The 288358-nt window shown below is 39.2% G+C and overlaps 1 protein-coding gene across 1 annotated transcript; it reads right to left on the bottom strand.

Annotated features, from left to right (window-relative positions):
- Positions 1–111837: 111837 nt before the first annotated feature.
- Positions 111838–287119, bottom strand: fat4 (FAT atypical cadherin 4). Its single transcript, XM_055224611.1, has 17 exons — positions 281704–287119; positions 193399–193530; positions 182111–182372; positions 180041–180391; positions 175411–176327; positions 172650–172824; positions 147364–147544; positions 142838–143088; positions 137683–142032; positions 136176–136280; positions 134780–135087; positions 127057–127142; positions 123993–124172; positions 122579–122703; positions 119404–119621; positions 115527–115788; positions 111838–114124 (listed from the first exon to the last, which is right to left on the bottom strand). Exons 1-17 carry the CDS (start codon positions 286804–286806, stop codon positions 112224–112226), a joined length of 14907 nt encoding a protein of 4968 aa, XP_055080586.1. The 5' UTR covers positions 286807–287119; the 3' UTR covers positions 111838–112223.
- Between the last annotated feature and the right edge of the window lie 1239 nt (positions 287120–288358).

The following is a 288358-nucleotide window of genomic DNA, read 5'->3' as shown; positions in this document are numbered from 1 at the left end:
TTTCTAAATGAGGTAAATAGTCCTACTTCAAGGGAGGTGTTCCGGGCATGTTCCGGCAGGAGGATGCACCGGAAAAGACTCAGGGAACGCTAGAGGGATAATGTCTCTTGGCCGGCCTGGGAATCCCTTGGGGTACCAACAGAGGAGCTGGAGGAAGTGTCTAGGGTGAGTGAAGTGTAGAAGTCCCTGCTTAGACTACTGCCCCCGTGACCTGGCCCCAGATTAGCCAAACAAAATGGAATAGAAATGGAAGGATGGTGCTACTTCAAATATCTTTTTCTGAGATTCAAATATGTGAATCTCAGAAAAAAAAAAAAAAAAAAAAGTTGATTTGTATAAACCTAAGCTTGTCTTGTTTTGCAATCAGCTGCCATCTTTCATAACAGAAAGAAACAGCATGTTATAAGTTGTTTGGAAATTAATTTAACAAGGAACTCAAATTACCAAATGTCTCAAGTGTAATCGAAAAAAAAAAAAAAAATACCAGGATGAGAAACGTCTTTCCTAATCCTCGCATTCATTCACAATGGATCACCGATTTCAACTGGCTAACCACATAGAAACATGTAGGGAAATGAAATACAGCAATCAAAATCCTGCTTTATCCCCCTGCACCTCTAACTCTTCTTGTAGTGTAGTTTTATGTCCTGTGTATATATCAAAACGCAGCACACACCCTATTCATGACTACTGAGCCAAAACTATATCCAATTTGAAACCAATATGTTCTGGATATCTGCACTGCCTCATATGCATCACATCAAACTGGAGTAAAGTACCGAATGAATGACGACAACCTGTTTACGGCCGTAGACACATGTTCCGCTTGTTGTTGACGCTGAATGAAATGTAGCGGCCTCCTGGTAATAAGGCAGTATTAATGGCTCAAACTTTACGATGAATGGAAACAACCGGGGGAACAGTGACATAGTGTGGCTTATATTGTGTCCAGGTGCGGCAGTAAAAATCGCAAAAGTACATAAGTCACGATGTAGAAAAAATTAAATAAATACATATGTTGGTTGGCGGTTGGAGTTTCGATTCGATTGAAAGTACAGATATATCGTCTAAGCATCGGCTCTTGAGGTCAAAATATGTCGCGCTTTGTACTGCGTTGAATTATAACGCGTTTAATCAGGAGGTGCGCGTTTGCATGCTAGTTGTTGTTAGCTTTACAGTGACACGAAAACTCTGATGATCTCTGAAAGGTATGAAAATGTGTCGAATTGCAAACGGTTTAAAATGAATTAGTTCTGTTTTTCAAGTTTTTAAGACAGACAGGAAAAATCAGGTACAGCGCCTTAAGTTTTTTATTTATTTTATGTTTTTTTTTCTGTGACTTCTTCAGTAGAATCTCTTGCAAGTGATAAGTAAATCACACCTGAAGATGACAGACCTGGCGAGAGATTAGTTTTCTCAAAAGAAAACCATTGCGCTCATACAATGACTCATGAAATACTTTGATTCGTTCCATTAGTGACCTCTTGTCGCTTTTTTCTTCCATTTTTATCACTCAACTCATCTGAAACATCTTCTGCTGGTAAAAACACTCCCAAAAGTTACAAGATGTTGTGCAAATTGCTCAGTTGGGACTCTACATTCCAATCCTCCAAATAACCTTGCTATCTTCCAAATCTACTTGGTACCGGGGTGGCCAGTGGCGAGGAGGGACAATGCGTTCTTGTCAGCTACCGTCCCTCCTGTCAAAATGAATTAGCGCTTTTCGAATGCAATCGTAACATTTTTCAGATGTTCTTGCGTGGGGGTTTACCGTGGCCTCTTCTTCTACCTGTGTGGCATGGAGGCCTTGTCATGGGATTGGATCTGCTGCCGTTACTGCTACTGCTCTGCATGGGTGAAGAAGAAGTCCTCTCATCCCCATCTGGGACCTTGGAGTTTCTGGGTCAAACCAAGGCTGCTCTGTTTTCAAAAGACCATCTTGGATTCCGAACACAAACACGCAAAGTTCTATCCAGGCCAAGGGATGTCAAAGGCAGCTTGACGTTTTAATAAAAGCTATAAATCCAAGCAGTAAGACGGAGCACAAATTCCATTATTTGTATGTCCATATGACTGTGTGGTACCAAAGTATAAGTGATTTGTTGTAATGGAATAAACATGAGTGAGTGATATAGCATAAAGGCTGATTAGAAGACAAGCTGTTGCTGTGAACCTTGGCGGAGGTTAGCCTGTCTGGTCCACGGCCTTGGATGAAGCACCTGTAGCTTTATGACCAGCAGACAGGCGGAGGTTTAAAATGTGGATATGTGTGCGGGTCCACGGAGAGCACGGATGTTAAAATGCAACATCCAAGACTGTAGAATCCACGCAGTGTTAGGACAATAATTACTTAACTACACAAGAGGATGTTCAAATGAAAGTAGGTCTCCATAAAATGTTTTAGTATTAGAAAGATGAAAGTAAAACGCAAGTGGTTAGGCTGTGTGCGGTAAGGTGTCATCCCAGTAAGCCGTGTTAGCGTAGAGAAGGACAGTTTTAGAATAAGTGAACAAGAAATTATTTTTATTTTGTGATTTTTCATGTACTAAATTTCAAGGTTTGGCTGTGTAAAATTAACTGCCTGTTGTCTAATAAATGGGTTTGGCAAAAAGTTGATATACAGATACTAGAGATGAGACAAGATCTTGTACCACAAAATCTCGCAAGATAAAATTACCACAAGATTGCACACGTGGAAAATAATCACATGAGATTTTTGTTTTCCTTTCTTTTATTTTCTTTCTTCTTTTAGTTTGGATTGGACAAATTGCTGGCGACTTGTGAGAAGCAGTAGTTCCCGAAAAGCACTGCTACAATGACAACGAAAATATAAAATGAAATAAACCCAAAATTGTGAGTCCAAAACTGCGAACAGGATCGTACCGTTTATTTATTTATTGTGAATTTATTAAGAATGTCAAAATCTCATCTCTCGCATCCTCATTGACCCAGTCTTGCCCTACCAGATACTACTACTACTACTACTACTACTATGGACACGATACTCATTTAAACGTAGTATCAATAATGAAAAATAAATAAAAATCGAATAAATATGAATTGTAACTTTTCGTGAGAAGTCTTAGAATGGCTTTGAACTACAGTATATCACGTTTTCCATTTTTTTGTATCACTTCAACACTAGTAATACACAAAATATCGACCAAGTAAATAAGATGAAATCGTAAAAAAAAAAAAACTTTATCCACAGCATTCACAACCCAACCTAATCACGTCTAAAAAATAAGCCCTGATATCGACTTTTTGAATTACGTCCAGGACACATGTGGTAACTCTAACAGTCTCTTTTCCAGGATGAAGTGAGAATATAAAGTTTAAAGCGGGTGGACATCTGGTGTACCTCAGCAGTAGGCCTATATAGAACCAATTTACAGCCGGACTATTGTCAAATTTCATCAGCGCCAGTGTGAAAACAGCAGCAGCGGTCCTCTTCAGCCCTGCAGCTATAAAGTGTTTTGAAGTTGTTTAACACGACTGAGATGTTTCACTTTATTTTACCTCCTCTATCCCGTCTGTCTGGGTCGGCTTTGATGACTGCTTAAGTGCTATCCTACAGGTCAAGTTCCAGATGGTGAGGTGAGCAGTCTTATATTCTCTTACTGGAGTTGTATTATACCTGGCGGGTCAAACGGTCATGGGACATTCGTTTCATTTTGGGTACCTATGGGTTTGGGGATGGGTTAAACAAAATATGGGTGGGCAAAATATTATACGATAGATAAGATCGATTAAACGATTAAAAGGTTTGTACCTGATTTTTTGTTATCCAAGTCATTTCTCATTTACCTTTCGCATTCCGTGCATCCCGATTATTCACCGCAATGAGCTTCTAAGTGCAATTTTCAGAGGCTAGAGCGGAGTTTTGCTGTCACGGTAATGCTAACAACAACTCGTGTGCTAAACCATGCGCTTCCTGATTCTCGGACGACAAAAAAAAGCTTTATAATTCGTTGCAGACACTACACAGCGGGCTTATTTTGACCTCAAGGCCTGCAAACATAACACGATACAAATACATGGAAAGAAATCTGGTCCTGACCGCTCAAAAGTTAAAATGAAAACAAGCTTATTGTTGTAAACTTCTAAATTAGAGTACAAAGCGATATTTCTGTATTTTCCCTGACACTAAAACATTCAAGGACACATTTTAGCACATTTCAGTTGGTTTGGAATAAATACTGTCTAAATATTGTTATCGGGGTATTCCAAAAAGTAAAGATTTATGTCGGCCACCCCTAGTCAAGCACTACTCTAACCAGCTTTATAGACTTCCCTGTACCTAATGGATGGGAACTATTTCTCTTCTCCACAGGTTCTCAAACTTTGTACATTGTTCTCAGGAGAAGACCTTGTAAAACACTCGGGCCTCCCAGCATCCCTTTTGACAACAGCCCACTCTGCAAAGACCCGTGGTAACCCAATCGGCCGGAGAGGGGAAATATTTTCGCAGCCTCGCTATCACAGTTGACATTGGCGCAGATCAAAAACCAACTCCACCGTGTTACGAGGTTCAAGTTGTGGAGCTATGTCTCTATTGAAAGGTTGACGCGGAAAACAGGCGGGTTGGGCGACCGCAAGTGGGTGGCTGCTCGGTGTAAGGTGAGGTGTCGCTAGATTGGCTCAAAGCTCTCCCAATTCACCAGTATGGGCGGCGAGCTTGCGACGGATTGATTTAGCAGGTGCTGTGATTTCAAAGGTGATCTGGGAAACCTTCACGAAGATGAAAAGACTGTTGTTTTATGTAATAAGTAGCACTTTATTTGTAAGCAGTGGGAAAGTATCGATGACAGGTGCATGGGATTTTACCTACTGTGTTAAACTCTGAGAAAGATGGATAATTGGTATAGTTAGACTGGAAACATGGCCACTGCTGCATTGTAAAGAGTGAGACAAAAGCTGGTGGTCAGATATTGATGAGAACCATTTGGATACAACCCCATGAGACTGTTCCAGAAGGTTTTGTTTTTTTTGGTTTTTTTTGTTTCTATGACTCATAGTTTAATTTGACTTAGACTTTTAACTATGTTATAACTGCATATAATTGTTCCCTCATTAAAAACACCTGGAGTTGCATTTCACTTGTATTTCATGCTGGTTTCAGTAGACTTTAATCTCTGAGGAAGGGAAATTTTGTTTTTTGATTGCTCAGTTTACATTTTACCAGGATTGTGATGTCACAGGTAGAAACCCTGCACATTTTTTACATAAAATCACGTTCATTACTAGTGCATGCTTTCATGAGCATGTCAGTTATCAGCTAGTTTAATTGTTTTCTCAAGGTAATTCCCTCTGCTGCAAGTTTTTAGGCCATTAACAGTTAATACTGATAGGGGGCAGTTAAAACTCATTTTTTTGTGGTAAACTTTAAGATTTTTAATATAGGTAATATAGGGTTCTTTGGTCTAGTCACTAAAAGAAGTTATCAGGTTCAACATTTGTGAATGTACTTATTTGATATCAAAATGCAACGTCATCTTTAGGAAAATCTATCTTATACTGGTGCATGTTTATATGACACTTATCAGCTAGTTCAGTTGTTTTCTCAAGAAAATTCCCTCTGCTGCCAGTAGGTAGAGCCCTACCCCAGATTCCAGTATGGGGAGCGAACATACACAAGAACATGCTTAAAGGTCATCAACAATACAAATAATGCACAATACGTTTCCTTTAAAATCAGGTACAGGCCTTTAAAATGTAACCATCAAAACAAGAACAAAATTTAAACAACATTACAGCAAAATTGTAAAATGATTGCGTCTCAGACAGATGAATCAACTTTCGACACTGAAGAAATGAAACAGAGTTTGGCATCTGTTTTAAGCAGACACCACTTAAACAAGTCGAATTAAATGTAAAACTGCAACAAAGCAATCACTGTGTTTTGCGCTTTCGAAAACAGATTTTCCGTCTGCTCCTCTTCCTCTTGCTCTATTTAATTTCATTCTGTGGTGACGAAAACAAGACCCATGAGAGTAGAGTGAAATCGCCCACACCTTGCTCAAACTCAGACCTGTAGAGAACAACTTACAATCCCAGCAACCCAGAAAAAAAAAAAAAAAAAGTGCTGATCTATCCTCCATGTGCGCATCCAGGGGCTTTGCATAATACACTATTTGACAGCCGGATGTGATAGGGGAAAAAGGAAATAGGATAAAAAAAATCCATCCCAGCTTTGGACTCTGAACTTGGAAGAGCTAATTCTTCTATTTTCATCTTTAAATTGCCAGGTGAAAATCCACTCTGGCAGCAGGCCCTGACAGGATCCGGGTGCATGGGGAAAAGGTGGGTGGTAGGTGCTACACAGCTCAAAGTCAGCGCTATTGAGTGAAAGTCCTGAAGTGACTTTTGATGTGAAAAGTGTCGGTTCTATCTCGCGACTGCAGATGGATGCGCTCAGCTTGGACAGGAGGAGCCACACCGAGCACCTGGACAGATTTTCTCCAAAACCTCTGGAGAAATAAAGCTGCGCAGCTGAGAGCAAAGAGCCGCACGCACCTAAGTCCAAACTTTAACTTGTGGCTTAGGGTTTAAATGTCCAGCTAGATTTCATGCTAAAGGTAAAGGAAGTTTCTATGAGTAACTTTGGATAGTTTGAATGATAAATGAGATGAGTGTCCTCATTGACGCATACAAAATAAACCTTTTCAAGCCATGCAAAAAGTTTACTTTCTTTTAACTTCAGCAAAAGACGAAGTTTAAATCTGTCAACTGGACAAATCGTTGTAGGGGTGAAGATGTTTGAAATCACCCTATTCAACCTTTAACGACCCTGCTGGGGTGGGGTAGTTACAGCTCCAGTTTCAGCTAAAACCGGAGACGATGGCAGTTTACAGTTTCAGTGTAGTTAACCCCTCTCTTCAGATAAGGCAGTCTGCACCAACTATCTGACCAGAACTGAAGAAGCGGCTTGGATGAGCAGCAAAACGTCTTCACCCCTACAACGATTTGTCCAGTTAACAGATTTAAACTTCGTCTTTTGCAGTGGATCAGACCTGGACGACTAAGCGATTACACAGACTTTCTTTTGTTCATATAATACTTTGTTTCACATTGTGTCAAGGTCAAGGTAAAGAAAAAAAGATGCTCTTGCACCTTTCCTCTCTACGAATGTGGTGTGTGAGTGAGCGAGCGGCAGAGATCTGTAACCCTCACAAGTATAATAATCCCCACAAACGTGATAAGGTCGGAGCGGTCAATGATGCAGATTGGCAGGCTCACTTAAATCATTCTACACCAGGGCAGCTGTGGCTACACCTAGTTTACCATTTCCAGCAGAGAAGTGAATGTATTGCTCGGTTTCAGACGGCATCACAACATTTTATAGGCCAATAACAGATAATATTGATAGTAAAAATGCAGATTTTTGTGGTAACATGGAGAGTTCTTGGGGCTAGTCAGTAATAGACATTATCAGGTTCAACGATTGCGAATTTTCTTATTTGATATTAAAATACAATGTAATCAATAGGAAATCTGGCTTTTGGCCCTTGTGTGAGAGAATGACATCATATAATACAGAACAGGACAATACAATAAATACAATAGAATACAATGCATACAGTGCCACAGTAGACAATGTGTTGTGTATGTGTAAGAGAGTGTGTATGCAGTGTCAGCATTTCAGCGTCAGCAAATGCAGATCACGATTTTATGTATAATAATGCAAAGAAGCTACAAATTGTTACTATAGTACTATAAAAATAATGCATATTCCCATTAATGAGTTGTTCAAATTGGTGTTTAAGCCCTACCATTTACCTCATCTAAAATGGCAGTGTAATGTGTGTGTTTTTCTTTTTTTTTCCCCTTTGTTCTTTTTTTTCCATATGCAGCTGTGTACATATGCCTAACTTTGAGAGGTGCATTAAAATGGAAAGATCTGTGCACCTGAGAAGCGGAATAGGCCCTTGTTTTGCTACATTTGCGCAGATCATTTAAGGACATCCTTCATACACGACACTCACCTGGATGTCATACACCAACTGACAAAAACATCTGGAACAAAACGTAGGAAAAAACAAACACATTCATTTCAAACATGCAGTCTCCTAATGTGAGAATTCCAAGCTCCATCCATATTTGAATGGCAATAGTATATAAAAGGCTCAATCACAGATCCTCCAAGTCTCATGTCTCAAGTCTGCATGGAGAGTCTATGAAGGATCACCAAGCGCTTTCAGATGGCGGGCGTTCCAATCGCTTCCAAATGTGCCGGGGTTTCCGCTCTTTTGCCAGTCGCCGCACATTGCCTGATTTGAGTCTTTTCCTCGTCAACGCAGTCATGATGGTAAACCCAGCTGTGCGTATTCGATAACCTGCTAGCAGAGGTGCTTAGTACTCAGTTACATTTACTTGAGTAACTTTTTTAAAGAAATTGTACTTTTCTAGCAGTTAGTCGAGTCAAATTTTCATGGAAGTAACGGTATTCTTACTCAAGTTAAAGTTTTGGTTACTCTTCCCTCGATAAAAGCGCTTTATATTAATATGAAATGATTTGAACATTTGTGTTTTTCATATTGCTCCTTCAGATATTTTAGTTTTTCTCATTTTTGTGTCCATCCTTTGAAAATACCAGATTGTGCGCATTCTTTCATGTTTTGTCCTTCAAATTATATTGAATTCAAATTATAAATCAGATGTTATGTCTAGACAGTTATTATTTTCTTACTTGGGCAGAAGTTTTCCCAAAGACTTTTTTTGCTCTTACTGTAGTAATTTGCTGAACTTTGTACTTCTACTTGAGTAATGTTATGTTGAAGTAACATTACCCTTACTTGAGTACAGTTTTTGGCTACTCTACCGACCTCTGGTGCTCGATTTCGATCTTTTCCTCATCAACACAGACATGATGGCAAACCCAGCTGTGCGCATTCGATAACCTGCGAGCCTTTTATCATTCATTCTTCATCTACCTCTGAATGTGATGTCACAGAGTTCAAACAGGAACCTAAGATTGGGCCTGCAAGCGGAGTACAGGGGTCTGGTAACAATATCAAACAGGAGTGCTTTGTTCCAAGTTTGGGTGTGACCGTGCAGGCTGTCTACCAGAATGGAACCTTTTCATGGAGAGCCAGTTTTTTGTTTTTTTTGTGCGGGCATGCTGCGAATCTGGCTTGCAGGTGACGCCTTCAAAGATGTTCACAATTTTGTTCCTGTTCGAAAAAATAAACTTCTCAGTGTGAAGTTTTTATTTTCAGAGCACAACAGTGGAAATCCTGGTTGATACAAAAAGTGTTATCCCCCGTATCATAACAAAACTTAACGAAACTCTGGACTATTTTTAATGTTTTGTCTGTCTGTGTTGATGACATAAGCAAGTGAGGTTCTTTTCAATGCTGTACTGTAAGCAAATTCCATCAAATTGTTTGTGTGGTCATTAATATCGATTGACGAATATGGGTTTTTCATGGCCGATGCCTATACCTGTTGTTTAGAATTCAGAGCAACCAAAGGCGGATAAGCTCTGCCAATATTTTGTTTATATTCTCCAAATTATGTACATTAGGTTTACAGCAAACTCCCTTCAAACCCAGTTTAATCATAAACTTTTAGGAGAGCGTTATAGTCACATTTTATCTCCTTGCGTTAAAGTGTGTATTTTTAGGCAGCAGATTGAATAAAAACTAAATATCGGCCTATGCTGGAGATTTAAGGCCAATATCCGATAACCGCTGGTTTACAGCAGCTACTCAACATCTATTCATCTTATGGTGTGCAGCATGATATTAAGTATAATGCAACTAAGAGTATGATCATGATCTGTAGGACCAAAGAGGATAAACACATGAGATATTCTGATTTTTGCCTGTCTAATGTTGTGTTGAAGGTTACAGCTAAAATTAAATATCTTGGGCGTATCATCACTGCGGACATGGCAGAGGATGATGATATTTATAGACAATGCAGGATGTTGTATGCACAAGCTAATACTCTGTTGTTTAAGTTTGGGTCATGTTCTGATGATGTAAAGTTGATGTTGTTTAATACACTGCACAACTCTGGACTTATTACAAAAAAGCCAGTCTCTAAAGGCTGCAGGTGGCTTATAATGACGCTTTACGGGTGCTCTCGAGGAGGCCGTGATGGACTTGTGCGACCGAGATGTTTGTTACTGCATGGGTGAACACTTTGCAAGCTGTACTGAGAACTTTAATGTACAGTTTTATTTGCAGATTGCATAAGTCAGAAAATGAAATAATCTCACAAACATAGGGTTGTGTAATTCACTCAGTCCAAGATGTGGAGATATTGTTATGGCTGTCTTTTTTAAATGTAGATGTTTACTGTTTGTATTGCCACTGTCCCTGTCTGTTTTTGAAAATGTATCATAAGTCCAAAATAAAGATGAATTGAACTGAATTGAAAGTCCCTAAAAGACTCCAAATATTGCCCTACTATATCAGCCAATCAATATATCTAGTCATGAATAAAGTTTCTGATCTGGCATGAGTGGGTATGACTACACTAAAATAGATCAATACAATGAAGAAATAAAAAATCAATATAATCTGAACTTGAAAACTTCATGTCTGATCTTGAAAACATCGTTTCAGTCTAACACCAATCCTCCTGGTAAATAAGAGCCAAATGTACACAAAAATACTTCATGTCTCAGTGATCAATCGATGGTCCATTTGTCATACAGGGCACAGACTGGGAGCAGAATAAACTCAGATTTGCACTTTGCAGAACATCTGTGGAACATTGCATTTGTGACAACCATAACAGCCTTGTGTCGTGATGAATAATCCCCCAACAACTACTTCACGACTTTTCTCTCAGTTTTGGAATCATTTCTCAAGCTCAGCGGTAAACAGATTGACAGAACTTCAACATTTAAAACTTTTTATGACGGTAATGGATGATTCAGACGTTTGTTTAAAGCAACATTATATTATTTTTGCATGCACAGTACACATAACTTGGCAGCATCAACCAGAGTGATTACACAGGTGTATACAAAACTTTAAAGTAGTCTTTGAAGCTGCACTTTGCAAATTCGCGGCGTGTAAATCATCTATTGTCCTCGTGGAGATGTTTTTGCTTTGCCTAGAATGTTCCACAGTGCTGCATTAAACTTGTCTATGTTGCATTTACTCAATTATGTGTGTTTTACTGCTAATAAACATGCATTCTTACATGGAGCAGGGTCCCAACACCACAGATCTGACCTGTAATATGGTCTGGGGGTCACTAGTCTTGTTTCCAATACCATCTTCAAAGCGACAAGCAGAGAGAAAAGTTACACAGTTCAGCTTTAACTTTTTAATTTAGTCGTATATACAGTATAAAACTTTAAATGCCCTGTATAATTTTTTGCCCCTGCACAGATATATTGTAGCAGCTCTTGAGGTAGAAGTAAATCTGCTGTGTACTGTATGCATCCAATAAGAAAGTATTTTATCGTCCAATAATCTGGAAGTGCACGTTAGCCTACTTCTTGTTGTTAGCTTTACCGTCATGGCGAAACTCCACTCCGGTCTCTGAAAGTTGTGAAAAGCGCTCATAAACTCATTGCAGTGAATAATTAGGTTGCTGGGAATGCAAAAGGTAAGTGAGGAAAAACGTTGGACCACTGCAAACATTCAAGTGCCCAAGGACACAACAGGAATATTCACAGAGCTACCGCTAGTTTTCCAGATAAAAATACACACTGAAATATTTGGATGAAAAAGCTCATCCAAAACTACCACAAAACGTAATAATAGACTTTTCCCTATTCTAAATAAAATGGCCTTTCATTTTAGAAGAGCATGAGCAGAACCAGCTTTTGAGAGGAGAAACCCAGGGGAGATGTGGGTCAACGTGGCCCTCCCGAACGCACCAAAATCCATCCAAGAAACAAATCCAAAATTAACAAAGCTTTGCATGAAATGGAAATGGATATACACATAGCACTAAGAATATGCTTTATAAAAATTCTAAGGAAAACAATTTGGTGACCTCTGCTTTGAAACCATAGCCCAAAATGTTTAAACCTTTAGTAAAATATCTGGACCATTCATCAAATTTGAATCTGCAATAAGTGGCCAAGTATTTAAAAGTTCCCAGCAGCGTAATAATAAATGTAATATCTATATCAGGGGAATATATTGTGTCAGTATATGTCCTCAGTAGACATGGCCTCCAGCACACTTTCCACTCAGGTTTCAACCGCTGCAGTAAATATGTCTGGGGCCTTAAAGAACAGCGTTAAAAACAGTGAAGAACAGATGATTGGCAGGAATAGTCATAAACTTTTGGATTTTTTTGGAACGTGTAATATATAGATGGATAAACAGCCATTTAAAAGTGCTTTGTTATGTCATAGGGCCAGTTAGCTCCAGTCTTATCTTCTATAAACACACTTATCACCATTTAGGTTGCACACAGCCTATACATGGATATATCTAAGAACAAGTCTTGTAAGGTCAGTGATTTTAGCTGTGTCGTACCAGCTACTAAAGTACTCCTACATGGTTCTGTTTCCATTAGAATCTGGTATCGTACGGTTTGATACTGCCAACCAAAACCTACGATATTCATGATTACTCCACGGTAACCATAAGCCATGTTTCGTTTGGCGCGGTACGCTTGGGCCACCTTGGTGTGGGTCAGTTTGGTGGGGCCATCTCCAACTGAGCTGTGTCTGTGTGCTGCAGGCATAGCCACGAGTCCAGAGGCTGGGGTCTGCTACGAGATATGAACGTGATACAACTGCTGTCACCCAAACACAACAAATATTTTTATGTTTTTAAAGAAAAAGATTATAAAAATTTAAATTAAAATCATACCTGAGTTATACTGTTTAACCATAATCAGGTATTTGGCTAAAGTTAGTTGTGTTATGCACTGGAAATGTAATATTTTAGTTCTTGGAGAGAGTGCTGTGCATGGATGAACAGAAAAACAGCTGTTGCCAAAGTGCACTAGCGTTGTTTTGCAAAGCATTTCAACTCAAGATACAAATTACCATCTCTGGAAATCACAGGATCAAGTCGGCGTGAGAAATTATTATTTTTCTGCTTATATCTGCTTTTTGCCGTCTTGTTTTTTTCCCTGAGTCTGTGTTCTCTCTTCTTCAGTCATTTTACTCTGGAGTGCAGCCCTCCTTCGCTAAAGTGTACCGTGGGCTGAAGAGAGCCAGACCTCTCTGGGACGTACTACCCCCCAGGGTCCACTTTGGACCCCTCAAACAGGCCAGTGCGGGTTACAGTGGAAACACTTTTGGATCCCACCAAGCTGTTCCTAAGTGACCAACGGAAACAAGGCAACAGATACCACCAGCATTTCGAACAATCAAATACTTGTTGCTGTGCAAGCTTTCAAAATGTCCAAAGAGATGAATTAGCCAAAAACTTTAAACCGTAAACAAAAGTTAAGCTGTATTAAGTTGCTGGTGGACATATAATGCAACATCAATATTTATAAGGTTTTAGCTTTGTTATAATTGGTGCTTACTCAGCATTGTATTATGTTTGTCCTACATCTGGGGCTAGAGATATCAGGATATTTTAGTTTTCACCTCCCCCTGTATATGTATATTCTAAGTCATAAATAATCATATATTTTTCAGAAACATGAGAATCCACTGTTTGCTAGGTCAAAATTCAAATATGAAGAATTCAAATACGCTTATTAATTATGCTGTTTTATTTTTATTTTAAACAGGAAGTCAGCTTTTTGTAAGTTGTTTTAGACCAGTTATGCAATTCACCCAAAAAAAATAAATAATAATAATTCAAAATAATTATCTGCTTATATTGCAATTTATAGATTTAAGTATGATTTAAGAAAAAAAAACAAAAAAAAAAACAGTGTGATCACAATACCAATCTCTATATACTAACTTTATAATGTGAAATAGGTCTAAAATCACTCCTCCTCATTAGTTTGAACTGTCATCTCGTTCTGTTTGTCCTTACCGCTCTGCCCTAATCCCAGTTTAATGGAACGCTCTTTAGCCCTGTGCAGTCATCAGTGACAGGATTATCATTTAGAGGAACACATCTGTGGCCAATTCCAGCCCCTCGCCCTTATGAGAAGCGCCCCTCCAGATGATACAGCAGATAAACCCACTGCACTGAAGTCTCCCTTGCACATAATCCCCGCAAATCTCAGTTTGGAACCTCTAAGACGTATCGCATATCGGCTAACCATTTTCTAAACTGTTTATTGAAGGTATGCATCGTCTGTCAGATAGCGGGGCTGATGGGCGGGTGCTTTAAACATAAAACATTGAAAACACCCGTAGCATTGGGGTCATGTGCGGTTACTCCTGCAGCCAAGGTCTATGTAAGCTTCATACTTTTAAGGTTGGTTAGTAGACAAAGTTAATTACAAGTGGATGAGTCACTTTGGCAAACTGTCGGAAATTCTGTTATAAGTTAAAGCAGCAACAGCAGGAGAAGTAGAAAACACAATAAACGAACTAATGATTTCTGGTAAGCAAAGTCAAGATTGACCTCTTTGCAAGGTTAAAATTATTGTGCTGTTTGAATGCTAAGTTGCTAACTTCTGCTAACTGCTAACTTCTATTTGTGACAATCTTAAAGTGGAACTAAACATTTAATTAACTTTTTTTTTAATTACTAAACTGTGCATATAGTGTTTTAATGGTAATAATGTTTCTTCATAATTTTAGTGCTAGGTAAATTTGCAGCTTCCTGTGTGTTGTCCTTCGCTATATCATGGTTCACCTTTCGCGGTTTAGCTTTCGTGGATTTTTTTTGTGCAATTTGACATGCTTTTTACAGCGTATGAACGTGCATTGTGTTCTGCGATCTGATTGGCTAAGGGACCGTAGACCGTTGTCAATCCATCTCCTCCGTGCCGTGCCTTCTGTACAGTACAGAATGTGTTCAGCCAAATTTACATAAACATTCGATCGACACTACAGTGGAGCGGCGCCAGGACGAAGAGGCGCGGTCAGAGGAACTGCGAAAAACGCGTGAGTCACAATTTATTAATTAAACATGAGAGAAATGTGAGAAAATGCTAATATGTCTGAGAAAAGTGTATAAAGTGTGTGGTGAGGGGTTTTACAGCCTTAAAACGTCTATAATAATCGTAAAAAATAAAGCTGACTACTTCACAGATTTCACCTATTGCGAGTTATTTTTAGAACGTAACCCCCAAGAGAAACGCTGTACAGGGACGGCTGTACTATGTGACATCACACAAGACTGATCAAAGCCATTTTTTTTTTTTTTTTTTTTCTGATTACAAACACAAACAAGGCTGCAGTGGCGGAGTTTGAAATACGAATACCTGTTAGACCAATCACACTGTTCTTATACCCCCATATCCAACGCTCCTTTCCTCTCACCTTTCCCTCACTCTCTCCTTTCGTCCACCTGCCACTGCTCACAGTTAGATGCTCTGTTTGAAATGTGGTTGTGGGATGTGTCACTTTAAACTTGGGTCTGATACATCGCTAAAAATGTTTTGGGATGAGGGTAAGTTCGGTTGTGTGATTTATGTTCTCTACTCAGGTTGGCCATCTGAAAAAAAACACATACCTGGAGTTGTGTTTTGCTTCATTCACACATGTTTGAGTAATCTACAGTACAGTACATCTACAAAGCTCTAAATGCTCTGTCCCACCTTGTGACATCATGAAGCGGTAGTTTTCAGGTTTTTCAACACTGGAATTGCCAAACGATTCTAGTGAAGATGTATGAATTTTATAAACACAGTGGGGCACTTCCTGTATTACCACGTGACATCACAAGGTGGAACAGAGTGTTTTCTGCTTGAGAGAAGAACTCAGCCTAAATATGCAGTTTGTGTGTTAAATACGCGTGAATGAAACTAAACAAAACTCCATGTGTGTTTTGACGAGGAAACAACGTTATAACATAGATCACAAAACAGCGTAATATGTGCCCTTTAACTAGCAGATAAACACCACTTTTTTACATGAAACAAATACGGATGTGCAATTTCAACTTATCTTTCGAGTTTTTGTTTTTGGAATACTGATAACTTTCCGAACGTGCCAATAAAAGCAGCTGCACGCATGTATGTTAATAATCCATCATACGCTGGTGCGACGACTTGAGCAATCTCTCCGATACAGACATCTTGGACCAATCCATCTCGACATTACTGAAGTTGAGAAGCCATATTTCAAAGTACACAATCAAAAAAGCCAACGATGGAAGTCTGACAGTTATCTCTTCGTTTCGATTTCAGCCATCACGCCTTAAAACCATTAGCGCGAATCTTGCCAAAGCAGACACTGAACTCCCCGTCGCCATGTGCTCTGCTCCTCACCGTGCCCACATCACAGTATTTTAAATGAGCCACATCTCCCTCTCTCTGGCTTTCTCCCATTTCTTTGTAGAACATCTGGCTCGGTGGCACAGGACTTCTAACCCTTCCGCAGGCTTGTGAGAACATACGCTGCTTCAGATCGCGTACAAGACCCTCTACAAGTTGAAGATAGATTTTCTTTGTTGGCCAATGAGTACTTTCAACCACATGCAAAGTTCGCCATCTGTTGACAACGCTTTTTGGCATAATCTGGGAGTCTGGGGCGAGCAGAGAGAAGGCCAAAAATGTCCCTCGGTAGTTTTAGGAGAAACTTTTGATGACAAGGCGAATATAGTGACATGTCTTTATCAAGTAGTTTAAAATAATTGTTGGACATTATTAGAATATGATGGTCTTTTATGAAGTGGGGGAGTGTATTGATTTATTTATTTATTTAAAATGAAAACCTCAATCTTGTTTGACAAAATTTCCATAGTTAAAGGGCCCATATTACGTGACTGACTCTGACTGATCTATGTTATAATGTTGTTTCCTCATCAAAAACACACCTGGGGTTTTGTTTTGTTTCATTCCCACATGTTTAACACACTAACCCCGCATATTTAGACTGAGTTCTTCTCTCAAATGAAAAACATTCCGTTCCACCTTGTGATGTCATGTGGCAATACAGGAAGTGATCCGCTTTATTTTTAAACTCTATGCACATTCACTAGAATCGTGTGTATGATTTCAGCCCTGGAATTGCCAAATTCTACTTAACTAAAGCTAAAAAGGTAGCTCTTCACTTAAAAACCACCACTTCATGACATCACAAGGTGGAACAGAGCATTTTGAGCTTTGGAGATGTAGACAGACGAATAAACCAGGATTACTCAGGCATGTGTGAATGAAACAAAACACAACTCCAGGTATGTTTTTGGATGAGGAAACATTATAACACGGCTTTAATCTCACAAGAATCCATTTTGCGTAATATTGAACTTGATTTTGAATGGGAGTAGAGCTGTGCAATTTGGACAAAAATGTCTGGAGTAAGTGCACAGGGTTCACTTTGTTTTCTACGTGACCCTTAATGGCAATCATTTTATTCAGGAATGCCAAACTTCCAATTTATTTTGTAGTTTATAGTGCTATTACTGATTTTACTCATTGCTTTCACATGGAGATGGACATAAATTGATTGGCTGGTCTCTCAATGACCGTGGATACCAACAAGATCATAAACAACAAAGTTTATTATCTTCATCAACATATCTTTTTCCATTTGCATATTTCTCTACAAATTCCCATGACATGTGAGAGATTTTAGTGCTTTTTTTAGTCTTAGTTCTTCCAAGACCCTCCACGCGTTGAAGATAGATTACTCTGGTTGGCCTACGCGAGCTTGCAAGTGCCTGTACCGTTCGTCATGTGCTAACATCTGTCCACAACTCGGCAGGATGCTAAAGAAGTCCTTTTAGTTATGGGCCAAGATGAGGCTAGTTTTGCATTGCCGTGTATGGTGAGGAATGGGCGCACTGGAGCCTGAAGACGATGATACACGGATCATGGAAAGACTTTGGCTCTGTGGTCACATCTTGGTACGAGAACACTGGTGATTCATGCTTATTTTGCACATGTTTTGGCAGCACTACTGTACGACGGAATTTTCATATTGGTTTAATTTTATAGATGCGTTTCTCCATTAAGCAGTAGCCAGTGAAGAGAGATAAGAGACAAACTGTTTTTAAGCTTTTGCCAGGGAGTGTGCATGAATATTCACTCTTCTGGCTTAAAGAATGGGATGATGCACTATACAGATGAGTTTTTTTCAGTTGAATTTTGAAAATACTTGAAAATACATAATTTTGACAACTTCTAGATGCAACAATGCTCAAATACATACAGTAATATAGTGCTTCCTTGTTTATCGCGGGGTTATGTTCTAAAAATAACCTGCAATAGGCAAAAACCGCGAAGTATCAGCTTTATTTTTTACAATTATTATATACGTTTTAAAGCTGTAAAACCCCTCACCACACACTTTATACACTTTTCTCAGACAGGCATTAACATTTTCTCACATTTCTCTCTTGTTTAAACACTCTCAAAGTTCAAACCTTCGTATATTATATTCAGCTTCCTTGATCACTCCATGCAGAAAATCACTTAAGTCCAAAGCGTTTCTGAAACTTGTTTGAGCAAACATACAGCACTTCAGAGTCACACTGCAATCGAATATTTATATAAATTTGGCTGAGTGCATTATGTACTGTACAGGACACACGGCGCAGAGGAAACTGATTGACAATGGTCTACAGTCCCTTAGCCAATCAGGACACAGAACACAATCCACGTTCATACACAAAAAAAAAAAAAAAAAGAACAAAATTGTAAAAAAAAATCTGAAAAAGCGGCAGGTAAACGGCAATATAGCGAGGGACAACTGTACAGCATTTTTATGACTGAAGGAATTATACAATTTTAAACTTTTGAAACGTATGCATTTCCATTGTGTAATTTATTGAAATGTTATGTTTATGGATATTCATCATAAAAAGGATGTGTGATTTTATTTATGTATTTATTTTGAGGTTTAAAATGGTAGCTATACATTTCTAACCCATCAAGATACAAATAAAATAAAAATCTGTTGTTCCCATTTGTTCATTCCTAGTATGAAGAGCTATCCTTTTAAACAGCAGATTGAACTATTATCGTCTAAATTGGTTGTAATATACAGCAACATCCAGCCTGCCAAATCTACAAGGCAATTTCCAAAGATGGAGTAAAACAGACCAAAGAAGGGTATGCTGCCAACGCTAATTTACATGAGAAAATTGTTATATTTTATGAAACTGTTGACTCCTGGTAAAACAGATGTCCACCTGACCAAACTTACCATCGGCCAATCACAACTATTTACTGAACATGGCTTCTCATAATGGATGAACTCAAGGTATTTCTTTGAATGATGAAGACGCTGCTGCTGATGTGGAACTGGACTTGGTCTGTGTAATGGTCTGTCCGACTGACACGATGGGGTGAGTTTACTTGCTGTCAGTGAAGAATGAATCAGTTTGATGCTTTACAGTATGCATCAGTTGCCTTTTATAAATAGCTATAACAACATCTTTGGTCCATGTGTCGGCTGAATGGCTTTCATTGGCTGATGTTAGTATCGTTACATCTTCAAAACTTTTGATTGGTGACCTGAAGGTTGACATTTTTGATTAGTAATAGAACTTTAGTTTAAATTGCTCTAAATTATATAATAAATCCAGTGCGTTGGTGGCTAATATGGTAGGCCTGATTTACCATTTACAAAGCAGATGTTTGCGTTTTGTCATTTTTTTCTGATTTTGCTGATTTTTTTTTATCTCATAGTTTACTGTAGCAGATCAGCCACAGAGATTTAATTATTATGGGTCGCAAAGGTGTAAAGTGACACAGTGACTGCTCATGTCTCAAGCAACACTAGATTGTGACAGTTGAAAGGCAGTTGAAATATATTGACAGTGACTTTCCTAAAACACAGATCTGAAATAATACACCTTAAGCAGTGCACTTTTGTACTTTTTCTGCTTCGCTCCATGAAGTTGCTAAAGTGTTTTCTGAAATGTGCCATAACATGCCCTTAACATGACCTTTCTCCATTGAGCCAAGCAGTTTAAGCCACCAGCCCGCTCACCATAAGAATACACCTTTTAGAATGATTTTTGTAAGCGATCGAAACATCTGATATTCCAGGCAAAGCAATAACATGGATAAAATGTTCCGTGGCTAAAAGCAGGTGTCCGTCTTTCCCAATAAAATTATAATACATAAAGCACCTTGAATTAAGTAGACACAAATAATATTAAAAACGACTTTGAATCTGAACACAATTTGCATTCAGACAATGTAGTCCGATGTTTATGCAAGACCAAATCCTCACATTTTCCACTTGGCTATATTGTCCACAGGCAATGAAAAGAAATGTAGTTTAGCTTACCGCTTCAACTACATCAATTTGTCCTTCCAGTGAATTTGAATCATGGAACTTGGACATAAACATGTCGGCTAGCTGAAATGATCTGCAGGCTTTTGACTGAGAGGCCAGCGAGCTCCAAAGCCTGAATGTTAAGTGTCTCAGACGCGCTGAAAATATGGATTTCAAAGTATACTGCCATAACTAAAAGCGAGACATAACACTTCTAATATATTCAAACAAATCAACGTCTAGACACTACTGTTTGCATATTATGGGACATGAAAAGAAATGTGGAAACAGCCTTTAGCGATCCCCTGGTTGTGGTTACATTTAGTCAAATAATACTGCGAGGGAAAAGTAGTGAATTACAATTTCAGCTTCATATCAACACCTCTGATGAAGAATCTCAAGAATTTATTTTTTTCTGTTGAATTTTCCAGAACGCATACTTTGTACTTAGAAAGGTATTACCACATTATTACCACATTACCACATCAGGAGCAGAAAGTCAGTCTGAACGCAGCATATATGGCTAACAGATCGCTTTAAGCTAGGCCTCCACTGTTGATTTTTAGGGTGATACAAATTGAAGTTGTGCATCAGTGTTAAAATCTGGCATCTTCCCTACCTCTGTATCATAGAGTGTATAAAAACGTGGACTAAAGGAGTGTGGCATCACCCAAATGTAGTTGTTGAGGAATTCCGACTGCACGTATCATAGCAACCAGCCAGAGTGGATAAAGCCGGAAGCATGCCCATGATCACTTCCTATTTGGAGTGCGGTGGCCAGCAGGATAGCTACGTCCATTTACAGTATATATATTCAGGCTATGCTCCATATAGTGCTGTGTACGGGGGTCACAAGCCCACAACTGCTGATTGTACAGTCACAGGGATTTCAGAACCACATACTTTGACAAAACTTTACTAACACGAGTGAATCTGGAGGCGTATCCTGTCTCCCTGATTTCAGAGGGCGTGATTGACAAGCGGATTAACCAATCAGAGAGACGCATTGTCAAAAACAAACATGGCCGCTTACATGTAAAAAATAATAATAAAAAAAAGACACAAAGGACTGAGAAACACACTCTTTTTATTTAAGGTAAAATAAGTTACATATTGTTCTGAATCTCATGAGGATTTTTGAGTGGAGATGTCAAATTAGCATCTGTGCTTGCGCCGTTTCAAGTTAGGACGGAGGATTTTCACCCTCTATTGTCCGGTTCCAGACCCTTCTGGTTTCGATCAAAATGAAGAAGGGATTGGCTGGTTAGGCAAATATTTGTCATGACTCTTATGGACCTAGAGCAGGCATAAAAGACAGACATGCCCCTGATTTTAAACAAAACTGATTTTCATGCAACGGTAATATGTTTTCATGATATGTCCACAGCACTATAAACATGCGTGGCTAGCTTCACGTCGTTTGTAGAGTGTGAACAACAAGAATCAGTCCATTACTCAGTACAGTGTGCACACCTCCGTCATCATGTGCTCAGGTTCTCCTTGTATGAGATTCAGTTGCACAGTGAGAGTTTGGGAATCATGCGGAACATACAAAATCTTACAGAATCACAGTGTGTACATCCAGCCTTTGGCAACTGGAAACCACGATTTCAATCAATCAAACATGTCCAACTATTTCACTACATTATATATTGGCGGACTACTCCCATCTCCAAAAACAGATGTCCGAGGTTGAATTCCAATTTCTGTGTGGTGTTTGCATGATGTTCCAGTTTCTCCATCAGTATGTACAGCATGTTAATCCTCCTGCTAAATGCTCTCGACCCTGAACCTATAGCTCATACACAGGCAGCGTGGTCTGGTTGCCCACGATTCATGAGACGTGAAGACAAATGTGGAAACAGCCTTGAGGTATTCCCAGGCTGTGATTACGTCTTGTCAAATTATACCTTCTACATGTGAACGGAGGTGAATTACATTTTCTTTTCACTCTGACTCCTTCCGAATCAACACCTCCATCATATGTCCGCCTTTGCTGGTGAGGCGGGCCTGTGAAACGCATTGCGGTTTCCAACCTATAAGGCCTGTGCTATGTCAAAACCAGGTGGTACACGTCTCAATGCAACATGGATCATCGTAAGCATTCCACCGTAGCCCATCGCTCAAACTGACGTACGGCGAAGCTAATGAAAGCGAAAGCAATTATTTACGAGCGAGGGTAGGGGCATACGTTCTACCGGACACATCTTTATCTTCAATACCCCCGAATAGAACGCAGATACGGTCAGCTATCGGGAGTAGCGTCGAGATCCGATAGGGGCGAGCCTGATAGATGGTCTTTTAATGTGGTAAACGTCTCAAGAACAGTAAATCCATAAGAAAGAATTCTAGCTCACGCTGCGTTCGCTCTGATTCTGACAGCGGGAAGCGCCGGCCCACTCCAATATCACCATGTGGAAAGTTCACCTCATGCAAAGATAAGAAAACTGCATCAGGAGAAGGAGGGGGAAGGGAGCCTGCAGATGGAAGACATTACAAGTACCAGTCAGCCACGCTGGAAAAGGAATAGACTAGGAAGAGAAAGGAGAAATAGGAATACAACAGGCAACCTTCAGATATCCTCACATGTTATTTATTAAGACTGAGCAAGCCCACTACCCCCCAGTACTCATTATGGGATGTATGCAGCGCCTAGAGACCCAAGCCATGACGGTTTATGATGTGTTGTGAGTCAATAAAGATTTGACAAACGCTAACCTCCATTACCACTGTTTCATCGTGGTAATTATGTCATAGCTGAAGGTGGTTGCACTCCAAAGATTTGGACTACAAAGACTCCCCGTGTTTCCTCTGACACCGGAAAGGAACTGAAATGTTTGGAGTCTTAAGAAACGCAACCCAAACATAATCTGCATAAATTATGATTGTTTTAAAATGGGATTGTGTGACTGAAACAACTTCAAACACTCAGGTTTCTCGTGTCAGGTTAAACACAGGCTAAATTTGAAATGTAAAATAGTAATAGTAGAGCAAATTAAATTGTACTGGAACTAGATAAGAGTAAATTACTGTCTGGGGGGAAAAATGTGAATCTTTTTTGCATAACTATTTGCATACAACAGGTCAAAATACATCAGACAAATAATGAGATTCGTCTTCTTTTGTGGAGTTTAATAGCAGCTCAGATCCAAAAGTTGCACAGTGGTCCCTAATTATATTGCAGGTCACTTTACGTGGTCTTGCTGATTATTTGGTACAATTTTCCATGCTTTTTTTTTTACAGTGTATGAACCGCTGTACTACGTGACATCCAATATGACTGAGCAAAGCCAGTTTTTTTCTGATTACAAACACTTGGCTGCAGTGGCGGAGTTTGAAACGTTAATACCTGTTAGACCGATTACGCTGTCCTTATACCTCCAACCACCACCCCTCCTTTCCCCTCACCCTTCCCTCACTCTCTCCTTTTGTCCACCTGGCACTGCTCAAGTTAGACGTTCTATTTGAAAGGTGGTTGTGGGATGAAATGTGAGAAAATGTTAATTCCTGTCTGAGAAAAGTGTATAAAGTGTGTGGTGAGGGGTTTTACAGCCTTAAAACATATAATAATTGTAAAAAATAAAGCTGATTTCTCCTATTGCGGGTTATTTTTAGAACTGTTTAGTGCCAATAACAAAATTAAATCTATCTAGATCCTCACGACAATGTAAAAATGAAATGAAAGACTATGAGACAAACTTATAACAGACATCAGGATTGGCGGGAGGACGGAAAGGTAGGGTTTAATGATGAGATGCGAGATATGTGAAAGCAATGGTAGGCATGTATGAATGTTGTATAAATCTTAAAAATGGGGACAAGGTGACTTAAAAATTAAATTCTGTTGTTTTTTTTATGTTGGGGTGATTTGTTAGGAGTGTTAATTAGAAATAAGTTATGCAATTGTTTGGGTACACAAAAATTCTCACAAAAAATATATAAACAGGTATATACATATATTTTTATCTCACTGTAAAAGCAGTGACCAAAGTCACATCCCAGCAAACTTGCGACAACACAACATGTCGGTGAGTTTCCTTTCATGTTAAGGGCCCTTATTTCCTCACAATCTTACTACATACAGCTCTGTTTGTACAGGTTTTCCCTCGGCACTGCCCACTAGGCCCAGGGCACAGGGACAGGAAGGGGAACAGCCACACCATGATAAAGGTGTGTGTGGGAGTCCTCTGTGTGGCACACTGATGTTAGGCGTAATGGATCGGACAGACATTGTAAGCCTTTGATGTGCAGTAGCATAGGGTGGTGTTGTTGGACCATTACAGGGCACAGAACTGAGAACATTTAAAGCCTTTACATCTACAAAGCTACAGGTATGCTTTCAAAACGGTTCAATAAACCTGTGCACATTGTATTCTCATTTAGCACCACAACAAAATGAAACTGCAGTTTTAATCAACCAATATAAGTGTACATGTCGTAAAGAAAATAGACAAAAATTGAGGGATGGGCGAGATTGCCAAAGATAATTATCAATATATACAGCTGAAACCAGAAGATTACACAGATTATATTAAAAGATGCATACACTTTTTTTTTCCTCAATCTGACATGAAGTCACGCTAAACTTTCCCTGCTTTGGGTCATTTAGAATTACCAAAAATATTTCTATTTGCTAAATGCCAGAATAATGTAAAACAGATTTTTTATACAATTTTTCATGACTTTCTTCAAAGCTGGACATTTCCATTGTGTTCATACTTGCATATAATAGTTTGAACAGATGAACGTGGCACCAGGCAGCTGGACTTGCACCCAAGGATGAACTAGACTTGTGCAAATCCACAACTCTCTTCCTGATATCTTTGGAAAGTCAAAAGAAGTCAGCCATGATGTTACACAAAGAAGCAGTGTGTTTCAGATGTGCCTTCAAATACATCCACAGATGTGTCTCTAATTAACTGTCAATAAACCAATCAGAAGCTTCCAGAAACATGACGACATCATCATCTGGGTTTTCCCAAATTGTTTAAAGGCATAGTAATCTTACTGTATGTAACCGTTTCATTTTGGGGAGAAATGAAAAAACTTTCATTATTCTGGCATTTAGCAAATAGAAATTATTTTAGTAATCCTAACCGACCTAAAACAGGAAAAGTTTAGTCTGATTTCATGTCAGACAGTGAGGAAAAAATATTATCCCAATTGTTTCAGGAAGACAAAATGGCTCAATTTGGAAAAAGATTGTCTAGATAGATTTGAAACGTTTTCTACCATCATCCCGTTGACAATCTTCAGAGTGTCCAAAGTGGTTTTGGACAGCTATCTTTTACTCGTTGAGTAAGTCAGACATGGAATACAGTGCCTGCTCATACACGAGCTGTCAACGCTGGCCGCATTTTCTAAAGCTTGAAAACAATGGTTGTTGGATTGTCAAATATGTCACCATGTGTAACAAAATTATCACCATGTGTAACATAATTTTAACATTGAGAGGTTTTTGGTCTAACTTCAAATGAACTGTTTTTATGTTTGTGCATAATGAGTGTGCTGGGTTGTTACGTTTGCCTTTGTGTGTTTGTTGCTATGTTTTTCCTGTCTTGTAGATTGTTTGACTTCAACCTACTAAGGGAATGAAGATCTCAATACATATAATCTTAACATATTTACATATAAAACGTTCATTAATATGTGTTGATCCCTTTACAAATAAAATAAACTCATGTCAACTCAATAAAAATGTCTTAAAAGGTGCCTGTGGTTTACGTTTCACACAAAACATGAATGAACTAGCTTTCATTACATATTTCCTTCCTCTACATTGACCAATATTATACGTTTAGCTTAAAGTGTGCCAACAAATGGAAGTTACGACTCTTTATAATTCACTCTATATTTCAACGATCGTTAACTCTCAGTACAGTCCAATCTGTTGACTTTTACTATGCACAATGTCCACACCTCACTAAGCATTCAGCAGTGTCCGGACATCTCCATAACTTACTGAGTGACATTTGTGCATGTAATGAGATGCTTTCCTTCAATAATGACATGTTTTGTCATGATCCACTTTACCGAAGCAACCACTGTGGACACAGCATCATTAGGTCATCTTCTGGAGGGCGGCCATTTTGTGTGTGTGTGGTGTCATCAGAGTGGAGAGGATAGTGAGAATGATGGCTTGTGGTGTGAGGGCATTTCCACTCCTCAGGCTTTATGGAAGCAAACATTAGGACAAAATGTAGAAAGAGCCAACACTCTGAGAAGCTTATGAAAACCCCTTGAGGTCTGCGGCTTGCACTGTTCCAATTCTTCAACACAATTGACATTTTTTTATTGTCAAGTGGGGACGTTTGGGAGTCTGCTTTATGACTGTCATGTAAGGCTAGCATGAATCATCTTTTATTCTTTCTGACTTCACTTCCTTGCATTATTATGACTAAAAAAGCTTTTAGTGAATCTGTAGGCCACATGCACATTTTGAAATTGAAGGCTTATGTATTGAAAGAGTACATTCAAAAGTGCTGTTTTGCTATTTTTTTACAGTTTAAAAAAAACATGTTGCATCACATTAATGCCAAGAATTAGCATACAAACTAAATCTCCTGTTTACAAGAAAATGCTTTATAATTGGATGCAGACATATATACACAGCAGACTTATTTTGAACTCAAGAGCTGCTTATACAATACAACTGCACTAGGGCACGATCAATTCTGCTCAAATACCCAACAAGGCAAGCTCAATATCTGACAGGTGCCTGTGGCAACTGTTGCTATTTTGCCACAAATATCAGGCAGGTTCCACGTCAGGTGCCACAAATATCTGACTGGTGCAACGTGAAGGACCACAAATATCTGGCAGGTGCCATGTCAGGTGGACTTTGATAAAACTAGGTGTGGCATATAGTTTTAGCCGAACCATTTTCTTGTTTGTTGGACTCAGCAAACAACATTTGTTTAATTACTGACCCCTTGAGGCTGGAGTGAGTAAAGCCCGGGGTCTGCCTAAACAGTGAAATGTGAAATACTGAAACTGAATCAAATAATTCATTATCAGTCATTAGTCCCCATGTGGTTTATTCATTTTGTCATAGGATACTCTACCAAACTCGCTGCTCCCATTTACCCGTTTCTTTTCTTCCAATCCCGTTTCATTCAAATTGCATTTCCATCAATTAAGGCTGATGTAACCTCAATAGCTACAAAAACAGCAATAAATTCTATGTAGTAGCCTATTATTTCCAATTACATTCAGCGGTATAGTCACATATCCAAACGTGCACCTGCTCTGTTATGTAAGTGATTAATAGCCCAGTTGTGAGATTGGGCACCAAATTAACACAGAGCAAACTTTTCTGTTAGTAATTACTCCTCTTTGTAAAGGCGCACATCCAACCACGTGTTTGAAGTCTGATCTTTGAGTTCAAGTTTAAGAAGCACGACAGTTAGATCTGGATGTAATAGTGAATGTCGTGGGTGGGCTGGTGGCTTTTTGCAGACTTACATCCATTGTGCACAGCTGTCACTCACCCCAGACTTATAACACGGGTTTATAGGTCTATTCTGTTGCTGCATTTTGTTAAGTCTGTGTTAAATGTGGATCAGCCTACTTCCTGTTGCTCCCCTCGGGCGGAGCAGGCTTGGAGATGGAGATCTAGGATTATATGCTTCTCTGTGTGAGTATATTTGGTACTTAGGCTAACAAAATGAAGATAAAGCGATATGTCAAGTTTGGAACAGGCTGGGTACATAAAACAGGATATGTGTGGAATGACAATAAATATGGGCTATAATGGGCAAGACTTGAGGCTCAGTATGGAATATGCACATTTAAACAGGTATGGCAGCAGCTAACAATGATTTTAGTAGTCGGCTAGTCAAACGAATATTTGTATTGTACATTTAGACTTTACACCTCTTTATCTACAAAAAAAAAAGAAGGTATTTAGACAGGATAGGCTAAAAGCGGCTGGATTACAGTGAATTACACATGAAACTGATGCTAGAGGCTGGAATGGCGTGGTTCCCGTCTTGTTAAAATTTTCCAATTTCCAAAAAAATTGTAACAAAGTGATCCAGTGCAAACAAAAAGTGCATGTGCAAATTGAGTGCTAGAAAGATTTCGAGCTGGTCTTCTCCAGCAGCAGAACAATACAGTGATGGTACCTGGCGCCACTGGGTAAAACCGTTAAAACTCCAAGGAAAATCCTCCAATAAAAGTAACCATAACCAAATAAACCATTAAAAACCAAGTTACCAAAATAAATCCTAAAAACACCTAATAAAATATAACCTCAATAAACCCCATTAAAAACTAGCACTATTCCCGCTCGCTCCCCGATGTCCGACGTCTTGAGCAAGTCCGGAACTCATAAGCAGTGTCTGGTCCCCCGGGGGAAACTTTTGGCCAGACACTTGGACACAAGACAAGGGCAAGTAAAAGCCTTAAAATATTCTTCACATACACGCATCCCACTTTCACACTTTAAACACATGTACTCTACACACAAGAACGCATACAAGACACCACTAACTTAAAGTACGGCACATGTATTGCACATTTCCGCAATATTTGCATTTTTTTTGGATTGTTTGTCTCCACAGATCGGTGGCCACCATTACAGGAAGTGCCTATCCGACCGGATCTATGGGACGAATTTTAAAACTATACAAATGCATGCCATCTTTATTATGTGCAAATTAGCATATCTTATACGTGCCCTGTGCTAATAAAGTGAAATGTAAATGTTATAAAGGGCAAACTGAATGAAAGTGTATGTGTGAACTTATTTTTGGACGTAACAAACGGAGTGTATGAGAATAGAGGATAGTTACCTAGAAATAAACTCTATAAATGATGAAAATCCAAAATGATATTTACATTACAATTTGATTTACTAATACCACAGTCGTTTTGTGTGCGTTTTGGGGTTTGTATAGTCCAAATAACGATTATGGTCATCGAAATACGATCACAATATTTGCTTTTATCGTGGACTAGTCACGATGAATCAATCATTTCAGCCCTACAAACTTTGCGGTGGTTGGCATTCTCCCTTCACCGAACAAAAAACATTGTAAACATTTATTCAGCAACCAGAAGGATGGCAGTTCAAATGCAAGTAAAAGGCAAAAAAGAAGAAATAGCATAGTTTAAATTTGTGTGAAATAGAAGGAGTGTTGTTTGCCTTAAGACTGACTTAACAAAAATCGATTCTTAAGTTGTATACTTACATAAAAGTATACGTTAGATGGAATGATATGGCAATAACTTGGAAGCCTTACTGCTATAAACACACACTTATGATAATGCAACTATAGCTTCTTTGATTTCCTTTTCCTTTCCATACATTCACTACTTGTGCAGCTCTTGTGCGTGCAGGTAACAAGCTGTTATTTGTTGTCCTGGGATAGGCCAAGTAGATCTTCATTAAAAAAAAAAAAAAAAACTGATTACTGATCTCCTACAGATGTGCCCTCGCTGAAATGCATGACTCACTGCAATAGCATTATCTCGCATGGAACGGTATCAAAAATCAATCAGTGATCCATGCAGAACAGTCTCCTCCTCGGACGCATATGCAAGAGAAACCAAACAGCTTTCAGCACGGTTTAAGCCTGTAAACCAAACAAGGATCAGTGTCAAGGCCAACAAAGCACATCTGCCCTTTAGTTATGGACAAACTCTGCAAGTTTCACTCATCGTGGCCATAAACTATTGTGTTTTCCTTCGGCATACTGCTGGGAAACTCCACTTCCTGTTCCTTGAAACGGGATTGGCCAATAGGATCATTTCATCACCAATTTATTATCACCTAATCCGTACAGAGCTCTTGCTGGCGAACCGTTTCAGCCACACAAGCGCGGTAAAGACTCTCAATCATGTTTTCTCACGCTGAATCATCCTCCCATGTTGTTTTCTTAGTGGCATTCAGTTTCTTTGATTTGGGCAAAAGGAAATTGTCTAGTAACAAGTCTCTCATTAGGTTGTTGTCTTTGAGGTTTTGACGGGAATTTTGAGATGGTGTCACCAGAAACTCCAAAAGCTTTTCGCGTTGTGGGGGTTGTGCAAAGGCCACATATTGTACTCTTTATACTGTAACACTCTCAACCCTAAGAATGCATCTGCAGATGGAGTTAGGTTTGGATAAATCAACAAGCAACATCTGCATACAAGCTAACCAAGGTTGTCAGCACTTGCTTTTTAATTACACCTCGTCATTGAGCGTAAATGTTTACATGAATTGTTTCTTGGATAATCAGTTGACACCACTCATCGCTAGTTTTTGTAAATGAAATATCCAAAGGTCATAGGATCATCCAAATCTCATTGAATTGTAATAATCCATCTGATATGGCTTTATCAGATTTCTTCCAACATTACAGTTTACCTCATGCAAGTGAAGGAAGTGTCTGGTAAAGTTTAAAATGGTCCTGTCAGAAAATACTATCCACAATACTGGACATAAACATAATTGTTTGAGCGTTCAGATCCACTGACCGACAGGTTGGTGGTGCGATTCCAGCTCCCACAGATGGATGCTGTTGTTGTTGTGTCCTTGGGCAAGTCACCCCACCTCACCCCATGTGTGCATACGCTGGTGAGTGTGTGTGAATGGGTGGTTCCTTAATGTAAAGCACTTTGAGAGCCTTGAAGATGGAAACGATGTATTTAAATGAGACCATATTACAATTTTCTACATATTGTCATACCCCATTATTAATATGAAGGAGCAACAGCTCTACTCCAAGCTCCTCATGTTAAATCTTAAGCATGACATTACTCTGTATGAAGCTATTGGTCTCATAAGAATAATGACCTGTGTATAAGGCTCGGTATTACACTATTACCAATTAGAAAAATGATAGATTTTCATTATGTTTGAGATTATGAATTTGAGAATTTCCCATCATTCCACAGGTTTAGGCTGCCAGGGTATAGTAGGTATAACAGATTTTAAAATGCATTTATCCCATTCTGTGTGATTTGTTAATGGGACCTTGTGTCAAGTCAGAGGAGTGACATCGACTTTGTTCTTTTTGAATGTGATTTGAAGACAGAAATGCTCTAGTGTTTGTGGAATTAAAAATAGGAGACCTGCAGACTTTTACTTTTTGCATCACAAAACTTGATATTACAAAATCACATGGTTTTATGGGGCTTATATGGAGTGAACTTACTGAACAAGGATTCATCAAACAAATGGAACTACAGTATAGACAATTTGCATAATATGTGTTTTTAATGATACTTTGTCTTTTATGCGTGTTTTTAGTGAGTTTACAATGTGTGCCAAAGACAAATTTCCCTTATGTAGGACAGTCAGTATAATGTAAACCTTACATTTTAGTTGGATCCATGTCCAGAACAATTTTAACAGAACTGTGACGCTATAAGCAAAATATGCTCCATTTTAAAATAATAACAATGTACACACCATGCAAAAAAGTCTAAACCAAGCCCAATAGATCAAGTCAAAGTAGCATTAATATCACCTGCTGTGCCTAAAACCCTGGATACAGCAGGCCAAAGTGTAGAAAATAGATGGTTATATGCCGCTAATATAATGTCTCTTGCTGTGCCAGACCAACAGTAGCCTCGCCCAAACTAATAAGCACAGAGAGGTGATCCAAGGTGATGATGAGCCTGTTTAGAATAATAGTCTGAAGTTCACCTGTAGCACACTGGCTAACAACAGCACCTGACAGACTCCAGACTGAGAAAGAAAACTTGGAACCAATGGACTTCACAGGGAATGGCCAGGCAATAAAAACCAAGAGTGTGTGCATTGGCCAACGTGATCTAGGCTTATACCATTACATAGTGCTGCTTCCACTCAGAAAGAACTGGAGACAGTGTTTGGTTAGAAAATAGCAAAGGCATAAAAATCCACTGGAAGCTGTAATAATAATTGTGGTTAATTTGTGGGGAAAATCTCACTGTTATATTAACTGCTCAAATGCCACTCATGAAATAGAATTTTACCATTGATTTCCATAGCATTATATGTTAAAGTGTCTATGACAGGTTGGACCACTCATTTTACTAAAACAGAGTAAAGATCATTGGGCCTCATTCATGAAGCTATTCTTATGAACAATTTTGTACTTATTTTTGGCATTCACAAAATGTTTTCTTTGCTGAAAATGTTCTCTTGGAAGAATAAATCCCACGAACATTTAGGAACACTCGTAAGAACAAAAACTTTACTGTTTTAGAATATTATTACTCTACTAATGAAACACAAAATTACAATTCCTCCATGATTGTATGTTGTATATTTTCTTAAATTATTATAAAAATATTACTTTGTGATACAATAACATTTATGAGGAGTTTTATAGAGCATGTGGTCTAACTTAGTTAGTTTAACAGACTTTATAAAGGCTCCTGGTCAGCCTCAGCGACAGCCCCAGTGCTCTGCATATGCGCCACTGTTACAGCCCTGTGCCAGGTCACCGCGACAGACTTAACGTATCCTCACCGAGTATGTTTATGTGTATTTGGAAGCAGTAAAACATCGGTAGTTGTAGATATGCTCCACCTGACTTTGTTTACTGTCTCCCTCGTGTTTTCATACCATAATGCCAAACCCATATTGGCCCTATGTGGAAGTTTAGAGGGCCTGTCTTATTAAATACATGAAATGTTTTATGTAAATCAAATGTAAATGAGTGTTATGGTATTTGTATCTGGATGATGGTAAACTGGGCGTAATTGTCATTTAAGAAGTAATTTGGCTGCTTAAGAACACGCACAGAGCTCTCTCAGCATCTTCTTAAAGTGGAAGTTATATACTTGACTGAAAAAAATTCAGTTTTTAAAATTTTTTTTTAGGTTTACATTTTTACTTCCTGGTTGAAAATCATGACATCGCATTAGAGAATTTGATAGCTGAAACCTCACAACTACTATAATTTACACCTGTATTTTGTTGAGATAATTGTCAGGGTATCAGGAAAAAAAAAATAGGTTACTGTGTTTTGTGAATAACTTTGACAGAATTTTCCATGGTGTGATGCCAAGAATAACATCAGGTGTGATGCAAAGATTAACAATTTTTCACCTTTTTTGTTTTTTTTCCAAGTATCATCCCAGTAAAATAAATCAAAATTAGATTATCAATCATGTGCACTTTAACTTTGACAACCAACAATTGCAAAAGTGTTACCAAATACTATGCAAGTAAAAAGTCGTTTTTTCACTCAACTAAATTTCTGTATAAGGGAGATTAGCAAAAAACAAGGTAGCCAGTGACAACAAAATCTGAATAATTCTGTTTTTAAATATTTCCACATCACACAATTTCATCAAGAACTCAGATTTCCAATTTGTTCTTTTGCAATGAAGCATTTCAAAATGAGATGGTGCGGATATTAAATTACACTTTGAAATAATTTAACTCAACAACCAAACATGTCGTTATATATTTGTCAAAAACTGCTTTTAATTCCTGTAACCCATCCTGGTCTTTTAAATTCAAATGACAAAATAAAGTAAATGACCTAGATTTGTGAACACGCCGGAGCGCACAGGCATTGCTCTACATCCCCTTCAGCGCTGACAGTTTAACCGTTTTTCCACAACATCTCCCTCATCATTTAACAGGTTTTCCACCTTCATCTTTGGACGGATTGCTCTTATGAGACGCGCTATTCCCAGACAGTGGACGTGGCCCAAGAAACCGGAGACTTCGCTCTTCTCACATGCACATCCCCACATGACCTCCAGCTCCATACGGCAGCTTTCATATGGACCTGGCTTTTATACACTGCGCCTCCTGTTTGATGCTGAGGAGAGATCCGGCAAGCGCGCTGCTGATAAAGCTCGCGGCCAAGAGCGAGAGTTCAAGGCTGCCATCAGTGCGCTGCAACAGATTACTTATCACTGCTGCGGCGACGAGGTGCCTTTAATGTGGCCAGCTCTGCACAAAGCATTCGTTGAGGCCACAGCAAAGTGCGGTTGCTGAGGAATCCGTTACCCCTACCCTCTTTAAGCCTAGCCTCATTCCTGCCTGGATGCTGTGCTAGCCCTGTGCAGATGTGGAGTTAGGAGCTGGCACGTGTTACACTATACGACTTTGTGGGCTGTGAGAGTTCGCTATGGCAATGGCGGCACCAGAGTGGACTACAGACATTTAGAGCAGCACTGGCAGAGCTTTGAAGGGTGAAAATAAACAGTGAACAGGGCGATGGGGAGTTAGCCAGCCTTTGAGCCCGTGCTCATCTGTCTTGGTGCACACCAGTGGGAGTGTTTGCCTTGGACACCCGCCACCACATGTGGTAGCACTGGGATTCTTTCACCCGGGATCACATGCTGTAAGGGATCAATAATGGACTCATGAAGAGCAAGGCATGGATTTATACTTGTTTGAAGTTGCATTGTCTTCATCTGTTCTAGAGTATTGTAAATAAATAGGATATTACACAATAAAATGACACAATGAAGTTGAAGCATAAAGCTGCATTATTTACCGATGTGCTACATTTGGCTCTCAAACCATTATAATTATCAAGGCATTTACATGAATACAATGATCTACACATCTTTGTGTTGCAATACTCCTCCAGCCCATTTCTATTGATAAAACAGCACCATCTCCCAGATTCTAATCATCAAAATTCTTTTAAGTAGAACAGTGCAGTGTTTGACATGTTTTGGGGGCTCTCTGCTTCCCTCCTCAGAACACTCACCTGTTGTTGTAGCCAGTTCACACGAGTATTCTGTAGCTTGCTCTAGTATTATGAACGAGGAGGCAATTGAGTGTCCCAATCAGCCGCCAAAACGTGTCCCAATCAGCCGCCAAAACACGTCACAGTAATATCAGATAGCCCCTTCTGAGGAAGGACGCAGAAGGAATCTGAAAGAAGTATGAGAATACAATGCACCTCTTCTATACTTCACAAAGATGAGAGTCTCCACCTGTCAATCACACCCACTGACTGATGAGGACTAGCCAATTAGGGAAATGCATGGTCTATACATATGAAAATAAATGATTGTAAGGTAAAAAGGAAAACAATATCACAGAGGACTGAAAAATGCATATTCCTGTAGAATCAATGAGTGAGGAATTAAACTCTGTTAATCTGAGGCAACGGAAATGTAATTTTATTCAAAGTGATGTGCGACCAATGAACTCCTTCATTTCATTGAAAAAAATGCAAATCTGATTGCACCATCATGTTTGGTTTGTGCTCGGGATGCTACTGAGGGTCTTAGTGACTTCTTTCTGCATAAATACTGAGATATTCTAGATTCGCCAGGCAACTTTATTCCTGGGGTAAACTGACCAAGACCTGACTGCCACACCTTGCCACTAACAAAGACTATCACACTAAACTCTAGTCCCACATGAGAGTCCAGGCCAGGAGAGTATAAATCATACATTGGCAGGCTGCTTTAACTGGATAGTGTTTGGAACTGCCAACCTAATAGCTATCTGCACCTCCTGTGCTAATACCACTCCAAAAATCTATCCGAAAACTTCCAAAGAATAAAAACACGGAGGGTGATGTCACATATTCAATTGCACATACTCAAATTGCCTGCACATCTCCGGCTCTCTGGCCACAAAACATTAAGTGTCCGCAGCAGAACCAAAGTGTCCAACTGCGAGCTTTTGTGAGTGTTTAAGCATCTGCTCGGAGTGTTTTTGTTGAGGTTGAAAGAGAGATGGCCGGGCCGAGAGGATGTGGGCTGCTCAGAGGAAGCTAGCAAACACAGCACGTGGGACAACCTTTCAGGCCAGTGGAGGAGATACTGAAGGAGAACTTGTCCTCTGGCTGGTTTTGGATTTCTCGCACGCTCCAGGACAGTTGATAGCACTGTGAACTCTCTGCACAGTAGTCGTAACTAGAGAATCAATGTCGGGCTGAACCAAATGCGGGGGTGTTATAGAGGCTATTAACTTTTAGCTCCTCGGTTATTAAACGGTGATTTATTCAGAAATGAGGAAGTCCAATAAATATAACTCTTTGGCAGGATTGAGGTAGGATTAGAGGCTCTACTGATCACTCCATGGCTAAAACCGAGTCTATAGTTTTGCTTGGAGTGCTCTTAATGCAGTTGCTGGTTTGTTGAGTTTGGTGGGTCTCCATGTGCTATGTTCCCAGTCCTATGTTATACAGACCTTGTTTAGCATTTTGTTCATATTGATTTCATTGTAGCTTTAGATGGAAGTGTGTACTAGAAACTGGTTACTTTTACGTCAGAATAATCGAAATTAGACTGCGGTGTCCGGTCTGCATGAAATATTTTATCCTCAGAGAACAAGGAAGTGTGTTAGCATGCTAGTGACCGTGACTGACAAAACTGACGTCAGGCCTCAGAGACAGTACCGTGCAATCAGATATTATTTCAATGACACATGTGAAACGTCTCAAAACAAAATCACATTTCTCACACCTCAGATTAGAAGAAATTTGTGATTCACTCGCTGATGTTTTTGAGTCTCCTGTCATCTTTTTCTCCCTTTCTTTTTTCCTTGCAAACAGCCATATTTATATTATACAGACAGATGATGCAGGTCCCCATGTGTCAGTCACAATCATCTGACCTCAGTAGATTCACCAGTGACCAGACTCTCGTTTCTGTAAAGTTTTGGAGAAATTTGTTTTCTGAATCCCAGGAAAATATCTACGCAACTATTAAACCAAATCACTGACCTCCTTGACCCTTAAAAGAAAAGCTAAATCAAACAAAATGAACAATTGCCCAGATGCAGAAATGTACTTTGTTTATTGCCAAATCCCTTTCAAGTCTGAACACTGCCCTTCCCTTCAAACATCATAAAACTCATTTTGGGCTTCTAAAGATTATCTTGCTCAACCTAACCCCAAAATTGTAAACTTTTATTTGCCGCAGAGAAAATATTTTGCAAAGCTGAATCCCTCTGGCCATGTTGCAACTGACCAGAGATACATCAGTGTCCATTATTATGTAGACATCATCATCTCCAGTCCATTTTCATACATCGTCTCTTTGCAGTTTATCAGTCATTCAAATTCCATGTAGAGCAAACATATGCACTTTTAATTTGATTTTTACTATTGAAAGCCATTCAAAGTTGAGGCTAAGCCAGTTCAACCACAGTTTTACTTTTTGGCCACTAAGCTTTTGCTGGAGCTAGCAACTGGCTTCAAGAGAATGTAAAACACAGCTGCATGTGCTGGCAGTGGACTAGGCTAAACTCCATGTATTCCGTCTGTGGTCATGTTTATCTAGGTTTTTCCATTGCAAAAAAGTATGCCACGTTGGTAATTATTTCTCCCAATCATCTGTTTTGTGTCGTGAAAGCATCATAAACATTGTAATTGCTCGAGCTGTGCAGCGAAAGTGCTGAAAATACGGCTGTGGTTCAATGATCGCGCTAAAACAAAAAGATGCTGTCACCAAAACAGAGTTATGAGATACAAACATTGAAAAAAATTGAAAATATGCTTCTTTTAAAAAAGTTGGTGTGTTTGCAAAGATTATGGTATTTAGCTATGATGTGACTTAATATTCCTTCTATGTTATACTTGTTTTTCTTGGATTTCCAAAACATTAAAATAAATTGTGAACTAATGTTTTTTTTTTTTTTTTATTGATTTAAAGGCTCACTACCTGATTTGTTCCATGTATTTGATCAACATTTGTCTTGTACTGTATTGTATAAGAAGCTGTTGAGGTTGAAATACGTCTGCTTTGTACAATCTGCATCCTAATTACCAAATGTGTTATTGTCTGATTATCATGTTCTGTTAGCATCCTAGTTGCTGTTAACATTGATGCAACGTGGCAAAACTTCACTCTGTCCTCTGAAAGTTGTGAAAAGGGCTAATAGACTAATTGCCATGAATAATTACGATGCTCGGCATGCATTAGGGAAGTGCAGAATAACTTTGGACCTCTGCTAATTGAGAGTTCTTCCATCTCAAATTTTCATATGCCTGGCCTCAAAGCATAACCGTCTAAATCATTTGAGAAATTGAGTTTTTGTGTCATTCTACATTCCAGACTGTGCTGCATCTGTAGGTGTCATTGGCTGTGAAAATTTTTCTGATTAGCCAAAAACTGAGCCAAATAAACACAAAAAAACACATTAAAGCCAGTTTCTTTTTCTATTTTTCCCAACACCTACGACTCAAACAATTTGCATATTAATTTTTTTCCTCTTTGTCTATATCTCTACTTTTTCATCTTTAAAATAAAAAACTGTCCATGTGGCGACCATGTAAGGCAAAAGATAAAACTGAAAACAGACTGGAGTTAACCGTGAAGAGAAGTGTGTGATTGCGGCTCATCTTCAGAAAAAAGGAATATTGACATTTATTGGCATATTTGCTCTATATTTGAAGAGCCATCATAAATGCCTCTTATGTCCGCTGTTAAAAGTTAATGGTAACCACAAACTGCCCATTTCTCTCACATGAAACCGTCGTAATATGGATAAAAGCTCCACATGGTAATAGTAAATGCATATACTACAGGAAGGTATATTTGAACAGGCCAATTCAGAAGTTAAGTTATTGGTGTGCGTAAATTGCACATTATGATGGTAAAGCTATTGACAAATCCAAAAAATATTACAAAGGCAGTTGGTAAGATATCTTAATCAGACTTGTTTTATTGTACTCAGGGGTTTCCAAAGTTTTTCAGCTCATTTAATACACCTCTATATGGGCACCATTTGTTGCACGAAGAACTTCAAGACGATACTGGATTTCTTGAAATGTTCACCGTAGCCTCATCAATGCAGTCGCATCTGTTCTCTTTTGATCTCTTTCCACACTTTGTTCTGTAGTTTCGCTTGAGTCTGCTTTTGTGGAAAAAAAAATACAATTCTAGATGAAAAGTAATCCATTTGCAAAGCCTGGTGAGTTTTGAAATACAGAAAAAAGGTTTATTCTTTGTTACAGCAAATACAGACAGGACCCAAGTTTCTCCTACTCTCTCCTCCTGGTCCTTTAGGATGGAGACTGACACAGATCAGATGCTTTTAAAGACACAACATGAATATACTTAAATTTCCATCACATCTGCATATCTGATTTTGTCTCAAATCATGATACACTTTGTATGAACCCCTAAGAAATGGCGACTCCTCAAGAGAAGGTACAAAGGATATGTCTTTAATCAACAGAATGCCTGAAATACAAAAACGCAATGTGATTAAAAACCTTTATACCCACAAAGTACAATAGAAAAACTGAATCAATATATCTTATCTATTGCCTTTGTAATTAAATGTTTTAATTGTAAAGAATATGGACACTGTACAGCTCAGCCTTTCCATTTTCTAGACATGGGCCAAAAGAGTTGACCTAATTATCTACACCCACCAATGGAGTGTCATCCTGTTGGAGACACTGGTTAGTGCACTTATCCATCAACAAATGTTGACGGTTCAACTACTGCTTGGACTAGAACAAGCATGCCCAAACTGTGGTTCTGGGGCCAAATGCAGCCCTCAGACCAATGTTTCTTGGCCCTTAAGCTTCCAGGTGAAGTGGCCCATGTTACCTTAAACAGTACTTTTTACTGTACATTTCTGAAAATCTACTTTAATAAGCTGATGTCAAATATTTCATGTGTCCCACTGAGGATGTAAGCATGAAATAAAGATTTAGTGGTTCAGTCTAACTTGTAATAATAACACAGATTTGAAGTACTCACTGTATTGGTGACCAGTCTATGGCCCTCAGCTTTGTCTGTGTTTTTATATGTGGGTCTTAATGAGAAAAGTTTGGACACCCCTGGACTAGTGCGTACTGTTGTTGTGTTTTTAGGCAAGACACTTAACCCACCTGCCTAATGTGTACGTGATGAGTGCATGAAAGTTTGCCGCAATGTTAATCTAAGGCATTATTTTGCGTGTTCTGCTATGACAAAGTTCAAAAAGAAAGCCAACAGCTATTCCGTACTCTTCCCGGTCTGATGAGCACAGTATATAAATAGATCCATCCATGTAATTAAAGAACTCCAATCAGTTTTCTTTGAATGTACACTAGGGGGAAAACAAAACAAAAAAACTCATTGACTTACAAATAAACTGCACCAACTTGTTAATTCTTTGCTTCTCAACTTTCTTGTTTAAATAGAAAGCAGATTTGCGTTACTTCATAGCTCTCAGTGTCTCTTTGAGTTTAAACAAAAGGTGCAATGAGCTTCCTAATGTGGTTCCGATCTTCTCCGTCGGTGACTTCATGCGGTGATTGGGGACACTTCACATGCTATGCTAGCAACTGTGTCAATGGTGGAAAAGCTAAAATGAATTAAGTTGATTATAGCACGGAATCACTTTACCAGAACTTCTGTGTGTTTGGAATCATGTAAGCCCGCAGCTGGTTCGGTGCAGACCTGACCTTCCTTGTTTAGCTGATCCGCGCAATGCCAGGCGAAGTTTTGGCCGAACTCTGAGCGCACGTGGGATTGATTCGAAGCCCCAATAGCTACATCTTCCTGACATCACACGTGCTCCTCATTAATAACACGTGTTTGTCATCTTGTTTTTTTTTCCACCCTAAACCCAAATCCTAATAGCACTGGAACTACCATTTTTTTATCGCTTACGTTTCCTTAGAGTCTTGGAGGGACATCTGAGAAAGCGTTAAATGATGTAGGGTTTGTTTGACTGCGGCTCACACGAGATGGGATCAGTCTGTCCTTGTGTTAAGCTTATGGTGTCATGACTAACGGTGGAGTTACTTTTTTTTTTTACTTGTTTTAGCTTCAGTGAGAAAGGCAGTTGGAATTTACTGTAACTCAAATGATTCACTTAAGAAATTCGATAAATGAGGAAATCTTTGACTGGCTGTGGTTACGTGGACAAATGCTCAAAATGTGATTATTGTCAGATTTTTGGAGCGTCTGCTTCTAAAAATTATGTCTAAACGGCTAAAATTTCTTCGAACTTCTTTCTGATCACGGTCCCTTAAATTACTCATATTAGATTTTGCGGTTTGTATGACATTTACATAATGTGGCAACTCAAGAAATCTGATTTAGTTTGAATGATAGTGATGTCAAGGCCGCAAAAATAAATTAAGTTTGAATACATTTGAATTTGGAATCTTACAGTAGGAAACAACATTAACGACAATAATTACACTATTTAGAGCGTTAATCAACCACGTACAAAGACTTAAAGCTACAATATGTAACTTTCCTGAGGCGGCATGTCACCCTCATAATTCATAGAAATGGAAAGTTAAAACCATTCTTCAGAACATACTCCACGGACATAGAGTCGTTTTGTGCCGTACTGTGGAATATTATAGCCAAAGAACAACAATTCCATGGAAACAAGCAGAGGAGGTGCTTTTCCATGCCAAATAAGAGTTAGGTTTATGGAGATGCAAGCCTGCTCACGGTAAGGACGCAAGTTTATCAGTGCAATAAACCAAAATGGGCTCTATTTTATGCTAAAAAAATACATACTGTGATTTTAAGTTGTAGTACTATGTTAGAATCATTTATTTATTTATTTTCATACTTTTGTCTAACATGTGCTTATTTAAGTAAAGGGCCTATATTACACAAAATGGACTCTTTAGCCATGTTATAATGTCACCTCCTCAAAAACACACCTGGAGTTGTGTTTTGTTTCATTCACACGTTTGAATAACACTTTACTATCAGTCTGTCTACATCTCCAAAGCTCAAAATGCTTTGTTCCACCTTGTGATGTCATGAAGTGGTAGTTTTCAGCTACTTTTTTACCTTTAGTTCATGTGTTGAACATGTGTAAATGAAATAAAACACATTTCCAAGTATGTTTGGGATAAGGAAAGAACATTATAATAACATAGATCAGAAAATAGTCTAATACGGACCCTTTACGGTGTTGCCTAGTTATTATAAAGTGTTGCCACCACCTCACGCAGGCACATTGGTGAGGTGTTTTGCCCCAAGACACAACAACAGTACTCCCTGGTTAAGCGCTGAAGCAAAGTGCACATTTTTCTTATTATCCCAAAGCACACCGGTTGTGTCCAGAGCTTTTTGCATAATTGGCATGAGCCGCAGTTACTTGAGACAACTGCAATCTCAGACACACGTACGCGCCGTCTGATTTCGTTTTTATCACAGCGAAAAGGCATGCGACGGCACTCATTTCAATGTACAGAAAAACAAAGAAGAAACAGCACACATATTTACGTCAACCAAACAGACGTGTTCCAGAAGTACGAAGGAGCACAACAAATCAAAGGAAGGATTCAAAACATCTGCTGTGCTAAAGAGCTCACCGGAGTGGACCGGCTCTCGGACAGTGGAACAGGTTCAGGAGTGCAGCATCTGCCCCGAGCGTCTTTAAACTCAACAAGACAAACTGCAGATCCCAATGCATGGAAACAATGTCATCATCACAAAGGAACAAATAAACATCTACAGGTGGACGCTGGCATATGTTCAAAATAGAATATGTATTTTAGGGTTTTTTAGGGCCATGTCGGTTTTACCTGGGATCCAGATTAAAACGCACATTTCTTCCATACATTAGGAAGATGAGTTTCTGGCTTGAGGAGCAGCGGAGGGCGTGGTGATCCGACTGATATCCCTCTGTATAGGCCTGCTAAGATCATTAAACTAAACTATATCCACTTATCGTTCAATACATGAAAGCTGGAACAATATTTTTTGGGGTCAGTATTTATCGTGTGCACTTTTTCTTTGCAATAGTGGGACATTTTTGGTTATTTTTTGACTATGTGATAAGATTTCAGCTGTAGAAAGTTGAATTTGACTATTACAGAAACAAACCAAATACTAAAGGGTTTCATTCTGCTGTTTATTTGTTGCAGCTCATGATTTTTTAACAATATTGTACACATTAAAAAGAGTTTTTTGGAGTTTTTTTGCAGCTAAAACCTGGAACAGTCTTCCTGAAGATGTGAGACAGGCCTCAGTGTTTAAATCCAGCCTCAAAATGGTTCTGAAATGTTTTTAAGATGCATTCTCCTCTTTTGATGTTAATTTTATGATGATTATTTATGTTTTGATTTATTGAATTGTGATTTTAATGTCTTTATTCTGTAAAGCACTTTGAATTACTTGTTGTGTTTATTGTCTCAGTGGCATAAATTTACTCGATGCAGATCACACTTCAAAATGTATTACTGTCCTAAAAAATACAGAGATCATATCATTTTAATTAACAATTCAAAGAAAATATATATATCACTTTTGAATGGTCAAGTCTTCAAAATGGTGGCAGTAACAGAATACTGAAACCCATAAACTGAGGGAATTTGCAACACTAGACCCATAATAACCTTTTATTTTGCTTTCCAACAATGGAATATATTTCAAGGACAAGTAAAACTGGATACTTTGGTGCCATAAATGCACTTTAATAATCTGGTGACAAACATTTATATTCACACCTGTGCCTGTTTTCATATTTTAAATGGATTTGTGTACTTATTTTTGTTATAATTATGATTATTATTTTGTATTTTTCTGCGTTTGAACAGGGCACCCGTGAAAAGGAGAGTCTGGGTGCTCTCACTGGGCTCCCCTGGTATAAAAAAATTTAAATGAAAAAAATTGGGGGAATGGTACAATTTTTTGAATTTTTCTGCTAATAAATATCCATTACACACACTTTTATTTATTTATTTTTTATTTTTTCCTCAATACAGCACTTTTACCCCTTCAAGGCACTTCAAGCACTCAAAGCACTTTACATCAACGCAACACTCCACTCCACTCATATTCATACACTGGTGTGCACATACACTGGTGGCGAGGTGAGTTGAGTGTCTTGCCCAAGGACACAATGGCAGTATTCATCCGTGAGAGCTGGATTCGAACCGCCAACCTTCGGATTAGTGGCCAACTGAGCTACTGTTGCCCTATTTTGTTGTTGGGGCAATCAATATTTGCGGATACTGATACAGTTTTATCTTAAAAGTACAGCAAGTTAAGCCAAGTTTTGGGAAAGTACAGCAAATTATATTATCCCAATAATAACAAAAATGTGAACTCTATCATCATCCCTTTGCTTCACTGCTCTTTTATTTCTATAAGAACTCACTCGTCAATTGTAAAAGACACGTTCAATGAAGAGCTGATATCACAAAAATTGGTATTACACCTATAATCTAAAAGCAATCAGGAGCCACGTATAAAACAGTGCAAGAAGAGACGAGTTTTATAGTTTCTTGTCATTTAAAGTAAAGGATGAAAACCATAAGTGAAGCAAACTCGAATCGCTCTACTGTTTAAATGAGAAAGCTATTGCATGATACAATTATTTGCTTAACAGAGCCTCAAATTTAAGCTAAGACCCAAGAAAGTAAAGTAACGCCGCTGATGCAGGAAATTGAAACTGCGCACCCAATGAACTTCAAGACGCTGCAAAACCTGTTCAAACTATCAACTGCTACTTTAGACCAGATAGATTTTCTCACTCATTGTTGCTCCAAGTGTTTAAGGTGATCAATGGTCCTAACATGACAGATGGAAAGTTTGAAGCCAAGAAGCCAGACAGCACCCTTTAGATTTTCAGCAACCCCATTTAACAAACACATTTTAGTTACAAATTCTTCAGGATTAAAAACAAACAGATTATGTATTCTCCAGACATCCATTGACCCTTTGTCTGCTCTGTGCCAAAGCTACGAACTGTGACCGAAGTTGATGATGTCGATTTTCACGTACATGCTTTCAAAAGTCATTCAAGGTTTGTCGGTCTCGAAATTAGTCCCACTTCAAAACTGATTATCCAAACTTCCCAATGATAAAGTGGCTAAACCCATTTTTTTCCCCATATAGTTGTGCAAAATGTATCCAGCCCCATTAAAGCCGCCGTACCTGATTTTTACAGTCTTAAAATGTGAAAAACAGAACTAGTTTTGCAGTGGTCCAAAGTTATTCCTCAACTTAGACATTCCCAGCACTCAAATTATCCAATTCAAATGAGTTTAAAAGCACTTTTCACAACTTTGAGAGAGGAAAGTGGAGGTTCTGGTCAACAACTAGCATGCTAACCGAGTGCTTTGTAATTATCGGACAGTAAAACGCTTTATAATTAGATGCAAACAGTACGCAGCGGACATATTTTGACCTCAAGAACTGTAAAAGCAGGTCTTGAGGTCAAAAGGAGTGTGCGGTGTGAAATGTTGTATCGTCTGAGAATCAGGAAGTGTGCTGTTAGCATTATGTTAGTTGTCATAGGCATTACCATGATGATAAAACTTCACTCTGGCCTCTGAAAGCTTATAAACGCATCAAGGTGAAGAATTAGGACACTCAGAATGTATAAGGTAAGTGAGGAATAACTTTGGACCACTACAAACCGTTTAAAATTAACTAGTTTGCCTTTTTTCACATTTTAAAAACAGTAAAAATCTGGTTTAGCGCCTTTAGCATGTGATGGTAGAGATCACAAAGCTGTATTTACCAAACAGCCTGCAATGAGGTTAACTTGAAGAGAAGATGAGCTAAAAAACATGCTTTATCTGACAATATAAACCATGTGTAAACTGTTTGAATTTCAGATGCACGACTGTCAACACCGCGTCTGGTTTGGAGGTCTGGATGTGGAGCTGGGTCCAAGCAGAGCATCAGGTGCAGGCTCTGGAGGTACTTTTTCCAAATCTGATGGACCTTTAAGTATCAACATGGGACAAATGGAGCCTGAGCAAAACCAAATCCTTCTGCATCATAGACTTTTTAAAGACACATTTAGTATGGATTTATAACATGCTTCCACAATCTTACTTACAATGAACTTACCTTGTAATAGAAACAGGTCCATTGATTTTCTGTTCAAAACTGCAGAATTCATAAGCCCGCTTCTTAATAGTTGATTAAAAATACGTAAAAAATGTTCAAAAATCACTACAAGACATTTCTGATCTCTACATGTATGTCCTTAACACAAGTAACTAGAAAGTGGGCGGAGATTGGACATAGGTAAAAACAGATTATCTGAGCACTCAAGCCTCGATGCAGGACAATATGGGGTTACTCAAGTATTCATGAAACATTAAAAATACAACTTTTAGTAAGATCAAGACATTGTTATAATATGGTTCAAAGTTTACAAAAGTTGAGATCATTTTGACCCTTCGAAACAGATTGTGGGCAAAAACACAGATGCAGGCTGTTTCTACTGTTACACTTGGTTTTACTGTTCCAAAAGAAAAAAAGGGTGGAAAGTATACCTCAAGATCTCCATGTGTTGTGTTAATACTGTGAACCACAACTGTTCTTGTTTACAGCATCACATCCAGAGCACATCGTTAAAGTTCATATGTCAAATTAACTAACAACAAACCAGGTCCAATAAAGGAAGAACTGCTATTCCATTTCCTGTTTATAGACAAATCTTTCATTATTTCCTGTGGCTCCTTGAGGCTCAGTCCTGGCCTGTCGCCTGACCAACAGCAGCAGCGCCGCATTATTATGTCCATCTCTCTCAAATTAAATTTGCTTAAAGCAAGCATCTGACAAATTAAGTTGGAAGCAGCTGGCATTGCGATGGGGACACTGGCTTCCTGTATGTGTTTGAATGGGCTTCCTTTCCGAGCAGTGGGCGAGCTGCTAATAGAGCCAGTCAAGGCCGGGGTCACAGGAGGTCAGTGTGACGTGGAGGAAATGGTGAAATGCATCAGAGCTTGAATCAGACGGGCAACAGTAGGCTTAGATCCAGGGCATTGTTCTGGACATTCTTTGGACTTTAAAAGAAAAAAAAAAAAAAAAAGACTTTTAATTGATACAATCATGTAATTATGAGCCTACTCATGTTTTCAGTGATTTGTGCATGTTTGAGTATTTGAGTTAGTATACTGATCTGCATTTGAGGATTCATTGCTCTCAAAATTCTTAGAATTTGGGGATAGGTGAAATTCCTTTTTCACCTGCTATATATTATTATACACTCACTGCTCTATACTTACTTTTTTTTTTTTTTTTTTTTTACATTTTTTCCTTATTTTTACAGTCATAATATTCAGCAGTGTTGCATAACGGGGTAGTATGGGCTGTCAGCACGACACTTTGTCTTAATGCCGTTTTGAGTAACTCAGCGTAAAGGCTGGTTTATACTCCAGTGCCATATTTATTTGTTCTTGTTATTTACTGTGACATAATCACATAGGCTCATGTGCAGACATTTCAGTGCCAAACTTTAGCTTTCCCTTGCTCCTTACTCTTTGTGGATCAACCAATCACAGCCCTTCACCAATCACTCCGGCCGAGGTGCACATACACAGCACGTACGCGGCACAGCAAACACCACAAACTTCCTGATTGGTTGTCAGATGTCAGGGAGCTGGACCATAGACCAGCCATTAAGTGGCAGACAGAAATTAGCTCCATAATTTTGAACTTGGAGCCAGTGGACTCATTTCTCTTATGAAGTCGTCTTGGATCAACATTGTGGTTTACAACAAAATGTAAAATATCATCTATTATAACTAGACCAGAAACGCTAAAATATATCTCCATTAAAGGAGCTATATTAGTTTTCTGATCTATGTTATAATGTTGTTTCCTCATCAAAAACATACCTGGATTTGTGTTTTGTTTCATTCACACGTTTAACACATTAACCTGCATATTTATGAGTTCTTCTCTCAAACTGAAAACACTCTGCTCCACCTTGTGATGTCATGCTGTAATAGAAGATATGCTCCACTGTGTTTTTAAACTCCATACACTTTCAATAGAATTATTTGGATGATTTCAGCCCTGGAATTGCCAATCTCTACTGAACAAGAGGTAAAAAAGTAGCTGTTAAATTGAAAACTACCGCTTGGTGACATCACAAGGTGGAACAGAGCATTCTGAGCTTTGGAGATATAGACCAACTAATAATGTAGGATTACTCAAACATGTGTCAATGAAATAAAACAACTCCGGATAGGTTTTTGATGAAGTAACAGCATTATAACATGGCTTAAAGTTCAAGAGTCAATTTTTGCGTAATACGGGACCTTTAAAGTATATGAAATATCACACCTCTCACAGGGCACAGTCCCTTCCCGAGCCGACCTCCCTTCCCCTGTTCCAGCGGTTCCATGCCTCACTGCACCTCACACTCGGAGGGATTTCAAATGAACATGTGTTAGGCTGTACCTGCCGCTACGCACAAGACGCATGCGGTAGGTCACCAAATCCAACTGTAAATCACCGGCTCCATCGGGCTGTTATGTGAGCTTAGCGAAATGAAAAGCTAAATATACGGCGTGATATGCTAACTGCTTTATTAGGGACCAGAGCAGCCAAGGACTCAATACTTTACACCTGCTTTCTTGAAGTACTACGGAAAATATATAGGTAGAGCAGATTTTTGGGGGAGTTGTACTTTTTCGAGTAGATTTCTAAACATGTACCTGTATTTGTAATTGAGTATAGTTGAAATATGTGATCAGTTACGTATGAAATCATAGAAGTTACCGTTTTTTGAAAAGTCCCACTTCTACTAATGCAAAGCTGTGTGCACCGAACTAAAAGTGTTTTGCTGTATTTATTTTATTTTTATTTATCTTTATTTATACAGGGGGACCCAATGAGAGCACTTGAGCTCTCTTTTTCATGGGTGCCCTGTTTAAAATACAACACAAACCAAAAAACAATCAAAACAAATAAGTCCATATAAAACATCAATAACAAGTGCAGGTGTGTGTATAAAAGTTTGCTATCAGATTATTAAAATGCAATTGTGTCACCAACATGTCCAGTTTTGCTTTTCCTTGGAGCATATTCCATTTTTGTGAAGCAAAACAGCTAAAAGCCTCTTTTCCATCTCAGTTCTGGTGTGGCTCGTCCTTAGCCTTATGCAGTCATGTGATCTGGTGTTAAATGTTCCGGTATCAATAATTAACAAACAGGTGAGGTATTCTGGCAGTTTTTGAAGTAATCCCTTATAGATAAACTTAATGCAGTCTTGTTCTCTTCTAACAGACAGTGATGGCCAACCCACTTTTTCATAGAGCGTACAGTGATGAGTTACAAATCCATCACCTGTAATAAAACGAAGGGCAGAGTGAAATAGTGGATCCAATGGTTTCAAAGCAGAGGCTGAAGTCTGCATATACACCACATCCCCACAATCCAATACGGACAGGAAGGTTGCTTGCACTATTTCTTTTCTGTAACTCAATGGGATACAATATTTGTTTCTGTAATAAAATGATAATTTAGATTTTAAACTATTACATAATTCTGAGATATGTTTTTTAAAGGATAAGTTTTCATCAAGCCAAAATCCAAGATATTTATAAGTGTCGACTCTTTCAATGAATGAACCATTTAGTGTGTAAAGATTTGTAGCTTGCATGTTGCTGAAATGTTTTTTTTTTAGAAAAAATCATGTACTTAGTTTTACTTGCATTCAAACACATCTTAAGATTTGAGGGAGTTTTGGATTTCATTAAAATCTTGCTGCAGTTTTAAAAGCGCCTGATCAGCAAAAGGAGCAGTTGCATACAAAACAGCATCATCTGCATATAAATGTATGTGGCTTTCTTTTAAATTGTGACCAATAGAATTAATAAAAATAGTAAAAAGTAGGGGGCCCAAAATTGAGCCTTGGGGCACTCCTTTACTTAAAGTTAAAAAATCTGATTTAAAACCATCAGCTAATACTGCCTGGGTTCTGTTTGAAAGATAATTTTGGAACCAGTTACATGTAGCATTGTCAAATCCAATCTGCTTCAGGAAGTGCATGTGAAGTGCAAGCTAGCTGTTGTTAGCTTTACTGTGATGACAAAACTCAAAACATTCTGGTCTCTGAAAGTTATAATAAGCACTTATAAACTCATTGTGGTGAATAATTAGTACGCTCGGAATGGGAAATGTTCGCATTTTTATATAATGATTTTCCACCTTCAAGGCAACTCAAAGTACTTTAAATCAAGGAACCACTCACCCATTCACACACACATTCCTACATCAGCGTACACAGACACTGGGGGGGTGAGGTGGGTTAAGTATCTTGCCTAAGAACACAACAACATTCATCTGTGGGAGCTGGAATCGCACCGCCAACCTGTGGGTAAGTGGATCTGACCTCCTAACCAACCATATTTATGTTGGGAGCAGGATTTGAACCGCCAACCTCAGCGGATCAGTGGACAAACACAAGACAAGAATATTTTTGGACCAGTGTAAACCGTTTAAAATGAACTAGTTCTGCTTTTCATGTTTTTAAGACAGTAAAAGTCAGGTACCAGCGCCTTAAGAACACATTTGGCAGCAGTACATTCAGCGGAGTGCAATTTTTTGTACTTTTTCCACCACTGAAATACCACCAAGATATGCACACTCCACTGGTCGCTGTGTGTGGACATTCACCGCACACAGATTAAAGCTTGGGGCCACTGTGCTGAATTGAAATTGTGTGCTCATGGTCGTAAGGGATTTCCTGTGGTCTAGTCTCCCAATATTGCGCTCTGGTCTAAAGCCTGATCGGGAGGGCCTCATAGCGAAACATATGAAATCCCTGGCACGCCAACTCACCCTCAAAGCGCTGTGTCCGAGATATTTTGTTGGCTTTTAGCAGACCGGGATGGAGATAGAGAGGAGAGGAGGGGATTGTATCGGAGGGAAGCACATGTGCACACATGAAAGATAAAAACCCACTGGGGCAAAGTAAGCAGGTGGAGAAGGGGTCTCCATAACAGGTCTTGGTAACTGACAGACGAGTGGAATCAGCACTTTTGGTTTTCATTTTCAGTGATGTTTGATAATGGAAAAAGTTAGGATATGAATCTGAATTCAATTGACCAAGTGTGTACTGCAAAACGAACGAGTTACTGGGGAGATCAGTTCTGAATTCACTGGGGTAAAAGAATCCAAACAGTGCAGTACTGTAATGGTATGATATTCTGTGTTTAGTCCAGAACTGGCACTTTTTGTTGCTCGTAATGTAATTGCTTTTGTATATGACACTTGGTTGCTATGCCGACATGTTGATATGGAGGTTGTATTCGTCAGTTACTCGTCTGTTTTGGAGACTGGCTCTAGTGAGTTGGGACTTTTGCTGTTTTGCTCTTGTTTTAGTGTGGGTTATGGCCTATAGTGGCCTCTGTGTTCAGAAAATAAACAACCAGAGGAAGTTTGGCGTGTTTCCTTACACCAGAATGCTACAGTACTTTGAAACCAGAAATTCATTCATTAGTACAAATTTAAACGCAGTCCAGTAAGTACCAATGTAAATCACTCATTCTATAACCCACGTCGTCTCACTGATAATGATGGGTTTTTTATTGCAGAAGTGATTTATACTTTTAATTTGGTGATGTGGTTAATTATTTTTATCAGAATTTTGTTAGAATTTTGGGGTCTGGCTAACATAACTGGAAAAGTAAGTGGTAAATCTGTAAAGTGCATTTTTCATCTCAAAAGGGGACCAGTTTTTCCCCATTAAAATATTTTGATTTTAAAAGTTACATTTAATGAAGCACAGGCATTTGTTTTTATCAATAAAAAAAAAAAAAACACAAAACACTGACCATTAATCTGAAAAGCCTCAATCACACACTCACCAGGAGGATCCCCAGGAAAGACCCAGGACACGCTGGAGGGATTATGTCTCTTGGTTGGCCTGGGAACGCCTTGGGGCCCCACCGGAGGAGCTGGAGGACATGTCTGGGGTGAGGGAAGTCTGGGAGTCCCTGCTTAGTCCCGGATAAGCGGAAGAAAATTGATGGATTATAGACCCATGTTAACAGGAAGGGGCGTTTTCTTAATCAACCTTGCTCCTGATTGGCTCTTTGGTTGCTATGATACTCGCGGTCAGAATTCCAAATATAGAACTCGACTCCAAATTCGCCCCATGACTGCTAGCACCAAACTCTATGGATGACGTTATACTCCCTCTTCTTTATACAGTCTATGCTTAGAACAGTGGATTTAGTTCCCACGTAACTGCTGCCAGTGCCGTCGAATTTGAAACAATGGAGGCATGAAATAAATGCCATGTTACTATATTATGTGGAAAAATGTCCACTATGTTATTTTATTTTGCAGATGAAAAAATCCGCTTTAAACCCACAACATTATTTTTGCAACAAACCACAAGTGCAGGACCTCAGCGGCAGAGACGATGGCACATTACGACCTGAAGAACCACACATCGCATTCTCAATTTAATCTCACCAGACCATCTCCAACCAGGCCACCGTCTGTGTGTTTGTCTTTCTCAAAATGTTTATGGGATGGCACGGCAATGCTACATCAGGCTGTAAACGCCGGGGGGAGAGGTCAGGTTTCACGGTGCATAAACATGTTCCTGCCTTCACGGCCTTTAAAAAGATATAAAACTTTACTTGTTTAAACTCTAATGACACGTGCGTTTGTATACAGCGATCGGGGTTCCACACTGAGCTACTGTATGGCGCAGCGTCCGGGGGGGCTGGTTGCTTAGAGACCATCTAAACTGCATTTGTCTGTTCGTAGCTAGTAGAGCATGCGGTGATGGAGTTCTGGGGAGGGGCCCATGTTATTCCTGCTGGTATTAATCTTCACTTTGAACCGACAAATTACACGGATGGTTGAGAGGCTGTTTGCTTACATGTGCGGCGTGACAGATGTTACTGCACACACTGTACGCCGGGCATTCTGTGGTCACCGAGAAGCCAAGAGTGGTGTGGTGGGCCCTCAGTATGTACTCCGAAGCTGCAAGCAGTTAAGCTATGGATTTATTTAAAATGTAGGCAGGATATAGAAAAAGTTATAAAGTTAAGTTGTTGGAGTGAAGATGTTTTGCTGCGACTTGGATGAGCTTGGATTTGAAATGTTCTTTTACTACAGATCATACCTGGACGACTGAGGGATTACACAGACATATTGACACAATGTACCATTCTAGTGTAAGGAAACATGGTGAATTCCTTCTGACGAGGGCTACTGTAGGACATAAGCCACGCCAAAACAAAAGAAAGATAACAGCAGTCTCAACTCCTAGTCTCCAAAAGTGGAGCAGCAACTGACGGATAAGATCTTCGCAAACACTCACCGGCATAGCAACCATGCGTCACATACTAAAGCAGTTACATTAAGAACACTTAAAGAGTTACACGCACAAAAGCTGTCAACTCTGAAGTAAACACAAACTATCAGATCATTTCAATATATACACTCGGAAACTAGCATATGGCTGAAACAAAACAGAACAGTTAGTGCCACATATAGAGGGTGATATAGAGAAAAAAGATGCAAACAGACGCATTTACACAAGGTGGTCAAACATCAGCAGGTGGCAAGTACTAGATGTTCACTTTTCAGTTAAATTCAATGTATTTTTGTATAGCCCAAAATTACAACAGCAGCCATGACAGAGTTCACAAAATGTTGATTTAACCAACAAGAAAATCAAATAATGAAAGCTACACGGTGAATAAAAGACAATAAGTGAATGGATAACTGTCCCAGGTGAGCGAAAGGGAGTGTCCAGGTCATAGACTGTATAAAGAAGTGGACTAAAGGAGCGTGAAGTCTTCCATAGCGTTCGGCTCCAGTCAAACGAAGCTCATCGAGGCTAGCAGCTATAGGGGCCAATTTGGAGCAGAGTTCCATATTTGGAATTCTGACCACGAGTATCATAGTAATGAAAGAGTCAATCTGGAGTGAAGCTACTGAAGGTTTGATTGATAGCGTTGCAGTGTTGCAGGCTTTTGGCAACGCTGTCAATCAAAACTGTTGCTAATGCTTCTGGGAGCGACATTGGAGAAAGAAGGCAGCTGTTTTGTCTCTTATTAATGTTCATGTTCATGTTCAGCTTGACCGCAGCATTTACAGAGTGGGGTGACAGTTTTCCAATGTAAAGTGCAGCCCGTGATCACTTTCTATTAGCTATGTCCATTTATATCTACAGTCCAGGTCCGTAGGTGAGGATCAGGGTGCAGGAAAAAACGTCCAAGCTCTAGTCATAAGTGAAGCTGCTACCTCTACAAAACAGTTTTCCGCTCAATATGACTCACTTGAATAGTTTCATGTACAAATCTGAAGGTTTTAGCCCAAATAAAACGCTCCTTTGAGTAGTAACTAGGGGAGAGGGAGACAGGCCTAGGCTCCTGTCTACTTGAGTTTCCTGGTTCATGCTTCAGACCAGACTGACAAATGACGCTGGCTCAGTCCACACATAGCTCACTGAAACGCTTCTCATTCACAAACTACTCCCATTTCACTGCAGAAGGAGTCTTAAAAAGCTATGTAAATACAGAGCTCTTGGGTCAAGGATAGAGCTTTACATAGGCACTTTTTTTTTTTTTTTTAAAGAAGGTGATGTCTGAAGATTCTCAAACAACCCTAATGTTTTGATCTAAGCTTGGTCAGTAAGTAGCATTCAGTTTTCCAACATAACGGCCAAATAATGTGCAACTATTCCAATAAGTACCAATGTAAACAACACATTCTATAACCTACGTCTTGTCTGCTAATGATTGGGGGTTTTTTTTATGTGATTTTTTAAGTGATTTTTAGCTTTGAATTTGATGATTTGTTTAATTATTTTGGAGCATTATCAGAATTTTGTCTGGCCAATATGACTTGCCCCAATAAAATATTTTGATTTTAAAAGTGAATTTGTTCAAGCATGAGCATTTGTTTTAATCAATACAAAAACACTGACCATTATTTTGAATAGCCTCAACCACACGTGAATCATGGGTAATTTAGATTCCCAAATTCAATAGTTAATCCCTAAACTGCAATTACAGTGCTCATTCATGTGTTTACAGTCCAATGTTACATAATCCATTGCTTAGAACAGTTGACTTAGTACCTTTGCCAAATAATATGTAACGACTCGGGTGGATAGTCCGTAACCTGATTGTCTCAACGGAGATGTCATTGCTGCGTCTAAAATGTTCCACAGTAAGGAATCTATGTCCTGCAACTTGGCCTCATATCTTTGGTCAGGCTTCCTCGCTCACAGTCAAAATGTAATAAATACTGCAAAACGGTATAAAAGTGCACTATGTAACTTTTCTGAAGTGGGTTTGTTACCGCGGTTATGGAACTCTTGTTGTAGTTGTTTTTCCTGGAGTGTTTCATAGTACACCATTAAAGTTTTCGAGTTTCTTCTAGCTACATGGCTTTTATTTGCTCAAAAATACCTTGAAAAACACAGATTCTTACTGTGAGGTCGCTTGCTTGTCAAGATTTTAATGCCATATCGTGGAACCTTCCATGCAAATTCGATTCAATTCAATTTATTTTTGTAAAGCCGCACCAGTTGCCTCTTAGGGCTGAACATGAGAATTAATTTAACCAACAGAAACTTGAATCAACAATGAAACAGAAACAGACAAGCAAATTAATCAACAGAAAACAAGCAAATGGATAACAGTCTCAGAACATTCCCTTTCCTTAGACCCTCCTTCTCGGCAAGGAAAAACTAAAAAAAAACCCAGTGGGAAAAAGAGAAACCTTGAGGAGAACCACAAGTGAAGGAGAGATTTACTTCCATGGACGGACAGGCTGCAGATGTCAATTAAAGCTGTATGGAGACGAGCAGGTGGCGGAGAGAAGCAGGTGGTGGACTCTCCCATGTACTACACCTTAAATACCATATACCATACTAAACAACATTAATTTTAACAACAAAAAAATGTGTTTTTGGAAAATAATTTGCTGCCTACATATGGTGAATGAGTGACTGGGTTTATGAGGTCATTTACATAAAAAAAAATAAAAAAAACAGTTATGATTTTGTCACAAAGCAAGAACAATACAAAGTTATATTTTGATTTACATCCTTGTCTGATCTGTGACACTGACCCTTTATATCGTCTATGATAAATGAATGCAACATGGTCATTGCGTTAAACCTATAATAAGCTTCTTGTCATTGGATTGAGCAAGAGATTTTTGCAGAGAAAATTGTAAACACGCAACAAACAGCCCCTGCCTATAGTTGAGACCAGATTTCTTGTGCTTGTGCAACATGTGTTCAAACCACCAGCCACCGGGAATCCACTTTTCATGGTTTTCTGAGTGGAAGTGAAATAATGTTATGCTTTGAAGATTTTTTTTTTTTGCTGCGGTCTCAGTAATAAATAATAAACAAGCAGTGTGGCATCTTCAAACCGTCCACACAGGAAGCGAAAAGAGACATAAAATACACTGCTGACTAAAGCTTTTAAATTGGAATACGTTTGGTTGGAGTTTATTCATCAAATCTATAAAGTTTTATGTGTTTCGAGGCTAATGGAACACATCCACGTTGCGCTGAAGAACACTGTCGATGAATGGCGGCATCTTAAAGCCTTGAAAGTCACCAACGCCCAGATTAAGCATGTGTCAAATAACATTTTCATGCTCCACTCCAGTCATTGTTATAAAACACAAGCACTCCAAAATAATTACTCATTTGTCTTATACCAGAAGTGGCTCCCAATTATTCTCGAGTTAATTTACTTTGTATGCAGTGTTATTTAAAAAAAAGGGGTTGAATTACTGGCTCCCATTTACCATAAGCAAACTTGGCTTCGATAAGGCCTAAGTCACAATGACAAATGACAGGACTGCAAATGTCTACGAGGGATTGTTTGCTCATTTCCTAAAGTGTTCTTGAGGCTGCCTTAAGAAAACACAGTGTTGCATTCGGAGCATTCAGAGCAAACCTTTGACATGACTGTGGACCTAGCGATGAATCTATAAACAGGCTAAGATCATCCTGTGCACTTGTGAACAATGCAAGAACTCCATGACCATCGCACAGCTGACTTTCTGAAGAACGGTTTGAGTTGTTACTGACAATAGAAACGCAGCCATAAAAACATCTGCTGTAACAAAACTTTGCCCTCGTCTATGAATGTCTACAAGCTCCAGAGTTCAAACAACCGAGGAGATTTGTACGAGCAATTCATCTGTACGGGTCATTGTCACCGTAGCTTAACTTACAGGTGTACTAAAAACATTGAATAGCAAGCTTTCTCATGAACCGGCTCGCATCCCCACAGTTATGACTGGTGGAGTCATCTGCTCATCTCCATGGACAGTTTTGTTTGACACTGTGGCACATTCCAGGCAAAACATCTACATCGTGAAAAGCTGGTGACCATCCATCAGAAACACTACAAGAAAAGTGGGTCTGTTGACATTATAGGTTTGAAATTAATTTTTGTTTGGATACATTTTAAAACTGGTCACACGTTTTACATAGTGCTTAATGTAATGAGGGAAAACATTCCAAAGAACCATATTGAACTGTGCTCATTAAGACATAAACCCATGAATGAAAATATTTAGAAGAATCCAACTCAAATGTGTTATTATAAAACACTTCAACCAACTTTTGCTGTAGGAAGCCAGAACATTGAACAGTAAACTGAATATCTTTGATGTCTCTAAAAGCTTCAAAGAAGAGAAGTTTTCCTCCTTAATCATTAATAATGCCCTTGAAGCCTGAAACTTTTGCAGATAAAATGCAAAAAGATTGTTCCTAATAATGATGATAATGTGGATTTAAGTGGGCCAGGCTGCCAGCGGGAGATCCCAAAAATAACAAATAGAATTCACTGTAGCATAGCATCAGCAGAGAAGAGCAGCAGACACTACAAAAGAAGTAGGGCTGGATATTAAGATAGACACTGAATAGCACGGTAGCAGAGTGGTTAACTATCCAGAGATACACATGGGTATTGTAGCATTTTCACCAAGCACATTTTTTTTTCTTTTATTCATACTTTTTATGCCAAATAAATAGTTATCAATGTAGTACCTCTTACTTGCTTACATGCAGCTTAAAAAAAAAAAAAAAAAGTTTAACTTCGAGGAGGGTCTGGATGATGGGGAGAGTGGAGTTCCACTTCAGTTCCAATGGGGTTTAACATGCATATAATAGGTTTTCATTTCTATTTATTACTTGGTTTGGTGGGATAGTGCCTGTGGTATTTATCATGGTTTTGCACCAGTTAAGTGGTAGTTTGTGAAAAAAAAAGTTGAGAAGAAAAGCAAAAGACGAACTTTAAATCTGTCAACTGGACATTGAAGACGTTTCACTGCTCATCCAAGCCGCTTCTTCAGTTCTGGTCAGACTACTGGTGGACACTGCCTTATATGTATCTGAAGGGAGGAGCTAATTACATTGAAACTAATCAGCTATTGTCTCCAGTTTCAGCCTTAACAAACCTATTCAACCTGTAACGGCCCTCCTATTAACGGCCCTTGAGAAGAAAAGTACAAAAACACAGGAAGTAGCTGTCAGTTCTCTCTGAAAAATTCCATCCAAAATGCAGGTACAATTTATCTACAAGCTAAACCAGCAGTGCGGGCGAGATGGGGCGTTAGCTTCAACAGCCTCGCTCCATATTGGCTCTTTGGTTGCTATGATACTCGCGGTCAGAATTCCAAATGGGGAACTTGGCTCCAAATTCGCCCCTATAACTGCTAGCCTCAATAAGTTCATTTGACTGGAGCTGAAAGCTATGGGTGTTGTCACAGTCACTTAATCAACTTGTTTATACAGTTTATGTACCAACACCGGATGTGGTGTAGTGGAGCTCTAGTTTGCAGCCAATTAGCGTTGTCACAATACTAAAACTTCATTTCTTTACTTATGAATAGACTCAATTCTTGACGCTACGATGATAATATATATATATAAAAAAAGACTATATAATGCCATTTTCAACATTAAATTGTAATACTTTCTTTTATATTCCCATTTTATATCCGTGTAATCCGTCAGTGGTCCAGGTAGGTTCTATAGAGGTCCAAACATTAGTCTATGTGGCCTTATACTTGTACAGCTCAAGATCATTCAGGAAAGGTTCATTTCTGTCCTGTAAATGTGATTTTAGTATTGATAATTGATGAAGAGAGTTTTTAGTTTCGATATTAAAAAAAAAAAAAATCTGATTCTAAAACTATTATCTGATTTTGGATGCTTTCGACAACCCTACAGCCAATACCCTGAAACCACCACTCTATACACCGTCTGCATCTAGACTTTTACAGACTTCCCATGATGTTATCAACCTATTAATCAACTGTGGGAATCCAAGTGCCGCTAGCAACAGACATTTGGCTTTGTACATTATTCTGCTTCCAACAAATTAATGCTCCCAAAATGTTTGTTTACCTTTCACTGAATCCAACAGATAAATCCACGACAGCAGCATTTCCCAAGTTTATCTTTAGTATCACATTATTAGCACAAAGTCGTTACACTCAAAGCGTCGCCTCGAGAAATCCGTGTGCCTCTGCAGGAGCAGCCAGTACCACTTCTTCATTTGGCCGATATACATATTTGGATTAGCTTGAAACGCTAATCTGATGAAAAGTCTGGGTTGCTTTTGAAGTCTGTAAATAAGGAATCAATTATGGCGCGCTCAGCTTTTTGTGGAGTGCGTCCTGGAGAAGGCAGTGGGTTTAACTATGTCAGGACTATGTCAGTAATTAGCTCCAGCGCAGAAACCAGTCCATGTGCTCAGAGCAGTCCTGTTAGCATGACCTGCCAAGTGCTCTCACTGTTTCCACCTGTTGTTCTGAGGATGGACTTGTGGACGATAGAGAGGGATGACCAAAGCTTCAATAAGTCACCCAACTGTAAATGTTTGGTCTAGAGAAGTACTTATTTACAACAATCATTTTTTATCAACGTACTGCAAAGACTGCAGGGCTATTGAAAATACATTAAAGAAACTGTTGTTTTGTTTTTTTGTTAGGTATTACAATCACAAATGAACCATGGTTGCCAGTGCCTTAACCTGCATGTGGAAGACGCATGTTTTTCTCAGTATATGGAAAGCCTCAAAGAAAACTCGGAACCTCCAAAATACAGTCACTGAGCTGCAGAGGCTGCACTAGCACTGACTGGCTGCAGGTGCAGGGGTTTAGGTGGTGAGGACTCAGATCAGAAGAGAGACCCTGAAATAAGGCTCATTCTGCTTTCTGATTGGATAACTGTCTTGAAAATCAAAACACCAAATAAATGGGACACCATGTTCAATGAGTTTTGTAATTAAGAATAAATCAGCATTTGTTATGAGTAAAAGTTATTTTTACTGGAACAAGTTACTGTGGTCATGTACAATTATCTAGTACCATAAACATCTATTGTATAGAGTCGAAGTGGCATGGTGGGTTGAGTATATGCCAACAACAACCAGACCATGGCCAGTTCAAATGCCACCTGATAAACTCTTAAAACAGAAAATAGGACATAGGGATTAGATGAAAAGAATATGTCGGTTAGTCTTTTCCCACTAAAACAACAGCAATGTTTAACATAAAAGACAAAGTAATGAAAAAAATCCCCATGGTTAAAGCAGACCTATTATGGTTAAAAACTTGAAAAAGTCCATTTTGCATGTAATAGTTGTTTCCACTCACCATGTACCCAATTGAAATTGTATTTGGAGAGATTTGTGCATGTTTCAGCAATATTTAATCACTTATTCTTAAGACGTCATGTTGCTGATCAACTTTTCACTGGCACCAGCATACGCCCACCGCTCTCTACTTCGTTCTCCAATTTCATTTTCTTAATCAATGATATGCATAGGATTCTGCAGCACCACATAATCATTTTGGCACAAATGAGAAAAAAATCTGCTGCTTACTACTGTGATGTGCAGCTATGCTTTAATTTTCCACACTGTGGCATTAAACATGTGTTTCCATGGAGACAAGCAGCTGATACAACCAGGCTAGTTAGAGAGCAGATCTATGCAGAAGCAAATCTCAAAACAGCAAGATGTCATACTCTTCAGATGGATAACTGGTAAAATCTTGATAGTAGAATGTGATGTTGAGCTCTGGTTCTCAAACTGTTTTATGGCTTTGAACTTGAGTTGTACATTGTAAAGCATTTTGAGTTATTTTAGTTGTTTATGAGCAGACAGTAGATTCCTTCATTCCTCTGGGGTCAAATAAATCTTTTCCTTTATGGCCATATCTGCATTGTGTGCTATTCATCTTGACTTCCTGTTTTGCGTATAGTCCAAATTCCTTCGGAGCAGCAGGTGCATCTGTTTACAGTTGCACTCCCCCTGTTTTTGGCTTTTGAATGTATCATGAATAAGTATTTGGACAGACATAGTTATGAAATGTTCCAACATATAAAAGTAAGAAACTAAAAAATGTAATTTGTAAGCAAGAACATCTCCATGGAGACAAGCAGGTGTACCGTCTATCAAAAAGTTACGCAATTTCTTATTGAACTCTCAGGTCTAAGTTCAACCCTTAAAGTCCTATCAGGCATACACTCGCACACGCACAAGCACACGCACATACACACATACACAACTGTGAGCACCATTAGCAGGCATTAATCCACTTTTAGTCAGTGGGATTACGGTGTGAATGAGCAGTGGTGTCTGTATTGTACTTCCTGCCCCCTGTGTGGCATCTGGACTACTTCAGACCAGTTCAAAGGCCTGACTATGTTGTGCCCCCGTGTCTCCAGCTGGGACATCCTCTGAACCGGACCATGATGTCTGAGAGGAGCAGACAGCTTCACCAGGCCAAAAACCAAGTCCAGACCACAGCCATATAGACTAGTGACATTTTATAGAGTTAACTGACCCAGAATAAAGAGTACTGAGAAGAGTTCAATGAGTGTCATGGGGTTGTATGCTTCTAGAGTTAAAGTTTGTGTTTCAGACCATTACAATGTTTAGATTATAATAATGTATGAATTAACCAATACTGACCATATCAAAATCGTTGCATGGATGCAGTGGTGGAACATAATGAAGTAAAAGTTGTAAAGTACTGTACTTAAGTACAAATTTTAGGCATCTGTACTTTACTTAAGTACAATTTATAGTGGAAAAGTTTTACTTTTACACTTTTACTTTCACTACATTTAAGAGCAGGTATCTGTACTTTACTTAAGTGCATTTATAGTAGATACTTTTTACTTTCACTACATTTGAGAGCAGGTACTGTACTTTACTTAAGTGCATTTTATAGTGGATACTTTGTACCTTTACTACATTTCAGAGCAGGCATCTGTATTTTACTTAAGTACATTTTATACTGGATACTTTTTACTTTCACAAAATTTGAGAGCAGGTATCTGTACTTTCTACTCCACTACAACAAAACTGAGTACTTCTTCCAACACTGCATGGATGTTGACAATACATACAATTTTAAGCTCCCAGGTCGAAAATTCTGTATTTTTGAGTCCCACCAGATGTAAACCCGGACTTTATCAAATCTAACTACACTGTATGGAATGAAATGGGTCTAAACTATGGATAGTGTAGTGAAACACAAAAACAATAATGTAAATGAAGCAAATACTCAAACTGCAAATGGCCACAAGAGGGCACCATCAGTAGTACATGTACCACAATTTGAGAAACAATGGCTTTGAATATAATACTTTGAAAAGTAATTTCTTAGCTACAGTGAGCCATTACAATCTTGCATTTTCATAATACTTAGCTTACACTCAAATATAATACAAACGGAGACAGAAGCTTAATTGGTAGCGTGTTTGTCCACTGTTCAAAAGGTTGGCGGTTCGAATCCCGCTCTCGACATAAATATCGTTGTTGTATCCTTGGGCAAGACACTTAACCCACCTCGCCCCCTAGTGTCTGCGTACACTGGTGCATGAGTGTGTGTGCAAATAGGTGAGTGGTTCCTGGATGTAAAGTGGTTTGAGTACCTTGAAAATGGAAAACTGCTTATTAAAAATGTCGCCAAATGTCTGGTTTACCATTTACCAGATGTAGCATGAGGTGAACGGGATGCTATGTGAGTTGTATACAATTACAAAGGGTTTTAATACATTACATTTTAAATTCATTTTGAACACTTACAAAAAAACATGTGTATGGACGACCAATATGCTACTTTTAGTCTAAGCGTCACAGTTTTTGCCAGGACTTTACATTGCAGATATGTTTTAATTGCTGACAGACCGTGCCAAATGTGTTATGAACAGTGCCATTATCTACTGTTTACAGATATGGAACAACATTAAACATTCTGTCAAGAGGCTGATAAATGACACAAATTATAAGCTTGACCGCTGATGATTTTACAAGATTGTATTTATGCTTTTGACGTAAACATAGCAGCTTTTCAGTAAACAGGGCCTCCTATAGAAATCTATCATTCATCTGGATTCGCAATGAGGCGTGAGTTTGGTGGAGTCGTGAAGGGGCATGTGAAACAGATGTCTCGCTCCAGCAGAAGAAGAAGCAGGACTTTTTGCCCAGGAGAACGCGGACTGTCTTCACAATGAGACACATGAGCCGAAGAAGCTTTTAGACGATGTGATTTGTCATGTTTTTGCTGCTTTGGGATACTGGAAATGATCTGAGCTATGCTGTGGGACTCTTTAGCTTTAGTATGTCAGGCCGTTGTTGACTTGATGTACATCTTTTTTGTCTGTTCTAAGGAATATAATGGAAAAATGAAAGAAAATACATATGACGATTAGTTTGTGTAATTGCTCATTCTTTCAGGAGTGGTTCATTCTAGGAAAAGCTTCAAAATGACTACCTTGGACTTAAAATTTGTGGTTTTTAATTATTAATGGCCTACAATAGAATGGTTTGGTACGTCAAGAAATTAAACCCGTGTTGTTGTAGTAGGGATGGGACAATATGCAATAATATCGTTTATCGTGATAAATACATTTCATATAATCGTGATAATCGCAATTATAACACCGGAACGTGCCAAAAAAAAAAAAACTTCTCCATGGATCAAAACAAATATAGAACCTCTTCATGATATTAAGTCTAATGATTCATATCCATCATATTTTTAAATTGTTAGCAACTTTAATAACCATCATGATATTATCTTTAATCGCAATTATTTTGGCCTTGGTTATCGTGACACCAAATTTCAATATCGTTCCATGACTACTACACAGACGCACGGTTTAGTCTCACAAACATCATATGGGTCCGATTAGGCCTGTCAAAATAAATACTATAGCGGCTTATCATTAAATACATGACAGATGGAACAATAGTTTTTGTGGGTTAGTATTTATCGTGAGTATATTTTCTTTGCAGTAGTGGGAAAATTTGGGGTATTTTTCTGTACTACAATGAGATTTGAGCTGTAGAGGTTTGCATTATGAGATTTTGTGGATCATTATAGACTAACTACTTATGTCATTTGTTTACTGCAGTTCATGTTTTTTTTTAACCATATTGCATATTAAGATTACATTTTGGGGGATAATTCTGCTTCACGGTTTGGTTTCAATATTATCGTCTATATTTACTTCAATATATCGCACTATAAAGTTTGTTACCGTGACAGGCCAAAGGTTCGATATTGAAAATTTTGCAGATATTCAGCACAGATATTTTTTCTGCACCACTCCAGTCTGTGTTTGCCCATGTATAGTATGTCCTCAGTGCTTCAGAGTTATCTTTTTGAACAGGCTAAGTAGCAAAAATATGAATTTATATCCCAGAGAAAGAAAATAAAAGCTAAACGTAAATTTGTAAACTGCACTACAAGTTTTATAGATTTGGTCCATGCAATGAATTTTAAAAGCTTAACCTCCTGAGACCCGAGCGCTTGCAGGACTTTATTTGCAAAAACTGTTAAGTGCCTGAACACAGCAACATTTTTCCTGAGTGTAAAAAACAAAATGAGAAACAATTGTGCCTCTTGGAACAATGTGTCTCATTTGAAGTGCTGTTGACAGGTGCAGGAAGACATGTGCCTTTAACCCTTTCATGCATAGTGGTCACTACAGTGGACAGCTATTCAATTGTTGTTTTCTCCTATATAAGTGAGTCTGAATATCACAGTTGCACATCAGTCACTACAGTGGACGCTTATGTGTCACACAATACACTGCCACCCACTGGTGAACTTTGACAAAAGTAAAAAAAAAATCTCTAAAACAAGATGGCCGACAGAAGAGCACATGTGCCTCGCAGGGGAGCAATTTCTGTCAATTCCTTCTATTGTAGGAGACCCTTGCAGATAAAAAAAATATGAGGACATCAAGCAACAACTAAGGAACAATATAATTGTTAAAATATCCAAGTTTTGATTTTGTGATTTGAGGAAATTGTGATTAATCATGTGTCCACTCAATTGGACATCATGCATCGCTAGCTATATTTAGACTACAATTCATAGTATTGCTGTCACTGTTGCTTTTCTTTTTCTTTTTTTCAATTCACCATTTGCACTAATGTTTTGGATGAAAATCAATTTAATTTATATTATAGCAATAATTTGTGGATATTAGTTCTAGCATGAGAGTAATTATCTTTGTCCTTGTGTTTATGTAGAGGTCAGGTGCAGATCATGCTACCAAAACCTACAGGATAGTCCAGCAAATGCCATCTGACTCAAGTGAAGATGATGTTAGTGGTAGTGATGATGAATGGCTACCAGAGAAAAGAGAATTGGCAAATGGCAGCAGTAGTGAGAGTGAAGTTGAGGATGTGGAAGAAGCAGAGGATGCTGAGGAAGTTCAGGCTGAGGAAGAAGCTGAGGGTGCTCAGGATGTCCTACCTGACAGACCTCAAGAACACAAAAAAGCAGACATGTCTAAAAAAAACCCAAAGATAATGAGTTTGAGGAAGACTTGCCTCCTTTTTAGGAGAGTGGAAGGTGAATATTGAAGGAACAAAACCAATAGATTTCTTCATGCATCTATTTCCTGAGGAGCTGATAGATGAAATAGTGCTCAGATCAAACCTCTGTGCATTGCAAAAAGGCAAAGAAAATCTGGCCATTACAAATGGTCAAATGAAGCAGTTTCTAGGGATCATTTTGGTCATGTCATACCTCAGATACCCAAGATCAAGAATGTACTGGTCATCAGAGGAAGGGTTGTGTCTTGATTGCAAATGCCATGCTACTGAATCGATTTGAGCAGATTCTGAGATACATTCACTTTGTTGATAACTTCTCACAGGAGCAGGGAAATAGTGATAAGCTATTCAAAATCAGGCCAGTGTTGGATACACTAAAAAGAACTTTCCGTTTAGCTGTGGATCCCAAAGAATTCTGTTAACCAATTGATGAACAGATCATTCCATTCAAGGGACTTTTATCTCTGAAGCAGTGCATCCCAAAGAAACCCAAACCCTGGGGTGTGAAAGTGTGGGTTAGAGCAGGGAGCTCTGGATACATGCACAGGTTTGAAGTGTGTCAGGCTTTGGCTGGGCCTGGTGTGGCCAGTGGTTTGGGAATGGCTGCAGATGTTGTCATGCACCTTTGTGATGACATACAGCAAAAGAATCACAAGGTGTTTTTTGACAATTTCTTTTGCGCCATTCCACTTATTCAGGCTCAAATATATAAACACAATGTTAGGGAGCATACAACAACATGTTTTATAGTGTTTTCAGTATTTTTTTTTTTATATTTGTTTTCTCAAACACATATTTCATTCATTGTTCAAATGCGCGTTGTCCACCCTAGTGGACACGTCACCAACTCCTTGAAGAAGGCATGTTTGAAAAAAAATAAGATGAATATTTCTTTTGCATGCCTAAAGAGTAATAAAAACACTTTGGAAAAAAATCCTGAAGTAGCCTATCATAATTCATGCATGAAAGGGTTAAATAAAAATAAAAATTTAATTAAATAAAAAATAATAAATAAATAAAATTATAATAATACAAAATAAAATAAATTAATTAAAATTAAATAAAATAAATAAATAAATAAATGTTCTAAACCCTTAAAAAATTCAAAATTGAACATGTTCTTCTTGCTGTTCTTCTAAAAATTTGCACTGTGGCCTAAACAACCCAAAATGTGTTGTCCACAGGTGAGGACGCCAGGTCTCAGGAGGTTAATATAGGCATTGGCATATATCAGTTATCAGCCACAACAAGACAAATATCGAATACCGGTATGAGCCATAGACTGTATATATAAATGGACATAGCTAACGCACTAACCGATGCGTTCCAAAGACGAAGTGAGCATGGGTGCTTCCGGCTCCAGTGACTCTGGTTCCAAATCACTTTACATTAAAAAGTTGTCGCCCCTCCCTTTAACTGCTAAGTGCCAGTTCCCAGCTAAACCAATGATGCAGGCGGGGGAGGCAGTTACGTTCAACAGCTTCGCTCTGGATTGGCTCTTTGGTTGCTATGATACTTGTTTGGGGCGAATTTGGAGCCGATTTCCACATTTGGAATTCCAACTATAACCGCTAGCCTCGATGAGCTTCATTTGACTGGAATTTGACGCTATGGGTGACATCACACTCCCTTAGTCTACTTCTTTATATATTTTATGGTACCAGCTAAAAAAAAAATTACATATATCAGACCATCACTAACTACATATTCATCATAATTGGTAGGAAATGCATTAAAGACTTACCATTCACAAGTCAATGCCAAAATATCTATGTGCATTTTACGCTTAAAACAATTTGCGACAAAAAAAAAAAAAAAAGTAAGATTAACACAATACCTGCCCATTAAGAGCATTATTAAGCAGTGAACTCTGGAACGATGCACTATTGGATCTTAAATAAACAGTATGTTGTTATATTTCACTTCAAGTCTGTAGCTTTTTAAGTGACCAGTGTGTACCTCTTCACACTAATATTGTGAAGACTGAAGTGGACGCCACATGAGCCTCATTCTAGTAATACCATTAGACCAAATTCTTGCCTTCATTGGGGTAGATGGAAAACCGTAATAAACACTTTAGCTTGTTATTTCTCACAGACAAGTGTTAAATTGAAGACTGCGATGGAGAGGTAGTGACAATGACCACTTCTTCGGGACAGGCGCCAGTCCCAATCACCAGAGCTCAATCTAATACAAGCCTTTAGTGCGTCTGTCAAACATGGGCTACGACAGAGGAAACAGACGCCGATATGGGGCCGGTAAACAGCAAAGGCAGAGTGGGTGAGCTGATAAGATATACACAGGACTGGGCATACAGACTTGATTGTTTTGAAAAAGGCTTGGCGACAAAGATGAATGCGTTTTAAGGTTCTTTCATGGCATTTTCGAAAAACACGAGAAGTGATTTAAGTGGAAAACATTTAACATTGTCATAAAAAGAAAAGTATGATGGATGCTAGGGAGATTCTGAAGGTGCAACACTTGATCTGGATCTCAGCTACCACAATATTGAAATTTTAAGCACATTTTAGATTTCAGTTGCTTATACACTATATTTCCTGTTTTAGAAATTTGCTTTAGCCATTCAGTATTGCAAATTATGACTATGCCACTAATGCTTTGTTGAGTGTGACTGAAAACTTGATGTACCGTATTTTCTGGACTATACGTTGCTCCAGAGTATAAGTCGCACCAGTGGAAAAAAGTGTAATAATGAAGAAAGAAACATAAGTCGCACTGGACTATATGTCGCATTATTGGGGAAATTTAGTTTACAAAATCCGAGACCAAGAACAGACATTTTATCTTTAAAGGCAAGTTATAATAATAATAAAATAGAGAAAAATAGGCTGATTAGCAGTACAGCACATAGACAGTGCACGACAAGATTAAACACTCATACTGTATTTATGACTATTGTGAGGTACTGGTGATGTCACATGTACACTGAGTACTGTTACTCCAGTGTTATATTGCTGAAATAGTAAAGGAAAAAATATGTTCTGTCAACAGGACGTAACGTTTTAGAGTGAAGACATTTCACAGCTCATCCAAGCTGCTATTTCACTTTTGGTCAGATTGCTGGTGGACACTGCGTTATATCTATCTGATATTACAACGTCCAGTTGACAGAATTGAATTTTTCTTTTACAATGGCTCATACTTTGACGACTGAGGGATTACACAGACATTACTCAAGCAGAAGTAAAAAGTCGTGGTCAGGGAAATCTCTCTAGATTTTAAAAAGCATTCAGGGAGACTACTACGTAAGAGTACTTGTATGAATAACTGTCTGGTATTTGCAAAGGAGAAAAGAAATTTGAAAAAAAAAAAAATCCTATCTGAATGAAAGAAAAAAAAACTTAAATTATAATAAAAATACTGTCAACATGAAGCTTTTGTCTCCATCTTACAAGAACTGTAGCCAAAACTTTATCTTATGTAAGAGTACTATTAGACTGTAAACTAGAATACCCAAGTAATGGTAAATGGTGTATGAAAACGTCAACGACAAATCCAATTTCATTCAATTTTGCCCAAGTAACCTTATATTTACTTGAGGAAATGTAACTGAGTACACCTAACAACAGCAACCACTAATCATGATTTTGATTAAAACAGTAAGACAGAACAGTTGGAAATTTTTGCAACATTCAAAAAACAACCCATGGCTAAATCAAAGGATGAATGACAGCTAAGCTAATATGTCTTTAAATGCAATCCCAAAAAACTTTGATTCTTTATACCAGTCGTAAATCAGTGGTCAAACAAGGCAACGCAATCGCACATAACGTTTCTTTACATACTGTACTGCCAACTAAAGCCTTGATTGGGTCAAAACATCTCTCGTAACCATAAAAAAATATTCCCCTTCAGCTAGATCTAATGACAGCTCCGCGTGAGACCACTTCCACTTCAAACATGAAACACCATCATTTACCATCATGAACCAATCTAGAGTCTGCTGGAGAATTCTTCCCAGGAATGACAATTAAATGAACAAAGAACAACCTGTGCAATGAACCACGGCAAATGGGAAGAGCTAGTGACTGCCAAAACTTATAACCACGCTTGTGCAAAATACACACTCTGCAAAAAGTTTATGTCTAATTTCACGGTAAGCAACGATTTTCCATGTACTTTCTGATACTAGGGTTTGACGACTACCTATAAACTGTCAACAGCATGTTTTTCTCCATAGATCTTGCATCAACGTGACAACCCATACAGTCCGCCCCCCTCCGAAATTCAGTCTTTTATTGTATGATCCAATTAGGATTAGCTGGGACGCTATTGAAGTTTATTTTCGGTGATGCGTCGCGACTGTGCTCCTTTTGATCAGCACAATCTTAATCAAGCCGAGAGAGGTCCTGCAGAGGAACGGATCCAAGAACGGAAGCTTCCACATGGCTTCATCTGCGCAGCGAAAGCCAAGGGATTCCCTAGTCCCCACCAAATGCATTATGAGCTCATGAGTTTAAACAGTACAGCTGCTGCACCAGAATGTAAGGGGAAAAGCTTCTAACTAGTGCATTATGAGTTCATTTGTTTAAAATTAAGAAAAATGGCATTGTCTCCCAAGTTTATAGTAACATTTGATGGGGGAGTTTTGGGGTGGAGGTACAGTACTCATAATGTGCTAGTCGAAAAATGTCTGCTTGGATTTCAGGTTTGTGCAGTTGAATTTTTATGAGAAATGTATTTTTACAACTTTTCACAAATTTCGCAACACTGCTTACTTATTCCGAAGCAAATGCATGTGATCAAGTTTAATAGAATGATTTTTTTAGAACATAAACATGTACTTTATGGGCTAATTTAAAGTGACATTGCCGTGACTGTTGTTTGGTTTTTTTTCTTTTTTTTTTCTCTCTTGCACTGTGTTTAATAATAAATACCCCAAAAATGTCTTATTTAAAGATATAATTTTATAAACATTAACATGCATAGATGATTATTTTACATTTTGTTCATTTTAAACCATTATTTGTGATATCAAGTACAGAATTGGAGAGCAGTAGGCGGAAAAAAATGACATTTTCTGAACACACTTACCTCAAAAGCAAGACAAAACAGGATTACTCAAACATGCATGAACCAATCAAACTAAAACTGAGTAAGTTAATGAAGGTAGAACAGTTATAATGAGGTTAAAAGTGAAACAAGTGGATTTTACCTACAGGCTACATAACTACTCTGTATCTGAATTAAAAAATGAAGGATGAGTTCTGTAAATTGTACGTGTATTTCTTGAAAAACTGAGGCGATACATATTTTTTCCAAGTTTTTGCCTTGTTTCTGTCAAATTTCTGCCAAGTTTCTGCAAATCCCCTATTAAAAAACAAAAACACCTTATGTCCAATTTTCCCAGGATGCAATGGGGTGTCTATTCGTTTGGACAACTGAGCTAATTAGCGCTTTCTTCCGGGATGGGGGTAGCTTTGGGGGCACAATCTATAGCTCAATTCACTAATCTCACCTCTGGGGCTGTTGTTTGTGAGAACGCCATTTCCAACTTGTTTTGAGGAGAGTTCAAAGTTATTGAAGGAGGGACGCTTTGTGTTTGCTCTTTCATCACTCTGAAGGGACGAGAGCGGAGAAAAGCGTCTCCGTGACAGGCTCAGTCATCTGTGAAATGGGTCTCTGAGTATTTTCCCTGTAATTAACATGTAGCCTTAAGATGTAGGCCTCTATAGGGGCGATGGTAGTCTATGATACACAAGCAAGATGAATACACGGGAAAAAATGTTATATGGAATAGATTCATAGTCAGATATTAAATCGCTCTGCAGAAAAATAGCGTTTTCCCACGTTTGTTCTGTTGCAATTTACATATATATTTTGTAAAAGATGCACAAGATTTCATGGCTTTGTATGTATGCCAATAAAACGTGTCTGTTCCCATGGAAACAAGCAGGTTGCACCACTGGGCTAAGTTACAGGTCTGATCTGAGGAGAGGCAAACCTGCTCATGATAGTAGATAGTAGATGATTTTTCCCCGTAAAAGTATCTGCTATTGAGTAAAAGTAAGATTGTTAAGTTTAATGCCATAGTGTGGAGAATTCTAGGCAAAGCAATAACATCTCCATGAGACAAGAAAGTTGGAAAGTTTGTCTGACAATGATCATGTGATTGATAAGGTACTATTCATTTTTCTACTGATCACCTTAGATAAACTTTGGTAAAGCTACTGAAGTATCTCATGCCAGCTGCTGTCTTCTGTTTTATTGTACCAGTGTTTTACATCGCCACTAATCCTATCCCAAATATTTTGATTAGTCTCATACGACTTACAGTGGGGCAAAGACAAAGCATGTGGCTTCAACACGCTCCAAATTCATGCTTATGGACCCAATCAGTTTTTACGCAAGCCCAATCCCAGGTTAAGTAGTGTACAGCAGTTGGAAATGGGGCTCAAATGCTCACATGTGGCGCAGTAACTGGTAGCTTTTGATGTTGTGAGCTCCTTGCACACAAGCTTTACAAGGACTGTGAAACATGAGATTTGTTTCTTCACCAAACAAGCCACACGCTCTGGTCCAGTAATTAACTTCTTATTAAGACCTTGTTGAACGTCCATCCTTTCACAAGCTGCTGTTAGGAAAATGTATGCTCCAAATTAAACCCAACGTTATAGCAGTCCAAGAAGTATGGAGCTTATTTTGCAAGTGAAAAGACGGGAAAAATGTCACCCCGAAATCTTCTCAACCAGTGCGTTTGCCCATATGGAGCTGCTTAAGACTGAAATGTGTTCCCCAACATACAGCGAGTTATGAATTAGCCTGTGACATGCAAACAGGTGCACAAGGCCAGAAATATCTAGCGGCTAAGCTAATGTTTACCCTGCGTGAGTCACACCAGCCATAATGATTATCATTCCACACCCAGTCCAAGAGTCCCAGTATGGAGGAGCATTAGCAACATAACTGATCACTCTGTCACGCTCGCTGGAGATATTCACTTGGCTCGCGCAAATGCCGTCAAGATGTGTGGACCTCAGATGGAGGTGATCGCATTGAAGAATACCACAGCCTTCAAGAAGAACTCAACTAGTCTGGGTTTGCGTTTTCCTCCACAGAAACATTTTCCAGTTACCCCAAGTTGCACCAAAAAATATAAAAAAATATATCCTCAACTCCAAACTTGGACTTGGAAACTGTTTTGACAACGGAGCGATTCAGATTCTACAAGATGGCGCGGTGCCTGCAAAATTGGAAACACCACTTTACAATTTATGATGTTCCAGGAAATGTTGGTGGAAAGCGGACTACCTTGCCTTGTTGCAGTATTACAGCAGGCAATACAAAGTTACGGCCAACGTTGCAGCAGTAAAATTCAAACAAAGCATTACACTTGATAACTTCATAAAAATTGATAATAAAATATATAACGTAATGTTTCATGACAGGTTTTCATGTTTTTCTAATGATAACTTGGTTTGGTAGGTTGTACTTGTAGTAAATATTCATCATACATTTACACCCGTCAAGGGGCAGCTTGGAAATTTTTTTTTTTAAGGTACTAAAATACAAGAAGTTGCGCTGAGTTCTAAAAAGGAATAACTCTGTCTTTGTCATCAGCACTGGAAATTCCATAAAAATTCATGCAAGAAGGCATTTTTAAATTTCCTTTCAACAAAATAAAGGTTTTATTTGTTTTATTACTCTAATTTGACCTATTGTGCACTTTAGACATGCTTTGGCTTTGCTAGGTAAATTCAAAAACTAAAATATTGCTGGATGTTTTTGGAAAATTTTAAATAAAATCTGTAATATTCATATACTTTGAGTTGCAGCAGTATCTTATGGACCAGTCATTGAAATCTTACTTCAGTACTCATTCGTGCTCTCCCCATTTTTTGTCACAACCTTTTTTGAGTTGCCAAATTTTCCAAACGCAAAAAAAACACACGCTTCTTTAGAAATCAATGCTCTGGTTATAAATTACAGCATAATAAGTCATGTGTCAACTTCACATTTGTTGATGTAAGTTAATGGGCCTATTCCCCTGATGTTTGACTGTTGTGTGTAATATAATAAGCATTTCCTGAGCTCTCCATATCTCAAAGCTGTTTCACATGCCAGTTCAACAGATGCTTAGCAACTTGACCCAGTGGCCTACTACCAGTGTTGAAACATCCAATGACATGGATTAACCCACTTTGAAATGCACATTAAAATCTATACATTGATTTGAGGCTTGTTTTCATAAAAGCCAACGTGTAGAAATATTTACACCGCATTTTGTGACTTCTTAAAAAAAAATAGATAAAAAGATTGGAATTTGGATGAAAACTTCCCAGCCATGTCTTCACTCTTGACCTTACTAGCCGGGTCAGTGTCCCCATTCTTTCTTCTTCAGCTGCTGGGAGTTTTTACGGCTTGATTCTCTACGGATTTCCTTGTTGAATGCGAGTGATTCTTTTCAAGTGAAATAGAAAATGGCTGCCGGAATTAGTTGTAATGCCCGATTACTTGGTTGTCACACATTGTGGAGAAAGTATGCTTTTGTAATGTAACAATGCAATGAGAGCGTGACATCGACAACCACGTTACTATCACTCACAATACCACTTTATAAGAACTACGCATTAATGGGCCTTTATTAAGCATGAACAAGGACTTAATTCAAAATGAACAAATGATTAGTTAGTAAGCCTGAATAACTTTTAATAACCCAATACCCTGACCCCAACTTCTAACCCTCACCAATTAAGTGTACACTATGTAACTTTCCAGAGGAGGCACATCACCTGCATGATTCCTTGAAAACCATAAAGTATACTTCAAAACATTCTCCATGGAGACTGATAAGTTTAATGTCATACAGTGGAATATTATAGCCAAAGGAACAACATTTACAGAAATGTTCATTAATATGCATTGTCCCTTTTCAAATAAAATCATCAAGGCCAAATAAGAGTCAGGTTTGTAGAGATTCAAGCCTACACAGAGTAAGGATATATTTTTAAGCTTTTTAATGTAACAAAAAATAATAATAATAATAATAATTAAGTCCACAAAACATTTTAAAATCTACATATTTTAAGTGGTTGCTAAATTTAAAGGCAAGGCCAGTTTACTTGTATAGCACAATTCATACACAATAACAACAACACATAATTCAAAGTGCTTTACAAAATAAAAAGACATTAAAATCACAATACAACTAATCAAGACATAAACAATCATCATAAAATTACCTTTCAGTCGTATGCACAGCTAAACAGAACTATTTGGAACCTGGATTTAAACATTTTCTAAGTAGAGGCCTGTCTCACATCTTCAGGAAGACTGTTTCAGGTTTTAGCTGCATAAAACAAACGCTGATTCTCCATGTTTAGTCCTGACTCTGGGCACCAGCAGGAGGCCGGTCCCTGAAGTCCTCAGAGTGTGAGATGGTTCATATGGCACTAACATGTCAAAGATGTACTTTGGTGCTAGGCCATGGAGAGACTTGCTCACAAGCAGAGCTGCTTTAAAGTCTATTCTCTGAGCCACAGGGGCCAGTGCAGAGACCTGAGCAGAGGACGTATGTGCTCGTACTTCCTGGTTCTAGTCAGGACCTGACCAGCAGTGTTCTGGATGTATTGCAGCTGTCTTAATGCTCGTTTGGAGAGGCCAGTGAGCAGGCCGCTACAGTAGTCTAACTTACTAGAGACAAATGCATGGGTAAGTCTCTCCAAGTTTGGTTTTGACAGTTTACCTTTGATATTTGCAATATTTTTCCGATGGTAAAAAGCTGCAGATGTTATTGATTTGATGTGGCTGTTAAAGTTCAAGTTTAAATCTAATAAATAGTTCTTAATAAACTGAACTAATCTGTTTATTATGAATTAAGTCTTTGTTCATGCTTTAATGCTATTAAAACTGTAGTTATTAAAAAGTGTTACTCTACTCCCTGACGACAAGAGATCATTTGGAACGAATCTGCTAAACCAGCCTAATAAAATTAAATGAATAATTATTGTGACATACAAGCAGCAGTGAGTGATGAAACAGGAATGCAAGAGAAATACTACGCTGGCCGTCCAAACTGATTTTAGAGGCCAGAGGATCCGCCCAAATGATCCATTATCTGATCATAAGAGGCTCAGGGTTAATCTACATAATGGACTTTGAAAGATTTTTGTCCAAACATTTAACATTTAACATTTATCATGAGGTTTTAAGTGTTATGATCCCTGCCTCCCAAAATGTCTGACAGAGATGTAGTATGCACCAATAGTATGGACCCAGCTCTTCAGAAACATGAAGATTCTGCAAATAAGGCATTGTAAATAAATGCTTATATCTGTTTTGTTATGTCATATTGTCAGAAATCATTGCGACCTGCTGTGTCGAATATTAATGGCAGCATGGTGGCAGAGAAAATATTCTGCAATAACAATCAAGTCCTGCTTTTTGCAAACAATTTTGTCTAATGAAGTTTTGTCCAGAAATTCCTGCAGATCAAATGATGCCATTTCTTTTTATCCAATTACAATTAGCTTACCCTGCACTTACCTGCTAGTTAATTTGGTGACTTATTATCCGGGAATGATTGTTGGATCCCGGACGAGCCCCCAATGTGTTAAACCGTTTCCTAGGGAGAAAGGAAAGTAACGTAATATAGTATATAATAAGTAGCTTTTAATGTAGGGACAAGTAAGGGTGTATAAACAAACTTAAAGTTACACTACAAAAATAAAAGTCAACAAAAGGAGGCTCTATGGTCAAGTTTCTTCGTTACAGGTTTAAATTCAAAGTTCACAAAACACTCAAAGTTCAAAGTCAGTAAAGTGGCATGCCCATTAGCAAACAAAGTCAGGCAGCCCGGGTTGACAGTCCTTTTAAACTGGTGCCACAGGTGGAGGGCGACGATTGGCCGGGCCTTTAATTGTCCCTCCAATCACAGGTAGAGTGGGCCGTCAATCAACTGCCAGCTGCGGGACACACCAGGAGGGGCAGAGAGAGAGAGAGAGAGAGAGAGAGGGAAAGAGAGAGACATGCAGTAGGAGGAGCTGAAGGCCAGGTGCCGTAACAGCTAGTACCCTCACCTCATAGCAGGAAGGTTCCAGGGTCGACTCCCAGGCCCAAATCTGTCTGTGTAGAGTTTGCATGTTTCTCCCAACGTCTGGATGAGTTTCCTCCGATTTAACGACATCAACCCTTAACATGCAAGTAGGTACAATCCTCCAGCTGAGGTGTTCCTGACCAAGCCCAGCTCAAGTTCTGGACATGTGTTCTCCTGACAACCTCCTCACAGGTTGCCCCAAGCGGCATGAAAGGATAGGTCAAATGCAGACACATTTTCCTGCCGACAATAAAGTGCATTTTAATACCAACAATTCCTCAAAGACAATTCCAGTGTACCAAAAATCTCCACAAATCACTGCCAGAGTAGTTACTTCTGTCTTTGGGTCAGAAGGTTCCAAGCAACCCATGACTTGTAATTTTATCAGTGAGCCATTGAGCTGACAACAATGTAATATAAAGTGTGCTCTTGTTGCATCTTTGGGCAAGACACTTCATCCACCTTGCCTCCAGTGTGTGAATAAATGCCGGTTTTGTGACTAAATCTAGACAGACAGATGTAAATTCGCCAATTTGGTAACACAAAGATTCACTCTCAATTCAAATCAGGCCTCACTGTTGGAACTCTGATGTTTTATTTTCAGCCTTTTATCTTATCTGCTGCTTGTTCGTTGCACTGAAGTCATCGTTGAGAATTTGTTTTTGTCCATTTCTGAGAATGAGTCATACAGCAGGAAAATGAAAGCATCACCATAAACGTGTCCTCTTGGTATAGAAGAAAGCATTTACCATTTGAGAGTCTGTGCACAAAAAACTTTCATAAAGCAATACAGAGTCCGCCACCTAATAATCCTCGCCTGCAGGACTTTTTGGGAGTGTACACAAATCCAAGACCCTACAAACACCATATATATTATAGAGTTAATCTCATGGCACCCACAGGACTGGTGTCTGGGAGAAGAGTGCTCTGTACTTCATAAGTCTCACTGTAAACGCATATTTAAAACAAACCCGCGATGGCGCCGTCTTGTGCGCACTGGGATAGGAGGGAGAAAAGGAGTGCTTGTCTAAGTCCTGTGCATACCCAAAGTCAGAAACAGCAGGTTCGAATCATTTACAGCTCTGCCCTCACTGAAGAGGTGAACAAATTGGTTAATAATCACTGTCGCGCTAGCAGCTTCATGCGTAACGTGAGAGATCCATTTGAATTCAATGAGGAAATTCAAGGTACACACAGATAGAGATGGGACAGTAAACTATAATATCGTTTATAATGGAAAAAAGGGTAGACAGTAATCATTTGTGGGAGAAATAACAGGGGTTTCAAACTCAAATTATCTGAGGGCCGCAGGAGGCAGAGTCTGGATGAGGCTGGGCTAATCAGGTATTCCACAAAAAAAAGCTTTGTTAAAATCTTCTCAAACGTCATCGCTGTTTTCAACATACATGAGGAAATATGCCAATTCTTGTGGATTTTATGGATATACATTGTTACTTATTGAATCTTTTGCAAGTACATGGTGCAAGTAACATGTGTTTATCACCAAAATGTGCAGAAAAAAGCTACTTATCATGATGATGAACAAAGTACAATACTATAGATCCTCTCAGTCTCGCAGCTTAAGACTAGACTGAAATCCCACCTCTTCTCCCTGGCATTTAATACTAGTTAAACAGGATATCTTGGTATTTGATTGTTCTTTTCCTATATATTGTGTTATCCGTTTTTTGTTGACTTTTATGCAAAGCACTTTGGTCAGCTTAAGTTGTTTTAAATGTAAAATTAAAATCATAATTATTCACATCCAGAACATTTTGAAACTCAGCAACTTCACTTCAATCTTAATTATCGATATAGTCATTACTCGCAATTATTTTGGCAATGATAATTGTGACACCAAATTTCAACATCATCCCCCACAGTGCATAAAGGTGCAACTCTGCAGGCAACACTTGTTAATTGTCGTTAGCTTTATCATCACAGTAAAGTTCCGCTCTGGTCTCTTAGAGTTGTGAAAAGTGCTTATAAACGCATCACTGTGAATAATTACGATGCTTGGGATGCATAAGTGATGAATAACTTTGGACCACTGCAACCCGTTTAAAATGAACTAGTTCTGCCTTTCATGTTTTTAAAACCGTAAAAATCAGAAGTGGAAAACAAACTGAAAATGTTACTGAAAATGGTTGAAATTCTGTTGAACTTTGGCTGCAATGATTTCTCCTCTGGCAGTTCTTGATCAAGAGTATCACTTGCATTCACTTGGTTGAATAATCAGCCATCTCTGGACCCAGCGCACAACTTTCCTGGTTCACCTCTCTTTGGTTCCATTATCGAGGATTGGAAAAAGTGGAGCACAGACCTTATTGGCTGAAGGCAGAAAGACCTTGCTGACTGGGTTTTGCCACTATTTCAGCTTCCATTTATAGTGTGGCAGTGGCAGTACTTCCTGCTATTGTGCGCCAGGAAAACCCAGTGCACTTGGCTGCTCTGATGCCCTGCCTCTTGTCCAGGCTGGAGTGTGCATTTGAAGCGACACACCACCACATAAACACTGTGTTAGAGGGCTGCTTCTGGAGTGCCTCTCACTGCTGACCAGACTGGTAAAGTGGCCCTGTTGTTTGGACACAGCGAACAAAGTACTTTCTCCAGTCAGTAAATACATTTGGTGAATTAGTCAAACCAAATCAAAACAGCGCAACAGGTTTCTAGAGAGGTAGAGATCCAGTTTTCAAATTGGGAAATGGGTCAGATGGTGTTGTAAGAATGTATTGGATATGGAACAGATGCATTGCTAACTGAGAATGAACGATTTTTGCATTTTAAAAAGGTGCACTATGTAATTGAGGATCCACCACCTGCTGGTCTCGAAAATATGATAAGATTAATGCTATACAGTGCAACATTCTTGGCAAACATATCCGTTATCATGTAGACAAGCACGCAAAACCACCACGCCAAGTTACAGGTCAGATCTGTAGTGAGCCGAGGCTGCTCACAGAAAGAAGGCCTGTTTTTACGAGGCATTTTTGCACAATGAGTCTGCTAATAGATATTTAAAAAGATATATTTACAATGGAACGCCATAGTGTGGAATAGTCATAGTATTACTGTATTATGACACTATGTAGTCTAGTCTAGTTTAGTCAAATGTAAAAGACTGCAAAGAACATTTTGAAGATAGAGACTTCTGAGAAGATGATCAGATACCAGAACTGGAAAAGGGATCCCATATTAAAGTCAAGGTGCCGTTTCCAGCTCCATTCACATCCCATTTGTCAGTGCGATTGTCCACACAGAGCCTTTTTGTCAGAGAGGCCAGACAGCTCTTTGGGAAAGTCATCAGAAGTGTGTAAATCTTCCCGGGCTGAGTGTCAGCCAGCACAACCCATGACTGCACCACACTTTGGGCCATCACACTTGTGGCTGACCTCTCTATTCTCTGTACAGGCTCCTACCATCTCCGCTCATGGTGAAGCTGAGGTCTCATGTTTTGATAGAAATGATCTCAATACTAAGTGGAAAAAAAGTGGACACTAGAATTACAAGACAAACCTCTTTATGGTGTTATTTAAAATGCCAGGCCAATACACAATGTAAAACAGCCACACTGCAGCAGGGTAATTGCTGGTTAGACAAAAAGAACTAAATGACCCATTCTGTCTTCAAAAGCCCGCTCCAAAAATGTTCAACTTCTTGTTTATATAAGACAGCATGAAGCTTAGTTCAGAGAGCTCTGCCAAGGAAAAGCAGGGCCAAGTTCCCTCGGTCGAAGTCCATATTTTGATTTTGAGAGATCTTATCTGGGATACCAATCCTAGAACTCCTGACAAGGCAAAACATGCACCTATCACGAAGCCACAGAGAGATGGAATCCTGCAGCAGAAGCAAGTGTAGTTTTTCCTATTACTCAGATGTACAGTCCATGTGTTATCATGTACATGGAGAAGTCTGCATAAAGGGATTAGGGTAATGATCAAAGTACCTTTGGCATTTGGCTTTCTTGCGATTCAGTGTTTACCTTTTTATGTTAAATGTACATCAGTGAACGTGTGAATATGTTTCTTACAATGCTAAACAAAAACACAATGTAGAAATGAGTTACTTTTTTTAGTTTTCCTTTAGAGAAAGACCTTTTAAAGAAAGGAGTTATTATTTAAATCTGTTAGACTGCAGCTCTCACAAACCTACTGGCACAATGTTGGTGTTCACATGCAAACATTTTTGGACACATGCACAGTTTAAGATCAGTTTTTTGCAGACAGCAAAGTAAAACATAAGTGGATTGTATTCAGCTTTTACTTCCGGGTTAATTAGAAGTAAAGTTCTGTTTTTATAATGTACTACAAATAACACACAATTCACTCATTTACAAAAACTGGGGTCAAGCTGACAGATAACAGATTTATCTTTTTACAATACAAATACTACATCTGTCAGAATGTTTTGATTTTGCCAGCTAAGGTATAGCGTTCCATTATTTTTGCCAGCAGAGACTTTGTAGCAGCAGTAAACCTATCACATTGCATTATATGTGCCCTTGCTCATGATAATGGCACGAAGCACAAGAATTTACTGCTATCTGTTAACCTCCACACCACCTCCGCTTGCTCTGCTGTAAAAGCCCTACATCCACTGTCCTGACTGGGGCCAGATGGAACGGCAGGCCTGGCTCTGCTTTAAAATGTAAAAGTCGATATGATCTGAAAATGTTTGCTGAAACGGTTCAAGAAAGACAAGAACCACATGAAGAAAATTTGGTGTTGGAAGTCCTTTGAAATGTCTCATAAAAATACCTGAAATACATCCAAGATCGACGTGTGATAGAAGCTGGTACTAAAAAGGCATTATGTCCATGGAAATGTCATTGCTTTGATTGGAGTGCTCCACAGTATGGCATTAAACTTATCAGTCACCATGGAGACAAATGCGTGGCACTTCCAGGCTAAATTACGGGTCAGATCGACAATTTTTGAGCGATTTTGGAACATTTAAGGCAAAGCAATAACATCTCCATGGAGACAACGACGTAGCAGACCCATCGCTGGAACAGTACTGCATTGAAGGATGGGTCAAATGCAGAGAACAATACAGTTTTAATAGCCCTGGTGTCTGTTCCCTTTTGACAGTTCACACCCTTTTGTTTAACTTTTTTTTCCCCCTCTCAGTCTAATCTTGCCTCTCCCCACCTTACACAGCCATTCCCAAATACCACTTATAAACACCAGCATGTATTTTATATCTCAAAGAACTGAAATCAAATAAAGGGAAGATGTGGGATCCAAAGAAAGCACATTATGAGGATGGAATATGAAACAGGTGCAGGGTTTGGAGGCTCTTCACAAAACTCCCAACGCTGCATTTAATTGGCTGAGAAGATTCAAGCTAAGCCTTCTTCACTGACCTGCTGAACTCTCACAGGGCAAGTTCGATAAGCTCTATTCTCGGAGTACATACGAGGCTATTTAAAAAACATGCTACGTCATAATTATACTATTACTATGATAATTTGAGGTTAGCGACATGTGTGGGTATGGTAAAGGGAACAGTGCAATATTATTTTGACAGGGGTAACGTCCAGTGCCAGGACAAATATACAAGCCTAAATAATTTCGTATAGCCTATCCAGAGATGTCTATAGGCCAGTATAATATAGATTCTGTAATATCGCTCTTATTGTAAAACACGAATATTTTATAGACTGAGAAACTTGGGGAAAAAAGCCTCAAAACCTTAACCAAACCAGCTGCTGCTCCCATTAATTTCCTTTGCAGGTTGGCGTAGAGCGGAGACTAGGGGAAGTGGCGAAGAGAACGGCGCGATCCCGGTGACCTTAGAGTAGCAGAGTTGAATTGAAGTCAACTTAATGCAAATGTGGGGCCACTCAGCGAACACCTTTTGACAGACACAATTAAGGCATCGGTCAGAGGCACTACACTCACTTCTAATTACCTGCACACATGGTTAACGTCCCGTAGAGGGTTGGAGAAAAAAACCACAAGAGCGAAGTCAGCGCAGGAAAGCTGTAAAAGTAAATCTATATTACACCAAGATCAAGTTTGAATTTCAAAATGTGTGCATGTATATTTGAGTTGTATCCATAGACTTTAAATATAAATGGACATAGCCAACCTGCTAGATGGTGCGTTCCAACTAGGAAGTGAGCATGGAGGCGCGTCCGGCTCCATTAACTCTGGCGCTAGTTTACTTTCTGTTACAACACCGTCCCCCCCACCTGTCTTTAACTATTACTGACAGGCTTGTCCTTTTCATTTTCAAATGTTCGTGTTAACCAGCTCTACATGATCCTGGTACTTTGTCCGTAAATCAAAATATGAAATGAACATTAATAACAGACAAATTAGGCAAGGTCACTCCCACTAGCATTAACAACACTGTCAATCAAACCTGTTGTCAAGTCGTGCTCACTGATAAACTAGTGGTGGGGGTGGGAAGCGGCGTTACCTTCAACAGCCTCACTCCAGTTCAGCTCTTTGGTTGCTATGATACTCGTGGTCGGAATTCCAAATATGGATCTTGGCTCCAAACTCACCCCTATAACTGCTCGCCTCGATGAGCTTCATTTGACTGGAGCGAAACGCTATGGGTGACGTCAAAAAGAATGTATAAAAGAAGTGGACAAAGGCAGTCTATGGTTGGATCAGAAAAACGAGTTCATTATAACCTACCTCTTTTCAATAATACTCTTTACTGCCTAATAAATGTCAGATCGATTATGGCAAAACAGGTGGATGGTTTCATTTTGTAAAACGTTGAGAGTCAAGAAAATACCTCTTATAAAATCCAAGAGTTTTGTTTTTTTTTCCTCACAAAACATACTAGAAGGCATCCATATTTACCCTTAATCTGGTTGTTTCAATGCTCCCTTTCACTGTCCCATTGCCTCACCGTGCAGCAGAATTACGACTTGCTGTACAGATGAAACATATCCAGTTGCAGGAGACCAATACCTTCTTTAGAACTGTAACATTGGCTTATTATGTAGAGAATAAGGGGGCTGTTCACTCTGGATACCATTTTATAGATCTCTTTCCAAAAGCCTCTATGCTTTTGGAGTTTAGCGAGGTGAGCTTTCCCAGCTGGAGATATAAAGAACTCAATCCTGCTGGACCTCAAATAATTGCTGCAAAGCTGTTGTGGCAAACTGTGTGGGCCCGCAGCCGAAGTTTGACAGAGGCGGCTGTATCGCTGGAAAACTTGGGTGGTAGAAGAAACACAGAGAGAAAAGACAGGAGAGGAGGAGGGCTTGTTAACTGTGAGGAGGAGACTGCAATGTACAAAGGTGCAGGATTAAATGTAAACAAATGGTGATGTCCATCTGAGGCACAAATTTATGGAATATGCTGCCAGAGGATATCAGAAACTGGCAACGACACAACCTAAACAAAAAAATGAACCAGCCATGAACCCATAGATGATCTTATGCTTTTTTTTTTTTTTTTTTTTTTTTGATTGCCGTGTTGTCTTTGTAATGTCTCAGGTGTGTTGTCATGTGCCTGTTGTCTATTAGGTTTTATGTTATGGCTCGTAATGTCAAGTAATGAGTCTGTTGTCTTATTTAACGCACAACATATTTAGACCACCATGTTACCTTTTATTGCTTTGATTATTGGCTATATTCACGAAAACAACCATAGACTGTATAAAGACGTAGACTAAGGGAGTGCGACTTTACCCATAGCGTTCGGCTCCAGTCAAACGAAGCTCGTTTAGGCTAGCGGTTATGGGGCGAATTTGGAGCCGAGTTCTATATTTGGAATTCCGACCGGGAGTATAATAGCAACCAAAAGAACAATCCGGAGCGGGGATGTTGAAGGTAACTGCCCTTTCCGCCTGCACTGCTGGTTTGGCTGGGGGCGGACGCTTAGCAACACTGTCAATCAAATTTGTTCAAGCTAGGGAAAGAAGGCGCCTGATTTGTCTGGTATTAATGTTCATTTTTATTATGAGTTACGGACACAATAGCAAAATAATACGAGGATCATATAGAGCGGGTTAATACGAACAATTTAAGACCAAAATGATGAGTCTGACAGCAGCAGTTACAGCGAGAGGGGTGACAGTTTTTTAATAGAAAGTGAATTGGTGCCAGAAGCGCACCCATGCACACTTCTCATGCGGAACAAAGCAGCTAGCAAGTTATCCATGTGCATTTATATATACAGTCTGGGGAAACAACATATTAAAAAGGCGTAATTAGTTTTGTTTGTCAGTCCTCACTCCCTTTGTCATCACAACACAAACAGTGTGCATTGTGCTAATAAAACTACTGCACATTGCATCAGGTTTGTGAAGTTGTAGTGCATTTGTTATGTAGCCTCGTATACTAAGCCTTGTACAAAAAGCCTGTACAGATTCGCATAAAACCGTAAAAAAACACCAAAAAGTCGATTTTGACCTGCTTTAGGACAAAAGATGATATTTAGCCATTGTGCCAACTCCAGCATATTTATGAAGCTGCTCGCTGACACATTGTTATTCATTTATCTGAATTAGGACAGTGCATATTAATCAAACCGAATTTTGTTTTGCTTGTCTTGAAGTATCACGTACAGAACAGCTGAAAACGAACCCCGAAGAGGCATCCGCTTACATTGGCAGCGAGTCGGACTGGAGAGGTTCACTGGTAGGTCAACATGATAGTCAGGTTTCCGAAGAACTTCAGCAAATGCTCCGCTATAGTGTGACGATGCTATCCTCTTTACACGGACAGTTACATGGTGGCTAGTGTTTTGTTTTCTTGATTTGTCTGGCCGGGGAGTCTTGGATCGACCGTCCTCTCGCGATGATTCAATGCTAAGACACATCTCTGGCAACTTTTTTCAGTGTGCGTCAACAAAAAGAATGGTTCCCTTAAGGTTTTCTAATCATGCCACATGCAATTACGTTTTAAACAAAAGTGATTAAAATTGAAATGTTCTGGTCAAAGTTCAGTATTTAAAACATAAATTATACTTCTGTGTGAGAAATAAAAGATATAGTGCGGTTCAGCATTAGAAAGTGTTTTAACTGGCTCTGCGTAGGTATTGCACTTGCGTCAATGAATGCGTCAAATCTAAATGGAGATACTGAATGTTTTGTCTTTAAGTAACAGTGGGCTTCCAATGAATGGTTAATTTAGTGAAGAAAGAACAACCAATCTCAGTGTAATGGAGACAGGTACGTGCAAATGATCAGAAAATATTCCAACACCTTCTACGCACCATCAAACTGTATTTGGTTGGGACTTCAATATACTACATCCCTCAAAAATACATCCCTTACTGTGACTGGGCTCTTCTCTTCACAAATGTGGGGTTTCATTTAGAAAGTGTGGATACAACAATGTTACCTGCTTTCAGTGGCGGATGAAGTACTCAATTAAAAGTATCAGATGAAAAAGTTAAGTAAATTGGGTATTTAAAAACTTTTACTTAAGGATAAAAAAAGTGAAAGTATTAAAAGCAGTGAAATTGATAAAAATAAATAAATAAAATAAATATTAGTCGGCAGTAGCAATACAATTAAATTTCTTATTTTTTCTTCTGAATTTTATTTGCTCAAAGTCGAAGCTTGAACTCGAAACCTTCACGCAGAATATTCCCACGAACATGGTCAACATAACCTTTCAAATCATATGAAAAGTACATTTTACTTTTTCAGTCCAGTTGAAAAATGTAGTGGAGTAGAACGTACAGATACCTGCTCTCAAATATAGTGACATAAAAGTAAAAAGTATCCAAAGTAGTGTTTTACTACTTGTAAAATGATTAACTTTGGTCGATGAAAAGAAAACTTAGCGTGAAAATGAGCAGTCCAATCCAAAGATTCTGAATTTTGGGCACTTACACTTTCAGAGATGAGACAGAAAGTATCTGTGCTCAGAGAGAACTAGAGAGGCAAGCAACTTTGAGGAAGTTTGTCGAAATGCACGTCCATATACACAGTTTTAGCATGAATTCCACGTAAAGTTTTACAAATGAACCACCTGGCCTGTAGTCTGGTGGCGTCGCTGGAGTTTAATGCTCGTTTAAAGGTCTTGTTTTGCATTTCTCTGTATTTTAACAGGCTGCTCATTGTCTAAGTTCGAGCACTCTCATCAGGCTCTCCCTGTGTAAATAAAGATACATGAAGAAAATAAAAGAAAATACTGTGTAACAATCCAGGCAAAACAGTGACATCTCTATGGAGACAAGGTTATGGAACACCCAGTAAAGTTCATCTTTAAATGCACATTAAAAAGCATAATCCATACGCATAAAAGTGTTGGCCTAACTTAATGGAAAGTTGAAACTACTGCATAAACTCACCAGCGTTTTTATATACAACTCTGGGACCAATGTACTGACCACTAGTAGAACATGGGTCCAGGCATAAACTGGCGAGTGGTCAAACTTTGAATACAACCACTGTGTTCTCGGGACCCTTCCCAAAAATTCAGTAATTTGTTCCTTTGGCTGAGCTATATTTCATACAAGATTTCTCAAGGCTTTGTCCATGGCCATTCTGTTAACAAACCGCTAATGACAAAAACTATTGTAATCGTTGCAGCCTTAACCTTTAAAACATGAGGATATGATGCAACATTGTGCAAAAAGCAGCTTCCATTAATCTCAGGAATACATCAAATTACATCTGTACTTATTCTTTTAACCTAACATGGCCTTAAAGTAATGCAGAGGGACACTTTCTACAAATCAGTGTGTTTTACAACTTGGATGGCAAATACTGTACAACGAAGTAATGTTTTGGCATTTATTAGCGTAATGACATCAACAGCGACCAAGAAAAACATCCCGTCTTGAGAAAAAATAAAGCATGTTATTCTAACTTAAAATTATAAATCGGAATTAGATGAGCTGGGCTTTGTAATAAAAGCTAACCCAAAAGCCACAAGAGAACAAACCGTGTCTTCAAATGAAATGTTCGGACAGAGCTCTGGCCCGGTGTGAGTGTGTGGGAGCGTGCGATGTGGGATCAACAGCTCCTTTCTATGCAGCGTGGGAACTCCGTCTTTAAGGCTCGTTATGATTATGAGACTGAGGCGTTAAATGCAAACGGGGACGTGAATTAAAGACGCTGTACCTGATTTTTGTCTTAAGAACGTGACGGACAGATCTAGTTTGTTTTATATGGTCTTGCAGTGGTTCAAAGTCATTCTTCATTTACTTTTTGCGTTTAGATTAGAGATGCGACTTTTTTACGACTTTACAGGATCTGAATATTTTGGATCTCATTTACCTACAAACAAATCAGACAGAATCCATCAAGCCTCAGATCTGTTTAAAATGATTCAAACTGAGAGTGGGTGTGTGTTTACTCTTTGAAATTATGCATAATCTAAATAAAACGTTGCATGACAATAATATTTTTTATGTTAGCATAAACTGTTAATATGATGCCAAATGGGTTTTTTTTGTGTGCACAAAGCTCTCACTCGTGTCTCCTGCTTCTCTTCGGTGCTGATTCTTGTGTTGGTTTAGTGTTAATCAGTATAAAAATGCATACAAATTAGAAAGAAAAAGATTAGTCTCTTAAGAAATTATCCGGAGCTAACCATGAACATTAAACCATTCAAAAGAGCAGACTCGTTCAAATGTTTGTTTTTTTTAGTACTTTTCGCAAGTTTCAGCAAAGTTTGACGTCAGAGTGACAACATCTAGCATGCTAACAGATCACTTACTGATTTTCTGATGATACAAATTCCTTACAATTAGATGCAGACAGAACAGTGCGGTCTCATTTTCATTTTCCAATATACAGTATCTCTTCTGAGGCAAGGAAACAGCTCTGCCAGGCCAAGTTACAGGTCAGATCTGTGGAGATGCAACGGATGCCGCTCACAATAAGACTGATTTCAGTGTATGTTTTTAGATGTTGCTGAATAAATTAGCCAGTGGCCAAAAAAAAAAAAAAAAAACACGTCCTTAGGCAAGATGGTTGACCCACATTGCGTAGAATAAAAGTGGTGTGTGTGTAAGTGTGTTGGAGGGGCCGATGGCATATACTGGCAGCCACGCTTCCGTCAGTCCGTCCCAAAGCAGCTGTGGCTACAATCGCAACTTATCACCACCGACAGTGGAGTGAATGAATAATACACTCTAAAGCACTTTGGGTGTCATGAAAGGCTCTTTATAAACCCAACGATTACTTCATTAATTAACGGTGTACTGCGGAACATACCAAGGAAAGCAATAATAAGCAGGTGGCAGAAAAGTTACACAAATGCACCGATAATGATAGAGTAGTGCACATTTTTTCCGCACTAAATCACACAAAATCATAGACAAACAAAGGGTTTTTTGACAAGATAATGACTTTAACACAAACTCTGTCAATCAGTGCTGCAAATTAGCTTGTTTCAGTGTCAGCGAGTATCTTAAAGTGCTCTCATAAACACTGCTACGCTGAAATTAAATACTACACTAGCACTTCATGGGATTTTGCAGATCCCACTTAGTTTGACATTAGACTGTGGGAAAGTGCGATCCAACCTGATCCTCCACATCTTGCTTTTGTATTTGTCCTTGTTCACAAGTCATAACCCGAAGCAGACTGTGCACGGTACCACGGGAAGACGGAAAACCAAACCTCCTCAAGACAACGCATTAAACTCATGTGACTGCACTTTCTCTAGCTCTGCTTCACTTAGAGTTTTCTCACAATAGGATCATTGCATTCTGAAGTTGACAATTGTTTTGAAACTTCAGTCACTAACTTAATGTCCCAGACGCTGAGTTGAGACTTTATTATATTGACAAACTTGCCTGGCAAATACAAAATTATACTGCTGTATTTTTTATACAGATTGATATCCGTCTGGTCCCCACGCCCTCCGTTCTGATTCAAGCTCGGTCCAATGTGATCGTGCAATCCAATACGTTTTTTTTTTTTTCATTTTTTTGCTTGTTTTTCATTCATTTTTATTCATGTTTTTCTTTTTATGCATTCCAGGCATCCTAATTATTCACCATGATGAATTTATAAGTGCTTTTCACAACTTTCGGACGCCAGAGCAGAGTTTTGCCATCACGGAAATCCTACCACAACAACTAGCATGCCAACCGCCCACAACCTGATTATCGGACAATAAAACACTTTATGAATTAGATGTGGAGAATAGCGGCCTAATTTTGACCTCAAGAGCTGTTTATACGACACATTTGTACTGGGGCAAGACAATTTTTGTTAAAGTGCATGGAAAAAAAATGGGGTACAGGCCCTTAAAGAAACATCATCAAAAGCCAAAATTGGGGTGAAATAAATTTTATATGATGTTGTACTGTGTCTTTAACTAAGAACACATCCAGATTTTGCACATAATCAAATATTTATAGACCACTTTTAATTAGTAGAGCAATTTCACTATAAAGTTAAGGATTTCCTTTATATTTCACATTCCTAATAGCACTATTGTTACACAGAATACATAAAAACATGCTGAAAATGAGCAGAAATGATAAAAATAGAAACAATGTGGAAGCAATTTATGCTAATTGCCATTTTATTTATGGTCTGGTAATTAGGTGCATTTGAATTGTTGATGATGTTTTTTCTTCCTTATGTCTCCCGCCCGTGTTCCCCCATTGCTCCACACAGAAGATCAAAGTGCACTGGTGAATAGATGGTAATGGTGCATGGCGGCCGTCTCAGTCCTGTATGCTTCAGATTTAACAAAAAAATTAAATAAAAAGACAATGCAGGGTCTATGTGGAGTTAATTAGCTCAATTTATTTGTGGCTGTCAGTGTGGTACTCCTGTTTAACCTGCAAGAGGGATCACCAGAGCTGTTCAGTTGTTTTATGTGTGTTTTTTGTAGGTCATTTCTTCAGTAGCTTCAGTATCTCAAAACATGGAAGATTTCATTATCTGTGTCTCTGCATTCCTTAGCACAATTGGCTCTGTGCACAACAGCACCACTGCCAATTTCAGGCACTAGCACAGTTAAATATTCTCATGGGATATTTGCAAAGTTGAGCTAAAAATAACATTTAAGGATTTCAAGGCGGACAGCGAGTGATATTAACTGATATGAAGCATGTGGGAATACTCCACGAGGGGACACTTCTGTGTTTATAAAGTGTTTTTATTATCTCAATACTAATCTATAAAAACTGTAGTCATTACTTCAAATTTTATTTTGTTATTCATTGCAATTTAATTTTAAGGAGCAGGTGGGATTATGAGCCTTAAATACAAATATTCCCATATGCAATATTCAGATGATGAGATCGTTTCAGAGATGGAAAAGGGGCAGTGCAGACGCCGTATTTGTTGTACTTTTGTCCAGGGACATATTACATATATAATTACAGTTTAGCAACTGCATTTGTTTTTTCATAAGCATGCACCATTAAAACAATTAGCATGCTTTAAAATGCTTTCCGGGACTATGAAACGTGGGTCAAGAAATCTAAACAAACTTCAATCACTTACAAGTGCTCAGCCCACCCACCAAAGCCTCTTTAAACAGGCAGGCAAATCATCTTTTTCTCCTTTTTTCTTGTAATTTTGCCATCCGTTTTCTGCCTGGGGCATTGCTTTTACAGTCCTGCTGTGTCCTGAATGCCAATGATCCCCACTGGTGCAGCCCAGACTGAGCGGAGGAAACAAGGTGCATTATGTAGGTGGGAGGTAACCCAGCCATTGAGGGACAATTAGCATGAAGCCCAGACCTTTGGAAAGGGAGCGGAGGCTGCCCAAAGCGGCCTGACAGAATGAAAAGATTAAGACTTGAGAAAAGATAGCAGGGCATGGGAAAATCCAAAGAGACCCACACGACTCGAGTAGCCAATGAGCGGAGGAGAAACAATGAGCCAGTGGACGTTTGGGTGGAAATTAATGTGCTTCTATCAGCTGCCAAGTGTTGTGCGCATTCCTCCATACCAAAACGTACCATTGGTTCTATGTGAGCATTGTTTCCCACCTATAGCTGTCAAATAGGTGAAATACAGAAACAACGGACTATGTCAAACTATTCAGCTGTGAGATTCCACCAGGTGTTAACGAAACTATTGGAAGTGCGGCTAAATGGCTGTCATGTCCACAAGAGAAGCCCAGATTGTGCTAATGATTTTAATTAGCGCCCCTTTCAGACATCTTCGTCCTGAGTTCACTTCAGTCTATAGCATATGGGGTACGTGAACGTGTATAAGGGTCATTGTACTGTCAAACTCGATTGACAGGATGACGTTGAACTAAATTAACAATTAAACACAAAGATAAATGACTAGGTACAATGTTCGTGCCGTTTTCAAGGTTTGGCATTGGTATTTTGCAAAGAAAAAAAAAAGTGCATTCCTCTTTGTTAGTCATATGGCAGCGGGGTCAAAGTTCATTTCCAGGCTAACCTTTCAGAGCATTCACAGAGCATGACCCGTCTTCCTTCGTAAAAGAATGTTATTTTGAAGAGGTCTCGTAACAATACTACTTCCTGAGAAAGGTGCAGGCTTATGACCTTCTGTGTTCCACATTCAATAGGAAAACTGAGGCATTTCTATAAATTATGTGATGATGAAAACTCCATCACATGACACATCAATAGTTCCAACAAAGCGAAACGATCAGTAAAGACATTAGAAAGTGTATTTTGTGAGTGTTTATTTAAGAAGATGACTACATTTGGCCAAAAGAACCTTCGTATACCTTTGTCGCTCAGTGTATTTTGTATGCAGTGAGAGAATAACATCCTTTAAAAACGTTTATATTGCTGACCTCTAGTAATGTGCAATCAGAACTGCACATAGGCTTTGGAAATGTGCAATTAATAATAGAACAAAAGACTGAAATGCTTGTCTGTGTGTGTGTATAATATATATATAATAAATGGACATAGCTAACCTGCTAGCCGCCGCGTTCCAAATAGGAAGTGATCCTGGGCGCACATCCAGCTCCATCGACTTTGTCTCCAATTCACTTCCCATTGAAAACTTTTCTCTAACTGCTGCTGTCAGGGTTTGCATTTAAAACATTCATATTAACCCACTCTACATGATCCTGGCATGTATTTTTTTTTTCCGCTGTTGTGTCTGTAAATCAAAATACGAGCATCACTCAGACAAATTAGGCGCCTTCTTTCCCCCAGATCGCTCCCGCTAGCGTTAGCAGCAGGTTTGATTGTCCCCTGATGGTCTATTACTCCTGGTTATCTTCAGTCTCTTATTTATTTTCAGTGGTGGATGTTGTTTTTTTTGGGCTTATGTTGCTGCGATGTCTTTTCTGTGTTAAAGCCTGTGACCCTCTGTCCCAAGACAAATTCATCCCACGGGAGACATTAAAGGATTATCTTATCTTAGTAGACTTAATAAGAAAGATTTGGTTCAACATTACAACATTTTTGATATATTTCATCGATTTGGACTTTGTTTGTTGTTGTATAGTTGTATGTTTTCAGTTGGATAGTCACATAACCTAACAAATATGTCACCAGATGAAAGCCATGCCATCGTTTTTGAAGTCGTTGTCGATCCAACCAGTCCAGTCGTTCGTATTACAATAGCAGACATGGCCGCCTTTAAACTTTGCCAACTTCCAATTCACACACGGCGGATCATTTTAAAGTTAGGAAGCAGATTCTCCTCCCTGTTACTACACAGTGCAGCACGTTTCCTGTGTCATTTCCTGCAGATCAGACCCAATCAGCATCCAGGGCTACGGCAGGTCTGCGAGCCAATACACAGTGGTGGAAAGAGTACTGGAAATGTGTACTCAGGTAGAACTACAGTTAGTTGACTAAAAATTTGCTCGGAAACAAGTACTGCAGTCAAATTTGTACTTAAGTAAAAGTATTAAGTATACATTAAAAAAAAAAAAAAAAAAAAAACCACAAAAAAAAAAAACCCAACAAGAAAAATAATAAAATAAATAAATAAAAATAACAATAATAATAATAATAATAATAATAATCATAAAAATACCTAAAAATAAAACCAATTATCTTGATTAATTAAAACAGCTGAAAGTAAGAAAATTCTGAGCTCAGAAAATGTGACGCAATGCTGTTATAAAACCCTCACTATTGTTCTAATGTCCACAGGTCTGTTTGGATTTGACTTTACAGATACACAGTCCAAGTATATGTTTAAATTCTACTCAAAAAGTACAACTACAAGTACAACTACCTAAAAAAAAATTCAATTATCGTAATGCAAGTATTTGTCATTTGCTATTTTCCATCCGTGCCAGTATATTGAGAAGTTCTATGAAAGTTAAGTTGCAGTGGTCCAAAGTTAATCCTCACTTAACTTAAACATTCTGAGCATCATATTTATTCACCACAATAAGTTAATAAGTGCTTTTCACAACTAGCACGTTAATCATGCAGTTCCCAATTATCAGATAATAAAATGCTTTCCATTTAGATGCAGATAGCAAGAAGTGGACTTATTTTGACCTCAGGAGCTGCTTGTACAATACAACTGTACTGGGACAAGACAGATTTTGCTCAAATACATGGGAAAACAATTCTGGTTCAGAGCCTTTAAGGGGAGCCGTCGGAGCTTTAGCCTTGTGCCTGTTTATGTTGGAGTGCACCGTATATGAAGTGCTGTTTATGGACGGGCCTATTTTTTTCCATGTGTGCCTCTCAGACATTCACACCATCACACCAGCATCACGACAGGAACTCAAATGTCTCTACGGCAAGTCTGCTCTGATATGTGCTAATTACGTATACCAGCTGTTTCAGAGCAGACGTTTCTTCGTGACTTTATTAGGAGAAAAGTGTAAAACTTTTAAAGAGGCTTGTTTTTTCAGTGTAATAAAGTAAAATATGTCTTTTTGCCCCAGTATAGATGCATTGTAAAAATAGTAGGGTTGATACGAAAACTAGTATCTAAACTAGATACACATTGAACAAGTGTCAATCCAAAAAAGTCACATTCACAGGACAGAATTGAACCTTTTCCTGAATAGCTTTAGAATGATTTTGAGCTGTATAAGAACAAGTATAAGACACATAGACTAATGTACCCGATCGACAGAGATTACACAGATATAATACTACATTTTAAAAGAACTGCTGTTGTCTAAAGAGTGTTTATTAATTTATTATTATTATTATTTTTATTTATTTTTTTATTCTTTTTTGTATTTTTATTTTTTATTATTAATTATCATTATCTTTATTATCATCATTATTATTATCATCATGGTATCAGAATCAGTATCAAGTCTATTCATGAGTATCGCAATCCGAGTTTGAAATTTTAGCATCGTGACAACACTACCACAAACCAGAAAGCAACGTCAGTGTACTGTTTGCATGGCAGTTGCATTACAGTGACTGCAAAACTACTCTAAAAGTTGTGAAATAATAAGTAAATGGTCACACAGTACATCCAGAATGCAGCTGCTTGGGTCGCAAAGTGAACCAGGAAGTACAAGGACATAAGTCCTGTGCTCAGGTCTCTGCACTGGCTCAGTTGCATGCTAGTTGTCAGCATTAGAGTGAGTCAAAAAACAGCTCTAGAAGTTGTGAAAATAATAAATAAAAATAAATAATAATAATAACAATAATAACAATAATAATAATAAAAATAATAATAATGCATTTTATTTATATTGCACTCTTCGTCCGATAGAATGTCAAAGTGCTACAATAAAACAAGAACTTTAAACTAATACTAATTGAAAAAAAAAAAAAAAAAAAAAAAATCATCAACAATAAGCTTTTCTAAATAAAACGGGCTTTAGATTAGCTTTAAAAAAATAAAAAAATAAAAAAAAATTCTAGGCTCTTTGTGGCTCTCAGCTGGACAGGGAGGCACTTCCAGAGTGGTGGTGCAGCTGAACAGAAGGCTCGGTGCCCCATTGTACGAAACCTAGTGGGGGTGACCTGAAGGAACATGCTACCTGAAGATCTGAGGGTGAAGACTGCAAAGTGAGCAGGTCTTGCAGATGAAAACGGCTTATAAACTCATCGTGGTGAGTAATTAGGATGCTAGGAGTGCATTAGGAAAGTGAGGAATAACTTTGCATCGCTGTAGAACGCTTAAAATGAAGTAGGCTCGGTACGTTTTTCAGGTTTTTTAAAGACAGGTAGGCAACAGTGCTTTTAATAGCCAAGTGATAGTCCATTTTGGAAGTTATTTTTCATGTTTAATTTTTTCCATTCACTGTTCTTTAATTAGTCTTGACTCGTTCAGTAACTTTTTAAAATAGAAGGTAATAGAATCTGATGACCTTAACATGCCTGGAGGATTGCTTTGTAGATTTAACAGTTGCATCATGGTTTTAAGTTGCATTACTGGACGGAGTAACTGAAGGGACTTTTCAAAGTGTTCCCAAGATCATATGGCTGTCTATTCAATATGGCCTGAAATGCTCTCATCATGGAAAGGCATCAGAACTTAAAGTCTGTGTTACCATTGTTTTAACGTTGCTATACGGCGAAAAATGAAATCTTCCAGCAGCGATCCAAACTCATTCCTGACTTCACTAATGCACCACTAACATCCCGATTATTCACCATGATGAGTTTATAAGCACATTTCACAACTTTCAGGGAGCACAGTGGAGTTTTAGCATCATGGCGTGGCTAACGATAACTAATTTGTTTACCAGCATACTTCTGATACTTCTTTTACTCAACATGAAGGAAAAACTGGGCGTCTTCAAAGCGCTGTACCTGATTTTTCCCGTCTTAAAATGTGGAAAACAGAACTAGCTCATTATAAAGTGCTCCAATGTTATTCCTCACTTATGCCATTTTTCATTGGAATGACTTTATAAGCACTTTTCACAAACTTCAGAGGCCATAGACTTTTGCTGACATGGTAAAACTAACAACAACCAGCATGCTAACAGTGCCCTTCCTGATTATCAAACAATAAAACACTTTTTAACTGGAAGCATACAGTACACAGTCGACTTATTTTGACCTCAAGAGCTGCATATACAAGTCAAGTACAATTTTGCTCAAAAACATCTAAAAATCAAGTACAGGGGTTTTAACTTTTTTTTTTTTTTTTTTTTTCCCAAACACCAAACTACAAAAATTACACTGGCTGAAAATCCTTGAAATGTATGTATCGTACATGCACCATTTGTGAGATCTATGTTCACATGACCAGGCTGGGATTTAAACATATGAACACTGATTGCTTACTAAACATTGTTTTGTTTTCCTTGGGTTGGCTGGATTGAGAAAGTTTATCACAACAGTTAATCTGAAAATCTGGATGTGAACTTCAAAGAGTTACATTCAGTTTAGTTTATGCACGATACAAATATGCACAAGCGGTCACAAGAACAACAGTAGTCAGGCTGATCTACACGCAGATAATCCACTTCCTAATGAAGGCCGATTGGATGTAATAATCCCAATTAAACTTAATAACCCTTTCTTCTCAATATAGTAAATGTATAAAGAACAAGGATTTAAAAGGTAAATAAATAAGGTCAAGGGTCACAGTACATCCAGAACGCTGCTGCTCGGGTCCTGACTAGAGCAAGGAAGTATGAGCACATGCGTCCTAGCACCAAAGTACATCTCCCACATGTTAGTGCCATATGAACCATCTCACACTCAAATCAAGATGTGAAACGGGCTTTGACCATGTTTAAATCCAGGCTCAAAACGGTCCTGTTTAGCTGTGCATACGACTGAAAGGGTGATTATTTGTTTGTATTTGTTTGTATTACGATTTTAATGTTTCTTATTCTCTGAAGTACTTTCAACCATCAGTCAGAGACATGTTTTAGTTTGAACTTTTAGTCCCGTCCACCTCCTTTCTGGCACTGGGATATCGTTCCATGACAGAATCAACTCTCTGGGATAGTGTCAGTTGTTTCCTTCTAGTTCTTCAATCCCTGTATACCATTTACGCGTTTGTTACTCGTGAAAATAGAATCAAGTGTCTGGGATACTGTCAGGCATTTGGTTTCCCATCATTCTTTGTGAATCATGTGCCTAATTGGACGAAAAAGGTGACCCTGACAGCAAGAGTAGACCAATATAAATCTCCGTAAGCTTATAGATGCCAAAGCTTTATGTTTTCTTATTAGGATATCAAAGTTACTGCACATAACCATATGATAACCAGTGTTGAGCAATATCCTTATAGTTGCCCGTTACTTTTTCTCCAAAGTAATTGAGTAAGTGACTGCATTACTGTATGATGAAAGTAACTATTAAATGCCTAACAAAAAAATCCTTAATACACCCTAGCTGTTTTTCATGTAAAATGAGCTATATTCAGTGTTATTTGGCCTGCAAATGCACCAATGATCCACATTACAAGATATTATCCTCCACAGAGCTCAAAATCACATGGACTCACAACAACGCACAACAATCTACTGTCCCCTTTACACAGCAGACTGTGGCCAAACAGCGTAGATATCAGAACATTACAAACATGTGCGAGCCACATGACAGCATTGATACGCTTGTAAAACCGCTAAACAGGTATTAAATTAGCAGTGTGAGCAGAGGACTGGTGTCTTTTTAGTGTTCTGCAATCTCCAGTTGCATGTGTCACTCCTGCTGTAGTCGTCCATTTGTTCTACCGTCACAAAAGTGTTGCCAAATAACGATGTATATCCATAAAATCCACGAGAATTGCTGTATTTCCTAGTGCGTGTTGAAAACAGTGAGTATTCGCGCACGTGCTAGCTCTAAACCAATGGAATGTCAGGAAAGTCTTTACGGCCGCCTAACGCTGCTTCTGATTGGTCACTTTTACAGTCAGTCAATCTCTTTTTAGCCCATCACTGTCTCCAATCCCTCGTCTCGGTCTAGTCTAGTAGCTCGATTGTTATAGATGCTCTTTTGAATGTCTCATTACAACAAACTTGGGTAACAAACAAACCTACCAGCAGAGAAGGCCTTAACCCAGGAACGTGCCATGTAAAATGAATAGATTATATTTCAGAGTCTTATTTTGCATCTAACCATACAATGCATGATGTAAAGAGGTTCTGTCTAGACAAGAATTTAAATCAGGTACAGCCATTTTAAATAAACTTTCCTCACCATTATGTGACATGGTAAAGTCTTGCCCAAAGACACAAGAACAGAATGCAACAGAAAGAGCATGGAACCACCCAGTGAGCAAAACATTCTACCGCAAGTTATTCTGCTCGTTTTATAATGGAAACGCTACTATATTTTCTTGGTCATGATTAAAAACGTACTACAGTTAAATAGCACAATGAAGCAGTGGCAGGACAAAGAGAAACATTTACACAACCGGTCCGCCCACAACCGCCGCTGACTGCAGGCTGACCAGACCAGGCCTTAATGCAGTTATATTTTGGGCTTTGGGTTTTTGGCAGGACCATATCATTTGCTTTTTGACCATCATTTCTGCAGTGTTTGTGTCTGGGAACCGTTGCTCATGAGTGACTTGTAGCAGACTGCTCATTTGATGTGGTCCAAGTCAAACTGAACTCCGCTGATACTGAAATAGAGTTGAAATCAAGCGCCCACCACATCCCCGCATATCGCTCTGACCGCTGTCGTTTTCATGGTAATCCATACAACTACAACAATATCTATGCTTTAAACACAATCAAGTCAGTGAAGAATTGTGGGGTCTGAGCCGTCATAACGACCAATTAAAGCTTTAAAACGTAAGCCCTTTTTCATTGAATCAAAACCACAGTTTAATGAAAAATCAGCAACCCGTGTAAACATTTACATGACTAATCCAGCAGCAGGCGCCGGCAAACCTTTCACATCCTCTGCCACTTAAAGAGAGTTCATGTCCCGAAGTGTGCCATCCCAAAGCACTAAAACATTAAGTGTACAAGTGCGTTCATTACTGCCATAAACTGCACCGGGAAATTGTACTTTAAAGAGCCCGTATTGCACTATTTTATGATCTATGTTATAATGTTTCCTCAAAAACATACCCAGAGTTGTGTTTTGTTTCATTCACACATGTTTAACGCACAAACTCTGCACATTTAGGCCCTGGAATTGCCGATCTCCAATGAACAAAAGGTAAAATGTAGCTGTTAACTTGAAAACTACCACCTCATGACATCACAAGGTGGAAAAGAGCATTTGGAGCTTTGGAGATGCAGACAGACTAATAATAAAGAGTTTCTCAAACATGTACGAATGAAACAAAACACAACTCCGGGTATGTTTTTGATGAGGTAACAACATTCTAACACGACTTAACGCTCACAAGAGTTAATTTTGTGTATTATAGGACCTTTAATTGCTTATATATTGCACAGAGACATTACAAAAATACAAATAGGAGCATCTTAAAATGGCTGACAGCGTGTTTAAAATGTAATCATTTCTGTTCGAGTTTCTCAAAGATTCAACGTCCATAACAAACAAATGAAGAGCTGAAAACCAAACCAAACTCTAAATTGATATAATATGAAGCAATTTAAATATAGGCCCAAATAATTATTAAAAATACCTATGTGAAAAACTGTGGCTAGTTCCTGGGCCAAATGAAGGCTGTATACAGGAAAACAAAGACTTTATCAGTACATATCAAACAAGTCCAAGCAAACATTTGATTTAACTATCACATAACTGAAATAAAACAAACACAAAGCATCGGCAACTGCCCCAAACTGGAGGGGTGCGGGTGACTGGGACCGAGTGAATATGTGGTTTTACTTATTCTGAATGGTCTTTACCTCATCTGTTTGTCAAAGTAGCTTGTATTCAAAGGTAACCCCCAGATCTAAAGGCAGGTGACAGAGACTTTGGCCTAAATCAATAAAATTAAAAAAAAAAAAAATTGATTGCTTGTGTTAATTTCAGTTGCAAATACTCGGATTAATTTTACCTTGTTTTGTAGTTTGATCTGCAGACTGGACAGTGCTTCAAATTCTCCATCTTGGCTGCACTCAAGGTGGAAGAAGGTGGAATGAAAGGCTTTGGTTTCCCACTCACTCTCATTTAAAACTTTTGCCCCGCCCCAACTTCCTGTTTCCTGCTTTTCCCTTTCACATTAAGATGATGTTCATGTGCTGATTGAACTTTTTTTTCAATATATTGCATACAATCTGAACTTATTATCATCTAATGCAGTATTGAAAGGATATTTATGTAAGATTTTGATTTTAAATGTCATAAACTTTACCTACCCCTGATACGAGGTAAACGTGTTCAAATCAAATATAGCTTTTACTGGTAACAATGGCCAGTTTCAATCAGTGCTAGTGCAGCCTTTGCAACTCAATGGGTGAATCTGAAGGTTTTGAGCTTTGACATGAGGCAGGCCCTGTCCATATACTGTGAATGAAAAAAAAAAAACTTGCACTAACAACGCAGGTTCAGGTGTGATTTTTATGCATTTCTTTTTTTTTTTTTACAGTACAAATGCAATGTAAGAACAGAATACATCCGATATTTTCTTCAAAGAGCCATTTAAATTGCTTCGTGGTCAAACTGAACAAAATCTCATGTCGCACTTCGATTTTCATTGAGCCACACTGCGAGGCTACAGTAGACGCCTCACAGCCAAAAACACACTGGCCCCAAAACAACATCGTACAAGAGGTGCACAGCTTTAATATAGTGACCAGCTGACCTGAGTTCCCTAAAGGTGAGACCTCGCTGAAACTTGTTGCGAGCAGTTGTGAAGCTCTTTATGAAGTGATTCCCCTGGAGGCTGCCCGGTGCACAGTGAGCGAGTTGCTTTTAAGTCAGAAAAGTGCTTAGTGTGGATGTTGTGTGTCAATGCTAATGCTAACTTCTAGTAAAACATTAAATGTAATATAATAACAAAATTAAAGTTGTTGCAAGGATGACCCAGTTATTTTTAGATACAGATTATTTCAATTTCCATGTCATTATTTAAATATTTATTATTAAAAACCTCATAGACATTACATTACACGAAATTGTCCCTCTGATTGGAATGAGCCGGATACCACAGAGTAAACATAGTGCTAAGCTGGAAAAATGTCATTCTATTAAAATGTGACGCTATAAAATTCTAAATAAAGCACCTCTAAAAATAGTGACTCTTACTCCAAAAATGAAGGAACCAGCACAAAATGAGAATCCCCAAATTTGCAATAGCCACAATTCTAAAAGCCAGTGTAATTGCAATGGGATTTCACAACTGGAACAATCAACTTACCAACTCAGCACATGTTAAATAAGTTCCCAGTAAAACGATGCTTTGGTTTTAAAGGCTTTACAGAAAGACTGGTTTTAGTCAAACATGAAATGCTAAAACTATCAGATGACCATTTTAGTTTGATTTTAGTTTGGATGTGACATATTTGAATAGATCCATGTTACAGCTCCACGCATCTGAATTCTTCTGTGTTAGTTCAGCAGAAAGGGTTTTGTTCTGTGTGCTGTTTTGTAGGATGAACCAAATATGTTGTCAGTGAACAAAAAAGATGTGCGTGTTATGAACTGGACATGAATCATCCAACTGAAAAATGAGTGGAATCAATATGACGTTATAAAAGATTAAGACTAATGCAACAGTCATTTCATCATGATCTATTTGTATTTAAATATGCACTTTATTTTTTCTTTACAAAACATAAAACCCAAAAAGTTACACGGAACAAAAAAGCCAAAAATCTCAAAGCAAAACTTGAGGGTTCCACCTGCCTGTCTCATCGGCGTTATCGCTTTGTCTGGAATGTTCCACAGTATAGAATTCAACTTTTCTATGTTGTATTACTAAATCAGTGTTTTCATTGCCAAAAAAACCCCTTAAAATGTTCATTCTTACTGTGAGCAGGAAAGCCTCTCCACAGATCTGACCTGTAACTTGGCGTAGTGGCATTACCTGCTTGTCTCGAAGGGATATGTTTAATGCCATACCATGCAACATTCCAGGCAAAGCTATATAATCTCTATGAAGTTGTCTACAGGTAATAGACCCGACACCAGAAAAGCTACCAAGTGTAATCAAACTAAAACAACTCCAACAACTCCAAATCAGGAAAAAACACACAAATTATACAAAACAAATACCAAACATGACATGCAAAATAACCAATTAGGCCACAATGCCACATATAAAGTATAAAATTGTAGCTATTTAGGAAATTATCACCATTGACCGTCATCATTGTCGTTGACCACTGAAAATTTGGCGTAATCTGGCGCTACCGAAATTTACCGCATCTCACCGAGTCCACTCAGCGGCTTCTCTTTGCGCAAAAACAAAAACAAAAGCAGGAAAGTGGCTGAGGCGGCAGAATGTCACACATGGGCTGATGGGAAACAGATGTTGCTTTGTGGCGTCTGACAGCGCAGTCTCCGCCAGGCCATGGGAGTCAAGATGACGCGCTTGTCTGGTTAGCATCTGTCATAAGTGCCTATAAATGTTCTGGAGCTGGTGGCTAGCAGGCTGCGCTCGCTCCATCCCAGGCCCTCGGCGGTGGAGTGGTGAAACCGCGTCTTAAAGGTCACATGGGAAGAAAGGTTACTTCAAAAACATCCCAGCGTTCTTTCTCTCGCTCACACGCATTTAAAGGAGCTGTATGTAAGGTTTTTGTTTTGACCATAAATATGACCATTTTGTGTCTCCATACGAGGTAAACGTGTTCTAATCAAGTACAGCTTTTAGTGACAACAATTAAAACGCTGATTTATTCTTAATTACAAAAACATTGGACACGACAGCCATTTGGTATTTTGGTTTTTAAGATTATTATCCAATCAGAACGCAGAAATCTCAGGCAGTAGTGGAGCGTAACAAAGTAAAACTGGTAAAGTACTGTGCTTAAGTGTACATTTTATTTTTATCTATACTTTTCTTCAGTACATTTTAAAGTGGCTGCTTTTTACTTTTACTTCACTTTCTACTCTACTACATTTTTGAACAGGACTGAAAAGACCTGCTGAAAAGTCTGAGGGGTTTATTTTTTATCAAGTTCATTGTCTGAGCAAACAAAATATACAACTACATAATATATAATAATAAAAACAGGTAGGGAAGAATATCCGTATCAAAATCACGACATCGGAAGCTTTAAAAGACCTCAAAATATGTACAAAATACTTTTACTTCTTATGTGTTAATAAATAATAATAAAAACAGCTAGGGAAATGTAGATTTAATTGTTTCTGTTGAGCAAAATTCACAAATCTGTATCAAAATCACTACATTGGAAGCTTTATAAGACCTCAAAAAATGTACAAAATACTTTTACTTCTTACGCTTTAAGTGAGTACTTTGATCATTTTACTTAAGTAGATTTTTTCATGTGATACTTTTACTTTTACCTGAGTAGTTTTTTTGCTTAAGTAACAAAATTGAGTACTTCTTCTACCACGGATCTCAAACGACTTTCTCATTTGTGTTGCCAGTTTCAATGCTGAAATCCAGTCTCTCTGATCGTTACTACCTAAACCCCAGCACCGGCAGCCAATCATTATTCAGCGCTAGTGCCGCCAACTGCTGCAATACATCCTATCCATACTGAGAATTTAAAAAATGACTGTTTCCTCTATATGAAGGTTCAGTTGTGATTGCAGTACCTTAAAAAAAAGTAAGAACACAGGCTACATAGAGTCACATTTAAGTGTCTGTGCCTCATTTTTTCATGCATTTAAGCAACATGTTTCTTGTTCCAGTATTGCAAAAGGATCTATTTAAACTGAAATGTGACCGCTGTGTCCTGTCAGCATCTAACTATAAAGCCTTTTATTGTCTGAGGATCAGGAAGTGAGCTGTTGTTGCGGCAAAACTCCGCTCTGGCCTCTGAAAGCTGTGAAAAGCACTAATAAAACATCACAGTGAATATTTAGGATGTGTTAGGAAAGTGTGGAGTAACTTTGCTTTGTTTTTCATGTTTTAAGATGGCAAAACCTTGATACTGCGCCTTCAACTCTCCTTCGCTGTCACTCGTGTTCTCTGAGACATCATCGGGCTGTCTGCACAAAACATTTATCGGGTTGGCAGCTACAGTGTGGATGTGAAACGGAGACAGCACTGAGATTGGTGATAATTTGTGGTACATTAGCGTAGCCTCGCATGTAGCCCTCAAAGGTAAAAGCAGTGGTTTGTCCATCAAGCTCCGGTGATGCATCAAGACTAATAAGAGCGACTCACCGATAGTGCCTCTGTCAGAAGGCGGAGATGGAATATAGATGTGGGGCTATATAGAAATGTGTAGAGGTGTCAAGTGGTGTGGAGACATGTGGAGTGCTCTGTGTTTTACTTCAAGGCACTATACAACATTTTTTTTTTTTTTTTTTTATCTTTAATGTCTGAAATATGAGAGAGAGATTTTTCATGGGTGCCCTCTTCAACAAAAAGAAACAGCAAACAAAACAAATGAGTATACATAAAAAATAGTACATATACAAAACACTAAAAAAAAGGTGCAGGTACAGGTGTGTATAAAAGTGTGTTACCATCTATCCATCAATTTTCTTCCATTTATCCAGGGCCGGGTCGAGGGGGTAGCAGTCTAATCAGGGACTCCTTGACTTTCCTCACCCCAGACACTTTCTCCAGCTCCTTCGGTAGGACCCCTAGACATAGTCCCTCCAGCGTCCTGGGTCCTTCCCCAGGGCCTCCTCCTAGTGGGACATGCCCAGAACATCTCCCCAGGGAGGTGTTCAAGAGGCTAGAACAGATCCCTGAGCCACCTCAGCTGGCTGCTCTCAGTGTGGAGGAGTAGCAGCTCTACTCTGAGCTCCACTCCACTCCACTCCCTATCGCTGAGGGAGCACTTAGCCACCCTGTGGAGGACACACGTTTTGGCCTCACAATCTTGTCCTTTCAGTCATTACCCAAAGCTCATGATTGTTCCTACCCTCATAGGTGAGGGTAGGAACATAGATTGACCGGTAAATCAAGAGTTTTCCCTTTCAACTCAGTTCCTTCTTTACCACAACAGTCCTGAAGTGATCCGCCTGTCAATCTCACACTCCATCCTTCCATGACTCGTGAACAAGACCCCAAGATACTTGAACTCCTCCACTTGAGGCAGGAAGTCTCCACCCACCCAGAGAGGGCAAGCTGCCTTTATCCAGTTGAGAATCGTGGCCTGGAGCTGGAGGAGCTGATTCTCATTCCAGCCACTTCACACTTGCAGACTTTGCAGCCGAATTTGTTACTAGATTAAATTGCATTTGTGGCACCAAAGTATACAACTGCGCTTGTCTTTGAAGTGCCCTTTTCCCTGACTTAACTTATGGATTCCAAGCATCCTAATTATTCACCATGATGAGTTTATAAGCGCTTTTTAAAACTCTCAGAGATCAGAGCGTTTTGTCATAACATTAAAGCTAACAACAACTAGCATGCTAACACGCACATCCTGATTGTCAGACAACAAAATACTTTCTAGACGCGGACAGCATCTCAGCGAACTTATTTTGACCTCAAGAGCTGCTGGAACAAGACATATTTTGCTCAAATACAAGGGAAAAAATCAGCTCTTTAAATGTTGTTGAATTATTACATCGCTGGAAGATTGAGTCATTTTGGGTTTCATAATAAAGCAGCATGTAACCACAGTTTGCTTTTGTCTGGGTGACAGCGTTCATATTTGCCAATAGTTTATTTCTCAAGTAAACTCTTTACATTATTACTGAGAATGGATGTTAAACAGTGTGTATTCAGGATACAGTGTCCATAACTACTGAGGTAGTAAAAGTAAAACACACATCAAGTAAAAGTGGTCCTAGAAATGACTCAAGTAAAAGAAAAATATATATATATATTTAGGGAAACTGGCAGTGACGGAAGAACTACTCAGTTTTGTTACTCAAAAGTACAGATACAGGAGCAAAAAATACTCAAGAAAAAGTATCACATGACAAAATCTACTTAAGTAAAAGTATTAAAGCACATATTTAAAAATGTACTTAAAGAGTAAAAAGTAAAAGTATTTCATGCAGATTTTGAGGTCTTAAAAGGCTTCAAATGTACTGATTTTGCTCAAACTATGAACATTTTTTTACAAGTAGAAAGTACATATACCTGCTCTTAAATGTAATGAAGTAAAAGTAAAAAGTATGCTCTATTTTGACTTTGTTACGTTCCACCACTGGAAACTGATACTAAGAGGTATTGTCACAGTAACTGGATTTATAATGTGAAGTTGATATAGCCTAATTGGAAGGAAACATTACATAATGCACAAAATCTGGTGTTTTAAAAGGATGGATAGACCTTTGATTTCCCTTATGGCTGTTTTAGCTAAGCCAATTTGGCAACTACTTTTCTCGAGCAAAAATCTATTTAGCAGTTTGCAGTAATTAGAGATGGCTTCACTGTCGGCCGTCACACCAATCATGAGGTGACTCACTTTGAATTTAAAATGTCCACCGTGAAAGGTACACTATGTAACTTTTGTGGTAGAGGGTAAACCACCTGCTGTTACTCCAAAACTGTAATGGAATAAATATGAGATAGTTATGTTTAACGTCACACTGTGGAATATTCCAGGCACAACAATAACATCTCCATGGACACAAGTAGGTGGCGTACCCCTCCACCACAAATATTATATAGTGCACCTTTAAAATCACAAACTTCTGCGCATTATTATTATTATTTTTTGTGTGAATAAAGTCTTTCTGACATCAAAAAAAAATGTGTAGAAAGAATATGTTCAAATTTTCCCGCAGTTTTCCAGTATATTTCCTGTTTATCACGTGACCTATTTTAAATTGAACATGCTATATTACACAAAATGGACTCTTGTGAGCTTTAAGTAGTGTTACAACGCTGTCACCTCCTCAAAAACATACCATAGTTGTGTTGTTTCATTCACACGATTGAGTAAACCTGTTTTTTTTTTTTTGTCTGTACATCTCCAAAGTTCAAAATGCAGCTACTTTTGACCTTTAGTTCAGCAGAGATCGGCAATTCCAGGACTGAAATGAAGGCATATGGAGTTTAAAAACACAGTAGAGCACTTCCTGTATTACCACGTGACATCGCAAAGTGTAGCAGAGTGTTTTCTGTTTGAGAGAAGAACTCAAAAACTCAAAGAAATATGCAGGGTTTATGTGTTATGTGTTTGTGGGAATGAAACAAACCGCAGCTCTGGGTATGTTTTTGATGAGGAAACAACATTATAACATAGATCAGAAAATAGCGTTATATGGGCCCTTTAAACGAGCGCACATGCCCTAATAAAAGTGACGTTTACAAGTGTCATTTCAGTCCAGTTGGTTCAAGAGGAAGTGTGCGTAGTTGTACTAATCAATCTCTATATAAACAAGCAGGGGAGGATTTTGGGAAGGGGGGAGTGTTTTAAGGAAGTCAATAGCAGCCCAGTGGCACATCCTTGTACAAATACTCCGAAAACTCCTGAGTCAACATGGAAATAATTTTAATGGGAGTAGTGTTATGATGACATCTGCGGACTCAGGAAGAGTGAAGGCTGCACGCTGTGGAGCACCATGGGAAATCTGACCGAACCCCTTTCGCACCTACATCCAAAATGAGCTGTTAGCCGCCCGCCTGTGAAACACATTACGGGCAGTCCTGCTGGTACAAACTATTTTCTTTTACGTGAACTTTGACCTTTATGATGAGTTTTGGGCATGGCTTCCTTAAATGACAACCCCAATCATCCTTTGACTGACGAGAAACCTGCACGCTGTTGTAATTGTGTCATTACTTGCACAAATAGCTGACCGTGCACAGGAATAGCATGGGTATATCCAGTCGAGCAGTCAGAAATAACACGCGTGATGTTTTCTTAAGAGATATGTCCCATAATGCACCATGCTATGTTCACACTTAGGGATAGACAGCAATTAATCCTTAAACACATCCTTAGCTGGGTTGGTTTTCGGCAGCGTCCAGCAACTGTCTGGACCGTTTCCAAAAACAGCACTGGAAGAAAAGAGCGCCTCCATTTTGAGAAAATCAGGAAGATAGATTCATGTCAGTACTCATGAGTGTTTTACATTGTAGTGGAAGTGCAGACTTTGTGAACGTGGGGCTTGCCTAAGTTGGTGCAATGGATAATGCTAGTTTTTTGATAAATACTTTTACGTAGTTACATGTGCTAAACTGGATTTTTACTGAAAAACAGAACTAGTGGAATTGAAATAGTTTGCAACAGTCAAAACCTAGCATCTAATTATTAACCGAAATGAGTTTAAATGGACGTAGCTAACCTGCTAGCCGCTGCGTTCCAAATCAGAAGTGTCCATGGGTGCGCTTCCTGCTCCAGTTCACTTTTCATTGAAAAATTGTCAGCGGTCTCTGTAACTGCTGCAGTGAGCCTGGTCATTTTGGTCTTAAAATGTTCGTATTAACCCGCTCTACATGATCCGGGTTTCTTTTTCTTCTGATTTCTTCCTTTTTTTTGCTATTGTGTCCATAAATCAAGATATGCACATTAATATCAGACTTACTAACTTACTTCCTAGTTGCGGATGACAAAAAATGCTGTATAATTAGATGCAGACAACACATAGCGATCTCATTTTGACTCTAAGAGCTACTTACATATTATATCTGCACTAGGGCTAAAAAGACAGAATTTACTTTATTGCATGACAAAAAAAATGAGTACAGCTCCTGTTTTTCAGTTTTGTCTTACTTTTAACTGACACAAAGATTGCCCTTTCTTACAAACTTCAGGTAAGTAAAAGATTCATTGGGATCATTGTTGGTGCATGTACTCTGCTGTTGGGGTAATATTTTTATAGCTAGCAGTAAAACAAATAGTCTACATGTTGTGAGTAGTGAATTGATTTAAAAATTCTGCAAAATGAAAATGGTATTGAGTGATATTTCTGCAGTTTTGTGGATAATCTTATAGTCATCTGACATACTTAAACCTTAAGTTGGGCGCCGATATCGTCTTTCAGGTTGTAATATTTTGCATGGAGCTGGAGATCTTGACAGTAAATCAGTTCTTTAGGGACTACAGACTCGTTTTAAGGCCTCCCAGAGAATCGGTACAGCGTTGTCACAAATAAACCTTTATATCAGATTTTAGCAGCAAAACCTTTCAGAAATTCTCCATTAAAATGAATGGGATTCCCACTTAACTGGAAGTGCCTTCACAAAGAAAGCGCGGTTTGGTCGCATTTACGGCAAAAGTGGGCGAAGCAGAATAAGGTCAATACTACCAAAACACTATGGTAGTAAAAGGTATCCATCCTTCTTCCAATCCTGAGCCTGGTTCTTTGTCAGGATTATGGAGCTGGCCTACATTATTGGGGTAAACTGGAGCACCTGGAGGAATTAGTGAGCAGATTCCAGAAAATGTCCGCTCAAAGTAAACACTCAGTTTTGTGTAAATAAATACATATTTTTAATCATAGACAGTCCAGTTGGAGCTAGCTAGTCCACTTTCCCCCTGTAAATATGTGGAGTATTATTTAGTCATTGGTCAACACTTCTCCCCATGGCGAGGTCGGAGTCATTTACCCAGGTCCGTGCCGTCACTCCTCGCTGGGTTCATGGCTCCCTGGCTTTTCTCTCGTGGCCCTGCTCCCCTCGCGATGACGGAAAAGATAAGCATGCTGCATACCAAATCACTGGTTTAGCACAAAAAAGAGGTTCTGCTCAATAAGCCAGATGTAAATAATTGTTGAAAGCAATATAGGAGGCCGAGTCGCCGAGTGCGCTCTGTGTTTGGCTTGGCCGTGAACGCCGGGGCTGGGTTACATGCGGGTCCTGAAATGCCTTTTGCAAAGTGTTGTTTAGGATTATTTAAAGACATGTGAAGTGTTTACCCATTTAAAACAAGAAATATGATCTTAAATGTGTCTGGTGCTGTGTGAGTTTAACATGTTCCATACATACAGGGAAAAAAGTGATTAAACTTTGCTCCTGTCTGTGAATGAAAACATCCGTGTTCTATTAAAGGTGAGCTATGTAACTTTTCTTGTGGTGGGTTCGCCGTCTGGTTGTATGTCTGGAGATCATATTGCCTCACTTGAAATATTCCACAGTTTGGCATTAAACCTGTGAATATTTACTTCCTTATGATTTTTTTTTTAACAAGTTCTTACCATAGACCATGTATATATAAATGGACATAGCTAAACTGATAACTGCCACGTTCCAAATAGGAAGTGATCATGGGCACGCTTCCAGCTCCATCGACTCCGGCTCGCATTCACTTTACATTAGAAACAAGTAAGAAACAAGTTTGATTGACAGTGTTGCTAAGTGCCCACCCCCAGCCAAGCCAGCAGTGTGGGCAGGAAGGGGTTACTTTCAACAGCTTCGCTCCAGATTGGATCTTTGGTTGCTATGATGTTTGCGGTCGGAATTCCAAATATGGAACTTGGCTCCAAATTCACTCCTATAACTTCTAGCCTCGATGAGCTTCATTTGACTGGAGCCGAACACTATGGGTGATGTCCCACTCCCTTAGTTCACTTCTTTATACAGTCTATGGTTCTTACTGTGAGCGGGATCGTCTCCAAACACAGTTAGACTTGTAACTCATCCTAATGCCATTATCTGCTTGTTTCCATGGAGTTAACTTTAATACCATACAGTGGATAGTTTCAGGCTAAGCAATAACATCTCCATGGAGACAAGCAGGCAAGCAAATTGTCCTTCAGAAAAGTGACTTAATGCACCATTAACAAAGTCGAACAAAACTGTCACAACAAACATTTGGAGTGTTATAATTTCAAATAGAAATCATGTTGCATGTTTAAATAAATACCTTTTTTATTCTGTTATTGGCTTTTTACAAGTACAAAGCATACAGCATGTTATAGTTTTATCAAAAGTGGAAAATACTGATGTTACATATGTAACAAATGTAAAAAATAAGTTTTCAATCTTACTTTCCCCGAAAGTAAGAACATACATTTCAGCATATGAAAATATCCATAAAAACATAGCTTAAGTTTAAGTTAATAAACAGTACAAAAATGTAGAAACCATACATGTCAAAGTAATGGACAAGAACTTCAACAAATGACACAAATGATTTCTTCATCAATTAAAAAAAATGTACACTTCATGTTTTAGTGGGGATCATGTTTACAAGATTCATACAATGATATTATTGCCCAAAAAGCTTGGCTGGTCAGAACTTTCAGCAACAAAAACACCGCCCCTCATTCAAACTGATCTGCTCCATGTAGGCCAGAGATCCTCAAATGTCTGTAAGGCAGGGAATATGCAGAATCCTCACACTTGGACAGTTTACCCAGTCGGTTTATAATATCACTCCAGTGACATGATACTGTTTAGTGAGAGCTGGAATTTTACTTTTGTGAGTGCCACTTTTATCTGCCATTATAACTCCCAGCTGTGAATTTGATAGAGGCATTACCGATAATACAACACAGATATATTTCATTTAGATAGCATGGAAAGAGCTTTGCACTAAATTGAATTCAGACGTGGTTCACTTTCACTGTGGGATTCTCTGTAAATAGGCCTCGTGGATGAATGCACAATTGTAGAGTGAACAACAACTACAGCAGACTGGTAAACTGTTCCAAGGAGATTATTGACAAACCATGGGAAATGTGCTGTTGTCTGCCTTACTGCATTAAAAGTCGTCTACTTTGAGTCACGTAAAAAATAGTCCAATGTTCTCAAGAAATATACAGTCTCTTGAAATGAGAACATCACCATATTCTACAGCTCCTTAATAAATAGTCTCATACATATTGCTCAGCCTCTCCTTCATTTAGGATGGTGACTGAGCCATCCCCACTGTTCATTTCAATGTCTTTTGCTGCTGCGTTTTCAGGAAGCAGAGCTAAGTCCTTGAACACGTCAGCATAATGTCCAAAGCCAGGGCCCCAGTGTAGGAGATTGTCCCAGTTGAAGCCCCCGGCCTGTTGCCCCAGTTTGTGTGGCAGGGTGTGGTGCTGCTCCGTGGGCACATGGGGAATGCCTGGCCCTCCCTCTGCTCTGCGGCTGGAATAGCGCCGCTGCTTGAGTCTGCCGCCATACTCTTCATCATCAGCGTCGGACTCATTGACTTGTGAGAGCTTGGGGACTCGGGAGCTGTAGGACACAGGCTTCTCCCGGTCGTACTCCATCTCGGAGCAGGTGAAGGAGTCATGTGAGTCACTCTCTGAGGAAGACTCTGGTGCAGGGATCCCATCTGCGGGGTTACGCACCCTGGACAGAGGCCTGCGGCAGTCGTCCTCAGAGCTGGAGCGGCCGTGGTCAGCACTACAGATGCTGGGGTTACGCGGCCGCGGAGTGTTGAGGCGCTCTACCTCCTCAATGGACAGGCCCACAGGAGGTCCTGTCTCAAGAGGGATTTGCTCGATTGGCTGCTTGAGCCTACTACCCGGGCGGGACGCGTGTCCATGCCCAGCCATGGTCTGCGGGCTCTTACTGCGGCGGCCCAGCCTTGTGGCATAGTTGAACATGGGAGGAGGGGGATCGTTGTGCAGGTCTAGAGGGCTGCCTTCTCGCCTGCACAGGTTGAGTTCTCTGGTGGGAGTGTTGCGGTAAAAGGAGGTGGGCTTGGTGAAAGGGGCTGGAGAGTGCCTCGATAGAGGGTTGGGCGTGGGGCAGGCAGAGTGGGAGTGGCTCAGAGGAGTGGACCGGAGAGCCTGGGTGTACTGGGGCTGGTAGGTGTAGCTTGTGGCTCCCAAAGGCAGAGGGGACTGCCGAGCAAAGCCCAGGGGACTGTGTCTCTGGATGGAGAACTTAGGTGTGTGGCTGCGGAATTGTTTGTAGTGCTGGATAATGTCAGCATCTGATGGGGCGATGCTGCTTGCGTTGTCTATGTCATAGTGTTCAATGTCTGGTTCAGGGCCATTGCAGGGGGCACAGGGGGCACTGGGGATGGTCTCATTGTTCTGAGGAATGTCTGTTTCATCATAGATCAGGTAAGGATTCTCCCTCTCGATGATGTCGGGCTTGGGGTTGCCCTCAGGCTGTTTTCGTACCGTCATGTCATCTCCATATGGTGGGATGTTGTCTGGATCATCAAAGGCCACGTTCTCACTGCCCTTCTTTTTCTTCTTTTTCTTCTTTTCCTTGGGTTTCTTGTCCTTGGGCTCTTTTGGCACTTTGGTCTTGTTGCGGTCCTTGCAGTGGTTGCACAGAATGAGACTGAGCACTACTAAGGCCAGGACAGTGGCACAGCTGCCAACGATGGCTGGCACTGCCCAAATGGGCAGGACCATGGCCTCTGTGGTAGGGCTGGGGCTGCACACAAAGCCTCCATTGTTGGCTGTTTTGCAGACAGTTCCTTGTGGGCACTGGACCCCGAGACAGGCCACAAGGGTCTCACAGGTCTGGCCTGTGTAGAACTCCGAGCAGATGCAGGAGAAGCCTGCCCTGGGGTCAGGCACACAGCTCCCGTGGTTCTGGCAGGGGTTGGAGGCACAGTCACCAGGCGGGACACATTGATATGTGTACCACTGGTTTACACACATCAGGCCGTCCCAGCATGGACTGCTCTCACACAGGTTGGGACCTCTACAGCCAATCTTCACAGAAGAGCTGGTCTTGGTCAGGCTCACCAGGCTGTGCTCTCCAGTAAAAGGCAGGGTCTCACCATTATACTTCACATAGGACAGGCATCCATCAAAGCCTGTAAAGCAGACAAAATATGGATTAGACAACAGCTCAGATCATCTTAGGTTAGAAATTATTAAAAGAAACAAACACAAATATCAAATATATTTTTTAATATATATTTTAAGAAAGTATACTTTAGCTTAAAGATATACTGCTGTGTTGAATAAAAGTCTAATTGAATCAGTTTGCCTTATAGCAATGCTGCTCCTTTGTAAATAAAAAGTTATTGAATTTATCCCAGTGCAAATTAAATCCATTTGGCTTTTTCATTAGCTCATGAAAAGTGAGTACACAAATAGAAGGACACAGTCTGAGGTAAGGCCTGCTCAGCTGCTGCAGATGTGCGTGCACAAAATATGTTTGTTTTGAAATATGCCTCAATCCTTGTTTAAAGGAGGTCAACAATCATCCAAATAGTGCCTTTTACCATATTAGTCCATAGTTTTAGGTTAGCTCCACCTCCCCTCATGTTGCATGTTTGGAATCCACGGCTTCCCACTTTCACAAACTTTATTCCAGGATAAGCCAATAAAACACCCATCTGTGATTAGAGTTTTCTACTGTGCATGCTTATTGTGCAAAGGACATTATCATAGTGGCCAAAAAAGAGAAGTTAAAGCCACCGCCAATGCTGGATATCTATATATGGTCAGCAGTTTATACTGCAGAGTTATAATTCATTTTGGGGGAAAAAAAAAGTCTCAGCTTGACTTAAAAGTGTCCAGGCTTCTGGAGCTTTGTGAGACACATGTACAGTCATTGTACAGTCACTGTAGTTGAGGGAAGAAGTTCACATATTGTCCAAACTCTAATTTACTGAGTGGAGGAGGCAGATACAGAAGTTTGAGAGCTGTGCCATGGAAACACAGCTCGAGATGTGCATTTGGGTCAACACACAAGTCAAACCTAGAAGATACAACCACAATTCCACAAGTCCCAGACAGTTTGTAAGGATAATAAAAGAAGACATAAATATTCTTTTACAAACAAGCCATGTTTTCATATGGACTGTTTTTAGAGAGTATATCAGACCTGAGGACAGCCCATATAGATCACCATGGGAGACGCTAACCATTAGATCAAAGACATGTCAATGAAATAGTTAATGCTGGGCCGAAGGTGCAAAGGACTCTGCACATTCCCACATTGAGTTTGCAACATTTTGAATATGCACATTTTGAAAATTTGTAAAATATTTTGATTTTTTTTTTTTTATTTCTAAAATGAAAATGAGAAATGCTAACTATTTCATTTAAAGTTGCACAATGTAACCTTACTGGTGTAGCGCATATATAGCAGATCTGTCCATTCAAAGTAGGATATTTTTTACACATGCAACATAGATAAGTCTGAGGTGATTCCAGTTAAAACAAAGAAATCTAAATGTTTCTATATATTTTTTATTTGTCTCTCACCTGCTGCGGTTTTCTGCTGGGCTGGTCCTGGTGGGATTCCTCCGATCGAGAATGTGAGTACGCTGAGACCTCCAAAGTCCTGGGTGGTGTGTTGTATGACCCTTGGCTGAGCGCTGTCCACCAGGAGCACTGTGGAGGAGCCGTTCTTAAGCAGCTGCAGGGTATGCCACAGGCCGTCGGATACCACTGCATCCGAAACCGTCCTCTCCACTTTGCCCACTACTCCTGCGTCTGAAATGTAGTGGATGTTGCCATTCCTCAACTGTGGAAAGAAAAAAAGAGTGTGCAGAACTGAGAATGTTTCATACACTGCTCATTTTAGATTTCTTTTACATAGTATAGTACGCAGAGTGAAATGGGGGTAGAGAGTCGATGAGACTTTCAGCCAACTGTTAGAGCCAGGAATTGAGCTCAAAACACTACATTTGACATGGAATTTGATTGTTAATGTGTTTCTCAAGCTGTGGTAGGTGAGCTCCTTCAGGTGGTTCTTGGCCAGCTCTTCAGTGTGTGGGTTTGAACCAAGTCCCATTTCCAGATCTTGAGCTAGGTTTGGTCAGGATTGCCTTAGCTGGAGGATTTTGCCTGTTGTGCATGTTTTGGGTTGATGGGGGAAACTGGCAAGCTTGAAGGAAACCCACCCACACACATGGACAACATGCAAACCCCACAATGAAAGGCCTAATACCGCTTGGGAGTTGAACCCGAGACCTTCTTAAAGTGAGGGCTAAACATTAACCGAGCGTAACTCCACAAAAGTGTAATTTATTTTACACAGTATCTAAGAGACTTTTGTATTGGTCATTTCAACACATTTTGGTAGCAATATATATTTTTGGAACATTTTAACAGTGACGTGAAGCTCAGTTGCCACATGTGCAGAAAAAGCCCATTATTTAAACATTTAGACATGCGACTACTCTAATATGCACAGTCAACATAAACTTGGACTCTAGATCAATGCAATGAAATTTAATGTAGCATCCATCATGAGCGACGAGAGGAAGTCTTCTTTCAGTCCCCACAAAACTACAACCACAGGGCCTTCAGAATCCGCTGTTGAGGTCACAGATTGAAAACAAGAACGCGCCTGACGTCCATAAATCTCTCTCCCCAACGGGACACACTGCAATTCATCATGTCCTCGCAACTTGTGTTTAGCAATAACGACTCAGCCAGATCTGAAGCGCGCGACCAGCAAACTCGGAGTTAGAAAAACGCCCACTTTTGAAAAAAACGAAAAGAACCGAGGGTGCCTTAAAAAGAAATTAATCAAGCTCTGTTTGGCACGGACAACAAATATACGGCTTACGGAGAGTATGGTAATCGCATATGCTTACTCCCTATTTGGATGGAAAAGAGATCCTGCTTCCTTGCCTTTTAAAAGACCCCAAAATCAGCAGTTGATAAGTTGCTTCCGGAACTATTGATTTAGAATGGGGAAAACGGGAAGCCCCCCTGTGCCAAAAAATACGGAGAGCTTAAGCCTGGAAAAACTATTACCGGCTTTATCTATTAAACATCTTGCTTTTAATATTGCTGTATATAACATTCCGTCTATAAACCTATGTACATGGACTGTGTGTATTCCCCTAGCTGCTTTCCACCTTTTCAGTTTCATTGCATTTGTGATATCTTGTTGGAACGAGAAAGCGGGGGAGCGCTGATTTGATGACTTGCCGAGAGCCGTGAGATGGATTCATAAGAGTAGACTAGGAATGCGTGTGTGATAGCAAACAAGTAAAGTGTTGGTTTAGTGGCACCGGAGATAGAGGGTCTAAAAGGGAAGATGGAACAGCATGAATGAGTGTTTGGGTGGGTGCCCGGGAACAGTGAGAGGCAGAGGGAGAAAGCAGAAGAGCGGAGCTAAAAGGAAGAGAGAAAAAAAAGTTTACAGTAGATGCTTGCGGTGGTTGGAAGATTACACACAGATATATAGACATGTTTGCGTGGATTACATACAAACAAAATGGAAAGTAACCTTGTAGATCCAAACACTAGGGGCTTTCACTCCTTGTGTACCGTACATGTGTATGTTTTCACTGGATTTGCGCACATATGACCATAACTGTAAATGATTTTGGTGACAATGTATCATCTGGCAACCATATTTAGAGCTCTTTGGATCTGAGATGTGAAATGAGAAAAGGCTGTTTCTGTGCCGTTGCTGATGAGTAATCAGGAGCTAATTATAATTTCAGTGCTGGCTTCCAAAAGTGTATGGCCAGCACACAATGTCCCTTTAATAGAGCTTTGTTCAATAATCAAGCAACAATGTTATATCTTGTTTACCTAACTTAATATATTTTGTCTAAACCCATTAGTTTTAATTTTCTATCTCTGCCTTTGTCTGTGGAAGAGTATATTTATTATACAGGTGTGTTGGTGGGTACGTATCACATTGTGGGGAATCTATATACACACAATTCATGGGGATCTGCCTTCCTTGTGGGGACAAAAAACAGGTCCCCATGACATAATTGTTTTTATTTTTTTTTATCAACAACTTTTAGTCAGTGATGTTGCACATTCGCTGTGTGATAAGTTTGATGCCATCAGGGCGTTGGTAAAGAAAATGACAAAAATGTGTCTGTGTCCTCTATAGCCAGGTTAAGAAGCTGGCAACCCAGACTAAATTGTGATTGTAAACATTGGAGGCGACATACTGTCCCTTTAATATTCTCACTTTTAATTAGGGATGTTGAGCATGGTGTTGCTGTGTGTTGTTTGATGTCATCAGGACATTTTGACCTATTTATTGACCGTTAAAAGTCCTATATTATGCAAAATTGACTCTTGTGAGCTTTAGGCCATGTTACAATGCAGTTACCTAATCAAAAACATACCTGGAGTTGTGTTTGATTTCATTCACACATGTTTGAGTAACACTTTATTATTAGACATCTGCAAAGCTCGAAATGCTCTGTTCCACCTCATGATGTAATGATGTGGTTGTTTTCAAGTTAAAAGCTACCTAAATAATTGTAGTGAAGGTGTATGGAGTTTAAAAACACAGTGGGGCACTTTCTATATAATCACATGACATTACAAAGTGGAACAGAGTGTTTTTTTTTTTATTCAACGCGTGTGAATGAAACAAAACACAAGACATGTTTTTGATGTGGAAACAAGATTAAAACATGAGAGATGAGAAAATAGCCCTTTAAATGGGCCCTTTAAGCTGTAATAGAATGACAGGAATTAAGTTAAGTTAAATGGGTTATGGTTTAAGTTAAGTTTAGACAAGAAGTAACATCAGTATAAGTCAGGATCTGTCTCCAGTAAATGAATGTCTCCAAAAATCATGGAAACTCTACATGTGTGTTTGTGTGTGTGTTGTATGTATAGTGATAAGTAAATTGATTTGACAAAAAAAATGTCTGCTTTCATCATAAGACAATGACTTGAATAAAATATATTACATATCTTTTGGATTTCTTAAGGTTCGGTTAAAACAGTTAACACCCTTTTTTTTTTTTTTTTTTATCAATACAGCATATCAAAAAGGACTGATAATGCAAGTTCCATATGCTCCTGACAGGTTACCCCAGCGGGATTGAAGGATGGGTCAAATGCAGAGGAGAAATTTCCCTATGGGACAGTAAAGTATAACATAACCTTAAATCTGTCTTGTGCGTTTTACAATGAACCCTGAACACAAGATCCTTCAGGTCATGAGTGCCGTGATGATTCATTTATTTGGTCTCTTGTTCATAGATTTTAGACCCATTTCAGATACAAGGACCCTTTCAGACCAGACAAGGACACTGCACAAACTCTACTGACCCTGCTCTGCTGCCACATGAACACTAGAGACTAAGTAGAATTCCAACCACATGTGGAAATACTGTCAGAATGTCTTGTGTTGTCTAATTACCTTGACAGTGGTGTAGTTGCTGCTCTCCTGCACGTGGAGCAGTGTACCGCTCTTGCTCCGAGTCCTGAACTTGACCTCTAGGCTGCTGGGGGCTCCGGGGTCAGGGGTCATGACCTGTAGAGCCTGTCTCAGCAGGACGTCTCTCTTAGGGCCCTGCTTCAGAGAGTAGTCCAGACGACCCGTTCCATCCAGAGAGAGGGCAGTGTCTGGGGTGATGTCTAAGCAAGGAAGTGGTGAAAATACACAAATTAGATAGAAACTAGCTATGTTTACTAGCGACCAACACCTCTTGAGTTTTCAGATTATTGAAATTGGAAAAAAATGCATCTCATGGGACAGATTGTTCACAAATCTTCAAGGTCCCGTATTACACAAAAGTGATTCTTGTGAGCGTTAAGCCCTGTTAGAATGTGGTTACCTCCTCAAAAACATACCTGAAGTTGTGCTTTGTTTCATTCACGCATGTTGAATAACCCTTTATTATTAGTCCGTCTACATCTCCAAAGCTCAAAATGCTCTATTCCACCTTGTGATGTCACGAAGAGATCATTTTAATAAGTCACAGCGACCTTTTACCTTTTGTTTAGTAGAAGTTGGCAATTCCAGGGTTGAAATCATATGATCATACGTCACTCATATGATTCTAGTGAAGGTGTGCGGAGTTTAAAAACACAGTGAAGCACTTCCTGTATCACCACATGACATCACAAGGTGGAACAGAGTGTTTTCAGTTTGAGAGAAGAACTCAAACATGCTTGAATGAAACAAAACTCAAGGTATGATTGTAGCGAGGAAACAGCATTATGACATAGATCAGAAAATAGTGTAATAAGGGCCGCCTTTAAAAACTGAAAGAGTTATTTTAAAATTTACTGTACTTAATGTAAAAATCCATTGATTAACTATAAACACACACCAAACGCAGATCTAATTACTGTGATGTGATGATTACTTATGATTATTGTAGTACTGGCCATGTAAATTGAAACATTGAAACATGCTGTGTATTAAAGCAAGTTGTGTTAGTAGTCAATTCTATCTTTATATTTGTAGACTTTTCTTGTTGGGAAAACTTTACAGATTACACATCCCGCCAACCTTCATGCAATTTGGGTGGAACGACCACAGCAACAGGGACCATCCAACCGTGGAACATCAGCTATGATTTTGGTGAGGGTTACCCAAGTGACATTTAGGCCAATGAGGGGAAAATGGGGCATGGAGAGATTACCCACCCACACGATGAAAAAACATGCAAGAATGATACCCGCTTAACCACTGTGCCACCTATGAGTCAACGTTAAGTTTGTGACGATGCCTTTGTGCCTCCGTCCTCTCAACCAATGATGTTTACGTCTAGAGCGGGATTCGAACCGCCAACCTTCGGATCAGTGACCAAGCTCTCCACCAACTGAGATACTGTCTCCCACAACAAACTTTTAGCATTTACCCCGATGTTACTGGTCATTTTTATTATATTTTTCTATTTTATGTTATGACTTAGCAATTCCTCCCTCCCACGCATCTTCTTTTTCCCATTTGCACGATGAAATACATGACTGTAACAATATCTTACTTTTTTATTACAGTTATAGCTGCTCTTTTTTGCCTAAAAGCTGAATCGCACATTTCCCCCGCTTGCAGTGTTTCTTGTGCTTGTTCCCACAGACAAAATGAAAGCTGAGAGACAAACGCGGTCACAATAAAAGCGTTGGATCTGACACAGGAGCTCTGGATGTGTTGGCGCATTATCAGCCTCTGAAGTCTGCACATTTTGAGATTTAAATACACAAAGGCTTTGATATTGCAGTGGTGTGTCCTATATTAAACCGCTTTTTTGTTGACTCAAGAGAGAGTTACTTCATAAATAACCATGATGCAATATTCCTTAGTAAGTGCGGTTTCAGCTAAGACGTCACTTCAAAGGTGCAGACTTGAAACTGACTGAGAAATCTGCATTGTAGATGATGGCCGAGTTGTTTACGTTATAATCTGGTTTACGGTGGTTTAGTTCTCAACACGATTAATATGTATTTATTTATTTAAAACAAGGACAGTGCATGGGTTACATTGTTCTCAAAGGGAAACGATACTCTGTGCCAGATGTGCTACGAGCTACTTTCCATCTGCAGGTCTCTAAACCACTGACTATCCAATCAGAAAGCAGAATGCAGAGATTTAGTTGGTTAAAACCTAAACAGATTCTCTCTGATCTGAGTCTTCGCTACCTAAACCCCAGCACCTGCAGCCTATCATTAGTTAGCTCAGTGAGTGAATTCTGAAGGTTCTGAGCTTTCACATGAAGCATGGCCTGTCCATATACTGAGTAAGTGTATGTGTCCTCTATGTAGGTTAAGAAATTGGCAACTGAGGCTCAGTTTTTTTCGTTTTTTTCCAAACATTCCAAGCTATATGCTGTCCCTCTGATATTATCATCTGCAGATACATAATTTTACTGTTTCCTAGTATGTGTTAAATCTATGAAATTTGTAGTACAGTGGTCCCTTGCTATATCGTGGTTCACCTTTCGCAGTCTCCCTGTTTTGCGGATTTTTTTTGGTGCAATTTTGCATCCTTTTTTATAGTGTATGGCCATGCATTGTGTTCTGTGTCCTGATTGGCTAAGGGACTGTAGACCATTGTCAATCAATCTTCTCCGTACCGTGTCTCCTGCACAGTACAGAATGTGTTCAGCTTGGCAAATTTGCATAAATGTTCGATTGACACTACAAGACGAAGAGGCACGGTCAGAGGAACTGTTAAATACCCGTGAGTCAATACTAATTAATTAAACAAGAGAGAAATGTGAGAAAATGTTAATGCCTGTCTGAGAAAAGTGTATAAAATGTGTGGTGAGGGGTTTTACAGCCTTAAAACATATATAATAATTGTAAAAAATAAAGCTGACTACTTCACGGATTTTTCCTATTGCAGGTTACTTTTATAACATAACTCCCCGCGATAAACAAGGGACCACTGCACCACAAAGAAGTGATGAAATGCATGTAATTCTTGTATTGATTTACCAGTCAGCTGTCAGTTTTCTCTCAAAATTTAATGCTCCACACTATGTTTATGTATAAATGTGCATTGTGAACTAAAATTATATTGCGATGTAAGATGATGCAATCAGACAGTATTTTTCCTAATTTGCACAGATGTTGCAGAGACTTACATTTCTCACAGAATGTGCCCGTGAATCCGTCCACACACTGACACTGCTGCCACGACCAGTGATCCAGACAGGTGCCCCCGTGTCGGCAGGGGTTGGCGGTGCAGGCTCCCTCAAGTCTTGGACATCTACGGACAAAATAGACAAAATAGTAGACAGTTTGACGGGTCAGACACTACCAGGGCGGTCTAACCAAAGACACTAAGCAGCAGATGAGTAGTGGGTTCTTTTTTTTGCTGTAGCGCAATAGAAAAACGCCATTAAGGACCCCAGGGGATTAGCATATTAAAAGATCTGTCCTCGCCTCACTATTCATCGTGACTGAAAAAATGTCTGAATTCTGGTCTCTCTCGTCAAAGAAATCTGCCATGTATATAAAAAACACATCTTTTCAAGAGGTCTCTGGAGGGTTTGTGAGTATGAACAAATGCCCCCTAGTGAGAAGGTTACGGAGGACAGACAGATGGGGTGAAGAAGGAGCTGTTATAAGAGTCAAGACAAAGAGGCATTCCCAAGTGGGACATACTGTACTACATTAGGGGATGCATAGTGCCAAATACATGGTACAAATACATGATACTGCTACTAATGATCACATACTTGTTGAAGAAATTGGCTTTTTTTTTCTTGCCAGTAGGGCATTTGGTTTTAGACATAGTTGACGTTTTATTTACTTTGCTTGCCAAAGTGTTCACAAACCTAAAAGATATTGCTGGTAACACTGTGGTTAGTTGGTATATTTTTTAGCCTTTTGATATTTTATTTTAGATAACACTTATAATGAAAACTAGACCTTAATTAGCCTTAATAAAGCATGAACAAAGACTTAAATAAACCACCCAAAAAAGCCAAAAGCAAAAAATAAAATAAAAAAAAAAACACAAAAAAAACTTTAAAAATTAAAAAAAATGTTTTTACTAAGATGTTGTTAGATAACAGTTAAAGATCAGTTAAAGATTTACCTCTACTTATGTTACACCTGAGGCGCAACCAGGAAGTAAAATTATAAACTACACTTTAGAGAAATGGGCAGTTTAACCTGTCATATTTAACCCACTGAACCACTGCTATCCTCACCCAACTCATGGCAAACTGGTTATTGCAAAAGTATGAACTGGTGGTTTTCTGATTATAAAATATGATTATGTCATACTCCCAGAATGGGTCAAAAAACAGGTTTTCCTATTGATTCCAATGTACTTTATCATGTAATATCCAAAGGGTAAATTGACATATGTTGAACCTTATCGTTCGCATTAGTGACAAGACCCAATAACTCGCTATATTAAATCAAGAATCTGCATTTTAACCTGCTCCCTCATCTATATAAAATATTATTGGCCTATAGAATGTTGTGACGCCATCAGAAACTCAGTAATAAAAAGTAATATTGACAATATTCCTTCGAGACACTAACCTGTCCAGTATTCCCCGCGATGCTAGCGCCTGGCTGGGCTCCAGAGGGCGTCCATTTACCGCAAACTCCATGATGCATCCCACGAAGTCATGTGACGCCACCTGACCCCGGCGATGGAGGATCGACTCTATGGAGCGGACGCCCCCCACGGAAAGTCTGTTGGGCTGCACATCCAGAATCCTACGGGCACACGCAAAAGCAAACACAGAGCTTCAGTCAGCACAACAACTACGCTTATGTGCACATAGAACTCAGAAAAAACACATAGAACTCAGAAAAAAGCACATTAAAACATCTTAGCCTCAAATCCTGTCAGACTATTCTTGGCGCAGTCCACATGCAAGTAAAAGAACCAAAAAGGTGCGAATGGGGGTTACGAGGCGTTCAGGAGAGTCTAGTAAATTTGCACTGGCACTAATACTTTGTTGGCAGACACAGATAAGCAACAGCTCATTTACACTAAGGATTTGATTTTGAGACATGCTAGGAACTGTGTTAACTATTAGCTCTCCACAGGGCACATAAACACATTGAATCTCCGGTAGGTTTTACTTTCACTTTAACGTAGTGCACCAAAACAATCAAACATATGCTAGTCCATGGTATTGGCCCCATAGTTTGTCACTGTTGCTAATCTAAAACAACTGAATGCACGTCCAAAAACACGTGTAATATTTGCTTGGCTGTTTCTTACCTCATGCAGTTGAATGCCTCTCCTAGTTTGCTTCGAGTGTAAATTGGATACATTGTTATTGATATTTTTGAAGAATCAAACCATGACACATCAATTGTAGTTCATATATGCATTTTGATAAGTCATTTTAAATGTACCGTGTTTTTTAATCTATGTTATAATGTTGTTTCCTCATCACACACATACCTGAAGTTGTGTTTTGCTTCATTCATGCATATTTAACACACAAACCCTGCATATTTAGGCTGAGGTCTTCTCTCACACACATTCTGAAAACACTCTGTTCCACCTTGTGATGTCATGTGGTAATACAGGAAGTGCTCCACTGCGTTTTTAAACTCCATCATTTGGATAATCTCAGGCCTGGAATTGCCCATCTCTACTAACTAAAGGTAAAAAGTAGCTGTTAACTTGAAAACTACCGCTACATGACATCACAAGGTGGAACAGAGCATTTTGAGCTTGTAGATGGAGATGTAGACAGACTAATAATTAATGGTTACGCAAACATGTGTGAATAAAAATAATGAAACAAAACACAACTCCAGGTATGTTTTTCAGGGAGTAACATTCTTCAATCTTGTGTAATATAGGACCTTTAAATTGGATTAGGCTAGTTATGTTTTTTTTCTTGACGTCCATGTAAAGGTAATGACCATCTCCGCAGTGGTATTCACACACAGTCATGCTTACATACGAGACACGCGGGTCACCGAGTTTCACTACACCATGGTCCCGGGACCCTTGCAAAATAAACGTCCAGACCTGCAGCGGGGCCGTCCCTCATCTGCCAAAGTCATCTCCCATTCTGGCTATCACAAATGCAGCTCAGGTTTTCCCCCATTAGAACAGACCCTCGGAAGGCTACTCTTGAGTGTAAAAGCAGCGAGCTCGGGCTAATTAAATGAACGTTTACATGATATCTATATTTACAACAGATGACTTCACTGCAGTTCTAGGTCACGGGCGTCATCATGGGGAAAGTATGCGCAAAATGTGTCCAATTTAAAGCAATTAGCGAAATATAGACGCTTATAGTAAAATGGCTGAAGGACTGTTTGAGTGAGTGTGGACAGATGGTAGAAATGTTAAGTGCATTTAACATATGGTATGTTTAAGACAAGGGGCGGGGTATTCCTGAGCTAATGAGCAGAGCTGGGTAGTACTCAAATACATTAGGATATTAGGATATTTTAATAACATTTCGGAGTAGTAGTATTCGCAGAGTAGTTCAAATACCATACTTTTGGTCCTATTTACAATACAGTCAGTAATCTCAGTTAAAAAGTAAAAGCTTTGAGTACTTTTCCCACTGAGAGTAAGTCTACGAGCGAAAAAATAAAAAAAAATGTTGAAAATACCAGATTTTGCACATTAGTTAATGCTCTGTCCTTCCAATTATATTCACCTTAAATCATAAATCAAATGTTGCTACTCTTTCTTTAAAATAATTTACACTTGAGTCATTTCTAGGGCCACTACTACATGCTACTACTACATACTGTATCTCAAATTTTGGCTGCTCTAAATACAGCTGTAGAGGAGCATGACATTCTGATTATGTGTATTTGTACTTGGCTAAAATTGAATAAACATGACAACATTCAAAATGACTTTTGCCAATTGCCATTTGTTTTCATTGTTAGAGGAAAGATAATCGTTCATACTCACTATCAAAACTCTACATTAGTCTCAAAATGATGGAAAACGAGGACCGTTGCCATAGCAGTTACCAATGAACCCAAATACATCTTCTGAAGTCCTTAAAATGGCACTTACAAGCACTTTACTAGAACCCATGAATAGTTAAACCAGAGCAGCTGAGAAAGATATTTTTCACCTTCAAAAAGTTTCAAGACAGTTTGCTTCGTCTAAATGTTAAAAAGCTATCCATAATACACAGAAATGACTGTTAGTACATGAATCACATTACCATCTGGACCTCAGCTGGCACGACTCACTCCAAATCTACAGGTACCAGACCAGCATAGGTAAAATGTTGCTTGCAATGTTAATCTAGTATATTCACAGCAAGGGGAATGCAAATGGGCTGTTGTTGTGGACAGCAGTTGCGCACACATCTGACTTTTCTTTTTAACTGCTGTGACACCAGAATCTCCCACATAAAAGCAACGTGCCCCATGCCCATCAAATTTGCCTTGACGTACTTCAAAGCACAACGCGACCATAATTTTGGAGCGCAGATGATGTTTTCCTGGAGAACATCAAACATAAAGCATATACACAGTGGCTCGCAGACTTTGGTGTTCGTATCAGATTCCGATTATCTGACCAAAGGGGAGCAAAACTTTCATTTGTTGTAGTGGAGTGAAAATGCAAACAGAGCTTTAGCATGCGTTCTGTCCTTACCAGTCTGTGTGCACTGCCACGTTGCTCACAGCGCAGTACCCGGGCTCCTGGTCGTCTCCGCACAGGTCCACAGTCAGGGAGGCAGCCTGTAGAGATGAACGAAGAAAACGCACATTTGTCATGAGTCTAAAGTCACATTCTGATTGTAATGTTTGTGTTAAATCTATCCTGTAGTGCCATTGTATTTATCTGACTGATTCTGCACACTACGGACGAAACATTTGCTTTCAGACGGACCTAGATCCAGGTCAAGCAGATTTGGGGTTGGGGTGGGGTCTGCTGAGTGGGCAGGGACATGATTTCATAAATCATGATGAGAGATTTACATCTGCATGCTTATCAACAGAGTTGCTTGTTTTGCAAGTCTCAAGTGAGTCTTAAGTCTTTGGCCAAGTCAAAGACAGGCAAGTCCAAGTCAAGTCCAAGTCCTCAGTTTTGAGTTTCAAGTCTTTCCAAGTCATTACACAGAATGATAGAAGACAGCTCATATTTTTTTGTGAATGGTTCTTCTTAAAAATAAGTCCTGGTTACAAATACAGAAATGGGAAAAGACATGTTCAACCTTGTTCATATGAAATTAAAAAGAAAGTACTGAATTAGATTTCAAAACATATTTACTTCTTGAGGAGAAACATCAAGTCGTCTCAAGTCACTGGCCTTTAATCCCAAGTCGAGCCCAAAGTCTTAGTGCAAGTCAAGTCCTAGTCAAGTCGCAAGTTCTCAAAACTTAAATCTGACTCAAATCCGGGTCATGATTTGCAAGTCCACACCTGTTTATCCATCCCAAAATAGCTTTTTTCTGATAAATTAAGCCTATTTAAGTCCACCAGCACTGCCATTGTTTAAACACTTCACTTCTGACCTTTGTCCAAACGACAATGCTGCCCTGTGATTGGTCAAACCCTGGTCAGGCCTCGACACAGGAACTGTACAAGACGGATTCTTATGAAATATTGAGGGACTTACTCTTATTGTACAAGGTAAGCTCTATTGTTGTCTGCTGGCATCTCTCTCAAATACCAAATTAACACACTAACGATTTTGTAACAATTTAAGCTTAAAATCTGTTTAGAACCAGATTTAAAACAAGACGAGAGAACATTTGCTGTACCAGGCTCAAATTGGAAAACTCTCCCCACATAACAAAAACAGCTACATCCATCCATCCAAAAATGCACTTTTTTGTACTAGCGTCTAATTCATGGCAAGCTATCTTAAGATTTCTTCACTGTAAAGAGCCTGTACTTGATTTTTCCCATGTATTTGACCAAAATTTATCTATTGCATAAGCAGCTCCGCTCCTGAGGTCAAAATGTTTTCTGCGTGCTGTCTGCATTTAATCAAGAAGCGAGCGTTGACATAGTAGTTTTAATTAGCTTTAATGTGACGGCAAGTGCTTATAAACTCATTGTGGTGGATAATCACGATGAGGTAAGCGGTGAACAACTTTGGACCACTGCAAACTCTTTTTCACATCTTTAAGACAATAAAAATCAGCTATACCTCCTTTAACCATGCCATAGCCAGGTTAGTGCTACCAGGCAACAGCTGCGCTTCTAAAAACACTGTGCGATTGTTCTGGGAGTGAATATGCTCCAAACTGTGGCTGGCGCTCTGGGCTGTAGGGTTTTTCTGTTGTGGTGGAGGTGAATCTGCACTCTATCACTCAACCTCTGGGACTTCCTTTGATCCGCAGCGTCACATGTCACATTCTCACTTGCATTAGTTCATTGCTTATATGATCAGGGTTAAAAGATTGCTATATAAAAGATTTCTCAGCTGACACGAGTTAGGTGATTGCGTTGGTATTGCGAGCGATCTTTGTAGTGGGTTTTGCGTCACTTTCAAGTCTGGGAAAAAGTTGGTGAACTAAAACAAACTATGTTCACAGATGCTATAACATTTGATAGCATGGCATGGAAGAATGGGATTTACTAATGATAATTGTGTAGTTGAATTGTGTAGTGCGTTACAAGTATATATATGCAATCACAGTGAGCTTATTTGATTAATATACATGAAATCAGGAAAAGACTTTGTGATGTGGTACCAGAAATATGTTTTTCTCCATTTTGTTGACAAGCAGCTGATGTTAACAGGCAAAATTTGAATACATCAGCGTTGCCAGACTTGAATCTTTCCGTATATGGTAGTGGTGGAAATGGCGCAATTAGTGAGACGTATTCCAGAGTGTATGGTGAATGGTTCCAAAATATTCTGTTTGATGTTTGATGGAGACTAGGTCATGGGTTCCAACATTTTGTTAGAGGCGACATTTTGAGGACTTTTCATCATTCAAACGATATAATATTTTGATTTGCATTGGTAATTACTATGGAAACTATGCTAAACTTTTCATCATTCTGAAGCCCATGGATAGGAAAGATTACGTTTGGCTCTCTCCAACTTCAATGATGCAAAATTATATCTTTATTTCAGATAATTTTCCTTTCACAAATTGATAATGTTTATGACGTTTGAACCAGTAATCCCCCAGTTTTTAGGAATTAACTTAACCCCATTGCGTTGGATGATATCACCACCGATAGAGCGAAGTTGCAGATTTTCCATTACCGTAACTCCGCAACCAGTTGTGCTATCATGTAAATTCAAACGGCATCTCAAAGCAGAGGCATGGGGCTCTTTAAATATTTTACTGCCATTACGGTAATCTGCTAACGTTGTCCCTCGTAGACGACCAATCAGAACACAGGCGCTGCAGGGATTCTCCTAGTTATTCGATACGTCAAAGGAAAAATAAGGATGGATATGTAAAATAGAATGTGAAAAAGGCAGTACATGCTGATAATTACTTACTAACATGATTTTTATGACTAAAAAAAGAAAAAAAAAAAGTCTAGGCGAGCTATAATGTTCTATAATATGCTCAGTCCTTAAAGGGTTACTCACTGCACCACTGCCTCCCCACTACATAATCATCCTTTAGATAATAATATGACTAACACAACTTCTCATAACTTTCATTCCATGGTTTCGGATCGAGAAACTTCAACTGCTGTTAAGTTATTTATGACTTCACCAACATGCCTTGCGTATACATTAGATCAAAGCATCCACAAATTGGCATGTTGGGTAATTATTTTCATCTTTACATCTTTGTGCTCGAAGGGAGGTTGAAGTCAAAATCCCATATACTTGAGTAAACATTTCCTATCTGCTTTTAATGGCGGTTAAGCTTTCGTCCAGATGTGAGCCCTCTCTTGGTCTTGACAGTGACACTTGGAGCAGCAGAAAAAGAATGGGCTGGTGAGGAAACTGTCCAGAAAAGTGTGTGAACGCGTTGAAAATCCGGGGCAATGGCGCTCCACCTCTCCCTGATGTTAAGTAAACACAGACCACACCGGTCCTGGGTCTCCAAACACAAATCATCTGCCGGAGCATGACCCTGCCACACACAAGCAGTTAGTCACAGCTCGGCGCGCACATACAGTATACTCTCTGACTGCCTCGTGTAACTGCCTCGTGTACATAGACACTTGGTTAAAAATGTGACAACGGCGGAGCTAGAAGGCCTCCTCAAGAGCTCATAGCGTAATCTGTCTTGTATAGTGCACATAAGACACATATGGCTAAGGCTGAGGTTCGGTTCACACCTGCTGTTTGTAAGAGTCCTCCTGAGTCCACATTAAATCTCTTCTCACTTTTGAGCCCCATTTCCAAACTACACTGGCTGTTTGTGCTACCTATTACTGTATCATAAAAAACAATGAATAAGCTTGAGATGTGTAAGAATGTAGACCTATATTAAAAAGAAAAATAATGCAACAACACTTTTTTGTTTACAACGGTTTTAAATGTTTCTGTTGATATGAACAACACTTATTCTTAATTTAAACACAAAACTAAGCACTGAAAATACTGATCTGTAGCCTTAACCTGGCAAAAGCTTGATTGATATTATTGGGGCAACAGCTGCTCAGTGGTTAAAGCCGTGGTCCCCCAACCTGCTCGAGCGAAGTTGAACCTAACATTGTGTCCTTAGGCAACTTCACTCGCCTTGTTTAGTATGAAAAGTGGTGTGTCGGAGGGGCTGATGGTGCAGATTGGCCTCACTTCCATGAGATGTGGCTACAATAATAGCTTACCACAGGAAAAAAATGCATATAGCAAACATATGGATAAAACCAATAACAGCTCAACAAGCAGTTAATGCAACATTACATACACAACAGCCTCTTGGCACTAAACATGGCAGGTTCACCCCACTATTGCTGTTTTATAATAACATCTCTGAGATGAATAAGCCATTACACGCCACACTATGGTGATCAAACATATAAGGACATGAGTGGATGGAATTAACAACATTCCAGTCCAATTACATGCATCTTCGTGCCTCTAAAAATGACACAAATGTCAGAAACATATGGACAGTTTACGAACCACTTTTTCCATAATCAAAGTGAATGCCCTCAACTGTCAAACATAATACAAGAGATCTGAAGATGTGTTTTTGATTCAAAATGGATACAGACTGTGGTAGTAAAACAGTTAATGTTAAGAGAAAAGTGAAGAAAGTATCAGCTCAGATTGTGTGATGTGGTTCGAGTGAACTCTACTGCACATTTTATTTGTCCATATATGCAGTTGAAGAGGATTATAAAATACAATACAATACATCCATTAATTTCTTATCCCCATATACCACCATTATACAAATACTTGACACACAATATGGAAACGCTGCCAATATTATTTATGCATTTACACTTCTACTAAGCAACCGATTTGAATTCCATCCCCTTAGAATTATGAGGTTATATCTTCCGTCGAAATTTAGTTATGTATATATATATTTTTGTTCTTGAATATCTTACGTAGACTTTATCAATATTTTTTAGGCTTTGGTGCATTGGTCTATTGTGTTCTATAAGTGGTCAGAACTGTACCTGATTTTTACTGTCTTAAAAATATGAAAAGTAGAACTAGTTCATTTTAAATGGTTTGCACTGGTTCAAAATTCCTCGGAGATGTAGTGCAGACTTTTGCTGTGACGGTAAAGCTAACAACAACTAGCATGATAACCACACACTTCCTGACTAGTGGACAATAAAACAGTTTCTAATTAGATGCAGACAATACACAGTGAACTCATTGCTTATACACTATATCTATGCTGTAAACCATATTTTGCTCAAATACATGGGGAAAAAAATTGGGTACGAGGCCTTTAAACCTCAATATCTCAGAACTACCCCAACGCAGACGATTTGTCCTTCTGTTACATGTGTTTGAAAGAGGAAGTAGTATTTCGTTTATGTAGTATGGTTTTAAGAATACACCACGACCAAAGATATTTAAATTGATCTTGCCCCAAACACAGAATTCGGAAAGTTGAAAATATCACTTTTATGTACTCTGGCATGTGGATTTCCTGTTAATTCCGTTAGTATTGCACTTGACCTACTGTGAAGGGAAACACACTGTTCTCTCACCAAAATTGAAAGAGTCAGATAAATGATTTGAACAGTAATGACTACAATTACAAGTGAAACCGAATCTGAGAGTGAACTAAGTGCTCTGGATGATTACTTGGATCCCTCCTCTGGAAGATTGTGTCCATGGTTTTAAAGTCTGTTCTCGACATTGATCATGAACTCTTTCACATTCTCCGGGAAAATGAGAGAGAGAGGGAAAGAGTGAGAGAGAAGGAGAGAGAGCTAGGGGCTGAAAATTTTTGGAGAAAATCTGGCATTTAATTGCAGTTTTTCATATACTTTTAGAATAGTGGTAGGATTTGTGATACATAAAATTTGTTTTAAGCTATTTTAGATCACATTAACACACTTTTAATCAGAAGGAGCATTGACATTTGAGAAAACAATAACATGTAAACCAAACTAATATGACATCCATTTCAGTACATGCCTAACCTATCCCATGGACCCAGTACATATTTAGTTCACTGTAGATATTACTCAAGTATTTACCAAATAAATGCAGCTTTCATCTTTTGCTAGTCAATAGTAATAATCATGCATTTGTCTTATTTAGCATTTTTTCCAGATGCTCAAAGTAACTTCTCACACTTTGTAATTTTTTTCATTCCTTCCATACTCCATAGCTTTTGTAGCCACAGCTGCCCTGGGATAGACTGATGGAAGCAGGACTGCCAATCTGCACCATTGGTCCCTCCAACCATCACCAACACTCACACACAGTGTCTTGCCTAAGGACACAATAACAGTTTTTGTCACTGACGTCATACTGTGGCTCCTGGTATTCCCAGCGGTCCCTCATGCAAGTACTAAGCAGGCCCAGCTCTACTTAGTTTCTGAAATATGATGAGATGATACTTTGACAAGGAAGTTTGGCCACAACTATTCGAAAAGCTTTTAAAATTTCATATGCCATTCTATTTTAGGCTTTGAAGCCAAATAATGAAATTGTCCATGTCAACCTCTCCACACTTTAGCATGTTCACACTTCAGCTAATGGAAATCACTAAGGAATTACACATATTTTCCCACATTTTTCAAGAACCTTTAACATGGTCACCTCCTAATCACATTCACAAAAAAATCTGAACTTGCGCTGTATTCTTTTCCTTTCCATCCTATCACTCTGCACCAACTCCAAACTGACAATTTAACGATTTTACCAGCTTCCTAAGAAACCCCCAGTGCACTGTGGGAAATGACAGATTTGAAGTCCAGCTACGATAGAGTGGACCTGACTAAGCTTGGTTGGATTTCCCCCCCTTTTTCTCTGCCACGGCACTGCTGGCAACAAGAAGCCTCTCATTCAGAGCACCAGAGACAGAATTTCAGCCTGCTGGGCCATTTTGGATCCTCGTATTGTAAATCAGTATGAGCAATAAAATATAATTACAAACCTTGAAACCATACGCTGGGCTACCCATGGTGAGAGAGAGCTTAATTGTCATCAAATGGTGCAAAATAGAATATTTGGATGCAGCTCTGGCCATAAAAGCCAATGACTGCTATTGTCCACTACGCATTTCTCACATTTTCCTGACTGGATTTACACTACATAAGGTTGCAGAAAGGTCAAAAGAGAACTCAGCTTTAACGACTGTGAAAGCTATGAGTCCTGTTTCATTAGTTCACAGAGCAGTTTAAGCTTTTAAGTCTTGTTAGCATCTACGGTAACAAAGTAGCCAATCATAAGGGCTTACAGAAGTTAATGCTAACGTTTCAGCTAGTCATCCTTTCTTGGCCAGCTTTAGTGGACTGCAATGAGGCACATAGTCTGGAGTGGACTGTATGAGACAACAAATAATTCACCATCAAGAGCTGACTATTATATCTGATGGTATAATTTGGCTATAATAGTTGACAATAGCTTTAAAGGTGAACTATGAAACTTTTTTGGCAAGGAGTCCACCGTCTGATTATCACTATGGAGATATTAATGCTTTGCCTAGAATGTTAAGTATGGCATTTGACTTTATCTAACTTGCTTTTATTTTATATTTCTAAGTATTCTTGAAAAATACGCATTATAACTTACCACAGATCTGACGTGTAACTTGGTTTGGTTGTGCCACGTGTTTGTCTCCATGGATATAGATATGTTTATGGAAAATCTAACACAGCAATTCTCCAAAACTCTCGATAGCGACATGCAGATGGTGGACCCTCGACCAGAAAAGTAACACAGTGCACTTTTCCTTATATGGTCAGTAGCCAATGATGATGCTTATGTTTTAAGTACAAAGTTAAAGGGTATTCGAACTTACCATGCCCGCTCTCCTGGCGATGACTGTGTGGAAATCGCCGTCTGAAACCTTTATCATGGTCATCAGTTTGTAAGTTCCACTTCCCAAGTTGAACGAGAAGCGTATCCTCCCCTCGAAGATCTCCAAAGCCAGGAACTCGGCCTTATCTCCCGTCTGGTTGTCGTGGTTGTACATGAGCAGTGCATTGCTACTCAGAGTGGCAAACTTGATATAAATGTAGTTATTGTTGGGATCCAAAGACGGGAACTCCATGTAAGAAAGCTCCTCAAACCCGTAGCTGTTGAGTTCGCAGTGTTTGCCAAAAACGCCTGAGGAAAGAAACAAACCAAAGAGGAATTAGTGTTGAAATGGTAATTCATGGTATGACTGGGGTGTCTATATATCAAGATAAAACGAAAAGATTTTGGCTTGGATTTTCTCAACCGATATTATCAGTATTGGATGACTATCTTTGAAAAGTTTCACAATTCATTCCCTGTGTTGGGGCAGGTGTTCAAGGCATGACAAATGAAGACACAACATGGAATTCCACTATGAGCTAAAAACGAAATCATGAGGTAATAACACAATCTTGTCCTCATGTCTAATTTAAGATGAATGATTTGGTTATAAGAGCTGACAATGGCTTTAAAGGTGCACTGTGTAACTTTTCTGATGAGGATTCCACCACCTGCTTGTCTCTATGTAGTTTTTTTTTTTTTTTTCTCTATAGCATTTAACTTAATCTATCTTGAAATTATTGTTTATGTTTATATTGCTAAAAGAGAAGCAGGTGTTTAACTAGTTAGTTCCAATCAGAAAAGTTCCATAGTGCACCTTTACCTTTCACTGGTTTAAATGAATACAAAATACATTGCGTTTTAGCTTGCATTTTCTTAACCGATTTTATAACAACTGGATAACTATATTTAAAAAGTTTCACAATTTCTTCCCTGTTTAAAATCATAACTGCAGGTGTGTAAGGCATAACAAATGAAAACACAAAGTTCTCTTGTCTCCATGGAGATATTATTGATTTGCCCAATTTTATATGTGTGGAATTTAACTTATCCATCTGGCATTTATTTTATTTTCATATTGCTATTGCCTATCACCTTTCATGAACATAGCTAAAATACATAGTTTTTGGCATGCATTTTCTCAAACAATATGATCCCGACTGGACTATCTTCAAAAAATCACTCCCTGTTTAAAGTCATAACTGCAGATGTACACAGCATGACAAATGAAGACACAATGGATAACTTTGGATGGAATTCCACTATGCACATTTGCTGAAGAAATCATGAGGTAATAATAAAATAACTATCTTGTCTTTGAGTCTGACTTTGTCCATCTTGATTTCCATTTGAATCCAGGCTAAATAATACAGCACCATTTTCCTACGATTACTCACCAAATGGACAATGACAGTAATATCCATCCACACGGTTCTGACAGGAGCCGCCATTAAAACAAGGGTTACATTCACAGTGATTGATGATGGAGTCACACATTTTGCCTGGATTGACAAAACAAGGCAAATTAAAATGAATGAGGTGAGTGACAACACAGGAAAATCCCAAGGGAAAGTGGAATAATTTTTCCCACCAAACAGATGTGCACCACAATAAGTATTATCCAAGAAAATGGCCCTGACTTGTATTGACTATTTAACAAGCATAAAATATGGAACACTATAATTTATTGTGAGCTTTCTGTAGACAACAATCATGGTTTTGTTAAATTATTCTATTTTCATATTAAAACATATGTCCAAGATGACCTCATTTGAGTCAAAACAACATCTTGAAAGTTTCGTTGGAAAATGAAATGATCTCACACTACTGGCAGGATGCTCAGAATAATCAGGATTGGGCCATTTTCTGGAGTGCAGAAAGACAAACAATTGCAATGTACATAGGCAAACATGGAAATGATTATGCAAAAAACATGCCTAGACAGTTGACAGTAATGATAATGGTAACCAAACAATAGTCTTTTTTTCAGACAGTTCAATAGTATAGACTTGTCAATGAAGTGAACGTGATATAATTCAGGTTGTAAATCTAAGACAAGTGTCTTAATGGAGATAGATTTGGCTGCCAAAAATGAGTAAGGGGAAAAACAGGAAGTGGGGAGTTCACCGTGAGGGCATGCAAACTACTGTAAGTCAATAGGTGCATTTCTTCAGGAGGGTCAATTAATCATAATGAAACCAGAAGAATTGAAGTTGTTTTCTATACTCATAATAAAAAGGGACACAAATGACTTGAAGCCAATTTGCCTTTTCTGGCCCCTTTGAAAATGCCTTTCAGATGCTGAGGTTGATGGTTGGACAACAGGCATAATTCAAATTACCCTTTTAAAGTAATTTCACTTAATATCCACTCCTCTTTTAATCTGGGCCAATAATGCACTGTTATTACTTTTTAAACTAATAGCCTTGATTTGATCTTTTATAAAGATGCTCATTTGTCAGTGATCTCAAATAAATGCTTCTCGATTAGGAATAGCACGTACATTAGGGCTGTAGTTGTGTCTGTGTGCGGTCATAGCAGCATGCACTAGGAGGAACTCAGTGAAATGCGATAGGGAAAGTGTAGAGGCTACATTTAAGTGCTGAAAAGGGGCAGCTTCACATCATCATTTTTATGTAAGTAACTATGGCAGACGAATATGCATCACCGCTCATACCCCCCAACTAGTGATCCCCAGACTAACTGCTGCTGGCATTCCTGCTTGTATGTGATGTCTTCAGTACCTCTTGGAACCATTAGGAGGCAAATATTTTCCTTGGCTATGATTGACTTTATTACTGTGTGAATGTCAAGTTATGTATGTCCCCGAGTGCTTGCCTATTAAGCTGCTCATGAGTGACTGTGTGGTCAGACATAAAATGTGACTGCTTGTATGTGTAGTACCTGCAAATCCGGATTTGCAAAGGCAGTTGAAACCGCCTGGGAAATTCTGGCAGAGCGCCCCATTCTTGCATGGATTGGAAAGGCATTCGTTGATATCTCTCTCACAGGCCATCCCGGTGAAACCTTCTGGACAGGTGCAGGAGAAACCACCCACCAGATTGTGGCAGGTGCCGCTGTTGTGGCACGGCGATGGCTGGCACTCGTCGATGTCTGTCTCACACAGGGCTCCAGTGTAGCCCGGCCTACAGCTGCAGGCGTAAGGCTGCAGGGGGTGGTTAGACACAAGGATCACTGGGACACTTTCTTCAGTCTTCATGTCAGGCCCGACACTCAGACGCCGCTTGCAGCTGCCTCCGTTCTGGCATGGGTTACGCGTGCACGGATCATGGTCCACCGCATCTATTCTCACCCCGCTCTGTCTGTATAAAATGTCTTTGATACTCTGGAAGAATGTGGCCACGCCACTGGGGTTCACATATTGTCCATGGCCCCTTTTCACAGCTGCCATCAAGAAAGTCTGATTATTGAGCTCAAATGCCCCATACAGCAGCACCCCAGTGCCCAATCCCGCCAGCTGAGAGTTGGCAATGCGTAAGAAACTGAGGTAGTGGTTGGTGAGGAAGCTTTTGACTCCTTCAGACTGGAGTCGGATGAGAATGCTGTTGTCAATAGTGGCATTAGTAAAGCCTATGAATAGAACTCTGGCCGTATTGCTTACAAAACCATGGACGCCATCACTGCTGCGAATGGTCAACTCAAATGACCCATCGGTTGAGCGAGATTTGGAATTGAGATTGCATGTTCCAGTCGGGATGTTGAACAGGCCAGATGAAGGCGGAATTAAAGAGCAGTGGAATCTGTCGTGAATATCTGGATCCTGAGGTCGCACATCTCCCAAAGTCCCACCAGGAAACATGTTGCCATAGTAATGCACAAAGACCTCCATGGACCTGGGCTCGGAAGGGTTGTCATTCTGGTCATTCACTTTAATATGAATAGTTCCTGTGGAGGACATTTGGGGCAAACCAGAGTCTTTGATGACGACAGAGAGGTAGAAGTCACTGATTTGCTCCCTGTCTATCTCTCGACTGGTGGTAAGCACTCCAGATGAGCTCAGGCTGAAGTAGCTGTTGGCAGTGCCTGACCCAACTAGACTGTAGAGGAATGGACCTTGGTTGGGTGGCAAATCTGGATCTGAGGCCGAGAGCGTGGTCACTGCCGTACCAGCTCGTTGGTTCTCCATGACCTCAGCATAGACTGTCGACAGAGTGGGGCCGTTATCATTGATGTCTTCCAGATTCACAATAACAGTAGCACTACCAGTGGCAGGAGGTGTGCCAGTATCCACAGCCAAAATGGTCAGATTATAAACTGGTGTTTTCTCTCTGTCTAGCTCTGCTGCTACAGACACCTGGCCAGTTTTGGGATTGATTGTAAAAATATTTTTGTCAAAGTCTGGGGCAATTGAGTAAGAAAATCTGCTCCAACTTGGAACAGAATCAGAGTCCTCAGCGCTCACAAAAGTTACTAGACCACCAGGTGACAGGCCTTCACTAACTTGTACATCATAAAGCTCTTGGGTAAAAACCGGTGGATCATTGGCATCCAAAATTGTAATATTTACGAACACTTCATCAATATCGGCCCCACGTATATTCCCGGCGTTCTTAGCTAACACCTTCAGTGAAATCTTCTCCTCTTTCTCACGGTCTAAAGTACCTGTAACATAAATCTGACCTGTCGTCTTGTTAATCCCAAACCCCTTCTTTCTACTCTTCCCAAATATGAGGTAGTAAACCACTCCGTCTTCTCCCTGGTCTCTATCACTGGCGAATACTTCTCCCACCACTGTGCCTTTTGGAGCAGCTTCAGAGATTTCAAAGTAGTACTGTTTGGAAACAAAGCGGGGAACGTATTCATTGGCTCCCTTCAGCTGAATGTTGACATTGGCGAAACTGCAGCGCTCCTCGTCTGGGACATTGAAGGCTTTTACTGTGAGATGGTAGACCTGCTTGGCCTCATAATCCAAGAACCCCTGGGTGGTGATGGTGCCCGTGTTGGGGTCAATAACAAAGAGGTCGCTGTCTGAAGATTGAATAACATAAGCCATAACAGCATTGGCACCCGAATCTCTATCTGTAGCATTCAGTTTTACTACAGTAGTGCCGCTGGGAACATTTTCTTGAACAATAGGGAAATACTCATCAGGATTGAACACTGGTGGGTTGTCATTTACATCGGTCACATGTACGGTGACTGTCACATAGCTTGTTTTGGTGATCCACCCTCCATCAGTAGCTGAAACTCTCAGATCATGCTGTTGCTTTTCTTCAAAGTCCAATGGTTTTGCTAATGTCAAGCTTCCAGTTTTGCTATTTAGCGCAAACAGTCCATTTTCATTGTCAGATGTGATGTTATAGGTAATAAGTCCATTTGTGTCTTTATCCTTGTCTCTGGCTGATAATGTTCGTATTACCGACCCGACAGCGAGGCTTTCAGGTACAGTGGCTGAAATTTGGCTTTGGGAGAACTCTGGAGTGTGGTGGTTTTCATCAGTTACAGCTATGCGTGCATTTGTTTTCGCTGACAAAGGAGGATTCCCCTTATCACTGGCTGTAATGTCAATGATGAACACTTTATTACTATCAGATGTGAGGGAGGAGGCTACCGTGATCCAGCCAGTTAATTTATCAAGTTTAAACTTACTTGAGCTATTCCCACCAGTTATAACATACTCAATCTCTGAATTTAAGCCAAAGTCCTTTTTGTCATGCGCTGCGACACGAATCAATCTAGTGCCCACTTTGACGCTTCTAGTTACAGGGGTGAAGTAACTTGGCGAATCAAACTCTGGAGGATTATCATTGCTGTCTACAATATTTACTATAACTGTCGTCTCACTCATCAAAGGTTTCACTCCCCGATCTGAAGCCGTAACGATAAAACTATGGCGATTTATATTGATGCTAGACGCGACAGATGAGTTTTGGTATTTTAGCTGCTGCTTTATGAATATTTCACCTGTGCTAGCGTTAATTCGGAAAAACTCGGATTGCGATCTGATGAAGTAGAATATTTTCCCATTGAAGCCCTCGTCTGGATCGGTAGCAGAAACTTGCGTGACTAGTGAACCGACTTCGGTAAGCTCGGGGTAATCAAGATAGTACGAAGGTCGACTAAATCTTGGGGCGTTATCGTTAATGTCGGTTATAAATATTGTTACATCTGTACTAACGGTCCAGCCAGAGTCGTGCGCTGCCACTTTGACAATATAATGGTCAGTATCTTCCCTATTCAATGGCCTGGTAATAGTTATATCTCCTTTGGTGGGATTGATAGCAAAAGGCAGGCTTGTATCAGTTATGGAGTATTTACTAATCGCATTTGACCCAGCGTCTTCATCGGTCGTGGTGACCCTCGTGACGGTGTAACCAACTGGCGCATTTTCGGCCACGGTTGCACTAAAAATCTTGGAGAACCTTGGCGCGTTGTCATTCACATCCAAAACATTCACAACCACTCGAACCGAATTGCTTTTTGGAGGCAATCCACGATCAGTTGCTCTCACTTTCAAATTATACCTCGCTACTTTTTCTCTGTCTAGCGGCCTGGTGGTTCGGACTTCACCAGTTGCTCTGTTGATGTTAAAGCTATTGTCTTTGTTGCCATCAATTAAAGCGTATTCCAATAGTCCGTTAGCTCCATTATCCAGATCAATACCATTAACTATTAGCACTCGCTGGGGGGATAGATTCTCCAAAATGTCAGCGTGGAATGGGTCTTTTTCAAAAACGGGATGGTTATCGTTAACATCCAAAACAGTTATTTCCAGTTTCTCATATGAGGAATATGGAGGAAAACCTTGATCTCTGGCTTCAACCCACAAAACATATTTCTGAATTTGCTCATAATCCAATTGATGTCTGATGGATAGCTCTCCCGATAGCTGGTCTATGTGGAATGCATTGTCCAAGTTGCCACTAGCAATGTAGTACGACAATGGTCCTCCTCTCCTTGAAGAACCAGAGACTGTGGTAACAACGTGGTTAGTGGGTTGGCTCTCCGGGAATGTGAAAGCACGCTCTCTCAGCTTGATGACAGGGAAATTACCACCAGTGACAAAGCGCACGGTGACAGTGGTGGAATCGGTTTTGGGGTTGACACCTCCATCTTTGACCCGGACAGTTAGCGTGACCTCAGAGCTCCCGGTCAGCTTCTCGTTGGCTGTGATGGCACCTCGGACTGGGTCAATCTTGAATTTGTCAGAGTTGCGGCCTGTCAGGGAGTAGTGCAGCTGGGCATTTGAGCCGGAGTCCTCATCTGTGACAGTAACAGCGAATACCAAGGAACCTGGAGATACACAGAGAAATGATGAGTTAAGGGAGATGACTACGACTAGGACTACTACTACTACTACTACTACTACTACTACTACTACTACTGCCGCAATACTGTAATAGAGAAGCTCTAATTATAAATGTGGAAAAGGAAATTACCTTTCTAAAAATATTTTTATTTTTAAATTGAACAAAAACTAAATGTATGATTTTTGGAATAAGAAAACATAGGGAGCATAAGATTATTATTGCTGATGTAGGTATAGAAAATGTTTCGGAGAAAATAGGTAAATGCAGTGGAATGTTATATAAGGTAAAATATGTTGCATAAACTGCATGATTTAGGTTATAATCTTCATTAATAGTCCCATATTTCACATACTGTATTGTATTAAAAAAAAATAGATGTTTTGTAATTTAGTCTGAAAATTGCCATAAAAGATGTTTGGCTAATTCTTATTTACTGTGATTTTCTTGGTTAAGGGACATGTTTAATAAGACTAGGTCTTAATTATGTTAGTATTACGACATGTATTCAAATTGTTATGTTATTCAAACGCCTGGCAAAATGGTTAAGACTGATACATGTAATAAAAATAAGTACTACTACCACTACTACTACTACTACTACTACAACTACTACTACTACCAGTGATTTTGACGAGGATGTTTAAGAGATTTTTAACAAGTATGTTAATATTACCGAAGGGTACAGCTTTTCTGTATTTATTTATTTATTTTTTAAATATTTTTTTAAAAATCAAGATAAATAAAATCATTATATTCATTTTCATCAACATCGCCCATCCTTCACTCACCTGCAGCAGTAGAGGCAGGGATATGGGTCACATAGGGGTGATGGTGGAAGCGCGGGGGGTTATCGTTGATGTCAGACACAGTGACAGAGACCGTGGCGGAGCTGGACAATGCGTCAGGCTGCCCTCCATCTGTGGCCACCACCAGCAGCTGATAGGTGGCTCGCTCCTCCCGGTCCAACAGTGAGCTGGTGATAATCTGACCTGTCGCCGGGTTGATGGAGAACTGGCCGTGCCCACCGCTCAGGCTGTAGCTGTAGGACAGAGTGAGAAAGAGACGGGGAAATGATCAGGGAAAGTGCTGGCAACTAATTGTAACTTTATGAGAAAGGGTTTCAAATTGTATAAAGCATAGTGTTAACCCACATTCTATTTGTGACACACATAGACAATTCAATTAATTTTATTTTATCTTATCATCAGTTCATTCAGTCTGATACCCATCCTGTTTCCCATTATGTTCACTGATGTTATTGTATGTGGTTGAAATGTTGACATTATGCTAGATTTGAACCATCAACTCTCTGGTAGAATGAAAATAAATCCCCAAATTTACAAGTGTTTTGTACTGATATACTGTTGAATTCCTGTGTTACTGAAAAATCTCTATAAATTGAAAAACTATCTAAAACTTTGCTATAAATTAATCTAAACTGCAATCAGTGCATTATGATTAATAAGGTTCACTATGACAGTAACTATGAGGGGAGAAAGTAGTGACATATATGTAATTTGTAGATGTGATCTTTGCCTGCAAATCTCTTCTGCCTTCTTAACTGCAGAAGTATATTAATTTTAATATCTTTAGTTGTCTATAGAGGGCACTGTTTCAATCTATAAAATTCTGACTTATACCAGGGAGCATGCTTGCACTGTGCAGCGGCGTAACATCAAATGAGGGGAGGTAGTGATTAGGCTTTTCTGTTTTGTACACTATCAAAGCTGGCCACTGTTCTCCCTCCCTTCCAGCTCTCCCCCCCACTGGGCTGCGGACTGCCTTGGAAGTCCTTATGTGAACTTGTTCAAGGTAATCCCTTCTATTAGGGATAGAAACAACACACAAAGTCATTAAAATTCAAAACAAACACATTTATGATATATTTTGGTTGGGGAATTCTCAATGGAATATATAGGCCCACACAGCTCGGACTTCAAACAAAGATCTAATTTCTCTCGGTATCTCTCAGAGCCTAGCCACAAATGTAATCCGGCACACATGTACACACCAGTGCGTATTTTCAAAAGACTTATTCCAAAGCATCCAGCTCTAGACATGCGATGACAAATTATAGGACAACGTGTGAATGCAAAAGTGGATGCACGGCTTGTTTACATAGCAAGCCAAAACAAAAACTAGCCACTGAAGCTTGCGGTCTGAACACCGTCCAGTAACAAGTCTAGGCCGGGACGTCCTTTTAATAGGCTGTGAGAATCAAAACTAATAAAAGACCATGCTGATTCCGGGCTCTCCATTAAGACCTTAGATCCCTCATAAACCCGGATGACCACCACTAGTACTGTCATAGGCGATTAACGTCCTCATTATTGTGTTTTGGGAAATGGGAACGCATAGTGGTACCCCCCAGTGGGACCAGTGAGGAGACAGGGAGGGGCGGGGCATCTGAGTCAGCGTACAACAACCACCCCGCACCCCTCATTTCAGCTAAGGTTTTTACGAGATTGGGAGAGGAAAAAGGTTGCAAACTAGGTTGAGGACAACAGTTCAAACAATGACTTAAGGTGCTGACTAAACAGCTACACACTCTGCAATTGCAACATAAGCAGGGAATGTGAGGTTTGACCACACCAAAGCCCCATGTGTGTACTGAAAAGATAGACTCGCTGCGGGGAAGTTAATTTGGCCTGGTTAGTCATTGGGTTACAGCTAAAGTTCAAGTGCAATGCGTACAAGTATGCATTGTGAAGGGCAAGGAAATTGTATTCATAAGTATATTCATAATTAGCAAATGAAATATATCAAATCGTTCAACTGGACAAAACCTTTTTCTTTTGCTATGGATTAGACTTGGGTGACTATATAATAAGGATAAAAAATTACACAGATGTAATCATAATTATGCACATCCTTGCTACAATTTGAACAACTATGTCTGAGGATTCAAGACAGAGTTATTGAGAGTTCAGATGGTTCTTTATTAGTTCTCAAAGTCACTCACGGTACATTAGGTCCAGAGGTGGGTACTAGCTACTTTTTAACTTTTATCTCTTTTTTCAGAGTACTTTTCTAGCAGCATTGTGTGAAAAAAGTGTTTAAAGTAACAGTACTCTTATTTGAGTAGAGGTTTTGGCTCCTATTCCCATTGTGAGTAAATCTACAAGTGACAAAAGGTTTATGTTGACAATATGAAATGATTTGAACATTTGCGTTTCTTGCAGCTGCTTCAGATATAAGTTAGTTTTTGTCATTTTTGTGTCTATATGTCTAATACCCTATTTTGTACTTTATTACATTTTTGTCATTCCAATTACATGAACTTTAAATGACTCTTTAAGTTACTCTTACTAACTTTCTCACATACTTTTTTTGTTTTTTCTTGAACCACTACTTCATACTATTTTAAAGTAACGTTATGCTTATTCGAGTACAATTTTTGGCTACTCTACCCACCTCTGACCACGTTACATCAGTTTAAACAAACACCGAAGGCAAAATATGTGTCTTGCCCATGGACACAAAGCATTCATTGTGGGTGGCGTGGATTGACCCTCTTGAACTTCTGGTTAGTGGTTGAGCATATCTACCAACTGTGCCATTGTTGGTCAGTGTTAGAGTGCAAACATTTACAACCAAACGTCAACCAAGTTTCTCATGAAGTCGAGCCATAACTTAATCTATACATTCTCAGAGACGCAGAAAGTGTTTAAAATGAATTATACCCGTTACATTAGTATTTGTTTTTGACGTAGATTTAGGCTTAGGACATAAATGTGACTCTGTCTGGCTAAATTAACCATGAAAATTTACTTAACAATAAACAAAATGGCTATGTTTCTGAGAGTAAACCAGGACACATCTATAGTTGACATTACTGCTTTATCTGATCTCAATGATTTGAAATGCATTCTGGGAGAAAGATACGCGGGCGCCTTCAGGATGGATTCAGTTTACACGGGTCATTCTTCAAAGACACGTTTTCCCAAGAGCCTGTAGCATTTCACTATACTCTGCTGTAACAACATTTAGTTTATTTTTGATTTGAATTTGTTCAGTTGTTTTAGTTCATTTATTGAGTTGTATAGTGTTTTGCCATTGAGCTTTCGTATGCTGTCATTTCTAGCAAAGTTTTCAAAGTAGCTTACACCAGTGGCTCTGAATTAATCTTTTTTTCCCCATATGTTTAAAATGAAATCCTATTGGTAGTTTTCATATTGTATAACTTGATGATGTCATGCTTCCAGATGGGGGCAAGAGCCAGTTTTTCCCATTGATAGCTTTGTACTTTACCATGAAAATCCAAAATGTAAATGCACAAATGTTGAACCTGATTATTTCTGTTAGCAGCTAATCCCAAGAACTCACTGTATTACAACAAAAGTCTGCATTTTAAGCATAGACTGTATAAAGAAGTGGACTGAGGGAGTGTGATGTCACCCATAGTGTTCGGCTTCAGTCAAATGGAGCCAGTCCAGAGCGAGGCTAATGAAGGCAGCAGCTCTTCCCGTCTGCAACTCTGGTTTAGCACGGAGCGGGCGCTTAGCAACACTGTCAATCAAACCTGTTGCTGACGCTAGCAGGAGTGAGCTCGGGGAAAGAAAGCGCCTGGTTTGTCTGTTATTGATGTCCATATCTTGATTTACGGACACAAAATAGCTCACAGCAGCAGTTACAGAGAGTGGGGTGACAATTTTTCAATGTAAAGTGAATTGGTGCCAGAGTCGATGCAGCCAGAAGCGCACCCATGTAGCAGTTAGCAGGTTAGCTACGTCCATTTATATATATACAGTCTCTATGATTTTAACAATATACATCAATATAAACCAGCAATGGATTCTGGATGTAAACTTCTCATTCATTTTCCCCATAGACTTTTTTGTAAATTAAAGCCATACCATATTTTAGCCAGCTATGTAGTAACTAATCTCCATAACAGGATTATTTTTCAGGACAAAAAAACACAGTTGATGTTTAAACAAAGGTGGTTTATAAAGTTTAAGAACTGATTTTAAATTAAATTGCAGGTCTTGCGGTCATTAATTGCCACATAGCTGATTAATCCCAAGCAAACTTTCAAACTTTTAATATATGTTTTATTGATAAGTCTATAGGATAAATGAATGACAAATTAACTTCTGGAACCTCGAAGTGGCCGGTCACTGTTGAGCTCCATTGGCCTAAAATGTTAAACACCACATTTTGTTGTATGAGTCAATACATATAGTGACATAATGGACACAGCCACTAATATGCTAACGCTAAATACTATATAAATCAATGCAGGAGTATTGGACCCCTCCCCTGATCACAGAGCATGACATCACCACAGATACAGCTGGATATTTAGCATTACCTTATAACTCCGTTGAGGCCCATGTCTGCGTCCGAGCTGTTGACCAGTAGCACGTCGCTGCCTGTGGGGGCGTCCTCGGGGATGGTGGTGTGGAACGCTGAGGAGGTGAACACTGGAACGTTGTCATTCACATCTTCTACGGTCACGACCACAGTCCCAGTCCCGCTAAGAGAAGGAGAACCTGCAAGAACATAAGGTCAAAACGTGAGTGACGACATGATACAACAGTGTGTGCAGATGTCGGCGGAGAGGTGGTTTAAGTGTCTTGCTCGAGGACAAAATGACAGTAGGCCAGTCAGGGTAATAAATTATGAGTAAATATAGATGATCAATGCTAATACTGAAACTACCCACTGTTCTAAATGTACAATATTGTAGGAAATTCATGAGCTGCAATAAATAAACAGCAGAATGAAACACTAATAGTTTGTTTGCATCTGTAATGAGTCCTACAAGTTATTAATTCAACCTTTTACGGCTCAAATATTATCATATAGCAAAAAATAACCAAACATTTCCCAGTAGTGCAAAGAAAATGTAAATACGATAAATATGGACCCTAAAAAATATTGTTCCAGCTTTCATATATAAAACGATAAGTCGATATAGTAACTATCCTGACAGGCCTAAATGACAGTTCTGGGATTGAACTGGCAACCTGTGTGTCAGTGGATGTGGGCGCTCTACCAACAATGTTTATGCCGGAAGCAGATTCAAACCAAAAAAAAAGAGGAAAACAAGTTCTGTCAGTTCAATAATAGTTTGTAATAGTGGCTTAAAGACAAAAGCTACAGAATAAGTGACGTATTGCTCAAGGGATCTAAATATGAACTATTTTAACAGTGTTTTTAAAAATGAGAAACAGATGAAGATTTAATTTGTAAAAACAGATACATGCCAACAATAAAAAAGATTAATTTCGTAATTTAATTTTATAGCAAAGCCAAATCTATTCCCTCCTTCATTAAATCCACTCAACCTTACTTTTATTGACAACACCATTAATGATAATAACAAAGAAAACACAACTTTTCAGATTGGACTACCACCTAACACAATCATTTGTTAGATGGGTTGCCCGAGGACACAATGGCAATTCTAGCAAGAGAATAGAGAAGATTCAAACCCTCAACTACCAGGTTAAAGAGCCATCAAAAGTAAAGAGCCTCATTTTTCCAATGTGCCGTAGTTTCTGGACTATAAATTGCCGGGGGTGCGACTTATACTCAGATCTGATTTATATGTGAAATATATGTTTTTTTCTTCATTATTATGCTTTTTTTTTGGCTGGTGCAACTTATACTCTGGTGCGACTTATACTCCAGAAAATATGGTATTTGGGCAAAGACAGATATATTGTATAAGCAGCGCTAGATGTAGAAAAAAATCTGCTACTGTGTACTATCTGCATCTAATTACAAAGCATGCGAGAATCAGAAAGTGTGCAGTTAGCATGCTAGTTGTTACACTGATGGCAAAACTCACTCTAGCCTCTAAAAGTTGTGAAAAGCCCTTATAAACTCATCATGGTGAATAATTAGGATGCTCAGAATGCATAAGGTAAGTGAAGAATAAACCTGGTTCTATTTTTCATATTTTTAAGAAGGTAAAACCAGGTACAGCACCTTTAGTACTTTCCACTGCCGTTATTACCACATCAGCACACATCAACCCCAAACACATCAAACGAGCTCAGTGTCTGTGTAACCCAATCCCCCTGGCGTCCTTCCTGGGGTCCTGCTTCACCATTTAATCCCTGCACCAAAGTCTCTATTTTTGGGTACGCAGCACGGCGCAGCTAGAGGAATCCGAGTGAGGAGATTTGCTATTTTCAGCAGAAAGCATCTCGGAGCGCGGGTGACGAAATGAAGCTGACTTAGGCCCTCGGGGAGGCGTTCAAATCAATAACAGATGAAAACGAGACGCGCACAAAACCCATACAGGAAGAGTTTGCGAGAGCTGCCCTGCATCCTTACTGTAATGCTATATCGAAAGCTATAATCTTTACCCAAACTTAAACACATGTTGGAAGTTGATGTCACTGGATCATATTTGGAAGTATGGTATGAGAGCTGAGGTTATAAGGACATAGAAGGAGACGAAGGAAAGCTGGGATCTGGAGAAAACTATGAAACGATCTTGTATTGCAACATTAAAAGCTCTGTACCTTGTGTTTCTCTATGTTTTTGAGCAAAATGTATCTTGTCACAGCACAGATATATTGCATAAGCAGCTCTTGAGGTCAAAATAAGTCCGCCGTGTACCATCTGCACCTGATTTCAAAGCGCCATATTGTTCGAGAATCAGAAAGTGCGTGTTAGCATACTAGTTGTGCTGCTTTGGCATCTGAAATTGCTTAGAAACTCATTGTGGTGAACAAGTAGGATGTTTGGGATGCATCAAAAGTAAACAGACACACTTAAAATCTAGTATGTAGTATTGTAGACCTATATTACTTTGGACCACAATAACCAATAGTGCTTAGAAACTCATTGTGGTGAATAATTAGGATGTTTGGGATGCCTCAAGTAAACAGACATGCTTAAAGTTCTAGTCTTTGTAGAGTAGTTTTCTTCGCTATTCAGTTGTAGCAGTATATGAATAGCTAAAGGACGTATGTTACTTTGAGCCACAGTGACCAAAAAGTGCTTAGAAACTCATTGTGGTGAATCATTAGGGTGTTTGGAATGTATAAAGGTAAGAGAGGAACAGCTTTGGACCACTAGAAACCAGCTAAAATGAGCTAGTTCTAGTTTTCACATTTTTAACACAGTAAAAATGAGGTAAAAGGCTTTCATATACAAACATGCACAATTTAGACCCGGTGTCCCCAGGGCATGTGTTTTCAGCTGTGAAAAACATCGGCCGCTTCAGTGTATGAAAAGACCCAGATTAAATAGGCAAAAATAATAATAATAAAAGAAAAACATTTGGATAGATGCCAAAGTCAGTCTTGCAGGCCAGTGATATTTCATAACAACTCAAGTGTAGATGAGAGTAGATGGAGATGAGAAACTTCTGGATGACTTTTACTCGACATACATTAATCAGTTGAAAAAAATCCGTGTTTATGTTTGCATGGCTTTTGTACTGTAGTTGCAACATTTTGTCCGTAACAGCAGATTTTTTTTTCCCTTACTGACAACATTCCATCTTATTTAGTTTTAGGCTATAGAGCAAAAGTAGAACAACTATCACAACTTTTGGACAGCCAAGCAAATAATGTATCAAGTGTAAAAACATATGCTTAAAATCCTTGTATTTGTAGACATCTATAGGCAATATGACAAAAAAGTGGTTGTCTTTGCTATTCACTTGAAGCAGTATATGAATATGTTAAAGGGCAAATGTTAGGCTATTTTCTGATCTATGTTATAATGTTGTTTCATCATCATAAACACACCTGGAGTTGTGTTTTGTTTCATTTGTACATGTTTAACACACAAACCCTGCATATTTAGGCCGAGTTCTTCTCTCAGAACAGAAAACACTCTGTTACACCTTGTGATGTCATGTGGTAATACACTGTGTTTTTAAATGCCATACAACTTCACTAAAATCACTTAGATTATTTCAGACATGGAGTTACCGATCACTACTGAACTAAAGGTAAAATGTCGCTGTTAACTTGAAAACTACCACTTCATGACATCACAAGGTGGAACAGATCGTTTTGAGCTTTGGAGATGTAATAATCCAGTATTACTCAAACATGTGCAAATGAAGCAAAACACCACTACCTGTTTCTGAGATATCAACATCATAATATGGCGTAAAGCTCAGATGGATTGTGTGTAATACAGGACTTTTAAAGGGTCAAAAATGCAATTATAAAGCACGCATAATATGTAAAATCCTCCAACTACTAAGGTACTTCTGACCAAGCCTAGCTAAAGATCTGGAGATGGGTCCCTGGGTGATACACTGCTGACAGTTTCCTAATGTGTCCCATCCTAAATTTTATACAAATTTAGTTTTTTTTTTCTTTTTCAGTTATTACACTTGCGCTGTCAAATGTAACCTTGAATACATTTTTGTGACGTTACAAAGGCACAGTTTATGTCAGCAACTCATCACATTGTTTTAAGTTCAACCATCAGGAGTCAGATCCATCAAAGCTTTCATGTGATTGGTGGGAGATCCTGCCCTCCGTTGCCTGACCCGTCGCAGTGGAGAGGAGTTCAAAGTCCTTTATAAACAGATACAAATGAAATCTTAATGTGTGGGATTAGGAGCCCGCCATTTTGGCTTCTAACAGGAGCGCAGTGGAATCTGTGTAAAATGGATTTGAGACTGTAAACTGAAAAATCTATTTGCAACATGGCTTGATAATGAAGTAATTTAAAAGTAGCATTTGTATTTAGAGCGAGATGGTTGCAATCGAATCGAAATTGCAATTTGAATCAGCGCAACAAGCACATCGCTCACTGTTAGCGTCACTACTTCGTGTCCAATATAAAGAAGCATTTTATGGTTGTGGGAAAAATGGACTGCTGTGGACAGAGTTGTGTTTTAGTTTTAGTTTTTTTTTCAAGTGATGCAGAAAAGAAAGAGTCACTGTCTGTGTGAATGGTCATGTATGTTAGGTTTTGCCGATTCACGCTAAAATAAATCAATATTTAAAGATCAGGCAGTGGACAGGGATCTGCGGGTGGATGTCGCTGACAACATGTTAAAAATGACACAAATAAAATGAATACTTCACCGCGTTTAGAAAGAGATGTTTGTGTCTCAATGCTAATGCTAATGCTAATTTTGAGGCATGATAAATATTAAAACAACACCACAAACTGAAGTATTCTCCATATAAACATAATTGGGTAGTCTTTATTTTAATTAATTTCAATTTGAACAGGTTGTTTCTGTTATGTTTTCAGATTTTTTATGAAAGTGACTGTTAGCTTTGAGACACAGTGTGCTAGCTAGCTATTGCAGTGCACAGAGGCTATTATTTGGGTAAAAGAAATGTAAAAAATAAAAAAAGCGGGGGAAAAAATATTTACCAAAAATGTTTAACCTTGCATGAGATTGTAGTATTAGTTTATCAGTTCATAATTCAGTCCTCTCACAGATATTCCTGCTCATGGACCTGTTTAAAATGTGCACTGTAAACCGAACCCTGACTTTAAAACATAATTTGCAAATCAAATCGCAAAACTTGCAAAATTCTGACCCCCTAATGTTTTTACAAGTAGCAAAGTTACCGCAAGTCAACGGATAAATTCCAAATGGTAAACTAAAGAACCAGTAAACAGACTTGACCCTGGAAATCACGTTAATGCCGGTAAAACTTTGAGTCATTTGAACCATAACTTTGTGTACACCTAATGCCGACAATGTTGAAATCTAAAGTGATTACGGCCTTCTGCTCTCACAAATATTTACGATTACATGAACTGCATCTAAACTAAATCAGGCTAAAATTGTCTGTGAGGTTAACTAGTGAAAACAAATTTGGTGTCATATGGGCAAATAGAAACGGAACCCAGGTGGAAAATGTAAATTGTGGCCCGCGTTTAAGTAGCAAGATCATCGCGGCGGGCGCATTATGTAACCGAGCAACCGCTACATGTGGCTAAGAGCGTAAACAATAGCAGTCAGCGTTATAGCGGCCTTGTGGTTTTCTAATCCCATTGTAGTAATAGGCGTACAGTGAAGAGGCATGATACAGCTGGTTGCTATGGTGACAGCTTAGCGACACACTGACGTTAAAGTGATCCTCTTAAATGGCAAGGAATCAGATCAGGTCAGATACGTAAAAGGTGAATTTGACTGGCGCAGAGCCCGGGTGCCAGACAAAGTGTTCATGATTAGCTAAGAACTTGTTTACCAAGACTGGAGTAGTCACTGTATTTTAATTATACTAGACTAAACAGATGGTTGGGTTAATTTTGTTACTATTGTGGAGAACATCATGTGTAATACAGATCAAATAAAGGTAAATAAATGTCACTGAATGTCATCGTATTAAACTACTACGCATTCCTAGCAGCTTAATCCCTAACCCTAACAGCGCACGGCAACCTCACTGTTGCTACTTCCTGTCCAGTTGTATCAGTATGAGGTTTTTGCAGAGTCACGCTAAAATGAATAAATATTTAAAGATCAGGCAGGGGACAGGGAGCTGTGGGTGAAAGTTACTGACAAAATGTTAAAAACTACACAAATAAAATGAATACTTCAGCGGAGGACACTTCTATGTTTAGAAAGAGGAATGTTTGTGTCTCAGTGCTAACGCTAATGCTAATTTTGAGGCATAGTAGATTTTAAAACCTCACAAAATGTTCTACATATAAAAATAATTGGGTAGTCTTTATTTTTATTAAACTGAATTTTAATAGGTTGTTTATTTTATGTTTTTCCGATTTGAATAAAAGCTTTGCGTTAGCTTTGAGGCACAGTGAGCTAGCTAGAGTACTGCTGTGCACAGAGCCAATTATTTCCCCATGATGAGTTTATAAGTGCTTTTAACTACTTTTAGAGGCTAGAGCGGAGTCTCGCCTTGATGGTAATCCTTACAACAACTAGCATGCTAAAACGCAGACAATAAAATGTTTACAAATAGATGCAGACCGCACGCAGCAGACTTATTTGACCTCAAGAGCCGCTAATACAATAAGGAAATCTGTCTTGGGGCGAGGTATTTTTAGCTGAAATGCCTGAGAAAAAAATCATGTGCAGGCCCTTTAAATTAACTGAATTGTCGTAATCACAGCCTACTGCACTTAAAAATCTTTAGTTTTGCGCCAAATGAGGACGTTTTGATCTTTTATCGTGCGACTGATCCAAAAACTGGGTCAGAGCGGCCGAACTTGGGACGCTCTCGTATGACATAACCTCACCGTCAGTTGACACAGTAGCCCCATTTTTATTACCACTCGCTTTAACCTGTCAGAGCTCATGATGGTCATAATGTTATGGCTGCTCCAAAACTAGGCCACTTACACCTCTGTGAACCGCCTCGCTGTTGGATCCCTTGTGCTATTGTTTCTTTATAGAGCGGAAGCAAGCCAACGTCTGTCAATGTATTTGTGTTTGACTTCTGGACAGGAAGTGATGTCATAACCTGTTTACCGCCACGGGACAAACCAAAGTCTACCCCCCCCACCTCTTCCCAACCTCCTCACCACCACTACTGTCACCTTTGACCTCCAACACCACATTTTTCTGTAAAGCTCATTGGTTCTTTTCATGATAATATGCCAAAATGAACAAGGATGAGGTGTAAATCAGAACTGCATTGTAAAAAGAAACAGGCCATACAATTGCAGATCTGACATGAATTTGAAAAAAAAAAAAAAATATAAAATGCTCTTGACTTATTTCAGTTATTAAAGTTTAACTCCTTTTAACCTCATTAAAACTTCTTCACTGTAGAAATCGACTCTGGTGGCAACAATGATGTTTTCATATTTAAAATCGGATTGTGACTTGTACTTGTTTTCCATTAATATACATTATTTAAAGCCTTAAAACGTAAAATATGCTTCAAGATGCACTATGCAACTTTTTTCTAGTAGAGGTCCACCACCTGCTTGTCTCCATGGAGATGTTATTGATTTGACCGTCTGTCTTGCATTTATTTCATTGCAGGTGTTTTTATTACTATAATATTCTTTGGGAAAAAAAATGCATTCTTCTATGAGCTGGGTCACCTCTCCACAGATCTGACCTGTAACTTGGCCTTGTGGCAAAGCAATAATATTTCCATGGAGACAAGCAGGAACCTTCTACCACAAAAGTTAATGTTGTTTCCTCATTAAAAACTTAGCTGGAGTTGTGTTTTGTTTCATTCACATAAATTTAACACAAAACCCTGCATATTTAGGCTGAGTTCTTCCATTAAACTGAAAACACTCTGATCCACCTTGTGATGTCATTTGGTAATACAGGAAGCGCTCCTCTGTGTTTTAAACTCCATACACCTTCACTAGAATCATTTGGTTAATTTCAGTCTTGCAATTGACATCACAAGGTGGAACAGAGCATTTTGAACTTTGGAGATGTAAACAGGCTAATAATAAAAGGATTACTTAAAAGTGCAGGATTGAAACAAAACAACACTGGATATGTTTTTGAGGAGGTAACTATATTGTACTATATTATAACATGGCTTAAAATATCACAAGAATCCATTTTGTGTAATATAGGACCTTTAAGTACCCAAAAGTACAGTCTGCAAAAGATATCTTACACAGAAGATCACATGCCAGCACTGCCACATCCTTAGTTAACACTTGCAACACAGACATTTTAGGCTAATCTGGACTTAAACTGTGACTCTCGCACTCTTATAGCTAGACCTACTTGGCTCGGGTCCAAACTCAAAGCTGACCACATCTCTATTTATGTGCATTGCGTCTCCAAGCGTCACGGCTAGCCTCGGGGACGTGCCTCTCCTGCCTCTCGAGGCTAGCTGCTATCACATGTCCCTACAGCAGCTGTTTCTCCATAGACCTTCTGTCCAAAGTGTGAATAGTTCAAATCTATCTAGTTACATCGTCGGGGTTGACAGGTTTAGTCATCACGAAGGACTACATGCTTTCAGGTAAAGACGGGCGCTTTTAGACAGGCTTAAAATAGCGATGGTTAGAGTAAGACGTTTGCAAGATTAATTTAAAAGGCCAACCGCAGTGGTCTGTTTCTAATTTTGCAGATTCCACAATATACCTGTAATAGTATGGAAGCAATACAAAAGTTTCATTCATTTTTCTTATTTGGGGGATGTGAGTTCAGATGAGAAGAATTGCAAAAGTTGAGGGATGTGCCAACTTCTAAATTCTATTGGGTAATCACTGATCATTTAAACATACATCGCAGTAGTGTAAGGGTTTAGGCATTCATCTAAGAACCAGAGGGTTGCCAGTTTGAGTCCTGCCCATCATATACCGTTATTTTCTCCCTGTGACAGTTTCACCCATCCCATCCACTCTAGTGACAATAATGTGGCTGGCTATAAAAGGTAGGCCATCTGGTATATATAAAAAAAAAAATAATAAAAAAATAAAAATAAATAATAATAATAATAATAACAATAATAATAATTAAATAAAAATAAATAAAAATAAATAAATGAAAAATAAAAATAAAATAAATAAATAAAATAAAGCAAAACAAAACAAAATAAAATAATAAAACAAAAGATAAATAGATAGATAGATAGATACATTTAAATAATCACTTTTTTAAAAACAGTGTGGTCCAAATAAATGCATCTAATTATACAGCATTTTTATCATATGTGAACCAGGAAGTAACAACGGTGCACTGTTAGCATTCAAGTTGTTGTCAGCATGACAGAAAAAACTCCACTCTGACCTCTGAAAGTTGTAAAATAGGCTTATAAATTGATTGCTGTGAATATCTAGGATGCTAGGAATGCATGAGGAAAGTGAGGATTAACTCATGAACATTTTGCAACGTGTTTTTACGAATCAGGTGTGGATTACGAGGCAAATTTTTTCTTAGTTGCGTAGAACTTCCTCATTAAAAAGACTAACTCCTGTATAGAGATACTGGACAGACTCTCCCCGACTGGCCCGGCCCTGCGACAGTGACATCATTTTGCCATGGAAAACGTCTGGAGGAGTGGAGTGGGAGTCTGCTGCCCACCAGGATACCATGCTCTGTGGTTGCTCAAAGATTTTTTCCATTGGCAAATCCTGCAGCCAGACCTTTTACTCTTTCATTTCTGCAGTAGTTTTGAGCCGTTATATAGTTTTCACAAGACGACACACAACCACAGCCTATTTCCTCTTTCCCCCCTCATATGGCGGATAGGATTCATGTCTGCATTCGACATTTCATTAAGTAACAGAATAAGCACTGTTCACAGAGTTATACCAGGATTCAGTAAAAGCGCTACTGAACTTATCTGAACTTTATAGTTATATTTATATCAAAGCTGGGGTACCTGATTTTCACAGAGTCGAAGAAGTATTTAAATCTATCGAAGTCGCTCCTAGGTCTCACAAACCCTTTAGCACATGCATTCATTTTGATGGCAAAGTGAAACTGGGGTGGACCTCCCAAGCGCAGCCAATCAGAGCGCTGCTTTCGGCGCATACCTCTGGGTTTCTGCTCAGTCCAAAGATGCTTCCAAGTTATATTTTTACATTTTGAGTCAGGTTAACCAAGATGCCGTTCCTCCCCATTACCCTCTCAGCTTATAAAGGCTTTTGCATGAATGAATCAAGAGTTCGACACGCTCGCCAAAGCCCATTACAATAGTATTTACACAGATACAGTAAGCACGTGGAGATAAAACCGCTAACCTTTGAGTAAGGCGTTAGCGGCTATACTACTTCCACCCAAATACCTCACAAAACAGCGTAAATAACAGTAGTGCGGAATTACACGCTCGTTATGTTATGTAATTGCCAGTTAATTATAGATTGTACCAGGTTAGTCGGCCAGATCAGTAAACAGTAATTAAGATTTCAGTGCACCTCTGCCAAAAGCTCGTGGCAATAATCTTCCCAGGAGGTTAATCTTAGGTCAGTGAGAACCACAACGGGCTGTGACCTGCCAACTCTAACGCCTTAGACCAAGTGTTCGCACCTTATAATTTGGAATTTGATTTATTTTTTTATTTTTTTATCTACTGTGCGTTTGTTTCTTTTTTGTTTTTTTGCTTTTTTCACCCACAAATAAGTAATTAATCATATTAAGAATTTAAGAGAGCGAGCCCCCCATAATGAGAAAATTCTGTTAACTATTCTGTAACTTTCTAGAGGTGGAATTTCACCAGTGTAACTCCATGGAAATAGAAAGCTGAAACCATGCTTTGGGTCATTCTCCAGAAAATAAACACGCTTCATGCTATACTGTGGAATATTAAAGCCAAATGAACAACGTCTCCATGGAAACCAGCAGAAGAAGGCCCACTCCAGGCTAAATGAAGGTCAGTTTTGTGGAGATGCAAGCCCATTTTAGTCAAATAAAAGCATTTAAATTGAAAAAAAAAGGTTTTATTTTAGTCTGGGATTTTTTTTGGATAAAAAGTTACACGGTGGGGCTTTAAAGTCTAAGTACACTCACCAAACTCCTTATGATTATTATTACTTTATCATATTTGCAACTACTGCTTTTAGCCTGATTAAAATGACTTTATTCCAGCATATTTCCATTGGCTTAATAATACGTACTCTGCAGTTTAAAGTAATCCATCGGGCGTGGCATTTCAATTGGAATACAAAAGTTTGAGTATAATTATTACAGTGGAACATTACACCGACATACAGTAGCTATTTTGGTCGAGTCTCACCCACAGACATTCTTGGAGATGAAAAACCGCTTACTGTCACTACATTTGCTTTAATTTATTGGAAAACACCATTCATTTTATTCGCGACACTTGCATTTATGGGATTTGCACTGTTCGCCGGCTGTTTCTAAAAATGTTCCGTTTTAAATGACTCGGGTCCAAACGTGTGGGTGATTTGAGTTCTACCTTAGTCATTACTGCACACAAGGAATTTGCAAGGAGTCCAACAACGCCAAAAAAAAGCAAAAAAAAAACCCCAAACTGTGGTAATGTTTTTCCGTGACCAAGACCCGTTCGTCACTTAGCTTTGAAGCTAGCTGGAGAGAGCGAGGCTAACTGATAATCTTCCATGCTATACAAAGAAATACCTCAGTGTGATGGTATTTTGATAAGTTTTATTCATACAAGCAGATAATGCACAGTGGGACGCAGTAGAAACATGCGTTGCAAATTCAGATCCACTAGGGTAATCTCAAGGCTTAAATTGAATCACGAAATGGGTTTAATTGCATTTAACACGTTGCTCAAATGTGGGAATGACAAAGTTGGGACAGTGTCAAGTTAAACAGCCTATAGCCTCATGATATTCTAAATCATTCTATAATTATTATTTGTTAGATACAGGGATTAAACTGATACTAACACTGGATGGAAATCAGTCCAGTTGACATTTACAGCCCAGTGACATTAGAAGGCCGATCACAATAGATACTATAATGACGTATCTTTCAATACATGACAGATGGAACAATACTTTTTGGGGGTCAGTATCAATCATGGCACTTTTTCCTTGCAATAGTGGGAAAAGTTTGGTAAATTTACTGTACTTCAATGTGATTTGAGCTGTAGAAGATTTGGTTATAACTCATTATTGATACAAACTCACTACTTAAGTGTTGCATTCTGTTAAGGATTTATTGCAGCTTGGGCTGTTTAACAATATTACACATTAAGAATATGTTTTCTGGATAATTCTGCTTTATTGTTTGGCTTCAATATTATCATTTATTGTCTAGTTACTTAAGCGATATATCACACTTCAAAATTTGGTATCATAACAGGCCTAGATACATTGCCTGGCCAAAAAAAAAAAAAAAGGTCACACACTAATATTTGGTTAGACCGCCTTTAGCTTTGATTACGGCATGCATTTGCTGTGGCATTGTTTCGATTTCGCTTCTGCAATGTCACAAGATTTATTTCCATCCACTGTTGCGTTAATTTTTCACCAAGATCTTGCATTGATGATGGTCGAGTCTGACGCTGCACAAAGCCTTCTCCAGCACATCCCAAAGATTCTCAATGGGGTTAAGGTCTGGACTCTGTGGTGGACAATCCATGTGTGAAAATGATGTCTCATGCTCCTGAACCACTCTGTCACAATTTGAGCCTGATGAATCCTGGCATTGTCATCTTGGAATATGCCCGTGCCATCAGGGAAGAACAAATCCATTGATGGAATAACCTGGTCATTCAGTATATTCAGGTGTCAGCTGACCTCATTCTTTGAGCACAGACTGTAGCTGAACCTAAACCTGACCAACTGCAGCAACCCCAATCTATTTGCTTAGTTAAATCCAGGTGGTGACTTTTTTTTTTTTAGCCACGCAGTGTATAAGCAAGCAAGGCAAGTTTATTTGTATAGCACAATTCGTACACGAGTCCTCAGAGTGCAAAATGGTTCATATGGCACTAACATGTGGATAAGCAAAATCTTTTTTGGTTCACCACAAGTTCACACCTTAGTTAAGTTGATAAAAGTAGAAATGTATCCTATATTATCCAAACGTTGTAATTTAGAAGTTCATATAAATGTCAACAATGTCCAAAAACACAACAATCACGCTAGATTTAGCATTAACGCCTTTCTTTTTTGGTTATAATTACTTCTGATCACTGCGTTATCCTGAGCAGAGCACTGGTGTCATAGCAGCTTCCTTTCTATTGAGGTAAACTGCAAATAGCAATGTACAACAAATTGACAAATCCATTTAAAGAGCTTATTAAGGCTTTGAGTGCACTTCCACCAACCTCCCACACATAAGACAGAAAATATACTCTGACATTTGCACAATGCACCATAAGTCAAAGTTACTAAACCCAGGCTAGTGTTTCATTGCAATCACATAAGCCGCAGTTGGTCGGTTCGGATCACGTCTGGAGTGAAGTGGAGAACCCGGGATAACCTTTGTAGATTTGCTCGTCCAAAATAACAAGCTTTGAGGACCCTAAGACAAATTTACCCATCTGCTCCTATCTTCTACCCCTTCGCCCGCAGACAGCTCCCCTTTTAAGCCTCTCATGCCATAAAGCATTGTCTAGCATCGGCATATGGCAGAGACTAAGCACCTTATTAGTGTACATTACCAGCGGACAAATCACATTAACCTCCAAGAAGGTGCCGGGGACAGGCTTGGCGAACCGGAGGGGGTATGAAAACATGTGTTGATTGGCGATTAAGTCGTGTGTTTTTTGAAGCAAAGGGCAGCTGCTGCGGAGAGGGAGAGCGAGGCAGGGGGTCATCGCGGAGGTAGCGGCCGCAGTGCACACACCCCGTCTGGGAAAAGCTGTGAGTTATCCCCCGGGTTGTTGAGAGTAAGACGTGTTAAGAAGCTAGTTTGAGTGTCTCTCCTGGCACTAGAGTTAATCTGTCAATATCTGGTGGAAGGAAAAATCGCAGGAAGGGTCAACCCGGGGTGTCCAAACAAGTGGGTTCATTAAAGTAAGATGTACGAGGCCGGATTGGATTCGAGAAGACGTATAAATTTGCAGCGCTAAAGGCTAAACGGTTAATTACTGTTTATGGACTGCGCTCAAATTGTGCTCTTAAGAGACAGCGTAAATAAAGCACATCATTACCGCGAGGAGATGAAGAGAGAAAATGGCCGCCTTTGAGACAGAATTGACATTTTTGTGGCTTTGAGAACCTGTTGCTTTGCGACAAAGCTGCTTTTAATGTGACCTCTTCCCGCAGCGGTGAAAAGGCCCGGTGGAGCCCAGAGCCGTGCGAGCTGTCTCACTGAGGAGTCGGCCAAACATAACAGAGTCAACACAAGTTTCTCACAGTTAACAAGACCAGGAGAGGAGGGATATCTGCAGGAACGCCACTGACTTCACACATTATTCCACTATAAATTTACTTTTGTCATATACATTTCACTGCTTATATGAACGTTTAGAAACTGTAATTTTTTAAACGATTGAGGATGTAAGCATGAATAAAGGTCCAGTCGTTCAGTCTAACTTGTAATAATAACACAGATTTGAAGTATTCACTGTATTGGTGACCAGTCTATGGCCCTCAATTGACCCTCAGCTTTGTCTTTGTTTTTATATGTGGCCCTTAATGAGAAAAGTATGGACACCCCTGGCCTATGCAATCAGAGGTATAATACTCCCTACAGGTATTGTACCTGGCTGTTGGGTTAGAACTCTCAGCGTCTTCTTATAAATGACTTCTATTAGTGGTTCAGACACTTGGATTCATTGCACTGACATTCTGTAAAGGACACTGCTAGAAGTAATACTCAAATAAATCCATGAGAATATCAATATTTCAGGGTCACAAGTCACAATAGCTGGTGTCTACAAAAATATGTCAAGCACTATTTTTGCCCAGTTTTATTTTAGAGGAAAAAAGCTTAAAACAATGTTGGTTTTCTAAAATTGTGCCTTAGAGTGTTGCTAATAACGCCACATCTCGGGAGCATTCGTCAAATTAAACCTTAAATGCCCTACAAGTCTTATTTATGAAGTGATATGTCTGAACGCTTCTGCATAACTCCTTCTCCATATGCTGGGGATAGGCCTCAGCGGTTTGGAAAAGAAAATGGTTGGACAACCCGCTCTACGTTTTCTCATATTTAAGCCTCGCTGTGAAATTTAATGAAGTGATTTGCCTTTGTGTTTTTATTGCAATTGCGCTTTTATTCGCTGCAATGGTTAATATTTAGAAACGGCAACTTCGCAGTCGTTTAATGGTGAGAACTCAATACTAGCAGATCATAACCAGAAGTAGGTGGTTCGACAAATGCCTGCAGTATACACCAATAATGTTGACAATATTACGATGGGAATGCAGCGAAAACCTAGCGTACAACTTTACAATGTTTTATTAAATTTTGTCCCCAAATGAATCAAAAGCTGTTTCTGCAATTTAATAAACAGATTTGAGAGTGGTAACAAATACATGAAGAGAGAAAGCACAAATAAACATAGGACATTAAATACCCACTTTGCAGTCCAAAACCACACTGCTGTTTCGTAAGAGCTAGTTAGTCACCAAAGCCATTTGCGCACTTTCTGTAAAACAACCAGAACCGGCAATTGAGTGTTCTGCATTTGGAGGAACTTTGGGGAAAAAAATCCCCATACCCACATTGTTAATAGTTAAAAAGGCAGTCTGCAATGTTACAGCTCTGTAAAAGTTCATTTGGGGAACCTGATATTTTCATTTGGGAATGTCCTGCGTTGCCACTGAAGGCTGTGCTGTCCAAGTTCTTTAGAAATTAAGGCTGTAAAAGATTTAGCACAGGCTTAGTAAAACAGATATTCTACAAGGACCTGCTATGCTTCAGTGCTGCTTCAGTGGGTAGCAGTAGTGGTATTAGTAGTAGTAGTAGCAGCTGGCATTGTAAAAACGAATTTGCTCTTAAAGTTTCGTAAAATAAATAAACAAATTTCACCTCACATCTTGAAAGTCTAGGTTTAAATCCTTGGTGCATTTCAGTGTGTTCAGTGTTTGCAAGTTCTACCTGTGTCTCTGGTTCTGAGCAAAACTAACCCCAGGGCTCCACTACGGTTACCCAGTGGCACTGAAAAATGTGGTATATTCTGCAAATATACGTATGATTTAAGTATACCATAAAATGAAATGTCCTATATTACACAAAACTGACTCCGTGCCAGCCATGTTGTCATGCTGTTACCCCATCAAAATCATATCCGGAGTTGTGTTTTGTTTCATTCACGCATGTTCGAGTAACCCTTTATTATTAGTTTGTCTACATCTCCAAAGCTCAAAACACTCTGTTCAACATTGTGATGTCATGAAGTGTCATCACAAGGTGGAACGGAGTGTTTGAGAGAAGAACCCAGCCTAAATATGCAGGGTTTGTGTGTTAAACTATGTGTGAATGAAACAAAACACATCTCCAGGTCTGTTTTAGATCAGAAAATAGCGTAATATGGGCCCTTTAAATACAATGATTTCCAAAAAAAAGAGTTGGCATATATCAGATGCCCTTCCTAAAGCAAATTCTTCATATACTTTTTCTTTGGGCAGGAAGGGGACAGGAATATTTCTATAAAATTATAATGTATGTATACGTTTTATGGATGTAGTACATTTGGGCTCTGTTAATTTGCAGTACATTCCATTTAAATACCCACGTACATAAAGTTTTTGGCAGAATATTGGCAGCTACTTATAGGCTACTCTTTACTAATTAAGAGTAGACCTACTGTGGGAAACATGTGAACTATTTAAGAGGCCAAAAGACTGACTTTTTAATGGGAATGGTCATTAAAGGTGTTTGGCTAAGCAGTTATTTAGTCCCCAAAAGTTGTGGTCAAAAGGCTGTGTACAAACAGTTCTATGGAGCAATGTGAAAGACACGGGATTCCAATGCAACCTTAGCCTCCATAATAAGCACGGGCAGAGGGATTTACTGTGCTTTCTCTTTAATAAATGTGACCAAACAGACGGCATGTCAACACAGCCTGGGGAAGTTCTCACAACCACATGGAAACCGCACACTGGCGCTGAGGGAAGCACAGAGATTCATGGGCTACATAAAATGAGGGAATCCCATTAGCATACACATTGATAAAGCATATAGGGGAAACATTAAAGAAGACATATTGTGCCTGTGTCTGCTATATAGTTATAATCTATGCCACCTGTGGATCGTTATGTTATAATTTGGACATTTTAAATCGCAATATTTACTTAAAATGACGAAGAAACAAGCCCGCTGACTGATCACAGGAAAGAGCCGTGCTTGTGTATAAGTCTCTCCCTGGCCTAGCACCAAAGTACATCTCTGACATGTTAGTGTCACATGAACCATCTCACACTCTGAGGACTTCAGGGACCGGCCTCCTGCTGGTGCCCAGAGTCAGGACTAAACATGGGGAATCAGCGGTTCAGTTTTATGCAGCTAAAATCTGGAACAGTCTTCTTGACAGGCCTCTACTTGACAATGTTTAAATCCAGGTTCAAAAAGGTTCTGTTTAGCTGTGCATATGACTGAAAGGTTTTTATTCTTCACTCTTCTCTTTTAATGTTAATTTTATGATGATTATTTGTGATTTGGGATGTTTTGATTTGATGCAATAGTGATTTTAATATCTTTCTTATTCTGTGAATCTGTGTACGAATTGTGCTGTACAAATAAACTTGCCTTGCCAATTTACCTGGATAGCTGCAGCAAGTACTGGGTTTTATTTTTTTATTTGGACCAAAATGACTATGCGTGCTGCCGAATCCTACGCATATCACTGATTAAGAAAATTAAATTGGAGAACGAAGTAAGCACAGAGCGAACGGGAACTGAAAGGCAATATGGCGCCTTGAAAATAAGTAATTAAAGATTGCACAAATGACTTCAAAAACAAATTTAAGAGTAAATGAGAAGGGGAAACAACTATAACATGATTAAAAAGTTGATTTGAAATAATATGTCTCCTTTAAATGAACAAGGGCGGGCTATATTTAATATTGGTGGAAAGAGTACTCAAACTGTGTACTCAAGTAAAAGTACAGATGGTAAAATGTACTCGGTTACAAGTACTGCTGTCAAAATATTACCAAAAAAGTTAATTATACACATAAAACATAGTAGTATTTTTAGTTCTAGTTACATTAGTAGCATTTTAGATCTGCCTTTTATACAAAACCTGATGAATTAAACCGTTTATAGTTGAAATAAGTAGTTTTAAACCACAATCTGAATGTTCTGTGAGTGAATCCAAGCAGGAGATGCAGTGCAGTTATGTGTTTGTGGGACATAAAGGAACAGAGACAGTGGTGAGACAACTGTGGACTGGGACGACTGAGACTGCAAATTTAAATCTAACTACAATTACATGGCTGGAATTACAAGAACAACTGCAGGTATAAAAATATCCTCTTTAAAGTACAATTACTCTATACAAATCTACTCAAACAAAGTAACTTGAGTATTTGTAATTAGTTACTGTCCTCCCTGATATTTAGTTATATTTGATTGTCATCGTAAAAAAATATGTGTCCTGCACAGTGGTAGATGAAGTACTACGTTTTGCTACTTAAAAGTACAGATAAAGAGGCAAAAAGTTACTCAAGTAAAAGTATCACATGAAACAAAGTAGAAGAATCGAAGTACCAGTTTAAAAATATACTTTTAGAGTACAGATTTTGACGCAGATGATACCTATTTTGGTCAACAGCAGCATAATTTTTCTTATGAATTTTATGTATTTATTTTTATTTTCTCAAAACCGAAGCTTGAACTTGAAAACTTCAGGATGTTACCACGAACATGGTCAAAATAAGACCTCAAATCATATAAAAAGTACTTTTTACTTTTCAGTCGAGTTAAAAAATGTAGTGAAGTAGAAACTATATCTGCTCTCACATGTATTGAAGTAAAAGTAAAAAGTACCCACAGTAAAATGTACTCAAGTAAAGTACAGACACCTGAAAATTGTACTGTACTTTACTACTTTTATTCCGTTGCCTTCCACCACTGCCCCTGCAACATCGGGCAGTTACATCCAGCTATAGTTTCGCCCCTGAGCCAGTACATATTGCAAATTATGCCTTCACTTTACACTTTTTTTATTTTTATTTTGGCTTTATTTTGTGGTATATGCCATATTAGAAACAATATATTACGTGTAAAGTCACCGGTGGATTATATTTTGTACCACCAAAATCAGACAAGCGCCCTACTGTCTGGTGCCAAAACTTTACTTAGAAGTCAGCTACATTTCATTGCAAAAATTATGAAAGCTCTAAAAAGAAAAGAAAAAAAATGATTCATCGTAAGCGAGTCCCTGGTTCTTAGCAAACTGCAGACAAACGTAAATTTCGCTAATGCACTGATGAAGCCTAGCTAGCTTATCATGTGATGGGAAACTTCTCCGCTCATAAAGTACCTGCAGAACATCATATTTAACTGCTCCTCCGCTGGATAACACGCTGATTTACTTTCTTCTTCGAGGCGTACCTTATGTTTACAAGACTCCACAGCTGATCCTGATTGTATGGAAGAACCCGAGGCGATCCAGCCCTCCGTAATATCGCCCTTTATCTACGCTCAAAAATGCTCTGAAAAATTCAATAAACAAAGACGAGGTAGAGGGGGAAATATGGCAGGTCTGACGGTCAGGTTGTAAAACACGTTAATAGAGCCCGTAGGAATGAACGTTTCGGGGCGCTGCTCATATATTGGAATAATGACAAGACTTTGCCAAATTCGCTTTACCCGTGCCAAACGCATTATGAGAGCCAGCACCAGGTGAGTGGCTTTGTTTTCCTTGTAACCGTTCCCTGTCAAAAGTCAGCGCTTTAGAACAACTCCCGGAGGCGAAAGAATGGTTAGCAAATAGAAAGCGTAGAGCTCAACGATTGAAACGTTTTGAAAGTTTGGTTTAATTCATGTTTATTGGAGTGCACCCTGGACAATCGTTAGTTAATTTCATTCATTTTTATCTATATTCAGACTCATAAGCACCCTCTTAAAATATAGAAAAATACAAACTTAAGCAAAAAAAAAAAAACATAGTCCATCGAAAACATTAAAAACAGGTGCCGGTGTGATTATAAATGTCTATCCCAAGACTATCAAAGTACATTCGTGGCACCAATGCATCCAGTTTCCAGTGCATGTCCTTGAAATGTATTTGATTTTTGGGAAGCACCATTTCCCCATTTCCCCATTTCAGTTCTAGTGCGGCCAGTTTTAGAGTTTTTTAGACAATCGTGATCTTGTTTTATAAGTTCCCGGATCAAATTCAACAAGCAAGTGAGATATTCAGCCAGTCTATCGCCGTAGTCCCTTATAAATCAATTTTATACAGTGTTGTTCTCGTCTGACAGATAGCGATGGCCAACTTTTTCCAAGAGTGATGGGTTTTGAATTCATCACCTGTTATGAAATGAAGCGCCAAGTGAAAGAGTGTATCTAAAGGTTTCAAAGTAAAGTCTGAAGTCTGCATGTGTATTATATCTTCATAATCCAGTACAGAAAGACAGGTTGTTTAAACAATGTCTTTTCAATAATCCAATGGGATACAAGATTTATTTCTATAATAAAATGATCATTTTGATTTTAGACTGTAACATAATTCCAGAAATGTATTTTAAAGGATACGTTTCGTCAAGCCAAAACCCAAGATATTTATAGGTAGTGACTCTTCCAATCAATGTACCATTTACTCTAAAAAAAAGGGGGGAAAAAAATCATATACTTATTTTATTTGCATTCAATGATAATTTAAGATTTCTGAGGGCAGTTACTTGCTGGTTCAGAGAAACCAAGACTGAATTTGAAGGTGGACCATGTAACTGTTCTGGTTGGGACTTCTGCCACTTTCTCGTCTCCATGGAGATGTTATTGCTTTGTCTGGAATCTGCCGAAGTATTGCATTAAACATATCAATCTTGCATTTATTCAATTCGAGGTTTTTTTTTTTACTTTACATCAAGGAACCACTCACCCATTCACACACACATACACTCACACACCAGGGTACGCAGACACCGGGAGCGAGGTGGGTTAAGTACCTTGCCCAAGGACAAATCGGGCGTATTCATCTGTAGAAGCTGGAATCACACCGTCAACCTGTGAGTCACTGGATTTGACCGCTCGACCAACGATTTTTATGTCGAGATCGGGATTTGAAACTCCAACTTTCAGATCAGATGACGCGCACTCTACCAGCTGAACTACTGACGCCCTTGAGCACCAACGTGGAGGCATCGTCTGCTCGTCTCGATGGGGATCAATATGTTTTAATATCATACTGTGGAACATCTAGGCAAAGCAATAACATCTCCATAGAGACAAGCAGGTAGGGACTCACCAATTGTAATGTTATATAGTGCACTTTTACAATCAGTTCACAGCATTTGATAAAACTTTACAGCGAATGTCAGCAGATGTTGCAAGGACACGTTGCTGTTGCGCAAAGAGGAGTGAAGCAGTTCAACCCGGGCTAAAAGCAATAGCTGCCAGCTTGAATGTTAAATGTAGCAACTGGAAGCGGATCATAGACTTTTGTTTTCAAACTAGAACGGAATACAAAATATTAATGGAACTTCTCGCAATAAATTACCATGCCGCACGTTAGCATGGTTGGCGGTTTTGAATCCAGCTCTCAACATAAGCATCATTGGTTGAGCAGTAAGATCCACTGATCCACAGGTTGGCGGTGCGATTCCAGCTTCCGCAGATGAATGCTGTTGTTGAGTTCTTAAGCAAGACACTTACCCCACTTCGCCCCTAGTGTCTGCGTACATTGACGAGTGAGTAGTTTCTTGACGTAAAGCGCTTTGAGTGACTCGAATATGGAAAAGCGCTATATCAAAATATGACTATTTACCATTTGATTACCCTAAAACATTAATTAACCGTCCCTTGACTACACAGCCACAAGCAAAGATCTACCTAACTCCCGCAGGTGTTCAAATAGGCCTAAGTACGACTCCCGAGCAGACGGCAAGGGTCTCTTCTCAGCGTATTACAAACACTTTAGCTCAAATCCAAATCACTGTAACTAATCCCCACTTCTATTTTTCATAACATCCCAGAATGACAGGCCAACACAAACAGCTTACGTAGCCCTAAGTTCTGGCTCTGGGTTGTGCGTGACATAAATCCTGACTTTTTTCTGGGATGGAAGTACTCAAGTAAAAGTATCGCAAAAATTGAATAAAATACCTGCTCCCAAAATGTAAAAAGTATTTAGTTGTCAAAGGTACTGGTAGTAATACAGAAACAATGGAGTCACAATGAGTTTATGAGCGCCTTTCACAGCTTCCAAAGGCCAGAGCGAATGTTTGCTATGGTAAAGGTAACAAACATTAGCATGCTAACAGCACGCTTCCTGTTTCGCATAAAGTAAAACGCCCTATAATTAGATGCAGACAGTAGATATTGGCCTGATTTTCACCCTAATCTGAACTGGGGCAAACCATTTAACTTAATTACGTGAAAAAATCTGGTACATGCCATTAAAGTAAAGTACAAAAAAAGACTTTAATACAGTACTTTTACTTTTGTACTTCATTACTTTCCACCACGGACCTGTTTCCTCCGTACAACACAGCTGTTTAAAATAGGACAAGTGAAAAGGAACAGTTGCCTGAGAAGATAAAAAGATGGATGATTGTGGTCGAGAATGGTTTATGAGAGACGGGAGTTTCGGAGACATTTCTGCACCATGCACCTTCAACATTTCCTGCCAGATAGCACTGAGGAGAACCAGCTCCCTTCTCCAGTGTCTAGCCTCAAGAATGTGACAAAGCCTGCTGGGTAATTTGGACTGCACTGTCATTACGGCCTTGTTTTGATATTTTCATATTCTGACCCCAAATCCGTGAGTGAGTTTGGATGCAGGGGATAGCACGCTGATTACTATGTTGGGTTTCTTGGGTAGATTTGTTTTTCTTGCAAAGCCTCTAAAGTTGAATGAGAGCAACTAAATACCACACAATATAGATATCAAGATGATGTCATGCAACCCCAAGAACAACAATGCATGCCACCAGTGTTTACACGTCTTTGTAGTATACTTGAGTTCATATTGTACTGAAAAAAATGTTATAAATGCAATGCAATCTTTTAATGACAGGGAGTATCTTAAAATCATACATAAACATACGCAGTCTTTAATGTTATTCATGACTCAAATTGACAAAAATGGCCTCTCAATCATCCCATTTTTGCAAAGGAAGCAATAACGCCAACGACTTTGCAAATGTAGCAGTATGGATTACTTCCCCAGCAGTTATTTGAGGATATGCATAAGTTAAGATTAAGTGAGTATCTATTGGTGGTTTTGTGAGATCTTTGCTATGTATATTCAGGGTAATATATTTCCCCAAAATAATCTCCATATTAGTTTTAGGAAATTGTGTAATCTACGTTAACCACTCACTGATAGCCATAGATTAGGCCGGTTGCCCTCTTGTTTTTGCAGGTCCAATTATACATTGGCCTATAGCCTAGAACTTCAAGACTGGAGAACTCAGTGAACCTAACCATGCGGCTTTAATAAAATGAAGCAGTATCTAAATATCGCTCAGTGAATCATATTATTGGAATACCGACAATTTCTAAAAAAGTGCAAGTGGAACAAGTAGTAATAGTAGTAGTAGCAGTCATAGGTAACAGTTTTATACAGCGCTTTGGCACCTTCAAGGAACCACTCGCTCAATTGCACACATATTCACTAGGGGTGAAGTGGGTTAAGTGTCTTGCCCAAGGACACAACAACAGCATTCATCTATAAGAGCTGGAATCGCACCGCAAACCTGTGGATCTGACCGCTCAACCAATGATGTTTAGATTGAGAATAGTAGTAAACAGTAGTAGTCAAAGTAGTAGTGGCAGTTGTAGTCGTAGTCAGTCGTAGCAGTAGTATTTATTTACTTTTTATTTATATTTATTTATACAGGAAGACAATGAGATCACACACACTCTCTGTTTCAAATACTCGCCCTGTTCAAATACACAAAAAAGTGCGTAGTAGAAGTAATTATCGTAGTACGAGTGTCAGGAGTCAAGCATACGATAACCACTAATTAAGCAGTTGTAGTAGAAGTAGCAGCAGTAATTATAGCAGTAGCTGCAGTGTGACATACAAAGACCAGTAACGAAGGTGTTCCCAGTATGAAAATAGCACAAAAACAAAACAATACTTTCTGAATACGCCCAAGCAAAGATTTATCTCAAGTAACTTTGTCCCAATTCTCACCAAAAGCCTGTCCACACTCAAAAATACCCGACAACTGCCTCAGACCATGGTCAGTGTGCCAGGGAGGCTGAAGGGAAGCATATACTTATCCCGAATACCATGTGATTTGGCTGCAACAAGGATACGCATGTACTGCCTTAACTGCCCATTAACTGGCCTCTAAGGAATAACAAGTTAACCTTTTATCTGGCTATAACAAGCTCTACCGCTGTATCCAAATAAACAGTGTACAGCATTCAATCGAACCTGCGGAAAGCACTTTCGGGTTGCAAAATTTGTATGCTAAATATGTCCAGTCGTTTATTGTTTCTTACAGGAGGAGATGGTTGAATTTGCTGTTTAAGGCTATATTTTAACTCAACTTGGTTTTCCTGGTTGATTACAAAATGTCTGACTTTGGATACGCGAGACCAGACATCAGCAGCAGTAGATGATAAGTGAATGTGGTTAGAACGCAAACAAATGACTCTGGTGAAATGACAGACAATAGGCTGCATTCACATGATGTCATAATATTCTGGAAAGTACTGAAGTTTAAAACCAGCCTGGAGAGAACGTTGAAAATATCTCCAATTTCAAAGCCATGAAGGGCACTCTGCAACCTTCCTGGTGGAGTCTCCATCCTCCAACTGCTTGTCTGGTTTGCTCAGAATGTTCCGCAGTACTGCATTAATCTTATCTATCTCCAGGCAAGCAAGGTGACGCTGCCAGGCCAAGCTACAGCTCAGATCTGTGGAGAGGCGGCCCAGCTCACAGTAAAAATGGATGGTTTTTAAGATATTTTAAGCAATCGTAGGACAATAGATACTGTACGTCCAATGCCATACTGCGGAACATTGCAAACAAAGCAATAAAGTTACGTAGTACGGCTTTAACTGCCATATTCACAAACTCGTATTAAACTGGGACAGATTAATGTAAGGAGGTAAGGTTAGGGTACTAATTAAATCCTGACCAAGTTTGATTTTAGACTGTAAAACAAAACAAATGAAATACGATGAAATATTTCTAGCGACTTGGTGTCTCCCGGGTGATTCACTAGAGAGAGTCGTACCTGAGTCGGTGGCTGTGATGAGCAGGGTGTAACTCCCTTGAGCCTCGCGGTCCAGAGTCTGGGTCAGGCTGAGCTGTCCAGTGGAGGACAGGCTGAAGGATCCATCGTCGTTCCCACCGCTAAGCATGTAACTGAGCTGACTGTTAGCACCTTGGTCATCGTCTCTGGCAACCACCTACAAGACAATACAATATGTGGAACTTTATTTAAGTTTCACTCATTTAGGGCCTCTATAGAGAAGTGTGTACGTCAGTCAAGATCAGCGGTGGAAGAAGGATTCAGTTTTGTTAAAAGTACAGATACTGGAGCATAAAAATACTTAAGTAAAAGTATCGCATGAAAAAATCTACTTCTACTGAAAGTATTAAAGTACCTGTACTTTAAGAGTAAAAAGTGAAAGTATTTTGTGCATATTTTAAGGTCTTCAAATGTGTTAAGTTTGATAAAGATTTGTGCTGAAGTTTGTTCAGCAGAAACACTTGAACTGATCATTTTTCCAAGCTGTTAATTTGCATATTTTGTTTGCTATGAACATGTTAAAAATAAAACCCCTCAGTCTTTAACGCAGTCTCAAACTATCATAAAAAAATACTTTTGCTTTTCAGTCCAGCACAAAATGCAGTGGATTACAAAGTACATATACCTGGTCTCAAATGTAGTGAAGTAAAAGTAAAAAGTATCAACTTTAAAATCTACTTAAGTAAAGTACAGATACAGATACAGAATTTGTACTTAATTACAGTAATTCTACTTCTATTTTTACTGAGTTATGTTCCAACACTGGTCAACATATTGGGTCTTAATTTGTCTTCTTTGATTTATACATTTCAGTCTGAGTTTTCAAATTGCAGATAACTCTATAATATAAGAGGATGAATTCCTATGGCCTTAAAGCTACAATCCGTAAGTTTATTTAATCTTTTTATTTTTATTTTTTTACCAGGAGATGGCAGATGTGAAACCCGTCTCACTTTAATGTTGTACCATGATAGAAAAGCAACTGTCTGGGATTGTCTCAGGCAGTTGCTTCCACATATTTCACATCCAATAATGTGCCCATTATCGACAATATGGGGCATTACGCCTGGGTGATACAGATAAAATGGCTGTTAAAATGCAGTTTCATTCATTCTCACTCACGCTAGTGCACATTCCTGAACTCGAAGAACGTTTAAAGGGCCAGTATCCATTTTTTTTTACTATGCATTTGCGCAAAATTTGTCTTTCCCCAGTACAGATCTATTGCATAAGATATTCCGTGTTCTGCCTGCATCTAATTATAAAGCATTTTATTGTCTGATCATCAGGATGTGCACTGTTAGCATGCTAGTTGTTTAGTTGTTGTTAGCTTAATCCTGCTCTCAAGTTAAACTCATTGCGGTAAATAATTAGAATGCTCAGAATGCATAATGTAAGTGAGGAATAACTTTGGACTACTGCAAAATGTTTCAAGTTAACTACTAATCAGGTACAGCTGCTTTAATGACTGCTAATCTTTCAAAGTAGCCAAAAAAATCATTTAAACATATACAATAAAACTTCTTCCATAATGCTACAACAACCAACCACATTTTGTCAGCTTTCCGTGGCTTCACCGTTGCCTTTGTCAGGTTAGTGGTGCGTGTGTCTGGGTGGAACAATCCCTTGGCCTTCCCTCTCCATAAGTGTAGACCCATTTCCTCACACAGCTCATGCACAAAGTCGATCTGCTCCGTCACTGGAAACTACTTCTTTCCCCCATTCTTTATACATGGCTCATTTCACCATCACAGAGCTTATGGCTGTAACTGCCTTGTCATTTCATTTAACCAAGTTTTATATTTCAGCTGAATCCTATGAAACGCTAATTGTGCAGAGCAAATTGCCGTCATTTTTCATTTCTTTATTGTTTCAGTCAAGTGTTTAGCTAAAAGCGAGCGCCCCGCTAAGTGATTCAGTACATTGATATCGCTAACATACCTTCACTTATTAGGTTAGGGAATTTAGTTAAAGCATTAGCCCATTAGACGTCCCAGGACTGCCATTCAAACGGTCTTCTTTTCACTCGAGGGGTACTACTGGTAGATATTAGTTCCTAGTAAACGTAGTGGCTCAATTAACCATCACGAAATAGAATGTTGAAACTGAGGCTCAAATTTTAAAAGTGCGTTTGCTAAGACTAGAACTTTTGGTCTTTATTGCTTTTTTTAAATTTATTTGTTCCCTAGTAATATATATCGTTGCTATTTCAACAGAGAGATACAAGTAAACATGTAGACTAACAACCAGGACTAGCCAATTTAAGGACTGCTACTAAATTTTCTGTTTTTTATCCCCACACAATATTGTGAAAATAGAAAACTTAATAATGACAGCATACATTTTTGGATGAACACTGGTTACTCAATAGCTTTTGGCCAGTGAAATCTCCATTCTATGTATAGTAAACTAATAATCAGTGTCATAATATTGGGTGGTCTGCATAATGGCTCTTTATACTGGCTTGGCCTTGGCTAGCTCACTTTATATTTTTATTCTATCATAGTTTATAATATTATTCATTGTTTTACCTTGCACCATAATGCTGAAGATATGGCAATAAAACCGATTCTGATTCTGAGAAAAAAAAACAACGAAAAATTGTGAAATACGTTTTTGGAATGAAACACATAAATGGTGTATTAAGTGGAGACAGAGGCATGGCATGGTGTACTCAACGTCAAAGTTATGTTGAGAAAGGTAAAACTATTGGTCTATTGTCAAGGTAGTGTGAGGTACTGACCTGCAAAATATTCTTAGGTAGATCTCGTAGATTCTCCTGCACACTGACGCTGTATGGAGACAGCTCAAACTCAGGTGCGCAGTCGTTCACATCCAGCAGGACGATGTTCACTGTAGCCTTGTCCACTCTGGGCGTGCTCCCTCTGTCCGACGCTTGGACCACCAGCGAATACAAAGATTTGGTCTCCCTGTCTAACTGCTTAGCCACTGAAATCACGCCCGTTACCGAATCAATCCTAAAATCAGCATTTCCCCCGGACATTGAAAATCGGATTTGTCCATTCGTGCCTTCGTCTGCGTCGCTTGCGAACACTTGGATGACATCGGTTCCTGTCAAGGTATTCTCTTCGATCTCAATGTCGTAGATATTTTGCGAAAAACTTGGCGTGTTGTCGTTTACGTCTAGCACTATCATCGTCACGTCCATTGTGGTCGAAAGCGGGGGTTCCCCTTTATCAGTAGCTACTACAGTCAAAGTGTAGTTGGAAAGTTCTTCTCTGTCTAACTCCCCGACCAATCGAACGTTTCCGTCAATGGTTCCAATGCTAAATTTGTTCCCGAAAGGTCCTCTAAGGGCGTATTCCACATAGCTATTGGGCCCGCTGTCGGCATCTGTAGCTTGGACAACGAACACAACAGTATCCACTGGGGTGTTCTCTTGTATGTAGGTCATCTTTTGCGAAATGAAAGTCGGTGAGCAGTCGTTGACGTCCAGGAGGATGATGGATACCTGGGCCGTACTGGTGAACCGGGTCATCGGCGGAGGGGCCAGGTCATTCACAGTGATCACCAAGTTGTAGAAGGATTGAGTTTCCCTATCCAGAACTTTCTTACTTGTGAGAACGCCATCTTTAGTTATGGTGAAGTGTCCCATGGGATCACCAGATGCGATGCTGTACAGTAGCTGGGCGTTAGGACCTGGAAAGCAAGGCACAAGGTTAGTGTGTTGGCGAGAGCTGGTATTTTTAGGTCAATGCTACGCTAACAATATTCACACATTTGTAGCGCTCCAGACGCACAGAAAGGAATGTAATTGAAAAATGGGATCATGCTCAATTTGATCAGTAAATTGCCAACAGCGCCCTCATGTTTACCAGCCAAACAGTGGCGGCATAGATTCTTTATTAGGATGCAGACGCTCGGCTCCTTTTCACTTTGTGGATTTGGTCTGTTTATGTGAATAGAATGTATTGGTTTTAGACCATATGGAGTATGTTTTATTGAAAATGTGTCTAAATCATCAACCCAACATCAAAGTCTCACAAGGCAGGCTTTTGATTCCACTGGATGGATTATATGGATGAAACAATTCTAGTTATTAAAATGACCACTATGAGAATGTTGTACCTGAATAAAATGCAGAACACAATAAAATATCTACTGTAAAATGCTACACTGCACCTTGTGTTACGAGGGAACCCGATAACCATCATAAATAAATTCTTAAAATTTTTCATTATTGCTCCTCTGCTTCATATAGGGAATGTCTTAAAAATCTATTAGTCTAAGGCACTTATTCCTGGCAGTGAAGTGGGGACAGTCAGGTCAGTTTTTTTTGGCACAAACTCAAATAAACTAAATCAATCAGTAAATTATGACAGTGTGTTTTAATCTAGTTTTTAAAATTGAAAACTGTTTCTTTTAGTGAAAATATGTCAAATTGTATAATACATTATTCTATTAAACAGTGTTAAATCGGATTTAACCTTATAAATTTGCCAGTTTTTCTTTTTTTTTTATAATCCTTTTGTTAGGCATGAGATTTATATATATATATATATATATATATATATATATATATATATATATATATATATATATATATATATATATATATATATATATATATATATATACACAGATTTTTTTTTCCTTTATTAGATATTTATTTTGATTTTCCTTTATTTGCTTTCTCCTTTGTATCTGCCAATCGAAAGGTGATCTCGAGTTTAAAAATGGGAAAAAATGTAAACAAACTGAACTTGAACACTGTTTCTGTCTCATAAATTTTCCTGGTTATGTTGGGAGTCCTGCTCTGAAAAATGTGGGTACTTCTACTCTAACAAACCAAACACCCTTTACTATCTCACTTACTACATTCACTTGAAAAAATCAACAGTGGATAGTCACTTTAAGATATCATAAAATATTATACACAAACAGCAATACAAAACTAAACTAAAACAATTAATGTGACCGTGCTAATTTTAAATGTAAAATGCTAATCCTTCAACAGCAGAAAGTTTGTACTTTCCTGGATTTTTTTTCCCCAGGGACCTTCGTTACATCCTTGTAGATAACATTATATACACTATAATTAAGGTCATGTGATGATATTTGTGACGGCCATTTATTTTTAAAGTGCAGATTGTTACTTTTGCTGAATATGGCAATTGAAATCATTATCAACATTCGTTTCCACAAATTGTACATGTACTAGAGTTTGCGCTTCTGTCCGCGGAGGCCTCGGTCGGCTCACGGCATGACAGATGGTATCGAAAGTCAAACACCAAGGCTAACCACTTCCTACTCTGATAGTGCGGATAGCTCGGAAAACCCCTCGTTTTGGAAAGATCTACTTACTCGGCTGTAACCAAATAGACAAGGAGAATCTAATCTGTCTTAATCTACAGCTTCCTTTACAGATTCAAATGGTTGTCAATGGAGCATCTATAATTGAACTTGGGGATTATGGTAAATTTGTTTGGTCTTGTTTTGTCCCGTTTAGTCCGGATGTAGACCCTTTTTGGTCCTGTCCTATTCCTGGTTTTAATCCTCGTCTAGCCCAAGTTTAGATTGTAATTTAATCCCCATTTTGATATGTTTTCTGTTGAGTAACTGCACCTTTAACGAATGAATAAAGTGAATATAGTAATTGAAATATTTGTATCACCATTCCTCATTGTAATGTAGCAGAAGAAGTACTTTATAGAGTACTTTTACGAAATAAAAAATCATATCTGTTCACTAAGTATAGAGCGTTATTGTGAAGAAAGTTTTTTATTTTATTTACCCCGGACATAATCCATTATTAAAAGTTTAGCTGCATGGTCTACCAACAGTCTAGGGGTCAAGGATCAAAGGTCACGGTGGCTTAGGAAGTGCTAACAATGGCGCTGTTCTATTTTGACTGCAGCGTGTAACAGTTTGCTTTATGATGGACACGGAGGGGGCGCAGAAGCCAGACTTGTGCATATTTCACTGGAATGTAGGTCGCAATAACCACATTAGCCTGTGTGAAGTGCTAATTACAACCGAGGAAAAAGAAAAAAACTATACCGCAGTGCACATACGTGACCACTTGAAATGCAAAAAATATCTCCATAGCCACTTAATAATACCTTTAACATGTTATATTTCATCAGACCTTCCATGCATAACACTAAGTATATGTGGAAATATAGATTTGAGGGCTTCTGTGTAATCAGCAGTCATAACACAATGACAGGCATGTATTACATTAACCTGTTCAGAAAACTTGCATTTGATTTATATGTTCAAAAGTAAACCAGAGCTCGAAATATCTAAAAAAAAAAAAATGTGTTCATATTTTTGGGTCTCTCTAACCAGATGTGGATTGTAGTTATAAATATTTAAAGTACCTCATTTTTTGGATGTAGGTTAAAACTGTACTGTAGAAAAAACACAGGGATGATTTTTTTTTCTTTTTTTTTTTTTCCTTTTTTACTGAAGCTGACTCATGTATTGTCATTTTTTTTTTTTATGTTATTTTTATTTTTAGTTTTCAGTAAAAATATGTCTGATACAACAAACTATGTGAGCTCTGAACTCAATAAATAACTAAATAAAATACAAAATAGTAGGTCATTCTTTCCTTTGAGGATTTAAAAGTATGTAATTTATATTTTAAATAATATTTTTCATATAATTTATATTTCTTATAAAACCAATAGTATGTATGTATTTATTTATTTAACTATTAATATTATTCATTTATTTTTTATACAACAGATACATATTGCTTGCACTTCATAGTCTTGATCTGTGTCTGAATGTCTGCACTATTCCCTACTGAGGGCACTATTTAGGGATCACTCCATTTTTAGTGGTATCCGAATGACCAGTGCACTCAACATTTCCCACAATGCATCTTGATAAGTCACTCGACTGGTCCATATAGACGGCAATGCATTGTGAGATTTGGAAAAACAAGAGCGGACAGAGACAGATATTAAAAGGACACAACACGACTGAATGAAGCTGACAGAAGTGCTGGTCTATCTTTAAAATCTTTAAAATCTTTCCCGTTTATGTGAGATCCAGCTTTACCAAAACGGTGTACGGTTATTATTAGTCCATAAATACTTTGATCATTACCAATTTGATCATTATTTATGACAGAAATCAAGTTTTATCTGAGTTTAGCCAGAGTTGCGTGACACATAAAGGGCTATATAGTGAATGAGGGGTTTGGGTCTAGGGTTACAATTGGGTAACTTATAATTTAAATCAAAGTATTATATCTTTTGAACGGTGAAAAGTCCTTAAAACGTCACCTATAACAGGAAGCTGGAAATGCACGAAATTCAGAATATGCAAGTTTAGCCACGCAATGTTTTGACCTTAATGTATTTACCTTAACTAACATGAAACAATAGGAACTGACTCACCATCATCAGCGTCAGTCGCCCCCACCGTCACGAGGCTGGCCCCTGGCGGCAGACTCTCTGACACCGACGTGCTGTACACCGTGGTGTTGAAGACGGGCGGGTTATCGTTCACGTCAAGAACATTGAAGTAAACCCGCACCGTGCTGGCCTGCCCTCCTCCATCTTGTGCCTTTGCTGTCAGGATGTAATATTGCTGTGTCTCGTAGTCCAACGCCCGGGTCACGTTGAACACGCCAGTCACCGGGTTCAATATAAACGTTCCATCTTCATCGTCTTCCTCCAGCGAGTACGTCACCTCTCCGTTCACCCCGGAATCGGAGTCACTGGCCAAGATCGCCGCCACGATGGAGCCTGCGAGCGGTAGACATGATTTCAGACCAGATTTTACAGACAGCACACAATGACTTTAATACATCTACGGGGTATTGTTAAGATAACTTTATTGATACCATTGGAGCGATCTATCTTTTGCTAGTGCTAATAATAACAATAGACCTTACGCTTTTGGCACCTTCGATATCCCGTGTGATTTATAACAAATAGCGGTGGAGATAACCCTACAAGTCACCTATAAAACAACGTTGCATCCAAATGAAATATTAGCAACACAATGCACTTTTGTACTTGTAAAACGAAAGAGCAAAAGGTGAACTAGGCTAGCCAGACAATTGTCAGTGCACTAGTAAATCTGGCTAGTTGCTGATGTATTTCCACATAAATTAGGAGTTACCTTTGCTACCTGTGACCTCTGGCGTATGGGATGTAGCCCCATAGGAAAATACAGACGATTTGGTAGCATTTCAGTAACTCATAAACGTTTAAAAATGTATAAATAAGAATAGGCTTTCGACACAAGACTAAGAACTACGATTTGATGTGTTCAACAGAAGGAAAGTTCAGCTAATGTTGAATGACTGATTGTTTAAATAGACAATTACATATTGTAGTATTGATGCATTGATTTATTCCGCATCAGTGGTATTCGAAATGCCATGGCAACAGTGCGTTTTTGCCTTGAAACCAGCTTCAGAAAATATTCAAAAGACGAAATGTTGTGTTGACTCATCAAGCGATCGATTTTAAATGTCAGACAGATGAATTGAAATTTCGCTCAACATCTGTTTCGTTTCTTAAGCAAATATTTGGGCAAATCAATAACGACTGGAGATTTAAAAACATGCTTTATCGTTGTTGCCAGATGCCCATTTCTAAATTATACACATGCAAATAAGAATCTAACTTTTTTAATGATACCATTTTATAAAATTTAATAAAAAATTGTGTTTACTTTTCTGTTTGGGTTGTGTCTTCGTGAAAGCAGTTTTATCTAGTTCTGAGATGACCACTTTTTACTTATGATTTTGGAACTAACATAGTATAATCCAATCATTATAAACTTCAGCTTTCAATTCATTCAGTGGGTTCAACAGTCATTTACAATAACTCCATCTTATTTAGCCTTAATAAAGCAGGAAGAAAGATTCTATTTATAATGAACAAATGGTTTATAGATTTAGGAATGGCTCAGGTTCAGTAGCTACTTAAAGGCCCCATGCATTTGAGTAAAATATGTGTTCCCCAGTGGCTACACAGCTCTCTTATGGGTTTGTGGTGAAAAAAAGGGCTGTGGGTGAGGTTTTGGAAAATTTTTATTACATAATTTTGATAAAATCATCTAAATCGGCTTTACACATGGGCCCAAAAATATCGGCAGAGATAATCGGCTATCGGTTTCTCTGCATTCTAAACTATCCGTATCGACATCTGCCATGAAAAAACCCTATCTCTAAGTCTATCATTTTTCATAATGAATTAAGTCTTGCTTCATGCTTTATTAAGGCTGTAGATAGTGCAATTATTCAGATTTTACCGCAAATACCTCAGTTTCATATCTTTTCTCTTCACTGCAAGCTAACAACAAAATCTGACCCATAATGCATTTAGCAGCCCAGGAAGCGAACTAGGAGATAACTCACTGACATTGACATTCTTTGCATTGCCGAGTTTACTGTGCGTAGCGGATCAAACCGTTTTTGCAGTTGCAGCATGAATAACCCTTTTGAATCCCACCTGGAGCCGTGTCTTCTGGGATGTCGAATGAGTAGGTGAGCCGTGAGAACTTGGGCGTGTGGTCGTTGACATCCTTGACGGTGATGTTGAGCCTCATGTCCGAAGACTGCTTCCCGTCGTCAGCGCGTACCAGGAGGGAGTACTTGGAACGGCGCTCCCGGTCCAGCTTTTTGGTGGCGATCAGGTCCCCGGATTCTGGGTCCACTCGGAAGCTGTCGTCGGCCCCGCTGATGATGGTGTAGGTGACAAGAGCGTTGGGACCCTGTAGGGACAAAGAAGAAAAAATAATGCATTTAGAGAGAGCAAATATAGACAAAATGCATGATAGAGCGATAGTAGCTCAGTTGGTAAAGTATTTGTCTACTGATCTGAAGGTAGGAAGTTTGAATCCTGCTCGTGACGTCAACTTCAATGGTTGAGCGGACAGATTCACTACAATTCCAGTCCCCACAGTTGAATGTGTTGGGCAAGAAACTTCACCCACCTCGCCCCCATTGTCTGTGTACATTGGTGTGTGAATGTGTTCGTGAATGGGTGAGCGGTTCCTTCATGTAAAGACCTTTGAGTGCCTTGAAAGTGGAAAAGCGCTATATACGGATTTACCATTTATCATAGTACTGCAGGTTTAGTAAATGGGTGCTCATCATAAAATGAACAGAAACAAAAAAAGACAGATTTTTTTTTTTTTTTAACAGAATATAAATCGTTAGGTCTGTCATGATAATTAATACATTGACCTATTGTTCAATAAATACATTTTGGGGGGTTCAGTATGCATTGTGTGTACATTTTCTTTACACTGCTGGGGACATTATGGTTATATTTTTGTAGAATAATAACATTTGAGTTGATGAGGGTAGAATAAGTAACTTCTAAAGCTCATTAACATAAGCAACTTAAGCATCAGTGGCATAAAGTCATTTCAGTAAAATCGTTCATTGTGATATTTTCTGTAGAAATATTGCACTTCAAATAGGTGGACAACTGAAACTACACCATAGGGTATTGTACAACTGCCTATGTATGTGATTATAAACAACTGTACTATTGTAAGGAGATAATGTCAAACAACCAAAGAAAAATAACTGAAATAAGTTGTTTAAACATGGATTATTACGCTCTATATGTATTTGTTGTAAGTTTTAATAAGGATTTGATTTTAAATGACTGAATAACAACAATGTGGTAGTGTTTGCTGCCAGTGGTAGAACATAGCAAAATAAAAGTAGTAAAGTATTGTACTTAAGAAACTATTTTAGATATCTGTACATCACTTACATACATATTTTAGTGGATACTTAGTGGATACTTTTTACTTTTTTTCCATTTGAGAGCAGGTATCTGTACTTTTTACTCCACTACATTTTTGAACAGGACTGAAAAGTAAAATTTTATTATTGTATTGTATTGTATTGTATTGTATTGTATTGTATTGTATTTTATTGTATGAGGGGTTTATTTTTAGCACAAAGCAACAAAAATATACAAAGAAAAATAGCCATGTTTCTGTTGAACAAAATTTAGCACAAATCTATATCAAAATCACTACATTTTAAGCTTTACTATATCTCAAATTCTGCATAAAAAAATAATTATTAACTTATTATTACTTATTATTTAAATTATTAAATGGGTACTTTAATACTTTCACTTTAGTAGTTGTTTTTTTTTTCATGTGATACTTGAGCATTTGTTTTTGCTGCTGTATCTGTGTCTGAACCTTTATTTCGGTAACAAAAAATAGTTATTCTTCCACCACTGGCTGCTGCTCAAAAGTACGCAATGCAAAAAGAGAAAGAAATACAACTTTACAACTTAACATGTAATCAAAACCAGCAAGTGAACGATTAGACATGGTTCTCAAAAAGCAGAAAGGGGTCACTGTCTTATCTTTACTTTCATCTGCGACTTTCTCAGCCTTATGATTACTAACTTCAAAGTTCGGTCTAACTGTTAGGAAATCAGATTGTTTAGCACACATGTTGGCGTGTCATGTCCCGAGATCAAGCTAACTGTTAACTGCATGAATGAAAACCCCCTCTGTGTGACCGGACAGGCCTTGTGCTCCGTATAAGACCATGAAGAAAACTGTAAAAGAAGATGGGAGACAGGAGAGAAGTAGTAAAATAAATAAATAAATACTACTTAATACTACTACTTTCACATTAAATAAATAAATAAATAAATAAGTAAATAGATAATAAAAAAAAAATCTTTACAACAGCATTATGATGAGGTATCCATATAAGACCATGAACACAACTGTAAAAGAAGATGGGAGATAGGAGAGAAGTAGTAAAAAAATAAAATAAATAAACAAATACAAATAAATAAATAAATACTACTACTACTTTAGCATAAAACAAATAAATAAGTAAATAAATAATAATTTAAAAAAAATCTTTACAACAGCATTATGATGAGGTATCCATATAAGACCATGAAGAAAACTGTAAAAGAAGATGGGAGATAGGAGAAAAGTAGTAAAAAATAAAGAAATAAATAATAAAATATTACTACTGCTACTACAATTACTTTTAAAAAATAAAGAAATAAAAAATAATTAAAAAAAAATCTTTACAACAGCATTATGATAAGGTCTGATCTAAAAATCACTTTTGTAAATTGTATTAGAACAGGGTTTGCTGATGGTAGCAATGACAGAGGCTGAATACTAAACATACAATTCCACTTCAAGCTTCAAACTTCAAGCTGACATTTTTTTCATATTTATCTTTTGTATTTTTTATTTAAATGTCTTGCCAAACCCACAAAGAGACATCTACAGCATTACACATACACACACACATCACACACTCATATATTCAAGACAGGTTCATCCAAATACCCCTCCTCCTCCCTGCGCTGTGTTAATATTGCATATTGTTTCACTTGGTGTTGCTTAAAAGAGCCGTATGTAAGATTTTGATTTAAATTCCATAAACATGACATATCTTTGTCCTTAGATATGAGGTGAACATATTCAAATCAAATATAGTTTTTACTGGTAACAATTGTAAAGCTGATTTATTCTTAATTATATATAAAAAAAACAACAACTTTGGATATGATGTCCGAGTTGTTTATGTTATGCCGTATTTTCTGGACTATACGTCTCTCCGGAGTATAAGGAAAAATGCATAATAATAACAAAAACGTGAAATTCTATATTTTAATAATTTCACATATAAGTCGCATCCGAGTATAAGTCGCACCCCTGGCCATACTATGAAAAAAGTGTGACTTATAGTCCAGAAAATACGGAGGTTTGGTGTTTTGGTTCTTAAGACGATTACCCAATCAGAAAGAAGGATGGTCTCACGTTTGGGTTGCCTGAAAGTTGGTTAAAACTTAAAATTTCTGAATACTCAATACCTACACCCCAGAACCTGTCAGTCATTAATGAGTGCAGCTAGTGCAGCCTCTGCCGCTCCGAGAGTAAATTCTGGAGATTATGAGCTTTCATGAGACACAGCCTGACCATAAAATATGAGAAAAACTGTGCAGGTTAAGACCGTGGAAACCCAGGCTCAGTTGTAATTGTAATGCCTTGCCTTAGCTAACTGTAAGAGCGCAGGCTACAAACAGTTCTTTTAGGTAAAAAGAAACCATTAAGATAAGGTAATTCGCTATAAATAGTTCCTTTTGTAAAACGCGACAGAAATCCGCAATCCACCGCGGACACACATGATCGCCAATGGCCTCACGCATAGTAAAAGTGCCACTTACACTGGAAAGAATGACGGCTTGAACGAAGAGCCCCCCCCCCTCCGTTTGCCTTTGAACTTTTTCGGGGGGCTATAGTGTTCCTCTATAAATGCAGCTAATAGATCCCCCGTTACCTCAGACGTGAACATGCAGCGTGACACATGTGATAGCCAAAGCCACCGCCAACAGCAGAGGAGGCCCCCGATGCGACGCTATGACAACTGAAAAGAACTGGTGACAGGCGCTGACGTTTATATTTGTGCCACGGACAATGCTGAGATCAGACGGTTAGCTAGCACCGCCAACAGAAAAAACGTAACATCAAAAAGAGACCAAGGGAGAGAGATCTGGTTACAGTGGGTTAAGAGCTAAGCTAAATGGAACTCTTTCAGTCATGCTGCTTGTTTGGGTGATGCTTTTTGATCTGGGCCTCACAATGGGAAGGCTTATGAAAGGAGGCGTTGCATTAAGCTAGGTTCCTGTCTGCGCACTGATATAATTGACTGACGCCGTGCACAGTCTCTCACATGATGGTGACGTGAACATTATGCATACTTAAAACGCTCATATTACGCTGCTTTCTGATCTATGTGATAATGTTGTTTCCTCATCATAAACATATCTGGAGTTACGTTTATTTTTTTTGTTTTTTTTACACACGTTTTAACACACAAACCCTGCATATTTAGGCTGAGTTCTGTCCCACCTTGTGATGTCATGGGGTAATGCAGAAAGTGCTTCACTGTGTTTTAAACTCTAAAATGATTCTAGGCGATTTGTATAGATAATTTCAGCCTTGGAATTGCCAATCTATACTGAACAAAAGGTAAAACGTAGATGTTAACTTAAAAAATGACTGCTTCATGACATCACAAGGTGGAACAGAGCATTTTGGGCTTTGGAAATATAGGCAGACTAATAATAACGGGTTACTCAAACACGTGTGAATGAATCAAAACACAACTCAAGGCATGTTTTTGATGAAGTATAACATGGCTTACAGCTCACAAGAGACAATTTTGTGTAATATAGGACCTTTAACAATTATGTGGATGTATTTGCATGCTGTTGGAGTTGTTGATTCGCCGATATAAAAGGACTATTTTGCAGTGATACCATTTCGTATTAAAATGCATTGAAGCTCCACTACCAGATCAATATTTTGCATGAGAATTGATACTTTTCGATACCCGCCTTATATATCAATATTTGGTATCTGCCCATGAGCCCATCAGAACTCACTTTTCATATCTAGGTTTAAAATTGAATCATAGTGAAATAGTCAAATCAAAATCATAATTCCCATAACATTCTTAATTTTGCATTTTAAAAACTCAATATCTGAACCGTTTCGTTTTTAGGGAAGAAATCTGACAAATTGTCTTAATGATGTCTAAAGCACCCGCAGTATGAGTATGATGTTGTGGTCAATTATACCCTTGACAATTTTTCACTTATTAACATGGAGCAAGAAGACAGCAAACATTGAGCTTCCATTCCATTTCAAATATTGTGCAAAACTAGTGAATTTTATACTTTTTATCACTCTTTTGAGCATGAAAGCTAATGCAAAACCCAGTACTGTTCTGATGGCCAAACATTTTAGTCAATATTTTAGTACTAGCTTCTTGAGTCTCTTATCTTTGTCCCAAGTTTGCTTTTACGACAGATAAAACTGCTCTTGACCTTGTCCCTTATTGCATTACCAGAACGGCTCTTAGACATCCAGGCCTTGTAAAAAAAACTGCACACATAAACACATTTCAATGCTTCGTGGGGACGTTACACTGTCTAACATTCACGATCCTGTCCTTAACGATGATTTTTACTATCTTCAAATCGCGAAAAACAGGATCCAACTGTCCAAAGTTTGTTCTCACGTTGTCCTCACTTACCTAATGCATTCCTAGATCGTAATTAATCGCTGCAATGAGTTTATAAGAGCATTTCTTGACTTTCAGACACCAGAGTGGAGTTTTGCAATCACGGCAGAGCTAACAACAACTAGCATTATAACAGCACTCTACCTGATTCTTGAAGGACAAAATGCAGTTTTGTCACAAGAGCTGCTCATGCAATACAGTGGTTCCTCGGTTACATTCTAAAAATAGTCCGCAATAGGCGAAAGCCGCGATGTAGTCAGCTTTATTTTTTACAATTATTATATATGTTTTAAGGCTGTAAAAACCCCTCACCACACACTTTATACACTTTTCTCAGACAGGCATTAATGTTTTCTCAGATTTCTCTCGTTTCAACACTCTCAAAGTTCAAACCGTCGTAGGTGCAGAACGTTTCATCGACATTGTGGGTTTTGTCGGGAGAAAACTTGCAAACATACAGCACTTCAGAGTCACACTGCGATCAAACATTTATATAAATTTGATTGAACGCATTCTGTGCTGTACGGGAGACACGGCACGGAGGAGACTAATTGACAGTGGTCCACAAATTGCACTCAAAAAACAGCGAGACTGCGAAAGTTAGAGTGAGGAACAACTATATATCTGTACTTGGCCAGTCCAAAGTCCAGTCCAAGTATTGCCCAACACCAAAGAAAAAAAAATTGGGTAGAGTTACTTTACCACAGTTACTACTTGCTTAACTGTAACCCATTAAAAACCCATTTAAAACCATGTAGGTCCCCACGATGTAAGTGTGTATACAGATTTAACTCCCCACAATACCATAAATACCCACACACACACGTGTAGCCCGTATACACATCTAAGGACCCCGCTGTCATCAATCAGCGACTCAAGATCTGGCTTTCCCATCAGGCACCTGGGCCACACTCCGGAACTCAACACCCGGAGTTTGCCAATTAATTTTCTGATAAGGTTCAACGCCAGAGCTAGCATCTCGGCTACTACCCAACACGCTAACACATGTCCGCTCACGTAATAGACTATTTAAGAGTGCGCTAAATCGTCCGGAACTTTCCAATTAATGCAGCAACATGTCCGCCCGAGCTCATCGCTACTGTCTTGTCTCGGGGAACATAAGTTATTAAGATCTCCAGTGCGTCAACACTCTTCAACGGTTTGGCCCCTCGACCCCTGGACTGAAACACTTTGACTACTTTAGGGCCCTCCAAAGACAAAGTAGAAACAGGGAGGGGTAGACCAATTAGATGGGAGCAGACTGGAGCAGAAGGCAAGTCGTTTCGCAGATGAGGGTTAGCATTGGAGTGAGAAGTAAAGTAAGGGATGCACATGGGCTGCAGCGTGAGAGAGCCAAGTACAACAAGACTCCTGGAAAACAAGCGGCGCGTTGTCAGGAGGAGCCGGGAGATAAAACTGTGCGTAGGGACCGGACACCCAAGATGTCTGCTCCTGTTGTTAACTGAAAAAGGCTGAGACAATATATAGTGTGATAGGTGCTGACATTGGACATACAAGATTGGTATCATTTGGAAAGGAGGGTTTTGTTCACGCCCAAGAGTTCACAGAAGGACAAACGTCACAATATGCAGGAGTAATTTTGGACTGAAAGGTACACGGTGTAACTTTTCTGGTGGAAGGGTCAGTCTCGGAGATCGTCCCCGCGGAGATGTTATTGCTTAGCCTGGAATGACATTGGAAATACAGTATCGGTATCATTCGGAGAGAGGATTTTGTTTGCAGACACGAGTTCATTGAAGGGAAAAAGTCACAATATATGGTAAGAGTTATAAACGTAAAGATGCACAATGGAGCTTTTCTAGTTGAGGGGTCAGTCACGAGGTCGTCTCCATGGAGATGTTTTCGCTTTGCCTGGCATTTTCCACAGTAGGGTATTAAAAGTATCTGTCTCGCTTGTTTTTATTGCATTCTTACTTCGAACAGGGTTACCTCTCCGCAAATCTGACCCGTAACTTAACGCATCACCTGCTTGTCACCATGGAGATAGAAGTTTGAGAACCAAAAATCGAATTAAAGTTGAAATAATACAAAAAATACATAGTGCACTTGAAGTTTTTATCAACTTCGCATACTGTCTTTCCAAGTACACTCCTTGATAGTGAATGCACATACTACTTTGCAAAGCAGGACTCTTTCCATTGTTGTTACACATTTGTTCACTACCTTTTTTTTTTTGTAACTTCCTCATACTTTCCACATAAGGTCACAACTCTAGTAAAACAGTTCCTACCAAAGCACAAAAGACTGCAAATTCCTTTCAAATGAGCTGAGAAACATTTATAGACGCTTAATCAAAAACGTTTTATTGATTTTGTTTAAACTCTAATGCCACACCTTCCCTTTATTATTATTACTATTATACATGTTTTATTTTTTTTTCCCTTTTGGGGCAGATCGGAAACAGAGTAGCAGTATTTGAACGCGCTCACACATGACTCCCACATGCTGCAGTGTTAAATTGGCCCGGGATTATTATGTTGTCTGAACTGGGGGCTCAGATGGCCAACAGCTTGCACTCTTGGCTACTCGGCGCTGGGTAACACATGTGGCTTTCTCTACATGGGCTCCACTTGCAATCTGTGCGTTTTGTGTCAGCGCAACTTTAGTTTTCCAGCGTAAGGATGTGGGCACGGACCTCTGGCCGGATCAGATCTCGCTCTGAACTGGAAGTTGGAATGAGGCGCAGGGTACCATTATAGCGACCTATTCGTGGTGGCGAAGAAGTCCGAAGTAAACATCGCTAGAATCTGTAATTTACCGATGCGTTTGAATGCGCTATGTTTGGGGCTGGCTTTGTTCCAGTGGGATTTCCAAAGACAAATGTTGGAGATGTGTTTTAATTACAATTGTCAGTAGATGTATTGCAGTAAAAGGTGAATTATGCAACTTTTCCGGTGGATACTTGCTTGTCTCCATGGAAATGCTATTGCTATACCACAGTGCAATGTTGAACTTATCGAACTCTATGGAGAAAGACCAAGTGAAAAGTCAAGTCTGTGTTTTGGTAATAAAAATGTGAATAAATGCAAGATAAATGTGTTTAATGCCATACAGTGGAACATTTCACTCGAAACAATTCCATCTTTTTGGAGGAATGAAAAGTTACTAGGGATGCACCGATTTCGCTTTTTCATTTCCAATACCGATTCTGATACTATGGCTTTAAACAGCTACGATAACCGATAATAACCGATACCAGAGAAGAGACAGAAAATGGCAGTTATTCCCTGTAAACAAAAATAAAACAAACTTGATCCAAATGTTTTAAATCACTGTTATTTATCTCTCCAGGAACTACAGAACAGCGTTGTATAAAGTTCAAACATTAAGAGGCTTTCTGGACCAATTGTGACCAGTAAATTGTCTTAGTACATCAGTTTATATTAGCTGAACCGATATTTGGAAGCCGATATAGCAGATTTTTCAGTATCGGCGCTGATGTCAAATACCAGTATTGAATTAATGCATTTCTAAAAGTTACATAAATGATTACACAAACCTTCCCATACTATCTGATCATTTCTTTAGGTACATACATGAAAAAACCAAGGTACATGAGTCCAATAGATACTGCCATTATGCCCTTTAGCAAGACCCTTCAGTCACCTTGCTGTATGAATGTGTTGTAGAACAGACACAGGGATTATACAGCAAACACAATGCTACAGACCTACATTTATAATTTAATTAAACCTATACTTTATGTGAAAAACATACCCTGGTGGACTCATACTTACATTCAAATGAGGGTAAAACGTATGCACTGATTTCCAAACCATATGCACGTTCCGAACATCAAAGTATCGAGCACTTGGCACAGGGTGAAGAAAATAATCAAATAATGTCGCTAAAACCTCCCAAATGAAAACCCAGGTCTGTGATTTACAGTTAGCGTAGCATTAAGATAAAAGAGCTGTCCAGAGGGGAGAGAGTACATGACATTTCTCACATTCAGAGCACACACATACATACTGCAGGAGTCAACAGCTGTGCAATAAAAGACATGTGGCCTCATAAGTTAGCCTTAAAGCTCCGGTCTGCTAATATCTCGCCTATAACTGACTTTTTCCTTTGGCTTTGCTGTATCCTTTGGCCCGAGAAGGAGGAACCGCAGACCTGGGAGATGTCGACAGGCCCTGCGCTCGCTCTCTGCAGAATTTAATGTCCATATCCTGCCTAAAGCGGCTTAAGATGGAGCCCCTAGCTAATTGAGAGTGATTCGGGTGATGTAATGTGAACTACGGCAAGCACAGAGGGACTATCAGAACAGCGGAGGGGAGAATCGACCGGTGACCTTCTTACGGCTGTGTGACACCGGCGGTTGCGATAGGGCTCACATAACGTTAACACATGAAATGGAAGAGGTCTTTTAAGGGAGCGAAACGTAAGGGGGGAAAGTAGATCCAAAGGGTGTGCTGTGTGTGAAGGTGTGCCTGTCGGATTTGTTTTGGATTATCATTTGAAATCAAGTGCACTGACATTATAGGTTGAATGGAAATCACTTTGCTGTTAAATGGAAAGAATCTAATCGTATTTAGTATATCTATATTTCATAATCCAATGCGTAAGGCAATGCAGCGCCAAAAATAACTGCACCTGCGGGCACAGCTGTGTTATACGCAGTAGAAGTGGAGTAAATAGTCTAGTTAAATGTTTTATAGTTACATATATTTTGTAACTATTTTACATTGGCGTCCCGGTGGCTCAGTGGTAGAGTATTCACCCATAAACCCAAAGTTTCTCTAACCTAACCTCTGACTACTGCATGCTGCTATTGTGTCCTTGGGCAAGACAGTTCATAATAATAACAATAATAATGTGCTTTATAGGTTTGTCAAAGCCTCTTAAAGTCCTATAGTTATGTAGTTATTCATTCATCCATTCACTCCATACTTGGTGGTTGCATGCTACCTCTCTGGTCACAGCTGCCCCGGGGTGGACTGATAGAAGCGAGGCGGCCAATCAATGCCATCGCCACCTCACACCGCTACCAGTCACTCACGCACACATCACACTTACTAGACAAGGTGGGTGAAGTGTCTTGACTAAGGAGGTAACGACAGAACTTGACCCAAGTGGGAATTGACCCTCGACCTTTGGGTTGGTGGAGAACTACTCCACTAACCCACTGAGCTCCTGTCACTGCTCTTGCCTGTGAGTGAGTGATTGTGTGATTTGTGGTGGCCAGAAAGGCTTTGAAAGAAGATTGGCAGCCACATCAGCCCTAGTCAGCCAGAAGTAAATTAGATGTGATTGTGAACAAAGATTCTGAATTTTGAGCTTTTTTATAGCCTCCAGATCCGTTACCATTTTATTTTCCCTTTTAACAGTTGTAACAGGAAGTTTGCTTATTCATTTGCAGGTGGTGCCTGACTGTGTACACTGCACGTTTAATAGTTTAAAGATGTTTTCCTTTAGCCCAGGTGTCAGTGTGTATGTTTACTTTAGGTCTCCACCACCTTGATCTACTTAGTTTCAATCAACAAAGTCAGAAAAACACCTTTTGAATCATTCATTTGGCTGTTCTTTACACTTTTAGGGCAGAAGTTAAGAAGGTAAATTAAATACAAAATGGTTCCCAGGATAAGTATTAACTCAGGAAAGCCCGGTGGTGGAAAGTGGGCTCGGAAAGTAGAAAAACACATTCGGATTCCAAAAAAAATCCCAACTAATTACCTCATCTGCATCTGTGGCTGTGAGCTGCATTATCTTGAAGCCATCTCCGACGTTCTCCTCGATGGTCAGGTCCATGATATCGTTGGGGAAAACTGGAGGGTTGTCATTGACATCTTGCAGTGTGATCTCCACCTGCAAAAAAAAAAAAAAAGACACAACTTTCCATTATCTCACAGCCAAACTGCAGCAGCTGTGATGACAAAAAAAAAAAAGTAGCAGTCTATCTAGGATTTCACGTGATGATGAAGAAGCAGAATAAGCGAAAGGAAAGTTATGATTCCCAGTCTCCGGAGGCAGCGCAGCGAAAACTGTGAAATGACGAAGTGTGGCAGATTGACTGGAGAGGTCAGAGTCTAAGCAGAGTGAAATATGGCTTTATCCAAACAGTCATTTATTAACATCTTTGGCAGGGCGAGTCACTTGACCACATGTAATTTTGTAGCTGAAATTTAAAAACATCTGTATTAAGAATGGTGGCAGAGAAAAACAGAGGACAGTTTCAGTAATTCCAATATTTTAAAGTATGCCACTATTTCCGCAGAACTATATAAGTGCTGATCAAACTGCCCACAAGAGTGAATGGAGTTTCATTTCTATCTATTGGCCAAGAAGACTATGGTTCATCCCGTCGCCGAGCTAATCCAGCACTAAGAAACACTAACTTTTCTGATGGAAAATATACCACCTGCTTGTCTCCGTGGAGATGTCATCGCTTTGTCTAGAACGTACGGCATTAAACTGATATCTCCATGGCGACAAGTAAAAGATTGCCAAAAGATCAAGTTACAGGTCACATGAGGAAAGACGATCCCATTTACAGTAAGAATGCATGCAACAACTATAACAAAATTTGAGATATGCATAATCCATACTGTGCAACGCAATAGGCCAGCATCCCCATGGAGACAAGAAAGTGGCCACACCCCATGAGAAAAGTTACACGCTGCAACTTTAAGCTCCGTCTCTTTCTCTGACTCTTCACAAAAATGGAATATATTTCAAGGACAAGCAAAACTGGATACTTCGGTGCCGCAAATGCAATTTAATAATCTGGTGACAAACATTTATACACACACCAGCACCTGTTTTTAATGTTTTAAATTGATTTATGCACTTATTTATTTTGCCTGTTTTTTTGTTTGTATTTTTTTCTGCATTTGAACCGGGTCTAAGTCTAAGTGCTCTCATTGAACTCTCCCTGTATAAATAAATATACATAAACAGATACATGCTAAAAACTATGCAAGCAAATGAGCGCAAGTGAAATAAAAGTACTGTTTTGTCAGAGCATATTTCTCCAGCGTCATCATGTTTAATTCCCGTTGTTGCATATTTATATAGCTAAAATCCATTTTATGATAATATTTTTACATGGGCAAAGACTAGCATTAGTGGTAAGATTGCAATTTAGGGCTATGTTCTTGTCACTTTGGTACTATTTAGCAGTTATATTTCTACACTGGCACCCCTTAACAACTGTGGTTTCTTCCTATTGGTCCAGTAACAATACCCAACCGCTCAAAGCTATCATCGTCTCGAATATGAAGAAATCATATTGTGGGCCTGTATGGTAGACCTCATAGCCCCCTCTGTCTCTGGAGCCCACGGAAACTCAATGACTTACAAATTGACTTGAGGCTGTGTTCCACTCGGACTTACTGTAAGTGTAACAGTAGATCCAGCTCAACTGTAGCTTGGGGATTTGCACTTTCATCTTATCCAAACCAAAATATACACAATTTACAACGGAGCAGAGACCTCCCATGAGACCGGATGTCCCAAGTAGGAATTTTGTGACTGGTTATAATCAGTAGTAGCGTCAAATCAGCAGTAACCCATGATTACGTGCATATAATATAGATCCACACATATTATTTCGCATTTTCACTAAACCCTATGGAATATGCTTGAATGTACATTATAAGGCAGTTTTCCTTCCAGTTAAATTACTATATAGAGAGTGCCTTTGTGTTCCATAATTTAAGCATTTATATCAATTGACGTGAATTACATGCTATTTAATATTGGCATTATTGCGACAATCATGTGGGGAAATTTGAAGTGTCAGTCATTTCTAGATCATCCCTTTGCAATTACTATGGAAAATGTACTTATTATAGCTATTTGACAGAATTAAGGCGCTGTACTTGATTTTTACTGCCTTACAACGTGAAAAACAGAGCTAGTTCGTTTTCAACAGTCTGCAGTGTTCCAAAGTTATTCCTCATTTTACTAATGTATTCCTAGCATCTTAATTATTCACAATGATGAGTTTATAAGTGCTTTTCACAACTTTCAGAGGCCAGAGTGGAGCGGATTTTTACTCTAACAGCTGCTATTATACTGTATCTGTAATGGATGGATTTAATGACTGAAAGGACACGATTGCAGATACAAGTGGTCGAAATGAGTTTCCTCCGTCGGGTGGCTGGGTGCTCCCTTAGAGATAATGTGAGGAGCTCAGTCATAAAAGAGGAGTAGTTCAGAGTAGAGCCGCTACTCCTCCATGTCGAGAGGAGTCAGCTGAGGTGGCAGGGACATTTGTTCCTGAATCGTTTTAGACGCTTGTCCTGGGTCTTCCCGGGAGGACGCTCCAGAGAAGACTCAGGACGCACTGGAGGGACCATGTATCTCAGCTGGCCTGGGATCACCTTTGGGTCTCAACTGGAGGAGCTGGAGGACGTGTCTGGGGTGAAGGAAGTCTGGGAGTCCCTGATTAGACTGCTGCCCCCATAATCCAGCCCCGGATAAGTAAAATGGATGGATGTACTAGGGCAAGACAATTTTTTACTTTACCACATGAAAATAAATCAGGTACAGCTCCTTTAAGTAATGAAGGCTCTATCTGCAATGCAAAAACAGGAGGTAACCTAAGACCCCAGTGAGAGCGAGAGTGAGACATTTCTGGTTTCAAATGTTGGGTCTACAGTGGCCATATTCCATTTCAGCAGTGATCCGCTTTCTCCTCAAACGCTAACCCAAATATGCATTTCCAAGCCAGTAAACAAGGCCCACTTCGGAATCATAACAGACATTTAGCTGCACATTTTGTGTTTATTGTTTCTATAAATATGAACAAGCTGTGTTTAAATTCTCTGCTGATCAGATATCCAGTGTTGATAGTGATTATGATAAATCCTTAACTAACCATTGCAGGATGTCCCCACTAGCCCTTTATAAAAGCCAACAAATAATGTGGCCTAAAAACAATACCATGGCCACTATCCAGTTGGCTACTTATCTCACCGGGTCCTTGTTAAACTTTTGCACATTGCCAAGTTTGCAATAACTGCTATACTACAAATGGAAGAAGGGTAAATGTGTATTGCATTAGGTCCCACTTAAAAGGACTGTACTTGATTATTTTCATGTAATAAAATAAAATTTGTCTTGTGTCAGTACAGATATATTGCAAAAGCAGCTCTTAGGGTCAAAATGAGGACACTGTGTGCTGTAGTCTGTCTGTATTTAATTATAAAGCATTTTTATCTTCCGCAAATCAGGAAGTAAGGCTTGTGCGCTGTTAGGATGCTAATTGTTGTTAAACGTTCCAGTGATGGCAAAAGAGGAGTCTGAAAATTGCTTAAAAACTCTCAAAATGCGTTAGTGAATGAGGAATGAGCTAATTGAGTCACTACAAATAATTTAACCTAGTCTTGTTTTTCACATTTTTAAGACAGTAAAAATGAAGTAGGCTACAGAGCTTTGAAATCATGCATGCTGCTGAGAAATTTAAAAAAGTACATTTTTATTGGATTGTCATTTTAATGGATGCTTTTTCCAGACCAAGGTTTAGTTTGTTTTCATACCTGACTGCGGTCTTCCTCAGAGTGGTTACGTGATGTTGCTGTGACGTGTCCAGTCAGCTCCTTCCTACCGCTGTCGTTCTCCTTCCACCGGTAGGAAGACAGCGCCAAAACCTGTTTAAATCAGCTGACCGGATATGTCGACATCATGTGACCACTCTGAGGAAGACCGCTAGTGAGCTGTCGAAACTGTCAGGCATGAAAACACACTAAACCATGGTCTGGAAAAAGAATCCATTAAAATAAATTCACAAAAGACCAGATGAACCTCACTGGATTATTGTTTAAAAAAAAAGAAAAGTCCTGAAGGCACTTGTTGATACGTCTTAGTCCAGATCCTTACATGTTTCTGGGTGCAATCCAAGTACATTATTATAAAGACACTGCATACCAGGACATGGGTGTTTGTGCCAAATCTAAAGAGCTTCGAGGGATAGCTTCATGATCATGCTAGTTTAGTGCGGTCTTTTCGTTAAATCCGTCTTAGTTTAACATTAATCCTGGCTTTGCATTAAATCCCGGTATCAGGCTTCAGATTTAAGCTTAAGTTTTGCTGAGACTCAGATACCTACATTTTAAGTTCTGTCCTAATAATCCGTGTTGACCGATTCCGGAGCAATTGTTTGTCTATGGCGGTGTACCTGATTTTTACTGTCTTAAAAATGTTAACAACAGATGATTTGCGGTGTAGTTATTCCTCTTTCCTCACTTACCTTATACATTCTGAACATCCTAATTATTCACCACTATCAGTTTATTTGAGCACTTTTCACAATTCTCCAAGACCAGAGCGGAGTTAGCATGCTACTGTACATAAAATGCTTAATGCTCTAATTAGATGCAGACAGCACACAGTGAACTTATTTTGATCCCAAGACCGGCTTATACAATAGATCAGTCCTGAGGCAAGACAAATTTTGCTTAAATACGCAAGGAAAAAATGGGTACAGGCCTTTTTACACATTTTACATACAAATTAGAGCCTGTAAAAGCTGTACTTTTTCTTCTTTCAACATATTTCGTAAGATCTAGGTTTCTTTTCTGTCAATCCACTGAATGTCAATGTCAATGTCAACAATCGTGATCCCTTACACAAAGCATGCATTCCATTCTTAGACAAAACAAGAAATAGAAAAAGAAAATCGTCAAGTCTCTACAATACAATGGTATGTAAGCTTAGAAAGAACCAACAATGGACCCAAGGCCATGAGACCACTGTGCTGGGTGTCACATCACAAACACACCACTCCATTCAAACTTCCAATACAGGAAAACTGATTTCTCATGACCGTATAAGTTTCATTGCAATCATAATCAAAATTATAATTTAAAAGGGGCAAAGGTGCAGTTTTTTAGTACCATAATTTCCTCAACACACAACAAAATACATCCAATCCAATCAAAATGACAATACCAGGATTCATGAAAGAGAGTCCTTAACCCCACTGAGAATCTTTGGGATGTGCTGGAGAAGGCTTTGTGCAGCGGTCAGACTCGACCATCATCAATGCAAGATCTTGGTGAAAAATGAATGCAGACTGGATGGAAATAAATCTTGTGACATTGCAGAACCTTATTGAAACAATGCCATAGGGAATGTGTGCCGTAATCAAAGCTAAAGGTGGTCCAACGAAATATTAGAGTGTGTGACCTTTTTTTTTTTTTGGCCAGGCAGTGTATCCTACATATTCTGCATAAAAAAAGCTTTGCACAAACATGTTCCGAAATGTGATTCTTGTATTAGTTTGTCTTTTCTTCCGAATACTTTTAAAACCTGAACTTAGAACTGGGGTTGTCAGAAGATAATCAGATACTAATCAAAACTAAAACTAGCAACAAAACTAGATTCTCATTTGAGCTTTAGAATAATCTTGAGTTGCATAAGACCACATAGACTAATGTACGCCCATGGACCACTATGGAACCTACTTGGACAACTGAGGGGTTACACAGACTTAAGGTCACGTGGTAATATAAAAAATAAAAAAAAGTACTTACTGTAACTTAATGTTGAAGACCATATTCTATTGTCTAAATGAAGAGTGTTTTTATAATTATTGTGGGACTGGAGTATAGAGTCTATTCCTTATCCAAATTTTTGTATCGTGACAACATTACATTGAACAGAAAACTACTCTTAAAGCATAAATCGTAAATCTAATTGAAATGCTTGTCAGTAAAATGGCTCAGCTCTAGTACAACTCCATAGTGGCAGGGGACCACAAACCAACAGCTGCTATGGAGTCTCGCACTTGGCAACCCTTCGACTTGATTAAAGATGACCCAGAACAAAAAGCTTTTGGGAGCAGCGGCTGAAATAGTGTCACAGACTTGCCGCATATCAGTAACCCAATTTCGAATGTTTTTTTGTTGTTTACTGCCATAACAACCATCCCTCATTACGATCGCATCATTGTCTTTCATGTGTCTAACTTGACCGGGAGCGTGCCCACTTATTAAGCCACTCTGGACTCATTTGCTGTGTGACTGGAGATAATTAGGGAAGAACAAGCCAGATTTTGTCCAGGGTAGTAAAAAAAAAAAAAGAAAAAGAAAAAAAAAAGTTGGTTACAATGACAGGAGCAGATCTCCACTCCACTTGAGCTGAGGGACCGGGGCAAAGTCAACAAACAATGAATATTTATCCGTGCATGCCGCTTCGTGTGTCCCCCTTGATGTGTAAATAATGCACGGCCCACTTCTAAGCAGTCAACTAATTAGGATGGAAGCGCACTTTTTGAGCAATAATTAAGCTCGCAGTTTGCATTAACGATACGGTCCCTAAGGAGTGGGAAATATCAAAGGGCTTCGTTGGAGGATGTGGAAGCGAGGTCGGTCAGAAGGGGGTTGGTTGTGTTCCAGACGAATAAAGGCTCGCTCAGAGGACGTGCTCGGGCAGGAACTCTATTCAGACAGTTTAAACATGCATCAGAAAGTAAAAGTTGGAGTTAAGTGTTTTTGAATTGCAATACAGGAAGATTTGTTTTGAGAATTCCATAAACACATATTTTTCCTCTCATGCTGTTTACAAAATTCCCTAATAACACAATCCAACATAAACAAAATACTACTTTGTTTAAAATAGGTCTTTTAGTAACCATGTAACCGAACCATGGTCAAAATTAGACAGGAAATTATTTTCAGACAAGTTGGCTCTACTTAACAATAATGCTCGTCTCTTTTAGGCCGTAGTTACGAAATAATAATCTTTATATGAGCAAGTTTTGGGACTCAACTCTCAAAAACAGTGTGATTGGTCTAACAGGCATCCATGTTTCAAACTCCCCCCTTGCAGTCTGTATTTGCAATCAAAAAACACCTTGCTTTAATCTGGGCAGTCCTGTGTGATGCCACATAGTACTTGAAATTGCAGTGTCCATTGTAGGTAGTTTTTGATCACAAAGCTGCAAATGTTGCCATGAAATTGCCCAAAAAAGAACTAGAAACAGTAGACAATGCTAAAAAAACACCATATTAGTAAAAAAGGTTAAGATGGCTAAAATTGCGTAAAAAAAATAATAAAATGGCTGGAATTTCGATCACTTGCCTGCATTGTTCCTAACCAAACTCAAACACGAACCGGGTTAAACACATTAGCTTAGAGAGGCTCACAGATTGTGTTACACCAAAGCTGTTTCGAGTTGCAGGTGCCGCTAACTGGCTGCCATGGCTTTATAATTTATGGAGAGGTATGAATGATTTAAGTGGGTCCTGACGATTATGGACCTTAAGTGATGGAAGGTATTTGTCCAGAACGTCTGAGGCCGGGGTTCTTGCTGAGCAGTGATAAATTAATCTGGTCACTAAACTCCCATTGTGATTATGATATATGCTCATGGTATGACAAGTCTGGAGATTTAGGTCCGCAGTGCAAGTTATGTAATCTACACTCTGTTTTTCTGCTCGTAAAAGCAATTGCGAAGAATGTGATCCAAGTCATAACAAAGGCGATTTTTCAATTATATGAAGCTATGAGTTAATCGTTTGACATTTTATATTGTTTTAGACAGTTTCAGATTCAAAGAAAACATGATCTGAACTAAAATTAGAACTTTCTGGATGAACTTTCACCAATAAGATTCCATTGAAACAGAAAGTTAAACCCGTACTTCAACACATTATCCCTGGAGATATTTTAGTTTTATTACATACTGTGGAAGATTCTAGTCATTACTGAACAATATTTCCATCAAGACAAGCAAGACCATGTAAGGATCAGGTTTGTGGAGATGCAAGACTGCTCATATTAAGGACAGTGCAATAAAAAATGCATTTAATTTAGTCTATTTTTTGGCTTAATCAGCAAGAAAATTTTGAGTTGAAAGTATTGCACATCTTCGTGGTGCATTATCAATAAAAATGAGACATCACTGTTTGGCTGTAGAACCAAATCCAGTGTTTTTGGTCAGGAATGAAAACTTACCAAAAAGCACAATCGCATGTATTCTTCTCGTAATCGGATTATAACTTTGTATCCACACAAAACCCTGCTGCATGCAATGTTTGTCTACAGATCTGAAAGCAGGTTTAGCTTTAGCAGATACAATGCTTTGGACAGGATTAGCCAGGGTTAGGGTTAGATAAGATCCCATGTTAATCAATCTGTCACGGCACTACCCTTGCGTGTTAGCTAACAGACACTTGATAATTACCTTTAATAGACTGTTTACAGGGCTTGTACCCAATTTTTCCCCATGTATTTGAGCAAAATTTGTCTCGCCCCAGTCCAGATATATTGCATAAGTCTTGAGGTCATAGTAAGTCCTCTGTGTACTGTCTGCATCTGAATAGAAAGCATTTTATTGTCTGGTGGTGTTAGGTTTACTGGCACAGCAAAAGTCTGCACTGGAGCTCTGAAAAGTGCTTGTAAACTATTTCAGTGGATAATTACGATGCTACAAATGCACAAGATAAGTGAGAAATAACTTTGGACCACTGGAAACGGTTAAAATGTAAAAGTTTTAAGCTGTTTTGCACGTTTTTAAGACTTTAAATGTATTGCTTTCCATAATCCAAACTTAGCTGTTGTTCTGAAACTTAAACTAATAATTTGCTGCAGTTGGAGTTATGTATTCTTTCCTTGCCATCCACTGATTTACATCTGAACAGAAGATTCAGTAATGTTGCTTTAATGATAATTGCATCTGAAAAGCTATGTCATAAAATTTTCCCCTCACCTTAGTCTTGCTTTGAAAGAGGAAGAGGCAGACTTTACCAAACCACAAAAATCACATAGGGAACACATGTTTTTTCATTTGCTCTGAAAATCGTTAATGTGGTGTTGCTGCGTCTCTTGCTGCACATTTGAATCACAGACACTCAGTTTTGTGAAGTCAGACCAGACAACCGAGTGTATGAATACGCCGGTAACGCAATACATCAAAATTATTCCTTTATTTCGACATATTAACTCGCTAGCAGAAGATGCAAAGGTTTAGAGGAAGTAAATGCATTAGAAAGATCCAAAACTAGCTAAACAAAAAGGTACAACAGACGAACACTTAACATTTAGCTCTTTAGAAGTTGACCTAGCCCCACTATTGCACAGATATACAAGGAAATACAGTAAAGCAATTCTTAAAGTTGCATTAGGTAACTTTCTGCAGGATCTGCCACCTGACTGACCATGGAAATGTTATCGCTTTGCCTGAAATGTTCCACGGCTTGGCATTAAACTTCTAACAAGTCTAGCATTTATGAAAGTAGTCTACTGGTGTTTTTATTGCTAAAAAATACCTTGACTTGCTTGGCGTCAACTGCTAGTCTCTATGGAGATAAATGAGTTTAATGTCATACAGTGGGACATCTCCATGGAGGAACAAACATCTCCATGGAGGACTCTCTTCCAAAAAAATTACATATTGCACATTTAAATGCCATTGTGTCAAATCTTACAGTTCATAAGACTACAATAAGTTACATGTCAACCAAGTCAATGTTCTGTTATTTGAGTTCAATGGCCAGAAAGTTGTCCACATGTTTTGTCAGTTACCACGGCAGTTGCTTTTAATAACGGTAGAGGGTCTGATTCATTTTGTGAGCAGTGGTTTGTATTACACATGGCTAATATGATGCATGCTTCCCCAATGAACACAGTGAGCCACGAAACTGCGCTCAAGCCTATCTCTCCAACGTAATAGGCCTGTTTAGTATTGTGAAAAGGGCTTTAATAGTTGTACTTAGTCTAGAACTACACCTGGTTGTTTTTTTGTTTTTGTTTTTTGGAGAAATACCCAATTGATTTCAGCTAAACCAAGGAAGCCATTTTAGACAAATACCACATTATTTGCTATAGCATTTCATTACAACTGTACAACTGAAGCCTACGTGTGGATTTTTCTCACTCAAAATACTTAAATGTGCACTGCGTAACTTCTCTTCTAACACCACCTGCTTGTTTCAGTGTTCCACAGCAAGGCATTAATCTTAGAGACAAGCCGGTGAAGTTACAGGTCGGATCTAGAGAGGCCCTGCTCACATGGAATGGATGTTTTTCATGGCATTTTTGAGCAATAAAAAACAATTGAATGAAATAAAGGCAACAGTATATTGCAATACTGTGGAACATTCCAAGAAATGCAATGCCATCGCCATGGAAACAAGCAGGTGATGGACATACATTCCACCAGAAAAGTTATGTATGCATGCATAAGGTAGAATAAGTCAGATTCATGTCTCTCTATGAGGAACTACTTCTTATAACAATTCTGAAACCTGATAGAAGTATTAGTACACTCCTAAATCATATATTATTGGAAAATTTTTCTGATCCCTGAATTCAAATGACGTACCCCTTGGCTTGCAAACTTTGAGCTCATCTGATCATAAAACCACGGGAAACCATCTTTTCATAACGGTCCAATCTCTCATTACGCTGCAGACAATGCAGGGTCAAGAGAATCTCCGACTTCCAACCCTCGTTAAACTTGTCCTCTCCTTTTGATAAATTCCACGTTGCATCATCTTCTTCTCACAAGTATAATCCAAGCCGAACTCAACGTGTCAAAAACCAGACCTTAAGGCTACTCCAAATATAACACCTCATCGCCTAGCACTGCCAGAATTGCGCGCTGTTAAAATAAAATAACTCACACTTTGGCACAGTTGCAACCGCTAAGTGGAATGAAGGAATTTTTGCAATGTCGTAAAAGCGAAATCGACATTCGAAAGCTTCGGAATTGACTTGTCGTAAAGTGTTAATTGAGGCTAACGCTATCTGACCTACAAGTGAGGCAGGTTGTATCTTTCAGCGTGACATAATAGGTTGATCCGGGGTTCGGTTGGGTTTTGTTATGCGAGAACACAGAGGAGAAAGGAAGTGGGTACAGCGTCGGTCAGTCAAAAGCAGTTATCTGGGAAAGCACCAAGCTAGACATTGACGGCAGTTGCTAAAAGGAAAATCATAGTTGGAATTATCCACACGAGGGCTATAGTTTTGGGTTGACTTTAGGGCGACAGAAAATGCTGTGGTGCCATTGTGTCACTAAATTGATGGTTTAGTCCCAGTTCAGTTTGACTGTTGTTTGTTATGGCTCTAGACTTTGGTTTGGGCCTGACCCTTCATTCCAGGTCAAGTACAGATTCCCATTGGATCTGGTCAAGATTTTGTTCTTGTTTAATTCTTAATGTTCTTTTAGTTTAGATTTGGAAAGCATATGATTAGTTGTACTCAAACCTTAGGCTGTTTTTATATAGCATATCTGATTGGAAGGCCCGATTCTAATTTCACAATAATTTAAGAATCTCGTGTAGGTTATCATTTCTTAAATGTAAAATTCTAGATAAATCTTAAGGAGCGACAGTAGCTCAGTTGGTAGGATGTTTGTACTCTGATCCGAAGGTTGACAGTTCGAATCCAGATCCCACAGATGAATGCTGTTGTTGTGTCCTTGGGCAAGACACTTAACCCCCCAGTTTCTGCTTACACTGGTCTGTGAATGGTTGAGTGGTTCCTTGGTGTAAAGTGCTTTGAGAGCCTTGAAAAAGAAAAAAACTTGATATAAAAATGTGACTATTTCCTTTTCTGATGGATGATCTTCCACTTCCACTATCCATGGAGATGTTATGACCTAAAATGTTCCACAAAATGGCATTAAATATGTCCCGATCCATCTTCATGGAGACAAGAAGAACATGTCAGACCAAATTATAGGTCAGATGTGTTTGCGAAGTGACCCCATTCACAACAAGAATGCTTATTTTCTTAGGTATTTTTTCTCAATAAAACTTGTAGCTGAATAAATGCAAATTAGATGTCTTGAATGCCATAGTATAGGACATTTCACGCAAATAAATATTTTCATGGCGACAAGAAGGTGGCATACCCCTCACTAGAAACCTTTAACATAACACAATTTAACTAGACATTAGTTTTGCTTTAGCCAGTGTTGCTTTAGTCACTGAAGTACATTTGGAATAGAGTTAGTTACAGCTGGCCTGTAGTTTTAGATGTTGAACCGTATTGCTGCATAAATCCTACATCTTTTATTACTTTTATATTGGCGATGTCTTTATTTTTATTATGACTGCGGCCTTGTCTTGTCTTCACACAGAAAAGTAGCATCCCGGGCCAATCTTTTCTCTTCGTCCACGTCCTCTAGAGAACCCCACCCAGGTCAGGGAGGACATCCTTGTTAATCCAACAACTTCCAGGGCTCTTTCCCAAACTTCCTCTTGCCCCAAACTCTTCTAGCAGCTCTTGCACTACTTTAAAGCCATTACCGTATTGTATGAAAGAATCTGTCATTCTTGGTGCTTTGAAAATGGATTATGCCGCGTCTCGAAAAAGTCTCTGGACTGCGTCTGTTGGCCTTCTCTTAATCTTTAAACCGTATGGCGAGTGCTTATATGTGATGAATGCTCTGCAATGCAAAAGATAGAATGCCATATTTCACATAATTTGTCATCTGCAAACTCAAAAGAATTACGGACAAAGACGATCTCCTCGTCGATCCATCTTCACTTCCCCCGGCACCGAGTTTGGTGACTGTTCCAGCATTTTAAACATTTTTTGGCTCGCGTTTACTGAACTTGTAGCTTCTGCGGGTCAAGAACACAGCGTGATATTGTCAACCCAACCAAGTCAAGTCAATAACTGACACAAGATCCTAAATTGTGCATGGAGTATGTTTAAAGTCAGATAAATTTCACAATGCAGCTTTTTAATGGGGTTCACGGAAATGTTATTGCTTTGCCTGGAGTGTTCCACAGTATGGCATTAAAATGAAACTTATCTCCATGTAGACCAGCAGGAGGTCAGATCTGTGGAGAGATTACCCCGCTCTCAGTGAAAATGCATTGTTGTTTGGGACAATTAAAGCACCTGTAATTGAATAAATGCAACACTGATAAGTTTAATAACATATTGTGGAAAATTTGTTGGAAACAAATATGTCACAGACCTCGAGAAAAGTTATATAGTGCACCTTTCACAGAAGGTATACTCAATTTTTATACTGGAAACTCTACAAAATTAATGTATTTTATTAAATCTACCAACTTTTGTATCCTTTCCAACATTGTACGGTCAACAATTGGCTCGCATCTACGGAACTTGTAGCTTCTAGGTCGAAAACGCTGTGTGATATTATCAACCCATCCAACAAAATAATTAAAACAAACGACATGTCAAACTCCTATTCTCCACTGCATCCTTAACACGTGTCCATTTGTGACTGGCCAGAACTGTCAAACATGCTCTTACCCCGCAATTCGTCTCCCAACCACAAGTCAACAAGCTCGGCAAAGTGCTCCAGAGACGTGGAATCTGAGCGTGCCGAAGAAGTTGGATCCGTTCCAAACCACAACTTGCTACGTTCAGGATGCAATCATATCCCCCCCGTAACCCCTTTTACAAAGCTTGTCCAGGCCAACGGAAAAGGAAAAAACATAGGCAGTCAAAACAAGACAGCAAACCGTGAGGGCAGAAAACAATCACTGAGCACCTTAGCCAATGAAAGGAGAGACAAGTGGTTTTAATAAAAGGGATTGCTGTCCTCTCCGCGGACCACTTCAGGAATTGTTAAAGGATTGTTTGTCTGCAGCAGAACCCCTCAGAGCGCACGGAGGAATTCTGCCAAGCGAAGTTCCCTGTGAGCGAGAGTGGTGCGATAAATAACTCGCCAAGTCGGCTCATGTGGACCCCGGGCTGCCGGAGTCCAAACTGTTTCAGGGATCGGTTTCCAGGACTTTTCCATGCCATTGTGATTTGTGTTTCTTAGTGGGAGTTTAATGCAAAAGATGTGCAGGATATGATGGTAATGTTGAGTTATTTACAGGCAGGTATAAAGCCTGTTCCAAAATGGTGAACTCATAACAAATACGATCTGAAAGTCATGGAAATTTTGAACTTTTTTTCACCATAATAGGCAATGTTTGACTTGTTGACACATTACACAAGTTTGGAATAGAGAACAAAATGTAGTCTGATGGAGCATTCTGCAGGTAACAACTACAGGTCTGGTTTTAAGACTCTTCACTACATTAAGTTTTAACATGTTGTGATATAAATGTGCTGTTATCAACCATATTTAACCATGTATTGTGCATTTTAGGGAGTATTAGGGAGTATTAATTGCTAACACATAACATATTTGGATCACAATATTACCTTTTATCAATTTGAAAATGCTATATTTGCTGTCAACTACGTATTAACACTCCCCTTTAAAACACAATCACATTGGTGTGCACTCTGCTTAGGAAATACTGCACATTGCATCAGGTTTGTGAAGTTGTAGGTGTATTATTTTCCATCCTGCTTTTTTAATTAAGTGGCATGATCTAGTCTTGTGGGCTGAGCTTTGGATACAATTGTACAGCTAATGATAAGGAGGGTTCAAATAGGGCCTAGGAAAGATCGCTAAATTACTCAAACATGCATGGATGACATCTAAAACATCTTCAGGCATGTTTTTGATGAGGGAAAGTCGATTTTGCACAATATCCCCTCTTTAAGCACCTATTGTTGTTGTAATGTGCAATGGAAATACAATTAACATTACCAAGAAACATATCCAAATCATAATCGTCAAACTATTAATCAAATAACATACTAAAACAGTGATAGGGTCGATGATGCTAAATGCAGATTGTAAGAGCACCAATCTCCAAGGCCTAATACAAGCCACATTTTGCAACATGGTGCAACAAATTGTTAGCTATGAGGCAAGTCTGCAACTTAATGTCATTAGCCACTACCTGGCTCCAGTGAAATGGTACAGTACGGGTCAGCCAGGCGCATTTCTAAACATCCCAGAGGATAGTTGGTAGTTCAAATCCTGGGTTCACTGAGTTCAAATTTGAGGTCATAGTAAATATTGATTTTTTTTACATGTATTTTGTTCAGAACAGTGCATGATAATTAACATGAATGAGATATAAACATGCCTTACATCAACCATTTGTCCTGGATTTACTCCTTACTCTCAGACACGATAATACATTTTTAACACATTCCAATATATTGTTAAAATAGATGATAAACGTAATATTGAAACTGACAGCTTACCTTAAAAAAACAACAACATGTCATTAGATGTATGATCTGCAATAAATGAATAAAAACAGATTGAAAAGCTAGTTTGTATGTATAACGAGCCCTAGAAGTTTGTTTATTTGACCTTCTACAGCTCAAATTGTATTGTAGAACACTCAGGATAAAACTTGTTGGCTGTGCAATTCCAGCTCTTACAGATGAATGCTGTCATTGTGTCCTTGGGCAAGACACTTAACCCACTTCGCCCCCAGTGTCTGCGTACACTGGTGTATGAATGTGTGTATGAATATTTACCAAGAATAACAAAAATGTCGACAAAAGTACGAAGAAGTATTCACAATTCATACTGACACCCAAAATGTATTGTTCCAGCTATAATTTATTGAACTTTAAGTCGATGTATGATTATTCTGGCAAGGCTTAGAGAAATGTCTTGCCCAAGGACACAACAACAGTACACTCTAGAGCCACTCCCGAGATTAGATACGATCTCGAAGTGGGATGGCCAGACATAGATGCTTGGTTTTTTTTTCCCTGCAATTAACTGAGCTTGTAAACATTTAATTGAATTGCATTGTTGACATTGCTATGCCGTCCTTGGTTGATCCAGTAGTTTCACAAATCCATCTGCGCCATCGGTAACAAACAACACATAGTTATAACCATCGACGAGACCTTCAAATGTGACTACTTTCTCAGTGTAAACAATCCCGATCTGATTTTTCCTACCTAAGAGACCTGGATGCAAAGTTTAATTAGACCTTGGGTGAGATCAGAGTACAGCTAATAGGGGAGACAAGATTCGTCTCTCCTTGAAGCCAATTCAAAGCCATCACTGAAATTACCATAGCCCATTAAACGCACCGCGCTCTGTATCCCCACACTGAGAGGTTAGAAGAACATCAAAACAGGCATCTTTTTACGTCTTATGAGATGAAAGGTAAAAAACAAAATAATTAGCCTATTTGTGAAAGAGTGCGCTTTGAAGATGCTCAGAAGATCGACAAAGAAGAAAATGTATTTGCGCTTTATCAGTTGTCTATATTTTTACGGACTTTCTATTAAGTAGAAAGGAAATACAACGGGAGTCAGACATCTAAGCGTTGGTGCCACGGATTCTGCAGGACTATGTAAGCTCTTATCACCACGGCAATTAACTCCGTTTGATCCACACAGACCATGGAAAAGAAAAGAGGAGAAACAAAGCATGTTGTAATTACAAGGGAAATCAAACACATCAAAAACGCAACGATCCTGGCGAGATTTACTAGAAAACTCAGTTGGAGTAAACAGTGACAGTATTAGACCTGATGCGTTCAAACAGCCATGAGACCAAAGCAACGATAAAGACAGAAAAAAGTATATATGTATGTGGGAGTGACGAGTTTGTGATGAAGTGAGGTTGGACATTCTATATACTGTCTAAACCAGACTTTGAGAGACTTATCCATGTGTTTGTCCCCAGTAGGTTAGACTGCTGTAACGGCCAACTCACTGACCTTTCTAAACAAGCCTTAAGACAGCTGCAGGACATCCAGAATGCTGAAGGCACGGGTCCTGACTAGAACCAGAAAGTACAAGTACATAAGTCCTGTGTTCAGGTCTCTGCGCCGGCTTCCTGTGGCTCAGAGAATACTCTTTAAAGCAGCTCTGTTTGTGTACAAGTTTTTTCTTTGTATTGTGATTTTAACGTCTTTCTTATTCTGTAAAGCACTTTGAACTATTTCCCTTGTCTATTATAAGTTGCAACTAAGTATCAGTTTTGTTTGCACTTTTATCTAAGGAAAAGAAGTAGAATAGTGTGTCTCTTACTTAATAAAATATGTTTAGTTAAACATCCGAGTGCCTTGGATTGTTTTTCTCTCTTTTATTGTCGTTTCTAATGGATCGTTAATGAGTCCTGGATTTTGTCACTATGGTCAAGTGATGATTTATCCCATCATCTAAGTTTTTATCATTTTATTTTTAAATTTAACAAATATTTTTAAAAGGCTTGTACCCTTTGTTTCAATGTATTTGCGCAAAGTGTATCTTGGCCTAGTACAGATATAGTGTATAAGCAGCTCTTGAGGGTAAAATAAATCTGCTGTTTGCTACCTGCATCTAATTATAAAGAGTTTTTTTGCCCAATAACGAAGAAGTGTGCAGTTAGCCACAGTAAACTGTTTATACGTTTGACAGACTGGCATAAAAAATCTGGTACCATTTCATATTTTTTGTTCTTTAATGATCTTTAGTATCTTGATATAAACACAAATAAAATGCCAGTGGAGCTAAATGGCCTGATCTCAACCTGATTTCATCTCTGGGTACTTTGGTGTCAATGCTTGGTGTCTTGGTGATGCTGTGTTTGGTATTGTCCACATGTGGAAACTCAAAGCCTAAATTATCTCTCTAATGTGCCCCTAAAACTTCAGCTAATAGGCTTTCGGGTAACTGCGTATTGTTCTGCCATTGTTTATCCACACATGGAGATAGACTGTGATTAATGCCATCAACTATTGGAATGTCTTTGATTTTTTTCTCATAAATGATCTTAGGACGACAGATTCTTTCAGCAGTCAGCGAGTTTATGAAGGTGAAGGGCGATATGCAGTAGTAGTTTCCATAAGCTCTGAGCATGATCCAAAAAGCTTTCAGGACAAGCATGGCATTCTCTCATACGCTCACTGTCTACTAGTGATGAATGCTGGAGATTTACAAGATTCTACCAACAAAAAAAGCTATTTGTGCGAGATCTGTGTCTGAATTTGACCTAATTCTGAACCACTCACATCTGTAATGACTTCTTCCCCAATAAAGAAAGTGGTTTTGAACATAGAAATCTGAGCTGGGGACTTGTCACTATAGATGTTTGGGACTAATTTGATTATCACCATTTGGGTTATAGTGTTCTTTTAAGTCTTGCATTGACTTTTTGTTTTTTTTAATGTGTCTTAAAAATGAAAAAGTTCAAAATCACTGCACTGTGAGACTGTAAACTGGTCAATCCGAGCTTTAAACCTAAGGACTATAGTTGTGAGACACTGGAGCTAACCACTCTGCCATAGTGTGCCTATACTTTCAGCATTTATAGCTGTTGGATCCAAGTTTTTTTTCTCTTTTTTTTCAAAGTAAGTGAAATACAAAACTAAAAAAGTGTATGGTTGGTATTTATTTTTATTTTTATTATTATTTTTTTATGTTTTAAAATTTTATTTTAGTTATTTATTTATTTTTTAAGTTGCTATAAACAAACACAAAATTAGATAGAACACAAACAACGATTTTATTGGCTTGCATAGAAACCTGAGTTAACCCAAAACAGACTGCGTGAAGCAACACCCCCTGCAGCCCCTGTTTATGTGAAAAAGCCTGAAAACATTAGCGAGGATGGAGAGGGGAGGGGCCCGAGGTCAGGGGGGTGGTTTGGGGGGAGGTCTACAATAGTAACTTGTGGTTGACCTGTGCTCTATAAGGAAGTCCGTCTGCCCCACACCTCCTGCTGAACACACTAAAAATAAGATAGCACCAGCTTACAATGACCAGAAGTGATCGTGGCTGCACTCTGAGTGGGGTCACGTACTGTATTTCTTATAATATGATTAAATATGGCTTCCTTGTATGTACGTGCATATTTGGCCTGCGAAAAACAATGCGCTCATAGTTATTTATTAGGTGCAGTTCCAAAGCCAAAAAGACATCACTTTATTCCACACTTTACATGTTGTACAGTGCAGCGTTTATGGCCAGGTTATTGTTAAATTGTCATATTAATCACGGCAATAAAGCGAGCTATAACTTAAACAGTATATAAGTAGCATGCTGGTTGCAACTGAATTGAACCTATTTTGCCATATAATTTACACAAAGGTCTGCCATTTGCCAACACTGAACAAGAAAAATGAAGTGTACTTGTGAAAATATCAAAAATCAGACACCTATTGATACTACAACTATTAGTACTCCTACTAAAGGTATCAATACTAAAAAAGTCACATTCACAGGACACAAATGAACCTCTCCTGAATAACTCAAGAACAGGGGTCGGCAACCTGCGGCTCCGAAGGCACATGCAGCTCTTTCATCCTTATACTGCAGCTGTGTGGCTTGGGAAAATAAATTATAAGTATTTAATTGCAGTGTATTTTATTATAATTATATTCTATTATTTTTCGTCGCGCAAAATAAGTGTCATGCTCACGGAAGCCAGTACACCCGCCAAATCGGCCTGCATTTAGGCTTCACTACATGCTCCGAAAGCCCGAAGGTGATATAAGCATGACGGCTCACAGCATTTTTTATTTGCTACATGGATCATTTAAGTTCAGCTTTTTGAACGAGACCTTACACTCGGCATGTTTTTTAAATTATTTTTTTAGTTCAAAATGTTCAAAATGTGTTCATTACATAATTAAAATTTTGTTTTCACTATAGAGCTTCATGGATTTCTTAAGCAACACACTATAGTTGTTTATACAAAGTGTAAAAAAACAAAAACAACAATATATACAGTCTTAATTCTAGATGTCAAAAAGCATCCGCAGCTCCCAGTGTTTTCTTTTCTGTGGAACCCGGGTCCAAATGGCTTTTTGGGTGTTAAAGGTTGCCGGCCCCTGCTCTAGAATGATCTTGAGCTGTATCAGATCTGATCAAGATCAAGACTACACAGACTAGTAAACGCCCATGCACCACTATGGAACCTACCTTGACGACTGAGGGATTACACAGATATAAGGCCACATGGTAAAATAAAAACGAAGTATGAATAAATGTGACAAAATAACATCCTACTGTCTAAATAAAGAGTGTTGTTATTGTCATCGTGGTCTCGGATTCAATTTTGAGTGTCGAGTCTGTTCCTTTGTATCGAAATTTTTGTATTGTGACAGCGTTCGTACTTATCTATAGTGTCTTACAGATTGCAAAGCATACTAATTTTTTAGCCATGAAAGACAAGAACTTGTTCCACAGGTTCCATAAATTATACACTAGTGCTTTTAAATAACTTGAATTAATGTAAAAAAAACAAACAAAAAAAAACAATGATCAACTAACCCATCCCTTCCCAATAAATTGATAGCAAATGACTGGTCAGGGAGAATCCACGGCCAAGAAAGAGATTATCATTAACTATTCAGCAATTCATAGCTCTAATGTAATAACCCATCTTTTTGTCATTAGTGCTAGAGTTGCTAGTACATCTGCCGTGGTCATTTTGCAGTGAAAGAGCTCTGCTAGAGAATCTGATCTGGAGATATTTGCACGGGTACAGGATGAAAAAAATACAAAACATTGATGATTTTACCAGGTGGTGGCGTAAAAAAAATACTTCTATCAAATGACTTGTCAATGGAGGATGGTTCCCTGCTGTCTTTGCCGTTCGCCGAATCGGTACTCATGGATACTTTGGGTTACTCTTTCTCACACGTGAAACAAATGGATGGAAGTTGCCAACACGGGCAGTCTTTCAAGCATGTGTGTTGAAAATCCTATATACCTTGCTACGTTCTCTGTCCGACAAAGCGCTCTTAGAAGTGCTTCACATGTTTAAGTCGCTCTTATTATCATGAAGATGGGCCCTTTAGAAGTACCATCCATCTTAATTAAGAATCCATTTGTATGCGCTCCGTCCCCCCCCCCCCCAGAGACGCCATAGCATGGGAAGAAATCCTGTGGCCAATTCTGCGCTTTAAGACATCATTAGAGGATTTGGGGGAAAAAAGCAACAACTTCAATGGCGTTCCCGTGTTGCCTGCACATTTCATTATCTCCCACTGTTCACGGCAATTCTCAACATCGTCCGTTCGCCTTGTAGGGCCACGATCCAGAACATTCACCATGGAGAGGCACAGAGACATCCCAGCGCCTCATTCCTTTAGAGTTCTGCATAATTCCAGGCACAGTCTAAGTGATTTACGGACTGGCGTTAACTTCAATGCCCCACTGTCTCCGAAGCCGCGGGCCTGTCGTGCTGCCGGCTACTGGTATGAGCGAGTGTCATTTCTGCCGTCACATGTCAAAAGGGCCAACAAACAAATGTCAACTTCAATGTGGTCTGTTTTTTCTCAGCGCCCGGACCGCTAAACACATCACAATCATCGGAGCTGTTGAGAGATCACAGTTTTTAGAGTGGCGCACTTAGGGCAAATGCCTGGTTTTGCAAAATGGGCACTTCAAATAGACTCCGTGAAACCACATACTATATACAGTTATGTAGATATATGTAATACGCAATATCACACAGTTCACATGGGTCAAGGCATTGGGACGTGACACTGGGCCAACAGTACTTGCACAACATTGACAATCCTACATAATAAGGTGAAATACAAATATATTGTTGTGGGTAGGGCTGAAACAAACTTTAATCAAGATTAAGATTCATTCATTTAAAATTATGAATGATACGCTGGAGTCTTTTTAAGGCCTTTTTCCATCCTGCAGGTCCCGCATTTCTGATCACATATGGCCCGCCCCAGCTTGCCCCGCACAGCAGAATCCATTTATACAACCCGCGTCGACCCACACCCGCAATCACTAAATACACTGTAAAAATAAGCCAATAAACGTAGCTTTATTTTAGCGAAAAACGTGCTTGAAAACAGACATAATGGGAGTGAATCAGTATCGGTATGACAAACCAGCTGCAGTTTTCTTTCAAATCAAAATAATACCTCATCTTCCATCTCCAAATCACCTCTTTTTGGCTCCGTTTACTGTGGCAAATACAGTACAGTACAATTTATGTCCATTAAATCCATTTTTATAGCCATTTCTATTCTTGGTCAGGAATACAAAAGAACAAAACAAGCACCTTTATTACTACAAACGACCATCTCGAACTCAAGATGTCCAACCACTGAAGATATAAATAGAGTTAAGCAATATGTTCAAAGAAAAAAAGAACTTTCATGGTCCGTGCATGCACTGGGGAGTTTTTTTCCAAGATCAAAATGTTGTCTAAACATGTTAAACCCCCTTCAAATTCAGGTCCAAACTAAAGAAGACAACATTTCCAGAAAACGGCCTCTTTGGTCTGATTCTGCCCTCACAACTATTGTTTTCTTTTCTTCCGCGGTGGCACGCTTGAACGCAGCCCAATAGCTGAAAGACAATTCATCTCAATTCCCCATTCAGGAAACCCACAGGGACTATTAATTGTCAAGTCATAAAGGAACCATACACGCCCCAAGAGGAGGGGAAAAAGAGGACTACTTTTTTCCCTTAACTCCTTCTTGCTATCATCTATTACACCTACTAGTTCCTCTGGGGTGAGCCGGGTCAGCGTGCGGGGTCAAAGAGTGAAGATTTATCCGTGTGAGCAGTTCCATTGTGGGTGCCTTTAGTAACTCGGAGGTCGGCACCGCGTTCGACCACATGGGTGTCATTTGTTAGCTGACCTCTCCTTCAGCTTTGACACGCATCTTGTGACTAAAAGAGAAAGAGCAGGCGACTTCTGGTCTTAATTTGAGCAAAAATGCCCGATAGGTCTCAGGGTGTATGGAAATGCGGTGAAGACATTCCTAGACGATATAAGAGAAATGTTTGTCTGTGAATGTGACCAAAAGACTGTGTTAGGAACTCAGGGTGGATCACAGTAGATTGTTTAGGTAGCCACGGTATTTACAATTCCAATTTAGGTTAACTTTGCTTCCGTACAAAGGGGTATTGTATAGGAGCAAGAAATTGTTTGAAAATGACGGTAGCCTCCCAGGGTCATGTGTGTTCCAAAAAACAAAACAAAATATTATATTTAAATGTACATAGGGTCTGAAACATATACTGTATATATAAATGAACGTAGCTAACCCGCTAGCCGCCACTTTCCAAATAGGAAGTGATCAAGGGTGCACTTCCGGCTTCATCGACTCTGGCTCCAATTCACTTTAGATTGAAAAATTGTCACCCCTCTCTCTGTAACTGCTGCTGTCAGGCTCATCATTTTGGTCCTAAAATGTTCATATTAACCTGCTCTACATGATCCTCATATTTTTATTTCACTATTGTGTCCATAAATCAAGATATGAACATTAATAACACAAATCAGGCGCCTTCTTTCCCAGCAGTTGCTCCCACTAGCGTTAGCAACAGGTTTGATTGACAGCGTTGCTAAGCTCCTGCTCCCTGCTAAACCAGCGGTGCGGGTGGGAAGGGGCTTTACCTTCAACAGCCTCGCTCCAGATTAGCTTTTTGGTTGCTATGATACTCACGGTCAGAACTAGGCTCCAAATTGGCCCCTATAACTGCTAGCCTCGGTGAGCTTCATTTGACTGGAGCCGAACACTATGGGTGACGTCACACTCACTCAGTCCACTTCTTTATACACTCTTTGGTCTGAAATAATTTAACAGATTAATTACAACTCGTTATCTGAAGTAACTACTCCAAAACATGGCAGTTGTTGAAAGAAGAGGTTGTTTTTTGAAACAGTCAAAGTGGAAAAAGTGTTTTTGTTGAAAATATGTGTCTATTAGCTTCACTTTAACTTTACTGGGGTCAAATTAAGTACAAGTCTAACACTGGTCTTCTATGATCACATGACTAATCAGTTAATGAATCAAATAACTGTCAAATTTGCTAAACAACTGTGGCAGCCTTATTACTTTTTTTCAATGTTTTTGAGGCATTTTAATTACATGATTAAAAACTATTCCCCTTGATATGTTGTGGTTTGCTCTATCAATGTAATGTATACAACTTATTAAACATATAGCATACTTGCAAATTTTGCCAACCACTTTGTTTTGTTTGGCTTTTGTGAAAAATTGCTAATGCAACAATTACAACATAATGAGGATTATTTACACAATAATTATCCAGAATTGAAGTTATTGCAATTTTGCTCCGACAATAAACAAAAGTCTTGGGAACAACTGGCCATATAAAATAAATATGACATAGCTCGCGGTGTTGTTTTTGTCCCCTTATAGCAAGAAAGTGAAACCAGCCATCAACACTTCATGAAAGCCTTTGCGACAACAGTGCTAGAAATTGGAGTTTACCAACTTTGGACGTGTTTAGTCTGTCGTCCAACAAAACAGAGCAACACTCAAGAGCCATTATCAATATTTGCTGAACACAATGTTGAAATGAAACCTTATATATACAACAAGGACTTACTCCACACTGGGGCTCGCATACAAACACTCTCGCGACAAATGACATATTAATCCAAAATTTAGGAAACATTTTTAAACAATTTGCTCAAAGAAAGTTGTTTTCGACAAATATTTAAGCCAACGCCTTTGCCAGCTCAAATACGCATGTTTCTTGTTGGAAAATAAGCACGTTCTTGTCCATGGCGTGTACAGACTAATAACAACAAGTTAGTATCCACGATGGCCTGACTGCGTTTCTAAAGATGGCTTCTTCTAACAAAACATGTAGCCACAAACTGTCAGTACCACTTTTGTCACATTGGGCAGTTGAGGGGAGAAAAACATCGTCATGGTTACGAAATGGTGTCAGTCTCATCACTTCCATATGATGAGGGAGTACAGACAAATGCTCGGGTTGTATAATAGTCAACAAGTGGGAGAGTTGTGTTGTCTCGCTGTGGTTGGTCGGTCTGGAGAAGGGGATTTGAGAAGGCTACGCGGAGGTGAAAGGGATTTTAAGTGTCACATACGATAGTCCTAGACAGAGCACTCAACACGTTTACATCAAAACAATAGCCCCTCCAGCCCACGAGACACAAATGGTAAAGCTTGGGTGTGCCGAGGAAGAGGTTTGGGTTTCTCGAGGCAGCAAAACACATTACATTCACCATTATGTTTTTACAGTGGAAGCTCCCGAAGTAAACAGCGCGGAGACAACTTAAATCTTGAGTTTCAATTGTCTTAAGTTAATGAATATAAAAGTATATGGTCGTTTAAACATCTGTTTTGGTACTGTAACTAATAAGCTATTGTCCCAGAGGTTGCGGGGAAAGCCAGAGGCAAGCCACTCACGCTGACAACAATTATGTTTTATTTATGTATTGGTTCTTTGGGGTTTTCCCTACTTTGAATGCAACAATAAAAGAAGCAATTTGTTTTCTATTCAAATTGGACTTAACGGATTTCTTGTAAATAATTTGAAAATGTTAGGTTTTGTATAAAATAAACTAGTGTCGGTGAAATCCCTCAGTCGTCCAGGTAATTTCATCGCAAAAGAAAATTCAATTCTGTGAAATGGACAAAAGATTTAGAGAGATGTTTCACCACTCATCCAAGAGAGTTCTTCAGTTTCAGCGGTGGAAAGTCACAAAGTACATGTAGTAAAGTACTGTAAGTAGATTTTTTTAGGTCTCTGTACTTTACTTAAGTAACTTTTACAGTGGATACTTTTAACTTTTACTACATTTGAGAGCAGTATCTGTACTTCCTACTCCACTACATTTTTTAACAGGACTAGAAAGTAAAAAGTACTTTTCATATGATTTGAGGGGTTATTTTGACCATGTTTGTGGTAACATCCTGACATCCCGTTGAGCAAACAAAAATACTCAAAATTCAGAACAAAACTTAAATAGATTCATATTGTTACTGTTGAAAAAAATCACTACATTTACATTTACCAAATGAACAACCCTTGTGTGAAATACTTTAACTTTTTGCTCTTTAAGTACCTGTTTAAAAATGTACTTTAAGTAGATTTTTCCATGTGATACTTTTACTTGAGTAACGTTTTACCTCTGTATCTGTACTTTTACTTAAGTAACAAAACTGAGGATGACAGGATATAGACAAGTATAAAGAAGAATACAGGATAAAACGTTCTTTTGCGTTGGTCGGCTAATGTGAATATAAACTCAGAACAGCTCATACTAAAACAAGTCAAATGCAATCTTTGTTCTTTTATATCTTGTACCCATTATTCCTGCACTTTTTCTCTTAGCTCATCCTTTACAAAGTTGTCTAAAAGCGTCTTATAGAAACGAGTGGGAACCCTGATCTTGGCAGCACCACAGTGGGGAGAGGAGGAGAGGGTGGACCAGTGCAGCGGGGGCAGCAATTGAGAGACTCCCAAACAGACAGGAGAGGCCCTAAAGTCACCCGGGCCCCTTTGGGTGCTTTTCTGGCCCGTCTTAACCCGCCCCTCCCCCCTCCAAAACGCCTCCGTGCCCCTTTCTAATGCCCCCCTTTTGTTCTACACTGTCACACAGCATTAGACAGAAATATAGAGCCTGTTACAAGAAAAACTATATCGACTTGTTCAATATATGAAAACTGGAAGAATATATTTCAGGGCTCAATATTTATCATGTGTACATTTTTGGGGTATTGTTGTAGTACAAATACACTTGAGCTGTATTTATATGTTGTAGCTCAAGCCTTTTAATGACTAGGATACTCTATGCCTCTGACACAATAACAATAATGTAAAAGTAGTTTCAATATCATCGTGTTTTTTTTGCAGTATATCTCTGTACTAATAAAAAATGCATTATTGTGACAGGCCTACTTTGGTAAATATCACATATCAAAAGAGCGGCGCTAACATGATGGATGTTCTTGCTCTTGTACAGGTGTTAGCATGGCACGTACTGTTCAAAGCGACGTCTAAAAAAGTCTCGCTCAAATTCAGTCGCAAGGTTGAAAGAAAGAAACCACTAAAGTTTAGAAGTTCTTGTGGATACTCCAAATTTCGCCGCTGCAAACCAGTTGAAAATTGAAGTGTCTTGCCTACGGACAAAACAACATGCACTTGAGCAATGTTTGCCAACCGTACATGACAAATGTTTCTTAATGTTAGCATAAACACAAGTGTGGAGTGAATAAATTGAGCCTGCAGAGAGCCTGTAAACTGCAATACAAGGGTAAGACTTCATTACTGTTATCAACTTGTTATCAAATCAACTTTTTGGAGCTTTCTACAATGTTATAATGTTCTCTCATTTTAAAAAAAACATGCCTGAAGAGGTTTTATATGTCATCCTTGCATGTTTGTGTAATCTAGTGATCTCTCCCGGGCACTATTCCAACCCTCCTTACGGTTAGCTGTATGAAGCTGTCCAAGACTCCGCCCACAACCCTGTGTCATCCATGTTTCTCCACACCAATTTTCCATTAAATGTACAAAAACATGATACAAAACAATGCACTACAACTTAAACCTGATGCGATGTGCAGTAGTTTAATTAGCGGAATGCACACCGACTGTGTTGTGTTAGCGCTCTGAAGGGGGAGTGACTTAGCATGGGGAGCAAAGGAGTATAATACCCCCTCTTTAAATGCACTACATGCCGCTCATAGACAGCAACCAGATACAAGTGGGACTTCTATTTAGGAGTTCAAATAAGGTAGTAACCGCATGCACGTTTACTGACCATGGTTGTGCACATGTCTCATTTAAGTAAGCTTCGTGTAGAATAATAATTCAAACTGTGTATAAAACCACTTAATGGAAACCCACCCCGTGATCAAGGAATCCGAACCCAAACAGCCTCGCATTTGCGTAAATCTTGTTCATTTTGTTTACCCCAACGTACGCACTAGAACTATCAAAAACATTTTACTCCTCCTCAAAGTTACTTAACCTCAGCTCCCACTCCCCATGTTTAATCTTGTTTGAAAATGCAATGATCTAACACGTCACATCAAACATCCTACTTAGGCTCCTTGCTTCATTTAACTGTTTATGCCAGTGACGAGTGCGCAAAGGAATTACAACAAAGGCAAAGTTAGTAGTATTTGAAGTATTATTTCTATTGCACAGACAGGGCAAACAGATAGAGTAGTGTGGGGGAGCTTGTACAGTCTATGTTTGATAGTGTCATCGCAGTTATCTTCACAGCTTGAGTCGGTGTTCAAAGTTAGACATGTGGGCTCTGACAAATGAGGCAATATATCAAGTGAACAGAGCTAATTACACGGTGGGATGTTCTTTTGTATCTGTAAACTGTATGGAGTTCAGAGCAGCCCAGATATTTGAGCTGTGTTAGCGTTTTTACTATATGTGTTACAATTTTCATGTTAAATTCTTGGGTTGGACTGTTCTTAAATTCTTGGGTTGGCCCTCTGCTGGTAACAGTGGGTAGTGGAGCATGCAAAAAGACAAAAAGCAACATAGCTAATTAGGATTTTGCAGAGAATTTATCCTAAAAATCCTAATGTGATCTGAAGGATTTTGGTAGATGTTCAGACTTTTGTCAAAATGGACAGGAGAACCTTGACTCTACATAAGCAATTGAAGCTATAATGTTACTGTAAGTTCCAAAAAACACAAATTTTGAAGTGTGATATATTGCTGAAGTAAATATAGATGAAAAACGGTAATATTGAAACAAATTTAGGCCACTGACACAATAACCCGAGAGCAGATTTAAACTACAAAAACTATTTGAAATGCACAATATGGTTAAAAAGCCATGAGCTGCAATAAATAAACAGCAGAATTAAACGCCTGGTTTGCATCTGAAATGAGTCATACGAGTTATTTATTCAACCTTCTACAGCCCAAATCTGATCATATTGCCAAAAAATAATCAAAAACTTACCAGTACTGCACAGAAAATGTACACAAGAGAAATACTGAACTCCAAAAAATATTGTTCCATCTATTATATATTGAACGATAAGTCAGTATAGTATTTATTGTGACCTACAAACAGATTATTTAAAGCAACACTGCATAACTTTCACGAGGTGGGACACCAGCTACTGATTCCATAAAGTTAAAATCTTACTTCGCAAGGATGTCCTACTCCAGGCCAAGCAAGACTCAGGTTTGTGGAGATACAAGTCTGCTCAAATTAAAAGGATCATTTAAAAAAATAACTAAAAAATAAAGTATCACATGAAAGTACCAGTCTAGAACTGTACTTGCAATTGTTGTTAGTTTGTTAAAATGTAAATGTAGTGATATTGATAAAAAATTATACATATTTTGGTCAACAATATGAATCAATTTTTGAATTTTTCTTTTTTGTTTGCTCAAAGCCAAAGCTTGAACTCAAAACGTTTGGTCCAGGTGGTACCACAAACATGGTAAAAATAACCACTCAAATCATATGAAAAGTCCTTTAAGTAAAAAAAAAAAAATGTAGTGGAGTAGAAAGTACAGATACCTGCTCTTAAATGTAGTGAAGTAAAAGAAAAATGTACCCACTGTAAAATTTACTTAAGTACAGATACCTAAAACTTATACTAAAGTGCAGTACTTACAGTTCCACCACTGCATATATACATACGCTATTGATGAGAAAAGAATCATACAATTACAATTATAACATGGTCTACACGTAAAAAGACTTCCTTTCATGATAATTACAATATCGATTTGATGTTTAATAAATGAGACATCGCTCATTACAGATGCTAACAACTTAAGTGTTTCATTTTGCTATCTACTGCAGTTCAACTTCTATTTAGAGTTCATATTTAGAAATATTTAGGGGTTCGGGTCGATATTATCGTTCTCCTCAGTATTGTCTATAGCAATGCATCTTTCTTTCACCCGTTTGCCTTGCACCCTGTTTCTATTCCCACACTCCCTGTCTTTCCATGGCCTCCACTGACAGGTGCGAGGGTCTCCAGTGTACACGGCTCTGGGTCAGCACTGGACAGCTTAAACCCCTGTCCAAACAATCAGCAGACAGGTAAGACAAATAATAAAATACCTCAAGCCAAATAAATGCTACTGTACGTCCTCGGCGCGCCAGCCTGTCACACAGCGTGAAGTTTATTTTCCATTACGCCCAGACCATTTCCATCTGACATCAATCCTGCTTCTTCAGTCAACCATTCAATTCTCATCTTTCTAAACCCGGGACGGCTTTAGCGCTTTAGCTAACCCACATTCGCGCCGTCTGCTTTATGCACACAAACAGCTCCACGTGGTGACACCTGGGAGTTAACGTAGCCATCTAGCAGTTGGCAGCAAGAAAGGAGTTTGGCTAAAAGAGCATTTCTCCAAGGTCAGTGTTATTTATTAAAGAGATATTTCGTATTCAGCTTCTTTCGTAGCCAGACCAAACGTTATTGCTACACCTACTTTCACAGCACTTGTAAAAAAGGCCAGTTCAGCACACAGCAAACCACCGCAATGGTTCTCTTGGAAGAGGAGAATGGCACATGTATTTTAAAAGGCAATAAAACGTTTGGGTGTGACATTAAAATCAGGTATTAAGATCGTGCCATGTGCCAGTCAATTAACGCCTAAGATCCAAATAGTGAAAGCTAAGCGTATCTGTTCAAGTGAAGACAGCTAACGAGAGAAAGGGTGAGTTTAGATAGACCCAAAAATATTACAGAAATGAAATATAACAATTCAGCACTGTTTAAAAAGAAAAAAAATAATAAAATAAAATCTGGCACCAGTGTGATAAAATACACGAGCTGTCAAGACCCGCTAATAGAGCAGTAACTTTTACACAGTGTTGCAACAATAAGTTATGTAAGGCTCTAATTGACCAATTATTGGAATGTTTTGACAGACGCTGATGCATTACATCGCCACTGTCCTTGGGATGTACAATTCTTTCAAAAATATTTGCGCCAGACTAAAATGCGCTTATCTAACCAATATTTTCATCTTCAGTGTGTTAAAGTGAAACTATGTAGGTTTTTAGGTGGAGCGTCTGAAACCTTCTAATCTTCATGGAGATGCTGGTTTGTCTGTAATGTTGCACAATATGGCATATACATTTGCAACATCAATGGAAGCAAACAGGCGGCTCCACCATTCCAAGTATTTTTTAGCAATGAAAATGACTGGAACTGAAATACAGATATATATCATACTATAGAACACTATAGAACATTCAAGGAAAAGCAATAACATTTTCATAAGACAAGCAGGTGATGGGCCCCCAGCCAGAAATGCTGCACCTTTAAATACATTGAGATTTGTAATCAGCAGTAGAAAACCTATTACTGGTGTAAAAACAATGCAGGCGTTGATATATTTATTTTATTTTTATTTTTTTTAATAAGAATGACATTAGCGTACTGTGTGTAATAACAGAAAGTCCCTTGCACTTTTGAACCTACATTTTGAAACCTCATCTGACAACATAATCATAAGTTCATGTTTTCTTCATAGTTTATTGCCTGACAAAACAAAAAGGACTTGGAATCTCTGACAGTTTTTCCCTTCTTCTTCTTCACTGCACAACCTCTTTTCACAACTCCTCTTTTCTTGCTTGCCACTCCGGGTGTCTCCGCATTGTCTCGGAATGCCTTGGCCTTCCAGCCCCTAAGACACTGGAAGACCAGGAAGAATCTCCCCGGGCCAGATAGTTTTGGCCTTGACCACAGCGGCTGAAGATTCCCACGGAGGATGACTCACAAAAACTGCGCTTGCCAGTCGCCACCAGGAGCTCCCAGTGGCACTTCGAAACACAGCGATTCAAACTCATTGGACTGCGTGAGGTTTAATTGAACGGCAAGCTGTTAATCCAAGGAAAGAAAATCAACTAATCCAGATTAAGGTCGGCCAGACGGGGGAATGGAGTTGTCAAAGAGCCCTCCTACTAGCATGCCGGGCTACCTTTAAGCGATTGGAGCTCATTACTCGAAAGCCAAACTTGCTCACGTGAAGAAAACCTCAAACCGAATCCAGGGCTTTTGTGGCATCGTGAGAAGATTTGGACGTAATCTACTTGCGTAAATGACTAGGCCTTTTGTTTTGTTCTTTGTTGCTAAAGTAAGCATCCTGCACAGGAACAGACCAGGGGCAGAATTAAGTGGCTGGGCTGATCCTTGAATAGGGGATAGGAACTGGGTGTAGCAGGTGAAATGGTCCTTTGGAGGTGCGAGCATCTGGTTGCTATTGTACTCTTAAAACACCATGACTAATTCTCTTTACTTGAACACATTCGTCTTTATTGTCAATGGTGCAGTGCTAATCAGATCCTCTTTTTTTCATATTTCCTTTACACCTGATTGACCTTATTTTGAGTAACCCTTTACTCGTCTATCTACATCTCCAAAGTTCAAAATTCATTGTTCCACCTTGTGATGTTATGTAGTTGTATTTTTTAAGTTAACAGCCATCTTTAGCCAACTTTTTTTGTTCAAATCACCCAAATTATTTTAGCGTATGGAATTTCAGAACACAGTGGAGCACTTCCTGTATTACCACATGACATCACAAGAAGAACTCAGCCTAAATACGCAGGTTTTGTGTATTAAAGATGTGAATGAAACAAAACAACTCCACTAACACGCATCAGAAAATACCGTAATGTGGGACGTTTAACTCGACTTGTGAATTAAAACGAGTGACAGCAATACAAATTATAACACACTTACAAATATAATCCCCACACTAATCTGCAACAACACTGATTACTGTACAGGTCGCGGTGTTGGCATAAAGACTTTCTCTGTTGTCATGCCGCTTCTGTAGGCCATATTAAATAGATGCACCAAATCCATCGCTGCCTCCGAGAGCTTTGCGGTACTAATGCTTTTATTTATATCCCGTAAGTGAAGATGACAGACTGTGTTGTTGAACTTGATGAATGAATGTTGGCTGGCCGCGTCAGTGTGTGGCTCTATTGTATGTCATGCTCAGGGAATGTCGTGCATGGGCCCAGTTTGTAAAGGCCCCCGGGTTAATCGCTCCAACAATGGCACATGGACTTTACATTCTGTTGCTATTAGTGCATACCAGAGCAGACCGGAATAGTCCTTATTGTATGTGTATGGGTTTGGTTCTTTCAGTCATTCATCTTGTGACACTAGTGTAGCACGAGCATGTATTTGAGAATATTGCCGCGGTCGGGAAAGCAACAGGTGGTCAAAGGCCAACGTCCACTTTGGGCTCATCCTAAGCCTTGAGAAATGGAAATGATCGATCAAAGTCAAAGTCAAAGCGAGCGTAAACCGGGGCTACGAGAGCGAACGCAAATTGAAATCTCACTTTGCAGAGGAAATATGTTAAATTATTTCAGCCTTTGTGATTTGCAAACAACAAAATATTCCGTTTTGTGAGATTAAAAACGAAAAATCTGCTAGCCTTGTAGTTTAGAGAGTTTAGGGATTCCTGCAGTAGTTTAGCAGTTCATATTTCAGTCTTTCCTCAAATGCTAATCCTCCTGAATGGATTTAAAATGTGAACTTTGAACAGAATCCTGCCATCAAAACATGAATTGCAAAGTTAATCTTAAATGCCATGAAAATTTGCAGTCAGATAGTTGATCAAATCGTACAGCCGCTGTGTAAACCTATAAAAGTCAACCGTTTCAGAAACTATTTAACAAACATGAGGTCACCAAACAGTGCTGATTACTTCCGGAATGAAATATTTAATCAAATCACATTGTCATCTAGTCATTGATTATGTGTCATTGCCAGATGAGAAAGATTCTGGCTCAAAATGTTCTTGGCTGATGGTCGTAAAACACTAAATCATCTTGGTGGAGGTCTTCATTACAAGTGCATTTATTTTTACTAAAGCAGAGGTAGAGTCAACATGAAAAACTCATTCGGGAGGTTGCATCATTCCATGGAAATAGAAAGTTAAAACCTTTGGAACATTATCCATGGAGATAAAGACGTTTTATGTCATAGTGTGGAATATTATAGCCACGTAAACAACATTTCTATGGAAACAAGCGTGCCAAAAAAGAGTCAGAGTTGTGGAGATGCGAGCCAGTTCAGAGTAAGGACGCATGTTTTTCAGTGCAATAAGCAAAACCAAAATAAAAAAGGTTAAAACGTTACATGCTGAGGCTCATCAGACAATAAGTTAATGTATAAAGTCCAGTTTGTAAGTCCAAAAAAGTTGTGTCCGAAGATTTTTGCTCAAAGGGTCTTCGAGCAATTGAGTTCGGTAAACAAGTTCAACTGACCGTAAAACGCAAACTCATTAAACATACATCTTAATAAAACAAAACCACGCCACACTCAGATGAGCTTTGTTTGGCCAATGTCCACAGATGGGACTGCTTCTTCTTGATCATTTACAGTGGACGGTCAAACAGAGGCGGACATGCTTAATGCGTCCCATAATGGATCCCATACCGGTCTGAGTGATTTCAGGTGGACACTAACATTTATCCACCGAGTTTAGCCTTCTCTCCGGTCGAAGAGGAGGGAGGGGGCTTCCAAACGCCAAAATCTCACAAGACAGCTGTGTTTGGAGAAGGAAATTGTTGATCAAAATGGCTAGTGATGTATGCTAAGCTTCTCCGCGCTGTCCGGGACTAGCTCAAGTGTCGTTTGCAACTGTTCTCCCCAAATCCATCACAATGGGCTCACGGACAGATATAAAGCACTCCGCAATTAGTGCTCGGACAGCTGCGGAGGCCATTAGACACTCCGGGGTTGTGTTTACAGAAGGGCTAGTTGCAGCGTCACATACTGGACGCTAATGGATGGTGTCTGTCAGTGCGAGTGGGAACGCCTGGGTGGGAGATGGGGGGGATTGGTGATAGAGAGGAGGTAAAGAGGAAGAAATGGGGACAGATACGATGGGATAATCTGTAGGAGGTGAGATATTTGCAGACGGTCATTATTTTAGCGACAGAATACGGAATCGTTCAATGCAAGTCTTCCTCGTAATAATGTGAAATGAGGAGGGAAAATGGTACACAAGTTAAATTGAAGCTAAAAGTACTGCAGCGTGTGATTAGATTTATGTTTTGTTTTCCAATAAATTAACAGTACTTTTAAATTTTTATTTATTTATTACAGATATGGAAGGTTGAATGATGCATGCAACAATTCTATGCATTTCAGAACATGTTTGTAGAGGTCTAAACTTTCATAAAAAGAGGTTTTCTGCAAAAAAAACAACAAAAAAAAAACCCACATCCTATTACCTGAATGACTGCAGTATTTCTGATTTAATAATAGTCCATTTAAAAAGCAATTATGATTGGATCGTGCAGCCGTACTCTAGTACCAGATTTACAAATTTCAACTACAAAAAAGAAATGGATACAAGCAAAATGACTTCAGCGGTTACCTACTGTTCCAAATGGGTTACTACGATGGTGATACAATCCTTTCTTGTATGCGGCTATAAAAGTACAAGGACAACATAGCACGGCGTATATTTCTACTAGATACACGTTTGATTTACAATACCTACAGGTAGGCTCTCGAAGCTGTGAACATGGTGAGACAGCGAGAGAGTGGGAGTCTGAGAACTGTCCGGCTTATCTGTGAGAATTAAGATAACCCCAAAGTGAATCACTCAACATGGTCCAGGGCTTAATCTGCGCTTTGCCGCTGATGTCTTCTGCATTATCTCACCCCTACTCGCACGCACACACTCGCTCGCCCATCATATACCAAAACAAAGATTACCCACGGCATTTATACTGTTTAAGTCAACGCGGGGGCCAAGACGCAGGCTAGGCAAAGATAGCGAAAATAGTTTGATTATTGTCTTAAAATGAGACGATGAGAAAAGGGAATTTGAGTATTTTGGCCAAAGGTGCATCCACTAGAATCACAACGATAATTCTTTTTAACTTTGGCAAAGTTCAACATGTACTGTAAATGCAATTCATCCAAGAATTTTTGCTCGAGACTCCCCTCAATGTTGTTACTGGCAAAGAGTCCGGACTTGGCAACTGAAAAGAGTGATGCTATTTTTTGAGTTTTGTTTGGGCTTTCTGCTCCCGTCTGTTCCTGTAATGTTATACGGTAAATATGTTGATTCGTTGGTTCAAATGTGGGCACAAATTTGCAAGCCTGTAATCAGTTTTCCAAACCTCTCCGCCTGTGTTTATTTCTATTTTGAAGACATTGTCCAAAGCTGGTTTGTGCAAAGATGGACAATTCATTCTTCAGTATCATTTGGTTGAGAGGCTCTTATAAGAATGTGCCTGTTTTTTGTTCAGACTAAATATCAGGCAACTTTGTGTAGAAAACTGACTGGCTTTCGCGGCTTGATCAAGATTTAGGTGATGAGAGTAAGCCTGTCCAATTTTAGAGCGTTTTATCTTCCGTGAAACGCATGCAGAGGAGTAACATATGACATGCAAAATGAATGGCATAATTAAAAAACTATTGACACTGATTAAACATTGCACAGGATCCACATTTGGAAGATAAAGACAGACCGAGCCAGATTTAGCGAGAGCTCTGACCAACTTTGGCCGACTTCCCTCTAAATCAACTTTACAGCTTGACCACAGAAGGCTGCAGGCTAACGTATAGCTTGTAATGTATGTGGAGATTAGGGAGGAAGATTCACGCTTTATGGTAAAAATAAAAGAAAGTGAAATGGATACTGTATAATCTGCTGTTTACTACCATATTTATGACTGATTGACCTGTGACCCTAAACTCAGGGAGTGCCAGGAATCCAAATGATAGGGAAACATTTGGATAATAAGTAAATAGAGTTGAGTTGTGTTTTGTTTCATTCACACATGTTTAACACACAAACCCTGCATATTTAGGCTTCTTCTATGAGAACAGAAAACACCCTGTTCCACCTTATGATGTCATGTGATAATACAGGAAGTGCTCCACTGTATTTTTAAACTCCATACAACTTAACCAGAATAATTTGGATAAAGTCAACCCTGGAATTGACCATCTCTAGTGATCTAAAGATAAAAAAGTAGCTGTTAACTTGAAAACTACCACTTCATGACATCACAAGGTGGAACAGAGCATTTTGCGCTTTGGAGATGTAGACAGACTAATAATGCAGGATTATTCAAACATGCGTGAATGAAGCAAAACACAACTCCAGGTAAAACATTATAACACGAAGAATCCCATTTGTGTTAATACATATGTAAAAGTCCACCGGTAATTTGCAGCATGCTTGCACTTCTTGGTACAATTTCACTTTTTTCAAATGAAATGAGTATTCCTACACATTGCATTTTTATTAGACATTCACAAGGCCAGATATAATCCTATAACAAGGCTCCGTATAAAAAGTATGTTGAATAAGAATACTATTTGGCTGCACTAAAACTGGCTGGCAGTAGAATGGCCTGTACCTGTGCCTTTTTCCCATGTATTTGAGCAAAATTTGTCTTGCCCTAGTGCAGAAGTACTCTCAAAGCAGCTCTTGAGATCAAAATAAATTGCTGTGTAGCCTGCTGTCTCAACCTACGTATAAAACCTGTTTCTTTTCAGAGAATCAGGACGTGTGCAGTTAGCATGCTAGTTGTTGTAAGCATTATTGTGAGGGCAAAACGCTGTGGCCTCTGAAAGTTGTGAAATGTATTCTGAGCATCCTAATTATTCACGAGTGCTTAAGTTAAGTGAGGAATAACTTTGAACCACTGCAAACTGTGTAAAATTAACTAGTTCTGTTTTATTTTTTTTATGTTTTAAGACAGTAAAAATCTGGTACAGCACCTTTTGCAAGTACATGCTGCTAACTTGCTGTATGTATGTCCATGCAAGTACTTGTATAATGCCAATTCATACTCACGCGAGAGGCACTTGGCGTAGCCTGGCAGAAACGCAACTTGGCAGAGCGTACTTTTAATGAATAGCCTACCATTAATATGCTTACTTAATTTACAAGCACAATTCACATGGACTCAAGAAGTCACCCATACATTCATAAATATCGTTTTTCCTATTTTGCAACCACCAGATCTAAGAAGAGCGAGCTACAGAAGTGTCATTAGTCATTACGCCAGCATAAAAGTGATATTCTACAAATGGCTCTCAACAGAACGCTTTGAAATGAATAAAAGCTTTTGGATTTTTACTTTTTTTCTAGGACAAACCAGTCACGGAAATATAGCGGCAAATAAAGAAGATGTGAGAAGTGGCTGAGCGTTTCCAAGTCCTGTTCTCCAGTGGAAAATAAAAAGCTTTGACAAAGAGCAGGAGGTGCAAGGCTGCTAAATAAACCAATGATCTGGCGAGCATTCACGGCTGGGATAGGTTTTCACTGCAGTCTGTTCACTTTATGTACAAGGTCTACTTCCTTATTTGGTCTATGCTGCTAAATATGGTAAACAAGCAATTTTTTTTTTTCACAATGCACGTGGAACAATAGCAAGCGCAACAGTACGGAAACACGTGGGACCAAGGTTGAAGGGAGAACACAAACGTTGGAGGAGATTGTGTGATAGGCTCGGAGTGTGGACATAGTTGACAATATGTATTCTTACATTGTATCCATTGTATCCAACCAGTTCAGTCCTTCTATTTGTATAATATCCAAGTTTGCAGGTCATGGATGGCAAAGTTCTTCCTCACTGTAACTAAGAATGGTTTACAGAAAGTATATGACTGAAATTCAATGTTTTTAATCTCTTTTAATGTTATATTTTATGTTTATTTGTGATGTGTTTTTAATGTCTTTCTTTTTCTGTAAAGCACTTTGGATTACTTTGTGTACGAATTGTCCATGCATCCATCCGTTTTCTTCCGCTTATCTGGTGCCGGGTCGTGGGGGCAGCAGTCTAAACAGGGACTCCCAGACTTCCCTCACCCCAGACACGTCCTCCAGCTCCTCCGGTGAGACCCCAAGGCGTTCCCAGGCCAGCCGAGAGATATAGTGTACGAATTGTGCTATAGAAATACACTCGCCTTGACTTACAGCGCTGATTCTTGGTTCTTAAGTTGAAACCTGAACTATGACTATGAAAAAAAATCCCTATTAAACATTGTTAGTTTGATTTGGCACGATAACAGTTTGCATAGAGTTCATAACATTCTGCATATAGGAAAGGTCTAAACTAAACTAAATAATAGGCCTACAATGCGTACATAATGTAAACACCTGTATAAATATAGTAGAGACCTATATAAAGTGGGTTTAGACATTACACTGCTATATGCAACAAATTAAGCATATTAACAAAGGTTTTCACATTTGGGCTTTTAGAGTAATAACAAATTAGCGCTGTAGCACGGTTATATGCAAAACTAGCTTTTCAATTGTTAAAAGTCCTCAAAATGTAACTAAACTGTAACAAACCAATAGAATGCTATGATGCTGTTTTAAACCAAGCAGTACTATTTACATATTTTGGCTGTCTCTTGGGTTTTAGGTATGAAATTACTACAGTTTTTCATGTATATACTTAAGACTGCTGCACAGCTACTTATTTTACTTATGACAAAAGCCTTTGGAAACAATATGAACCTGTCTAAAATAATATTCAGACCGAGGTTGACCGAGGCGAAACTGGGCAGGAGCAGCTCGTAAAGTCCAGTCAGCAGCAGCAGCACGGTGGACAAGGGTGGGATTGTTGGAATTCTCACAGAGTGGCCGCCGCTGCTTCCTGTTATTTGTTTTGTAGTAAGTGCTGAGTCTCAAGGGAACATGGGCTGACCCTAACACGGGACACAAGTGCCACTGTTGTCCTCCTGACCCCCTCCTTTGTTTGGCTCATGGAGTGCGAGTAAACTTCAATGACATGTTTTGAGAAAGCAGAGTACCAGTGGATTGTGAGGTACAGCAGGTGAATTTGGAGTTTATTTTGTCAATTTGCATGTTTTTGTACATTACCGATTAAGGCGTTTTTCATCCGCCTTTTAATGTTTTCAATGTACATACTTTTTTTGGTTTATTTTGTTGATAATACATTTGAATAAGCAGTTAAAGAAGCGTACACACCTATTTGTTTACAGTTTCTGTTTGTTGGCTAGGTCCAGTGAGCTACGGATGAGTCATATTTTGCATAATCGTTCAGGGCGCTTATGGGTGCTAAAGACAAGTAATTAGATTAGCATCCACTTAAATACAGCAAAAAAAGCCACATGAATAAAACTAAGGAGAACATACAAAACATATCCCTGTAAAATGTTGGTTACACAGAAAAAAAATGAAAAAAACCTAGAGTGTCAGAATTTTACTGTCCCAAAGATCTCAACACTTAAAAATGTGTTGCTTTTAGTGTCTGATCTTTAAGCGTTGGAGGTTATGCAGAATCCATTTAGTTCCAGGTGCTAAAGATATAATTCCTCTAAGCAATTCATTTTTACAACTAGCTCTAAACCTGCCACGGAATATGTTCAAGGCTCTAAAGTTTCAAAGTCATCTCCAGTTTGATGTAACTGTAGTGGGATGATGCCAATTAAAGAGTTAACTTTTGCACATAAAAGTGGTGTGGAGCAATTCAAACGTAGAATTAAAAGCTGGTTAACTTCAAGTAAGCTAATGAAGTTAAAATATAGCAAAATAAAACAGACTGCTAGCTCCTACACCCGAGGTAGTTTCTAAACCAGGAAGTGTTTAGGTGCCATTGTTTATGCTTCCTCCCATTTAGATCTAATAATACACATTTTGCAGGTTTCCCCCAAAATGTTGTCGTAAGTATTACTTTATAAAGTGGCTTCTTACTTTTTGCATTCATGGTGATAGTTCAGCCTCCACAAGCTGAACTGTTGGCAGTTCAAATCTCAGCAAAGTGCATCCTGTTGTTGTGTCCTGCAGCAAGACGTCATCTACTATGCCCATTTTTTGAAGAAGCAGGATTGTAGTCATGCTTGTCCCACCAACTCTGACTGGGGAATCAAGTGAATTAAAATTGCACCATTGTCACATGACTAGGTCTTAAGATTTATTTATTCTTTTTTTTTTTTTTTTAACATATGCTGGTTTTATTGGTCTGAAGTTGTAATACTTTATAAAATTAACACGATTTCTTACTTTTTGGCTTTCATAGACATATAAGGGAACCGTAGTGATGAGGGTTAAGCCTTTACCTTTAAACTGAACGGTTAGTGGTTCGTCATCCAAGCGCATCCCGTTGTTGTGCACCTGAGCAAGACACTGTATCCACTATATCCATATTTAAACATGCAGAATGGCAGTTGCACCTCCACACCTGAATGATGAGTGATCCGAAATACGCCAATGTACCTTACATGCCATGCTTTTTTTGGTCTTGAAATGAAAGCCATCAACTAAGAAACTGAACTCTGAGTGTTAGAGAAGTGGAGAAACATCTAGCGTCACATTCCATAGGAGGTACCACGTTGTAGAGAGTTTAAGTAGCAGGAGACTCATTTGTCTGCAGGGCTGTGAAGTCCACTCACTTCCTCTGGTTAGACCCTGCCACACTGACAGCCCAGTTGGAGATGTAACAGATTGTTTCCTTCCTGAAAAAGCTATTTGCATCAGTCCTCGCCTCAACTCACAACGTTAGTATGGAATAGCAGATGTTAGCCCAAACCACTTACCAACACATTTGGAAAACGGTCTCAATTTCACTACAGCATTTTTTTTTGTGTGTGTGTACAGAATGTTATGTTTAAGGTTATGGTATACTTATGCCTGTCACAATAACAAAATTTGAAGCGCTGAAGAAAATATAGACGATAAACCAATTTATGCCACTTACACAATGATCGGCGATGAGAAAAGAACATCAGTCAAGCTCTAAAAATGATTATTCCATCTAACATATAAGTCGTGACAGGTCTAGGTAGCGCAAGTACAATTTTAATTTATATTCTCTTAAAGACACAATATGTAACTTTCCTGTGTGTCGATGGACTTGCTGACATAGCAGGATCGCCTCTCCACAGTCTCCACACAGAAACATTGTCACAGTAAGAATGCATGTTTTTGAGCATTAAAACACTTAAAACATAAATAAATAGATAAATATATTAAATTAGTTCAATGCCATACAGTAGAACATTCTAGGCAAAGCAATGATATCTACTGGACATAGTGCAAGAAAACATTTTACAGTAGTTGTGTTACATCTAAAAGTAGAAGGAGCTGTAGAGATGGTAATTGAAGTAGTCGCCGAAGAATGAGCAGAAGACAAAAGTACAAAAGAAGTAGTCATATTCAACCTATTCCAGCAATAAGAGTGGGCACAAAACCCGCATAAACTTTGGAAAACTTCTGATGGCCTTACGAGAACTGAACTTTCTTTAAAACCAGCAAAAATCTCAAATTGGAAGGCGCAAAGTAAACACGCGGGGACCTCGAAGCCTCGAAGCCCGCCGCACATACGCAAGCACGAGTAAAGTCTCTGTGACACAGTGGTGTAGTGTTGACGACCGAACAGACTCCATGGCGAGAGTTTTATTGTCTGAGTTCTTAATAGTAAATAGGCATCCTGGGTCTATGTGAACCGCCATTCACTGCAGCAGACAGAGTGATTAATCCATGCTGCGCTTTGGGAACCTTCGCGATGTGTGTGTGTGTGAGCAAAGAAGGAACAGAGAAGTCCCTATAGTCTGTTCCTGTCTGTCTCTCGCTCCCCTGCAGCTCCTAATTGGTTAATTTCATAAACTCGTGAGTGAGGTCCTCCCTGCATTTGTTTTCAAAGGTTGGGCCGCGCTACCTGCCGATCTTCTTGTCTTTGTTGTTGAGGAGGGGGGAAAAAAAAAGAAAGAAGTTGGATAGGGCTGCGGGGGTCCCTTCAGATGGGAAATTGAGAATTGGGATAATAGGCGGGACAGACTGGGTGGGCGTTCCTCTCTCGGCTTGGTCACCTCTTTGCATTGTGCCCATGGGAAGAATCTATGACCTGCCTATTATCGCACTGAACTGTTAAAGTGACATAATAGTGTTCTCGAGGCAGAAAAGACGTGACTTGGAGAATTTGTTATGCTAAATTGACTTCTTTAAGCTTTTAGCCATGTTGGAATATCGTTACCACATCAAAAACATACCTGGAGTTGTGTTTTATTTCATTCGCACATGTTTGAGTAATCCTGTTATTAGGCTGTCTATATCTCCAAAGCTCAAAATACTCTGTTCCACCTTGGAATTCCATCAAGTGGTAGTTTTAAAGTTAGCAGCTATTCTTTTAGCCTCAGTTAAACTGCTTTACTCTACACTAGAATAACCATAATCATTGCTCAATTGAGATTGTCACAGAAGGTCTACAATATATTCAAATGCACCAAGAAACAATAGCTGTGGCATCAAAGTTTTTGCAGTTCCCAAATTATTCAAATTATTTTAGTGAAGGTGTATGGAATTTAAAAACACAGTGGAGCACTTCCTGTATTACCACTTAATGAGATAACAAGATGGAACAGCGTGTTCTCTGTTTTAGAGAAGAACACAGCCTAAATATGCAGGATTTGTGTGTTAAATGTGTGAATAAAGCAAAACACAACCCCAGATGTTTTTGATGAGGACAACATTATGACATGGATACAAAAAAAAATTAATGCATAATATAGACTCTTTAAGGAATAAACCAATGCACCAAACAAACCAAATGCATGTCTATTCCATTGGTTTTAAGTGTAAAAAATTGGACACTAGCCATAGCAATTAATAGGTCAGAACTAAACATGATTCTCTCAAAAGTTCTACCAATGACCTAACTGGAAAAAGTCATGTGACCTAAACCCTACGTAATACAAGGAAATAACTACAATTACTCGTAGATGTTTTCAAAGTTTCCATATTATGCTATTCCCTAATGAGAAATATCAAGAAAGAAAATGAAGAATTATCAAACCTGGATCTACCCAAATCTGATTAGCCTAATGGGTCATTGTCCACAAATTTCCCTCCCTTTCCGCCTGCACTCAGTTTCCCAAATCAAGAATGCCGATGCCACACCGCAACGCAATTATTACGATTGCACGAAAATCTGCTTCTTTCCAAAAGCTACTATTAACATTTTTTACTACCAGACTAAAGGCCGATGCATTTTCCTTGGCAATAACAGAACCACACAATACCACGCTACCTTTTAAGAACAGGAATTTCAGTAATAGCTTAGATGCATGCAATGGACAAATGTACCACTTATATTAGCGATTTAATAATTCAAAGCTTGCTCTTCACACATGACCTCCGCAGACTACAATCTCTATCTGTGTTTTCATATGTATGCGTAGACACCAACGCCTCTAGCTAGTTCAGTCACGTTAGTAATGGGTAACTATTTTTCAACGGTATAACAAGAGACACTGTAGGTGAACAGGAAAAATGCTATATGAATTTAAATCTTCTTCTGTAGTTATGTTTTTTTTCCCCTTATTTAACATTTATTACAATTTTTAGATTGCGATATGGCATTTAATGTGTAAAAGTGACCACAACTTATACTATACTAAATTATATTTGGGACATATACATCTGAAAAATGGACAGATTTACATGGACAGGTTTACATTACTTGCTTCAGTCTGTTCAAATATTAGATGCAAAAAAAATACAGAGGGGACTTTGGATACCGTATTTAGTAAACTAGACTTGACTTGAAATTGTCCTAAAAATGAAAAGTTCCCTTTATGTTTTGGAGTTGAAACTAGTTAGAATTAAATACAGTAGTGCCTTGTTTGTCGCGGGGGTTTTGTTTCTAAAAATAACCCGCAACAGGCGAAATCCGAGGTAGTCAGCTTTATTTTTTACAATTATTATATATGTTTTAAGGCTGTAAAACCCCTCACCACACACTTTATACACTTTTCTCAGTCAGACATTAACATTTTCTCATATTTCTTTCTTGTTTAAACACTCAAAGTTCAAACGTTCAAAGTTCGTAGGTGCCTTTGTCGGTGCACAACGTTTCATCGACATTGAGGGTTTTATCGGGGAGGAAAATTGCAAACATACAGCACTTCAGAGTCACACTGCGATCCAACATTCATGTAAATTTGGCTGAGCACATTCTGTACTTTTGAAATTCTAATGTCTCATATAAATCTATGGCTGCAAGTGGACGAAATGAAACAATAATTCATATCTTTAGGAGCAGATTGGACAATATCGACATTTCCACATGAAATCGTATATAATAAGAGAGCACAATGACCAAAAAAACAAAAAATGAAAAGTATAGTGTCTCCCGTTAATGAGTGGTCTGCAGGGCTTCGCTATTCTGGGCCAGTTATTGCTCTATAAATTACCAACAGCTGGTTTGGTTAGCTTCACCTTACGTTAAACCTGCCACAGATGGAATATACAGTTTGCTAGTTATGGGCACCCTCCACCTGCTTGTGCAAATGAAACCCAAGCTCTCTGATTTCGTGTAGTTCCCAGACTGAGCAAGCACTTCCTCCATAAAGCTGGAGGTAATCCAATCTTATGTATTGTATATGCACTTTACTTGACTTTGGCATGACCTGTCCCCAAGACTAATTTTGGAATCCTACTTTACGTTCGTCCTTGGGCACAAATGTTACCTTGGCAACAACCCAGACAAGTTGATCCTTCGACATAAGCTGGAAAATACATCCGGGAATAATAGTAAATGAAAGAATTGTACGTTACAAAGCCAAGGCTAATCGCTCAATAATATGTGCATTAAATGTGGCTTGGTAATTGGGGTAGCCAGACATGGAAAAAGTCTAGATCAGTTACTGTTCACTGGAGTCCAAAATCTGTCCCTCGGAAATAAAAGGCTTCAGAGAATATCCATATCGAAGCGTGGGATCAGTTGAGTGTTTTGCCCTGAAAATGAGCAAGAAAGTCCAGACGAGCAGCCATGTTTACAGGCCATGGCAAAGTGCGGCCGAGTTCTGTTCCGGGAGATACCATCAGAGTTTGTCTGTAGCATGCAATAGGCAGACAAGTTTCCACATTTTTTTTAATAGGATTTCTGATTTTTGACAATATGTATCTATTATTTCAAGTTGGAAAGTTGAAGAATACAACTCAGACTACTATAAAGTATGCTGTTAAAATAGTAAATTGTCTAGATTTGTCTAAACTTATTAAGATACAAAACGAAACATATGAGCTAGTCCTACCCAAAACTAGCTCAATGTCTGGAGATGGGTCCCCGGTGCTGCTCCTGACGTGTTCCCCTTGCGGCATTGAGGAATGGGTCAAATGCAGAGGACACATTTCTCCAAACTTAGCCACTTTTTCACAGTTGTGTCATGTGAGAATCTTTTCTGTATAACATGGCCATTGGATTGGAAAGTTAACTATTACATTATAATTGTGAACTTAGAAGGTTAGAAGGAATATCCAGCTTGTCAATACAATTCTAATGATGATGAATTATTAATTTCAGATATGATAATTGTGATAAACCTGGCAAAGCACTAAGCTCGCCTGTTAAGTCTACAGCAGCCAACTGTGCACTTTATTTACAATATTGTCCTCATTATTATCAACCTTTTGAAGAATCCCAGCCTTACTACAGCGGAGAATCCTTCACAGCTGATAAAACTCATAGCATAAACACGCTCCCATTAGGGAACTGGCCGACAACCAGCCCTGTACCTCACACTGGGTCTTATCTCCGCCGGCCTCGCTCAACTGATTCACTGCAGGGACAGCGGCTATGGAGGACTTTGAGACGAGCCAGGTCTGGTGCGTAAAGCCGCTGTCCGGAGCGCAATCTGTCTCCATAAAATTGACGTTCTTGTTCAAAACACAAGTGCGAGGCGTGTCAGGATGTTTAGATGGAAAGTGCATTGTCTATGTGCATGCGTTAGCTAGCCAAGTGAGCGTTAAATCAGTTAATGATCACTGCAAGTAAAGTTTTAGGGTGGATAAGTGTTTTTTTTTTGTTATTCATTTTTATTCCTCAATGCCACCTGCCCTTATGTCAACGGGCAAGATATATTCTCCCACTTTTCTGTAGTAGACGGAGGGCCGAGAGTGTCTGTCTGCTTTCTTTCATGAAAACATAGGTCTATATTAGTGGTAGGTGCCTGCTGTCGACGAAAACTTAGCGACAGCAGTGGCTTTAAAGGAAACAGCCATTGTATCCTTAGGCAAGACCCTTCATCCAACTTAAGTATATGAAAATGGTGTGTGCGTGAGTGTTGGTGGAGGTAGGAGGGGTCGATGGCACACAATGGCAGCCTCGTTTCCATTAGCCTACCCCTGGGCAGCTGTGGCAACAACATTAGCTTACCACGCATTATTATTATCAATGCATTATGTTATTGGTGACCAGAATATCAGAAGGAAGCCATCTTTGTAATTAAGTTAAGTTAAAACAATTGCGTCAACATGCTAGCAGTCACTAAATATATAGATTTTAATATGCAGTAGAAATAACATAGCCCTAACCAAAGAAAATCTGGTATAAAGCTTTTTTTTTTTTGTGCAAAACCTCTTGAGTTTACATCACAGCTAAGACAAAGGATGGATCGGGCTAAATAGGGCTTGCACTGTTTCCACCGACACTGCATCTTCAATGTGTGAACGCTGGCCTTTAAGTGTGCTCTAAATCAACTAGAATTAGCCTTGCAGACCATGACAAGTCAAGTTTTCCCATGGAACACTTACAGTCACGCTTAACAAGACCGGAGCTCCCTTAGGTGGCATTTATCCCTGCACTGTTATGCTTAGGGCTTGAAAAATATCATCCCAAGTTTAGCCAAGTAGGGAATTTTTCAGTCGGCGTTACATAGGGGTACTGTACTGCTCTGCTATCCATCAGAATCACCGCTGCTTAGTTTACAGTTCTATTAAAGTGTTGTAGTGTCTTTGGCTATCTGTAAATCAGGAGACATGAAGACTGACATCAGACGTAACTCAAAACTAATAAACCTACAACTAAGACATTCATAAATAATGGATATTAAAAAGGTGGGACAGCAGTAAAAGTGGAGACTGCTACACCCTGGGAACACTGTCCGGCTGCTGCAAAAATGTCATTTTCACATATTTTCAAAGAAGGCATCAACAAAAGAAGAGTATTATACAGTAGTTGCACTCAAGAGGCATAAACCAACAAAAAAATATAACTTTTAACAGCAACAGAAAGTAATGACCGAAATACGCAGCATAACAACCAGGTCCTAGGTTAGATTTCCACAAGCTAGGTACTCCTAATCATGAACTTGAAATCTAGTGAAGGAACTGTAGGGTTTGCACTATGGTCATCTAGTATTGACCTCAACGCTCAAGTCGAGGATTTTCCAACAGGAACAAATTAGCACTTTATTTATTTAAAAAGTGAAAAAACAGAAACGGTTTGCAGTGTTATTCCTCACTTACTTTATGATTTTAAAAGCACTTTTCACAACTCTCAGAGACCAATGTAGAGTTTGCCATGACAGCAAAGATAACAACAACTAGCATGCCAACGTGGACTTCCTGATTACCGTACAGTAGATTACTTATTAAATAGATGCAAACACCACACAGCTGATATACTTTGACCTCAAGAGCTGCTTATAGAATATATTTGTACTGGAGTAAGACCATTTTTTCTCAAATGCATGGGGAAAACTTGAAAGAACTTGGAAAAAAAAAATAAACAAAAAGCTCCATTAAAAATAAGTGCAGAGTTTGAGGTAGCTATGACATGAGGTACAAGAAGGAAGATTTCACCACTGGACAATTTTGAATCCACTTTCCTCCCTACTTATCACTTCCCCATCATAGCATCAAATCTGCGGATTAAAGCCCTATACCAAAAAGGACATTTGGGTGCGTGCAGACAGAAAAACGCACAGGGTTTTACAGGGCGGGCGAAAGAGCCGGCCGGATAAAAGAAGTTTGAGGCCCATAGAAATGCTAAGGAAGTGGCCCTCTTTTCTGGCTGCTGAGGGGTAGGAAGTTCCCAGCTTGGCCAGTTCATTAATTCACGCTATTTAACAAGTGCGATTGTGGAGGGCGCTTCTCCGACCCCCTTCACATCAGTAAGTGACAACCCCCCGGGCGGAGGGGCAGCGGCCTGAGGGGTCTGTGCCGCAAACAGAGCCGCGGGAAGCAGAACCTCGGCATTCAGTAGCGCGGCCTTTATTTGTCATCACTGCTTTTCACACACACCACACACATCCATAGATGAGGGACGCGGGGTTGGACCGGCCAGAGGACCAAAGATCGGCCCCGTTTCCTATACGAGCACAATGCGGGCGGGACACATCAGTATGCAGTGGTCATAACTTGGAAATGCAAGCTAGTGATGGTGGAGGGGTGGAAATGGAAGATGGTAAGCGTTTGGAGTAGGTTTGAACGTTGTTAGCATCCTAGCGTAATTGCCAATGTCGTTTTTTCAAGGATCTCTGGGAAATAGAAAAAAAATTATAATCTTTCTGATTGGTGGAGGATGCAGCCAAAGACACCTACAGATGCAGCAGGGTCTGAAAAGCCGAAAGAGACGAAAAGCAATTTGGCTGAAAGAATTGATTCATATTAATTAAATTAGTTGGCCAAAAAAACACTAACGGCTATGAAAATGGAAACTTTATGCAACATGCCCTACCAGTCAAAGCCAAAGTTTCTTGCTGAGGTGTGTTTTGAACTACTGACCTTTGAGTTAGTGGGTGAATGCTTTACCTAATACTGCACCATTTTCACTTCCCACAGGACAACGTGCTAATAATGCTACCAAAATGTAAAAATCTCCAAAAAGTTAAACATAAAACTATATCTGAATCCTTTCTGCCATACTTTTGGAAAACGTTAGCTACTGACTAGTCAATTATCAACTCCCTCAGAAGTGATGAACAAAGTGTGACGAATGTACATATGGTCAATAAAGATTTAAATAGTCTTTGTGTGGTCATTTACTGCACTGTTTCCAAAAGAGGATCAGGTCAGAGCTTCCAGACATGAAGGCTTTAACAAATTTTCCACACATATTAAAAACGTTAACATAGTGACAGAACAGTACAAGCCAGCACTGAGCGATTTGGGGGAAAAAATATCAAATTGCGATTTTTTGACATACGATTTTGCACATTTTAAACACATGTCCACGAGAATTGACAATAGGACTGAAATATGAACTGACAAAGCAACACAAGAATCACATTTCAGAACACGTTTGCACAGATCGAAACAACAGGGTTAGCAGTTTTTGTACAGAATACGACAGGACTTTTTGTTGTTTGTGGAGGAATTATTGCAGCCCTACTACTAGTATAGCTAAAGTGGATGCGTTTAGTTTTTATCCGTTTAGACAAGACATTTTTGCCCATCAACGGGCCCCCGTTTTTTACTCTATAGTTCATAAATGCCGCTCTTTACCCTGTTCATTTATTTGCACAAAATCAGTTAGCAGTACGAGTATATGTGATAATAGGAGTTAAGACCAGTTCTGTTCCTGTTCGTGTGTATTATGTCCATCAGCAGTTTTACACAAACACAGCGTGACCCCAGAGACGAGCCATTAAGACGAAGGATGACAAGTCCCACCGGTCGAACAGGGGGCTCCTAATCCAGTCTCCGCAAGAACTACACGCACGAGGATTACCGCGATTATGAAATGAAAGCTTTTTGTTTGGAGAATTACTGCGAATTTAATTGTGTTAGCAGTCTGTTTGAAAGACTGTCACTCAGTGCGTCAATAGGGCCCCATATCTCTCATGATGTTTAAATAAAGGAATAGGCATATCTCTAACCCCAAGTGGCAGAGTGGTAAGTAAAAAGATATGCAAAGAATTCTGGTCAGTTATGTTACTCTCTAACATCTCCCAAATAGGAAAATGCTCCCCAAAAATGTTATGATTATCATCTGGTCACAACCATAGACTGTATATATAAATGGACATAGCAAACCTGCTAGCCACCACGTTCCAAATAGGAAGTGAGCATAGGCGCGCTTCCGACTCCACTGACTCTGGCTCCAATTCTCTTTACATTGAAAAACTGTCACCCCTCTTTCTGTAACTGCTGCAGTGAGCCTCGTCATTTTAGTCTTAAAATGTTCGTGTTAACCGGCTGTACATGATCCCGGTGTTTTTATTCTGCTTTGTCCCGAAATCAACATACGAACAATAATACAGACAAATCAGGTGCCTTCTTTCTCCGAGGTCGCAACAGGTTTGATTGACAGTGTTGCTAAGCGCCTGCTCCCTGCCAAACCATTGGGAAGGGCAGAAGGGACGTTACCTTCAACAGCCTCGCTCCAGATTGGCTCTTTGGTTGCTATGATACTCACAATCAGAATTCAAAATATGAAAGTCGGCTCCAAATACGCCGCTATAACTGCTAGTCTCAATGAGCTTCATTTGACTGGACTCGCTATGGGTGACGTCACACTCACTTGTTTATACAGTCTATGGCAGGGGTGGGCAAACTACGGCCCGGAGGCCACATACGTTAAGCTTATTAATCCGGCCCGCCGAACGTGACCAAGTTATACCGCACTTCAGCTACATCAGTCTTGTATTACTCTGTTATTCACTTATCAGCCCTTCTACAAAAATGATCTTATCAAAGAAAAGAAAAGTGGATAGTGAGTGCTGAGTGTTTAATCCTGGCCGGCCCCGCTGTCAAATTTTAGACCCCAATGTGGCCCGTGTGTCAAAAAGTTTGCCCTCATATGTTCAAACCTCGTCCCTCCTCCTTCTTTTTTTGAGTCCTCCAGGTGCTGTCCACATAAACAGCTCTATTTGCAATGTGGATGTGGGTGGAGTTGAAGTGTTTAGTTTCACTTTAGTAAATTCAAACATTGAAAATAATGTCCCTCCAACTAAGTACTTCTGACCAATGCAACACTAGCTCACCATCTGAGAAGCTGAACTGTGGTTGCTCAGTGTGCCCAGAAGTATGAAAGAATGGGACAAATGCAAACGCAAGGCCAAAACTTTGTAACGTCAATTCATTGTTGGGGCACCCTGAACAATCTCACCAATTTACATTTTTATTATTCCTAATACAAGACAATACATTATCTTCAATTACTTCTAATTTATGCTCATTTATCATCTTATAAAGTGTTGAAAATTAACTCAGGCGGGTGCTGTACAGCAAGCTCACACTATCTACATCCTCTTATCAGCTCTGCTGAGGTTATGATGTATGAGGCTAAATGTTAGATTTTCTCACAGCCCATTAAACCCTGCTATTATTTCAACGCCTCGAATGGGACAGTTTGGGAGATCGGCTTTAGGCTCTCTGACATGGCCTGGGCCTCATCTGCTAATTGCTAATATAGTTATTGCTGGATGCCAATGGAGGGACCACCATGAGAGGGATTGTAGGAGAATTATCACAGTTGCTTTTCAGAGCTGTGGAAATGCTCTGAGGGCTTTTATCAAAGTCCACTGGGGCCCAAAGAATGGGAGGGTCCCCACAAAAGGGCCAGGACAAAAACTATAAGAACACACACCAACACGCACTGAAAATGGACAGATGCATAGGAAAGGAGTGTCCGCTTCATTTATCATAACTTAAAATTTTAAAGATTCATGTGTAACCTTTCTGATGGGGTGTTTGCTACTTTTTTGTCTCTTAATTCTTTGCTTAGAATGTTGTATTGATGAAATTTCATTTTTTGCTAATTGCAAAAAACTAAAATTCCCACAATGTGCATAAATGATCCTAATTTGCATAAACTCCAGTGGTTTATTTGCGTAGAATAATCTGATTTGCATAAACTCCAATGGCCTATTTGCATAAAGGACTGTTATTTACATAAGCTCACCAAATTTGCATAAACTCCACTAATTTGCATAAATACCACTGCTTAATTTGTATAGGTTCCTAATTTGCATAAACTCCATTATCTGAATAAACTCCAATGGTTCACTTGTATACACGCCACTGATTTGCATAAACTTCCACAATTCGTAAAAACTCAAATAATTAATTTGCATAAAGGAACCTGGTTTTCATAAACTCCACTAACTTGCATACACTTCTATGGTTAATTTGCATAAATGAGTCTAATTAGCATAAACTCCCATAATTTGCACAAACTAAATATTGCACAAGGGCTACTCTAGGCCATAACCCACGCCAACCAGACCAGCACCTCCAACTCTTCACCTACAAGAAAACCCAACACAAAGTATTTACTATGCACATGCCTGACAACAAGTGTTGGTCAGCAGCCCCATGAAAAATAATACAACCCGAATGACAAGGCAGGTGAAGTATCTTGCCAAAGGACACAATAACAGCATGCACTAGAACCACTGCTGCCTCACTGTGGCACCTGGTAGTCTGCTATTCAAGTACTAATCAAGTCCAATCCTGCTTAGCCTCCGAGATCAGCCTCCAAATTTATGGTTGCATGCAGCAGAATGAAATCATTAGATAAACACAACTGTGATATGTCTGAAAGACAGTCTAATCTAAATGTAAGTAAGCATCAGACAGCAGAAACATCTCTCCATTGCCTACACTGGACTCCCATTCCTCGTGCTATACAACTGCACTATGTAAAAACAAATGTAGCATTGAAATGACAGGCCACTTCTGCGCCCGTTTTCCCAGGACGAGACACATGTTGTTCAAATAAGGCAAAGAACAATTTATTTCGATGACTTTAACATGCACATGGGTAGAGGTGCCATTTTTTCTCCCCCAAAGCAAACAAGGGGAAATGCCTGGGAATTACCTAGAGAGACTTTGACCAAGCAGTATGCCAGGCTGCGGGAGAGAAGTAAAAACACCTAAACAAAAGACATAGGCAGCTCAGGTCTCCGAGGCAAAATTTTCTCATTAATTCCACTTAGCGCGATTTGACACGCTTTTCCCTTGCGCGCTGACTGACAGGGAGCGCTTACAAAGACAGCATTGAGACATCTTCACTTACGCGGTTAGAATGGTTAAAGTTTGATAAGGGCTACTGTCACGCCCGTTAAGCTGAGAAAGCCGAAACCGCGCAACCAATTGGGCCAAAGGAAAGTTTCCGATCCGCCTCCTTTTTGCGACAAAGAAAAGAAGTTCTTAACACAGATTTTCCGAATTAAACAAAATATTGAGTTGCGTTTCATTGGTAGAGCTGGGAAGAAGTTAGCCATTGCAATGGGTCAGTGATTTGTAATGTTAACTTTGGATGGCAGGACAGAGGCCCAAAGTTAACTGTCACTGAGAGCTGTGGAAATCTTCTTCAATTGGAAGTTTCTGGGACATTTCTGTCAATGGGCTGTGAAATTGGGTGGGAAAAAGTGCATTTAGGGCAGGGTCAGATGTGCTGTTTTGACTGCAAATGAATATGTTGTGATTCATCTGACAAGTCTTTTGAATAAAGCAATAAAAATGACGAGAAATATGAGAGGCGTACACTGTCAATTGAAATAAACAAAGTAAGTCTGACTCATTCCAAAATAGTCGTTCAAACTGGCACTACCCACCGTGCTAAATTATTAATCCACACACGGGAATTTTCTGTGATCTTCTAATACTACATAGAGAACATTGCAAATTGCATAATTTAACAGATATTTCAGCATCAACTAAACTGTTATAAGGGTAAACCAAAATATCCATTACTAAGACTAGAGATGGAACAAGGTCTCGTGCCACAAGTTCTGACAAGCTAAAAATGCAACAAATTTGTGCACACATGTGAAATTATTAGTTTCAATTGATTAATTAAGTCAAGATCTCGTCTGGATCCAACGTCGTGTCTTGTCTGGTTTGAATTGTGTGCCGTCCCATCCCTAACTAAAACATTACTTGTACATTTCAAGAAAGTTTTTACTGTTCACATTTGAGGAACAATCATTTCGGGGGTCAATATTTATCGTGGGTGCTTTTTCTTTGCACTAGTGGGGAAAATGTTGGTTCTTTTTCTGAGCTACGATGAGATTTGAGCTATAGAAGGCTGGATTATGAAACTCTATGACTCATTATAGATACAAACTAACAACTACTATTTCGATCCAAAGTTAATCCTGAATGTAGACTTCGGTTCGGTCCTGTTCTAGTCCTGGATTAGCCATGGTCGAATCGAGGTTTAGCTCTGGATTCAGTCTCCGTTAGTCACAATTTTCATGTGGTGTGTGGGCAAGTACGTTAATCTATTTAAATGTTATTATACGTAGGAGTTTCCATCAGCCAGTCATCAAAATCTGAGCCTTTAACTGATTGGTGAAAGGTCAGATCAACTTCCCTTATCTGTCCCATGCATTGTTCCATCACAGCAGCATGGAAAAGAGCCATCAGGAGCTCCTTTGAACCTATAACAAAGACCTGCTGGGCCTGTGACGTCTCCTCCTGGCAACACGTGTTCTACCCACTCCCAAGCTATGGTGCTTTGGCCGCCTACTCCTGCGTTTGCTCAAACCACAACTAAATCCATCGGAATCTCAAAACTTTGCCATGGTACAAAACTTTCTATTAGATTCAGTACAGACACTACACAACTCTACAACTGGCAGGCAAAGCTGTCACCATCCAGTTTTCTCCAGTCCCCTGAAGAGACAAGCCAGCTACGAAAACAGTCTGCTGCTGGTGCCTTGAATCATGAGGGAAAATGGGGCTATAGAAAATGAGGTAATCTTCTGTTTAATGGTATATGATAAGCTAAAGTGTTTTTAACCAAACAAGTCATGTTGACAATTGAAAGAGTGCATCTGGTTCATTTTACTGGTCTAGAGTTGTTTTGAAGAAGAGGCCTTGGGGAGACAGATCCTTGACCCTAGTTTTTTTTCAGAATGGCTCATATTACTGGTATTAATAAGATGTCTTGCAGATACTCAAATAAACAAATTCTGCTGTGTAAATATCAATAGAAAAAGGATAATACACTATTACCTAATACCAGTTGTGCGAGGGCATAAATGTGATGCTTCAAGGTGCACTATGTAACTTTTCTGGTTTTCCGAAATCTGCTTGTCTCCATGGAGATGTTATTGCTTTGCCTGGATCTGACTGCTCTGATAATGATGCTTGTTTTTTGTTTTTTTCTTTTTAATGTTGAGAGTGGGATTCGAACAGCCAACCTTTGGATCAGTGCATCTGACACAAAGTGAGCTACTGTCTCCCAAGCAAAATCATCCCATAGAGACAACTAGGAGGTGGATCCCCAATAGAAAAGTTCCATTGTGACCCTTTAAATTTAATCTATATCTACAAAAAGGCTTAATTCATTGACTGTGTTTCACAAGACATCTTTCGTGCTGTATGTTCAAAAATACATATTTCATACTATTTTGACAGTTAAACACGTGCATCTGGATTGTTTTAGTGGAACCGCGTTACCTTCTTTTAAAGATGAGGCCTTGGGAAGACAAATCCTTGACCTTACATTCAGGAAAGTTTAACTTCTGCCCAAGTGGGACAAGATATTCTGTCTCTCTTACTTTTTGTGTGACCCATTTGAGCACACCCATCAGTCCTCTCCTCTCTCACCTCTCCGCCACTGCTTTTGTATCCCCCCCTCACTCTCTGAGGTTTAACCCCGGGTCACTGCCAACTTCTTAATCAGCCCAGCACATGACCATTCTTTCCAATCCCCACATACCAGGAGAGAAGCACTCCCTGATACAGTACCTTACGATAAAGAGCTCAGAACCAAAATAATGGAAGGTCTATATTCTTATTATGAAAGCACCCTGATACATCAATAGACAGATTTGGCTGTGGGTTGGTGGGGAGGTGAGCTAAAGCACTTCTCCAGAAAATCACACTTCAAAAGGGTGCAGTATTAAGAAACAGGGTGGGGGGAGAAGTCTACCGTGCCAATCCGCTGTGGTCACCATGAAAAAAAAAAAAGAAGTGGAAAAACCGAACCAAAATGTGTGTGCGTGTTCTTGAAATTCTTTGAAGGATTCCGGTTGGAGTTTCAAATGCCCTAATGGTTACCACTTGGACGATTATCATTTTAAACAGAAATTTATGCACCGTGAAGCTTTTGCGCGGTAAGGCACCCTATTGTGTTTGCGTTATAGTTCCTGCACTAAACGATGGTATTGAATGAGGTGCAGACTTGCTGACATCGGGTGGGGGCAATTTCCTGGGTTAGCCAAAGAACCTCAAAGGTTAAAGGTCAAAAAGCATCTCTGGAAAGTTGGGAGCTGAGTCGGTAGGGGTGAGAGTTCAGACTCGGTAGTTGTATTTCTTCTTTTCCTGCTCATAAAAACCCAGAGAGGTCAGTGCCTTTTCTGCAGTTAAACCAAAGGACAAAAACAACCGGGATCAGCTTTCATCTCCCTGATTATTTACTAATCGTGATACTCTTTTGCATTGAGTGGATTTAAGCTAGAGTTTATTTGCAAGTGGGGGATACGCTCAGTTAGTGACTCTCATGCAGAAATACTTAAAACTATTACTCAAAATATATATATATATATATATTAAGTAAAATATCAGTACATTCTTGACATATACATGGATACTTTTTAGATTTTTAAAAAAAATTGTGATTATGTTTTATATTTTAGTGTATATGTACATATGTAATATAATTAATATAAAATGTTTAGATTAGTTCATGCAGGGGTGGAGCAAAGATCAAATTTCAAAGCATTTTCACACAAAGCTCATCAGTATTAGTAGCGGATCGATATTGCAATACATGCCTGTATCGGATTAAAACAAAAATCATTAGTATTGCCTATTACTACTCTCAGTTTGGTCCATACAACATTTGATTTTAAAGTACATTTTAACAGATTTATATCTCATTTGCCTGTCTAGCTTTACAAAACCCTTTACAGTAGCCCCTTGTCTGGCCATACTACTCACGCACACATCACAATCTTACTTGGCAAAGTGGGTGAAGTGTCTTGCCAAAAGACACAATGGGAGTATGCACTATGAGAGTCACGGTTGCCCCACTACAGAACTTGGTATTCCCAGCAGTCTCCCATTCCAGTACTAAAAAGGCCCAACATTGCTTAGTTTCTGAAAACAGATGAGACGAGGCATTCACAAGGCGGTATGTCCACTGCTGTACCACATGCTGCCGTGGGGCACACTGACAGGAGGCAGCAACAAGTATATCAACAAGTATACCAAAAAGTATAGCAACAGTCATCACCAATCAGAGTCACGATAAGATTCTCCCACAGGCAAGTTAATCAAATTGTTATTTCCTCAACGACTATTTATTTTTGAATAATATGACCCTTATTATTGGACATTATTCCACCAAAAGACTTACACTTTTGTCCAATTTTGAAGACCTTTAAAGACCCCACGCTCGCTATAATATCATACAGGTTTAAAATGTTTTTTGGCAAATCCTGATACCATATTAGTAACTGTTTAAATCAAAGTCACACAAAAAAAGTTCCGTAGTTCACACATCCTGGACGCCTGCCCAGACTAAGCCCGTGTGCACATACAGTATTTATCAGGAGGGAACCAAAGCCTGGGTGCACTTCAAAGGGACGTCATGATAAGGGTGACCCGATAACCCTCACCCTACACTGGTGTTGGACATGTGTGATGTAAGCCCAGTGCTCCTTAGTTAAGAGTGACTTGGAAAAAACAACAGTTTCGGTCCACAGCCAATGATGATTTCAGAGGATAATGGAACATGTTTTTGTCAAAGTTTGTATTTACAAGTCCATGCAGAGTTTTAAAAGGATCTAAACTTGGCAATTACTTGAACAATGATTGAAATTATGCAAAACAAATAAAGGTGGAGATCTGCATTGATGAAGAAGTTATAAATATGTTCTTACATGAAAACAATGACCGAACACTGAGACTGAGGCCAATATATTAAGAATATATTAAGGCGTTTCTGTTTATAGAAGCATTCAACAAACCACTGGCTTTAATTTCTTTAACATTGAGGCAAGGTTCACTAAGGTCAACATAAAGATATTCTGAAGCAGAAAGCACTTTAAAAGATTTTTCACTTTGATTTGGAACTGCCACTCTAGTTGTGTTTTTGTGTCAATTTTTCCTGCGCTGATTTTGCCCCTGCACTAACTACCGTCTTTCTGAAATAGTCCCCAATCACTGTTTCACTTTAAATTTCATAAACGTGACCTTTATGGGTCTGCAGATGTGAGGTAAACATGTTCAAATACAAATATAGCTTTTACTGGTAACAATTGTAACGCTGATTTATTTTTTTATTATAAAAATAGTGAACGTGATGGCCATGTTGTTCATGTTATACACTGCCTGGCCAAAAAAAAGTTGCTACCTGGATTTAATTAAGCAAATAGGCATGAGGTTGCTGCAGTTGGTCAGGTCTAGATTCAGCATCAGTCTGTGCTCAAAGAATGAGGTCAGCTGACACCTGAATATACTGAATGACCAGGTTATTCCATCAATGGATTTTTTCTTCTCTGATGGTACGGGCATATTCCAAGATGACAATGCCAGGATTCATCGGGCTCAAATTGTGAAAGAGTGGTTCAGGAGCATGAGACATCATTTTCACACATGGATTGGCCACGACAGAGTCCAGACTTTAACCCCATTGAGAATCTTTGGGATGTGCTGGAGAAGGCTTTGTGCAGCGGTCAGACTCGACCATCATCAATGCAACATCTTGGTGAAACATTAATGCAACACTGGATGGAAATAAATCTTGTGACATTGCAGAAGCGAAATCGAAACAATGCCACAGCAAATGTGTGCCGTAATCAAAGCTAAAGGCGATCCAGCGAAATATTAGTGTGTGACCTTTTTTTTTGGTGGCGACTTTTACATGGAGTATAATTTGGTATTTTGGTTCCCAAGATGATTATCCAATCAGAGAGCAGAATGAGACTCATACTCTCATTTGAGTTGCCAGTTTCAATGGTGAAATCCAGCTGGTTTAAACCTAAAAGGACTCACTGATCAATCATTTGTCATGATTGTGCGATCTCTGGTGCTGTGAAATGTGCTGTCCATAAGCTGAGAATGTGAAAAACTTGGGTGTCCTCTATGTGCAGGTTAAGACATAGGTTACCTAAGTGCACTTGTGATCGTTATACCTTTTTAAAAATTGTAAGAGCACGGGCTAAATACAGTTCCTTTAAATACCACAGATTTATTAACTTCAGTTCAACTTCATCCAACTCCAGAATGTCGTCAACAGTCTCTTGGGCGCCTTTGCACAGCTCTGATAGACACTAGTGAAGAGCCCTTTACTGCAAATGAAGATGACAAACAACCTCTGCTCCTGGAGGCAAAGAGATCCCTGCGGAGAGTGTCAGGGGTCAGCCCATGAAACAGGCAACACCTCTGCAGCCACTTGACAGAATGAGAAAAAGAGTGTTGGAGTGGAAGGCTGGGTGCACCACTTGAGCTCCAAGAATGGATGCCACAAGCCTACCCAGTCAGATGCATCCAATAGGGGTGGGGGACACTGGGCCTACTGTTCCCATTCAGTCCTTTGTCTCCAAGGCGGTCTCTTGTTTTTACCCCAGCAAAACCATGGGTACAATGAAGGCAACGTGCTCCTCCTCCTCCACCACTACCCCTCCCCAAGTGCCGCAAAAAGCCTTGTCAATACCGGACCTATCAGAGCTTGAATGGGTTCGAATCAGGCTTCCCATGAAAATCAACTCAATGAGAGTCTCTCCCTTTGGCCGTGCCGCTTGTGGGTGAGTTTGGTGACAGCTCGGAGTAAAGAGAACGCGAAAGAGTCCAGACTAGAGTAATGGGGAACGGGCCTATTCTTGCCTCCTCATAGAAAATGCATTAATTCCTTCCCTGTGAGCTCACCGTAAATGATTTGATTGTGGCCAATTCGACATAGTTTTCCGAGGGTCCACGAAAAAAAAGAGGAAGCAAAAACATGTCGCTGGAAATGGGGAAGACAATTTTTGAAGCAAACATTTAACTTGAGCCTTCTGACCCAATCAAGTGGAAGGGACGACAGGCTTTGTCTACCTTGGACCATCCTAGAATAGTTCGAAGGGGGAAAAAAAAGAACGCAAAGATTGTGCCAAGCTTTTGTCACGCCTTAAGGACTGGCTTAGTCAATTGCTGTCAGATCAAGACGACAGAAAGAAAAACAGCCGTGGTCGCCGCATATAAAACAGTCACTTTCTCTAGCCTCCAAGTCGGGAGAGTCCCCATAGACAGAATTACACAGTTTCTTTTGAAAGGATTTGCATTTAAAAGATAGCGTACAGGCCTGAATGCGGGTCGTTTCCCTGTGACCATAGAAACACTAGGAAAGGTGGAAAATTCAGTCCGCGGAACGTTAAACGACTTTATTAAAGTGTCACTAATCAGACGTGAAAGACACAAGGTTTTAGTGTTTGGGCAAACGAACAGAAAAAAAGCTTAATGATGTGTTAAGAGCATTACTTTGAAAAGCTGTGTTGATGTCCTGTCCCATAAGAAAGAAAGAAAGCGCTGTTCACCGCAGGCAAAATTAATGCTCTAAAAATTCCAAGAATTTGACTTAAAGACCGATTTCACATTGAGAACTACAACAACAATCGGCTAAGGCCTTTGAGCAGGTTTTTCAAGGGGTGGAGTTTGTTCGTTCCATGAGGGTCAAACCAAAAATGACAACAATTATAAAAAATGTTTAGGGTTGCACATGTTCAGTCAAAAAAAAAAAAAAAAAGAAAAAAAATCAGGAAATTCTCTAAGGAAGGCTGTATGCTGTAACGTGTTAGTGTTTTTGGATGTCAGTGTTTATCATGGGTATTGTTTCTTTTCCGTAGTGTTTTTTTTTTTTTTTTTTTTTGCAATATGATAAGATTTGAATAGGTTTGGGTGAATAATTCTGCTTTATGGTTTGATATCAATATTATCGTTAATATATCGCATTTCATAATTTGTTATCATGACAGGCCTATGTGTTTTAACCTAACAAAAAAAAAAACTTTGTTAGTATTTGTCCTAATAATTTACATTTTGAACCTTTGAGCAGTTATTTGTAAGCACTAAAACTATGTGCATGTGGATTAAAAAAAAAAAAAAATTGTATAAACGTTAGTCAACAGCATGACTTAAAAATCGATTTTCAAAAGCATATTTCTGTGACTGTTTATTGCAAGCTCTGTTGAGGCTGCTCCCACTCAATAACACATGCAAGAATAAATGAAAAGACTTTATTTACAAATAAGAACACCACAGAAAGTCAAATTAAAGCAAACGTGTTGCATACCGGCTTGTCAAAGTCTCATCTCGTCTGATCTCAGAAGCTAAGCAAGGCTGGGCCTGGTTAGTGCTTGGATGGGAGACTGAGGGAATATCAGATGCCGAAGTGGAGCGTCATTGGCAAAAAAAAAAAAAAAACTGCTGTTGTGTCCTCAGGCAAGACACCACCCACATTGTCTTGTATGATAGTGGTGTGGGCTTGTGTGTTGGTGGTGGTCGGAAGGGCCAATGGTGCAGATGGGCAGCCTTCAGTCAAACTACCCCAGGGCAGCTGTGGCACTGTAACACACTTTGGGTATCTTGAGAACTGCTATATAATGTGAAATAATAAATGATCAATTAAACTTCAATCTATGTGCAGTGACAGACAACTAGGTGTGAAGAGTGTTTGGTTAAACTTTATTGAAATTCCTCTCAAGTACAACTGTATCTACTCAACTATACACGCATGTCTGAGTGAAAACAAACATTTTCACAACCGAACGCACCAGCCATGGCAAAGCAATTTCAACAAATAACACATGAATAATAGTTGATAGAAAAACATTCTGGCATGTGTATCCCCGTAGAAAAAGGCAAATTCCAAAGCAGAAAATTGCTACTATTACGCCATAATGGGATAACAACTCGACGCATAATCCCTGGCTAACAATGGTGAGGTTTTGAATGGGTCTCCTGTGTGGTGTCTGCAAGATGAGCGCACCATTTCACAGCCACCTACCAACAGTGTAATCTCCCCTCAATGGAGACCATGCCGAGAGTCTTCTAGGCCTTCACCGACGCACTGATCTGCCCATCCCCAAAAGTACCATCTCCCCGCTCGTCTATACCCCACAAAGCACTGTCAAACCCGGGGGTCGCTAATCTAACAACCAGGAAAGGATTGCCTGGATTGAGCTACGGGAAGGGGAAAGGGAGGGGGTTGGCGGATAAATTAACATGGATGCCCCGGTTTAAAAAGACTGTTTGATCTTCCGGGCCGGTCCTAATGATATACGCTTCAGATGAATTGTCCTGGGACGTTTCTCAAGTTAATTTTCAGAGCACGAATTAATTAAAAGTGGAATGCATTGATATATATGCAAATTAGTGAAAAATAAACAACTATGTAAACAATGCTAACAATAGGTAATGGTTGCAGAGGGGGTAATTTGTGTCATAATGCATCAGAGTTAAAGCAAAAAGGATTAGAGAGGTAAAAATATAGAAATGTGGTATTGTTATTTGTTGTATTATATTGTTGTTGTTGCTACGGAGAACCCGACTTGTGTAAGAACAGATATTGCAAGTCTAGGAATATAAATTGTGTTGCAAAGTGTTTTTTTGTTTTTGTTTTGTTTTTTATCATGCCACATTAAAATATATTAAATCTTAAAGGTTTATGGTTTACTTTTGCGGGGGATCGGTCTGCCACCTGCTTATCTGCCTGGACATGATCTTGCTTTGAATGGAATATCCCACAGTATAGCATGATTAAACTTAACTATCTCCATGGAGACAAACAATTGATCCCGCCAGGCCAAGTTACAGGTCATATCTGTGTAGAGGCGACCCCGCTCACAGTAATAATGCATAATATTGCACTGTATTTTTGAGCAATGACAACATAAATAGATGAAATATATTGCTTAATTCCACATTGATGTCTGTGTAATTCCTCAGTCGTCCAGGTATGATCCAAAGTAAAAGAAAAATTCACATCTGTCAAATTCACTCCTACAACATTTTGTCCAATTGACAGATTAGATTTTTTCTTTTACTTAATGCCATACTTGGGATGTATTGCCATCAAACCAATAACATCTCCACTGAGACATGTAGTTTGTATACTTCCAACAGAGAAGTTAAGTACCTTTAAGTCACATATCTTGCAATTGTATTCAGGGACCGGCCTCCTGCTAGGACTAAAACATGGGGAATCAGCGTTTCAGTTTTATGCAACTGAAACCCGGAACAGTCTACTTAAAAATGTGAGACAGGCCTCTACTTTGACCATGTTTAAATCCAAGCTCAAAACGGTTGTTTAGCTGTGCATATGACTGAAAGGGTTTTATTCTGCACTTCTCTTCTCTTTTAATGTTCATTTTATGATTATTATTTCCCTGTATTGTGAATTGAATGTCTTTCTTATTCTGTAAAGCACTGTGTATTACTTTGTATACGAATTGCCTTGCCTTATCCACTCACTGTCTCCATACACTCACATAGTCAGTCATTAACTACTTGCCAAACCCATCTCTTTGTGTTTCTTATTGTTTTGTATATGGACAATGCAACACGATCAGGCTTTATTTCTTGCCAAAGGTATGTGAAAAACAAACAGTAAACATTCAAAAAGCTGACTAAAGTTTTTGCTTACGACTTCAACAAAAATAGCCAGAAGTGTCTTGAGAACACCACTGACCAATCGCACCCCCGTGAAGCACCCCCCATTGAGAACAAGGGCCTACTCAGAGTTCCTAAATGGGATTCTCTGTTTCAAAAAAGCCACCGCGACGCACAACCTAGACACAATTCTACTCCAATTACAACAAACAAAGCCCTAACAAATAACGGATGGGCAGCTTATTTCTCTCTAAACCCAAAACATACTTCACATTTGAAACCATTGAAAACATCCGAGTCGTTTTGCATAATGGAGTTTGTCTCCAGATCTTTTGGAATACAGTGTAACTTCAAGTACATGGACTATCTGAATTATTAAAGACACTGTACTAGCTCTGCCACATTAATTACTATATCGGCACGCTGGAACAATATTTTTTTGGGTTAGTATTGATCGTGTGTACTTTTTCTTTGCACTACTGGGAAATGTTGGGTTATCTTTTGGCAATATGATAAGATTTAAGCCATAAAAGGTTAAATTAATAACTTCTATAACTCATTACAGATGCAAACTAAGTATTAAGTGTTTCATTCTACTGTTTATTTATTGCAGCTCATGTTTTTTTAGCAATATTGTAGACTTAGAACAGTTTTTTGGGTATAATCCCGCTTTAGGGTAAGCGTGTCACCAGCATAAATTAGTTTCAATATTATCGCTTATTCTTCATCGACCTATCGCACATCGAAAATCGTTATCGTGACAGGTCTAGTCCAAAGCTACACATTCCAAACATCCTAGTCATGAGTTTCTAAGCACTTTTCGCAACTTTCAGAGGCCAGAGTTGTGCCGTTATGGTAATGCTAACAACAACTAGCATGCTAATCACGCTCTTCCCAATACTCTGACAATAAAACGTGTTATAATTAGATGTAGACAGCGTGCAGTCGACATATATGCAGACAAATTTGCTCAAATACTTGGAAAAGGGTCTTTAATTATAGGCTGTACTATAGTTTACTAATAGGAAACAGAAAGTAGAATGAGGTTATGCAGAATAAAGCATTAATAAGAGCGAAATAAATGCAAATTACCAAGAGTTACCAAGAGATCCAATACTGGCCTTTTGAAGCAATAGGAGATGTCGATGGCTAAGGGCGTACGGGGCATCTGACATTCAGGGATCAAAACTGGTTCCAGATGAGCCCAGCTGGCATTACTCAAATCCTGGGGCGAACAGTGTAGTTTAAGCCCGCTGGTGGTGGTGGTTGTGGTGGTAGGTGGGGGGGTTATGGATGGAGGCTAGTGCAGAACAGCTAGCAGCAGCAGGGGTACGCCATAATGCCCCCGAATAAATCTAAAGTTTCAAAGCGCATTTTGAAATGGGATCTCTTTCACAAATCTATTTCCATACGGGCAGGCTCCATTGTAAAGGGTTTGCAGAAATTTCAAAAGGGAAAATACAGCTACCGGGTTTGGGGATATAATATATTGATGCGTCTCATTTGATCCATTCACTCACCCATTCACAGGGAACTCTTAGGTTTCTGTTGGGATCCCATTCGTCTTTTTTTATGATTATAATATGTTTCTAAAATTGCTTATAGCCTCCTGTTGTATTCCTGGGCTTAGCACTATCCACTTTGCTAACTCCGGTCACTATATATGAAGCTGGTTTGCGAAAGGCAGAGGCAGAAAGAGGACTTAAAATGTGCACTCAAGTGAGACTCCTAAAAACGTGTCCAGTTTTGCAAACACTTAAGTAAAAGTACAGTTACATGGCTAAAATGGTACTCATTTGCAAGACGTTTGGTCAAATTTGTACTTAAGTGGAAGTATGAATATTATTTTTCATGCATACCAGCAGGATTTTTCTCACAAAGTACATTTTTAGTGGGATTTTAGATCAGTATTTTGAAACACTTGGTTAATTCAACTGTTTAAAGCAGTTTTAAAGCATAATTTGCATATTTTCTGAGCTTCTGCCAAACGGAGCAGACAATATTGTTCTGTTGTGTGTATTTACAAGTGTAAAAGAAGTAGATAGAAAGATGAGATGTTTTGCAGTGGTGGCAGGTAATTAAGTAAAGTACTGTACTTAAGTAGAATTTTTAGGTATCTCTACTTTACTTAAGCAGATTTGACAGTGAATACTTTTTACTTCACTATATTTGAGAGCAGGCATCTGTTTTTTCGACTCAACTTTTAAACAGGCACTTCAATACTTTTACTTAAGTCAGTTTTTTTATGTGATACTTTTACTTTTACTTGAGGAACTTTTTACCCCTGTATCGCCCTGTAACTTTTCCTTATGTAACAGAATTGAGTACTTCATCCACCATTGTTGTTTTGGGACAGCTGAGACTACCGTAGTCAGTACATCTTGTGATATTAAACGTAGCTTATTATAATTGCATGACTGGAATTTTACTCATGAACATGTTTAAAAATCTACACAAATATTGACTCAACTGCAGTAATGTGAGTATAATAATGTGTTGCTTTTCACCCCTGGCAACAAGAATGGTGTCCAAATCACTGCGGATAGCTTGAAATGAGTTCAACGTTTTCTGTCGAGTTGCTTTGTGGTATGGCTCTCTGATTATACAGGACGTTACAGTCACATATACATTCACTTGTGATGAACTATATCCCATTAGTTTAGCTGGACTTTTTTGTTCATTACAGTTGAGAGCTGAGCGAACCACCTTCCGTAACACGTTGTGACAATAACAGCCTGTCCATTAGCCCCAGTATTTATTATAAGGTGAGAACTTTTGTTTATTTGACTTCCAATAAAAGTGTGTTCTGTTTAGTCTTGAGGTCTAATATTATGACAGATTATTAAGTTGTCAGGCTTCACACGGCTTCAGTCTCTGCTCAGCTCATGTGGAGTTTTTTACATTTTTTTTTACATTTTTTTGGATGTGTGCCGTAAAAGCAACGTAAAGCTTTTGGCTAATGGACAATATAGGCCTCTTTGTGTATATAACAAAGAGCATTTGGATAAAAGTAGTAAACATGGTTGTATTTCAGTATATGGAAAGATAAATACCAGAGATTGACTGATATGGGCTGATGACGACTGTTGAGAATACAGAGCCGATATATGCTGGGCCGATATTGATTATTTTCCAACAAACAGAGTAATTAAAATTTACTGCAAACTCACCCACAGCCCTTTTTTTAATCACAAAATTACAATAGAGCAGTCACGTAGTTATGTTTTGCGTATTTATTTCTTTGCATTAAAGTGTTAATATAAAGCTTTGCGTGTATTTTTTTAGGCAGCAGATTGACCAAAACAAAATATCGGCCTGTGATGGAGATTTAAAGCCGATAACCAATATACTAGAAAGTTCAAATATCGGTCTGTCTCTACTTTATACCCTCTGTTTGCGTAAAAAGACATGGAGAATTTGTCAAAATAATAAAAAATGTAAAGTAAGCATTAATTCAAAACACTAATTATTGTGAATGTTGCTAAGTAAATACCAGTATACTACTCCTACTTCTGGCATCTTGTTTCCGCCACTCTACCCATAACAATCATAGAGTAGCGTATTATACATATATGATAGTATTATCCAGTTACAATTAACCTCCTTTTACTATGTACTTCTACTATATATTTATGATTACTAATGCCAACACTGATTTATCTTGTATTTATTCAATTACAGGGGATATTACAGGTGATGTTATTGCTAAAAAAAAGAAAAGAAACTTGGCTCTGGAGCATCACTTGCTTGGGAGATAGTTAAGTTTAATGCCATATTCTAGATTCTAGAATATTCTAGATTATTTTCCTTAAATGTTCTAGAATCTAGAACATTTGAGGAAAAGCAATAACGTCTCCATGAGGACAAGAAGGAAGCGGACCCTCTACTACCTTTAATTTACTATACTTACTAACTGTATTATAATAATATACACGTATAGATATGTATCATTATTATCTATTTTACCATTAACCCATACTATGTACTTCTACAGTTAAAGTAAAAATACAACAATTACAATTATTACTTTCAACTACTCTAAATGTTATTTCCTTTAGTACAGCTAGAGCAACTGTTACTTGAGTACTGCAAATACATTTCCAGTACTGAAGTAACAGTTGCTCGAGTACTGCAAATGTATTTTCAACCCACATTTATTATTACTAATAGTATATTATATTTTTTGGGGGGGTGAATATTTTTAATGTGTACATTTTCTTTGTAGTACTGGGAAATATTTATATTTGTTTATATCTTTTTACATATACGATCATTTTTAAGCCGTAAAAGTTTGAATTCTTAACTTGTATGACTCATTACAGATGCAAACCAAGTACTAAAGTGTTTCATTCTGCTGTTTATTTATTGCAGCTCATGATTATTTTTTTTTTTACAATATTGTACATTTAGAATCGTTTTTGTGGTTTAAATCTGCTCTTGGTAAAAATTTGTTTCAATATTATCGTTTATTGTCTATATTTACTAATATATCCATCGAACTCCAAAATTTGTTATTGAGACAGGCCTAGGTACTACTACTTTTAACAAGTAATTCAAATTCGTAGCAAATTAGTCAGTAAAACTTTATAATAATATATATAATTAGGTAGTAACTAATATATAATAACCTATTTGTTCATTATGACTTTAATCTTCTTTCTTCATGCTTTATTGAGACTAATTAAAGTATCTTAATTAGCCAATCCGTCATATCACTACTACAACTCTATATCACACCTCCATTTCACCTCCATCTCATTTATAAAAAAAAAAAACAGAAAAAGTTGCAAAAAATTCTGCTGCGCTGTTTAATAACCCTACAGCGATGCATGATGGGAAGTAATAACCGCGTCATTACCAGCCGAGCCTTGGCCGTGTCACTTGTCAACGATACAAAGGGGGCATGCCGGGTACACGCCAGGGCTGCTACTTCATTGCACCACAGGGCCACACTCACACATATGGAGCACATCCTATCTCCCCCGCACACACACACACACACACACACACACACACTCATACACACAACCCACAAACCAGAGCCTACACCAGGGCCCGGCGCTTCCGTTCCAGCCCTGTCGTGTGGGGACGAAGGTCACTGCATTGTCAGGGAAAGCTGGCATCGGATGACTGGTTGTTAGGGCTCATTAATTTTGGAAATAATAGCTACTTGGGATAGTTTTAGGCATGTATTGGAATTGGATGTAAGTTTTTTTTTCTTTCTTTCTGTAATGGAATCTAATGGCAGCTAATTCAAACACATAGGGAAGCACACTGAAAGAAAATGGAACTACTAAATGAACGAACAAACGCATTGCAAAACGAGGACTAAACTACAGGATTCACAGGTTTTACATACAGATGCTAAAATCATTATTGCGGGATTTCAATCTCATTTGTCAGTATTGAAATTAATTGAGTATCTGTACTTTTCTTAAGTACATTTTACAGTGGATACTTTTTACTTTTTACTTTTACTTCACTACATTTGAGAGCAGGTATCTGTCTACTCTACTACATTTTTTAACTGGACTAAAAATAAAAAATAAATGCTTTGATTTGAGGGATTATTTTGACCATGTTCGTGATAACATCCTGACTAAAGTTTTTGAGTTCAAGTTTTGGCTTTGAGCAAACCAAAGTAAATACACAAAAATCATAAGAAAGGCTTAGAAATTTGTATTGCAACTGTTGACCAAAATATATCAAATTTTGTAGCAGATTGAATTCTCTGCATCATACAATAAACACCCCTAAATGAAGTAATCTAGTAGAATTACAAACTGCGCCCATTTTATTACAACTTCGCTTAATCTGGCATCTCTACCCGTTCCCTTTCCACTGTAGATACGCCGCGTTCATGTGTGAATGTGGTCGAGGAGGATCAGGGGCAGCTGTCACTCCAGACGACACTGCGGTTTCACTGTACAAACACTCACAGGCTTAACACCGCGGCCTAACACCACGGGCTGCTTTACACTGCGCCGTGCCATAGCTCCTTATAAGGGCTACAGTCTGCAGTCTAGACACGGGGATAGAATGTAAGACAACGCTACACTTGATGGAACCTAAAGGACGGAGCCTATAGATGACATGTTAAGGACTGATTCCATTGTCTTTAAAGTTGTACTATGTAGCTGGTTCCATATTATGGCGTTACAAGGAAGTGCCAACATCAGGCTGAGTTACAGGTCAGATCTATGTAAAAGCAATCATAGCGAGGATGCATGTTTTTCAAGGTATTTTTAAGCAATAAAAACACTTGTAATGCAATAAATGATAGATGAGTTTAAAGGGCCCATTTTACAGTATTTTCTGATCTGTTATAATGTTGTTTCCTCATCACAAACATACCTGGATTTGGGTTTTGTTTCATTCACACATGTTATACCCACAAATCCTGCGTATTTAGGTTGAGTTCTTCTCTCAAACAAAACACTCTGTTCCACCTTGCGATGTCATGTGGTAAAACAGGAAGTGCTCCACTGTATTTTTAAACTCCATACACTTTCACAGGCATCATTTGGATAATTTCAGCCCTGGAATTGCCCATCTCTACTGAACAAAAGGTAAAAAAGTAGCTGTTAACTGAACTAACGGGTGCTGAAACTACCACTTCATGACATCACAAGGTGGAAAAGAGCATTCTGAGCTTTGGAGATGTAGACAGACTAATCATAAAGAGTTACTCAAACATGTGTGAATGAAACAAAAACACAACTATGGATGTTTTATGAGGAGGTAACGACATTATAACATGGCTCAAAGCTCAAAAAGTCAAATTCAAGGTAAAACAGTAACATCTCCATGGACACAAGCAAATGGCAGACCATCTATCAGAAAGTTACAGAGTGCGCTTTTAACTATACAATATAAAAATGTATTCAATCACTCTTCAGTCTTGACACACACGCCATTTTGCAAACCATCTCAAAGGCATACTTGCATAAAACAATGGATTCAAGAGTCACACAACAATAGTAAGAACAGGGAAAAGTGGTATTCGAACCGACAACTCTTCAACAGATGGTAACCTGGAAGAAACGAATTGCATGGCCAAATAAACCAATCCAAGTATACAGTATCATATAGAAATAATGACCAATCCTTAAGTAATGTTTAAGGAAAATGTGCACTTTTAAAACTCACAATCCTTAAGCCAGTATAACGCCATTTCAAATAAACCAGCGAAATAAATAAACACAAAACTTTGCAGAACTGCTTGTAATTACAAACCGTTTTGCACATTATAGTCTTTTAAACAAGCCCTAACCTTTATAAGCACCAATGTGGCCAAATATATTTAAACCCACACCGCCAGCCTTTCCCAACTCCTAATCTTAGCACTTTTCGGTTAGCGATCCAACCAAACAGTGATTGAAACCTTACGTACAAATACTTCGAAAAAGCAATAGCATCAACACTTCGCCAACAACCACTCAGCACGGAGACTGGCCTATCTACCTCCATCTAATTTCCTAATGTCTTTTTCGAACTAGCATTTCTCGCTACGTCTCTCAGTGCCACTTTTACCGGGAAATTACATGTTGTGAACCGAGATTGAGTTTCATGTTTTGTTGTTGCACACCCATCCCATTCTGAGGCTCTCACACCCCCACGGCTTTACGCATGGGGTGTACAAACTAAACACAAAATAGAAAGTGAATGTAATATTTGATCGCTCTACATGTAATACCCTCCGAACAATATGTCTAGGGAGGGAGTCCGTCAAAACGCAGGCTAGCCAAGTTTACACAAAACCTCTCGATGATTCACTGTCTTTTTTTTTCAGCTGGCAAGAAGCGTGTCGGCACCCCAGACGCCAAGTGCAGAAAAATGACTTAGCAGTGCCAAGATTGTGTAAAGAAAGTAAATACAATTGGGGAAGGCTAAAGGCATTTTAAGAAGTTTCGCTAGTGCCAGCAGATCTGCACGTCAACAATGCTGAAGAGGACATTGTTTGAAGAAAAGACCCTGAAAAAAAGCGTTGCCCGAAACCACGATTTACATTACTCACCCCCACATGGACCTGGTGCAACTGGGGCACCCAAAACCTCCAGTCTGAAAGAAATCTAGGCTAGTTCAGATCATCTCTTAGAGTAATATAAACCAGAAATGTCTGCTTCGTATCCTGTTTGGAGGCATCTTGGTGGTTTTGGTAACAGGGCAGAACATCGTGCCACGGTGGAATGGGCAACCTGGGTCTAATTCCTGGTTTCAGTCTGCTTGCCATGCCGGTTCAAGAACTGCAATTTTAGTTTGATATTTTCCATGGGTTAGATAGGATAGGGTACGGAGTAGCTAAAAACATATATTAAGCATCTAAAATCAATTTGCTGACACCTTTAATAAACAGCTATATTAAAGCATGAGACGGGAAAGAGGGGTTTTAGCTGTTTTGCTTCACGAAAATGGATTACACTGCAAGGAAAAGCAAAATTGGATACGTCGGTGACAATCATAATTTAATAATGTGGTAACGAACTTTTATACACACATCTGCACCTGCTTTTAATGTTTTATATAGACCTGCATACTTTTTTAAACAGGGCGCCCATGAAAAAAGACCCCAAGTGCACTCATTGCTTTTCAAAGAATGTTCCACAGTATTGCATTTAACTGATTTATCTTGTATTTATTCAATTACAGGTTATGTTAATGCTAAAAAAAAAAAAAAGAAAGAAACTTGTATAACATCTCCATGGCGACAGGCAGGAGGCGGATCTTCTACCACCTTTAATTTACTATACTTATTAACTGTATAATAATGTATAGCCTACACAGATAAGTCATAATGGATTCTTGCTAGTTAGTTTGCAAAAGTTATGCAAAATTAAATAACATAGATTTGCCCAATCATACCCTATAAGCACAAATGCAAGCTAGCATAACTTCCACAACAAACAAAATCTTTAACTGACTTCCTATTGTTAGCACAAGCTCGAGTCACGTTGCCTGGACCCACACATTTCGCCCCAAACCCTCACCAGCTGTTTCCAATTACACCGGCACAACTCGAGTGAGGAGGAACGCCGCATACTCCACCAAAATGTCCAACAGCTCCAAGCCAGCAACTCTTTCAGCTTTCAAATCACTTGTGCTAAATCCATGTAAACACAGCATGCTATCTGGAGTCTTTTTTGGTGGTTACCATGCACACCAACGCACCAAACAAAACGCAACACCAACTTTTACTGTTTGAAATATTAAAATGGTGAAGTTGTTTGGAGAAGATTACTCGGGAGTGACAAGGAATTGACAGATATCCCAGAATCTTGTCAAGTGACATAATGTAGCTTTCAAAAATGGAACAGTTATTGTTTCGGTGACCGCAAGCGATTTTCCTGAGAGACGTTCCACCCGACTACGTGCTCAAACAACCACAGCGTTCAGAAAAAAAGTCCCCTAGGATGATGATGTGCATGGGTAATTTAACTGTGGAAGTGTGCCTGGGAATTGGTAAGGTGTCTTGATTTGGGCGACCAAGAACCACCCGATAGGAAGCACCTGCAATAGAGAAAAAATGTAAACTAGAATAGAAAAATGTCAAATTTTTAACGGGTTTATGTGCAGATTTTTGCCATAAATGACTCCACGTTGTCTGATGCCACAGTGATAATAAAAAACAATAGAATATAATTTCAACATTAAACAATCGCTAAGTCGTCCAGGTAGGTTCCGTAGTGGTCCATTAGCGCATATTGGTTTATGTGGCCTTATATTTATTCTGATACAGCTCAAGATCATTCAGGAAAGGTACTTTTCTGTCCTGTCAATGTGACTTTTCAGTATCGATACTTGCTCAAATAAGTATGGGAAAATAGTGACATTACATTGTTTTGTCATATTGCCCACCGGAAACACCAAAAAGGAAAGAAAATTACATATACCAATATATAAACAGCATGTTTGGTTTCATTTTTGTAGCAATGTGCTAAAAGCTATAGCTGTCCATTTTGCCACTTTGCGTGCACATGCCAAACTATGTGTTAAAAGCATTAATTTCACTCATTACAATTCGGGAGATTACTCAAATATTGATCTGTAAAAGCTGCAGAGGCACATGAAGTCTCACAGCCTCAAATGATTATAGACTAGAAGAGTGTTGTATATGACATATATTTTGTTGCAATTAGAGAGATAAGTACCAACCTGACCTTTACATAGCAATTGAAAACCTTTAAGTGGGGCTAAACACCTAAACTCCTCCTACAGCCACATTTCAAATAGAGACACTAAACTGGGCAGTACCTGGAGAATTAAAGTAGAGAGTGAGGAGGGAGAAAGGACGAGGACATATGAGGAACAGTGTGCAGTTGCTCTAACGGAAATGCACACTACAAACTCCACCCCTGCAGCTGGTTGTTTGTGATGAAAAACAAGCTGTAATCAGGTCCGTCCTGTGTAATGTCACATAGTACTTGAAATTGCAGTGGCCGCTGGAAACAGAACACACTGTTTTGGAATACAAAGCTGCTAATGTACCTCGTTTGTACTAAAATTGCCACAAAAAAAAGACTAGGAACAGTAGACCATGCTATTAAAACACCATGTTCACAGTTTAGGAGCAAAGAAGTCGATCTGGAGTTTAGTTCCACTTTTAAACAGCTCACTTCACAAACATTTGGTCACTGGTTAGACCTATCTAGACTCGTGTTTTACCTCCAAATGGAAAAAGCTCCAACCTTACACTACATTTACAAAAACAATAAAACCGACAATAACTTCTGCGAGCACCCTTTACTGCTCACAAGACAGGTCAGCGCTCAAGGTCCAACGACACGCCAACAAACTGTCAAAGGAAGAGCCCCAGCTAACTTATGACCAACACAACCAAAAATCTTACAGCTTGCATAGGAATTGAGTGCCGGAAAAGTCAAGCAGGGACAATGTGAAGGCAGACATATTTCAACGAGCGATTGAAAACAGATGCAAATCGGCTGCGGTTTGGTGGTGTTTTTTTTTCTACCGTAGAAGCTAAAACTCTTACGTCATCTGCAATTAACGGTTAGCATGCTAATGAGAATGTACAGAGTGTGCAGGGAATGCCTATAAAAGTCAATTTAGATATCTTGTCTTGACTATTTCAACTTTGTTTTTAATCACAATTTGCAACTGTTAACCCGGTATGGGGATTATAGGGGTTGTACCTGACTCTGAACCATAAACCAAAGTTTTTTTTTTTGTTTTTTTTTACTTTGACATGTTAGCTCCGCCCACTTTGTCTGTTCTCTCACTTTGAGAACCATGATTAAAACAAACTGGGATAGTTTCAGGAAATTGTGTCCTCATCCAACAGCATCTGATTGGATAGAACTTTATCTCCCAGTTAGTTGTTCTCATCAAATTGTGTTTAAATCCACTGGCAAAAACATTCAGCTATTTTTTTTTCACAAATAGTCGCTTTTGCAATATAATGTAAGGAATAAAAATCATTTTCGTGAACAAAAAAAAAAAGTCAGGTAGGGGCTGTTTTTTTTTTTTTTTTTCGTTTTTTGTTTTTTTTAATGAAGTGTCTTGCCAAGGAAAACAATGACAACACATGCTCTGGCGAGACTTGAACCGACCACCCTCATTTCCCGTACCCCTGATATATTTATTTAGTCATCATTTAGGCATGGATTAGATTAGCCTTCATTGTCTAGTTATGGCGAAATTCCCGTTGGATTAGCAATGGGTCTGAGAACACAAAATACAACAAGACAGTCCCGTTACTACACATTCACAATACTATACACACGTCACCAACCCGGTGAGAGTAGTGACCGGGAAAAACTGACAAAATGCAATACAGTACAATTCTCCAAAGCAAAAATCCACTAGTATCCATCAATTAATCCAATCCAATGCAGTGTTGGCACCGCTCGGAAAACTTTACCCTGCCTCTTGTTTTGCCTTTTCTCTCCTGTACATTCTCACCCCTCTCCCCTCCTTTCAGCGGCGTACATCATGGTGCGCCTCTGTAGTGACACGCAGCCCTCTCCCCCCTCGCTCTTCCTCAGATGCTCCGGCCCCCCGGGACATCAAACGAGTGGAACGTTTCTGCAGCGTCGGCACTTCCACGCACCTCTCCTCCCCAGCGCGGCCTGCGGTTTGGGCTCACGACCCCAAAGCAGGAAGGCCTATCTCTCCACTGCCCTGCCCCAGATAATTTAGGAGCTCGTAGGGAGATGTAGGGAGGGGGGGGGGGGGGGGGGTAGTAAAGGGAGGGAACGTGATTGTGATAGTGTTGTAAGATAAGAATGAAAGTTTTATACAACGCTGCATGTTGTGATGGTTGTTTTGATGATTTATGAATGCAATTTCCACAGAAGTTCAATAGTATTATTAACCATTATTATTTATATTAACCAGTCAAATTGTGTCTGGACTTAAAGCTGCACTATGTAACTTTTATGGTGGAGTGTCAGCCACCACCTGCTTGTATTAAACTTAGCAGTCTTTATGGAGGCAAGCGTGCGATGCCATCAGGCTCGTTCACGGTAAGAATGCATGTTTTTCAAGATTTTTTCAGCAATAAAAATGTGTCAAATTTAAAGATAAGACAGTTCAATGCCCTACTATGTAAAATTTCAGGTACACCCCAATAAAAAGGTTGCAGAGAACTTTTAAAAATGTTAAAAAATAGTGTCAGTATGTCCACATTGTATAAAAGCTGTAGTGATAAAGATACTGATATGAAAAAGTTGCACTGTTTTTTTTTTTTTTTTTAAATGGTGGACGCCACAAATTAACTAAGTTATTTGCAAATGCCATCGTGAAAAGCTTTTAGTAGTTTGTCATGAACGTCTACAGTCCTAGGTAAGGCACTGAGACCAGACCATTGCAAATAGCATGTCAAAATAGTTAATGGATACTGCGTTGAAGTAAGTTACGCAGTTATATAGAAATTCCAAAATAATAGGAGATGTACCACAGTAAAAGCACTGAAAACAATAGACCTCAGCTGCGTGTAATCCGCCATGTGGATGTGTCGGAAGGTTTGTTGATGCTTCGGAGCCTGGAAAGTCACGTGGCAGAACAAATCATTCTGGGATCCATTATTACCACAAAGAAAACGTGCCAAAGTCAACCCTCCGCTAACTCTTTCTCTCCAACTCCCTGCAAGTCAAAGAAGTGGAACATTTTTTTTCCAAACCTGGACAGACACGGGCATATTTTATCATCTCCATAGTTGGAGCACAACACAAGGAAGCTATGAAGAAATCCGAGCTCTAGCTGTACACAAGCAGAGATTTATATCCGCATGTAGTACTTACTCAAGAGAATGGAGGGCCTAAATCACAACTAAACTTGATGATCAAGGTGAGGGAAGGCTACGGTTGAAACGTAATAGGCAGGAGATTACTACTTTGCTGTTAAAAATGGAATAAGTAAGAGTGGCTATTTTTAAAGTGTGCAATTCACAATGGAAAGTTTCTTGTTAAAGCTGTACACATGGAGGATTGGGAGTTGCATCAGAGCGTGCGGCCAAAAGTGTGACTGCGTAGAGAATGGGGAGCGGTGGACGGAAATGGTCTTAAATGGTCCTTACATTGGTTTTAGTATGGCAGGGCAATTTTAAGGTATTGAGAAATAACATAGAAGTCGCTGTTTGAGTTTGACCATATGTTTGCCATACTGTCGTAAAGATAGTTATTGATACTAAGAGCATGATTGACCTCAGTTAGACCCTGTGCCAATACACCCAATACAACCCAACTACACAATTGCACACATTTTTATGCAGGCTAAGTGGGTGCGTGGGTGGGGTGTGGGCGCCATATGTCTAGCTGGAGTACACTATGGCACGTATTGTATGGTGACCAGATTGGGATTGTTTTTCCTTTTTTGTGCAGGGTTTACAGTTGTTTAAATTTAATATTGTGAATGTGTGGCATTTATGAACACATCTATACAAATGTGAGATTGATTTTCACAGTGGTGGAAGCTAATGAAGTAGTAAAGTACTGCACTTTTATGTATCTATGCTTTACTTAAGTTCGTTTTACAGTGGGTACTTTTTACTCTTACTTCCCTACATTTGAGACCAGTATCTGTACTTTCGACTCCACTACATTTTTGAGCAGGACTGAAAAGTAAAAGTACTTTTCATATGATTTGAGGAGTTATTTTTAGCATCTTCGTGGTAAAATCCTGACTAAAGTTTTCCAGTTCAAGCTTCGGCTTTGAGTGAACAAAAATAAATAAACAAAATTCAGAAGAAAAAAACAAGAAATTAAGAATATTGATACTGTTGAACAAAATATGAATAATTTTTTATCAATAACATTTCCACACAACAAATGAAAAACACTGTCAAATACTTCTTCTTTTTACTCTTAAAGTACATTTTTACATTACTTTAAAGTACATTTTTACTTTACTTTAATATTTTTCCTTAAGTAGACTTCAGTAGACTTTTACTTTTAATTGAGTAACTTTTTACCTCTGTATCTGTATTTTTACTTAAGTAACAAAAGTGAGTACTTCTTCCACTACTGGACTTTGGTCAAATAAATAGCGGTGTCAAACTTGGGACACGAAGTACTCCGTTAACAGATCAAACCTATCCACAATACCACTTTTCACAATAAGATTAATCCGTTCAGATGTGTTTTCTGTTCTAAAAGAGCAGCCTGTCCACAAGCTGTGTCAGATGTGAGACCACACTGGAGCGAGGAAGAAAAAGTCGGATTCTGGTTCTGGTTTATCAACATATTCCAAATGAATATCACACCGAGAACATTTAAAACACGCTGCTGGAGAAGTGCTGCTGATTGTATCTGATCAGATGAGACAATATTTTTGCCAAAGCTAAGAAAAGTAGCCCACACAAAGCTGTTGACTGGTACAGAGTTCAAATGTTTGGCAAGAGACCACAAAACAATCCCAGCATCCAAAGCAATCCCAAAATTTAAGACAGATTCTAAACCCTGGATGAACTGCATTACCTGTCCTTGTATTGCACTAATGCTACCATAGATCTGAATCACACCTAACTAATGGCAAACATCAATCCCAGAGGAGACGATCTGCATCCATTTGCACATTTGGTAGGAGCGTGTGTGTGCTTAAGATGGGCCAGTGACCTCTTCCCAAATGAGCCATGGCAATCAAAGTCAGCGAGCAGATGAAATGTATCTGCCATGTGCAAATAAACCCGATGATGCAAAACTCCACTGAGCATGCAGCGCTCCAGCCGCATTCATTTATTATTCTAACCAAAGGTCGCACATTGACTTTACACAGAGCCAGGGACCAAGCATGGGGCAGCAGACGGTCCACTAATGCAACAGTTTTAATATACTTGTCCATTGTCCCGAATAAACACATGCTAGCGGCGAACCAAGGTCAGGAATAGTGTGTGTAAATAATTTGTGTTTGAACCTGTTTAGAGAAGCAGCAGGGTGGGGTTACCGCACCGGGACAATTCAGTACGCCACAAAACACAACAAAATAGGAGTTGGAATGACCCAGAAGCAAACCGCTGAAATCGAGGAGAGATTTGGTGGACTTTTACTAGATCTTACACAATATACAATAATGCCAAAAAACCCAGACTGGCCCGCAAGATTGGTCTCGAGGCTCAACGCTGGGTGGGCCCATGACTTTAGTTCCAGGAAATTAGGGCTGTAGCTACTATAGAAAAGTGGGACAGCTACAATAACTGTTCAGTGGTCAGATCTGCAATAACCCTCTGGACCCTACATACACAATGATGCTGTTTGTCGATTGGTGTAGCAGTAACAAAGATTACATTTATACTAGTGTTTTAGGGAATTGATATTTGATCTGTCCACGTTTAACTATGAGCCCAAGCAACTTCCACTTTAGAGGGGCACTATGTAACTTTTGTGGGTCCAATAAGCCCCTGCTTGTCTCCATGGAAATGTCGTTTTGCCTGTTATTATTCCACAGTATGGCGTTCAACATGTCTATCTTTATGGAGACAGTCAAGTTATAAGATCTGTGAGGTGGAGGGAAGAATTTATCGAGTTATTTTTAGCCCTTAAGTCACCTGTAAATGATGGATGCAAGATGGATCAGTTTGATGCTATAGTTCGGATCATTCTACCCAAAGCAATGACATCTCCATGGAGACAAACAGCTGGTTGACCATCATCAGAAAACTTACAAAGTCCACCTTTACCACGCAAAACTAAAACCCACTGCAATCAACAAACTCCAACCTCCTGACTCTTTCTATAATGTACTTTGACCGATGCATTATAGGATTTATCCGTCTCCGTGGCTGTTTGCCAGAAAAACTTGGTCTTTCTCTTTCATTTGCGGTGCGGTGCTCGGCTTAACTTTATAAACCATGTCACGGCAGAACAATACGACCCTTTCCCTGACCTCTGGACCGCTGTCTGACAAATGTGCACGGCGAGCTGTACCAGTCGCCGCTCACACATGAGAATAGAAGCCAAACAAGGTGAAATCTGAGATGCCGTTACATTTTTGCCTTAGACTTTATCTGTAAGGTTTAGCAGTGCTTAACATATTTGCTGGCATTTGTGTACAGAGTAATCCTGAAATACCCCAAGTGCCTTACCAACAAGATTTCACTTGACTGTTTTGTTATGCTAGCTTTGTACATTGGTATTGGTTCTACGTGAATGTAATTGAATGTGCTACTTTTGTCGGTCTGAATAACTTTTGAATTTGATTAAATGTTTTATCCATTTGCATTTGGAGGTATTTTGGTGAAACTCGTGTACTTATGGATGCATGCAGTTAGAGTATACATTGTGCTTGGTAGCCTGCATGTATACAATTGCGCAAAAGGCCCGTTAACAAAGTAGGATGTCAATAATCAGGACATGACCGAAATTTCACGCCGCTATTACAAAAAACAAATCAATACGAACTCTCTATTAAGTTCCATTTTAACACTCAAACTAATGATATTTGACATAACAAAATCAAAATACGATATCAAACAGGGACATGTTTTGACTATACAGCCTTCTATTTCCATGAGCAGGAGGATGCTGAGAATATTCCTGGCACCGCTTGTTTCCCTGAACATATGGATGAGCACATGTTTATCTTTGTTTTACAGTGATTGTCTCGTAAAACGGACAACGTGAACTCTTCCTCACCGCATCCTCCTCCTCGTTCCTCTGCTCCGGCCCAGAACGACCACCTACTACGTCCAGCCGCAGCCTCACCTCTGCAGCTCCTAAAGCCATGTCCGGACACATTATAGTGGGAATTATAGTGGTGCAGACTGTTTGCATGCTGTTTATGTGAAAATGACCCAAGTGACAATTAGGTCATGACTTAAATGACATTTGGAGGTAGTTTTGTTCCACAGTATCCAGGAACTAGTGGAAAAGTATTTCTGGGAGGAGAGGAAATTTGAAAGCTAAGGGGTCACCTTCACCTTGTTCTAATTTAAAATAATCCTGTTTCCAGCGAGGCATTTAGGCGTTGAAGCTCCGTCTGTTGTCATTAACGGGGAAAATTGTTAAATGTCCTTAAGCCTTGTGAATGCTAGGCTAATAAAGCTAAGCATTTATCGTGATCACAATTTTATAGCTTATGGACTTAAATAACGGTGTAAGAGAAAATGCGAACAGAGCACTTTTCAACGCTCAGAAAAGTTAAAGGAATAAGTTTGAATGTAGCTAAATACAACCCCAGGTATGTTTTGATGAGCAGACAACAATATAACATGGTTTAAAGCTCAAAAAGTCAATTGTGCATATTATGTGTCCTTTAAGCATATGTGGGTGCATTGGGTTATAAAATATTCACTTGGAAATTATGAGTGCCATAATACCAAGTCATATTCATAGCCCAAATGAAGGTGCCGTAATAGTAATGGGAGAAGTAGAAGCAGTAGTAAAGATTTGTATAGTTTACAGGATTTTCAAAGCTTGTTTGATTGCTCCTGGCTACTTCTCAGACTTTTCTTTCACTCCAGTGCCGCAGACTAAATAAATATCTAAAAGTAGCTATAGAGTGACCGCACATGAATATTTCTTGGACAGTAAAGAATGTAGCTTGTGGTACAATGCAACATGCCGCTATACTGTTCACAGTGCAAGTACATTTTATTGATAAACATGATGTAAATGCAATGTGGCATGGCGGTTAAGTGGTTAGTACTCAAGCATCACAGTGAGAGGTCTGCGTATGTTTCTCCTGGTGTTCCAATTTCTATCCTAAACTTGAATATGCATGAGCTAATTCAACTCAAAACCGCAACACGTTCTTGCAGTAAAGCGTACTATAACTGGAATAGCTGATTTTTACAGTATTGGAAATGTGAAAAAACAGAACTAGTTCATTTGAAACGGTTTGCAGTGGTCCAAAGTTAGTCCTCACTTTCCTTGCACATCCTAATTATTCACTGCAATGAGTTTATAGGCTCTATTTGCAACTCTCAACTTAAGAAGGGTTTTGCCGTGACTGTAAAGCTATCAACAACTAGCATGCTAACAGACACTCCCTAATTATCAGACAATAAAAGGCTTAATTAGATGCTGACAGTACACAGCGGGTATATTTTGACCTCAAAATATCAGAATACAGTATATTTTTACTGTGGCAAGACAAATTTTGCTCATATACATGGGGAAAATGGGTACTAATTCTATTTTTTATGTTTTCAACAGGGTAAAAATCAGGTATTTAACAAGATGACAGACTTGCTCAATGACTTCCTCTTATTGTCTGTCACCTCTCCACCCAACGAGCCACTTCCGTATCGGGTTGTCCGGTTCTACGTGCCCTTCTGCTACCCGCCTGGCTTCAGTTTCACACAACCTCTATCTCTCCAACAACCTCAATGCTGCCTCCGATGCCCTAATCATGTTACCCCAGAGTCTTTGCTGGAGCAGGATCAGCATCAGCAAAAACATGGAATGAGAAGAGACAGAATTAACCAGAGACCGGGAGGAAACTTTGAAGTCGGTCGCCAGACAGATTTACAAATCAGACAGAAAAAAAGTTACATTTTTCCCAGAGACGCGCAGGAGATGCAAAGAGGGAATATAGCACGGCCTTAGCAACAGAGATCATCATGTATTTATTATATCTGCCCGCGACATCTGCATTCCCCGACTGTGATGTACCAAAGCTTAACCCGGAGACTGGATGCCCTTGTTCCCACCTGCTTTTGGCATGATCCGGGGGCTTTGCAACAGTCTACAACTTTACAATAATGCACTCTAACTAAGTGCAGTACTCGACTGTTTTTAAGGACGGCATGAAAATTGCTAATATTTTCCTACATGCTTTTTTTTCTGTTTTGGGCATGATTACAAACATCCAGCGTGTGTACTTTGATGCGCTTGAATACTTTATTAAAGCAAATCTGATGCAAGTAGTAATAGCTAATAACCGCTTTGATATTTGTTATTGGTGGGAAACTAATGTAAAACCACTTAATGAATTTGTGGAAATCTTTGACTTTCTTTGTTTACGTCACTGTAATGGAGGTGTAAACACAAAATAAATAAATACTATTAAATTTAACCCAAAAGATATACATATTGACTCATGCAGAAATAATATGAAAAGTTAGTGCAGACTTTTATTATTATTTTTTTTTTATAGCCACTCCATGGATTTAAAGGTTCTTTATGTAACTTTCTTGTTGAGGGTCCTACTTGTCTCCATGGAGATATTACTGCTTTGCCAGGAATGTTCCACAGTATAGCATTAAACATCTCCACAATGCCAGTTACAGGTCAGATCTGAGGAAAGGCAACCCCGCTCATAGTGAGACTGCATGTTTGTCAAGGTATTTTTGTGCAATAAAAGCAGCTGTATTGAATAAATGCACAGTAGATAAGTTCAATGCCTTACAGTGGAACATTCTAAGCAAAGCACAAAGATGCTGATCCTGGGCCGCTACTAGAAAAGTTCCATAGTGCATCTTTAGCCATTCACTTTCAGAAGCCCCTCCCCTGTCTCAATTCCCACAACTCCCAGTAACCCATTCTGACATCTCCTCCACCCTTTCCCATCGCACTCCTTTCTTCATCGTTTCAGCTCTAGACACCTCTATACTGTAGCCGTGAGCAAACAGCACCGTGCACACTGCTAAATATGCCAGGGATAGGCATTGGCACAGACTAAAACATAACAAAAGCAGTCTAAAGCTGAGCTAAAAAGGAAGGCCCACTGAACACTCGGGAGCGTGTTTACTTTCCAGTGGGAACAATGGTGCAGAGGGGAGGGGGAAAGGACTGATGTGGCACTCAGGGGCCTCCCCGAAAACAACACTTCATCACCCTATGAAAACAATAGTAGCAGCCCAGCCATATGGAGAAGGTGAGATTCTATGTGAGAACAAGATGATTTGTAATGCTGTGTCATGAGCTCTACATAAAACACTATAACACTGCAGTTCAACCTCTTTTGGAATGTACGTGTAGTGTAGTCACAATACTAAAATTTCAAACTTGATTTTGGCACTAAGGATTAGAATCTCAATACTGATTTTGATACCACGATAATAATGCAAAATGTTCTTTTTTTGGAGAATAGAATGTGATTTTCAACATTAAATTATAGTACTGTCTTTATATTACCATGTGGAATTTTATCTGTGTAATCCCTCAGTCGTCCAGGTATGTTCCATAGTGGTCCATGGGCGTCTACTAGTCTATGTGGTCTTATACTTACTCTGATACAGCCGAGATCATTCTAAAACTATTCAGGAAAGGTTCATTTCTGTCCTGTGAATGCAAATTTGTAGTATCGATACCTGCTCAAATGAGTATGTAGTTGTGATACTACTTTTAGTACTGAGTAGTATCTGATTTCCTAATTGCAAGCGTATGGAAAGGGGCATTGTATGTTTGTTTGAATGTACAGAAGACATGTATTTATGTCTGTCATGATATATATATATATGTCTAGTTTAATAAATGACAGATGTAACAATAACTTTTAGGGGTCGATATTTATCATGGGTACTTTCTCTGTGTACTATGTGGGGAAATTCATTTGGTAACAATTATGTGGACTAAAATCTCTCTCATCACTGTGTGGTAATTGTGGAAACAGTTCAAGGTCTTATTATCCACAAAAATACCATTAGACATCAAAAATATAGCACAGCCAGTATAGAATAATAGAGTCATATATGTCACAAGTCGGTTAAGCATAAAATATGTGTATAACTCTCCATAAAATACTTCACACAACTTGAACAAATGGAAAGAATGGAAAGTACTATTTGAACCCAAAACATTGAACATTAAAATAACAATACTCGCTGGAAGAGCTATAACACCGCTTGTCAAACATATAAATCTGACAATGCTTATCTGACTGGACACACACCTGCTCCGAGTTGGAAATCTGGAACAAAAGCTCCAATCCACCTCCGTGTACCTTCCAACACTGACATCCAGGATATGATGAATCAAAACTCGATTGAGGTGAAATTAAAAACATCCTGTCAAGCAGCAGGGATGGAATCTGGATTCGCCAACAATGGACCAATCCGCTGCCAACAAACGTCTTTCTAGAAATTCACCCCCAAAGAACTACTAACAGGAAAGTACACTGGGATTTCTGGCTAATGAAGTCATTTCCAGTGCATTCCTCACATCTCCACCAGCTTCAAACAATGATGAACATAAGGCTGCAAGATAAATCTAAATCAAACCGAACACAATTTGAATGGATGCAATTAGTAAACCGCAAAGGCCGCAGTTTTTGAATTACACAAATTTCTTCCGCAAACAAAATATTCTGCTAACCCTGTAGTTTAGATCTGCACAAACATGTTCTCAAGTGGGATTCTTGTAATAAAAAGTTCATATTTCAGTTTTTTTTTTTTGTCAATACTAGATCAACATCAACAGTTCTATCTTTAATGTAATGCATTAGCTGAAAAGTTAAGCTAGGTGTTGAGGCCCTGAAATGAGAAAAACTGCACACGCCGCCTTCACTGACGCTTCTAATCAGCTGTACTTGACAATGATGCTTTCAAGGATGCTTAGAAGGTCAGGAAAAATCCCTTCTCTCCACTCTCCCCAGCTTGACTCTGATTTGTTTAAGATCAGCGTTGTCGATAACGCTTGTCCAACCAGATTCTTTTTATTTGAGAATTTCCAAAACACGGAGCATATGAGTTCGGGTGGGAGAAAAACATGCCAGCTACAAGTCATGTGTCCAATCAATGAGGAGAGAGGGGAAAAGTAGAATGTGAACAGGTCACAGCCCAGGGGATGGAAATAATCCCCTGGTTGCTACTGGGTATCTGGTGCATAAACACAGGATTGGAAAAACATTAGTTCAAGTCTGAAAGTTTACACTATTGTACCACAGTGCACTTTGATGGCGTACCTACTCTGCAAAAATAGCCTCACTTGCAATATGTGGTGCAGCCAACCTAGACAACAATTTCAACACTAAAGAAACCTGCCAGGATAGGCTCGACTTTTTTCACTACTTAAATCATATGCTTTGACTGCAAAGGTGGTGTGGTAAAGTCATCTCATCCAAAACTTCAAACTTGGAACCGATATCAAGTTTAAAGATTGGCAATGGAGCAAAAATGGGTTGTATCAGGTCATTAGGGCCAAAAGTAAGAGAAGAAATCATTCCTACAGACAACCAGACTGCACATTTGATATTAATGTCAAAGGTATACTATATCACATTTCTGGTGAAGGATCTATCACTCGTTTGTCTCCATGGGGATGTGACTGCTCTGCCTGTAATGTCCCACAGTATGGTATTAAACGGTTGTCTCCTTTTAGGAAAGCAGGTGACTCCATCAGGCCAAGTTACAAGTCAGATCTGTGTAATTGCAAGCCCTATCTTAGTAAGAATGTATGTTTTTCAAGATAATAAGGATACCTGTCATTGATAATGGATAATTGAGTGTAATGTCATACTGTGGAACATTCCAAGCAAAGTGATAACATCTTTGTAGAGACAAGCAGGTGTGGACCCATCACAAGAAAAGTTACATAGTGCACGTTTAAGTTACGCTAGCTAACAAGGTGTTGCCACGTGGTTGCTACAATACACACACTACATATACTTTATACAGATAAAATGGCGTATCATGTGCAAGGTTTTGACAGGCAGTTCTTTAACTTTCAATTAGTTAGTCAACACTTACTTGATCGGCTACATTTTGTATACATTGACACAGTAATATGTAGGTCAAAGGTACTTGGCCATAGTAAACCGTGACGTTTTTAAATTACTCTTTCATTTTGCCAAGTAAATCTTAAATTCATCAGTTTCACTCCAAATACACTACGTAATTACAGCATGGAACTTAACACGCCGGCTATACGATACCGTTTAGCTAATTTGTGCCTATATTCGCTATAAGGGTAATGCTAATGTCTGTTTTGCTGACTGTAAAATAGCAGGTAATTGAAGATTGAACTTAACGTTATTATGTTACACTGGCTTAACCTATTTCTGGCAGGAAATTTGATGAAAACCAAAAGGACATTATGCAAATGAAATAGAAAGATTAAATTTCACCCTCCCTGGCTTCGCATCTTTTCACAAAGTCTTAGGAGGTCACGCGATTTGGATGGTCACTTATGGCCCATGGTGCAATGCATGCTGGTACCTCAGGACCACCTTCAGTGCTAAAACAGCTCTAGGCTAAAAGGGGCTAAAATGTAATACTGGCACTCTCGGTTCACGTCTGCACTGAATTAGTTGCTCTACATGAGACATCGAGGGAGCACACGTAGGCTTAAATGCGAAACAGAATCAGTGAATGAGATATTTCTACTCAACGCCATCCATAAAAGGGCTTTTTTCCTGATTTGTGTGGTTCCTATCACACACTTATGTCATTAAAGTCACGAAAGAGGATAAGAGCTTGTCATAGACACTTGGTTGAATTTCCAACATTGAAATAAAATGGGAGGAAGACGATTTGTTGAGGCTAGCGGTTTTGGACAGCACAGTAGAGTTATCGTGCAAGGGAACAAGGCCTTATAAAACCAGTCCAAAAATATGATGAGTTAATATAACACAGAACCGAGTATGAAAAACCTATTTAATTAACAAGCAGACAATTGCAATGGGCGGCTTTGCTCTAAGTGTGACTTGGACACTCTTTCCTATTTTTCCCCTGTTCAAAATCTTGATCTCATTTCGCATACTCCGTCCAAACGTCTTTAGCAAATGCCAATGTGTGAGTTCATGCCCTCCCATTGCCAAGTAGATCAGCCGCAGCCACAGAACAGAATACAATAGCAAAAGTATAGAAGGACAGCAAGCCAGCAGTGTACTCACCTCAGCGCGTTGTGTCCGGGGTAGGTTGGCGTCCGATTCTATGGCGTAAACGTCCACCTGGTAGAGATCTGATCCTTTCTCCCGGTCAAGCTCGGCAGCTGTTTGTATCACTCCACTGTGCCGCCCGATGGTGAAAAGTCGCCCGACCGCTTTCCCTCCGCTCCGTACAGCCACGATGAAATACTCCACTTTGCTTGAGGACCCCCTTGGGCTTGAAGCGTCCAGGGAGATGACATTGGTTCCCGGCGGTTGACCTTCCTTGAGAATTGTAATGTATTTTGGCTGGGAGAACACAGGTCCCTCAATACCTTGTAGAATGATTGTAAGTTCTGTTCGGGACGTTTTGCGATCGGCGCCATGATCCGTCGCGGCTACTGTTAGCGTGTACACTAGCCTGGATGGTACCAATTGGGAAGCGAGCCTGATGTCGCCGCTGTACCTGTCCATTATAAAAGTGTCAGAGTCTCCTTCAACCAATTCGTATTCCACTTCTCCATTTTCGCCATCATCTGGGTCAAATGCCAGCACTGTTGTAAGGATGGATCCAATGACTATATTTGGCTCAGCAACAAGTGCATTCTGGGACACGAAAGTAGGGATGTTGTCATTCAGATCTGTCACCCAAATTGTGACATTTTTAAGCGCGTATCGGCGGAATTCAACAGGAAAGGCTTGGTCAGTTGCTTTTATAGTCAGCTCAAATAAATTGGAGAACTCCCTATCGATTTCCCTATTAGTGAAAATGAGTCCAGTACTTGGGTCAATGGTAAAGTGGTTTCCTCTTGGAACCTGTTGCACAATCGAGTACTCCAGTTTACCATTGATATCTGCATCTGTGTCGTGTGCTATGATGGTTATGACCGAAGAAGCTATAGGGAGATTTTCTGGGATTGATTTGAACACGTCCCCTGGTGTGAACACAGGTGGGTTGTCGTTGAAATCCCGAACATGGATAACAACTGGGATGGAAGAGGAGCGCGGTGGTCTGCCATTGTCTTTTGCTGTAATATTGAGTTTGTAGAAAGACTGCGTTTCAAAGTCCAGTTTTTTAACCAGAAATATGCTTCCAGTGTTAGGGCTAATGCTAAATGTGCCATGGTTGTTCGTAGCCGTGATGCTGTAAGTTATATCCGCGTTTTGGCCTGAATCTGAGTCGGTAGCCGTCACAGAAGCCACAAGCTCTCCTACCCTCATGTTTTCCAAGACATCCACAGACAGAGAGGATTTTGGGAAGGCGGGTGAATTGTCGTTTTCATCCAGAACGCTAATACTAAGCAAACACGAGGAGGACAGGGGAACCTCTCCAGCATCAACAGCAATAATTTTCAGGGAATAAGTCGAAGTCGTTTCATAGTCCAACTTTCCATTTAAAGTAACCTGTCCCGTGCTGCTATCTATAGTAAATTGCCCCTCCTCGTTCCCTTCAGAAATGTGATAATGAACAAGTCCGTTTTTGTTCTCGTCCACGTCAGAAGCCGACACCCGCAGCAACTGTGTAGTGTTTTGCGCTAACTCTGAAATGGAGGCCTGGTAAATGTCTTTGGTGAATTTAGGCGCGTTATCATTGATGTCTTGTATGTAAACTTGTACTTTGGCCTGGTCTCGGAGGGGCTTGGGGAGACCCTGGTCTGAGGATACGACCACAAAACTAAAAACTGAGGCGCCTCTTTGTCTCATAAGTGACTCGCGGTCCAACTGCAAAGTACTAGTCAATTCTCCAGTAATGGCGTTGAGTTCAAAGTTTGGCTGCGGCGTTTCGAATGTGTATCGGATCTCACTGTTCGGGCCAAAGTCCTTATCCTCTGCGAAAACCTGGCCAACCACGGACCCGCGCTTCTGCTCCTCTTCAAAATGAAACACGTAATTAGTGCTGTTGAATAGGGGGCGGTTGTCGTTTACATCATCCAAAATGATGCTAACGTTGACAGTGGCGCTAAGCGGTTCCACAGCCCGGTCTGAGGCCACCACCATTAAATTATATCTGTCCTGTGTCTCCCTGTCCAGCTCTGCTTTGATGTACAACTGTCCATCTGGAAAAATACCAAACACATCTCTTGTATTCCCACCAGCGATGTCGTACATGATTTCACCGTTTAGTCCAGAGTCCTTATCCGTAGCTTCCACTTTGAAAAATCTGCTGTTAACCGGCTCGGATTCTAATATAATGACTTCATAAGAAAGCTGGTCGAAAACAGGGGAGTTATCATTGACATCATACACGCTGACTATTAGGACCAGACTGGAGGTAAGCTGTGGGAGCCCCATATCTGAAGCAATCACCTCCACCTCATAGGAACTCGTGGTGACCTCGAGCGGCCCGGTCAGAGTGATAAGTCCGTGCTTCTCGTGAATATGGAACAGACCTCTTGGGTTTTGTTTGAGGCTGTAGACCACCACTCCATTCGGGCCTTCATCTGGGTCTGACGCTCTGGCCTGGAATATGACATGACCCGTGTTCCAGTTTTCGACAGCGCTCACATGTTCCACAGCGTGAATAAAATGAGGAGCATTATCATTCAAGTCTTTGACAGTAATGTTAACAAAAGCTTCCCCTGTGATGTCACCACCCTGGGCCACTATTTTGAGCTGATAGAAAGCCTGCTCCTCTCTGTCTATTTGGCTTGACGCTATAATCTGGCCTGCGCTGTTGACTTTAAAAAGCCCCCTTTGGTCTCCTGAAGTTATAAGATATGAGATGTTTGTGTTTAAATCAACAGTTGTGGCTGACACTGTGCCAATGACTGTCCCAATGCCCACATTCTCAAACATGACAAAACTGTATGCTTTCTGGTTAAATATCGGAGGGTTATCCTGTGTGTCTATAACAGTAACAGTAACTATAGCCTGAGTTTGGGAGCGCAGACCATTACCATCTGTTGCTGTTACCTGCAGCTGGTAAGCAGTTTTCTCCTCCCTATCCAGCGGCACAAGTGTGCTAATTTTCCCACTGTTGACATTAATGCGGAATTTGGATGTATCGCCAGCAGTAATGATATATTTAACTGTGCCATTTCGGCCTAAGTCTGGATCTGTGGCTGAAACTGTGGTTACATAAGAACCAGAAGGCTCATTCTCCTTCACATTAGCAAAATACTGCACCGGGTAAAAGACTGGCCTATTGTCATTGATATCCCTAAGGGTGATGTTGACTTTTCCAACAGAGTGCAAAGGGGGGCTGCCTGCGTCTGCTGCCTGGATGTGGAGTAAGTATGAGGCCTGATCCTCCCTGTCTAACTCGGCGGCTGTGCTTAATCTCCCTGACACAGCGTCCAGGCGGAACAACTCCTGGACTTTGGCCGGTGTCTCTGCATCAAATGAGAACCGGATCGTGCCGTTGGCCCCGAGGTCGTCATCTGAGGCAGACAGCACCAGCAGCTCTGTCCCAGCAGGAGCGTGCTCTACTACAGAAACATGATACGTGCCCTGTGTGAACGTGGGCACTTGGTCATTCACGTCAGTTATGTTTACTATCAGTTTAGTGTAAGAAATCTTAGGCTGCAGCCCCTGGTCTTTGGCACTAATGTTGAGCACAATTTCAGATGCAATTTCCCTATCTAGAAGAGCAGCACTGGTAACCAAACCACTGTTTTCACTGATGGAGAACCAGCCCAAAGCATTTCCAGACACGAGGGAGTAACGCAGGTTGGCATTCTGCCCGGAGTCCCCATCTGTTGCCGAGACCCCTTTAATGTAGCTGCCTTTTGGAATGTCTTCACTGATATCTACTCTGTACTCTGCCTCCTGGAATATTGGGGGGTGATCATTGATATCATTCACAAAAATAACCAGACTGGCGAAAGAGGACCTGGCCATAGGTTTTCCATTGTCTGACACGGACACAGTTAAGTTATAAGAGGAAATTCTCTCTCTGTCTAACACACTGGCCACTTTTATCAAACTCAGATTAGGCACTGGAGACGTGTGTACTTCAAAGTGTCTCTGCTCATTCCCTCCCAATATTGAGACTGATATGTTCCCGTTGGCAGTGGGGGAGTCAGAATCCGAAACAGTCAGCAGTGCAACAACTGTGCCAATTTGTGCATTTTCATCCACGGAGGCAAACTTAGAAGTTGTGGGAAAGTAGCGAAACTTAACTACGGGATCATTATCGTTCACATCTAGGAGTTTTATGGTCGCTTCTGTCCTGCCTGATAACGCAGGTACACCATTGTCCACTGCATGTATAGTTAAGGAGTACTCACGTTTACTTTCAAAATCTAAACCTTCTTTGATCACAATTGTACCTGCTTTGGGGTCGATCTGAAAAGGCGTCCCCTCATCTAAGTAGTACCTAATTTCTGCGTTCACCCCTTCATCCTCGTCTGCTGCTGTGACCTGCAAAACACTTGACCCCACTGCTGCATCCTCATACACACTTGTCTGATAATGCTCCTGCTCAAACTGGGGTGGGTTGTCGTTTATGTCTTGTATGGTGACGTTCACTTGCAGGTAGCCGAACTTTTTAGGCTCCCCCTTGTCCTCCACTTCAATTAGCAGCTGATAGAACGGAGTGACCTCTCTATCCAAGCCTCCTGTTGACACTAGGTGCAAGAATGCGCCCTCTCCACTGGGATTAACTGTGATATCCAGCCTGAATCTGCGCTGCTCGTTGCCCTTCACTATTCTGTACGTAGTGTGGTCCACGCCGTTGCTTCCGATGTCCGAGTCTGTGGCAGTGTCCAGGATGACTTGTCTCCCACTGCTGGCGTCCTCTTTGAAAGACACCACGATAGAAGCGTCTGGGAAAACAGGCGAGTTGTCATTGATATCCAAAACTATGATTCGGACTTCTGTGGGATAGGTGGGCTGACTGGACAGCACCACCACGTTGATGACATCGCTCTGTAAAACCTCCCTGTCAATCACTGCAGACGTGTAAATAACTCCCGTGGTGCCGTTGATGGCGAAAAGTTTATGGTTTTCACTGAAGCGGTACGTGAAGCTGGGGCGCGTCTCTATCGTCCCCACGTAGGTGCCCACGGGCTGCTCCTCCAGTACGCGAAACTCCTGGCGGACCTGGCTGGATGCTGAGTACCGCGAGAGAGTCCACAGTAAGAGGAGAAACAAATGAAGCCGGCCCGAGCCCCTACCTGCGTGCGCCATGGTCACAGTGGTCCTCGCTCAGACACAGTCCATGCCGATGATGTATCCGCTTTTACGCACCGTTACTTCATTGTATTCCGCTGTGCGCACGGGGGAAAAGTCAATGGGAAAGTTCGCCAAAGTGTCCAAAAGTGCTCCAGAAGTTTTAATTATCCTCTCAGAACGCGGGGAAGTGTTAGTCCAACTGCGCTTCTAACATCCTGAGTGACAAATCCCGCAAAATGCCAAGACAAAAGTTAAGTTCCCAGCTCCGCGGTTATAAGAAAAAGTTGAGGGAAAGTCAGTGCGCGGTCCAGAGGTACAGACTGGAGTGCACGCGGCTGAAGCGGAACACGCACCGTCCCGTGGAAATAACGGTGCAGAGGCTTCTGTCATATTGTGCTCAGGAGTCCCAGTAAGTTAGGACAAAGCTGGAGTTAGTGGAGCTCCCTCCCATCGCTCATCTCATTGGACGGCAGCGCGCCTGAGCCCGCCCTCCCGCTGCCTCCAGCCCGTGTGCGCGGGGTGCACAGTAGACGCGCGCGTCAATCAGGCAGACAGGTAGCGCTGCTCCGCGTTTCTGTTCTTTTAATGTGGGGTCAAAGGGACAAGACGAGGGACAAGACACTGAACCAAAACACTGGGCTGGGTGACGAAGAGGAGGGAGCAGAGGGCAAGGGAAAGAGCGTGCGTAAAGCTGACATCACTTAATTAAGTTTTTAAGTTATCAACAAATTGCTTTTTTTACTTTTGCTGTGACCAGTGATGCTTGCACTAAAAATATAAACTAGTGTGTGGTGTTTTAATTCTTACTAAGCAGGAACTTAAAACTTAAGACTAATACATTTCTTTCTGTCTTTTCTTTTCTTTTTCGTTTCTTTCTTCTGTTGAAAACAAAATGTCAAATGCTACATTCTATTCCATAATGTTGCATAAAACAGTCAGGCATATAGCTTAAAATATTTTCTTTTAAATTATGTTCCATACATAATGTGCGTAATAAATTATAGACACACGTGGAAAGTTCCTACATACTCTTAATTGTATTTAATTCGATTTTTTTTTTTTTTTTTCAAGTAAATTCATTGTTTTAGTTATTTTGTAAGCCTACTGTAAGTGCGAAGGGAATCCTCGGACAGCCAAAAACACAACTGTGGAAAAGTGCCGCCATCTAGTGGTCAAATAAATTAATCTCAGTTCTAGCAAAGCTGGAAGCCTGTTATGTTATAATCACACAGATTTCCAAATTTAGAAATATTATTTTGGTGTAATATCTTCTTCAATATGTTGTTTTGTTTTTATTTTTACAGATGTCGTTATACATTTAGGTTAGAATTTGCTCATGTTCTTTTGTTCTTTTATGTTTTAGCTCAGTGTCAGTAATGTGTGAGGTTTCATAGTCAGTTTACAATTATGAATTGTGTATTTGTGAAGCTGAATGCGGGACAACAGATGATCATTAGCAGATGCAAACAATAATAAGAGCAATGAGACCTACACAATGGCTTTGCTTAAAACTGCATCATTTCCAGAATAGCTCAGCCGGTTGGACTCAAACACAGGGCAGTTTTAT

The sequence above is a fragment of the Periophthalmus magnuspinnatus genome, chromosome 10 (assembly GCF_009829125.3).
Source record: "Periophthalmus magnuspinnatus isolate fPerMag1 chromosome 10, fPerMag1.2.pri, whole genome shotgun sequence".
Classification (NCBI taxonomy): Eukaryota; Metazoa; Chordata; class Actinopteri; order Gobiiformes; family Gobiidae; genus Periophthalmus; species Periophthalmus magnuspinnatus.
The sequence above is the reverse complement of the archived record's forward strand: the minus strand, read 5'-3'. Positions and strand labels throughout refer to the sequence as shown.

What these genes read in the sequence shown, in the direction of transcription:
- fat4 (XM_055224611.1), bottom strand. Translation starts at nt 286,806, where the DNA reads ATGGCGCACGCAGGTAGGGGCTCGGGCCGGCTTCATTTGTTTCTCCTC. An exon ending in CATCACAGCCACCGACTCAG is followed by an intron (nt 147,545 to 172,649) that starts GTACGACTCTCT and finishes ATGTTCTTGCAG; the next exon opens with GTTCTCCTTCTCTTAGCGGG. An exon ending in CCCTGCCTCTACTGCTGCAG is followed by an intron (nt 142,033 to 142,837) that starts GTGAGTGAAGGA and finishes GTGTATCTCCAG; the next exon opens with GTTCCTTGGTATTCGCTGTT.